The 288,358-nt window shown below is 43.1% G+C and overlaps 4 protein-coding genes and 1 long non-coding RNA gene across 15 annotated transcripts; 3 read left to right on the plus strand and 2 right to left on the minus strand.

The window, feature by feature from the left end:
• The first annotated feature begins 7,314 nt into the window (after window positions 1-7,314).
• ENPP6 (ectonucleotide pyrophosphatase/phosphodiesterase 6) lies at window positions 7,315-38,438 on the plus strand. The gene is made up of 8 exons (XM_072862421.1): window positions 7,315-7,561; window positions 18,487-18,666; window positions 24,883-24,994; window positions 29,426-29,567; window positions 30,612-30,791; window positions 33,191-33,328; window positions 37,347-37,470; window positions 38,227-38,438. Exons 1-8 carry the CDS (start codon window positions 7,315-7,317, stop codon window positions 38,436-38,438), a joined length of 1,335 nt encoding a protein of 444 aa, XP_072718522.1.
• A 17,439-nt stretch (window positions 38,439-55,877) lies between these two features.
• STOX2 (storkhead box 2) lies at window positions 55,878-206,781 on the minus strand. 10 transcript variants are annotated; one of them, XM_072863443.1, is made up of 6 exons: window positions 131,926-132,061; window positions 94,406-94,534; window positions 93,125-93,179; window positions 75,612-75,764; window positions 66,190-68,455; window positions 55,878-61,645 (listed from the first exon to the last, which is right to left on the minus strand). In XM_072863443.1, exons 4-6 carry the CDS (start codon window positions 75,742-75,744, stop codon window positions 61,450-61,452), a joined length of 2,595 nt encoding a protein of 864 aa, XP_072719544.1. In that variant the 5' UTR covers window positions 75,745-75,764; window positions 93,125-93,179; window positions 94,406-94,534; window positions 131,926-132,061; the 3' UTR covers window positions 55,878-61,449. The 10 variants fall into 10 exon arrangements, with proteins under 10 accessions (XP_072719544.1, XP_072719545.1, XP_072719543.1 ...); XM_072863444.1 differs by lacking the exon at window positions 131,926-132,061 and adding an exon at window positions 94,920-94,958; XM_072863442.1 differs by lacking the exon at window positions 131,926-132,061 and adding an exon at window positions 94,653-94,808.
• Window positions 133,244-145,882, plus strand: LOC140652550 (uncharacterized). Its single transcript, XR_012042848.1, has 5 exons — window positions 133,244-133,673; window positions 139,828-139,965; window positions 143,938-144,103; window positions 144,374-144,495; window positions 145,749-145,882. It is a non-coding gene; the product is annotated as an uncharacterized lncRNA (long non-coding RNA).
• Window positions 206,782-224,996: 18,215 nt separating the features above from the next.
• TRAPPC11 (trafficking protein particle complex subunit 11) lies at window positions 224,997-251,416 on the minus strand. Its single transcript, XM_072862278.1, has 29 exons — window positions 250,887-251,416; window positions 249,711-249,880; window positions 249,212-249,282; window positions 248,249-248,363; window positions 246,070-246,169; window positions 245,239-245,312; window positions 244,912-245,008; window positions 243,941-244,074; window positions 243,449-243,596; window positions 242,481-242,574; window positions 241,041-241,120; window positions 240,850-240,928; window positions 240,710-240,764; window positions 239,108-239,253; window positions 237,886-237,947; window positions 237,651-237,783; window positions 236,778-236,908; window positions 236,102-236,257; window positions 235,402-235,589; window positions 234,586-234,734; window positions 232,964-233,085; window positions 232,178-232,297; window positions 231,757-231,822; window positions 231,502-231,658; window positions 229,797-229,905; window positions 228,993-229,084; window positions 227,952-228,085; window positions 227,387-227,554; window positions 224,997-225,964 (listed from the first exon to the last, which is right to left on the minus strand). Exons 1-29 carry the CDS (start codon window positions 251,088-251,090, stop codon window positions 225,920-225,922), a joined length of 3,399 nt encoding a protein of 1,132 aa, XP_072718379.1. The 5' UTR covers window positions 251,091-251,416; the 3' UTR covers window positions 224,997-225,919.
• A 192-nt stretch (window positions 251,417-251,608) lies between these two features.
• RWDD4 (RWD domain containing 4) lies at window positions 251,609-259,229 on the plus strand. 2 transcript variants are annotated; one of them, XM_072862945.1, is made up of 7 exons: window positions 251,609-251,814; window positions 252,165-252,245; window positions 254,695-254,804; window positions 254,915-255,059; window positions 255,840-255,954; window positions 256,874-256,923; window positions 256,998-257,088. In XM_072862945.1, exons 1-7 carry the CDS (start codon window positions 251,791-251,793, stop codon window positions 257,049-257,051), a joined length of 579 nt encoding a protein of 192 aa, XP_072719046.1. In that variant the 5' UTR covers window positions 251,609-251,790; the 3' UTR covers window positions 257,052-257,088. The 2 variants fall into 2 exon arrangements, with proteins under 2 accessions (XP_072719046.1, XP_072719047.1); XM_072862946.1 differs by lacking the exon at window positions 256,998-257,088 and adding an exon at window positions 258,223-259,229 and having other exon boundaries at window positions 251,610-251,814.
• Window positions 259,230-288,358: the final 29,129 nt, after the last annotated feature.

The raw sequence follows: 288,358 nt of genomic DNA on the forward strand, positions 1-288,358 counted from the left end.
GGTGTTCAGCCATCTCCAGGAAAGCAGGGCTCCATCACCTGCAACGGTTACTTGGGAAGACAAACGCCATCACTCCGGACGTCCCATCCTTGCTTCTTCTTCCCCAGCTTTATATGCTGAGCATGATGTCATATGGTATGGAATAGCCTTTTGGTCAGTTGGGCTCAGCTGTCCCGGCTGTGTCCCCTCCCAACTTCTTGTGCACCTCCAGCCTCCTCGCTGGTGGGGTGGGGTGAGAAGCAGAAAAGGCCTCAACTCTGTGTAAGCACAGCCACAGTCCCTTCAGAAGTAAACTTGCTCCAACACGGCCTTACCCATGGCTGCAGTCCCTCCAGGGGCATACCTGCTCTGCTGTGGGCTTATCCATGGCCACACACTTTGAGGTGCTCCACCATGGCCTCACGCACAGCCACTGATGCTTCAAGGTGTACCTGCTGCAGCATGGACTTACTCACAGCCACAGATGCTTCGAGGTGTACCTTCTCCAGCATGGACGTATTCTTGGGCCACAATCCTTCAGAGGTATACTTGCTGCAGCACAGACATAACCATGGCCACAGACACTTCAAGATGTACCTGCTTTGGTGTGGGCTTATCCACGGCCACAGATGCTTCAGGGTGTCCTGCTCCCGCATGGACTCATCCACAGGTCACAGTCCCTTCGACTCGAGTTCACACCGGAGTTCCAGCCTGTTCAGTACAGCAGCACAGAACAGCAGCGATGCCCTGGCCATCTGCCAGCCCAGGCGCAAGGCCATTGCTGTTATCAAAGTGTTCCCAGGCACAGCAGAGTCGGATGATCAGCAGCACAGCAGCACAGCAAGCAGCAAAAGCAAAAAGCAGCCACTAACAAGCACTCGACTCTACTATACAGTAAGGCAAGCAAGCCTATGGCAAGCACAGAAGCCTGCCAATTAATAGCTAAACAGCAATGACAGCTATAAATTTAGTCTAGCACATTCCAATCAAATCTGTCGTTATCTTGAACCATTCAAGCCCCACGCTGGGTGCCAAAAAGGACTGTCATGGTTTAACCCCAGCCAGCAACTAAGCCCCACACAAGAATTGGAAGAGTAGAAGTGAGAAAACTCATGGGTTGAGATAAAGACAGTTTAACAGGTAAAGCAAAATCTGTGTGCGCAAGCATCAAAATCTGTGGGGTGAGAAGCAGAAAAGGCCTTGACTCTGTGTAAGCACTGCTCAGCAGTAACTAAACCATCTCTGTATTATCAACACTGTTTTCAGCACAAACCCAAAACATAGCCCCATACTAGCTACTATGAAGAAAATCAACTCTAGACCAGCCAAAACCAGCACACAAGTTTAAGCTCACTGGTGATCAGCTTATTTTTCTTAATTGCCTTCATGACCACTAGAAAGTAATTCATAAACCTCCGTGGCTCTGCAGAGTTCAGGTTTAAACTGTTATTCCAACCCACACTAGCTATATGAAACGTGCTTTTCCTTAGGAGCATCTTTTGGGAGTTGATTCCACGTGATGTTTGCAGCTTCCTTCCCACCTCAGCCCTGCAGATGTGCCGCCTCTCCTGCTAGGCAGCAGCAGCTGGTGGATTTAGGGCATCGCTGATCGTGTTCAGTCCTGTTGGAGACATGTCACTCTCTGCTGCTGTCCCCCGAAGCCTTTTCTTCTTTCCTTCACTATGAATGTCTGCTGTAGCAGTTTAGATAATTTGTATAGTTTTGAAGGGGGGAGAATGAGCTGCAATTACTGCTCAAAAAAAGCCATTAAGAGAAGATGCTCTTGGAGGCCTGGGTGCTGGTCATACAACAGCTGGGTTAAGAGAGGTACTAAGCAAAACACTTAAAAGGTTCTCCTGCTGAATAAATACTCCTGTTTTTCACCCTCCGTAAGAACATGAAGCGCTAGGATGGCTGGAGCCAGTGCTCTTTGTGTTTCCCAGCCCTGGGTGCACTTTTTTCCTGTGAATTTATTCCACGTAGGCTTTTAACAGTCATGGTCTTCAGGGACAAGGCGTTGCACACCTGAATGGCGCTTTGGTGTGGAGAGCCACCTCCTTTGTTCGTTCTGGACCTGATTTAGTTTCATTGAATGGAAGCACAGTCTGTTCCCCAAGGGGAACACTGTCGGGGAGCATTCACAGGGAAGGGCAGTGCCGGCGATAATGCACCAAGCCCATGTGGCTCCTTGCGAGGAAACTGGGAGCCACTGAGGGGACTCCACTGGTTCGTTAAGTTTCTTCACCTCCACTAGATTTTTCTCAAATAGAAAAGTTATTAATATGACTCGTGACTGTTGCAGCGAAGGATGGAGTAAGAGATCTGGAGAGCCACTCTCCAAACATCACCATTGCCTGGACTGAGACACTTCAAAGAACACTTAACCAGCCCCTGGCTGTCCATCAGGGCGACCACTGTCCCACTTTGATGTACTCATTATCCAGCATGTGGACGCTTCCAGTAAGGCAAGTCCCATACCAGCCAGGTAGGTCAGAGGAAAACTGTGCCTCAAGAAGCTGATCGCTGCTTTTCTCCAGGAAAGCTGGAGTTTCTAGCTTTGAAATGCTCTGTAGCTAACAAGTGTGTGACTTCATCATATATATCTGTACATGACTGACAGCAAGAGCAACCCATTTCCTATGTTTTGAATTCCTCATGACTGAACTACTGCACACCAAAAGATCGCATAAATAACTGACGTTACATTAAACATCGTCTAGGAAGATCTGATGGAGCAGCATATGCCTTGCCTAATGTGCACCTCCATGCAGAAGCATTGGTGAGAATGCACAGTGCAGAAGCAAAGAAGCTGATATTAAACTTCTGCAGCCAATGACTTCTACCAAGGTAAGACCTTCTGTCACCTCAGAAGGCATTGCCAGAGGCTTTCTGTGGAAGTCAGCAGAGGGGCTGGTATCACCTGTAACGTTTTCAGCTTGGGTTTGGTGGGGAGAAGAGGGAGAAGGACCTTAGTCCAGCAGAGTTCTGACCTTAAAACTTCAGACTGGCACAAATCCTCTTCCTTTTCTTCAAAGAAATGCAAGCAACTTATCATTCCCCTCAAGGCTTTTTTGTCTGGAGGTGGCCATGCCTTCTTCTCTAACGAGAGAAAAGAAGCAACCAAACAAGTAAGGCAGGCTGTGTTGGCCAAAGTGTTCAACTACTATTGTGCATGAAGGAGAACAGGAACTGAAGAGGAATTACAAGCCGACAATGAGTCATGTTATGCCTTCCTGTCTTTCTTCCAGAAGAGAAAGAAGGACAAGTTTCCCCTTTAGATTCTCTAATTCACTGTGGAAGAGGGAAACCATGTTTTACTTTTAGCAGCTTTTGTTCTTGTGTATGCTCCTGGACCTAAGGGCACAGACAGAGCTGCGCTGCTGGGGAGGCTGGTATATCTGACAAGCCAGACTGAACCGTCGGTGTGAGCCTGGAGAATTTTCTTTCATTTCTATTGTTGTGCTTGTGATTTCTTCAGGACCAAAAAGAAAAAAAAAAGCGATTCAAGGACACTCGAGGCAGTTTTCCAAAAAATGGAAACCTGCTTTTTGCCAAGAGGGTTTCCTGAGCAATCTAAGTGGTTGAGGATCTTGTCTCAAACAAAGTTTGGATCAGTGGCCTATCTCCTTGTGCACAAATTGGGCTGAGGGATTTTCTTTCCTTTATGCATGCTTCTTCCTAAATCTGGTCTTACAGCTGACTAGTGAGGACTGTTGTCCCTGGACACCAGCTCAGGCTCTGATAGCTTTTGTAAGAGCATTTGTATCAAAATATTGTTGTGCTGGAGTCTCCAAGGCCATCTGGGGCTTTGTGCAGACAGGGTGCTTACAAATGAATGTGAACCAAAGCAAATCAACATTGCTTGGCAGGGATGAAATGTATTGCTAGGGTCTGTCTCTGCCAAGCTAGACTGTTTGGCTCCAGTCCCACTCTTTGGGGGGATTGTCTGTCAAAACACAATTTGGTATTGTACGGTGTCATGGTTACATGGCTCACTACTCCTTTAACCCCTCTCAGGCCTTACACTCTTGCTATTTGTTGAGTGGAAACCTGTGAATCTCCAACTCTTAAAGCAGACCTCAGGTTCTGGTACCTTGTACCAATTGTCCCTCCTGCCACTGTGTTGGTTAAGGTAGAGCTTTCCCTTAGGAGCTGTCAACCAGTAGATTGCAACCCTCTTGAAAGGAAGGCATTACTTCTTAATGCCATGAAATGCTAAGAAGACATATCTTTGTACCATCTCATGATGGAAGCCTGGCTTCTTGGCCTAACCACCTCAAAAACCTGGTCATCCTTTCAAGGTGGGAGTGCAGCTTGGACATTTGATTGACTCTCCTTTATTATCCCATCCCTTCATAAGCAGCAGCTGCTGCTTCTGCCGAGCCCTGCTGGAAAGCCCAGAGGCCACCCGTTAGAGGACAAGCCAAGACATCAACATGAGTGTCCTCACAGGTTTGCCAAGAGGCATATAATCATACCACCCTTGCCACTTCTGGACATGTTTCTGAGTTCAATCAACCTAAATATGGACGTAGTAAATTATAGGGTCTTGGCCAAGACACGACACTACAGGCAGCTCCAAGCCCATTACATACAGTTTTTGCTATCGTAATCCTCAGCAAGCACTGGTAGAAGTGCTGTCTCTGAGCACAGGTTCTGCTGGGCCACCAATCTACTGGAGGCCTGGCAAGGGGCAGCAGGAGGAGGACGTGCATATTCCCTTCGGGAGGCGGGTGAAGAGGCAGATCCTGAGCTGAGACCCTGCTGACCCTGGAGATGGCCGAGAGGAGCAGCGGCTCTCTGTAGGTATGACACATGGCACGTGCCGTCCCGCAGGCAGGCAGCTGCCCACGCTGCTGCCTGGGCCACCACGTCGCCCGCCAGCCCGGCGTGCAGCTGCAGCCTTGTCCCCGGCAGGCAGGGCAGCAGCAGCCTTGCACAGGCTGGGACGCTGGCAAAATGCAGCCTGGCTGCCCGGGTCACGCAGCTTTGCAGCTTTCCTCTCACGCTGCAGGATTTGGGTGTTTTCCCTTCGAAGTTCAGGCTAGAGCACGCTGGTACCGCCCGGCTCTCCTGGCCAATGTCTGCTCCAGGGGCTGGGCCTGGCGTCCAGGACCTGTCATCGTCCCAGCAGACTGGGGACAGCTGGCTACTTGCTACGAGTCCATCTGTCCTTCTCCTGGGCACAGGGCTGTATGGATGGCCCCAGGGCTCAGCTGCCTCTGACCCGAGGTGCAGCACAGCTGTGTGACCCCGGGTTCGTTTTGGTGAGAAAACTGCTGCTGCACTGTGAGAAAACACATGAACTAAAGCCAGGCAAGATAAGAAAAGTCAAAACACAGACAGAATTAAAGCTGTCAAGATGATAATAGCTCGCCATGCAAGGCTCCAAAAGTAAATGCTATGTGAAAAGTGATAAAAACCTGAAGGGACTGGTTCAGTCATTATCTTGCTCTAAAGATCCCTGGGCTGGAGGTTAGAAATGCCCCGAGTCCTTGGCTCAGGTGTAACTCTGATGTGATGGTATGTCCCAAGTGCGGGGCTCCGAGATGGGGGATGGAGAAAGGGGCACGTGAAAAAAAAAGGAAGAAAATGAGTGGCTGGGCAAGTCGTAGAGAGGGAGATGGCCACGAGGAGTGCATTTAGTCCACTGGCAGGGAGGAAGCGTGAGGAATTTGACTGGGAACGGGAACACGAGCATCGCCAGCTGAAGAGCCTGAGCAGCCCTGCTCGACCCCAGGCTCCCCCTCCGTCGTCCTCTTCCACCTGCCTTGAATGACTCCCTCCTACAGAAAATCCCAGCCCCCTTCCCCTGGCAGGGCATCTTCTTTTTTAAGCTGGAAGCCCCATGGGAGGAGGGCAGGGACAGCACCTCTCCATCCATGTTCCAGGAGCGGTGACCTGCAGACAGCTGCTCTTGCTGGCGGGCGCTGGCAGCCAGTACAAAGCCACGCAAAAGGCAGGCCAGGACACGAGGGGGTTTTGCAGAGGTGTAAATAAGTGTTTGGGGCAAGGGAGGCTGAAGGCCATCTTGCCGAGCTTGCATCAGCCCGGTGTTTGGTAAGAGGCGACTAGACACGCTGGACGTGCAATTGGGAGCTTTGTAAGGAGCAAACAGAGGTTCAGACGTCCACATCAGGGTGGCAGCCAGCTGTTGCAACCTTCCCCAGGTGTAAACATCTGCGGGGGGCTGTTCCCACAATGAGTGAGACATGGGCTGGAAACACCCTCCCCTGGGGCTGTATTCTCCTCCTTGAGGAGAAAGTCAAAAATTAGCACTGAGAAAGTCAAAAGTTACCCTTTCCCCATCCCAGCTCTGTCCGGCAGGCAGCTCCTCTTCACCTGCAGTGTTCCAGAGTTAATACAGCGCTATGAACTTCTTTTATTTGGGAAAACCAAACACAACTCAAGTAAAGTGAGATAATATGTAATTGTAGCGTACACAGGCACTGGCATTGCATTAGAGGTATAGTTAGGTTCCTGTGGCTGGCAGGAGAAGAACCTGGTGGTGGCTCGTGACTGAAATGTGAGCAATTTTTCATTTTTAATATGAAGTTTGACACCACCCAGCTCTTAATCTCTTAATATCTTAATAATACCGACACCCAGAAAATAAATGTATAATTTGTTCTGTCTAACGCTGAAAACCAGATTGTTCTACTAGTGCACCAGGAGCTGGCTTAGTCCCTCGGCAGCAGAGAGTGCGTGGAGAGGACAGGCTCCCTTGTGGGGACGCGGGTGCAGGCGGAGGTGCGCTCGCTCAGCCGGAGCTCCGAGGCACGGCTGGGCCGCGGGCCCCCGCGCACCCACCTCCCGCGGGGCGGGGAGGCTTTGCCTTAACCCAGCTCCGAGCTCCCGTCGCAAGCCGCTGCCAGAAAGGTGAGGCGAGAGGGCGCGTTCGCGGGGCCGCAGGCGTAGCGCTCTCCCCTGAAGAAAGCAGCCCCGCTCCCTCACACCCCCGCGAGCCGCGGAGCGGGGCCGGCTGCGGGGCTCCCTGCGACGGCAGCGCGGGCCGGGTCCGCGGAAGGGTCCTCCCTTCGTTGTCCCCACGGCGGCGACGCATTTGTTCCGCAGCGGGGACGCGGCCCGCTCTTCCCCCCGCGGGCTGGCGGGATGGAAGTTAATCATCTGCTGGCAATTAACCTGTGACCTCCCACGCCCGCCCGCGCCGCGCGCGGGGCAGCGCTGCAGCTTTAAGGCGGGCGGTGGAAGCGGCGGAGGGCGACAGTGCCGGCGCCGGCCCAGCCTGCTGCGGACCCCTCGCTCCCCACCCGACCCGGTCCCGCCCCGCCCGGCCCGGCCCGGCCCGGCCCGGCCCTGGCAGCGCTGCCCGCCATGGCGAGCCGCAGCCTCCTCGCCGCCCTCCTCACCGCTGCCCTGCTGCCGCCCCCCGCCGCCCCCTCGGCCCCCCGCAAGCTCCTGGTGTTCCTGCTCGATGGCTTTCGCTTCGACTACATCGACGACAGCGAGCTGGAGGGTCTGCCGGGCTTTCGGGCCATTGTGAACATGGGGGTGAAGGTGGATTACATGACCCCAGACTTCCCCAGTCTCTCCTACCCAAATTACTACACGCTGATGACGGGTGAGTACTTGCATTTCTGTGCTGGGATGCTCCTCGGAGCTGCCAGCTCCCCGTGCCGAAGTGGAGGGCAGCTCCCCGGGACTTTTTGCCTTCAAAGATGATGTAAAAATAACACGAAGTCGTGCGTTTAGCTGGGAGTTTAAAAGCACTGCGGCATTACAGCTCAGTATCGCTCGTCCGAAGCCTGCTCGGAGCTTGGAAGCCGGAGCCGATGTTTGAAGCTCGCCTGTGCTGTCCCGCGGTGCCGGGTCCCTGCGCGGCTCCCGGGGTCCCCCGTGGGAGCACGGGGGGGGGCTGCTGCATACAGAACATAAAAACGAGTGGGAAATGCACGGAAAATGAGTACGGAGCCTTGTTCGCAGACTTTCCAGTTAATAAAAAAGGCGTGTAAACTGAGGGTGGCTAAGAGAATAACTTATTTTCAGCCAGCAGGTCTGTTTTGGCAAGTTCATCGTTAAGTTTCTAAACTTAACAGACTTTCTGCTTTCACAGGTCCCTGTCTTAACGTTGCCCTAAGTCCTTATATCTGTAAGATAAGCCGAAATAGCCAAATAGAAAGACATTAAGGATTTTTGCTTTTGCTCCCTTTTTCTGACTGCCCAGGAGAGGCTTTCAGAAAATTGGGAGGATAGTCATAATTTTCATGATGCCGATTTCCTTTTAATCTAAGTGGAGCAACGCATGATTACAGTGACACTAGGAAGGTGCACAGAGTACAGCTCAGCTCTTCACATCAGAGAAAGACACCCTGGAAACAACATTTATGTAAAAAAAAACCAAAACAAACCAACAACAAAACCCCAAAGTTTTTCTGGAGTCTCTGATTGGATTTTTCTCCAGAGTTATTTAACAAACAAGACCTTCCAGCTAACGAGGAGTGAGAAAATCTGTCCTCTCTGAAGATATGTGGTATCTTCTGCTGTCCTCGGAACAATACCATGCCCAGCAGTCCATATACTGCTTGCTGGGAAAGCAAATAGATGCCATTGTAAGACAAAATCTGACATCAGTTGTGCCCAGCTTGTTTTGAAACCGCTTAACCCCTTCCTCCCTCTCTTGGGAGAGGAATGCCTTTCTCTTTCTCATCTCTGAACAGAAAAGTACCAAACTGGCACAGGTTTTTTTCGTGTCTTGGTGCAAACGCATGAATGCAGAGCAAAAGTCATGACTGAAAATAGAGGTGTCACTCCACTGTGGACTTTGTTCTTTAGGCATACGTAGGCAAATCGGTTTAACACTTCATGTGTAAAAAGCCTTCAGATTAAGTTGTTAAGGAGAACAGGGAAAGTGACTGCTTTCTCTCCTTACCACGTTTAATCATCGCTCTTATGAAATGCGTATGCGTAGAGTGAAGTCTATAACCAGCCTTTCGATGAGTTTTGAAAACATCCTATTTTGTACTCACAAAGAAAGTTTTGTTTTAGATGATGAAACACCACTACCAGACTTTTCACATTTTTAGGGTACCAGAGTTTCTACACCCCAGCTTGAAGCAATGAGACAATCTATGAGACCAAACTCAACTCTTCTTGCAAGTCTCCTGGTCTTCATGATGAGGATCTCAATGCAAATACAACTTAACTGCAAATAACAATTCACCTTCGTAACACACGAGTCACAGCAGCGTTAAATAGGTCAGGAACCAACCGAGAACCAAGTTTAGGTGATGAACATGCCCAACAGAAGATCCAAGACTGCACTTGAACCCTCGGGGTGTTAGTGGACCCCGTGGCTGTATCCTGGCATGACAGCAGGATAAATCCCATGGCTGCACTGTTCTTACATCCAACGCCATGGTGCAGTCTCCACAGAAAGGAGATGTCACGTTTTAGGTGATGGTGGGGTTAGGAACGTGGGGCACGCAGCAGACGTAGCATTAGCTGTGTTCAGTCTGTGCACGTTTGATTTGCAAAGCTGGGACAGCTTTTGGAAAAAATGCAGCATGGCAGGGTGACATGAGCATCATGCAGTAGCGACTTGCTTAGGGACTGGCAAGTTACTGTCTCCCCATCGTCACTGTACAGGCACGGGAAAGCTTACAGCGCATCTCACCAGTCATGCATCTCCTCTGCAGGGGGGGACATGACTGTAACTGGTTTTGCTTCCGTTTGCAACTGGGATGTGTGGGACTTAAATGTTGCCACAGTTTCTTCTGGGAAATCAGGGACTGCAAGGACAAGCTATTCTTCATGTCTTGTCCTACACTGCTGCTTCATGAGCTGTTAAGAAACTCATGTTTTAACCTCCAAATTGCCCTATTTTAGCATTTGTGAACGCGGTTTCATAGTATGTTGGCTTTTTTTCAGCTAAATCAGCTTAAGAAATTTCTGGCCCCACCTGCACCTTCCCACCCCTGGCTTGTTCATTATATCCCACCATTTTTTCAGATAAACACTCCTGTCCCTTCTTTCTCTGCTCATTCACGAGGTCTTGTGGCCCCACATCCGTTCAGGAGCATACACGGCTGCCAGGTCTGGGACAGCATGTGCATGAAAACGCTGCTGTTGGGATGTATTTCTCTCTTGCCTCTATCCATTCATGTGAGCAAGGCCTCTCCTTTCTGCGTACTGCCCTTCACCCCACATCCACGCAACCTTCATGACTCTGGAGCGGTTTAGTTGTTACAGAGGGAAGTTCTCCCTCATTTCGGTGGCTTTGGAGGAGGACAGTGGACTCTGCTCCTCAGACACCATCACCGTTGGGACAGGTCAGTTGGGAGGAACTCTCCTCCTCCTCCTCCTGCCCAGACCTGCACGTGTAGGTTATGGAGGTCAGCAGCATCTGCCCCACCGCATCTCAGTGCAGATGCCAGACTGCACCCGTCAGCCCTGCCAGAAGGTAGCTTTCCTCTGCAACGGGCAACTAGCAAGCAATAGCACACAGCGCAGTGCCCGATTATCTGCAGGATCTTCTAGTCATTATCTTTTACTTTACTGATGATTTCAAGAGGGCAGCCTAAGTGAATTTAATATTAATGAGAAATAGCAAGTTTACTGAGATTTTCAAAGCTATAACCAAATAGATGCAACCATAACTGATGACCAAGAGCCACCTATCTAAAAACAAGTAACTAATGTATGCTAATGTGAAGCATACCCCGTTTTGCTGAGACTAGGTGCTAGGTGACTCATCGACACAGTGGGAGGAATAGGGCCTAACCTAGGTAAACACAACAGATAAATTTTGGAAGGGAGGGGGGGAAGGGAGGTGACTCGCCCGTGGTCACGCACTGCTGCAGGGCGATGGCAGAGCTCTCCATGGGTCCCCCTCCTACTTAAATCTGCTGCTGCTGTTAAGCTATGAGAAGATATTTGGTGGAGGTTCCCCGAGTGACACAGAAAGCCTCAGCCCAAAGCCCGGGGCCTGCCTGGAGGTCTTTTCCCTTCCTCCACATCTACAGCAATTATGAGAAAGAAAACCAAAGCATAGAAACAAGATGAATGCTAATGGTTTGGCTTCTTCATGTAAAGTCACCCAGTGATTCAGAGCTCGGGGAGAAGCTCCAGTCTCCCTGCAAGCCAGGGCATGGCATCATGGCCTGCCATCTGCTTGAAGAAGCGCCAAACAACAGCCAAGTCACTGCTGGAGCAAAGGGATCTTGCTGACATGCAATCGGAGAAGTTGTTTTGTTACAAAAATCTGGTGTGGTGCAAGGTAGCCCAAGAATGTACCAGCTTAAAATCCAACTCTTTGAAAACCAATCTTCTCTACCAACTTCATTCATGCCATGTTTCTCAGTTTTGGCTTCCACAGTGATGTAAAGACCGGTTCTTGGGTGGTTGGGTTGTTTTCTGAGCTGCTAGACTGAATCCTACCTGATGTCCTAGCTCTCCATACTCCAGTTATGATATTGCAGTTGTTGACCTGAAATGCGTAGCATAAAATGGCAAATTAGGTAAAAGGAGCTGTTGCTGCCGACACGTGTGTTTGAGAGAGCTTTGTGGAGCTTGACGTGGGCTTGGCAAGGGAGGGAAGAAGGAGTCCAAATACGTGTATCCCAAAAGGCTCGCTTAATCACACCATGTGCTGTTTGTTTTGCAAAGAAAGGAATTAAGACCACAAGCCACCTCGGGTTTTTATCCCGTGGGGAGCTTGTAATATTTCCCTTTCCCTGCCTCGGCCTGGCTCTGCAGCAAGCTCTCATGCCAAGCTAAATGGAAAGTCTGAGGTCTCCCCGTAACCGCTGCAAGCATGAGTTACTGCTTCAGAGCCCTTTGTGCCATATCTCTCGAGAAAAGCTGCTCACACTGAGGAGTTTGGGTCTCCCTCTCCCACCAACCTGCAGGCATTGGGGGGCTGCTGGGGGACCCCCTGCAGCCCAGCTCCCCTGAAGCCCCCCCAGCTCAGGGGATTGGGGGGCCCCTCATTTTCCAGCCCCAGCCAGCATAAGCACTGGTGGACAGTATCACATCTGAGCTGGAAACTCAGGGAGGATTTATTTTCCAAGATCATAACAACAAATTAGGTCTTTTCTGGCAGGTCCTCCACGAGGACGCGCCAGCCGCCCGGTCAGCTGTGCGGCCCTGCATCCAAGAGCCGTATTTCTCTTGGCCTCCATGGGAAGCAGAGGGAGTCTCTGCTTGCAGAGGTGGGTGGGTGGAGAGCTGCTTGGAGAGGAGCTGGTGAGGGGCCTCCATGTCCCTCTTTGGACAGGAGCTCATGTTAAATACTTGGCAGAGAGGCTGCAAGGTCCCATGAAGCTTACGGGGTGGAGGAGGAGGTTGAACAGAGGACATTTCAGGTCTCCTGAACCTCAAGGTGAGGCCTGTGGTCTTTGCAAGTCTGTCCCATGCTTGCCGTCCCTCAGCGACGGCATGTTTGGGGCTTCTCTACTATACGGCGGTGGTGCGTGGTGTTTTCCCAGCCACTGCGGCTCAGCCCTGTGTGTGTGCCATCGCCTTGTCCCCTGCACAGCAGGAGCGAGAGGGGCAACACGACAGAGATCCCAGGGATGGGTGACGGTCAAGGTCTGCTCTGCCAGACTGAAGGTTTCACCCATCTCCTCTGCTTCTACTGTCCTTCCTCCACCCCTCAGCCTGAGTGTTGGCATACTTGACTGCTGAGGGGCTTTGGTGGGTGATGTTGCGGTCTGATAAATAGCCAGTCTGCTTCTGTTTTCCCGTGAGCACAGCAAATCTCAACATACACCGTGCCCCATTTATTCCACGCTTTCTGGGAGCAAATGTCCTTTGGGCTCCCACCCCTGGAGTCCTCTGGGGTCTGGCTGATGTGCACACGTACTAATACATTTATCGTTTGCTGTGGAAGGTCTCATGGTTTACAGCAAAGCATCTCCACTCTCCGTCCATTCAGTACTTGGAGGAAGCCCCATCTGGTGATGGCTGTAGCGGATGCCTCTTTTCTGCTGCCCACTTAACGGCATCCAGACTCCAGCCTGGTCCAGGAAAGGATGCTGACAATTTCTGTTTAGCAGTTAGGCAAGTTTTTAACTACATAAACAATACCTGCATATTGTCTGAGGCATAAAAAATGGAGGAATAGGAGTACAACAGGGAAATTTATTGTCAGTACACATGAACTGAAACTATCTCAACTTCACGGTCCAAGTGGAGAAAAAAGCCAGAAGGACACAAAGAGCATGATGAGTGACAAGGGAATAGGATTTTTTCTTTTTGCTCCTCTTTTAACCACCACAGATGCCAGCAGCAGCAAAGATTTAAAAGATTCTGTTCATTACATACAGTTTTTAGATCAATAGTCTCTTCTTTTTCTCAGATTCAGTAGCTTTCCATTTCTAAGATTGTGTGTTGGGAAGCAAAAGAGCATGAAGAAGTCTGTGGTAATACTATTAACTGGCAGGGAAGGGGTACTATCCTAGCAAGGACAGGCTGGAGAAGAGAGTGGGAACCGGGAGGGTTTTTCATTTTCACATTCTTCATCTCGCTTTGTTTACTCACTGCCTGCAGGAAGGCTGCAATGCCAAGTGCCAAGATTTTTCTCTTTCACACATACACAAAATGTTGTAAAAATCTGTGTTTGCATTCTACCAGTTAAAAAAATGGAAACACTTTCAAAGTGGAGAACAGAAAGTTTTCTCTAACACAAGTTCATATGCTACAAATTGAAGCACGGAGTTTTTTCCTTCTTATTAGCTACAACCTCACAGCTCACTAGTATACCTGCTACCAGCTATTAGCAGCAGTAAGTGGACATTCACGTGTCAACTTATTTCTTTGCCCAGAGCTGAAGTCACAGCTGATGAACAGAAAACTGCCAGAGGCTCGTACCCTCTCTAGTGGTGCAGGCAGCAGCTTTGCACATCATTTTGTTCAGGCCCTCTGTAGTGCTTGGAGCTGCAGTGCCTTCGAGCCGTACCCAGCTGTCGGTGGCCAGGGGTCCCAGCGTGGTCCCTCAGCCACCGCTGCCACTCCGTTCAGGAGACCAACCGGCAGCTCGGAGCACCTGCTCTCCAGGGCCACAAGACCTGCCTTCACTTCATGCACAAGCAAGCATCCAAAGCCTAAGCTGCATGCTTTGGAAGCACTTTTTGTGCACCCCAGCCCTGGCCCCATTACAGAAGCATTGAATTAAGAGTTTCATGCTCTTACTAAATGAATCCCGTTCGGGAAAAAAAAATAATGCTGTGTATAGCAGAGATTTTTCTGTGCCTTTTGATGTGATCCTACTTGGATTGTGAAGTCTCGCCTGACGTAGGCTAGGGTGTTTCTGCTTTGGATCTGTCTGGTATTGGAGGTCATAAAAAATTGGAAAGACTTTGCCAGCAAGCTCTTCTGGGAACATAAATTGTCCGTGCACATCTTGCAGGTACCGTTTTTGCTTGGGGGCCTGCAGATGGCAGGGCTGCTTTGCCCAGACCAGAGCTCCCCTTGACTTCTCATGAGCCCTGGTCTTCTCCAGGCCACTTGAGGTTTAGCACACGGGTTTTGTTTTTTCCCTGAGGTCTTTCTTTTCAAAGCAGGGCAGATGAGACCCATCAGAGGAAGAGCAGAGCAGGGCATATATTGAAGTGGGCAGAGCTGGGCCCTTCAGGATGCTTTGCTTGCAGCAGGCTGGGCTCAGTCTTTGGGGACGGCAACACCACGATATCTACTCCAGAGCGGGAATACGGTGCTTATGACTTTAAAGTCCTGCTCTCTTCCTCCTCACAGCAGGCAGCACAAACAGAGCTTTTCCCAGGGCATGTCATCCAGCAAGTCTCTAGGGGGGTTGGAAGTGGGTTGAGGAGCTAATAAATGGGTCTGGGTCCCAGAAAGCAGGTCTGGGTCAGCATTTAAGTGACTCTTCAAGCAAGGGAATAGCGGAGGAAAGACATTATGGGGAGGGAAGGAAGGGGAGAAAGGGAACTGCATGTCTCACTTCAGCTGTTAAAACCTACCTACCTTACATGTGCGCAGCTGTTTGTGTGAAGGAGCTTAACTCTTCCCCAGCCTATATAGCCCCACGGCAGCCTGTGCTTGCGTCTGCCCTCCTGGCTCTTAGCACTTCCCGGGGAGTGGGGACATCATGGTGGGACATGGGAGGAAAGGTCTCACCGTAGCGGCAAGGCATGCATATAATATCACACAGTACAGTACATTTAGCTAAACACATGTACTTATGTTCATCTTCAGGTGGATACCACGTGGGTACAGATTATGATACCTTTGCTGCGTTGGCTAATATACACACCATGGGTCCTCTGATAAATCTGATTTGCTCAGTGCAGAGACGGTTCACCTCTGTTTTGTTGCCCAGGTATAGCATTGCACATCTGCCACACGCTGCCTCTCTTATAAAAAAAGGATCATTGAGTGTCTCAGAAAAGCATTTTCTCTTGTAGATTTAGACACAGGTGGTCCCTGTATGATATATTGTGCCAACTGGTGAGCCTACGCGCTGTCCCTGCAGTCAAAGACCACCAAAGAAAGAAGAGGTCATTCCTGTAGCAAATGCTACAGGAGCACATGCTCTGGTTTCCATATCTCACATACGGTCAATGTAGGGTGCCCAGCACTCAGCGTTACTGTGCTGTTGTTGTGGGTGGCCAACTGGCTGCGTGTTTTATTTTGTTTTTTTTTTTAATTTCATCTTTGTTTTGCATAGATTCATTTGAATGCTGACAAAAGTGCCTGGAGACATGGGAATGTGCTTTAGACAAAGCCAATGCTGTAAGAAGTGTAGTGTCCAAGTAAGCTGTAGCACGGAGACTTGTAAATGCTTTTGCTGGCTCTCTTCCAGAAGGATACAGCAGTTATCATATTCCTGGGAACTATACCCTCTTTGTTTTCTTCTGTTGCTTGAGGAAGGGGTGCTTTCTACTACAGTTGCAGTGAGTTTAACTAATGACATCTGTATGCTGAAATTGCTTTTTGCCCTGTTTCTACTTTTGTAACTCTTAAGATAATGTTTGCTTACAGAGGAAAGCTGTAGTAATGGAAGCAATAATAAATTCAGTGTGTTGTGGTGACTGTCTAACACCATGTTCCTATTTTGATAATTATTAAAAAGGAGATCACCAAAGGTCATTTTCTCAGGGTGGAGAAAATAACTTAGAACAGGGGTTGTAAAGAACTCGGGTTGTACAGGTGACTCAAAAGAAATTTGAGAAGTGACCTTAATTCTGTGTATGAGTGTCTCTGAGGGGGAGAAATGCCAGCTATCACAGGGCTTTTTAATCTAGTGAGCAAGGCATAGAATAGCCATGGCTGAAGATTAGCAAAGGTCAAAAATAAAAATAGAGACCAGGCATACTTTTTGAACAGTGTTTACTGATGATGAATATTGGGATGAGCAACCCAAGGAAGAGATTGATTAGCTGGGTATTGATGTCTTCCAAGGAGGTCCGGGGTCTTTCTGGGACACAGGCTTCAGGCAAGCAGACGTGAATGACTCCAGGCAGCATTAAATGGTCACGTCTTTTGGTCTGTCTGCTCATCTGATGTTCCCTTCTGGCCCTGTGAACCAGGGATGTCTGCAATGAAAATTGATGCCTTACAGTCTTCTAGGCCTCTTTTTCAATATAAAAAAGAGTTGGAGTCCATGGAAGAATGAACTTGTCTTATGTGGTGATCAGAAGAATACTGTCCTCTGTATTACTGCACACAGTTAATTAAACTTCTCAACAACGCTACAAAGAACAATCTCCGTTCTGTTCCTTAAAGAGGTGGGCAAACTGACAGCTGACCTTAAATCCTATAGGGAGCTCACATCAGCAGCAGCTGGAGCTCATTATTTCTATATGAAGACTACACTATACGTCATACAAATACATGACCTAACAGCTTCAGCACCAACCTGCAGGTTTCCCAGGGTGGCATCAGTTGCCTGCCTGAAGTTTAGCAGGTTGATACATGCTCAGGAGTACGTGGACTTCAAGAAGCTGAAGAGATGGGATCGTCCTCTAAGTAGGAAGGCTGCGTTTTTGATGCACTATAGGGGCTTCCTTCGAGCTCTTTTTAGACTTACAGAGAAGGCGGCACTTGGCAGCCTAAGGAGGACAGATTACTGCCCATCCAATCCACCAGTTTTCCTATAGTAAACCTGTTTGGTTTAATATGGTGAACAGTGACTGCCACAAATTGGGACTGCTTTTCTCTGCTGGGGAGGAGGAAATGTTTTGCATAATTGAAATACTTCGCAGTAGGGAAGGAGAGTTCAAAATCCATTTCGAGGTCACATGTACCCGAAGTATACAGAGTCCTCTGCTCAAAATGATGCCTTTTCAAAACAAGCATACAAAGGTTATTTCAGTTCTGATCACCATGCTCAGTCGTACAATAATCAAAGCCTGTTATCTGGATCCTTGCAATATCGTGACTCACCAGCTAATGATGACAGTGTCTCACACAGGCATCAGTCATTGCTTTTTAAGATATGGAAATCGTGAACTCCCAGTACAACTTAATCATCAACATTTCTTTCCCATTTTTGTTAATTCACCTGCAGATTAACTCTTAAAATACAGTATCTTTTCTTCTGACAATGACAAGAAGTGGAAGATATCTCTCGGCTATTATATACTAGTTTCTTGTAATACAAAATTGCCCAAGGGCCCCCAAGATGCAGTAAGAGGGCTGAAAATGTCTGATGAAACAATTGCTGTCCCCACAACCAAGAACAAAGTGTGTTCATTTAAAAAAAAAAAAAAAAGCTAACAATAATGGAAAATAAAAGTAATATATAAAGGTTTTAGCCTAGTTTTTGCTAGTTTGCAGAAAAACAACGTGCCCTATGCATAAAGGAGAGGGGAAATACGAATTTCCCAAATGTTATTCTATGTTTCCAGATCGTGCTTTTATCCCTTCCCGTTCACAGACTGCTTCCCACAGCCTCTGGGTCTGTGCACTGGCGGGTACCTTAAAATGGCCTCAGACTTGGCAGATGTTGCGTGTGTAGAAGGAGCCAGGCGTCAGCCAAACATGTGGCACCTGCGCGGGCTGCCAGTGCCGTGGTTTGTGTGTGTGAACTGGTGCGGCATGTTGAGCAGGCCACGAGGTGTGGGATTTGTTTCTTCTGGCCTCACCTGTCTAAAAGTTGGCTGTCTGAAGCTAAGCGAATTACGTGAACTTTCTCTACAATTAACAGAGAGCAATATGCACCTCCAGAGGATAACTCCTCCCAGATACCTTAGATGCCTGTCTTAGGATAGCATGAATCACTTTCTAGAGGTGCCTCTTCTTCTCCATTGACTGTGAAGGGAACACAGGTGGCTGACAAGCTTCAGCAACTAACTTTTAGGTGGCCGAACTGGGTTATATAGAGAGCTACCTAGAGGACCTCAATAAAAGGTAATGGAGTCAAGAAGATCGTATGAGCAGTTGCAAGGTAAGAGGTCCCCGAGTTCAAATCAGGGCTTTTCGGCTGATTTGCTGGATGATCCAGTGGTAGCAGTGGTGGTGCTGGTGGCATCCTTCTGCTGGACAACACCAATCTGATTGTGCTGGTTTTTTTCTCCACCCCCAAAGGTCGCCACTGTGAGGTCCATCAGATGATTGGCAACTACATGTGGGACCAAAAGACAAATGTATCCTTTGATATTGGTGTGAATAAAGAAAGCCTGCTGCCTCTCTGGTGGAATGGATCGGAGCCTTTGTGGGTCACAATGACGAAAGAAAAAAAGAACGTTTCCATGTACTACTGGCCAGGTTAGTACGTCAAAAACTGCGAACATCTTAATGGTGCATCTTTACATCTAAGCACTCCATATGCTGTAGGATGGCTCTTTAATACAGTTCTGAAATACAGACAAGAATTATGAGTGCTTTACTAACCTCTCATAGAAATTAATTATCTTTTCTTAGGCCATGACAATTTGCATATGCTTAGAAAGGAAAAGACTGAAGTGTCACTGGAGGTAGCTTTCCGCCAAACATTACCTTCAGGGGGGTGCTGGCTTGCAGACCATCCCCTCCTCCACCAACTGCTCGTTCCTCTTGCCCACCGGTAGCATCTGCTGTGCTGAATGGTTGCTCCACGAATGGATCATGGAGCAACACCGTAGACCATGTCACTGATCAAAGTTAAACAGTAACCATTCCCCCCCAATGCTTGTTTGGTTTTAACCTAGAAATTAGTAGCTGAGAGCTGAAGACAATCTACTCTGTGAGGACAGCAAATTCCAGCTGAAAGCAAAGCATCCTTTGGTGAGCTGGAGTGAGCACTCTTGTCCTCCTTCATTGTTAACTCAGCTGAGGTCCCAGTTGCTCTGAGTCTGAGCCATTCATTTGGAGGGGCTTGGCCTTTCCGTTCCTCGTTTGTTTGGTCCTCATTTGATTTGGTCCTCATTGGACAACTGAAATCACTAGTGATGTATAATAATGAGTCTTTTTTAACAAATAGGAGTATACCCTGAGGCTGTCCATTTAAGGACCCACGTGGAAATAAATGTTCCAGCTATGCAGCCAGAGCAAATCCCTTGCAAGGTACCCAGTGTCTCAACTTTTTGACCTTTTAACTCTGCTGCCTAAGCAGTATGCAAATATCCTCATATGTGTAACTGCAGGCTGGAGGACCACATGTTAGAAGAGCTGTACTGAATACAGCCAGTGCCAGTGGGTAGGGCAGCGGCAGCTGACTCACGCTGCGGGCTCCCGGCCAGCTCGTCTTCTGCATCCCAACGCACGTGTGCCTGGTCACAGGCTTTCCATGCAGTGTGGCTAGTGGCATCCCAGAAAAAAGGCCACAGTTCTCAGGAAAGGGGAGAAAGAGCGAACCAAGATGAAAAACATTGGAAAGCCATCCAGAGTGTTTCTACAGTACTGAAGAGCGAAAAGATCTGAGGGTGACACTGTTGCCTTCTGGACTCAAAGGCAGTCCAAGGGACTGGAATTGCAGACTAGATATAATGGTTCGGATCAGCCCTCAGAAAAAAGCTGCTTCTTATTGGAGATCACCCAAGTGACCTAACAGCAGTGCAAATAGTAGGGTATAGAAATTATACAAAAATGTAGAAGTTCTTCTAAAGATTTACAAAAAGACCTGTTTCTATAGACTATTCATTTTTAACTACTAATGTAACTGTACCGAATAGGTATAATTATGTACTGAATAGATGTAACAGTCTACAGAGAGCTACTGAAATCCAAAAGAACAGTATCACTTTCCATTAAATGCCTTTGGACTTTACCTAGCTCCCTCATGTTGCCCTTTGAGCAGTGTCTCCCAGGGAGAAGCCATAGGATGTGTATATGTATGTATCCCTGTATACGTATGTATACCCTTCACACTTACCTGTCTACTATTTCCAGTGGAAAATTGCAAGGAACAATAGAGCCTCCCTTTTCCCAGTGCTTATGCTGCCAAGTGTATGCATTGACTCTCTTATGACACAGAGGGGGAATTTTTTGCGTGGGTCTGGTATTTTAGCTATGGACTGTGATGTGCACATCTGTCTGTCATTAATTATTTATCTGTGACAGATGACCTTTGGCAAAGTCATCAGCGCCTCAGTTCAGCAAACGCTTAAGCACATGCTTTTTTTAAGGGTGTTCGTGGTCTCAAAGGACACATTGGCCGTACAGGGTCAGGCACAGGGCAGGAAGCGGGATGAAACGTATAACTGTTGAACTAAAACACAGGGCAGTTGGGCTGCAGTAGGACTCCAGGTGTAACTGGAGCAATCAGAAGTCACCCCAAATGCAGTGGTATTTATTACATTTTCCCTATATGATGTTTTTTGAACTATTTTCTAGTTCTATAGTAAGGATTACATCCTTACTTCTAGATTTATTATTTTAAAGCTTTAATTCTGTAAAAGGCATTTGACTGGGCAGTGATGCTAAACAAAATTAACAAAAAAATAAGGGTTTAATAACCAAGGTGGGTGAAGGTCCCACAGACATTTGCACTGAGTATGATCTGCTATTAGTGATTAACTTTCCAGCCTGAGGATATACTGCTGCTTAGTAATGAATCTTGCAAATCTGATGAAGATCCAAACAGGAAAAGTTTGGGAAACTGTTAATAGGAACAGCAATGTTCAGCCAAATTCATCACACTTTGTTCTGGAAGATGCTATTTTCTCTCTAGCCAGCAGTGAAGACAAACAAGACTGATCAAACGTAGCAGAAACGTGTTGTGAATGCCAGGAAGCTAATTCCCAAGGTTAACTTACACCACTGCCATTTCCTCCTCAGACCCAGTTCCAAGCTTTGCAAAGTCTGAACCCAAAATCTGCCACTTTGTATTCTTCCCTATGTTCCTCTCTCATGCGCAGTCAGTGCTCAAAGGAAGAAAATCCAGACCCCAGCAAACAGGGACACAGAGCAGGAGGGCTGTCGGATGTGAACGCCCATCCATCACAGCTTTATCTGTGAGCCCACCATAAGCACAGCAAAGACAACTCATGGGCAGAGTTCATCTGGGCTCTCCTGCCTCTAGAAGCGGAGGAGCCAAAATACCACCATGCCGGGGGTCCCAACCGCCGCTTCTGCCAAAATATAAGCACGTGGCTTGTAGGGACATTTTTCTCCTTTCTTCATGGTGTTTATTAGGCAGTTTCTGCTCTTCAAGGCATTCCTGGGGAAAAAGTAATGTATCCTCTGACTGTTTGATTGCTAAGCAAAACACAACAGCTAACACCGTACGTGGGGTGAAACCTCGTGCCCAGGTTGCTTGTCTGAAGCACTGCCGCTCCAGCGGATGGAGAAGCCCCAGAGGAGTGCGAGAGCATCCCGGCGGTACCACCAAAGTCAAAGCTTTATAGTGGTCCTCACGGTCAGCCCGGTGGGTGAGGTCACCCCAGACCCTCAAACGCCTTCGTTTTCTGGCAGCCTATGCAACTGCTTCAGCTGAAGTGCAGGGACATCTTTTCTAAACACTGAAATGAGAGAAAGAGGGGGAAAAAAAGACTCTCAACCCAACTTTTTGCCATTTAAACACAACATTTACCAGACCGTGGAGCTAGTCGGGAAAGTTTTCAAAACCTTCTGTTATGACATGAAGTGTCAGACTGTTAAATCAATGTTTAGAAATGCAATTTAAAGCTGGCAGGGGTTCAGGTCTCCATGTCAGATAGATAAAGAGGAGCCTATATATCACTATGAAAGAAGTCCTTATTCCTGCTCCAGTAGTTCAGGTTTTTAAGTAAAGGTTTAGCATCATACAAAACTGTGCAGAAAGGTATCTAACATTACATCTTAGTAAATACAGCTCATCTATTTGTAGTTTAACCAAGAAAAACTTAACATTCCCTTTGTCTGGCTCCAGATATTTTTAAATTTCCTTTCCCATAATATTTAAATGAGAAAATTTACCATCTGTTCTGGCCTCTACCAAAATTAAATTTAAATATTAAAGGGTCTTCATGGCCAGTATTTTGGAATTGTAACAAACTTTAACATGAAAAATCCAATTTTAAGTTCTGTTCATCACAGAGGCTAAAAAAAAAAAAAAGAAAAAGGAAGCTCTTGGTATCTAAGCAGCCTGAATTTTCAGTGTTACTGCCAATGAACTGCACGCTTGAAGACCAATTTTTAGAGGCCAAAATGATTTCTAATTGTTGCTGCCTCTGTAGTCTTTTATGTCATGCTCATCACTTTACAGTCTAAAAATAGCAAAGATATCTGAGCAACTAAAATATCCCAGATCCCCAAGAGGTTAATGCTTCCACTTAAAATTATCTCATGAGTAATTCTGAGGAACGTTATCTGAGAAAATTATAATCTGATGTCAGTATCTGAAGAGGAAAAAAGAGGCAAAATCATCATATTAGTCATTGGCCATGAGCAATCATCCACTTGAACTAAAATACTAGGTGTTTCCAACGCGTTTCCAAATGCATCCTTAACTTCTTGCCTGGCTTTGGAGCCAATCTTTTCCCATACTCAAGTGTCAGAGGAGAAATTGGCTCCGAAGTTCCAGTTCAGTCCTGAAATACTAGCAAAGCCCCCAGAGGACTACTGCATCACCTCTAGCATCCGAGGTAGCTGAAAGCCCATGTTCTGCTGCTAGCAGCACCCAGGACATCACGCAAAAGACTGAAGCTGCACGCCCTCAGGGCAGGGGGCAAGGGCTCCTGCTTCCTGGAGATGACTTCAGGTCATTCATGGAATACATTTTTTTGATGATTCCATTAGGTAGCAGCTGGGACCTGTCTCTGTTGCACAAAGTAGTATCTTGAAGGTGCTGTGTACAAATGTATAGAAGTTTTACTGTAGGACAGTATGGAGAGTCAGTTCTTGTCAAGTAATCTGCAGGCTGTTCATCCAGGTTGCAGAATACTTTTGTGGTGGAGAGATAAACACTAAAGTATCTCCACGCAGAAAGGGGAGGATTAGGTCATATAAGTTTGGGGCAACAGGGAAGAACAAAAAGTGAGCACCATCACACACTCCCACAAATTTATAAAAACAGATAGAGGTTCAAAATGAAGTAAATGTTTTTACAGAAAAGTAAATTAGTTGACTAAATTTTCTGTTTATTATTGCAAATAGTTGATTCTTACAAACAATTAATCATAATAGATGGGGTCCCTTGAAACACACAAAGAATGTGGAGATCTGGGAGCCGCTACCATGGACCACTGGGTGAAGAGACTGAATCTGTCATGTGTGCTAGGGCTCTTTAACTTTTGGAAAGGGTAACCTCCATCTGACTTACCTGGCTTTCTGCAAATCAGTGAAGATGTTTAAAAATTTCCTAAGCTTAAATATTTAAGTTTTTCTAACCTTTCATGGTACTCCTGAGAAGTCACGATCAGAAGTCTCTTAGCCAGCTTCGCCTGCAAGTGGTGTGCTTTTCCCTGTGTCCCAGTACTGCACCTCAGCAATGTGAGCTCATGCGGATCGAGATGCAAGACACTGACAAATTCTCTTTACCGAGTGTGCCAGTAAGCAAACCACTGTAAATCGTCTCTGAAAGTAGCTCTGCTTGCTCTAGTGCCCTCTCTGTACTTGCACCTCCTGTGCAACCTTCTTGCCCCCCAAGCAACGAGTCAACTTATGAGTCCTTAATGCCTATTCCTTTCATCCCAAAGGAGAAGCAAAGGGACCCAAATGTAAGCAGATTCAGGCTATGGCTTAGAGTTGCCTTTTTGATCTGACTGTATGGTTGTATGCAGAGGCCATTTTGCAAAAGATCCCTTTTTTATTTCCCTTGTGCCCCAGGAATACACCAGAAAATGCCTAACTGTGATGGGAGGACTCTGGGGCTCTCAAAAGATAATTTGCATGAATCCAGTGTCTCTGAAAGCACACTTCTTTTAAATATTAATGTTATTCAGCAGCACAGTAACCAGAGAGCAAAAGGGAAAAAAAACCCACAAAAACATGTTTTGGTGTGTTCAGGGCCATGTTCTCCTGTAGGATTTGTTGCCATAAATTTCTGGGCCACAAAACAGACTGTATTTTGCAAGGAAGGCTGCAAGTTACCAAGAGAGTTAATTGGTTTATACTGTTTTAATAAGACCTCCTGGGAAACAGATTTAATAGTGGTGTGCCAGTATCACATAATAAAATACGGTTTATAGAGGATATTACGATGTAAGATTCTAAATTCTAAGATTCTATTATGTTGGAAGCCGGGAAATGAGGCTACGTGGCTGCAGTAGTTAAATGAAAACAAGCTAGCGATTTAGGTGGAAACCGTCTGCCACGAGGGAAGCAAGAGTTTTATTGTGGGAAGGTCACACAGAGACCTTCCTTTTAGAGAGGGAAATAAAAGGATCCAATGTACAGTTTGCCACAAGCACTCATCAAACCAACCTCTCTCCCCTTTTCCCTTTCCCAACCGCAAGGTTTCCTGCAGGGCAGGCGTAAGGTAAGTAATGTCACAGGAAATTTACAAACCTGAACTTGGACCCCATGGTGTGGGGTCTGCGATCAAGGTGAAACAGGAGAGCTTACCGCATTCTTCACTCGTAGGTTGCGAGGTCGAAATCCTTGGAGTCCGACCAAGTTACTGCCGCGAGTACTTCAGCGTCCCAACAGACAAAAACTTTGTGGATGCCATCAGCGATGCTCTCGAGTCTTTGCGGTACGTCACTAGGCTTCTGTGGTGTGGGGTTTCCTCTCTGAAGGATGAGGATTTGGGTTTACTATCAGCCTTGCTCTAGGGAGATTCTCAGGATTGGCTCCCAGGTAGGAAGATGGGGGCCGAGACTGCTTTATAGTACTGTCGTAGAAACATGGCCATAACAGAAATGGGCCCTTACATTAAGATTGGAGGGAAAGATGTGGTCCTCCTTTCATGTGTAGGTTACCACACAGAGGAGACATCCTGACTTACTATTTTTAATTTGCTGTTTCAAACAGCTTCAAGATCAGTCTGTGAGTCTGTGGCCATGTTCACTGACCTGCAAGAGCAGACTTTGAAATGCTTGGATTTAGAGAGAGCTCCTGGGAATTGGGAAATTCTGAAATTCAGCTCCGGTCACTGGTTTATGAGACCAGTGCTTTGGCTCCTTCTGCATTTTAGAACATCTCCAGCACAATGATTTCGGAGCGGGGATTCATTTCGTGCAAATATGAGGATAGGATAGGATAGGATAGGATAGGATAGGATAGGATAGGATAGGATAGGATAGGATAGTTCAGTTGGAAGGGACCTACAATGATCATCTAGCCCAACTGATGGGAATGATGGGAATATATCTCTCAGACAACTCATAGGAAAAACATATGCTCCACACCCAGCTTTCCAGTTCCACCACCTCTCATCCAAACATTAACGAGGGGCAATTCCACATAGGTTGTAAAATCAGGGAAGACTGCACCGCCACGTGCGGAGCCAATGCCTTACCTTAGCTATAACTAATCTTCCTCTTTTAAAACCTTGTTGGTTCCGTAATTTATCCAATCCTAGGATACACTTCTACTTTACTACTTGCGAACTGCCATAGCAATTTGAATCTGAAAAGTTTTGTATTCAGATGCTGAGTGTTGATTGTCCTTGAAATAAAGGCTCCAAAACGATGAGAGCGCTGCTGGAGATGGGGCTCCCATTTGCACGCTGGGTCCTGCTGCACAGATGCTCACAAATCACAGTGTCGTTTACAGCATGGAGCTTAGAGAGAAGCTGTCTCAGAACATGCGAGACATTTGATCCTGAAATGATTTACCTTAGGTTTTAAGAAAGTTACCTGCATGTGACATGAGGAGGCCATATGTGCTATAGGAGGCTTTCTGGTGCTTCTGCGACACTTTTAATTCAGCGAATAAAAAAGGGAATGGAAAACAATACAGACGCCAGCTCTGACTTCTGGTGGAAACCCAGAATTACCATAGAAAGCTTTTTGGTTGGGTATCATTTGGGGATGGGTCAAGACATGCTTGAAGCTTCCTGCCTCGTTTCTGTGAAGCAAGGTACATAAGGTGCTCAGGATGGTTTGCAGCTTTGTAATTGTGAACATGATTAAAAGCGAGGCACAAACTGTTAAAAGCTCCAGCCCTTCAAGCTACTCTTTTGCGTAGCTGGAGCCCATTGAAAATGTTTCAATAGCTAATTCACCCCGAGTCGCAAGGCTGCTTGCTGCTGCCTTCGGTGGAAAAGAAAAGGGCAAGGACACAACAGTGTCGGTGGGGCAGCTCGCAAGAGGTGAAAGCTGGTGATTTCAGGAAAAGAGCAAATCCCTGCCACCATGCTGTCTGCCGTAAACACCAGCTACAGCCTGCTGAAGAGCCCGGATCATCCTGGAGCTGCGGGAGGTCCCGTCTCTGGTGTCCATTTACACACCAGCCCTCTTGAATTTCTGCCTGGGTTCCTTTTCTTTAAACTAAGTAAGTGCCTTGTCTGCAGCAAGGCAGGAAAGAGGAAAAAGTAATGATAGTTGATAAAATTAATAATCAGTTGTGGGTGTAAATACTGCAGGGACTTACAGTAAGAAAGGAGGGTAGAGAATGAACAGATTAAAAATCAGGTAGGTTTTCCTTATCCTTTCTCTCATTCATCCTCTTTGTTTAGTCCTTTAAAATTTAGCAAACAATTTGCAGTGCTGCTGGGCCATCCCATAAGAAATAAAGCCTCTGAAATGCCTTTATTGTAGACGTATTTATTTAGCAGGAGTTAGCATCTCTGCGTAGATGAGTCTTGAGCTGTGATTTATCGGCTTCTACATCTTTAGCAGGAGCTTCTGACTCTTGAAGCTGTTCAAAGGCTGACAAATCCAGCATGTTTCCCTTCCACACCCCAGCTAATTGAAGACGCCCATTAGGCTGAGGCTGGCACTAGCTATACGTGGGAAAACAGCCTGTGGCAAGGGCGCTGCCTTGCTCAGTTGCCCTAATGGCAGGTATTAGTGGTTAATGAACTGCAGTTATGCTCCCACCATTAGCAAACCTTACAGGGTAAAGAGAGTAAGCCCTTTATTGTGGCATGGTGGCCTAGGGGTTAAGTCGAGTTTGGGCATGGGAACGTCCTGACCCATCTTAACTTCAGCAGGGTCGAAGGGAGTTTTATCAATGCCCTCTGCAAGGGCAGGAATACCTAACTCATCAGGGAGCCACTGAGTTCCTCTTGCAACCAAAGGAAACCATCCTTCATGAATATTCTCCAGTCTCTTCAAACAGGTGCTTTGAGACCATTAGTTAGACTAAAAATATTCAAAACTAAGTCAAGCACCCGTTTTTGGCAAGTAAAACGAAAACCTCCCTTTATGTCTTTTCCACAACTATAATTTAAGGGCTGTTGTAATCTACCTACCTTCCTGGACAGGTGTCATGAAGTTTGCGCAGTACTTGCAAAGTGTGTTGATAAAATATAAAACCCTTTTTGGTATTGCCATAGATGCCATCCAGCTTTCTTCAGCAAGCTTTCCTTAGCCATTTCTTTTGAAAGTTACTGGTGATGGGGGAACACAGGACTAACGCACAGTTAGAAAGACCGATTACTTCTCCCGTGCAAGCTATGATCAGAGATGCCTAGTTTTCTTAGGAAAGCAGGCAAAAAAATGGAAACAAAGTCAAACTCAAATCTTGCAAGCTCTGGATGCACTGTACCCAATCCTGCAAACTCCTAAGCGTGCCGCATAACTGGAGCTTGTCCCACTGAAGTCATGTGCAAAGTTGAACGTTCATCCTCACAGCACTGAGCCCTCACTGAGAAACCTCACCACAGCCTAAATAAGACCACTTGTTTTATGCAATAAATCTCTGTCTTAGCTTCTATCTTGATCGAAATGATAAGTTAGTTACAGGTGAGAAGACACAAAGCAATCTAAGTAGCCAATTAATACAGGCACTGCAGCAGAAGAAAACTGTTTCAATAGGTTCAATGAGTGTGTATGTAGTATAGAAATTACAGCGTTAAATTTTATAAATTAATTTATGCCTAATACAGATGGAAAGTAATGCTTAAAATGAAATTGGGGGGAGGGAAGGGCTGCTTCATTTGAATGATTTTAAAATCATGAAGGGTGTTCTGCAGGGCCAGCGGTGGAGAAATTCCCACCACAGCAGAGACCTTCAGCTTCCTACAGGACTGCTCCTCTGAGGCCTTCAGCAAACTTACAAATGCAAATGACAGACCCTAATTCATTCATTCAGTCTCTCACCCCTGATGTTTCCTCTTCTGTCTCACTCATTACACCAGACTACTCGGGTGTCTCTAATCAGAGAAGCTGAACCTGTCAGGACATCACACAAAGTCTTTTTGTAGGGATCTTGATCTGGATGAGGGCATGTATTATGGATGGCACACCCTGTCATATATTAAGTACAGTAGAAAAAGACTGGGTTTGAACATCGTGAGCATACATTTGCGATTTTATCCACACGACTGCTCTCAGGGAGCTTTACAGTGGACTGAAAAGTGGTCATGAAAATGTAATTAAGCACTGATGTATGCGCAATCCCCACTAATTAGGCTGAGGGCAATCGGTGCAGAAACGTGTGATCAGCTAAACTTGTGCAACTCTGAGATTACCTTAGTTTCCCTTTGGTCATATTCCTGAATAAAAACCCCATCTAAAATCTCACTCCGATTCATACCACTCGGGATTTTGCAAGGTCGTGGAAGAGCCCGTCCTGAGTTGACCTCATTGGAAGACCTCACACAGGAGAAAGCCAGAAGTGCCAGACTTTAATTAAAGCACATTTGACTGGTAATTCCCACAATCCTTTTAATAAGGGCATTCAGCACAGAAATTAGTATTTCTTCTGGGTCTTTCTTTGTCATTAAAGGAAAAGCTGCCTTCCTAATTCGAAGAGGTAATAGAGGGCTGCCAGGCCAGCCTGTGCTTGCACATGGCAGTCTCTACCTGGCATCTCCGACGGGAGTCTCAAGCGAACTCAGGAGACTCTGGGCATGAATAACGAGCCCAGCCATGTGACAGCAGGTAGGAAAAGCACAGGCTGGAAGCAGAAAATGGGGTTTTGTGGCTCTACATACCGGTGAGGACAATAACGCCGGCAGCCAGGAGGTCTCCATGTGCGTCAGCCTCTCACTCCCTCCTCTCCCTCTCACCTACAGCAATGGCAGCGCCGAGATGGCCGCGGTGTACTATGAGCGCATCGACGTGGAAGGCCACCACTACGGCCCTTCATCCCAGCAGAGGAAGAATGCTTTGAAGGAGGTAGACAAAGCTTTGAGCAACATGATCGCTCTCATCAAGGTGAGTGGTGTCTGAAAACCCAGCTCCTGCGTGCATTTGGAAAAGACTTTTAAAACTGTTCTTTGTGGCATGGCCGAGAGCCTATTTAATGCCTGTTAATTGGATGCGTTGGCTGTAAACTTTTATTTCCCGAGAAACAGAGGCTACCGAGATCATGTGGAAGTCAAGGCACCATTCCCCTGATTTTTATTTTCGTCGATGGCGTTATAATCCTCCTAGTGGATTATTATACGGCCCAGAAATAGGCCGTGATAGGCCCAGAAAGCCATAAACCAATATCCGTGTTGCTCTGTTTAGAACTTGTGTTGCCAGCTGGGCTTTATAGTAGGCTAACGAATCAAAACTGCTTGCTTCCTAAGGTTTATGGAATCAGACAATTAACTTTTATAGTGATTTTTATGGCACCATTCAGAACTCTGTACTTTAAACTTTGTTTTAAAAAACATTATCTGAATGATTTTACAGTGAGAAGAGGAGGATACCAAGCTTTTGGGTAAATGTAAATTCTGTGAATATTTCTGACAATGATAAATGCACGTTGGAGTTTTTTATGTGTTTCAGTGAGGAGAGAAATATGTATTTCCAATTTCACTAAATTATAAAAGCTCTAATGCTAAGTGCTTGTGTTTGGGAGGGGAAGAGAGAAACACCCCTGCCACAGGTGGTACCATGACAAAGTTGTTCTTCCCCAGCCATTTTGGCCTACAGATGAAGAGCTGTTGGATAAAATCCTGTCTAAGACCAACTGGGACAACTGGTTTGTGGGACTGGGATGTAGCATCCAGTTATTTAGCAGAGGGATGGATTTATTTTGGAAAATCTCTCTTTGGCACTAACCTCTCAGACTCTCCCAGGGCAGCGAGAGTGGATGTCCACCATTATGGGTAGTGGCAAAGCACATTGCAGAGCATTTGCGGCCGTGCTCCGTCTGGCCAACTTCCACTAAATCAGTGGAGGTCAAATGGGGATTAAAATTTTCCAGCAGGCACAGACAGTGCGAAGCTCTTACCCGGCTGTAACAGCTGTCATGCACTCGCTTCACAGAGCAAGGGCCTTCAGCATGACGTCAACGTCCTCCTCTTCTCTGATCATGGCATGACGGACATCTCTTGGGCGGACAAAGTGATTGAGCTGAAAAACTATATCAATATGAGTGATACCATACAAATGAAGGACCGAGGTCCTGTTGTGAGCCTCTGGCCAGCTCCAGAGAAGCACGCGGAGGTAAGTACAGCGCATTCATATTTATTTAGTTTTGTGTTTCCTTGTTTTTTATGAGAATTGTGTCTTTTGTTTGCTCGTAACATCCAAGTCTCACTCTCAGAGATGTGTGTAAAAATTAGCCTGAGCCTCTTATCGGGAGTCAGACTTGGATCCTGTGACACTCTTGTGACGCTGGTTTCTGAAGGAAAGTCACACCAGGCAAAGTAAAAAGCATGAACTTCCACCATTATTTGTCACAGATATGTGCTTTCAAACCCCACCACTATGTGCTTCTGATAAATAGCTAAAAGATTTTAGCTCAAAATCCATGTTTATTATTTTATATATATATTAGTCAATTTAGTGACATTCTAGCTGAGATTTTCAAATTATCTGGAGCAGGTCAGGCATTAATATTCCAGTAATCTCCCATAAAGTTTGAGGAATTAACTCCATTAGACCAGAATTACAGAAAACAGGGTTTTTTACAATATTCTCCTTTGAAGGATTTTGATGAATAAGCACGTTGGATTGAATCAACCATAAAAGCCCAAGGCTAGAACTGAAGGATTTTGAGGGACAAATTAAAACAATACAGAAAAAAGTTTGGAAACCACTTGTAAAGAATGAAAATGCAGCATCTGTAACTAATAGACTAGTACATTATAGTTTAACCAGAAACCAATGCTTGAGAAGTCATTATTGGTGTCCTCAGAATATAGATGAGTGGATGTACAAAATGGGCAGTCCATGCTCCAGGTGAATACTTTTGGGTTTTATATTATATTTTAGCCGGTTCCAGTATATTGTAGCTTGTGCAATTTTTTGAAGAGAATGTTTGCTAATTTTTGCACCCAAACAGGCTCTGCAGGAATTGTATAGCTGTGACATTGTGAACATTTCAAATTAGTGCCAGAATTGAAAGTTGTCTTAGAGGCATGCGTAAGCAATTCACTCAAAGTCCCTGCAGGGGATCACAGCATTTATATATACTCTCCTTGGCCTTAACTCAGAGATCCTATTTTTGTAGACCAGACCTTCAAACAAGGGGAAGTATAAGTTGTGACTTCACGCAGACGTGGGGTTTCATCCAACAAAGCTCTTAAGTACATGCTTCTCTCTCATTAAACAGCCTAATATCCCTAAGGAGAATAAAGTACAATGCCTCGCACCATGGTTTTGTTTTCTTCCTTCATTTCTTTTTAGGACTTCTTCCTGGAGGGCCGCTTTTCTGAGCGAAATAAAGTTGATTTTCTGTTTCCCAATAGCCAGATTCCTCTATTCTTAATTCACTTGAAAGAGCCGTGTTTAGGAATTAGATCCTATCATAACGTAGTGGTTATCACCTTTAAGAGTTATCCCATTTTGAAGCACCAGAAGTACTGGTGAAAGGCCAGGACCACCCTCTAGTCCAGGCCATGGTGGGAGGGTCTGGCTGAGTCGTGCCATCACACCCTGGTGCCGACCATATCAATGCAAATCTCTTACGCACGTATACACACAAGGGGGACTTAGCTAAAAGGATCGTGAAGGACCTTTCATTCTTTGCAGAACTGAGCTATTTATTCCTGAAGATTATTTATATTTAAGCAAAGGAGTGATATGCAATTTAGGGACTCCAATAACCACCTTCTTTATGGCATATGAACATCTTCTTTAGGCATTTAAAATATTTTTCTGAATAATTTTGGATTTAACCACATTTGTGTGATTATATTCCAGACAGTATGATTAATATTAGTAAGCCACTTGTACGGCATTGTGCTGTAGGTATTGGCATTGGCTGATTAATCTCCCAGCATCCGTATGAAGCAGGTAACTAAGCACGATCAATCCCTTTGATAGGTATTGTCAATCCCTTTGATAGGGAAAGTCAATCCCTTTGATAGGATTGACTTTGACAATCCTTTGATAGGGATTGACTGGTTAAGTGTAAGAAGCACAGCTGAGGTGACGTTCATTGTTCACGCGAGAGCACAAAGAGGGAATGAGTGGCAGAGGCCAAAGGCAATATCCCTTTTCCGCATCTGTACCCAGTCCACATGGTGCCTTTGAGCATCTTTCACCACTTAGCTTACTGTCTCCTGTGATGGTTTGGTTTCTGCTGGTCTGTCTCTGCAGGTTGATATACTCACATGCATACATTTGTGAGTGCCTGTATTATAAATACATATAATACATGAATTCATGTGTTCCTATGTGTTTATGAGCCAAGTTTTCAGAACCTCCCAAACCACATAAGCAGGTTTTGCACAGCCGTCATCTTCGGACTGGCAAAGTCCCAGTTTGAACGTGCTGATGATTAGCCATTACAGGGGATTAGCCGTTTTACAAATTCAGGTGTTTCCATGTACCCATAGGTGCGTATATGCTCTTTACAGCCATATGGTGTCCTATCCTAATATTTGTTTTCTTTGCAGATATATCAAAAATTGAAAGCTGTGGAACACATGCATGTTTATAACATACAGGATATTCCAGACAGGTTTTTCTACAAAAAAGGAAAATTTGTGTCTCCTCTAACTCTCGTGGCTGAGAAAGGATGGTTCATAGTAGAGGTAAAGTATAGAAGCAAAAGACTTAGACATGAATGTGAAAAGGTGCAATATATGAAAACAGTAAGAAAAATGTACAATTCTATGCTGGGCATTGAGTTAAAATGTTACATCATTTACTTGGGCTGACTACAAAACTAATGTCAAATATTGCTGTGTGCTTAAAAGAGCCTAAAGGCATGGCAGCTGTGCTGAAGGCAGACAAAGTTAAATAGTCAAGACAGTTCCTTTTTCTGCATCATCATGAAGTAGGAGGAGTTTTTTCCAGTTCTGTTGCTTTACTCCTCTTCCCCCTGCCCACCTACCTTCATCTCGGACACCAAAAGAGCGTTTCCATTTCAAGACCTTACTATCCCTCCATTCAGCAGTACTTTGTGGCAACTGTTCCTTCTGCCTGGCTTCCCACCCACCAGACTCTGTCCTAAAAATGCCATTTCTCCCAAGCCCTCCAGTCTCAAAAGGGTCAGACTGGGGATTTACTCCTCAGAGATACCCAGTGCACACACTGAAATCTGAGAGCTTGTTAAGCAGAGAATCGATTAGACTCGCACATGCAGAGATTTTTCATACCAACTTACTTTGTTACTATAAATTGTTGTTGTTGTTATTATTTTGTACTTGTACCGCTGCTGAGCATCTCCACGTTACAGATATTAACTGCACCTCACCACAGCTCAGAGGGTGAGGCAACTTACATATCTTCTAAGTAGGTAAACTGAGGAGCAGTACTAAGTGATTTGCCCAAAGCCATACATTAAATCAGTAAGTTGGTGACAGAGCCAAGGAGCAATGGGTTTTTTCACTGTCCCAGCATAGTCATTGCCCATCATTGCCTTGCAGATTATTGTAACTCAGTTGAGCATCTTCTGTCATGACCCTGAGAGCTACTGCTCACCAGGCTTTGCTCAAGACGGTCCACACCACCACATTTCTCACTAGCCAACCTGACTTAGGATAATCATTTCTACAGCTGAATAAAAATGCACCTGTAAAAAAACCCAATTGCTTTTGAGTACGGATGGGTGAGCACTACATTTCTGGTTAAAAAAAAAATACAAAAAAGCCAGAGTTAAGATTCAGACATGTAAAGTAGGAATCTGAAACATTTTTGCCAAAATTATTTTTAAAAATTACAACTAAACTCTTTTGTACAGAAGTTCAACACAGAACGTTTTTACATATTCTGTAAAAAAGAAAATGCACTTTAAAAAAAATAGTTGAAACTCTGACAAACCTTAATAACAGTGCAGCAAACACTGCTGCTATGGTAATTATTTCTGTCTCTCTGCCCATTCCTTCCCATTGTTTCTGATTTTCAAGAATGTCCTCTTATTAATGCTGTCAGATTTTCCTTCTCCTCAGTACATTTTCATTATCTGTGAATGGGATGTGAAAATGAAAGTTTCCTGTCATATTTTTAAAGCAATAATTGAGCCTTCTATTATACTTCCTGCCCAAACCACTGAGGAGAGGATGTTCAGCTCTTCCCTATCATGCTCACGGGGTATTTTAACTCTCTGTTGGCTAGTGGATAGCTATAAGATGTTTGAAAAAGGGGATTTTTTTTGTTTGTTTGTTTTGGAGAGACAAAGGGGATGTATCTGGAAAGTTGTTGTTTTTCTCAGCAAGGAGCACAGGAACAAAAGCCCATCCACATTTCGGTTAAAGCAGGATGAGGAGGGATTTCACGCACCTCTGGCTGTATCAAAGCCGGTCTGCTAATATTATCTTGTTCCCTCCACATGAGCGCGTGGTCCCCATCCTTTGAGCAGAATTTCCCCCAGCTGCTCTCCTGCCTGCAACAACGGTGTCAGCCCTCAGGGCTGCGTGCTCACCCTACACCCATCCCAGTGTACTTTCCCCAAGTTTTAGGGAACAGTTGCTGTACAGCTCCTAAACATGCACATGCAGGGAAAAGGCCATCGTCAGCAGTCCCAGACACGCCTGCTTCATCTTTCAGGAGCAGCGCTAGCCCAGGCTTAGGCTGAGCGTGAAAAATTAATGTCTCGGTTGAGTCCTCTTTCCCATTTGGGCTTGCCAGGGCAGGCACGTTGGGGTGCTGCCAGCGCCCTGGCCCCAGAGAAGCCCCAGGGCTTTGTGGGGTTTGCTGTAAGGCAGAGACTGATGCTCTAGAAGGGCAGCACTGAGATGCTTGCACAGCCCTTTCCCTCAGACTACTGCTGTTAACAGCTCCGTTTCACAAGCTCTCACTTCAGCTGCAGTTGTAAAAGAAAGTAGTATGCTTTCTGACCCAACTAGCAGCAAAAAGAATGGAAGTGACTGTGCCTTTGACTGCACATCTAGCTGCGAGTAGGTATCTCCTGGTGCCTGGCTGGGTGATGGAAAGGCACACTACCTCCTGCATTTGACATTCCTGGGGAAGCATCTGAGTCCACGTCATTGGACAGGACCACGGAAGGGTGTAGCTTCAGCAAAGTCATGATACTGCCAAAGAAACACTGCAAATTAGATGTGACTTGGCTTGTCTGGAGCTGATGCTAACAAATGCTGTACAGGTTGCCTAATGGTGAGCAGCCCAGTGACAATTAGTCCCCGGGAACCACAGTAAGCAGAGCCACAGCATAAGGAAGTGCTATGGTAGGAAGAGGGGAAGGAGTCTATTTTCTCCTTGGCTTGCTCTGAGTGCTGACAGTGAAGTAGATGGGGACAAGGAAAGAGATTTAATTGTCAGCTAAAATTGTTTAATTATCTGGTACATCTGCTGACTATTACATACGAAGAAATGCAAGGGATACTCTGGGGGGTCTCCTGGAAAGCAGTTGGGAGAGCTGCACCTCATAACCAGAATCATTGCTGTCCTCAGTGCTCCTGCGCAAGGTCAATTTTCTTCTTGAGCAGAGGAGGAAAACAAAAATCAGGCAAAATAAATGTTTGTAAAAGCAAAGGGATCCTTGGTCAATCTGCTTTACCATCCGCAGGAGCTGTGGCACCACTCGCCCAGGGTGGGAATGTGGGAGACTCTGTTGGGGCATCTTCTGTGCTCCTGTGACGCAGCGTGAAGCCCGGACCTGGCCTCTTTAGGGAACTGCAGCTCCTTCTCTGTAACCATCAGATAAATTAATGCCAGGGGTCTAACGGGCTGTCAGCTGACGTTCTTCGTCTAAGTGAAATTCCTGCCATAGTTTTGGGGATATCTGGAGTGTCATGTCTGCTGCCATCCCTAGGGAGCATGGGACAAGAGAAACTCATGGAGAGGGTTGGTCCAGCATTTTGAACAGCCCCTAGGGACCGCTGCTGCCAAGTGGGCCAGGATATGGCACTACTGTAGGTAGTCTGGTAAGAGCTGTTAATACGGAGCAGGAGAAAATAAGGAAGGAATTTAAAAATATGAATTAAGTGCAATATGGGCAAGGAAAAACAAAAATTATGATGACGAATTATTAAAGCATGGACACTGAGCAAGGAGAGAAAACTGAGCGTGGTCTATGCCAGGGAGAAGGGGACCGTCTTAGGTCTGAGCCTGCGTTCCCTGGAAGGAACCTCATTGCTTTAATACTAAAACAAGCAGGGAGAAGAAATAATAATAATTAGAAAGTATATAGCAGCTGTGATATTTGTATTGTTTTGGCTGACTAGTCAAATGGAGCCAAAAATGGCTTCTTTTTCTATGGTGCCAATGGCATGTCGGGCAGAACAACACACCATCAAATCCATGGGAGTGCACGGCGCCGGGTGGGAGAACGGAGCTGCCAGCGTGCAGCAGGAGAGGGACCGTGTCACATACGGCTGTGACACTTTGTGCTCACAGCAGAGATTTAGATGAGTGAGAGGCAGAAAGTTGTCCTCCGCGCTCAGCCGGGAGATGGCTACTCACTGAGACGGCACAGCTGGGGGTCACCCCTCCTGGTGATGAGCCCCTGTGCAGCTGACGGCAGGGTGTGGGGGCCCGATGGGGTGGTACAGCACAAGGAGACACAGCGTGGCACACCACGGTCCCCCGTGGCACACCACGCGCAGCCCGGCAGGCGGGCACTAACTGCGCCCTGCTGTTGTCGCCCAGAGCAGGGACAAGCTGCCCTTCTGGGAGAATGGGACGGGGAGGAAGGAGGCCTGGCAGAATGGCTGGCACGGCTATGACAACGAGCTCATGGACATGAGAGGCTTCTTCCTCGCGTATGGGCCAGGTACAGTGCCACCGTCCCTGGTGTCCCCCTCCCCTCATAGCCCCATGGCCCCTGGCCCAGCATCCCTGCAGCCCTGGCGTGTCAGGACGCTGATGTGGCACTCTGCGACGCCCCAAAATTACAAATAGATGGCAGGATTTCCTCACCACGGCTGGACGCTGGGAAGGTTTCTAGCTTTGTATCTATTTTATAGCTGGAGAAACAGGGCAGAGAGATGTGAAGGGATTTGGTCAGCCCCTCTCCAACGTCCCAGCACAGTAACTCTATCCTTTTGCCCTATTTTCCAAGACTGGCCTAAATTTTTAATTCTATTTGAAACACGTGAATTCCCCTTATGTTGGTGGATTCAACCCACTAGTGCAGAGCACTTTCTTTGGGAAGGTTGCAGCATACCTCGCCCACCTGTCCGATGGGCGGACACGAAACCCCTGATTTCCACTTCATCAGTGGAAGACACTGCCGAGCACCAGGCTGCAACTGCAGACGGGAGCAAAAGCAAAGCAGAATGTGCAGTACAATTATGTCAGGCTATTAAATCTACCAAGCATACACAGTAAAGTAGCTCCTGTACTTAATAATTTAATTATTTTTTCTTTTTTAGTTTTTAGAATAAAATTGGAATAGAAGTAAAAATAATGAATTAAAACATTTGAAATGGTTTTTGCTGAGCTACGTTGCCCCACAGCGACCCGCGTTTCAGGAGCTGAGCCCCAAGCCGTACCGATGCCAACTCCTCTCTTTGCCTTTTCCCTGCAGATTTCCGATCCAACTTCCGAGCGCCTCCCATCAGATCCGTGGATGTTTACAACATCATGTGCAGCCTGGCAGGAATACAGCCGCTGCCCAACAATGGCTCCTGGTCCAGGGTGGAGTGCATGCTCCGAAACACGGCCCCCCTGGCACCGCTCCCCCTGTGCGGCAGCTGCGCCCTGGCACTAGCTCTGCTCTGCCTGATCTCCTTACTGTGATCCCCGAACAATGTTGGTCAGTGTCACCAGCAACTCCATCCTTCTTTTTTTTTTCGTAAGTTCTTCATTCGAATAACAACTTCATTAATAGAGTGCTGCCCCCCACTCCTCCATCGTGCTCCACCAGGCATGAATCTGACCCATCGTGCTTTTACAGCGGTTATAACATGAAGCCAGATTTTGTGCTGCTCTGAACACAGCCAGGATAGCTGGGGTCAGTACTCTGGATTCACAGCACTGGCAATGAGAGCAGAATCCTGGCTGGCTATCCACAGAATTTTCTGGTGGGTGCACGTGGAGATCTCCGAGCATCAAACACATCTTACCCCAGCATCTTTAACTGAGAAGCTCACCCTGGCTCCCAGTACGGAGAAGCTCAGGGGTGGTGACAGACCTCCGTGCGTTTAACTGGGTTCTTTCTGATTCACTCCTTCAACTCCAGCTCTGTCACCAGCAGAACCCCACCTTCTCCTTACAGTGCCAGCCAAGCCCTGTATATACTGAGCCGTTCTTCAAAAAGCCAAGTGCTTTGCCAAGTGACCATAATGCCAAGAGAGGTGGATCAGCAGGAGAGCAGTGAGAGCATCCTACTTCTCTCAGCCTTTCCTTCTGCATTTTCCCCAAAGTGAGCCCTGGCCCTGCACGCCTCCAAGGCTGGGCTTTCCTCACGGACCGCGGGGGGGAGGGGGGTGGGGGGCTGGGAAAGGGGAGAGCGATAGAAATCCTCCACCTCAAAACCAGGAGGAAAGTGAAATGGCATCTGGACACACAGGGGTCAGGAGAATGTAGGATGAGGAAGCCTGGCATTTAACAGTCTCTCTGCTTTTCCTGGTGGAGATAATACCATCTGCTCAGGTTTGGGGGTTTTGTACACAGCTGTGTTTCTGCAGGTTTTTCAACACTTACTGCTTTTCTACCAGCTCTTGCTCTCTACACCTCTGCCCAGTGAGCAGCATGTTCCCCTTTATTCTGCAGCAGGGAGAGAGATCTACACTGATGGATCTCCCACCCTCTCAGTTAATCCTGGCTAATATTTCCACCACAGGCTATCGAGCCCAAACACAGTTGTAACAGTAAAGTTAAATAGCAGGAGAGGATGGAGCTGTTGTCGGAGGTAATGCCTCTGAATGTTAACAGTCAAATGGATGAAAACGTCAACATGGCAGATATATTAAATCCCTGAAATATCCAATTTTGGCCCTACTCATTCACTCCAGCGCAGCCATGGATCCACCTTGGGGTGGTGTTCAACACAGGGCTGGCAGCAAAGCCAGCTGCCACCACGGTCTGTTAGCTCAGAAGATTAATTTCACTTAATTGTTAAATCATCTAGTTGTCACAGTCCTTGGTGTTACACACTGGGATGGATAGATGGATGGATGCTGTGGTGGGTCATTAGAGAGGTGTTCTTCTTACATCATTAAATTTCTACTGTGAAATAAGCTCATCTAAAACAGGGCTGTAAGGGTCTGATCCTGCAAAGTGTCCTTTCCTCTTCGGGAGGCTGTGCTTTCAGCAATGCCTTCGGGAGTGCTCAGCGCTTTTTCTGATATACCTCTGAACCAGGAGCTTTCCGTGACAAACTGCCTTTGGAAGGATTTAGGTCCCTCCCCATGCAAAATAAACATCTAGGACTTATTATTCCTGTGGATCCAGAAGCAAGCACGATCTGGGTATGTGTGGTACAGTGAGTTTAAGGGTGAATGATTACACTGTGGAAAAAAACCCCCACCAAATTAAACTTGACAAAAGACTTCTGTAATAGCTGTAAAGATTTATGTAATGTGTTTTTAAAGCTCAAGTGAACCATCAAATCAATTGGGGAAAAAAAGGGAGAAAATCAGTCTTTGTTATTAGACTGTTGAGTATAAAAGGCAATTTAGTGCTTTCGAAGCATTTGCAAGTAGCTATAAAACAAGCACCTATTGTTCAGAGTTCCCTGTTGCTCTTTAATGGACCAGGCTCAATGAATTCATTGGAGCACATTTTTAAAGTGAAAAAATCATCAGTATACAAGATAACCAAATGACTAAATTACCAAGTTTTGTTTGAAAATCAACAGGATAGATACAGTCAATACCTGCTAATCCCTCCATAGCCTGCCATTTTAACTCTTACAGTGAACAGAACCCAAGGTCCTCTTACAGAAGACAAGATCCTAAATGTAAGGCTATATTCAGATTCTCAGTTATACAAGCAGAAGTCGGAAATAACAAACCAGGTCCATCGAGTTGTTCCAGGGATGTGCCATGACAGACGAAACCAATGTTGATCCCTGGGAGTACTTTGTGTAGCTCATTTTTGTCAGTGTCCACATGCATATTTGCATAGGTGCAGAGTGAATTGTCTAACTGCAGTAGGATTTGTTTGACCTTAATGCAAGCATTGTGTGTATGGCAATACACCTCAAAAGATATTTGATCTGTAAAAGGGAAATTTGATGGCAGACCTACAAGAAGCTCATTAGCTTCAGGAGAACTACAGCTGATTATTTTTTGAGAAGTGCATCTTTCTTCCTCAGAAATGTTGTACTTCTGAATCTGTTCACATTCTCATTCAAAAATCAAGTGTCTTGACTCTCGCCTATTTTTCTGTATACTATGCAATGGAGGTGGGTGTATTTTAAAACCTATTTCTGAATGATGTTTTTATACAATGACTGATTGTGAATGAGTGAATAATTCTAAGAATGGTGTTAGAAAAAAAAATGCATCTTTTTGTAAATACTGTAAGATTTTTGGGAAGAAAAACAACCAAAAAAACCAAAAACCAAACCACCACTGCTGTAACACCTTGCCTTTCTTGTTTGATTGCTGCATCAAAGTGTGATAAACAGTGTTTGAAGCTTGTGCTGATTAATCATCAGAAAGATGAATGATAACATTGTTTAGAAATGGCAAAGTTGTCAGCATGTAAATTAGGGACATTAAATACATCACACAAGATACTGTAGCTTGTATACGCAGTCCTTTTTTCCAGCTGTATTTCAATAGTTAACCTTTTGAACATCCATCCAGGGACATGCAATTCACACTAGCAAAGGGACACGACAAACCATTTTGCTCTCCTGAGAGGTGAGCCTTGGATGCTCTCTGCAGACCCCTTCTCCAAGCCCACCTTGTTACCATCACATCAGCTGCTTGCACGGAAGTCAGGTGCATCGTCACAGATACCGGGGTTCAGTTAGTTCGGGCCTTCCAGAGCCCTCACGGTACACCCTGCTCCCCAGCACAGGGTGGTGCAAATGGCAACAAGACCGCAAAAACCAACACCGAGGGCCTCAAGGACAAGGGGCCCTACTCCTGCTTTAGGCTCCACAAATCAACAACGATGTTCATGGAACAGACTGATTTAATAGAAATACGTCTCCAAACCTCCTCAGTGGAATTTATCTTGTTTTCCTTACATTAACTGACCACAGGGGCAGGGAGGGGACGATGGAGGAGAAGCCAAGTCCGGGAAAGCAGCGCAGGTATACTAATGAGTCGTTTAATTCACAGTAGGACTACCTTTGAACTGGCAGCACTGCCAGGGTCTGGTCAGAGATGGTCCCTCCGTGTCCCATGAATATGGGTCCTGCGAAAAGGAGGGTGCTGAGGGACTGCCTGCATGGGGACAGTGTGGGAGTCAGTCTCAGTCAGCTCCCCGTAGCAGTGCCAAAAATGGCAATTTCCCACCTAAATAAGCTGAGTTTTTTTTAATCAATGAGCTCGGCGGCTGTGTAAGTGGCACAACTGGCCAGGGCTCGACGGATGAGCCCTCCAGCATCCCTCGGGATGCAGCCCGAGTTGCCCATACAGACTGCAGCCTCACTGAGTCACTTTTGTATCGGCCCAGACACTGGCCAGAGCCCTCCACAAATACCAGGACTTCACAACTAAGCGGTGAATTAAAGAGATTTTGTGGTCCTGGCCACTTTCCTTGTCTCCTAACTGCTCAGTAGAAGTCAAAACATCCGTCAGACGTTAAGCTCCACACCTCAGAGGGGGATGCAGACCAAATGAGCTCTGGGCACTGTGAAGTGAAAGGCATTGGAAAAGCTCCATGTAACATTTCCCCCTCCTCCTTTTCCCTGTAAGGCTGCGGCAAGAGGGCAGGCAGCTGCAAATCGAATGGGAATTTTTAAAGGAAACATGGCCTAATGAAGGGAAAAGCTTGAAAACCTGTATTTTAGCAAAATGAGTCTTTAATAGCTGTTTTGAAAGATAACTTTCACCTACATGGAAAAACGTTTTTTGTGTAGGTGCTGAAACACATTTATGTTAAAGGAAGGTTATTGTGGAGTGCTCCAAAACTAAGAACACTTCAAAATTACAGTTGACAGGACACGGTAATTCTCAAGCTTCATACAGATGTTTGTAGCTGTATAGATTATTCTGATAAAATCTGAATTATATGGAAGTCGCTATGGACTTGCACCTGCTATAACGTTATCCCAAATGCGGCAGCTCTGTATCAACGACACGGTTTCCGCTCTACCAGCCCGATTCACCACAAAATCACCACCAGCTGCCAGCAGACCTGCCCTGGTCTCTCCCCAGCCCTGCCTGGCGCCTGTTTGATGCCCCCCGCCCCGGTTCGAGGCGAAGGCCTGCGGCCGCACCGCCTCACCGCAGGGCCGCCTTTTTCCACGGCTGCTCCCGGCGTCCTGGCTGGCTGGGAAGTGTCACCCACTGGCGTGCAGGTAAGCTCCCGCTTCGGGGTGGAAGACAATCAGTCAGCAGCAGCAGCAGCACTGAAACAACAGCATTTTCTCTGCCGGCTCGGCGGGCTGAGGAGAGGCGGCGGCAGCGGCTCGGCCCTCGCTGGGGGAAAGGCCCTACAGGCCCCGGAAGCGGAGATCTCCCCACACGCTGCTTTTACGGCCTTGTTTGCCCCTTTTTGCGGTGTCGACGGCCAGCAAGGCGGTGGCTGCAACGGGTGCGGCCTCCTAAACCGCGGCTGGGTTTGCCGGGGCAGGAGGAGGAGCCCCCGTTCACGAGGGGGGGCTCCCGGCGGGGACCCCGCGGGCGGCCCCGGCCCCGGCCCCGGCCCCGGCCGGGCGTGCCCGGCCCGGCAGCGCCCCCTGCTGGCCGGCGCGGCGCAGGCAGCCGCAGGGCGCGGGGGGCCCGCGCCCACCCTCTGCCCGCAGCAGGGGAGGGGAGGACCCGCGGCCTTCCTGCCAAAACAGGGGGGGCTTGGGTAGGGGGGCTGGGGTGGGAGACAGCAGTACGTTTTAGACAGGAGGGTTGTAGCGAGCAAAGTAAGAATTGGGACTTTTCTTTCATTCTGTGTTTCTCATTGCAGTTTTTTACCTCTTTCTCCCCTTTAACTTTCTGTTACCCTTTGCTCTATGGCTGATTCCCCCTCCCGCAACACCAAGACCTCCCCACAAACCTGCTGCCTCCGTGTAGTTTGCTGAGCGAGCCTCCTGCCCTGCCCCCTGCCTGCTTCTGCCCTAATTTCACAGAATCACAGAATCGTGTAGGTTGGAAAAGACCTTTAAGATCATCGAGTCCAGCCGTAAACCTAACACTACCAAGACCACCACTACACCATGTTCATAAGCACCTCATCCAAACCTCTTTTAAATACCTCCAGGGATGGCGACTCAACCACTTCCCTGGGCAGCCTGTTCCAGTGCTTGATAACCCTTTCAGTGAAGTAAAATTTCCTAATATCCAGTCTAAACCTCCCCTGGCGCAACTTGAGGCCGTTTCGTCTCGTCCTATCACTTGTTACTTGGGAGAAGAGACCGACCCCCACCTCTCTACAACCTCCTTTCAGGTAGTTGTAGAGAGCAATAAGGTCTCCCCTCAGCCTCCTTTTCTCCAGGCTAAACAACCCCAGTTCCCTCAGCTGCTCCTCATAAGACTTGTGCTCTAGACCCTTCACCAGCTCCATTGCCCTTCTTTGGACACGCAAATTTTGGACATCCTCAATAGGAGGATGAGTGGCCTTGGAGAGACCTGGGTGTTTACGTGTCCCTTAATGATCCTTGACAGGAATCAGCTGGATATACTTCCAAATACAGATGACTTGGGCTGCATCTAGAGCTGCTTTTGTTGTTATTATAAGCCTGATCCCACTATGAAACAAAATCCGTGTGCAAAAGAGGGGAGCAGAGAGTGGCAGGGATGGGTGATGCAGCTCCTTGCTTTGTTGCTCGTTCTCACTTGCAGCTTCGCTCTAGGTTAAACGTGGCACCCTCCGGTTAGGCAGGCCCGGCAGTGCTGCTCAGGAGGACTCAGCCTTTATCAGCTCAGGGGGACTCTGATTAAAGCAATAAAAGACAGCAAGGAAACATCGAGGAGGGCTGAGGTGGGGGAGATGTGGTGCCCACCTCCCACGCCAGCACGGATCAGAGCTTAGCTGAGCTCCGGAGAGCAGCAGCAAACAAGGAATTTTAATATCAGCATTGTAGCAGCCTTCAGGAGCTGCCCCTGTGTCCCATGGGGACGCAGGCAGGCAGCCAGCCAACCCCCCAGACATCAGTATCTTCCACTGGGACCACGCGGGCATCTCCCGTGTGACCAATTTTCTGTGATTGTGGGAGTAGGCACTGGCAGTTCTTGAGCAGCCTTCTGTTGTTCTCAAGAAATTAATAATACGTTAAAACATTACTCAGCACTTATATATATCGCTTGGTGAATATTAATTAAGCCTCAAAATCAGCTGGAGACACTGGCATTGCTTCCTTGCTGGATAGAAAAAGGCAGGCCGAGGCGGCACCAGCCATTGCAAAGGCAGCGGAGCACAGGCAGGGTTTGTGGGGGATCAGCTGCAATCCCAGCCGAACGCCCGGCCGACCTGCTGCTCGCGCCGGGCTGCCTCCGCAGGAGGGCTCCCAGCCACTGCATCACATGTAAATGCATATAACCAAGCCACGTGTCCATAAAAGGCAGTTTTGGACCACTTTCTTCAGTGGTCCAATGTGCTGCTTATCCTACGGTGCTAAAACAACCAGTGCATTGGCAACGACTGTTTTGTGCTCCCCTATTCAAGGTTAGTTTTGCCCCTGCAAGCTCTGGCCATACAAGGTGACTCAGGAGGGGCCTGCTTCTGGTTTGTGAGAGGAGCCTCCCACCCTCTACATGACCCTGGGCAGAAGGAGGCTCTGGCAAATTAAAAATTAATTTTTTAAAAGTGCTTATTTGCCTGCCTATATATCCATCCATCCATCCATCCATCCATCCATCCATCCATCCATCCATCTTACCTGTAAATCCCTCTCTCCCTTGCTACCTCTTCCATGTCTTCTCTATATTGGTGGGGCTTTTGGGGGCAAGACTTTGTTTCTGTGTTTGCTAGAGTAGGTAGCACTGTGGTTTTCAGCTTGCAGCTCCCTGATTGTCCCCAAGGATCCCAGGAGTGGGAGAGGGGGTAACCCCGGCCGGCCACGTCCTGCGCCCCGCACACGTCTTGGCTGAGAAGATGCTGTAAGAGAGAGGGAAAGCACCCCTTGTCCAGCCATGGAGGGCTGCTCCGAGCATGGATTTAATAAGGAAATCACTTTGGGCTTAAAAATAAGGTTTTAAAGCAGCCTTCCCATAGCAGCTGTGAAGGAGCACAGAAAAAAAGCTTAATGTCTTTTAAGGTCGAGTTCAAGCACTTTGTGAGCTGGATCATGCAACCTGCTTGCCTACACCGCTGTGGGGGCTGGACAGGATGACCTGGAAGGTCCCCTCCTGCCCTAATCTCAAATGTTTCCTTAGAAGAACAGTTCCGACAAAGACAAATAACTTTTTTTATTTTCTCTAAACAGAATAAAATGGAGAGAGGCCTGAGCTTTCTGTTTGCATTTTGTACAGCCTCTTGCTGCAAGAACAAATGAGATGAGCAAACACAAGTCCCACTGACAAGAAGATATTTAATAGCCATGATGTGGGGAGCTTTCCAGCAAAATAAAGACCGTTTTATGCAGAAATAGATGAATGCAGCCTGTAAAGGCCCAGCAATTAATCACGCATTTGAAGAAACACAACACAGTCATAGAGGCTGAATTTTAAACGCTCGCTGCTCCGGTTTGGACAGTGACAAATTAAGGCCCATACAAAAGCAGGTGTGGCTCTTGAAGAAGCCCTCTGAGGCCAATTAAAAATGGGAAACCAGCTGGTAAGTGTGCAGATGTGACAGCTAGAGCAGCTTAAGAAATTAATACAAAGGAGGAGGATGGAGGAATTAATGGTGTAGGAGCTGAGGCGAATGAAAGAGGACCTGCTCTCCGAAGGGGGTTGCTCCGTGGCGGGTGAAGTGCCTCATCATGCGGGATGGGCAAAGCTGTGACAGCCACGCGTCCTTGCTGCCCTGGAGAGCTGCCCTGCGCCTGCCTCAGACGGGCTCCACGCAAGGCCCCGCTGAAGGACCCCACAAACCCACAGCATCTGCTGCCCCGCGCGTCCCGCAGCTTCCCCCGGTGCCCAGAGGAGAGCTGCGTTTGGGGATGTCTGACGCTGATGGCATGGGCACCTCTGAAAATGCCTGCGGTACCCCGTGATGGGAAAGGCAAGGGGCTGAGAGCGAGGGTGGATTTTCCCAAATCAGCTCCAACGAGAGCCACGTCTGCTCCAATCCAACAGGCAATCTCCGGCCAGGTTTCACATGCAGTGCTTCATCGTTCCCAATCAGTTCACAGTCTCCAGCATTCGCTGTTCTGAGTCAGTCAAGAAAATGGTTATTCTTCCCACTGAAAACACATGAAATAATTCAGATACAAGTCAAATTATGAAGGATTTGTAATTAGGGTTACCATCTAGGAATTGTTAGCAGATTTATAAACAGTGCCACGAGAACAAACTATGAATCAGTAGAAGCCGGAGCTTGTCATCCCGTTTGGAAAAGGATGCCACCATGATTATCATCACAATTTCTCCGTGCTGTTCCTCCCACATTTACCCCTACCCTGCCTCTCTCCACACATCCAGTGGGTGTGAGGTATCACCGGAGCAGCATTTTGTAGAAATTACCTTCTACCAAAGTGCAGGCTGGGGGACTGGTCCCGTTTGCCTCATCAAAGTCTGTTCTTCCAAAGTAATTTGTTGATACAAATCTCTTTCCTGCTGTGAATTATATGGATTTTTTCTCAGAAAAAGCTGTTGACACAGATCGCTATAGATGACTTGTTTGTTTTTTCTCTCCTCTTGTCCATAGGAAAGGATTGCTTCTGCTAATGTTAAGCTTTGGCATACAATAATCCTTCTGGGAAGCTGAGCATGACAGAGCTGCGTTCGAAGCTGCTGATAGCATGGGAGAGTGGACAAGGTCTTTACCAGTCTTATCCTCTAAATAAAAAGAAAAAATCTCTAGTGACGAGCTGCTCAGCCCCTTGCCTATTTCTGTGAAGCTGAGTATTTAAGCCACTTCTTTCTTGAAAAAAATCCCATTTTCATTGGCCCTATTTCCAGCATGGTGTTGATGAAGTATGGGAAATTTTTATGTAAAAGGAGTTCTCTTTCTGCGTCCACCCCCCCCACTAGCCTGGCTGTTTGTCACCAGCGTGGGTAGTGACAGCCCTAACAGTGCCGTCCTAGCCAACTTGCCAAATAATAAAGTAGGTGGGCAGCTTCACTGCGGGAAATAGCCTTTCACAGTGTCTTTATGCTCGAGCATAGGTAGTCATTGCAGCACAGAGACCCTGTTTGGCCTAATAGCTTTCACATTAAAAAATACATCCTAAGACTGAATAATTTCTCTTAGAACGAGCTCGGCATCCAGGGCCTCGGCCAGGGAGGAGGGCCCCAGCCGGCCAGTAACAAACCCGGCCCCAAAAAGCAGTCCTTGGCAAAAATCCTGCAAGGGTGGGAAGAAGGAGGCAACCAGAGCCATGAATGCAGCCTGAGGCTGTACTGAGCAGGCGAACAGCAGCTGCAGGGCAGAGATGATCTCAGCCAGTGCTTTTCTTCTGTTTGAAGGGACGGGAATGGGCTAATTTGGAGCTGGCAGTAAGTAACCAAAGAGAAGATACAAGATGAATCTTAAATAATGATCTGAAACTGTTCTGCATCCCCCCTCCAGTTCCCTGTGACATCCATGGCTAGAAACAGAGACGCCTCCGAGTGACGTTTAAAAGGTTTCATATACCAGTGCGGTAAATAGAGCCAGTGCCAAAACTTCCCTGCCTCTGAGAAGGGGCATGGGGAGAAGCAATTTCTCGTTGCTTATCCATCTCCCTCCTGTCATCTGTTGTGTCTGGAGGCTGCTGCCACGTGCAAACATCTGGGATGCATCATGGACCTTCTGCTGGAGAGAGGAGATGGTTTTTTGGACGCAAACTAAGCTCAGAGGCGCTCTGCAGCCTCTGCAAGGGAACAAACAGCAAGTTATTGCACGTACGATAGGAATGGAGGGAAAGAAGGGAGAAGGTTTTATTCCAAGACAAATGTGAGAGCCTGGAGGGTGTGCAAAACCTTCACGAGCAGAAACCTGCCACGCACACGGGAAGGGGGAAGGCTGATGGGTTGAGAGAAGCAATTATGACTTGTGTTTTAGGGGGCTGCCTGAGCAGAGAGGAATACCACCAGGACGGCCGAGCACCTCACCGGTTTTGCAAGCTGTGGCTAGTTCCTACCTCAAGAGTAAAGGACGGCAAGTTGTTCTTCAGGACAGAAGTTAACAAGGAGTAAGGAGGGCCATTGCACTCAGGTAGCAGAGAGAAGGAGCACCCGTGGCAACACTGCCAGGCAGGCCCTGCCGGGATCCCTCTCCACCCCTTCCCACGGGGCTTTTTCCAGGATCCCACCCCTCCTGCAAACGGGGAACCTCCGGGGGAGCCACCCCCGGCTGCCAGCATCAGCACGGCATCCGGCACCTGGCTGGGCATCGCTCAGGGACACCACATCCTTACGGCACAACCACGGACACATGTCCGAATATTCCCATATAGATTGCTCTTTCTTTTGGGTCTGTACAAACCACAGAGGCAGGCACATGTAGTTCCCCGCCTCAGCTGGCTTTTGGGAGCCCAGGATCCTTTGACCTCCATGTAACGTGACTATTTTTTTTCTTCTGTCTTCAGTTGACATCTTTCTTCTCCAACTCCTGCTCCCAACAGGGACTCCCCTGCTACTGAAGCACACCCTCACATTCCTCTGCCCTCTTTCAGTTTTCCTCTTTGTCTTAGTGAAATCTCTTGACTTTTAAAGCCCTGATACTCCAATCCTCCTGTTCTCCTTCTGGGGAAAAGCATCCACCCTCCTTCTCTTCACCTCAAATTGAAGAGGCCCCAATCTGGAAGAAATCTGGGCAGAAGTTGGTTGCCTGCTGACCCATCTGTTCATGGAGACCCATGCCAGGGTTGCACCACTGTCTGCATAATCCATGGCACAAGGCAGCAGTCATGAGACACAGACTTCACATACTACCTGTCAGTATAGTCCAGAGATTATTTTCTTTTTTACCAAAAAATAAATGCCAACAGTCTTCCTTTGTAGCCTGACATGTGGGACTAACTCAGTCACTCTGCTCTGTCTTGAGTCTGAAGCTGGTGGTCTCGACTGGTTGGACCTGATGATTAGTTAGCCCTGCTACTAATCTGGTGTCAAAAAGGCAGCTTCTTCTTCAGCAACATCCCAAGTGGCTCATTTTTAGAAAGACAAACGGTTCGGAAATCTGCAATGGTCTAAATATTTTAAGGCAATAGTGTTTTATTAGTTTCTGGTTCAAGGAAAGTCCACTCGTCTCCAGGCGAATGTTTTAAATGCAGTGGAAGAGCTTTTCAAAACTGTTTGTCATTCTGTAAGGCTTTAGTTTTCTGCAATTTTTTTTTTTTTACTTCTTTCTTCAAAAATAAGTGGCTTTCTCATTTTTTTTTTCTGTACAAGCTGTGATTTGGTGAAACTGTTATCTGCTGTCTAACAGCGAAGCATGAGAAATACTGTCTCTCCATACTGGGTTATAGGTAATAATAAAACCGTAACAGGCAAAGGGTCTGCCTTTAAGGAGGAACAATAAATATATTGGGTGCCTTAGGTCTGAGGACTCTTAAGTTTCTTCATTGTGAATGAATAATAAATCTCCAGGGTCCACTGGCAACTACTTACAAATGAAACACTACAGTCAGAAGAAAAACAACTTTCTTCAGAAGTAAGTGGGAAGGAGAAGACAGGACGCTAGTACTGCCCGTGCTGCTGGGGAGGGCTCCTGGGGGCTGCCAGCCTGCTGGGCACAGGAGCCAAGGGACAGCAGAGCAGCAACAGAGCTGAGGAGCTTTTTGGGTTTCCTCTCCTACTGTGTGGGCTGGCCGTGTCCTTCCCCTCCATGGGACAAGGCAGGCGGCTTGGGCTCTGACTGGGGTCCCTCTGTGGGCTTTGCACTGCTGTTCCTCGGGCTGGGCACCAGGGTGGCCTTGTGTGCTTGCACCACAGTGGCCAAAGTGGCCCCTGTCCCTCTCCTCCCCGTGGTGCCTCCCCGACGCATGCTTCCGCCACAGACCTTGGCTGATGGCAAGACCTCTGCCTCAACCCAAAGTTTCCTGGGAAGTTTCAGGCAAGGTGCCTCAGCACTCCTTTAGAAGAGAAAAAAATATGCTTCGTTATCTAGGTTAAAAAAAAGGAAAAAAAAAAAGTGGTTACTGTTTTACTGAGAAGCTCTGCCAGGGCCATGCCTTGGCTCAGGGTTACAGCTGGCCTGGTTGCAAGCATCTGAAAATCGTCACCAGCTTGTGTCCAGCAGAAGCATGTTAAACTGCGGTGGCTGGATGCTAAATAGGACTTCTCTGGCAGGTTTGCTCTGGGCCCGAGCCAGAGACAAGCGCTAAACCGGACAGAGGAGAGAGAGCCTCTCCCCCCACAGCCTCCCGGTGCTGGGACGAGCAGCAGCGAGCAGCTGGGGCCCCATGGCTCGCCAGGGAGGAAGCCAAGACCAGGGGTTTGGTTCAAGGCAACTGGGGTAGGCTGGGCAACCGGCTGCAAGGAGCAGCAGTGCGGAAGGAGGAGGGGGGCCTTGCCGCAGAGGCAGGGGCAAGCATTCACCTGCTGTGGCCATTAAGGCGAACGCCCTTCCCTGCCGTCCCCGTCACTGCCCACAACACTGAGGCACACCCAGCTCTGAGGTTTGCGCTTCCGAGTCCTCAAGTTTGCAACCTTGATGGCTGCTCCTGGCAGTCACTGCCCAGCGGTAGATGTGTGCACGTGGTGGAGACCACAGCTACGTAGCGATGACAGGTTCCAGGTACGTGGGACACAGGATATGGTTTGCATTCAAATCCCTTCAGTGCGCATGCTGCCCTGCAAAATTAACTGCCTAGGTCCTTATTTCCCAAAAACCTGGCTAATAGGACCCACAAGGATGTTCAGGGACGGGGCTGAGCTGGTTCAGGAGGAGGGAGGCACTGCCTGTGCACCCTTTGGTGGGTGCAGTGACACAGCAGGCAGGCAGGAGGGGGGACATGCCAAAGCTAAGCTCAGTCTCGGGAGACCAATGGCCCCAGCTTCCATATATAGGCTGCTCTGAATTGTCCCCTCCAGGTTTGCTTTCTTAACCACAGAGGTACCCAAGGAGCTTCATAGGCTAAAGTTAGACTTTGTGAATACCCCCGATAGGTAGTAGCATATATATGAAGTGTAATTTATTTAAAAGATGTCACTCGCCAGGGCTTGTTATCTATGCAGCTTCCAGACCAGAGCTGGCCCACAAGCTACCCACCAGCGTGCAGGAACAGCTCATTCATGGCTGCTTGCACCCACGGGTGCGGGCAGACCCAGCGAAGCAGTGGTCCCCATGCTACTTTTGCAGCTTTCTGCCAGACTGAGTCTCTTTGGCACTTACTAGACAACCAGGCCAGTTTTACCAGCGACAAGCAGAGGTACAAGAGGAGAGAGATGCAAAGAACTCAAAACAAAAGGCTCCAGGTTTCCCTAAAACAGACAGAAAGGAAACAGGGTACGTAACTATTTTAGTGTACACATAGAGATGTACATGCTGGTAGATTTATTTACTGTGTTTGCTTACTTTCAAATAGCTGGCAGCACAGAGTTAGGTTTTCTGTGCTTATTAGGATGAGAGATAAGAAAAAAGATTTAAAAAAAACATACTTGGGATTTCCTGCTCCCAGTCCCCATTCATCACTACTGTGACAGCTGGGCTAAAAATACTTTGATAAACCTGACGACCTAAAGGCACAGAAGGAAGTTGCTTACAAATGCAAGCTCAGCCATCTCAACACAAAACCACTGGCGGCCATCAAAGTCCCACCATCTTTGACTCTGCTACAAAACCCTTCTCCCTTCACATACCAGCTGCGGTGAAGAGGAGTGTTGGAGCAGTGGGCTCCCTCCTTGCAGTTTAGGAAAGGCTAATAAGACACGGCCGTCTTCCTTGGAGCCTTTCTGAGAAGCACAGATGGATATTTTTATAATTGTTTTTCTAAGCATTTACCTGAGACCTTGCTTGGTGCCCTGAGGAAGACAAATGTGACCTGTTGTTCTAGCGTTGTCTGAGGGTTTGGGTGTCCTCTTTGAGCACTCAAAGCACAAAGATGCTGGGCAGAAAAGTACATAGTCAAAAAGAGGAGCAGCAGTCAAAAGGAGGAGGAGAGGAGAGGAGAGGAGAGGAGAGGAGAGGAGAGGAGAGGAGAGGAGAGGAGAGGAGAGGAGAGGAGAGGAGAGGAGAGGAGAGGAGAGGGAGAGGAGGGAGGGAGGGAGGGGAGGGGAGGGAAGAGGAGAGGGAGGGGAGGGGAGGGGAGGGGAGGGGAGAGGGGAGGAGGCAAGGCAAGGCAAGGCAAGGCAAGGGGAGAAGGGAAGGGAAAGGAAGGGAAGGGAAGGGAAGGGAGAGGAGAGGAAGGGAAGGGAAGGGAAGGGAAGGAAGGGAAGGGAAGGGAAGGGAAGGGAAGGGAAGGGGAGAAGGGAAGGGGAGAAGGGAAGGGGAGAAGGGAAGGGGAGAAGAGAAGAGAAGAGAAGAGAAGAGAAGAGAAGAGAAGAGAAGAGAAGAGAAGAGAAGAGAAGAGAAGAGAAGAGAAGAGAAGAGAGGAGAAGAGAAGAGAAGAGAAGAGAAGAGAAGAGAAGAGAAGAGAAGAGAAGAGAAGAGAAGAGAAGAGAAGAGAAGAGAAGAGAGAAGAGAAGAGAAGAAGAAGAAGAGGAGAGGAGAGGAGAGGAGAGGAGAGGAGAGGAGAGGAGGAGAGGAGAGGAGAGGAGAGGAGAGGAGAGGAGAGGAGAGGAGAGGGGAGGAGAGGAGAGGAGAGAGGAGAGGAGAGGAGAGGAGAGGGGAGGAGAGGAGAGGAGAGAGGAGAGGAGAGGAGAGGAGAGGAGAGGAGAGGAGAGGAGGGAGGGGAGGGAGGGAGGGGAGGGAGGGGAGGGAGGGAGGGGAGGGAGGGGAGGGGAGGGGAGAGGGGAGGAGGCAAGGCAAGGCAAGGGGAGAAGGGAAGGGAAGGGAAGGGAAGGGAAGGGAAGGGAAGGGAAGGGAAGGGAAGGGAAGGGAAGGGAAAAGAGAAGAGAAGAGAAGAGAAGAGAAGAGAAGAGAAGAGAAGAGAAGAGGAGAGAGAGAAGAAAAGAGAAGAGAAGAGAAGAGAAGAGAAGAGAAGAGAAGAGAAGAGAAGAGAAGAGAAGAGAAGAGAAGAGAAGAGAAGAGAAGAGAAGAGGAGAGAAGAGGAGAGAAGAGAAGAGGAGAGAAGAGAAGAGAAAAGAGGGGACATACTTACACTCCTAAACTTTTTAAAAATCACAAACCTGCAACAGCATGGCTTGAAGGGAAGTGCTGACAGTAGTGCCTATCCGGAAGCAGCTCATCACCTTTTCTTCTCTGAGGTCTTTCTGATGAGTGGGGAGAGCAAAAAGGAGAAAGTAATTTAAAAGTGGAGAAAAGACACTACAGGATTAGGATGACATTTTGAGAGGGGAGGGTGAGAAAAGGGGCAGAGGACATCTCATGTCAAGTAATGCGTGGAAAAAAACTCCAACCTGAAGGAGAATAAATGTCAAAAAGGAGCAGAAAAGGAATGGATTCTGAGCAATGGAAAAAAAGATAAAATGGAAGAAGGACATTATAGAAAATAAGTTGAGAGGAAAAACCAGACCCTAAAGAAAAAGCTGGGAGGCTGATGGAAAAAGGGACAGTCTGGAGAGAAGGATAACTTTCAGAAATGTTATCTTATAGATGTAAGATATCTGTAGATACAGAGGGATGGAAATCTGTTTTGACCCAGTGCTCTCAGCAGAAAGGCATGATCCAACAGCAAGAGAATAGTTCTTCAGCCAAGCAGTGGCCCTAGACATTTTAAGTATGTTATAGGCTACGTTCCGCCAAGGACGTCACTTGCTTAAGATCTCCACTGTACCTGTCAGCAGAGTAAGTATAAAGAGAATTAAGCCAAGTTTCTAAGCAAGTTTTAAAGTGCAAGGTGTGACGGGTTTGGACAAGAGCAATTTCCTTCTAGATAATGATCAGCCTCATCTACCGCCTAAAATATGAGCCCACTATCAGGAGAGAAACAGAAACAAAGCTCTCTGTGAGGGGGAAACAGTGCATGCAAACTTCTCCAGCCATACTGAAAAGGTATTGAAAGTCTTGAAAGTCTGTTCCTGACCACCACCCAAAACTGGCTCTGCCTGTGCAAGGCACTAGGTCACTGCTAGCATAAAGCCCTAATCAAACTTTGCCTTTTTTCCCCCCTATAATTCAAAATCCACAATTTCAAGGAGATGGATTACAAAGGGAGGAGATGGATGAAGGGGAACCAGCAAAGACTACAGATAGCATGGTAGCAGTATGTACCACTAGCAGGTGACAAGCCAAGGTGCTTATGACAGCACCTACTTCCAACAGATGCTTTGGTTTCTATCTTGTAAATACTCATAGCTGACCTTGGCAAACAGCAATTCTCAAGGCAAAAATCTGGTAAAGCTCCTGGAGCCTAAACCTCCTCAAAACCTTCTTCCAGGTGGCCGGAGAGGGCAGAAAAATGGCACCTGCATGTTACATTGTCCACTCGGGCCTTTCCAATCAGCTGCTGTCAGAGTATGGAAAAAAGACTAAATAATTTTTTGAAGAATGTGAAAAAAACTCCTTGCTAGGGCCCTTTTGCTTGGGTGTGTGCACCAGGTCCTCCTTTGGCTCATGAGGATGGAGAGGAGAGGAAAAGAGGGACCTGAAACCTGTTGCTCTTGGCATCAGGATGCCCTAAGGGACTTCTCATTTCCGGGAGCTCGGGTGCCTCTCAGCTGGGCACTCATGCATTCAGTGGGGATCACACTCCCTCTGCACCCATCGCCTCTACGTCCAGTCCAAACCAGGATGTTTCAAAATCAGTGAATTTTCTCCCTTGCGCTCTCTTACTAGAATGGCTCACAGACCTTTTTATGAAGCATACATGAGCTCAGCAAGCTGTAATGACCCTTGGTTTTCTGAGATTTCTGGTTTGTTGTGCAAGGTCTCCTAAGTGAGCGAGGGAAACAGCATGTTAAATGGAAATATAAGTATTTTCTCTAAAAATCACCGATGGGTGCAAAGAATCCACTTGAAACATATAACCAAATGTTATTTAATATCTTAAAAAGTAACACAATCCAAAATGGATATTCACACAACACTACATAAACAACATGAACACAATATTACCATATGGAGGGACTTTCAAATATAGACTTACAAAAATCCCTGTCCTTTTTTTTTTTTTCCTTTAAATTATTATACTAAGCATGACAAGTAATCATCATTTACAATATGGTACACTGACACAATAAAAACCATGTTACAAATGTGCTGTTATAAATCAGTAACGTTAGGGAAGACATTTCATGAACTGTAATTATTTCATATGAAATACTATACAATATAAACAGAACATCCATCTTGGATGACCTTTACAGCAACCAGAGACCAAGTAATTTTTAAATTTTTTTTTTCAGTGCAAACACATTTATACAAGGCAGTCTTGGCTGCAAAACTCCCTTCTAACATACAGTAAGTCCCACTTGCATTTATTAACTCATTTAAACCTAATGCAACAGCCACATTCAGTCACTCACAGAAAATTACCTGCAGAATTATGATCCCTTTAAACTTAAGTCTCCTCCACATGTAAAAGTAACATCTGTGCCAATTACTCCAAGGGCCCTTTCATACTGCTGGGTGGGTATCCTTTGGGTGGCTCTAACCGCTACGCAACCCGAGGGCAGCGTACCGCATGAAAATCGCCCGTCCGAGGTGCGAAACGCCTGGTGGCTGTCGCAGCATCCCGGCTGGGTGGCTGTGCGTTTCACCAGGGCTTCAACCTAGGCTGCCCTTCCAGAGCCAGCTGCGTGCGTGTGGCCCTCTGCTCCTTCTCTGCATTTAGTGTCGGGGGGCTGGGGGGAGGGAGGAACACGGAAACCCTCAGCTCAGAACTGAGCTTCAATGGAGTTAACGACCCATTCCTATCTCCGTCAGATCCGTGGGAGATCAGGGGAGTTACGCCAGATTTGCACCCGCATAACTGGAACCAACGTTTAGAGCGCCGCTACGAAAGAAGCGTGGTAGTCCCGTTTTCTTCTAGCACCAGCTCGGCTTTCGGTGGGTCCACTGCATGCTTCTCATGCAGCAACGATGCACTTATGCTGGGGGGAACATTTTAGATATATACCTTTTCTTTTTTTAAAGAATTTCATAAAAAATAGAACATTTCTCTCTAATACTGTACAGTTTTCTTCAGAAGAGCAAAGAGAATTGTAAACTGTGGGTGTGACACCAGATTAGGAGTGCTATTTGCTTTCTCAGCACAACAATTTGAACAATCGCGTTGGGAAAAGCTCTGCAAAATGTATTTGAAAAACAAATTTTTAATTAAAATAACTGTTTCTAAAACCACCTCTGGCAGTACTCATGTGACTTAAAACTGATCGGTTTTGGCACTGCTAGTCCAAAAGTCTCTGCAGGACTGCAAAGTAGTTTCTCTCTTACTTAAACAAACTGAATGCATCGAAAGAGTAACTTTGGAGTATAAACAAGAAACACTTTGGTTAACTATTAAACTTATTCCCATGACTTTAAGAAAGAAACTGGTTAATAAATTAGCCCGCAGACTCTCAGCCTTTGTTTTTTCCAGTGTGCCTGGACATCAAAGAGGGTCAGTGGGCTCTGCCTACCTCACAGGCTCAGAAGGCTTAGTTGGTACCAAGTGCTTCACGGCCCTCAGGCAAAAAGGCATGATTTAAGTGCAGTGTTATCTGTGTTTACGATGGCCTCTGAATACTGGTTTGCTTGTTCTCTTTTCTAAACACAACTACTGCTGGCAAGCACTTAGGCCACCGTTTTCATGAAAGTATTTGTTTTCCAATACATTTTACTTTTTAAAGTTGCGTGAACATTGTTTTGCATATTACGGACATTTTACAGTGGTGCAAAGAGTCAAATGGCTAATGATTTCTTATGATTTTTAACTGAAATACTTAAACTGGCAAAATTAGCTCTACTGATGATTGTATATTCATTTGCATCAGGATAATGGTACTAGGTTTGCTGAAAGAGGTGTTGATAAATCGGGATTTGTATATAAATGTGATCTGCTTAGGTTCAGCTGCCACTTTCTTCCTTTGGTTTTTGGAAAAATCTTTCTTTCTTCCCTCTTGAAAGGTGGCTTGTTGCAGCTGGCTACTTTTCAAAAACCAGCTTCATTTTTCTTGGAAACTCGCCCACGTTCTTTGAACAACAGGCACATACCTCAAGTAGGGACCCTAATACTGCTCCCAGCAAAGTCAATTAAAGGCTGTTGGTAATTTCTATAGGAGCAAGTGTTTCAGATGCACACAATCTAGAGAACAGAGTGCGTATCATTAAAGGAAGAGCTGTTTTAACACCCTTGCCAGTTCAGAGAAACTATGACCTGGTATGTTGACAAAGAGGGAGGCAGAATAGGGCCCAAAGTATTTGAAGGCTGCCAAGAAAATACCCAGAGTGTCTTCTGTTAAACCCCAAACTGTCAATCATATTTCACCGACTGTAGATGTTCCTAATTTACTAAATTACAAATACATTTTCAAGTTCTACCAGGCAGAAATTTTAGCAGTAACTGGGGAGAGGATGGGAGGTTTCAGCCTCCCTTTCACTCTTATCCCAATTATGCAGCCTTGTCAAAGTCTTTAAGTGACTCATCTGAAAGCCAGATTTTTAATATTGTAGAAGGAAATTGTGGCAATGGAAACATGATGACTTCATACGCAAGCATTGACACACAAAAGAACGCCATGACCTAATACTTCAAAGTTTTTAACCTTGCTTTGTACAATACACTTTTCATGTTGCTGCATTTCATCAAATTCATGGAGGTAGTTATATGTGTAAAAAAAATTACCATAAATGTAACATGTTGTATTATAATAATACATATTAAGTGTGCAAAATGCCGACAGATTTGTGTTGACCCTTTACAGTTGAACACAACACAGATTCAACCTAATCTAACTCTGTAAACCTTTAAATTGATACATTAGAAGAAGAATGATAGATAAGCAACCATGTAATACAAGGCTATGATTTCATCAAAGGATTAGGGTGACATAAAGCACTCAAGCTCCACTCTCGTGGTTTTGTTACCAGAACCTCAAGATGGAATTTCCTAATATTCCACTGTTGATTTTGAAAGGAAAAAAAAAAAGGAATTCAAGATTAGAACGTTTCTATTTGAAACTTCTGTTTACATTCCATATTCCAAGAGTCACATTAATACTGGTACAATGCCATGTCAACATTAATATGACATTTATGTTGTCTGCTGGTCTCTGGGAACTTTAGGAGATAACATACTACACAGTTTGCAGGTATGTACTATCATATTTTGTTGGAATTATGTCTTCTGTACAACCAGCTGCCTGCACAAATTCTGATTAATTTATGACAAACAAGTATTTCCCCCAAAGGTGAAATTTTTTTTGCTGTTCACATTTTAATACTGCTGTTAGTACTTCAGATCATCACTGTAAATTTTTTTATCATTTCGACATTTTTATTTACTGAATTGATACATACTACTGATGTCAGAGCTCGTCTCAGAAACAAAATCACAGTCAGCCACTGCATAGTATATGACAATTCCCCACAAAAACTCTGACTCTACAGTTCGCATGGAATAAGTATGGCTGGAGTTACATATTGAATAATAAGATGCGTCATGCAAAGCATTATATGGTAATTAGAGCACATCTTGGAAGGTATGATAAGGCAGAAGGCTAAAGGCCAAGTGACTTTGATAACCAACCAAAAGCACAATAATTTCCTTTATGTGCACTGAAAGGTCTTATTGCTCCTATGAAATGGAAATTATACACTGAAACCAAGGAAACAGACCTGTGCATCGACTGGGTGTTCTTGACAGAACTGGAAACTGATTGTGTCCAGTGCTAGAAAACCGTTTTATAAGTAAATTAACTGTATCCAACTGTGTAACATAAGGCTGAATCTTCAGTAAAGACTTCTGATGACAATAGAGAACATGAGTGAAGCTCAAATAACTTTGTGTATAGAGTAATACATGTCACCAGAACCTGATGAAAATACTGGTTTTTAATATGTACAGTTGGGTTTCATACCTGTGTACTACAAGACCTAGACAATGTAAATGTCCCCTTCCTATGCAACAATTTGGGCTGTAGAACATTTTAGTATCTTTGTTAGTCTTCCACCAATTCATCTGTTCTGATTAAAAAAAAAAAAAAAAAAAAAAAAAAGAGTTAAATTTGAAGTCAGTTTGTTGCACTACCAGGTTGCATGAGTAACAGAGCAGAATGACCCTATACCTAAAAATTACTCTTGGAGTTTAACTATCCTTAGAAGTTACTCTACAGTAATTAGCATAGTACTAATTACTTTGGAGTAACAGTTTAGGGGAGAGCAATTAGGATATACCATACCGACAGAATTCAGATTTCTACTGCCAACTGTGTGGACACATTTAATTTCTAGAAACTAGACATGTCCATAAAATGCTAAATTGCAAATAACATCCACTGAATAAAAAGGCCAGAAGTTTATAATTCTCTAAATTTTGTTCTCTGATAATCACTACAATGTATGCTATTTTTAATAGCCTAATTTAGGCACTCTATTTAATAAGCTACATAAAATAGATTTATGTCCTTCCACTAGAAAGAAATCAATTCTTCAGGCCATACTTGTCATTTATATCATAAAGAATATTTTTGTTCCAAGAAATTAGCTATTCTGATTCCTATATTAATGGCAAGTTGCAATACCAGAAGTGACACAAGAATTAGATTATCTTTTTTTAAATACTTGATTTATACTGAAGACATTTGTTATATTTTGTGTCACTCCACACTGTGGCTCCATGACAGTTATAACTTTCCCTTCCTTCCCCATTCCCCCCTCTATGCAAAGGCCCACCTCCTCATTTGTGACTATGGAAGGTCAAGTATCAAGTCTCAGTAAGTAAACATCTCTCATACTTTTGAAACACAAAAGGAGAAGTCGTCTCCCTTCCCACCCTCCATACTTAAAAAAACCCAAAATAAAACAAACCCCAAACCTCTTTTTACTCGCTTAAACGAGTTTGCAAAATTGTGTCACAAAAACGCACAGTGAAAATGACCGATTAGTATTAATAATTCACAGATAGAGCTGAGGTCATCACTTGTCATGTTTGGCATTGTTTTTCTTCATGGTGATCCTGGCTGGTTACTTTCAGCAGTGGCTCAGTTTTTGAAGTAAAAAATGATCAACTCTGCAGCAGAGTTTAGCCTCTGATCGGGGGCATCACACATCTGTGGCATTTTAAAATGAAGTTGGCAACTGCATGGACATTGAAAATGCAGATTACACTTACAGTGTCTAGACTTTCATATATGTGCTCAGTTACAATTAAGTGAAGCAAAAAGTGTACATATTATCCCTACTGCTATTCTGTTGCTACAGAGCCGCAAATGTGAAAAGCAATACCTTGAAATAAAGATTTCTTTGTTGCCCCTAGTCTACATAGCAGCACAGTTTAAGTAAACACTAAAACTGTGGTTGAGATGCTTTTTTTACTTTTCCCCAAAGATGTAAACATCAGTCCCAGTGTCGTAAACTTTGCTGTACAGGATGAGGCAGAAGATCTGAGGCAGGATGACTATCAGACACTAGTGACAGAGGCTTGCAGGCAGTTAGCAGGTTTCTGCAGTTTCTCAGCTTCACTTGTCGGCGGGTCTGCAGTGGCTCGGAAGTTGAACGTTGGGCCTGCGCCACCATGTGCAGGGCTCAGAGCAGGGTTCTGACGTCTGTTGCTTTCAACAATACTTGAAGTGTTGGATGCCAGGCTCTCACGAGTACTAGAACGGAAAAGAAATATATATACACACTCATATATGACATGCCTATATAGCTATCGACCAGACAGGAAAGGAGAATAGAGTGTTTTATAACAGGCATCCTTTGTTTGTATGTTAATGTCACATCCATGAACCATCTCATTTTGACGGTACACATATGTTCCTCCAAAACGGGTTCCAGAGGTACTCAGCAGTCATCATACTGTAACACAGGTATAGCACTAAGCAGAGCTGAAGCTGTCACACAAACTGTAAACTGAACCAGTATCACCTGGATTTTTCACCCAAGGAAATAGCTTCCTTCTTGCATGTGGAACATATTAATTTTCTTTCCTGACTGATGCATTTTTGCACAAAGTAACTTCATCAAATCACCTCTGTGACTAGGCAGAGCTAGGAGAGTAATCATGTAACACAGCTTCCTCTGTTATCTCCTCTTCTACCTATGTCTTTGTACACAAAATGTTAACTAAAAATGCTGCTTTACATTAAACTCACAATGCTTCTAAACACAACATTTCAATTTTGCTTTGCAGCTGAGACAACTGCAACTTACAAGATGCTGAGAAATCTTAACTACCTGGTCTGTGATCATGCCCTAAACAACAACTAGTGCTGCTATTTCATTCATAAAATGGACAACATTCCTTTAGTTCTAACATATTGTTTATCCATGGGAGTGACAGGACACTTAACACTTTTAAGACAGAGCCTTTTAATGATACATGTAATTATCAATGCAGAGGAGCCTGTATTTTAGTCTACAGCTTTTAAACAACTCGGCCAAGATATGCTAAGGCTAGTTTTACCACTACTACTCTTTTTGTTCTCTTTCCACTCTTAATAATTTTTTATCTCCGAATAATGTGTTTCTGTGCAGAGAGAGGATTGGTTTTCAAATAGTCATGTGATTGCTGGTTATGTATCCTTCACCTATATCCCTACTGCTTTGCAAAATGACATCACCACTTGCTACGGAGATATTTACAGAGTACATTTAGAGGACTGAATGGGTTTGTTAAATAAGCACTAGAAACAGAGATACTAATGACAGAGTAGTCAGTTTAAAGTCAACCTAAATTTACCTGCTACTGAAAGGGGCAGCTCTTGCCTGCCTTGTGTGGACCTGACCCTGCCACATGTTCCTGCTGCTTCCCTGATGCTGAGCCTTGCAGCCAGCCAGATCAGGGACCGCTCTCAGTTAAATACTAGCCCTAAGAAAAAAAAAAAAAAAGAGATTAGTGCTAGCATCTGGGGAAGAGTAGGAATGCACAGCTTTGGATGTGGCAGGGGAGAAATGTGTCAGTGCATGGCATAGGGGAAGGAAGAAACACCTTGTTTAGTTGTAGGGCAGATAAACTGACTGAATCTGGAAAATCAGTGATGCTTTTAGGAAAATTCCCATAGATCTTTTAAATTGATCAAAACGGTACTGATCATCTTCTGCCAATTATCGCCTTAGCATCAGTAGTTCCAAACAGCTATGATGGGTGACGCACATAGTAAGAGATCTCAGTGAGCTGCAGTGATATATGGTGCACTTCTGTTGCTCATGTTTTGATTCCTCTCCCTCTGCTTTTTAATGAAAATAGATGCAACCTTTGTTTTTCAGAGATCATTCAGTATTGTATCATTCTTTATGAGACCACCAATTCCAGATCTTCAAACAGTTTCAATTCTGATATTACAAACTGACCATTACAACATGTATACACAAAGACTGCAGCGAGAATTTTGCATGCAGAGTAGTGCCAAAATTAGCTCTTTTTTTAGGTGACAAAAGAGCAGCAGTATTATGTAAGCTCTAAAAATAAAGGAATAAAATTAATATTGACAGCTAACATTTACTATATACAACTTGCATAAAAGCAATGAACAAAATACCGTGAGGCTGTTTTCCCAATGGTGATGTGTTCACGAATTTTGCACACAAAATATTTTTGAATGACCATTGCAAATCTCTTTTACTACATTCTGTTTTTTTTTAAATGCCCCTTTTTTCAATTTGTCACACTTTAAAAATATACTTGTTCTTTCACAGTATAGAACTGGTAATTTTGATTCCCCGAGCAACACTGCACACTTCAGTTTAAATGAAAAGATACCACCACACCTCAGAAAGTCGAGAGTTACAACATCAGTGGAGGCTAGAAGAGTATACTTGAGGAATATCACCACATGCATGTCCTGTTCTTATACTCTTCCCTAGGCATCTGCTAATGGACACTGTCAGATCTAGGTGAATCTTACCAGATGGACGCTGGATGGCCTTTTTGTATTTCCTGGAAAAGGGCTGTGGAGTAAATTTTTTGTTATAAGGTAGGAAAGTAATAACAGCATGGTAATTATAGCCAAAGGGCTGAATTCACCCTCAGCTCAATTTATTTTTATAGACTTACACTGAGGAGTGACCAAAACTGAGCAAAATCATCCAATTTAATCATCTTGATGCAAAGCTCATAAAAAAGCCTTTGAAATATCCAGACTATATGCTGGTCTTACAAAACCCTACAGAGTGTTGCTTTTTTCCTTTTTTTTTTTTTTTTAAAGCTTACTTTATGTGGTCTTGCCAAAAAAAGACATTTGTTAATAAGTAAACAGTAAAATAAAGGGATGTGTGGAACACAATCGTTATTAAAAGCTGCTTATCTGTGTCCCCTTTGATCAAAACAAACTGGTATAGGCAGCACTAAATCTAGTATGCTTGCCATGTTCTGTTCTCTTGCTAGCTAAGTTTAAGATTAACATCAACAGAAATTTTAGCTTTTGTGTAAATAATTAGGGAAGGAAATGTCTGCCTTTGCATTAACCAGAAATGCAAGCTTGATATTCAGCTCGTATACAGCTAGCAAAATAGTAGTCTAAGAACTGATTTTTATCCAGTCGACATCCTATCCTGGAGGTGAAATGCACTCTGCAGAGTGAGACAGGGTGGGCAAGAAGCAAACACCATCATATACTCCCCCACGAAAACTGACTGCAAGTATAGCACTTCAACTAAAAGAAGAGATTACATTTAAAAAAGAACAGTGCAAATAGCCTCATACAACAGTTGTATGTGAGAAAGATGCCAAGCATCTGCAGACCAATCAATAACAGGAACAAATTCAAAACCTTCCTAGGTTTCTTTTTTAAGCTGGACTCAGTGTAAGTGATACAATTTACCCAAACTATTCTTCAAATTTTTTACTCAGAAAAATTATACATATGTTAAAAGCCTGCTCTAGTTTGACGTTCACTGCATGATGCAGCAGGCCCAGTAATTGCTGCCTTGTCATTAACATCAAGTGGGAGTAGCCATCAAATCCAAAGGAATTTATTCCAGAGTGACATGACTTTAACTGAAAATGAAATTTAGTCCTGTGTACAAGGAGGAAATCCTTCACATGCCTTTCTGAGAGCTTTTGCTATAGATTTAAAAAAATATATAATTCTGAGGAATAACAACACCTTTTACAGGGTGGGGGGGGGGCCAGGAACCAGCAAAAAAAACCCAAAAAACCCATTTTCTTTCACCTAATACAAATCCAGTCTTGGAGGTTTTATTTTTAAACACAGGCAATAAATAATTTAAGCTTAAGTAAGACGCTATAAGAGAACTACCGTTGTAAATTATTTCTGTGTTCTTAGAGTCATTGTTCTGAACTCTGATGGGTTGCTATCCAGGGCAAACAAAACCAAGCAAGCTCCATTCCAGCAGGGACCTAGGACTCTCAGAGGCCAGAGAGAGAAGGAAGAAGGCTCGAGCGAAGGATTCTTAACCTGGAAACGAGCTTGTGAAATCTTCCGGGCAGGGAACGCACCAGCAACTCTCTCCTCCCTACGCCTGTAAGATTCCTAGCACACTGAGACTTCCATGATGTCTGAGATCCCTGGAATGGAAATGACTAACCAGCACCACCACACGCAAACGTCTGGACTCTTTTCCCAAGTATCTTAGGCAAGGCACCTCTCTCTCTGCTGATGCAGCGCTGGGTCACCTCTGAAGTTCAAACAGCCTGAGCACTTTCAGGTGTGTGTGGGGAGCAGCTGTTCCAGTCTCACCAGTTTGGAACGGCGATAGATACACGTTCAAAATGTTTGAAGAAAACAAACAAAAAAGCCCAAACCCAAAACAATCATGTTTGGGTTTTTTTTTTGTCTGAGCCAAAGATTATGCCACCTAGTAATGTCTAGTCTTCCAATTAGTCTTGTTGATGGTATCTTAGAGGGAAAGGGAAGGGGGGAGTATGCAGGAGCTCATCCCTTCTATTCTAAATGCAAACACAAGTTTAATACAGGAAAAAAAAGGATACAGGGAGGTTTTCAGCAAACAGAAAATGAACTAATACAGAGTCAATGCTGCAAATGGTCATTGATTGCTTACGATACGGTGGGAAACCCACACATCTGAATAGCAGATTCCAGAGCTGTAGAAAACACTGTCTGAAAACGTGTGACATTGTTTAATACGGCCCTACGTTCTGTCACCAATATCACACACATATATAACTAAAAACGGAACTTTCTAGTCTGTAAAGCTGCAATGAATGTGACAGTCCTACCGTGGAGAGTTGAACCCGCTGTCCACGGTAATGCTGCTGCTGTCCATGCTGTCCAGGCGGGCTGAGTGGGTGGCTCTCTGGTTGTTGCTATTTTCTGTTTCCTTTGGGGTGAGAAGAGAAAGATTCTTCTCAAACTTTCGCTGCAGATCCCTCTCCTTTTCTCTCTCTAGGAGCCACTGCATTGTGCCGACATCATCCCTGTTCTTTTCTTCCTCAGCATTTTTGTTGGTTCCTTCCTCTGAGTCGTCATCATCAGATACGTTGTAGTAGTCAAAGGAGGCCTCCTGGTTCCCAGTTGTCTCTTGCTGTCTCTGTGAAACGGGCATGACTTGTGTGACTGAGGTTACTATCGCTTGTTCAAGTTTCTCACATCTGACTGGCAATGTGTCAGAGGGGGCCTTCTGATGGGGCTTTAGCAAGGGTGTGCTAGACTTATGATAACTATTCACAGAAAGAGTGTTGTGCAGAGGTTTAAAGAGTGTATCCTTGCTAAATATTTCTTTCCTTTTATCAAGGCTGCTTGATTCAGCGCTATGGTGTTGAACCAGCCGCCCATTTGCAATCACCTCTGAAGTCTGGCCAGCAACCACTGAACCACTGCTTGGGCCCTTTGGGGACTCCTCTTTGTGCACCCCAGGCTCCCTAGCAATATGCTGCGACTGTCTTTCTGCAGGAGTCATTTTTTTGAGCCCATCTGTCCCTGTCAGCGTATCATGATCCTCTTTATTCTTTCCCAGTGGTGACGGAGCAGTAAGCACAGTCTCACTGGATGTGTTGCACTGAAAATAGTCATCGACTGCAGATTTTGTTGTGCAGGAGTTGAGCTCACTATACGATGGCAAATTCTCTGTAGGCTTGCTTTGTTCCAATAGGCTACAAGAACTGGGGGTTTCTACACTGCCACTAGCTATTTCAGGGATGCAAGTCTCTTTGTAGCTTGCAGATGGAATCAGAGCCCTTTGATGACTGAGCGACTGAGATGGCCTTAAGGTACTATCATCAATGTAAGTTTGGCTAGTTGTTTGGTCATCTGGGCTACAGCCTTCACCTATATCTTCAGGTGTGCATAAAGCAGCTGAGCCCAGAGGTCCCTTGGAGTTATCCATGGATCTAGACCTTTCTTTAGCCTTACTGGACCGCTCATTCCTCGATCTTCTATCCTGTGTATGGCTGTGGCTCCGATGGACCTTGGAGTGGGAGCTTCCCCTGGAAGGTTCAGGGAAAGGCATTTCAGTTCTTCTTTTGGCCAGCTCACCAGACACATCCCACTCTGGTGTCATGGGAAAGTGAGATTCAATCATATTAGGATTGCTGTGCATTATAAAATTATCTCCCTTGTGTTCTATTATAAAACAGCCTTCCCGTGGGGATCGAGTCAAGGGATCATAGAACTCATACTCCCTTTCAGCAGGTATATCCAAATGAGAGCCATCTGATGGGTCTCCTTTGGACACCCGAGTCTTGCTGTGTGACCTCGATTTCCCATGAGACTTTCTGTGATTCCTGCTCTTTTTACTTCGTCCACTGTGGTGAGCTGAAGATCCTGCTTTGCTTCGTTGAGCTTTTTCTTCTTCAAGTTTCTTCATTAGTGCAGTGTGCCTCATGACATTTTCTACAGTCAAGTCTGGGTTAATGCGCCTGATAATCTCCATTTCTACCTCTCTAGGTATAGTGGTAGGGGTGTCCTCGTCCCTTAGCGGCCACTCCTCTGGAGGAAACTGGGCAGAGAAATTTGCCAACTGTTTTGTCTTGTCCTTCTTAAAACTTAATCGGAATAATTTGAGTCCAAATTTCTTAGACTGCTTTTCTACATCCTTAGGCTTTGTGAGCGTCTCTGCTTTATAAGAAAAATTGACAGTACTTTTACTTTTCTCAGTAGGTGGGACCTGACATAATGAAGGAGGACAGTATGAGTCTTTACAGTCTTTTGCTGATTTCCTCTGTAGAGTAGATGCATGCATGCTGTGCATGTCTTCTCTGCAACAATGGCAGGAGTCGCAGTGGTTTTTGGGTAGTGTTCGGTCCCTGACGCATCCCGAGGTGGAAGGAGTTATAGTTCCTTGTTGCGGAGAGGTACATTGAGACCTGTCAGGTATCCTCTCATCCAAATGGTACCATTTACTGTTAGTTCTTATGAGAGATGGTGTTATAAAGTAAGTCTGTGGGGTTACAATGAAATAACCATCTGGAGTTGGATATATTTTCCTCTCCCGTACAAGCATATTCAAGGTATGTCGAAGGATTTCTGGACTGGGTGTTGGAACTCCTAGAAATGACAGTAAACACATATCAGGGAGTGCATAAAACCGTGCAGGACTCTGACTCCCCCCTGCCCAACACAAAGCTGTTTTTTCCAATGTGCAGGCTGGAATATGCTGAACAAACAACTCCAGTAAAGCACTTTGTTAGGCATTCTCTTGTCTGTTTGTTTTTCCACTTATCTCCTACACTTCAGACATATCAATTATTAATTAAATAGAAAGGAGGCCATTAATGGAGTGTTAAAAAAAACAAAAAGGAGAGAACTTCTAGTCACTTCCATTGCACAGGTGACCTTAAGCTACAAGATGGAATCACTGGAAATCAAAGGGTGTCAGGGGAAACATTTCAATTATATTCTTCTTCCAACTAAATATTTATATCCCAGTTCACCAGAACTATTTATTATAACACCCAGTCACGTATAAAACAGTGGTTATTTGTTACTTTGAATGCCTAAGTTGTTTTTTCACAGAAGAATACTAGACAGAAAAAAAAGCATTCCCCCACACTGCTCCTTTATCACAAACTTGATTGAACTGACTTGCTCTCTCATTAAAATATGTTTCAACTACATCAGCTGCTCCAAAAAAGACATGTCTTGAATGATACATTTCATCTTACCCAAACAGACTTTTCCACTATGCTGGAAGTTACAGATTTAGCTCCTAAAAATTTGCTTCTCAGAGTTCCCTGTCTTTCCGGTGAGATGTGAGGGACACTACCTAAGTGCATGTATCACATACTGAGAGAGGCACAAGTAAGACAACCCTGCATCAATGCCACATTAGCCACACGGTAGACTTGGCATTGTGAGCCTGGTCCTTCCCACTACCAGTACTCCTGCTGGGTTCAGTGGTGCAGGACCAAGTCTTCAACACTTTAGTAGATAAAATACCAAGTTAGCATGCTGTGCATAGGACTAAGTTCCATTTAGAGCTAAGGAAACAAGAGATTTTGTTTGCAAGCTAGTTTAAAAAAACCCACCTGTTTATGCTGAATAAGAAATAAAAATCCTTCAAAATTTTCAGTGGAAAAAGCTATCTCCAATCAATATATTTTGTTGAACTAAAACGCATTATAATTTTAACTTAATGCTGGGTACTAACCTGGTTTACATTTTTAGAACTAGAGAAATTTTTTTCAAAAGTTTGGATGGTCTACTTTAAACTAAAAAAGTTAATATTATTTACTCTGGGTCTCAGTTTTCTTTTCAACAAAACTAATTTAGGAAAAAAAAAATAGAATCAGAGAGTAACTTAGGTTGGAAGGGACCTCATGAGGTCATCTGGTCAGCACCCATACTCATAGCCAGGCCAGCTTAGATCAGGTTGGTCAGGGCCTTGTCAAGTCAAACTCTGACTATATTCAAGAGCAGAAATTCCATGGAATCATGTATGCAAAAACATTTCAAAGTATATGCTTTTTACAAAAATACTTCATGGAAAAATCTCAACCAGGTGTACCTGCCACAAACACAGTATCTTCAGTACCATGTAGTGTCTGGTCACCAACTCTTCTCCCACATGTCAAAGGCTGGAGCCTGTAAGCTCACTGATCTCCTTGTGTTAGCAAACATGAGGATGACAGCAAGGGCTCTGGCACTGGGACCAACACCCCGCCAAAAGATTAGCAACAAGAAATAGAGAAGTTGTACTAATTCCCTAACTCACCCTCTTCTTGCTACTGGGTTGCAGGCAACATATTAAGTATTCTTATGTCTGCCTTTGAATGTTGTTTGAATTTAGAGACATGACCATACTGCTCACATCCAGTAATATCTGTAACTAAAAATCCTACAATGGAAACAGCAAAGTGTTAGGAATAACATAGACATATGAGTGAAAGCAGTTATAACAGAGAAGGTGCCAGGGAGAAGTACATGGGGGCAGTAAATATATTTCATGCACAGTCCACAGAGCGGAAAGATTGGGGCTGATCCAGACACAGGAAGTAAAAGAGGTAAAGAAGGGATATAATTAGAGAGAATAAATGAGACTGAAAATTGGAAAGAGTACACAAATGAAATGGAGAATCAGGAACGTGCATTTTCTCCCCTTTTCATGTGGGTGTCCACAATTTATGTGGTAATCCTAGAGAGAGTAACAAAGACCCCCAGAATTGCTGGATGAGCAAACATGCCAGAAATAGCAACAGAGGGGAAAAGCTGAAATCCAGAGAGCCGAGGGAGAAAAGGACTACCCCTCCCTAGCCCAGAGTCCTGAACCTCTCTGGACTGAAGTAAACAATATGCTAAGCTTTCTCTGGATTGTGAGGCAGTGGCAATTGGAGAGCAGGCTGCCCCCACATGAGCTTTCAGTAAAGCACAGGAACACGAAGAGTGATTTCGATTCCCATAACAACCATCAGGCATCATCTAACCTCTTCTTTCCTGCGGTGGAGCTGCTATGTCTGCTTGGGTAACACCACCCCTTTTACATTATGACTTGCATCACCAAAAGAAGTAGATGACCCTGAACTCAAGCTCATGTGCTTCTCCATCCTGTGTTGAAAATGCACTGCAGGGTCCAATACTGGTCCAACCGAGATGTACCTGCTGTGCAGCACCCAATCTCTCTTCCCGCCTCTACATAAACAACCTGACCAATCCATTGCATTTTCCAGGAGCTTACATATAAATACCTCAACACATACCTACCTTTGCCTGCAAGAACTTGGTTCTTCATCCTTATTTAAAGTATTTTTTTAACACACTGTTCCAAAAACATCAGAACAAAAATAAAAGATAGGAAAACATTCTCCTGGGCATTTACAGAAAAGTTAGGGAACGACACTGAAATGGATCGCCTGATGTTTTACATTAACTTAGGCAAAAATGCACTGCAAATACATGGTAAAAATAATACTATGAATTTTTCACCCAGTAAACCATAATGACTACAATGTGTTGGGTAAATGAGTCTCTAAACACTGGATGCACAGTAGTTACATTAATTGACTAAGTCCTGCAACTAGAGAATGTGCAGATAAACACCAAGAAAAAAAAAATTAGTGTGCCTGGACAGTCAATGCTGCAAAGTTAATCATGTCAGCCACCTTCTCTCTGGAGTTGGAGACTATCACTTTTATCACTCCCAGCATACAGTACATCCCTGTGGTTCACTAAGCCAGCAGTGACGATGGCAGATGCAGATCTTTGGAGCTCAGCATTGCCAGCTAATGCTAGCTATGGGTTTTGTTCAGATCTCTTTCAGGTACTTACAAAAGCAGAAATAGACCCAAACTCAAATTAGGCTTTCTGCATGGTGGACAGGAGCAATGACACCACTCTGGCTCCCATTGTTGCTATTTTAAATACAGATTTCCTGGCTTTCTCAAGACTTTTCATAGCAACCTGCCCACATCATGTCTATACGTAACCTACCCCACTGCATTCAGACGTCTCCTTATCATCTCCCTTCCTCCATTGAATAGGAACAAGAGGAAAAAAAACAGTAGTTTAGAGACTCTAGCATATAAAATATTGCATGACAGCAGTGGTGTTATTAAAATTATGTAGTGGTTTAATAATTCAAAAGCAGAAACTGTCTGGACACTGAATCATCAGACATGTACATTTTCTGCATCTCAAGAGAGTCTACTATGCCATCCACTGAGTTTCCAGACAGAAGATTATGTCTTGTTTGCTGCTCACAAAGAACACTGACCTAGAGTGAACTCAGTTAATGTAAGACACTTATTTTAAGTGCTACATATACATTTCACATATTTAAAGAGTGAACAGTTATGAAGGTGAACGTCAGAGGAATTTGCCAGCTTTCAGAAAACTGTTTGCTTCAAAAGCAACGTAGTCCAATACACACATATTTTCTACACTGAAATTTTGAACACCTTAAAATGATTTTAATAAGTACGTGGACAAAATTGAAAGGAAAAAAAAAAAGAAAAAATCTTTACTAAAGGCAGCACAGACTAAGGCTTGATGTTTTCTTCAGCCAGGTTCATGCAGATAAGAGGGCCTGGCTGCCAAACACAGAAACAGAGGTTACAGTTTTAGCTCCTTATAGTGGATTTCAAAGATTTACATTTAATGTACGGGATTTAAACCACGGTCAATAAATTATAAAGTGGGGCTGTACAAACATCTCATTGTTTAATTCTAAGTTAGAATAATGGGAGCACGTGCAGCAAGAACGCTCTTGCTTTTTTGAAAACCTGTCAAATAACAAAAGCCACAAATAAGATGTGCGTTATCATTACAAACTTTTTCAATAAAATAAATTCATGAAAAATACATCTGAAGTATTATTTAAATGGTGTTAAATCTGCTAAAATGATTTTCTCCTGAGCTGATGCTAAGGCTTAACAAGGGATAAAAGAAATACTCTGATTGGCTCATGAAATACTAGTTAAGGATGTGGAGTGGTTGCTATGTGATGTTATAAATAATTAGCATACCTTATTTCAGATAGAGCCATGGCCCAGATTTATGCCTGCACAATGGCTCAGCAAACTAGAGGGCTAGACTGCAAGTGTAAGATCCTGCACTGAGGAAAGAGGTTTATTATTCTTAGGCAGTTTGAGAATAGCATCTGGGGTCTTAGGAAATTTATAAACGCCATGAAATGCAGTGAAGCATCTGTTCATTAAAACACAAACAACACAGGCAGACAAGTGGTGCTACAGGGTGAGATACAGAGAGGTTATGTGACAATGACAGATACATCTACACTGGTAATGCTCTCCTCTCTCTCAGAGAATCAGCACCTAATTCGGAAAAATAAACTATCAGAATATAGGAGGACATCAGATATTTTAAAATAGCCACAGTGAATAATATCTCAGCACAAGAAAAGGTTCTGTTTATTGGAAAGGACAAAATTTTTTTATAATCCTCATACACTGAGAGAACATGTATGTTTGCTATGTTAAACATGTAATGGCTGGGAGAGAAAGGCATTTCTCTAGAGGGAAAAAATGGACAACAAACTGGATTTTTTTTTTTTCCAACTAATTTTCTTTACATTTTGGGAAGTGAGGTAGGAAAAACAAGGCTCTCCTTTTTTTAATCTCAGACTTGAGAAATGCACATGTTCATGGCTAGTGGAAAAAAAAGAGGCAGCAAGAGACTGTGTGCTAACTTGCCTCAGGCTTCTTCTGAGCAGAGTCTGCAAAATAATCCAGCCTGTTGAATTATTTTTGATGTATGGTTCTGTCTAGCAAGAATAGCACAACACACCAAGTCAACTGATAATCATGCTCCCAGGAAACCCAAGGGATGCCATCAATAAATTATCATTTGTACCATGCAATAATGTTTAAATAAAAATATTGATAGAATCACTGGAAAAATACTTGCAATCTATGGAACTCTTTCAGTCCACAGCTATACAGAAAACATGACTTTGAAAAAAAATCACCAAAATGAATTCAACTGGAATTATAATTGTGAACTTTTACCTTCTTTGCATTCTATCCCTTACAACTTTTACCACTATTTTCAAAATCAGCCAAGCATACTGAAAAAAACCCCTGATAAACAAAACCATAAATTGGGACAGAAAGCCAGTATTTACAAAATATACTTGCAGTATTTTTTTCCAAAAGTGCGATTATTAAATGTCAGACAGAACTGTTTATTCCAAATCCAGAATTATATTTTAAAATCTCAGAACTTAGTACCAGTTATAGCAAAAGCCATGTAACCTTCAAGGCTTTAAGTAACTCTTGTTCTGAAATGTAAGCAAAAAAATTCAAGAAATCAACACATGGCTATGGTTAGGCTGCCTAGATGAGGCAGATACATCAGTAGTTTTCCTACTGAAGCATTTTTAATTAGCTGTTTTTTACAGCTGTAAAAGAGGTACAATAAAGAAGTTTCTCAACTAGTTTAGAGAACTGTAAACTCAGGCACAGAATAGTTAAACATCTTGCCCAGGATCATACAAAAGCACAAGTGAAAAAGTTGTGCTCTCTTGAGCAGTAAAGCTTCTGCCCAATGCTTCTACACCACACTTTTAGATTTCTCTGCAAGATGCATTTTGCATGATTCACCAACTCCAGATACAGACTGCCAGTAGGGAAGCAGCATATTCAAGAGTACATTCTTAATATAGGTTTCTTTTTTTTGATGTTACAGTATGTTTAATCCAAGACATTTTCATTTTACCATTTAATAAATATTATCAAATGCTGACAAGAATATCTTCTGAACAGTATATCAGCATGTATGAGCACACCAAGTGTATCTATGGCTCTCCAAACCTTTTAGTCATAGAGAGAGTTGTCAAGTTAAAAAACCAAAAAAAACCCCAAACAATTTAAAGATTTTTCAAGCAAGGGAAGTACAGAAGCAAAAGCCAGAACTGTGTCCAAGAAGGCTCTGAAAACCCCTGGAAACCAGGCTGACAACCTCCTTTCAGATTAAATATAACCTCTCCTTGAAGCAGGCACATCATCGTCATTGGACTCTATTACTTGCATCAGGCCATACCAGTTTTGAGAGCCTGTCCTAGGTGGAGGAAGACATGCAGTATGTGGGAAATCTGCTCTTTAAGAGAGAATGCTCTAGGCAGAGACCTCCATGAGGTTATCTCTACGGTGACTGGACAATGACACTTGAACTGGTTGAATGATGTCAACAGAGCTCTTATGAGTTAGCTTACAACTGGCTTGCAAGCCACAAGGTGGAATAAGTCTGCTCTAGCTATGACACATGCTTTGTTCTCCATAACTACTAAAGAAGTCCTAAACTCTTTTGACTGTGATGATAAAGGTTATTTTGCGAGAAAAATCACAAAGAAGATTATACCAGTCTGAAAAAAGAAACAAGCCAATACAGTTTGCTGTTTAGTACCTCAAGTAATTTTTAATATTTACATTAAGTCAGGAATTAACCCTGCAAAATGCATCTCACATGAATGGCCCTGACAAAGAGAACTCAATTCTCTGTATGTTTAAGAATAAAGAAAAGGTTATAAGATTAGAACCTAAAGCCTCCTTTTACTTTTGCGTAGCATCTCAGGATTAATCAATATTCCCGTCCAGAAGAGTGAAGAAAAATGGACTAGCAAACACTGAAACTCCCTCTTCTAAGGAAGCCAGAAAGATAAGCAACCTTTTGGGTAGGGATTGGAGATTCTTTAACCGCCCTTTTACAGACATGTGCCCATCTGACCAATGATTTATTAATGTCTAGTTACCTGGGAAGCAGGTTGTTAGGTGCTCCATTAGTGCTTCTTGTGTGACTTGTTTTCGGGCAGAGTTCATTGCTGAGATGGCCAGGCAAAGGATTTCCCCAAGTGGAATAAACTGTGACTGACTGATGGGAGACATGCTGATGGGTGATACATCACCTGTAAAAAGACAACAGATGTGCAATGAAGCGTTTTGTTTAAAAATCTGCTCATAGAACAAGGATGTAGAGATACAATCGGAGAAGACGCGCACAGTTCTGCAGTCTTTGTACGGAGCTGGGGATAAAACTCTTACAATGGAGAACCATCCAACACCTTATTTCAAAACTTAGACATGGTGAACTTTGGAAAATGGGAGATATACACTATGCAGACATAGTTTCTCAAAGGGTGCAATAGACAGATCCAGAAAAATGCCAACAAATTATCACTTATGGTTGCAAAACCTCGTGCTTGAATATCCTACTAGGTAACTGCACAAACAAAATAGTTGCATGTATTTCTCCGGACATAAAAGGGGAGATTTCATTCCCCTTTCAAAGGCTAGCGGTATGGATCACCCACCATTTCCACCTGACAATATTTTTTCTTAATAGTAACAAAGAGCAGGAAAAAATGTTGCTAAGTTAATGAATAACATTTTCACTCAGCTGATAAAGCACAGAACACTCTTTAGAGGCACAAAAGCATCAAACACCTTAAGACTGATACCCCAAATAAATCTCTCCTGGATCTACATGTCAAATGTCTTTCTAGAGCCTACGTATTTTTTAGAAGAGAAGTTTTAATGGTTCCAGGATAGAACCATTAACTGAAAATTAATGAAAACTGAAAATTAACTTTGTTGTAACTTTTCTCATCTTGTCTTTAAAAATAATTCATTAACCCATACTTAAAAAATCATTGAAAGATCTTCAAAATGAAAGTTACAGGAGAAATTACAATTTGATACTACTAGCATGACTACACAAATACACATATACATGTGCATTTTAACATACTTTATATAAATACAGACAGAAATGCTTTTAGATTCTGCTCTGTACCTCCTCTTGAAGTGGTAACAGCTCCCCAATGATCTCAAATAGAGGGAAGCAGCAGGCTAAAAGATTTCCTTTGCCAGTGGAATAGGAATAATAAAAAGTAACAGACAAAACAAGGGGTGCTTGACTATGAATCTTTTCTGGCCACAGGTTAGTCAATAGCCAGGGATTAAGTTTTACCTAAATGGCTTTGAAATCTCAGGAAAACCGCCCTATTTCTGCTGTCATGGAGCAATACCTTGTGATCAAATCAGGAATCAAATTACTCGAAATTAATTCAAATTCAAACTTTCCTCCGCAATTTAGAGGATCTAATAGTTGCCCTATTAATTCTATATTCCTATTACGTCTGCTAAACAGGAACAGAAGTTTCTAAAACTCATTATCAAAATGCATTTAATCTTGCATTGTACTCAGCACTTTGGAAAAAAAAATTGGTGGGAGTAGCAAATTGCATAACTGCTTCAGTGAGACTTATGAGCAATATTTTTCAATACACCAGCTGTACAATCTGTTGTACAACAGTGATACACATTACCCAAGACACAACAATGATTTAAAATACACATTTGTGCTATGCTGTCTCCTGATTGCTTCTGCTTAATTAGGCTTGACCAGATCAATGCCACAATCCCAACACAGCAGCATTCCTCCAGCTTCAACACAGTGCACCCCAAGATCCTCCTCATTCTTATCTGACCACAGAACGATGACCTTAAAATATAACCTTTTCTGGACATTTTTTATTCATATACACCTGATTGTGCTTTACAGACAATGGCAATCAAGAAGATCCTAGGCAGCTTACAGGGAAACGTGACAGATATGCTTTCACATGACTTGGGAGCAAACATCATTTGTCCCCTCATCATTTGAGAATGGATAAAGAACATCACAGTTGTTATATCACTCTTTACTAATAATTATACCTGCTGTCTGCTTAAACTTGTTCATAGAGGGATCTTTGTAATCAGCCAGACACAGAAGTTTACCAACTTTGATCAACAGTCACCAGGCACTTTGTGTAGGGGATCAGTTTCTGTAATGATTAGTTTCATGTCTAAAAAGCATCAGAATTATGATAAGAATTATGCAGATTTAGCTGAGCAATTTAAGAAATTACTGTCTTTCACACAGAGATTATCTGTGTCATGGGTATCCTTGTGAGCACTACTAAGTTCAGTTCTGTGCAATGTCAAACAGACTGGCATATATTGCCCTCAGTTGAGGTTTAACCTTATCAGGTTCACTGGGCACTGAAATGGGCTCCCTGGGTAGTTTTAAGGGCACCCAGGTGAAGGGCAGTAACTTCCTGAATTGTTTTATCTGGATCATCAAAGACCTGGCAATTTCTCAAACCAAAGCACCATGGCAAGAGCACCCCTGTGCCTACTCCCAGTCACGCACTCACATCGCTGCCTATGCAGGCGGGGAGGAAACCTTATTTCTTTCCCTTGCACCTGGAACAATCCCCTCATAGCTAACCAGAATTATATTTAGGATGTAAGGAATGGGCCTTAATACCATAATCAGCTTCCTGAAGTGGGAAAAGGACTTGAGGGGGGTTATACATGAAGCCTAGCAAGCGCTGCTAATTTATGTACGTTTGCTCTGCAGCCTCCCAGCTGCTCCCAGAGGGATGCTTGGACAAGAACTCAAACCAGTTACTCTGCTCACCCCTGGGAGCAGCCCATCCCTCTCCCCTGACTGCCAAGAGCCTGCAGAGATACACCTCTGGGACCACTCCCAGTCGGGACTTGTTAACTTAAAACTGGCTAAGTACAATTTAAGAAACAATAAAGTTTACCTAGATCTTAGTAACCTTGCACTTTGCACAATCTTTCCTTTGAAAGCAGGCCTCCAGCATGGAACTGCTTTTCTAGATTAGTGTGCAGAAAACATTCAGTCTGCACATCTGACCCCTGCCCGTTGGGGTCAACATCCTGTCAACAGGAACAAGCCAAGAGTTTCCACTGAAATACTAACTATACTTCACATACCCATCAATATAAAAGATTCAGTATCAGTTCCTTAATGTTAACACAATCTCTAGCAAAGCATGCTATAGTTAGTATGCCAGGGTAACACACCCTGCTTGCAAATATTTGGGAGCTTAACAACCGCTTAATTAACTATAAAGACGACTATAATCATCCATAAAATCATAATTTAAATTGCTTTAAATGCAATAGAAATGGCCAACAAATACTGGTTTATGTGAGAGCCTTTCTTCCTGTTTTGTAAGGGACTATCACCAGTTTTAAGCCTTATTCTTTTCCACTGAGTGCTTTTCAACCTTCTTCATTATGACAAGGGAACTCGTTGCACCTCTGTTGTGCCAGGATTACTTCCATAGCTTGTTGTCCGTAACTGTCTGCTGGAGATAATTACTGGCTCTTGGTTTTAAAAGGCTAGCACACATCTGTAAAACTTTCAGCAGACCTAGTAACAGAAAGCCAAAACCCCCTCACTCAGGGAGGCTCTAATTTGCCAACTTTTATCTTAACTATCCTGTGGCTCTGGGAAATTACAAGCGCTCTGTGGTTATAGTTAAGTGAACAAACTTCTTTGATGCACAACAACAGAAAATATCTTGCGTCTATGATTTAATATAATATATTAACGTCAATTACGCACATACATACTGTTTAGCCCATTGAACAGAAGGTTTACTACAACTTCTTTAGGAAAGATCTGCTTAAAAAACAAAATCAAATATGCTTTTCCTAATTTTTTTTTTAAGACCACATCACTTATATAAAACATCTAGCATATGGCTCCTGTTAGCTCTGACTGATGCTTGTCTCAGGCAGCTTTCTTCTGAAATCAAATTACTATCCTTAACTTTCATATGTTTATGTTCCCAATTAAACGAAAACTGGAGCTCAGAAAGCAGTTTTCACCAGCTGACTGCATGTTTTGTTTAAATACGAGATATATATATATATATATATATATATATATATATATATATATATATATTTGTAGCTCTGCTTCTGCAGTGTCTTTCCAAACTTTTCTCTAAAGAATTGGAAAAAAAAAAAGTTTTCTAGACTTCTTGTTTTAAGTGGCACTTAATTCTCAAAAATGTCTAAGCACATAACAAACAATGAATGGGATTTGTCCTCATTTATGCCTTGGGGATTTGTAGTGCTATCCTGTGGGAAAAAAATAATTATTGTTACTTAGGACAAAAGATTACGTAGCACATAAAATGAACACTTAGCTCTTACATAGCACATTTCTTCAGTGGATTTTGAAACATTCCAAAAAAACTGGGTAACCATAACTATCCTTAACATACAGATGAGAAAGTGATGGTCTGTAACAGAATGAAAACTTGTTGCAATTTTCAACATGAAGAATGAAAATTCACACATCCGGAACCCATACCAGCCAGAACCTTTCCAGCACAAGTTTATCTAGTGTCTCTGTTCTCTGAAAGTCTGGGTACCACCATCTTGGGAGAAAATGACATAGACTATATTCTGCACCATGTATTAGCAATTAAACTATCAACTACATACTGATGACAGAATTTTTATTAGTGATTCTGCTGCTAGAAAGAACTGACCTGGAAGTCAAACTCCCTGTCTCATGAAGTTTGCATTAAGACTGCTTGATAAATCACCTCTTATAAATGGAACCAATTCAGTACAGCCATTGTGGAGGAAAATTAAGGAAATTACAGTGCGAAGCCACACTATATTAGAATTTGTACACACTATTTCCCTGAAATGGGGAAGAGACCCTCTGATTACACTCTGCATCCTGTAAAATGTAGGAAGCCAAAGCCCAGTTTCTCTTCCCCAGCCTCTCAACACCTTTTTAACCTTTTGTTTCCTACAGATCAAGACAAACTTTAAACATGATTTTTAGCCTGGTTTCCACAGGAAATGAGGCTTGCACAATCACAGTCTGTGTGCCTGCATGTGGCAGAGAGGTCGAGCCTGCCTAGACAACAGAGATTCGAAAACAAGTGTTTGCTATGCATGCTCCATCTGCACAGAGCTTCAGGCATAGCTACCTCCCGCTAGACAGGGGAGAATCCAGTCAAAAAAACACTCATCAAGGGAAATCTGACTTCACTATTTTTGCTGCTTACAGAACTACATTATTAATCAGAAAACATCAAACTAGAGTACAGTAACTTCACGGCACCTCATCATTATAGTGGTGGTTACAACAGAAATCCCCTACAAAAAATTTCTTGCCAACAGCCTGTTGTGGTCAACACTCACCTATAATTTCACTCTGGGAAGAACTACAGAATGGTCCTCTTCGAACAAAAGGTAGCTAACAAAACCAAAGCTACTGGTAATGGGCAAAAAGAGGGCTCTTCAGCCTAGAACATTATCACTTTTCTTCAAGAATACCATAAGTGAAAAGCCTCTTCTAGAAAAAGCACATTTTCAGATTTACTTAAAGAATGGACAGATGCTGAAGAAGTTACATGTCTGGCCTGGGTTGCACAGTGCTCCTTTTTCCCCCCCAAACCCCAACGTGACTGAATCACTCTAATTATAGAATACTTACATAGATGTAGCAAACAAAACCTTTCTTATATGAACTCACAACAATGATATATAATTGCCATTTTAAGCCAGACAACGTTTCCATCTGATTAAACACCAGGAGGCAACAGGAAGAATATGCAGACTTCTGTGGTACTACCCAGATTAGTCCGAAATACCTTGGATCCGCACTAGCACACTAACACAGAAAAGAACACATTTTACTGGCAAAATCTGAAATAAAGAAAATTAGAAGGTGTGTTGCTTGCGCTGTTCTCAGCCATAGCTAAATCCTCCTTTTAAACCACACTTCTATGAACAAAGCTGCAGGTTGTGTTTACTAGACAGTTACACATATCAGAGGACTGATAACAATAAGGACAATACATTAAAGATTTGTCCATTTATTCCTGTTTAAGAGCAGCTTAAACAAAGGCTCGACAAATGCAGTAACACATTCACTAACCAGCAAGCTCCTTCTGCATTTCTGAAATGCATGCACACCAAAACATACCTTCCCTTGCAGATACAGATCATGTACGCTTCAAGAATGTACCTGGCAATGAGACCACTCCAATTCTAGCCAGCCTGAAGAAAACACAGCAACCTTAATAATGACCAATCATATGACAAACACTGGCTTCTGAACAAAGTTCTAGTCCCTTGCCAGTTATTAACTTCAACCATGTAAATTGATCTTTTTAATCATTTGGACCCAGCTAAAAGCATGATCTCAAGGTTCACCAAGTGGCACTAACTTTCAGAAACAGGTGCTAAATTGCCCACAGTCAGCAGACTTGTCTTACGTGCATTCATCCTGCGTATTTCCTGTGATTTAAATTTCCTTTTCTTTGTTCAAGTCCTGTGGCCAGCTGCCTCCTGATCCAAAGTGATATCCCAGCACATGTTACAACTATGATAATAAAAAGTTTCTGCTGGAGCACGGAACTTTCCCAGAGGATTCAGTTGAGGAGATTTTGGTGGTGTTGCTTAACCTGGGAAGAAGGAGGGTGGGACTGTGTTTTTTTAATATATTGTGTGCTTTAGAATGTGGTTCCTCAAACAGTGTTTTTCAAATGCATCTTTTAATAAATGTCTATGTCTATATTCCTGGCACACAATATGTTAAAAAAGGGGGACTTACCTGAACCCCTATGGTCTGGTTCCATGCTCCAGTACAGTATCCAAAGTAGCTGTGATGTAACAAAAATGTGCATATTGGGGCTTTATATCACTGTGGAAACTGGCTGGCTGCAGCATAGGTCAGCACCACAGGACCTGAAAGAAGAAAAACAAAGCATGCTTTTAGGCAGTAATATGCTAAACACCCACCTCTTAAAGCAGGAAATAGGGGCTTCCAGAAAATAAAAAAGAATGCAGTATCTATGCAGGTCCACTGAAAGGAATGCTATTTCACACAATTCTCACATATAAGTACGAGAAATAAATGGTTAAGAAATGACAGGGGAGGTGGAGGTAGAGAATCTAAAGGGGACTACAAATATAACTCCCACACAGTGTTTTGAAAACATCTCTCTCCTTTTGCCCTATTTCCACGGAACGGCTGGAATCACGTTCTGACACCACCCCCTATTCCAAAGGCACTCACAGTCTTTGCAAAGCGCCTCTCCACTGCAGTGCCTCAGGATTCTGCAGTGTCACTCCTCTTCTCCCTGGCTCTCTGCAAAGTGAAGTCATAGGAATGGATCAGCCAACCTGACTTCTCACTACCCTGCCCAGAATCCTTTGTGAACTGAAATGAGTCATCGCTCTGAAAAAATCCACGACGCAACGTTCCAGGTTTCTCCCTATGTCTGCGCTGGCTTCTTTGTCTTTGAAATGAAGTGCCTCTGCTTCTGGAACGGTGCCCAGGTGCATTGTACAGGATAACAAGCCAGCCTCCTCATTAAGTGGACAAGAAAGCTATTTACATGCACTAGCAAAGACAAGTTAAAGCTTTAACCCTCTAGTCAAGACAAAAAATTTACCCCTAACATACCTGCCTGATGTAATACACAACCCCCCAATACACAAAACCGCAAATGCAGACATACGTGTGCACGCACACATTTACACAGAGCAATATTTTCTTAAATTACTCGGTGTTTAGCATGACACTTACCAGTTTTTACTCTATTGATTAAAAAGAAAAATTTACTCTCCTTTGTCAGTCCTGAAGAATGCTGCAGACCTGCACATAACAAACAGCTCTGCTGTACACTGGATCAAAGTTGTGCTGCTGCAAACTGTTTATCAAAAAATTAGAAGCAGCAGACAAGTTCTTGCAAGCTCATTTTTCATCATCCCATTCACCATTTGGGCTCAAAACAAAGTGAGCCCTGAAACTGTGCCAGACAGAAAATGTCAAACTGCTCCAAGTGCCGAGAGCCAGCGGAGCTGCTTCAGCTTCTGCTGCTACTGACAAAGAAGGTAATGCTCAGAACGAGGTCACTGTGTCAGGATCTCACTCCCAGTGCTAGGTTTTCCTTTGCTTGGTGAGGATATGCTAAGCTAAAGCATCAGGAAAACACAGAGAGGAGGTAGGAATAGTGTGTGATGAGATACAGATGCTGCTGTTTTGGAGAAACATTTTTAGTTGTTTGGGATTTTTCTTTCAAGAGAAGGAAACATTTAAAATTGCCTTTACTGCAAAAGAACTATTCCTAGTCGTGATCTAGTCATCAAAATGAGAAGACCGATATGCAGAAATGGAGGGGCAAACAAAAAAAGGAATGCTGCCACGGGACACTTCTCCTCTCTACGCTGCGAGCCCTAGCCTTACAACTACCCTGGCAGTGAAAGAGTCAAAACCAGCCTAAAATAGGTCTAAGTGTTTCAAGAGGATAAGTAAATAGCTGCGTTACACAACTAACAAACATCACTTTTGTTTACAGGTCTATGGCAATCGTTATGCAGCAAAGCAGCCATATTATTAACAGGCTAATTTACAAGTCTAAGGTAAGCTGGGTGCTTTGCTACACCTGTAGTTACACAGTAGCCAAGATCTCAACATTAAAAGCTGGGCTTTTGCTATACACACAGTCATCAATTTCTGTGTTCCCTGAAAGGCCTCATTCCAGGAAATCTTCCTTCAACTTTACAGGAGTTTTGCCTTCCCTGGGGCTGCAGGATCAGCCGCAAAGACTCTAATGAATCCAACTTGGCATCTGCAATGTTTGGGTCCCTCAGGATCATCCTGCGGAAACTCTGGTTGTTTGTCTGCTAAGCCCACACCCACTTCACAGCAACGAAACTCATTGCAAGAAGAAAAAATTCTGTGGGCTTAAAAATGAATTACAACAGGCGCCTACTGAAAGAAAAAACGAGAGCTCCAATCTGCTTTTCCTTTGCACCAGACAACATTAATGAAAAGCTAAATAGCTGGGCTTGTGCATGCAGTACAGTTTTCACACACATGCACAAGTCTTGCAGCAGTAGTCACGCTACTATCACCAAAGTTAAAACACTGGCAGAAGAAAGATAAAGGTAATACCACGATCCAAATATCCTTTCTCTCTAACAAATTTCTCTAGCACTTGAACCTGAGTTACATGCTCAGGACAAGCTTGACTACTCTGAACAGACTAATACAACTGCAAGCTCTTTGAGTGAGACAACTCCTCTTGCACGTGTGACGCCCCAGAGACACCCAGAATGCACTGAGCCTGCACATGTACCTAGGGTGCACATACATCTCGTGTGCACATGCACCTAGGCATGCCTTGACACAAATTAATCAGCTCACAGCACTATTACACAGCCCTTTAATCAGTATTAAGAACAGCAAGAACTGCCTGATACCTCAAGCATGGCAGCGAGCAAAAGTGAAAGGAGAGACCAGCAGCGGGGAAAATGTAAATGAGAATGTTTAGAAGAGCTGAAGTTGATGGATAAACCAGCGCTGTCATCATCAGTGAGGTTACTGCAGCAAGACCTCCGAGGAGGAAGACCTAGCCAAAATGCCACATGCACTTCCCAATCAAGGCAGCTACTCTGTTCCTCCATCCCACGTCTCCCCCTCCAGCACGACAGAAGTTGGTACTGAAACAAAAGCTGCCTTATTGATAGTGTACGGCACAACTACACCATATACTTCTCTCTGTGTAACTCCATGCATGCACATGCATCTGAATAGACCAGTACAGAATACAGCGTAGCCTGAGATCAATGTCGATCACACACTGAGAAAGCAGATGATGTAAAGATCCCATTTTCGTCCTTTGCACACACATTGTGTTGGAGTTGAACACAGACTCCTTTGTCAAACTCCACATTAGCTTGAGCCCTCCTGAGCCAGGGCCTAGGATTCCCTTCCTTTGCCACAGCCCTTTCACCATCACCAGAGGGAAACTCAAGACGAGAAAAGGAATATGCTCAAATGGGGGGGAGCAGAGAACAAAAAACGTTAAAAAAGAACACCGTCACAAGATGCCAAGAAGGTTATCAAGAGCATGAGAAAATTCAGACTAGCCTGTACCAGTTTCAGTGGATCCTGAATTTCGGAGGCTAAAATCAGCCATCAGCACTCAGCATTCAGAGTCTGTAGCTGCAGAGACTATGGTCATCTACCATTATGATTACTTTACAAGAACCAACTTCACAAAGCAGGAAGCACCCAAACACCAGACTGGGAATACAACCCATGAACCCTGTGGCTCCAGAAGAAACCAAACTAAGGAACATCAGAAGGATACAAACTTACACTTACATTTCTTTAGGAAATCTCTTCATACTAAAAATTTTGATATATTAGTGCTCCACTAATAACAACTTACTTGCAGTATGCTAATAAGTTTCACTTGGCTTACATGAATATATCTCCTGGTTCTTTAAGAAACCACTTAAGAAAACACAAGAGGGAACATGATCAGGGTATTAAATTCAGCAATATCCCAACAAGTAATGCCCATCTGTTTTTGTGCTAATGTTGTCTAGGAGCTTAAATACTCTTTTTTTCCCTCCTGCTGCTTACACCCCAATGTATTTGCAGAGAACACACCTCCCCTCATTCAGATCTAATTCCACTGGCTTTAAAAAAAGCACACTCTTTTAGGGTTCTTTCACATGTCTGCCCCTCCTGTCCCTTTAATCTTTCTAGAGGATTCTTCTACATTTACTCTAACTTACATAACTTTTCTTTAAAAAGCAACAGCCAGAATTCTGCACCGTCTTCTAGTGCTCCAGCTAACCTCTCACCTGCGTCAGGTACAAGGAAATTGAAATTTCCATACTTTTAGTGGAAATACCCTGCCCTATATATAATAAGAATGAAACCTGCTTTTTTTCACAGCTGTACTGCATTGGTGGTTCACTGTTACCCCACAACTGAACAACCGGTTCCAGATATCTTTTTCATGCTGCCTGCACTAATGAGTTTGAAGCAAATATTCCTGGGTTTGACTCCCAAGTCCATGATCTTGCCCATTATACTTTACAAGCTCGCTCTGTGGATATGATTAAGGATCTTTGACCACCCAATTCTTCTTATTTGTTATCTATTTTTTAAGCATCTCCATTTTATCACATGCTAAAAAGAGTCACAAAAACTAAAATGAAAAACAAACAATACTTTAAATGTTACCTAATGCAGGACAGAACCATAACCCCATACCACACTTGCTAATACAACAACCCAGTAAACAGCATTTGAATGAACCCATCAAGTCTTAACAGGGAAAACAAAGCAACCCACAAAACTCCCTCCCCCAAAAGCCCAGTAGGTAAAACAATTGCCTTTTTAAAATTCGACTAGTAAAGGAGGCTTCTTTAAATTATAGCTCACTGGAAAGTATGTGATATTTTAAACCACACAGAAGAATCCTCTAACAGATTTTGTAGCTAGGACCATGGGACGGGAGGGGAGGAGGGTTTGGGGTTTTTTTTTGCATAGGAACCTGTTACTATTAAATTAATTCAATTAACGTTAAAGCTATATTGTCATCGACCACACCACCACCCTACCCCCTCAAAAACAAAGCCTGACTGTTTTCTGGCAGCAAACAGTAAATGCAAGGAAAGACAGAAGCATTAAAAAAAATGTGACACTAGAGGAGATTTGGCAAGAGAGAGTGAGCACATGAGAAACAAAAAAAAAAACCCCAACAAACAATGATAAACCTCATGTTTTCTTTTAGGGTGGAAATTTTATAAAGGCAGAGAAAAATATTTCTTTACAAATGCTCCTGAAAATGCAGCACATGACTGTTGAAACATAACAATCAGCCTGTCTTAGCCACATGTTCTTCACTATCCTCTTCAGTTTAGTCAGAACACATTTTCAGTGTGGCTGGGGATGCTGCAGCAAATATTCAGCAAGAGTCTAGTCAGTATTTAGTATTTCTAAAATTCTTGAAAGGTGAAGGGATGATTAGCAATACAACCCAATGACATAGTCCGCCTTCCCTCATTTATATTGACTGCTGTAACCATGAAAGGATTTTCATCCCAAAGATGATAATGTGGTGGTTACAGCTTTTCAAACAAATAGTGATGACTAGCAGATAACTTCAGGTTAAAATAAGAACCTGCAACACTGAACACAAGTCCCATGGTACTGCAGCAGCCTTTAACAGCCCAGTTTTTCCTGGCTAGGAGAGAACTGATGAAAAGGCCAGGCATGGAATCAATTAAAATAGTGCCGAAGTGGTTTTAAAAATAAAAGGTTAGACACTCCAAAGACTTAGCAGTTGAGAGTTTACTGGGTCATTTTTTTCCCTGTGGTGGAAAGCAGAGTTTTCACTATGGTTGGAGTACATTTAAGAAGATGTACTTCAATGCTTATGAAATAAAAATATCTTACACCCTAATACATGAAGTAGCAATACTAGGATATTCTGCCCCTATGCTCTACCTGTGTGGGGTAGATGCAGTGGACGCTGTTTCCCACAATGGCTCAAAATACTTTCAAATTCTGTCCTTTGGTCTCCCCTGTGTGGGAATCAGCTGTGAGAATGGGAACATGGGAAATGCCATGGCACAACAGTTCAGCAACTCGCCACATCTGCTGCCTCTCCCATGCTGGTCAAGCATCTTGGAGGAAGCATTAGAAAACCAACTGCACACATTGCCACTAGTGTACACTGCGTCTTAAAGGGAAATGCCCTTGTTCCAGACAGAAACAGTTCTTCTGAGATCCTCAAGGACTGGCAGATTCTCATTTTTTCTCCCAATTAGCAAATGCAGCAATCAAAAACTACCTCCCCAAATAAATGACAGTATGTGGAACCAGGGGTTCCTGCAATTAAAGAACTCACTAGATTAAACATTTCCTCTTGTCCATTTCATATGGTTTTTGCTTCTTAATTTTATTGAGCACTGGTTTTATTACAGGAAGCAGTAAACCAAAACCTACAACAGGCTTTTTACTACTGTTACAACAGTAACACCTCCCTACCTCCTGCTCTTTTCTTTTTTAAGTGAAATTTCAGGAATCTGAAAATCTCCCTGTACATGAGCCATAAAACTGAACACGGTATCCAAAACAAGGATGAAATTATCAATTTCACGGACAAAGCTCTCTTGCGTGACTTCTTACATATCTCCTAATTTACACAGTCTTATGTTTAGACTTTTAATTACCATCCCCCCCACTCATCTAACACGTTCACCACTGACTCCAGCAACGTGCAGACCATGCTCCTAAAAAAGTATGAAACCTAACATATTTGAGCACTATTTTTTCAGTGTTCACTGCACTGCCTTACACTACATTGCTGATGTCACTATTCTGCAGAATTGCTCAGCTGTTTTACTCAGCTGCCGCTGGTGCCTTGTGAAGTCCTCCTCAAGCAGTCTTAAGGAACCTGAACAACTGTGATCTGACAGATAGTGTTACCACTTCATTACCCATTCCATCCTTCAGATTTCTAATATAGCTATTAAACCCCAAACATTTGATATTGATCCCTGCTGCACCGAACGCTGTTAACCCCTTCCAGGGACCAGAACTGGCCATTCTTCCTTTTTCTCCTCTGTATTCTAAACTGAGCTTGACAAGACTTTTCTCTTGGACTTTCACCAAGCATTTTATAAAGCACAAGAGCCTGGAAGAGTCCTTGTGCTCCCCAAGTGTCGCTATGCCCCAGTTTTCTGAAAGATGAGAGCACATAAAAATAGTTGTGTCTTTGCCCTCTTATTCAGTGTAGAGAGACCTAAACTAAGATATCCAGACTAGATTCCTGAGACCATCTCAGGAGCTGCTGATGATCTCAACTTACATTGAACTAAATCAAAAGGCTAGCAAAAGGAGACATTTTGGATAATTTCTTGAACAAATTTGGCAAGTAGCCACTGGACACAGAGAAAAAAATCACATACAACAAAATTTTGAGATTAAAGCATAGGGGATTTATAAATCCAAGCTCTGAATGACTACATTTTATACCACAGCAAGACAATATTTTCTTAACACACACCAAAACAACAACAACAAAAAGTCATTCCTTATCTTGTCATTATGTTGTCATTCCTTATTCTGGACCATAAGAAAAAAGGGCTTGCAGTTACTGCCACGTTCTTTCAACGAGCTACCCCTACAGGCAGTACTTTAACTCACCCAGATCTTATGGGCCCAAGGGCACATGACTCCTATTCAGAAGGGTAAAAAGTGTGTCTGTCAGAGCTGGAGTTTGACAAGGCTCTCTGCTTCAAAAGCATTTCTGATCATCAGTAAACATTGCATTGCACATGGTGAAGGGGATGGTGCACGCCCCTCTCCTCACCTGGTCACCCCCTTTGGGAGGCCGGAACTGCTGCGCAGACCAGCCCTTGGAAACGCCTATAGGGGATGTAAGTAGCCCTAAAAGTGTTTTTTGAAACCTCTGCTGTTCCTCCTGCCTGTTTGGCAGCTACAAGTTTTAGTCTTAAAGAGCTGACATAGAGGCTACTTAAAGAAAAACCTAGGCTATAAAGATTGAATTAGCAGCAGCAGAAGACTGGAGAGAAAAAACAAGAAACAATATAAGAAAAAACACAGGAAAGGTTAAAAGGAAATGTGAGGAAAGAGATGATTTTTGTTTGATTCCTAAAGCAGGCGATGCAGCATATGTGATGTTAATGATGAAAGAAGACTTGTTAAAAGAATCCAAATGCTAAGCGGGGCTAAATGGAAGCAGGAATAATAACCAAATGGTAAGAAATAAAATTAGTACCTCCAGCTGTAGGAAGGCTGGGAAAATACAAGGGTCTGCAGGATTGCTGGAATAAGCAAAGAGGGAACGGCTGCGTGTATCAGTGAAGAAAGAAGTGAACAAAAGGACAGTTGTTTTGTGAAGGCCGATCTGCATGTGCTCTGCATCCACTTGGCGTTTGCCTTTGTTTTGTTTTCTAGGCTGACCTCCACCCCATGCCACACAAAAAGGATTCAATGAAAGCCTCCGTTCAAAGTCTCAATTAAAAGCCTGAAAGAACAAACCTATCTTGCACTGCAGCCCAAAGCCTAAGCCCAAGCGCCAACGACCCAGCAGAGGGAGCGTCCCCAGCAGCTCAGGCGTGAGCCAGACTGCCTGGCTCTGGCCGAGGGAACCTGCATCCTCCAGTGGCTTTGAATGAGCCCTCCCCGTGTTTGGAACAGGCAGAATAGCTAAAAAGAAACATTTAGCTTGTTCTCCAAAGGGTTGCTCCTAAGCTTTTATGATGAAAGATCAAAGATAGGGGAAGGATGGGAGCTTACAGGACAGTAAAGAAAGTTGAGAGTAAATGAGTAGTGTGCATGCTAATAAGGCACACATGCAACAACGCTCCACTGAGGGAGCATGCTAATGGTTTGGGCAGTTTGAACCAAAACATGTGAAAGCAGTTAAGCATGTCATCACCAATACTGTCTTTAGAAGTGTTCTGCTGTTTTATGAGAAGCTCTTCAAAACACACATGCACATGTAGTTTCACAGAAAGAAGGCGTAATCCACAAGAACTTGAGAATGTGGGGCTGCCCAAAGTGCATCCTGCATGCCATGTGTGGTCTGCAAAGCCTCTGCATTAGGCTTGTGATTTTTTTCTTTAAGTTGTGGTATTTTATTTTAATTCTGGTACTACATTTAATTGAGGTATTGCAACGTAGATTTGCTACGCAGCATCCAGTTTGATACACTCTCTGAACACAATTTGGGGAACATCTGTGTAACAGGGATAAGATGGAAACTGACCTCAGGGCTTTGGTCTAAAAGATTAATTTACTGCCAGAATTATCTTGGTGTAATTATACCTATGTAAATCCCCCTTTATTCTGGAATAAGAGCAGTTTTTTTAACCTGATTTAGCTTACACAACTTCCAAAAGTTATATCAATGGGGGCAGTTGTACATGCATAATCCTACCAAGTTCCTCTACATGACCTTTCACATCACACATTAAAAAGTGAAACTTAAAAATGGAATAATCAATAGTAAAAATAAAATACTAATTTTACTAGAGGCAAGAATGTGTCTTCTTGTTGTTCAATCACCTGCTCCCTAATGTATTCAAAAAGTAAATGTCAAAACAAAGGAACTGTCCTTTTCTTTTATTCATTTTTTTCCTGGGTTCCAATAGCTTCACTCCTGAAGAGTAGATAACCATTGACATTTAGAGTTGCAAGTACTATTTCTCTAAAAACTTCCTGTTCTGGTCAAAGGCAGAGATATTAAAGGAGCCAAATCTGGCTCCTGTTGCCATATGTTGTTTCTAATAGTCACAGCTTGAGTTTCAAAACTGACATAGATTTGCACTTCCCTTTATTTCCATTGAGTGCTGCTGTACTCTCAGTACTTCTGAAAATCAGGAGTTACTGAGGACCCCAATTTTAGGCACTCATTTCTGGAACCTGGCATAAAAGCTCAGACTTGAACATCAAAAGACTCCATGCACGTAAGCTATTTGGGAATATGTGAAAGTCTCGGACACAATGCCTAAAGTTACGCATCTCCTTCATAGTTCCATTTATAAATAATAGCCTAAAAGTCTGCTTTAGGGCATAAAGATTTGAATGTGATTTACATGTCTTTTGCCCTGCTCCTGACAAACTGTTTTCAAGGGAAGTTTTTATGTAATTAGTGTTTCCAAGAAAAGTTTTGGCTTTGCAAAACAATATTCTTAAGATGAAGAAAAAGAAAAGAAGGATACAGAGTAAGGAGTTATTGGTTTCAGGGAAAATAATTCCGGTATTCAGAGTCATTTCCTCATGATATCTTTGGAGACTGAGGATGCAAAAGCCTTGTGTAACTTCACAGTGACATTTTCCTCCTGATAACATAACTTCTTTCAAGGGCAGGAGTAACCTTGCCAAACATAATCACCACAAGTTTTCCCCTCATGCGCAGCCTCTGACTGTATCATTCATCACCTACGCAGACAGACATTATGCAAGCCTGTTTGCCAGATACTGCTGCTTAGGCAGTGCTTGCAGAACATCAGAATTACATAAACTCTCCCCCAGCTCTCCAGAGAGTGGGCCATCTCCTTCAACCATGGCTTCCACCAACACTGAAGTCACAGTGCTGGCTTTGTGATATCACAGCATTCTCCGTAGCAACAGCCTGTGAGGTCACAAATAAAGGATTATCACTTTGCTGCAGGATTAAGGGAACTAAGAAGCTGGTCTGTCAGGAAGATGGGTTTTACTTCAAATAATGGGAATTAGGAGAATGCTGAAAATAAATGGGTTGTAAATTGTCTTTGTCTGGCATGCACCCTTTTTTCAATAATACTGTAAAATAAGTTATTGCTTTCTTTTGACAGCTCCCAAGTAACAGTGAACTGCAGGCTGCCTCTTGAGCTATTACATGGGAGATGAATCCTGAAACAACTTCCATATCTTTTGACTCCTCAGCAGTTTGATTTTGCAAGTGCAGACAGCAGTCAGACCACTCTCCTCCAATTGTCTGCTGGTTAGTTTCTTCACAGGTGTTCAAAGCTGACAATAAGTTCCAGAAAGTGACCAAAAAAAAAAACCAACCAGAAAGTCTGGAAACATCTTGCCTTAGCCCACCTTACTGTTTAGGCAAGGATTTGTGAAGATGATTCCAAACTGGGAGTCTATGTTCCTAAGAAAGATCAAAAAAAAAAAAAGCATTGTAAGTTAGAGTGCTTTAAATACTTGTTTAAAATGTAAGAAACAGTGATTATTTAGAATAACCTTCCCTGCAAAATATACTTGCAGTCATGGGAATCTTTACCACAAACATCACTGTTAGAATAAGACACTTGTACAAATAATTTCATTACACTCTTAGTGGTTCATTTTTTTCACCAATATCTGGTTTACTCCCCAGTGAATACCCTGTTTAAAAGTTTTGTAAAATACAGAATTCCAGAACCTGTTTGAAACTATTCCAAAACCTTCACGTCCCCACTTCCCCATTATGGAGCAAATCAAGAATAGCACAAATACAACCACCCGATGAATGCCACCTGAACCACTGCGGCTTCCATACAACTATCCAGAGCACAAATTAAAAGTTAACTTGGTTTCAGCTTTTAAAGGGAGTTATAGTCCATCGGGGGAGGGGGGAATGAAAGGAAGGATGATACCAGGTGAGAACAGACTTACTATGTTATTCACAGAAATCCTACGTCCCATGCATGCTTGCACATGAAAACACTTTTCCCATATTTTTGAAGTAATTGTCCAGTTTTCCAGATGCCTAGCAACTCAGGCTGCCTGATGTCTGGAAACTAGCAAATGCATGCATATAGGCTCATCTCACGTGTGCAGCAGGTCCAACACATCAGGTGTGCTATGCATGCATAATTTATCCATCAGGGACTGTCCCAGATTTTAAAATTAAGATCTAAAAATCCTAAAATAGCGTGGTTTGTAATTTGCAACCTGAGCTGTGATGCAACCATAAAGCAGTTGTACAGTATGAGAGCATCTTGCAACTTCAGGAAAATTTTGAGTAAGGGCCTTCTTGCAGCTTACTGGTGCTGGAAGGAAAGACTTCCAGCATTATGAGCGTAGGCATCAATACCAATTTCTATTCCCGGACTGGAAGAAAACATTGGACAAGTTTGCAGTAGCTGATCAAGACTTCACCCGGAGTCTCACCCACTGGTCTAGAAAATCTGTTTTGCAGTTGGACAACTGTTAAAAATGTTGAGAAGAAATAACATAGACAGACTGATGAGATGTTTCACAGTGTTTTAAACACACTTTGAAGTTTTGCAACCTATTTAAAAACGTATTTCTTTTTTTGCCCTCCAGCCCTAGCAATAAAGAATCTCAAAGGAAGTGCTTAGATATACCAGATTTACTGGCTTTGCCACTAACCTCTACAGCTTTCTAGGCCTGTAAATAACGGCCGAATTCAGCCGTGCTGTAAGACTCTGCTGCCTTCAAACGGACCACGATGCTTACGCCAGAGCCGGGTTTGACCCGGGCCGTCTCTTTACACCTGCACTGAAGAGAAACACACGGCCTTTACTAGAACGGTAATTTTCTAGCGGCCCGCTACAGCACAACGCACGTTCAACCGCCAACACAGCCCGTGCTAATCCCCAACACAAAGGCAAGGCACCTTCCAGGCTTCCCAGCGGGGAAGAGCAGCCCCGCCGGTACAACCGGCCCGCCCGGGCCCGCCACACCAACCGCCGCTCCTGCGCGAGCGAGGGGGGCGCGCAGCGCTGCCACCCACCGCCCCGCGCTGCCGCTGCTGACGGAGCTTTTATTGTGCAGCAAAGCGGGAAATCGACTCAAACGGGGAAGCAACGCTCCTCCCCCCCCTCCCCCGGCCCGGCCCGGCCCGGCGGCCTCCTGGCGGCCTCCCGGCAACGCGGTACCTCACCAGCGGCACCTCCCGGCGGCGCTGAGGCGCGGCCGCCCCGCCCCGCCGCCGTCCCGGCATGCCCCGCGGGGTGGGGGGGGTGGGGGAGACGACGGCAGCCCGTCGCCATGGCAACGCGTGGCGGCAACATGCTGGGCCCGTCCCCAACATCTCCCTTCCCAAATCTTAAAGGAAAGATGGCAGCGTTTCAGGGCCCCCAAAACACGGAAGAAAAGCAATATTCACCTAGTTCGAAGATGCGACGTTACCCCCACCTTTGCACTACACATTTTCGCATTTTCAACCAAAACCAGGGGCAGCGTTTTCCTTCGGCGAAGGCCACCTGTGCCCCCACCATTTTGGATGGAGGAGCAGCTCCCACAGGACATGCACCTCTGTGCACTGCTGCTGCCTCAGGAACCACCCGAGTCCTCAGAAACAAAAATACAACCGTTTTTTGTTGATTAGTTTCTTTGGACTTGGGGTTGTGGTGTTCCTTTGTGCTTTCATGGGGGAGGCTGGGGATTTTACATGGTGGTAAAGCAGATTTCCATCCAATTCCTGTATAAGCGCTCCGTCCTCACGAGAAACCTTCCCACCTGGAACGAGGGTGCGGCGGGGCCTTGGTACGCCAAAAGGCACGTCGGTAGAGGCACGAACACCCTTGTGCCTCCCCGAGGGCGGCAGCGTGACGGGACGTGTGCTGCTGATGCCAGAAGTGAATCTGAACAGTCGCAGCAACCACATCCACCCCCTTCTTCAAAAGGCTAAACCCCTCAAGTATTTTATGCGACTTTTTAACTCAGCATGGCTGCATAATTGATCCAAGGTTTTTGTTGTTTTGTTTTTAAAGTTTAAAGAAGGTAAAACAAAGGACCACAGCAAAATACTCCCCTCTGGCTGCTACTGAGGTAGAATCTACACTTGTACAGAAACTTAGGCCGATCTTCCACCCTTTTAAAAGAAGTTATCGTCTAAAAGGACAACCATAACGGAAATGTTTTTGCACAAGAAGGGTCTTTTGATCAGCTACGTCTATCTTGAATAGACACAGGAGTTCCTACAACCCAAACATGCTTTGTAAAAACAGTGACCAGCACACATGCTGAAAACCAAAGCGGAAGAGCAAACTGGAAAGCTAAAACAAACCACATTCTCCATCTCTCGGTTCTGCTTATAAAATGATGTCTGAGGATATAGTCTTAAAAAAAAAAGGCATCAAAAGCAAGCAGGAGAATTAGTTCATAAAGGCAAATCACAGGGCAACAAAGGTGCCTTGCTGTGGATTCTGAGGATGAATTTGAACTTCGCTCTGAACTTGGGCCAAAGGCTCTCTTCACAAGTGTAAATGGGCATCTTGGTTTTTAGGGCTGGTGTGTCTCATGGTCCACAGGCATCAGCGACATGTACAGCCTAACCACACCAAGCTGATGGATGTTTAGGAGAAAGCCAAAGCAGTATTTGTGTCACAGTAATTCTGTCTTTGGGATGCAGCTGATGCAAGCCCTGGTAAGACATGGGAGGTCTGCAGCATGCTGTGGTCAAGAATCAGCACCATGACCTCATCCTCCTCTGGCGCTCAGGCCCGAGGGAAACTGAGAAAGGACTAGCAGCCAATTAACCACTGATTCAGCCTGAATTTCAATGTTCTTCCCTTTATGAGCTCACTCACCATTTGAATTACTTAAGGAAGCTGCACAAATGCTTTTATTCCAGACTTTGACATGCAAGCCATTACTGGAGCTGGCTAACTTTAAAGAAGTGGAAACTTTCTGCTTGAGCAATGGAAAAAAAGATCAAGAAGGTAACACGGCAGAGTAATACCAATTTTGAAAGGCAACTGCCACCACTCTAAGCAAGACCGAGAACTGCTGCATGGCAGGACAAGTGCTAGGTTCTCCCCCGCCCTGCAACTACATGCTAGAAATGCACACACGATCCACAACACCACTGGCACAGCCCTTTTGATACTAAACAAATAGCTGAAAGAGTGAAAAAAACCCCAAACCTCTGTAAATCCCTTTTCCCCATGCCAGGCAGTATAAAAAAGCAACAGCAGGGGATTCCTATGATCGTGCAACCTCTGGCATACAGGAAATCCCAGGCCAAGGCTCAGCATAGAAGCTACAAGCCAAGACAGCGCAAAGGTTTTTAAAAAGGCATACCACCATATTGTGTCCAAAGCATTTTCTTGCCTATACATCGATTTCCCATAGTATTACTCTGGCTTCTCTGTTTGCCGTTAATCTTTGAGACCTTTAAATGCTGACAATCATCTCTCCTTCACTAATGCCGCTGAAACCCATCACTTCCTCTACAAGTCAGGTATGAGGAAATGGTTCTTTAGCGGGTGACATCAGCAGTGTCTGGCATTTTACAAGATCTGGAAGGAGACCGGCCCTGCCTCAAGGAGTTCACAGCCTAGTTCAGACAGAGCCAACATGTTTCAGATACAATCTATGAGGCCATGGAAGCATGAGATCACTTCCTTCTTGTGATCTTCAGCTTTACATACTTATCAATTACTGCTTTTTAAAAGGTTCCTTTGGAAAAAAAAAAAAAAAAGGCTCATAATGATTTTATCAGTTTTGGTATTTGGCTTTGGGACCAACCATGAACCTTCAGTTATTAAACATTCATTATTCCCTTTTTCCTCAAGTACAGGAGGAGGAACCTGGCAAACAACCAGGGAGGACAAGATGACTGACAATAGCTTACAGCTAAACTAGCAACTGCTCAACCAAATTGCATAATCCATAGATGTGCCACAACTATTAGCTTAAGGATGATAAGCCTACAATCAAAAGCCATAATTTCTATTGGCATCTCTTATTTGTATTTAAAGAAAAGAAGTAAAAATCTGGTGCTCTCATATTTCTGCAGTATCTGAAAGCAAAGGATTCCTTAACTTTCTCCACATAGTTTCTGTTAACTGGAAGCCTGGAATGATCTAACTACTACCTCCACATACAGGATTTGCCCAGATACTAAAATTCTGCGGTTTTGTTGGAAGCTTACAGGATGTTTTTGCTCTTTTCTCCTTCAATGCTAAAAGGAAAGACTATGGCAAAGATTAAACTAGGCTAAGCAGCCAGTTTGTTCCAACTTCCCACCTCTCTAAGATGCAGGTTCAAAAATGTCAACCTGAACTGAACTAACAGATTATCATCAAGCAAATTAGTTACAGCAAGAACCAAACTTGAGGCCCTGCACTGACCAGTAATAACTCCAGGAGGAGAACCTCAAACAGCACACTTGGATTCTTCCAGCCACCAGGAAAAGCTCCAGGACAGGTCCAGCACACCTAATTCCTGCAGGCTAATCATCAGGATTCCAGAAGTGGCACCAGGAAAACAGCTTTCATCCAAAAACAGCTTTCATCCACAAGATGACATAAAGCTACCCGACACATTTGTGGTGCATTCAGTGGTGTGACTGTAACTGATGGAAATGTGCCTGGGCCAGCTTTATGCTACCCATGTGGGGTAACTCCCTGACCATTCAAATAGTTTTTTGCAGTCCGTGTTGAACACTGTGGTGCAGCAGTTACACTGCTTATGTTAATAGAGCTGACTAGGTTAGAGTTAGCTCTGGCCTGCCCATACGAAATGAAGTCATGCTTACAGCCCCTAGTACTCAGCATATCCTAGACATATGTTTGGCCCTTTTAGATTTTTTAAAATTTTGAAATCTAAGCATCTGGAAAACCTTACTGAATAGTTTATGCAAAATGGTCTCTCCCATGCCAGAAATCTTCCATTTACAATGGAGAGATAGGGTTAAACAGGCAATGAAAAAACCATACATACCCAAATTGCTTTGAAACACTCATGTCAGACGCATATATTACAAATTATATACTCTTGTCTGTGCTTAAAACCTTACTAGGAAATCAGGTGCTTTTAACAGGCAAAACATCTAAGCTGGCAGTGGAACCAGAACCAAACTCCCTTCAACAGCTCCAGAGAAACCAAAGCTGAGCTGCATGCTCAAAATCAGCTCACAGCACTCAGCTCCTGTTCAGCCGCACTGCCAGCAGGTACGTTTGGGTAAGCCTCAGAAAGACCAAACCATCCCAGCCTGACCTACAGCAGAAAGCAAAGCCATTGCTAACAACTATTTTCAGCTGGATCCTCTGGACTAATACTGAAAATGCTGTTGACTGGATGTCATCACTGCTACTTCAGATGGCATGAGAAATCCCTCACCACGCTGGTGATACTTTGTGGTATTTCCCCTTTGTTCATAGGAAACTGGAAGCAGACAAGAAACTGGAAGACAGGAAACTGGAACACAGGAACTGGAAGACAGGAAACTGGAACACAGACAAGTCATCGTTTGCCAAAGCATTCAGAGATGCCGAACTGCACAACAGAGCTAACCAATCTAAAGGCTAACCACTGCTCTCCTCACCCATCCCAGGACAGCCAGCATTCATGGTTGATCCCCTGCAATGAGTTAGTTTAGGGAGCTAACCCAGCAAAAGGCTAGTCCTGCCAATATTTTATGCCAAACCCTGACTGGGTGCCCTGTTAGGACAGAGGAGGCCCTGTCTCAGAGCAAAGTAGGAGGCAGTAGCCCACAGGCAATGCAGGTATGGAGAAGCAGGACCTCCTGCTCTGGGGGCCACTAGTTATATGTAAGAACTGTTCAGTTGTCATGAAACTCCATTGTAATATAGCCATTCACCACAAAAATGACTGACACAGTCACCACCCTGACAGCAAGTCCACGTTTAAAGGGCTTTAAAAAGGCTTACTAAATTCCATCTGTTTTAATGGCATCTAGGTTCAGGTCTACCAGCACGGGTTTTATCAATAAAGGGCAAGTTTTGCAAAAGCAAGCATAATTTGTCATATCTGATAGACCATCGAGACTTGAACAAAGTAAGGACACATAGCTGGAATAAACAAGGATATAAGTAGCAAGCACACATTCCAAGAATGTGTTTAAAAATAGCGCTGTTCTGACAGAGACAGCATGTACCCATTTTAATCAGTAGTACCAAGGATCTGTGAAAAACCATCACCAGCAATAACTAAGTTTCCCAAGGAATATGGTCAGATACTAATGATTCTAGTGTTAGTGTCTAGAATCATGCATTTCTCCACCCACTGCTGGAGTATCTCCCCAAAACACAGACAACACACAGTCAGAAAGAATGGCTTCACATGAATGACTTCACGTGTCCTACTCTATAGAATACAATTCCACTGATATTAAAATGTATCAGAAAACCATACTGATATTGTGAAATATTAATTTTGGAGAGGGGGAGAAATATTTGGATAAATGTCAGAACTTCCTGTTACTGTATTCTTACACGAAGTGTTTCTTTCTCTCCCTTCAAATTAGTTCATTCTGAAAGGCTGCATTAGGTAGAGCAATATTTAAAACATTTAAACAGTCAAATTTGAAACAAAACAGTCTGATCCTGCTGGAATTAAGTATTTCATCTGATCTAAAAACACTGGGTTTGGGATTTTCTTCCACGTGAAATTTGACTACTTTGGAGCTCTGTTTCAAATCAGAAAACAATTTCCTTAGAATCTAAAAACCTCCACAAAATAGAGCTTCTGTCTACTAGTCAACCATATGTAAGCCTCAAGTTTTACAACATGAGTTTCAACATATGTCCTTATAAGAATAACCAGTATCATGTATTTCCTCATGCGAAACTTGAGAATCTTAACACATTAGTTTTAAATGAAAACTTTCATGCAGTCTGAGCAGGACTTGAACTTGAAGCATTTTTGACTTGTTCTGCATCTCAATCCCTGTTTTGTTAATGTATCTTGCAAATGGAATACTTGATTGATTTGCATGTGTTTATAAATATGTATGTACTATTCAGAGTAGGAAAGCAGCAACACCATTACCTCAGCCTCAACACCTGCACCATGTTGACTGAAGCAGAGAAGACTGTCTATTGTTTCTCTTTCTTATTAACGTCTAATTTCCCAGCCTTACAAACTCTCTACTTCTCTGCCAGTAACAGAAATCATGCTGACTCTATTTGACTTGTAATTTCCACTGTGACTGGAGAGGCAGGTCTTAAAGAAAAAACAGTGAAAATATCTAACAAATATTCTTATAATTCTTATAATGACATTTGCCCCAAGTGCCCATTTGTGTGGAAAATGTTTAAATTGTTCCATTTTAAAAAGTCTACAGTCCTAAGGGAGCTTTTCGAGTTATATACAAAACATTTTCATGCAGATTGAGGGCATTAAGCACTTCATGCATGCAAAAACAAAAAAAAAAGGGAAAAAAAAAAGGAAAAAAGAGCTTGAAGAAATGTTTCAAAAAGAAACTAAGTCTGAGACGGAGATCTCGTCCATCACACTCTCAGCGAAAACAAACCAAAAAGAAACCAAAAGAAAACAGCTGATAAACTACAGAACAGATTATTTCCAAAGACTTAGTCAGCATCTAATGTAAATGACTGTCACAACAATTCTTCTTCTAATCTGAAATGTAAACCTTAAAAAACACCTCATTTTGCACCACAGAAGTTTACCACTCTTTATGCTAAGCTATGCATTTAGGCAGAACAGACAGTAAGGCTCCAAGACAGCCAGTGCTGGGACAGACGCTCACCATGCGTCACCCAGAAAACAGCGTTGTTTCAGCAAACAGAAAATGCAGGCAGGAACTGAGACCAAGATCGCTAGCCATGACAGTAGTAGGGTAACAGCACAGCCTTTTATCAGTAGAGACAAAACCTGGTTTTAAAATGGATCTAGAGCCATTTGTGAAAAGGCTCAACAGTCACCTGCAGCAGCAGCAAGAGATGGGACTCAAAGACCCCAAATGCATGTGTCTTCAGATTCAGGCCCCTACCAGAAGGCAGCTGTGTGAACGGTGTTAGCTGGAGAAGCATCTGAATACCTGGAAGACAGGCTACAAAGGAGCAAGCATTAAGACAAACCCCTGCGGGGCAGCAGGACTGCTTTGCAAATGTTTATTTTTAATTTCAAATCTTGATTCTGAAGTGATAAAGAGAAGCCCCAAGCAAAGGAACCAGAATGGTGATGTTGTCTAGAGCATGATTTCATCCTCCCCACCTTGCGAGCTGCTTATCAGCTCAGAAGGACAATGTCAAGCTTAGCAGCCCAGGCTTGCTGCTGGAAGATCATGATCCCACTGGAAGAATGTGGAGCTAGCAGGGTTTTTCAGGTCAGGCTGGGACCTGGTACAAGGCTGCAGATTAAGCAACTTGAGTGAGTGAGGCAGGAATCTCAGAAGCAATTTGCTCCTGGGAATAAGATTTGGAGTACCTAACCAAGCATTTCTGTAGGAAGGGACTGCCAGCCCTCAGTTTGTTCCTACTTTGATGTTCAAGGGATCAGAAAGGGTAACCTTTCTGTAAGTGAACAAATCATACTAAGAAAACATTCTGTGTCACCAATTTCTAATGCCTACAAAAATACTCTGGAAAAACGAGTTTTGGTTGCTGCATGGCAAAAACTCCAAGACTATAAAGATCTGCTGTGGTTTTGCCTTAAAGCTCATCAACACTCAAATCCCATGAAAAGTTGGCATCTTCTCACTGCTAGTGAACATATAAAATAGCAATAATGAACAAGAATTGTGAAAAGAGGATCTAACTGGTGGACATGCTCTTGAAATCTGGACACAACATTCAGACATTTGTCTGTCATCTCTGTGACCTTATGCCTGAGCTCTGTGGTCAAGAATACAGATTATTTGCAAGTCTTCCTACTGTCTCTTATTGGAGCCCAGATCCTTAATAGCATCATTTCATATTAATTATCTATTACCAAGATGTAAACAAGAAAGTCCCAGGACATTCTTACTGCGTCTCACAAAGATGAGCACCTAACACCAGCTGTTTTAAATGGAAATTTAATGATGGATAGTGTCCTGGTTTTGGATGGGATAGAGTTGATTTTCTTCCTAGTGGCTGGTGTAGTGCTGTGTTTTGGGTTTTAGTATGAGAATAATATTGATAACACGCTAATGTTTTGGCTGTTGCTAAGTGGTATTTACACTGGTCAAGGACTTTTTTCAGCTCCCCATGCTCTGCCAGGTGCCCAAGAAGCTGGGAGGGGGCACAGCCAGGACAGTTGATCCAAACTGGCCAAAGGGCTATTCCATACCATATGACGTCATGCTCAGTATATAAAGCTGGGGAAGCAGAAGGAAGGGGGGATGACATTCGGAGTGATGGTGTTTATCTTCCCAAGCAACCATTACATGTGAGGGAGCCCTGCTTTCCTGGAGATGCCTGCCCAAGGGAAGGAGTGAAAGAATTCCTTGCTTCGCTTTGCTCACGCGCGCGGCTTTTGCTTTCCCTATTAAACTGTCCTTATCTCAACCCACGAGTGTTCTCACTTTTACTCTTCCGATTCTCTTCCCCATCCCACCGCGGGGGGTGTGGGGGGGGAGTGAGGGAGCGGCTGCGTGGTGCTTAGTTGCCGTCTGGGGCTAAACCACGACAGATAGTGTCTCACAAAACAAGGTAGACATACCACTGGGAATGTCCCCGTGCCTCTTTTGTATTGGATGCATCATTCTTGTCACAGTCAGGACTATTCATTAACCAGCTATTAGCTGAAAAAAATAAAATGTCCATTAAAAAGTAGCACCAACTTTTTGAAAGTGCAGTAAACTAAGACACAGCTAAACTTTAAGAGGCAGAAAAGGATTTTAGCTAGAAACTTCATCCTGAACTTCTACTTTATCTAACTGGATCTCATGCCTTCAAGAGAGCTGCCACAAAAATCCAGGTAGATTTTGAGCATGGGGGCGGAGGGTGGGAGAAAATTAGGCTCTTTCAGGAATACTATGGATAAAGCCATGCAGCCTCTTCAGAAGAGAATCCCTCATCTTGGGAGTTAATTTTGTGCCGCCTTCTATTACAAACCCAAAGGATACACTCAAAACTGTATGGGTGAAAGTGATTTAAAATGTGTTTCTAATTATGCTTGAATGAGGAGCTGCTTGTGGAGTTATTCACACAAACTATTTCCGTTTGTTAAAGCCATTATCCTGATTCTCTGACTACTCCCCCTGCACCCCCTTAAAAAGCACAAAATAACCAACCAAAAAAAACCCCCAAAAGACAGAGAACAATTTAAATGTTTTGATGTCACAAATGCCAGACTCCAAAACATGTAAATGTGCTTGAACAATGCACTTAAAACTCTCATCCCAGTACCTTACCTCTTCAAATAAACCTCCTGAGCTCATTCAAAATGCAAGCACTTTAGACGTACAAACACGGAAAGAACTTTCTAGCTCTCATAAGAAGATAATGAATCACAAAGCTAACGTCTCACTTTCAAGACATCTCTCAATTGTTGCTTCCGTGATTTTGCCTTCAGCCTCACCCTGTCCCGATCCTGGCGTGTTCTGCTCCAGAACACACACAGAGATCAGAAAGGCTTTGCTTAAGATTCAGAAAGAAGATAAAAAATACGGGTGATTAGAAGTGTACTCTATACTGCCTGAAAGGATGGGGGGGAGGGCTGATGGTGATGAGGGGGGGGGAAACAGCACACATGATATAATGAGAAAGGGGAAATACTCTTCCAGAATGAGGAAAGATTGGGGGGGGGGGGGGGAGATCTAAAGAGTTATGAAGGAAAAAAAGAGACAAACTGGCAGTTTTTAAATTCCTGAGAGAAAAAGCATCTTCAGCATTAGGGAAATTGATGTAATTTTTTAAAATTTAAGCTAGAAGACAAAAAAAGATTTAAAGGAGAAAGTGAGAGAGAGATACCTATACTGAGGGGGTTCGCAGTAGATGTTGACACCATCCATTATGAAGCCCTTGCATTTGAAGGGGAAGGTGTCTGGAAAATGCTTTTCCTCCAAAGAAAAACTGGACAAGTCTACGGTCGGGAGAGACCTATAAGCAAGCAAACAACATCAGCACAATGGTCCCACTGGCTACCCAGACCAAAGAGACAAAACTAACAAGCTTTTTACTTGACCACAGGAAATGAAGGGATGGCCCTTTGGGGATGACGTGTGAAAACCACGGCAGAAGTCCTAGGATGGTGCGCACTGCTAAACAGGCTGAGCATCCTGAACAAATTTTCCAAGCATCTATTTGAATACAGGCCTGGGCTCTGGCCTGGGGGACGGCAGGACTGGAAGCAGGGTGGAATCCACAGCCTCCAAACGTTGCTCGGCACTTCCAACTGCGGGACGACCTGGTGCGGAGAGGAAGGATTTCTACCCAGGTTACTGCAGAAGTCAGAATACCTTCCAGGCAGCAGCTCTCTCACTTCATCCCCATGACCTGCTAGCCAAAAATCGATCCCCGAGAACTCTTTTTTGGGTTGGGGTTTTTTTTGTTTGTTTGTTTTGGGGTGTTTTTTTTTTTCTTTCTTGATTCACTCTCCATTCTTAGGATGTAATTAAGGTTCAAAGTGAAGAAAGAAGGGGAACCAGCTCTGTGTCAGCAATTAGCTCAACATCCTGTTAATATCCACCCATAATCTCTCCCAGTCTAGGCATGTATCACCCGAGAACTCTTCATTAAGAAGAAGCTCAAGACAGCTTATGAGACCCCCGGTAGATTAATTTTCCAGTGGTTGCCTCCATGGGTTACCGATCTCCATTTCTCATTATACATTCAGTTACACAGGCAGCAAATAACGTCTCCTGTGAATACATAACCAGGTATTATACTTTACGTCCATGAACTCTATCCTCTCCGTACCAGGGCCTCTATCCCCCACATGAGGAATATAAGCTTAGTTAGAAATGAGAAGCCCTGGTTTCCCATGCACTAGGATATCCTTTATTTTACATATTCAAAGCACAATACAACTGAGTACAAGCAGCTAGAATGACCTCAAAAGTTTTATTAAGTTTTTTTTTTTCCGTCCAGTTCTTTTCCTGTTAACAAATTGGGTTAGTTTCACAGTCTACGGGTGTCAGTACTCAGAAAAGAAAGAAAAGATCAGCAAGTTATTGTCACAGCTTTTAACAAGTTCTCAGCCTTTCTTAAAACCCCATAAAACAAGTATCACTTACGTCCCCATCACCTAGCACAGCAACCCATATTGAACATGTGCCACAATAGCGTATGCGCACCATTTCCCTTACAGCACTGCTCAGTCAAGCTGACATGCAAGAATATGGTACTCCACATTTCCATTTTTTCCCTTTTCCCAGCCTCAGTGATGACAGGTAGCAAGTCTGTAACCCAGCCTTGTCCTGAGCGTCCCCAAGGCAAACATTACTGAGTCTAGCCTTGCAGGCGTCGCGGAGGACTTCACCAGCCACTGTGGTAACACAGTTCTGGCTATTCTGGTAGCCACACCGATTTGGAGGCAGGCTGGCAATTCCCCATTTTGCATTTTGCTTTCCCAATGTCTTGGGAAAGCAGAGATTAGCATCAGCCCACTAGAGAGAGGTGACCTAAATGCTAAAAAAAAAATATACTACATCCTTACTGCTGACAGGACTATTCATTTCAGAATGGAGGGGCTCTGTTTATGTTCCCAGTCTTCTGCATTTATATACATGCTCTGTAACACACACACAGGTTCTCATCATCAGACAACGGCTGAATGACAGAAGATTAGGAATCACTCCTATCTTTTTTTCTTGTTGATATTTTTTAAACAAAAATGAATTCAGTTTATGCATCATTTATGGAGGTTGTTTTTAACTCAGATGTATTGCACATAACTACAAGGATGGCTCTGCTGCAAAAAACGGAATAAATGCTCACAAAGGATGATTTATTCCACACTCCCCAAATTCCAAAGTGAGGTCTCTCTTGCAAACTACACTAAATAATCTGGATTCTTCTTTGCTGCATTATTATTTCACTGACAGAATTTACTAGCAGTATAAAATGTAGAATATTTTACTCTGCATATATTTGGCATCTCCATCTCTTTTCGCATCTTCTCTAGTACACTGTTTAGATCCCAAGGCTTCAAGGCATTTACAATCCTTTATTTTCTGTGCCCAGCACAATGGGTACCCCTTAAGCACAATGGCAATACAAATAAATAATTATGTAAGAATAAATCAGCATCTTCTCTTCAGCTGCACACCAGGCATGTGAACTTTGGTGAAGTCTCTGTGCTTGCAGAGCCAAGACTTGAATTCCTGGTCATGGGCAGGTCATTGTCAACAGAAAGGGAGAGCTGTGTTGGGTTGGGCTGGGATAAAGAGGAAGGGTCAAGTCCAAGACTTACCCAGCAGAGGTCAGGCTAAACCAAAATTTCACCGCCATTACAGGTCCTAAGAAATTGTCTCCTTAGGTCCTTCACACTGTTTCCCCTCAGAACCAACCAACAAGTATTTTTACAATGTGACAGGTACCTATGACTTACTGTGAGAAGTTATTTAAAACAGCAAAGGCTCAAGTTTGTTGGCTAAAATACTCTTGAAAAAGACTGAGACAAAATTATCTGACACTAAATATTTGAAGACCTCAATATTTTCACTGGGCAAAAATTCATTAATTCAATTAAATAAGAATGAAAATCCATTGTAGCAATATCAACAAAACATTGTACTTGATCCCCAAGAACATTTCAACTGAATTTTGCTCAGAGACAGGAAGCATAGTACATGCTTGTAAAAATATGTACTCGTAAGAGTATTCACAATGACGGTGTTCACAAGGAAATCACAAAGGCTCTAGGAGTTTTGGAGTTATCTGTCTACAGAACCAAAACAAAAGCATCATGTATGTGATTTAACCCATAGCATAAAAAGCAAAAGAAAGAGAGAAAACACTTAAAGCAAGACTCATGGAGATAGAATAAAGTAAGCCTAACCAGGGAGGTCCCAGCTGACTGGAGGTTAGCAAATGTGATGCCAATCTACAAGAAGGGCCAGAAGGAGGGTCCAGGGAACTACAGGCCTGTCAGTCTGACCTCGGTGCCAGGGAAGGTTACGGAGCAGATCATCTTGAGTGCCGTCACGTGGCATGTGCAGGACAACCAGGTGATCAGGCCCAGTCAGCATGGGTTTATGAAAGCAGGTCCTGCTTGACTAACCTGATCTCCTTTTATGACAAGGTGACCTGCTTATGGATGAGGGAAAGGCTGTGGATGTTGTCTACCTAGACTTAAAGAAAAAAACACTGGTCACAAGTGGTGTCCCCCAGGGCTCAGTACTGGGGCCAGTTCTGTTTAATATCTTTATCAATGATCTAGACAAGGGAATCAAGTGCATCCTCAGCAAGTTTGCAGATGACACCAAGCTGGGTGGGACCGTTGATCTGCTTGAGGGTAGGAAGGCTCTACAGAGGGATCTGGACAAGCTGGATCGATGGACTGAGGCCAACGGTATGAGGTTCAACAAGGCTAAGTGTCAGGTCCTGCACTTGGGTCACAACAACCCCATGCAACGCTACAGGCTTGGGGAAGAGTGGCTGGAAAGCTGCCCAGCAGAGAAGGACCTGGGGGTATTGGTTGACAGCCAGCTGAAGATGAGCTGGCAGTGTGCCCAGGTGGCCAAGAAGGCCAGTAGCATCCTGGCTTGTATCAAAAATAGTGTGGCCAGCAGGACTAGGGAAGTGATCGTGCCCCTGTACTCGGCACTGGTGAGGCTGCACCTCGAATACTGTGTTCAGTTTTGGGCCCCTCACCACAAGAGAGACATTGAGGTGCTGGAGCGCGTCCAGAGAAGGGCAACAAAGCTGGTGAAGGGTCTAGAGCACAAGTCTTATGAGGAGCAGCTGAGGGAACTGGGGTTGTTTAGCCTGGAGAAGCAGAGGCTGAGGGAAGACCTTATTGCTCTCTGCAACTGCCTGGAAGGAGGTTGTAGAGAGGTGGGGGTCGGTCTCTTCTCCCAAGTAACAAATGATAGGACGAAAGGAAATGGCCTCAAGTTGCACCAGGGGAGGTTTAGACTGGATATTAAGAAAAATTTCTTCACCGAAAGGGTTGTCAAGCATTGGAACAGGCTGCCCAGGGAAGTGGTGGAGTCATCATCCCTGCAGGTATTTAAAAGACGAGTAGATGTGGTGCTTAGGGACATGGTTTAGTGGTGGACTTGGCAGTGCTAGGTTATGGTTGGCCTTGATGATCTTAAAGGTCTTTTCCAACCTAAACGATTCTATAATTCTATAAGCCTGCATAATGTGCTCATATGCATAACAAAGATTCTATATAGGCCCCCACAGCTTTTGCTTAAAAATGTAAAAACACTACAAAAATCTAACAAAGCAGACACAGACAGTGCCACAGTACGCTGCATTGAAATAAACTAAATGGTACAGAACAAAGCAAGCACAGAAAAGTTAAAAAAAAAAGTGCAGAATCAAATATGTCTGTGTATTTGTGATATATATACATACATGCAAACACACGTTACTGTTGAATAAACTTTTTTTCTACATACAACATAAGTGTTGGGGGGGAGGTTCAGAGCAGGTGAGAAAGACTTTAGCACAGGTAAGATGTTCAGTACCATTTCTTATGACAGCTAATACTAGAATATTGCAGACAAAGCTAATTACGCCCTGCACATTGTTTAAATCAAGGGGTTTGACACATCATCCAACGCTAAGCATGGCAAGCAGCAATACTGCATTTCACAGGGGAAGACATCGGAGCTGTTACGCAGCCACTACCTTAGGTACATAAGGAAGCAAAGCACCTTAAGTCTGACTTAGGCAGAGTTGGAGGGCTGGGGGTTGTTTGATTTATGTTTTAAATGTATACATTTAAAATCCAGTGCACTTTTCTTCTTGCAGCACAGACATCTAGCACACTAGGTTATGCTCTGGTCTCCTCTCTTTGCTGCCTACCCAGAGAACGCCAAGCCTAGTAAAGGCAACTCTGAATCCCCTTTGGGCTTCCCTGCCTTGTCCTGCTCTGGGGTTTCAGTAGGGTTTGATCACAACTGTCTCCCTGAAGCTCCACAGCATGAAGAAGTCTTACCCAGGAATACACCTTCTTTTTTCCCCAGTAGTCCCCCTACTTAGGGCTTGTGCACTGTCCTATAAAGGCATCCCTAAGATTGCCTTCCAGTCTCTGCACTGAGGACAGGTTTTCCCCCTGGCAGATCAGGGGCTTAAAGAGCTGCCCCTCTATTCCTCTTGCTCCACATTAAGGGGCCGCATCCAGTCTAAATGTTCTCAATGACTTTATTTAAAGCACAACTAGAACTGGCTTGCAACCTACCTGTACTGATATTTACACTTTGACAGAGGGTTGCTTTCAAGTCTTGGCTGTGCAGACAGCTGAAAAGAAAACTACCCACTTTAAGGGAAACGTGTAACACAATACAAAGTTCCAAAATCACTGTTGCATTATATGAATAAAACTATTTGTGTGCCCTATAATAACACATGCACAAATCTTTCAGCTCTGAGTAAGAAAGAAAAACATGGCCATGTCAAAGATACTGCAGGGATGCCAGCAATGGTTCTTTTCTAAATGGGATCTACACCATACACAGCTTCTTTAGCATGCAACTCCTGCAAGGATGGAAATGGCTACATGTGAGATCCTAGAGAAATAACTTACAAACTGTTGTATTTATTAGTCCAGCAACAGTTTCAACTGCAGATGAAATGAAATAAAAAATGCACTGTGGAATGACTAGTAAATACTACTGTTACCCTTTAAATACCTCTTCTGCAAAGCAAGAATCAATCACAGTGATTGCAAAAGCTGGGGCAGCCTCCCTTGTGACCTGAAAACCATCGACTAGAAGTTGGGATGAAGTCAAAAGGGAGAAACAATTCATGACATAAAAACAAGACAGACACCACCACTGCTCCTCCAGACACAGCCCATTCATCTGGGCATCCAGCAGACAATTTTGCTTCTGTCTGGTATGCCAGCCACTGTTGTTCCATCTCCCGGCTAGTGATTAATCACTCTTCAGTGCAGCAATTCATCCAAGGCAAACCTTGGAAACAGAAAGACACTGTGGGAATCTTATGCTTCGCTTTTTAAGTGGTTTCCTCTACTGGTGAAACTGAAAGTAGTAAAGCCGTGTGGCATGACAAGACAGTATTTCTGTCTGCTGAAAGATATCCAAGACCTTGTAGCAGAGAGAGGAAAAAAAACCAAAACCAGCAAACCATTATGCATCTTCATATTAACTACTTATTTGCCACTGCATACTTATTACATCGTATATATAGTTCAATGAAAGTTTCTTCAATGGGAGTGAAACACTTTTCAAACCCAAACATACAACAAACATGTTGTACAAGCAACACTGTGTTCTGCGACAATGTGTGCCAATATCCCAGCTCAGCCCTGGCTGCACTTTGCCAACCACGGAGCTGTCTCCTTACATTCTGCTTTTCCAGTCCAGAATTAATTGTACTGCTGCTATCACCACTTTGTCTTCTTCCTCCAAGCTCTTTTTGACAGCTCTTGTTAAAAACTAGCCAAAATGTAAGCTTGCTTTAGATGGCCAAATTACCTCACTTGTGTGAAGTCAATCACCAAGCCTTCCTCAGTAAATTAAATTTACAATAATAATAAAATAATGTGAACCATTCTCATGGGCACATCTGAAATCTGGTGCTAGATATGAGATACGGCCCTGGCTAATTCTAGCACAGGTCCACCTCAGGAGGCAAAATGCACAGGAGTTGAGAACAGTTTTTTTTCCTTCTGCTTTGTCGATTCTTGATAATGTCACTACATACTTTCATGCGTTATTCCATCAACTAGACACAAAATTGCACAAAAAAATGAGAACAATGATACAGAAGTATTATGTAATCAACAAAGCCAGTACTTTTGCGATTAAAGCAAGAAATGGCATAAAATGGGCCCAGATTAGTTAAATATTTTTCTAAGTAAGATCATTAAAGACAAAAATGGGTGGTCCTTGAATTAGGGGTGCAGTTTATTTTAGCATGGGCTTCACAAGCTTTTGCTTAAGGCCACTGTGATTTTCATATACTATTCCCCAACTAAATTGACAATTTAATATAAAAAGCATTCTTTGTGCACAAATATTCAACTCCACTTGAGATGAATGGCTTGTATTCACAAGCAAGAGGTTGGAATATAATCACCTGAGATTCCTTCCAATCTGAATTTTCCTATCATCTTGACCTTCTAGTATCTAGATGTTCAATCGGATGCCAATTTGTACAGGCTACTGGGATGACTGGAGACAGGGTCTGGAATCCCAGACCTGCACACTTCTATTGAAAACACGAATCAGTTCTCATGCTAAACTTCTGATGCATGTCACACAACAGTCAACAGCGATCAATATCAGGTCTCAAATTTGCAGACTCTGACATACCTGTATCCTGTGACTCATACTGTCACCTTCAATGTGTTAGCAACAGCAGTTCAATTAACCAAAAGTGCAGAATCTGGGCCTTAATGCTATCAACTTATGTATATTTTGAACAGAATATTTATAATGAAAACTCAATGGTCAAATCTAAGTAGACTTCTTATTATCTTTCCTAACGCATCTTTAGATTTTGCTGATGATGCTATGGGTTTTGTGCATGTTTGGGATTTTCTCCTTTGTTTTGCTGGCAGGACCAGGGAAGTCCCAGGGCTGAGACTGGTGAAGAGGCAGTGTTCCCAAGGACTGTACAATAGAGCAGTGTTTCCTAAAGTAGGTTATGCGAAGGACGAGCAGAAAGGCACAAGAGGGAGGGGTGACTGTGAAAAATATGGATGATGTCATCCTTAGGATGAGCAGATCTTTGAAAAATGTATGGCAGCGATTTATTTTCCTAGTGGTAGCTATGCTTCCAAAAGTTGGGAAAAATGCAGAACTATCCCAGTGTTTCCTTGTTTAACTGAATCCTTTTAACCAACTAGTTCTGGCAATGTGGACAACCTGGTTATAAATGGCCACGTGCTTAGCCTTTGTCTTAAGCCTATGCCCAGATGACCCATTTTGCACATTTCAACCAAGAATAAAGTGACCTCATTTCCAAAAGTGCTGAGCACCAGTTGTTCCTATTGTGTTCACAAGCCACACTATAGGTTCCTGTTTTCAAATTCTTGACCTCAAAAGAATTTTGAGGCAGCAGAGTGATTATATGTTCTTCCACTTGCCATATGTCTATTTATTTTAGTTCAAATATAAAAGTCTGACTAAACTACTTTAAAATCCTGAATGCTCTGAATTAGAACAAGTACTCTTGCCACTGGAACATAAGTGCAACATAAGTGAGCCACATGATATTTTAAAAAATATTTTTTTGCACAAAAGGATGACTAGATTGAAAGTCAGAGTATTTCAGCCTTAACTCTTAGTTTCTTTTTTCTTGTTCTTCTTTTTAATGAATGGCTTAAGAATGGGGGAAAGGTAGCATCCCAGATCATTTAACACCTGAATTTATATTTCTGGGATGAAGTTTCTTTGCTACCTCCTACATAAAGTTAGGTAAACAAATTCAAGATCATTTTACTACAGTTGTCAACTAGTCACTTTTACACAACAAACACACATTTGCCTCTAAATAGTTTTAAACTGTTACTTCAACATAACACTGTCACCTTGGAAGCCAAAATATCACACTGCTCGTGCAAAAAATAAACACGATTGCCTTCTCTCCCCCCCCCCCCCCCCCATAAGGCTTCAGAATAGCAAAACCAACCAAACAACTTACCCACAAAAACCAAAACAAGCCATGCCAATGATCAGTGCGCAGTATTTGGTTTACATTTTAAAATTAAGCTTAAGGTTAATTAAATTAAGGTTTTTCTAGCAAAAGGTAGCAAGAGAAACTCAAAATATATCCAATTTACTACGGCTTCTTGTTGCATCTTTACCGATAAAAAGCTCTGATTTGCATTAAACTTGGCCTGAATGCATCATACAGATCCCAGTAAAACATCCTGACTAGGAGTGAGGGGAGTACCACTACTTCTGGGTGCATGTAAATGTATCCAGATAGAGACAACACATATATACACACCACCTAATAATAATAAAAAAATCATAAATATTCTCTCTCCAGTTACAGTATTTTAATATTCACAGTAAGTAACTTGAAGAGCAATCGCTTATACCCCAAAATTCAATATGTCTTGATATCTTGCTTATGTTGATTAGTCAGAGCTCTGTTTCAATTCCCTTGTAAAAACAAACGTGGTCTTGCTTTCCTGAAACCTTCAAAGCTTCGTACTTCAAGCTCTGCCTACATGATATAGCAGAAAGCAAAGTTGTAGGAAGGGGCCTTTCCAGAAAGCAGGGTCACCAGATGGGGGCAGAGAGCCCAGAAGAAGTGAGGGTGAAATAAAGGTAAGAGGGTCTCAGGGTAAAAGCAAGAAGCAAAAAAGTCTCACTGATGCACAGATGAGCTCTCACCTAAGAGAACCAGAGGTAAAGCAGACGTGCTGGTAGCTCAGAGTCAGTGGCTTAATATAGTTTTCTGAAATTCTCCTCACACTTGCTGACGTTTTACAGGTCAAACTTCTGACAAACGTCACTAGAAACTATCTGGAAGTTGCTGGCAAAGAGCACAGGAAGAGGTAAAAGCTTTATTTTGGAAATAACTCAGAATGGAGGCATTCACTGTCAGGACACTGACAGTCCTGAGATGTTTGAAGGTGTTTTAGAGGATACCTTTAGATATCAATAAAGGAAATAAATAAAAATGCACTCTCTTTCTCTTGGTGACACAATCTTTGAAATACAACTTGTTTCCTAGGTGTGAGGAAGTTTTGTCAGTGACATTTCAAGAAAAAATAGCTATAAATCCAGAAAAAACACAGTTTATAAATCCCTTGACACATCAGTACTTTTGGCTTCAGGGTTCCTGAGCTGTTTCTCCACTCTCACTTGTCTGGCTGCTCCTCTGAGTACCACAACTCAGCTCCTTCCAGGCAGACTCAACTCCCCTTGTAAAACTGGTGCTAAGCTATTTCTCTCCAGAGCCAGGGTCATGATCAAAATTTCTAAAATGTCATCTTGGACCTGAGGTCCACTTGACCAATGCCTGGAGAGGCAAGGCTAGAAGGGTAGTAAAAATCACAACATGGAAGCTGGCAAAATGCTGCTAGACAAAGAAGAAGATGTTAAGAAGCTACGGACCAGCACGAACACCTAAATACCACCAAGCTGCTGGGTTCCCTGTCTCTTTGGCTATAAAGAAGTACCTGCTTCTTTGGCTTCACTGGTCCCAATACAGAGTAAAATTTAGGAATTCTGACATTGAACTTTCTATTTATTCCCAACTGTAATGTGAGGAGTGAAAGGAAAGAGTGACAAGAGTGAGAGGTAATGGAAGGAAAAAAAAGTTAACCTTTGATTAGTCAAGATGAGAAGCACAGGAATTTCAGGAGTGCTAGATTTGAAATCAAAACCAAACCACTTAAGAGCATGTGTGCCTACCATTAAGACCAAAAAAACCACACCTCCACTTGTTCCGTATTGCTGATGCTTTGAGAACCACCAGAAAGCACATCCCACCTTTGACCTCCAAAGCCAGACCACATTATTTCTGAGGTTTGCTCTACTAGTGAGCCCCAGAGCATTTGCTAATGTCACATAAAGAGCTGGCTGGTCTTGTCTGATGAACTATCCTAAGAAAAGCTATAAATCCAATATTAATTTGTTCCCTAATGTCATTCCTTTGTGTAAACTATAGCTGCAATCACAGTGGAGATATCATTGCAAACAAGAGATGACATGATGTTCTATAATCACAAAAGTGAGGACAAACAACGTAAGATCCCAACTTTTGTGGTTCACACACTAAAAGAAAAAAGTCCTGCCATTTTAAACTGTACAGCAGACAGGAACTTCTTATCTGAACACAAGCTACAAAAGCAGGTTGTGCCTTTTGCTCCTTACAGAACAAAAACCACACAACGAACCCACATGGACCAAGAAAGAGCTGGGCATAACTATGATTTCTAGATCTCTAAAAACAAGCCATGCCTCATTATACCCTTGCTGCTGCTCTGAGCTGTTTTCAGGCAGCTTTTACAAGTATACAACAGAGCAGAAGCCATGAGGCATCCAACGAATTAGCTTACACTATTCCCATCCGTTCACGAATGCCTGGTCAGACAGGCTTGGTGGCAGGCCATCGGCTCCTTGTGCAAGGGGTCTTAGAGTCCCACCACCCTGCCCCGACCATGGGAACAGCAACCTTGCTGTCATCACAGCCCTCTGTGGCTGTGAAAGAGGTGACAAGAGGGGAGCCTTAGGATTTGCCCTCATATAATATAAATATTTCTATACAAAAGACTTCCAAGAAGTTGAGACGCAAACGCTAAAAAGAAGGTATAAATGCAACTGTGAACTCTCTTTGCAATTAAACTCATTAGACTTTGGCCTTTTCCTTCTGACTACATTATTTTTGTGTCTTCAAAGATAAAAGTAGTCAGGCCAAAAAAAATACCCAAAATGCTCACACATAAAACCCAGCTGCTTAGCATATTTCATTACCACACTGACTTCAAAAATACTGAGCAATTTAAACCTGCAAGCCACTTGGCTTTAGCTAAAGATAAGTGCCTGAGATAAGAGAGGTATAATTGTTCAATGTAATACCGTAGCATGTTTTATATAAACATTTGCTAACACTGCACTTCATATATTTTGTTTCAGAGTTGTGAAATGCTGCTGAATGTTCCAACTTTATTTGTGGCCCGTTCCTTTCATATTTACACATCCAGGGTTCCCCTTGATGCTGAATTAAACAAATTATCTTATCCCAAAGTACCAATGGGGCAGTTATGCTTTGCAACAGAGCGCATAGCCTACAGGTTTCCAGCAGTCACCCAGCTTATTCCCTTTCACTGCTGAAGAGGCAGGGGGGAAATGTTAAAAGAATTTGTTCGTGAAAAGCTCTGAAATTGGGATTAACAAGACAAACCTTTTGCTTTTAATAAAATGCTTTGGGTTTACCTAACAGTAGTTTTTTCCATAATCTAACTATTAAGTAAATTAAATACTCTGAACTTAGGACCCCCATATATTTCTTGGAGACCTGTTTACAGACTTTCTTTTGGTCTGGTTTCATGATGGAACATGTGGTGTGACACTACTATCTCTCTTAGCCCTGCACTATCAGTTCTTCCACATCGTAACTCTTGGACAGTATCAAACAAATTTGACAGAGGGGGAGCAGTCTCCAAGCTCTTATGTCCCCACAAGTTTTGGTGACCCATCACGAGGTCTACCGAGGAAAGACTGAAGCCAAAGCTCAGCCTTACAAGGAGACATCAGAGTACCCACAAGGGAGAGAACCTCTATGAAAGAAAGCAATGGGAAAACACAGGTCACAAAAACTTCCTGGCTTTCCTTCGCTTCAATAGCTAGTTGCGAATGACTACTGGGGGGAGCCGTGCAGCCTCCGCTCAGAGAAATCTCCCTTTGAACACATGAGTTTACCTCCTGCTTCACTCTTGCTTCACTTAAGTATCAGCCTCTGGTCCAACTCCCTGCCTTCCAAACTACCAGTAAGATCAAGGGGAGGGACTGTCATATTGCAATGACAGCAAGGTGCAGCTCAGGATCACAAGAGGGAAAGGTAAACTCTGTGGTGCCACACCACAGCATGTTTCAGCAAGGCATGACAGCTTACCACAAAATCTAGCCCTTTGCCCTGATTTTAGGATTACATGCAAGTAATACTCAGCAATAACTGTTTTAGGCTCCAGTGCTTCCCCTTCCCTCACCTACATGCTTTTGACATAAGTGCCCCAGGGTCTCCTCCTTTGCCTCCACCCGAGCACCAAGAGCCCTAGGTCCCCTTTCGCCCCTGGTACAAGCAGGGGATCACCAGCCTACACGCACATGCAAGAGCAGACCGAGCTCACTGCTGTCACAACAGTAACACTGTTCATTTCAATGACACTACCGCAAAGATACAGTATTACTCAATGAGAGTGTGAATATCCCCCTTTAAATCAGACAATTAGGAATAAACCAACACCACTAACAAATGAAGGACTAAAGAGTACTGAATTTCATTCTGCAAATGATCCTTGGTTTTCCCTGACTGTCATCAAGCAAAGTCCAACTTTGTTGTCTGGCTCTCGCCTAGAGAAATTATTCTACTTTTGCCAGCAATGGCCTTGCTTTTGCTCTCACACTACAATAAACTAGTAACAACTCAGGCAATTGCACAGGCATACAAAGAAGAATCTGACCCCATGGTCTATCAGATCATTTTCAATAATCCTACAATTAGAGAAGCCAAATTAAACATTCAACATTTGACCTTTGCTGTTACTTCTAGATTAGCTAATACAGGTTAAAAGTCCACACTTTTTTCAAGAGTTCACAAAATAAAGGCTTTAGATCCTGTAAGGAACAATTGATATGTTCTTATTGTGCACTAGAATTTAAAATGCTGAACTTTTTAATATGTAATAGTAACTTTAGACTGTAAAATCATCTACTTTGGAGTTACTCTGATTAAGCACCCACTAGACGGTGAGATTAGATCATGGACTGGAGGGGACAGAAAAAAAAAAACCAAAACACCTCAATCTCCTGTGAAAATCTCACTGCTACAACGGTGGTTAACAACACTTCTGCAGATGAAAAAAGAAGTGAGAAATTCAAAGATTGCCAAGAGTGAATTCTTAAATTTTTTTAAACTGAAGTCTATTACTAAAATTTCACCACTTTTCTATCATTTTTACTGGTTTGCATCCTATGTTTTCTACCATTTGCATTGCTTCTCCAATGTTTATGTTTTAGCCTTGCTAGGAAATATATCTGCAACATCAATTACAATTACTAACAGCATGCACATCTAAATTAAACACCTGCGGATGTACACAAAGCACAAACAAAATACACTCACGTTGGTATACAATATAGTCTTCCCAAACAGCATATATGAAATGGATGTGCTCTGATGCTGTATTAACAAGTAGAATATAAAAACTTCAGCAGAAGGGTGGAGATTAAAGAGAGCAGTCTTAAAAAGAACATAAGTATAAAGTAAAATTATATAGAACCTGTATAAATAGATTATACCACTCAGCACGCGCAGTAAAGTGATCTTGCACATACACAGCAAAAAGACGATTCCCATGAGCGTCACTGAACGTGCACACAGCGTCCCTTGGGAGGGCTGGACCACGCGCAGTGCACGCACAGAGCATCACGGGAAGAACCACCACACGCAGTCGTCTCCATCCACATTTACACCACACACCTGAAATCTATTTCAGAAAACACATTTCTATGATGCTGGTCTATGAATTGACGGGGCTTGGGGACGTAAGTTTGATGGATGCTTCAAGCAGCTCTGCAGAGAGATGATGGCGACCGGACAGGTATTCAGCTCTACACTCCGTCACCATTCTCAAAGGCAGCCTATTTGCCAAGCCCATGGACGGGGTCAGTTCAGGCCCAGATGCAAATCCAGACATGTGGATTTTGAAACCTGCACAGCCCAATTTACCAGCCTTCAGAGATGCTGAACATTTGGCTCCTGTGAAAACCAGCGCTTTCACTGAGACACCCAACGTCTCACAAGCTCAGGAAGCCATGCTGGAAAGCGGCCTTTAGCTATTAGCCAAGCAATTACCTCTCAACCAAGATTAAACTTGTGAGCCAGCCAATGCCTCCAAAATACGGAAAGGGGATACATGAAATGTTGGATGCCCTTCTGCAGTATTTTCTCAGGACAACTCTGTCTTGAAACAGCATTTCTGCCTGATTAATAACTGGAAGACTTGGAAAGGATGTGGTCTTGGCACCACATCCTGCTTGCAACGTGAATCAGGAGTTGACATTTTTGGAATGTCAAGAGTTGATATAACAAGAAACTCCTGCTTAATGCAAGCCTTTCATCTAGGCATGTGTCACCTTCAAGATGAGATGGCTCATGATGCCCAGGATTCAGAAGGGAAGGAAAGGGAGGAACTAAGGGAATAAAACTAAGGGAAACAAGGCATAAGTGGAATTACAGAAATAATTAACAAATGCTTCATTCATGACTTCACAATCTATCTTATGTAAATAGAGAAAGTGTGATGACATGAATACTATTAATATCCCAGTTACAGGAATCTGGAATTCATGTCTCTTGTATTTGGAGAGAGGGGATTGATTTTGCCTCTTGATCTAACAGCTGATCCACTGCTCTTCCACCACCAAAAATGCCAAGACCCTTAAAACCCTCTTCACACGTGCATATATTCCTCTTCAGCAAGAAATGCTGCAAAACAGGACAGGATGAGACCTAATGCACACCACTCAGGGCTGCCACAGGGCAGCTCCTCGTATACAAGGTGAGCAGTTGTCACTCCCCTAATATTCCCACAGGTACCACAGAGTATACCTGCAAGAGAAACCTGTTGAGGACTACTAACCAAACCGTATTGCCTGAACCAGCGGGAGGCAGGGAAGCATGCCAGGGAAGTACCACATGCACTTGCTCCCTTCTTCCTCTTCCCTGGGCACCTATTTGTGGTCATAGTTGGACACAGCATAGCGGGCAGGACAGACCTGGGTCTTAACCGGTGTGACCACTCTTAGGTTCTCACTTATGGTAAAAAAAGGCAAATTTTCCACACTCCTTCCAGCTCTTGCTGGAAAACTGTCATCAAAAACTGTCATTGCATGGCAATGTATACCGGAGCAGTTTTCAGATTTTTTTTCTCCTTGCTGGTCCCTCATAACAAAAGAGTCCTCCCAATGTTATGCACAGCAGTCACATACACACATCTACATCGGAGTACAAAACACAGGTCAAATGCCCTGATCTGAAAAGTTGGGTTTGAAGCTAATTTGCTACCAGAGATAAAATGACAGTTCCCAAGGGCAGCTGTGCTGCCAGACAATTTCGCCACACCTAGCATTAACAGAGCTTGGTGTGACACCAACCCATGAGTAAAATCCAACATCGACATCATTTTGTATGCTTTCTCATTGCTTGAAATACGCTGTCCTATTCAACTGCCCCATTAACTAGTGAATGAATTATGATGACACAGGCAGGTAAAGCTTTTTTCCTCAACTTTTTTAACTTACCTTTTAATGATTTAACTCTAAATGCAAGCTACAGTGAAACACTTGGTTTTACTTTAGTACATTTCTTGAAGATGTGAAAAAGGGAACACTGTTAGGATAAAAAGGGATAACCATGAAAAGCTGAGTGCACCGTATTGCTGCATGCCTATGGCTCTATTTGGAACAATCAGCACTGGGATGAAAACCGAATGAGATTATCATCTGGTAGGCAGAAAAACAGTTGTATCAATTATTAGCCTTTGAAATGAGCTCAGAGACACGCAAGTGAAGGAGCGATGGTCCTGATTTAAACCCAGCGAGATAAATTACTTAAATTGAAATCTAAGGGTGAGCTGGGGAAGCGTACTTCTCATGGCCAGGACACCAGAACACGAGCCTGCTCCGGCAGAACAGCAACTCTGCCCACGACTCCTCTTTTTGTTCGCTGCCATCACACCCGCCCTTGTTTCTGGTAAGCCTGCCCCAGTTTCTCTATCTGTCCAATCTACGGCCCTTATTCAAAGGCAGACTTCAATTAAAAGGGAGCATTACTCAGCAGTTACAGTTATGCCCTTCTCAGCCTTTCCAATTCCCTGATGTAGGCAAAGGATACGTGCAAGAGAGACAGGTACGTGCATCATTCAGGAAAGCAGCACTGCTGGGAGTTAAGGTTTCCTACCTCAACAGTCAACCAAAAATTTGTGCACTTTTCCCACTAAAGGACAGAACTGGACCCTTGGGGACTTAACATGCATTCTCACGTATAAACATTAGCACACACGCACAGAGCACAGGTTTGCAACGTATAAAATTTAATAAACTTACATAAACTATGCTTTACTGTGCTGCACAGGGCAATACGGCAGACCATGTATCTGATGACAAGTTATTGCATGTGGCTCTAAAATAAACAATACCTTACAGAGCTACTTCACCCTCTTGTGAAAAGAGGTAGTTAAGAACGTGGTTTTTCAAATTAGGTTTCCAAAAGATGCCTTAATTTTACACTCATGGTTACTGGAGAATATTTCTGCAATTAAAATAATTATACAGACTGAACCTAAGATTGACTCAAAGGAAAATGCCTCATGATTTTAGGGAAAAAAAAAAAAAATCTGCAAAATGTTTCATTTAGAGATGGTTATATATCTTTCCAGAATAATTCTAAAAAGTTGTTCAGAAACTGAGACTTCATTAGAGCTGGCTGGAAAAAAAATGCAGAAAACCATTTTTTGCTTCTGTGTTCTGTGAAAATATTCCAACCAGATCCATTCTTATGCAGACATCCCACGCAAATATGATTTCAAGATTTCACTCCTGAAATTCAATGCCTGTGGAAGGACGCTTGTCCCATACAGAAGCCCAAACGATTTTCACTGAGCCCTGGTCTCACAGTACTTCCATGCAATGATCCTATTGACCCAGTGTATACATATATACCTCTCCCCATAATTTCCCGAAGATTTTTCATAATTTCCATCACAAACCAATACAACACGTACAACTGTAAAACATCCGTATCTAAAGAGCAAGAAAGTAATTACATCCATCCACAATGAAAGCAGAGACGACAGACCTAGTAACATATTACAAACCCCTAAATATTCCCCAAAGATGGATTTCCTTTGTTCGTAATTTTGGACTGGACTAGCGCAAAGGGAGGGAGTCGGCGCGTGGACAGACGGCAGCGAGCCGCGCTGCTCCCACCTGTGATCCTGCCTCTGGGCCAGTGAACCTGCCCTGAAGTTAACACCAGAGGTTGAGAGACCACTTGGGCCTCGGGTGAACTTCCCATGGCCAGCAGTATCTGCCCTCCGTCTCTCAAAAGAGATGTGCTACAGACATGCCCAATTTACACATAGGAGTTGCAGCTGTTCCAAACTTAATGTTAAAGCCAATAAACCTTCTCCTCTGAAGTTTTTGTTCCCTCTACTCACCCAGCCAGCCATGCAGCATTTACACCTAAAAGCGCACAAATCTTAAGAAAACCTTGTAATAAATATTTCCGTTTCACCCTGTTTAAAAAAATATTTAGTTTAGGGCTTACGTGTAGTGAAACAAGGTCACTGTACGATCCAAGAACGTAAATTCTCAGGAGAGCAGAATTTAGAACATCCTATGAAAATGAAGAATGGTACTTGGCTCTAAAACGCTGTGAAAATTTAGGAGGGAAAGTTAAGTACCACAATGAAATTTAGTACATCATCTTTACTGGCTTATAAGATAAACGGTCCAATTTATGGCATTTAAAACGTTATCACATATGGTCAGAAGTTCATCTTCTGAAACTAGGTCACAGGTCATCAACAGGAAATTCATAGGAAATTATGGAGGAAATTAAAAGAACACAAATGGGCAAGAAAACTAGTTTATATAATCTAGGTTCTCCCAGCACGGCTTCCTGCGTTATGATGAACTCAGCTTTCACACTGAACTTTGCCTTTCCAGGCCACATTAAGTAAGTATTTCTGAATTGTCTATTATACTCTTCAGGCCTCAAAATGTTGAGGTCAAATTCACTACAAAGGGCCATTCATTTTTTTCTTTAAACAATACAGCTGGGAAAGAAAATAGTAGCTGGAAAAGGTGTTTTGAGAGCACTAAATGTAGATTTCTACTTGCTACCGGCACCTCAAGAACGGGTGTGCGAGATGCTTCATGGACACACATACCACGCCGAGGACAGTACCCAAACTCAAGAAGAGATTCTCGTATTGCTTCATCTATTCTAGCATCCCAGCCAAACTGCAGCTGCATTCCCCATCACATTTGGGAAGATGACGATTAGTGTCCAGGAGTCTGTTCCACTCTAATGTTAGACATACTTTTCAAAATAAAATCCCTGGTCAATAAGGCGTAAAGGAAGAGAGAGGGCTACGGTTCATCTAGGCTATCTGGACAACTTTTGTAAAGAAAAACTGCTAACAGAAGCAGTTACTGCTCAATCGTTTCAGCTGAAAGCTAAAGCACACAATGTACTGTCTAGCCACCAATATCTCTAATGGATCAGAGAGAAAGAAAAGTTAGGAGTTAACTTTACAAGACAGATACAAAATTAAAGACTTGCCCCTGCTGTCTCTCTTCTTGATACTTTCATTAAATAAAAAGACCTTGTATAAATACGATCACCTTCTCATTCATGCTTTTTCACAATACCTGAAATCCATGTGCTATACACAGGCCATCCCTACCCTCAAGAATCATAGGTCCACATAAAAGTCCACAAATTAAAAGCAGTTCCTCAAATAAACTGTTCATTCTTCCTCTTTTGTCTTCTGCTTTCACACCCTATCAGATCCAATAAAACCACTGAGATCTGTTTTTTCAACACCATAACTTGAAATTTCTAATAAATCGTGCATCTGTAGCTATCTCCTGCAGATAGCATTTCCCACTGAAGTAACAAGAACCACTCCTGTACTTCAAAAATTACAGGAATCGCATCATCTACGATTTGATGAAAAACAGAACTATCTTTGGGTTGTGAGGAGTTGGTTGACAAGGTAGAAGTGATAACAGTACTGAATAACAATAATTCCACATCATTTACTGCTGGTATTATAAACAGGCTTTCTTCTTCAGCTTGCAGGAAGGCGAGATGGAAAATTCTTATGAACACCATGGCGTCCAAAGGTTGATCTGAACGCAGGATCTCACTTCCAGAACGAGGACTACTCTGTTCACACTGAATACACCTGGTTTTGGATGTTCATTCTTACTCACCGTCACTAATTCAAGGCCTGGGTTGAGATAGGGCCTTTTTTGCGATTGGCAATATTACAGTACAAAATAAAGGAGACAGTTCTCCTACTGAACAGATTACAATCCAAACGTAGGGAACTGCAGAAACAGTTGAAGTGCCCAGGAAAACAAAAATGACCACTGACACAACTGGGAACACCTCCCTCACCTCCTGACTTTCAAACCAGTGATTTTAATCTCTCTTTGAAGGAAAAGGGAAGCTTGCTATCCTTTTTCTAATGAATTCAAGCCTGTTGAAAATCGAGTTTTCTTGTTTCGGTTACCTTTTGCAGACTGCTTAAAAGCTGCCAATAGAGCCCAGGGCTCTGTATAAACTAGACTGCTCTACCCACTCCATCATGCTGCACGCCCAAATACGCTTCCTGTAAAGCCAGGTCTTCTTTTTTTCTCTTTACTTTTCCCACTCTCCTTCACAGTCTATTTGAGCAAGGTAATTCCAGCACCTATATGTCATCCAAGAGTAAGATACAAAACAGCATCAGTAGAGCAGCCAGCTCAATAAATGTGCTGAAAAAAGCAAGCCAGTAGCTATAAAGAACTTTCATACCCCCCTCATAGCTACAGGTAGTCACTTGGGAGCAACAAATGCTGGTTTAGGAGAGTTTTGGAGCTTCAATATTCAAGCATTTTCCCTAGGACTACTCTGTTTGCCATTGGCCTTGATACCAAAAATTATTGCAAGGACAAGTACACAGGCACACAGTTTCCTGAGACTTTCAGAGAAGCTTTTAACCCTCATTTCTGCTTCCTGTCCTCATATTTAATTTACCTAGAAAAAAAGACCAATAACTGAAAGTGTTCTGGTTAAGTTCAGGTATGCAGGTCTCAGTTTCAATGGTTACTACTCCTTTTCCTTTTTCTGGTGAAAATTAAACCCAATAGTTAGGTAGAACTGCATGAAGTATTCATTAGATACTTCTTACAAAGGGCAACCTGTATTTCTAGGCTCAGAGTTACATCTACTCCACCAAAAACATCAAATATCCAGTTTTCATAATTTAATGGTAGCTTTATCACTTAAAATAATGTAATGTACCATGCTTTTCAATGAAAAACCCCCGCAATTAATATTGTATTATTTAGCAATTCTTACACAAGATCTAAATTAGCTGACAATTTTTTATCATGGCTTTAATACTGTCTGGCCTCTTCCAAGGTAAAAGCATGTTCAGGAGGAGCCAAGAGTAACTGTATCTGAAAATTTTTTTCAGCACTGCTTTACTTGAATCATGGCCCAGAGTTTAGGTGATAGGATGCTGATTCGGTTTTAATGCTGTTCACAGATATTCTACAACCTGCTATGGGTTATGAAGCAGAGTCACACTAAAGCAGCTCCCCAGAACACTGAAAAGAAACCCCCAATTTTTGTAGGACTTCTACAATGCATTTAGCAAAGTATCATCTTTTTAGTCTTCATACCTGATCGTACTTATACCTCTAAGAGGTATGCTTTGCACAGGTAAAACTGTGCAAAGAATGTTACAAAAATGGTAGTTTACTCTCCTGCATACAAATGAAGGCCTATTGTTGCTCACAACTGAGCAGGTCACTGGGCTAAACCAAGGTGATCTGCAAAATCCTCACATTTCAGCCTCCTCCAACAAGTAATGCATTTTCCAAAGATGTGGCTGCTATCCAATTCCAAAATGGCAAGATATTCAACACCCTTCAGGTCTATCAAATGTTGCCAACAAAGACAGAGTATAACTTCTACACCTGTGAAAGACTGGGAGCTATTTGTCATGAATCAGTACTGGGTTTGTTCTGAACCCTTGTCTACTCTTGAAAGAGGAGCTTCCTGTATCTTCAGTAGGCTATCGTGATGTCCAGTGTGCATATAACAAATTACTTCAATCACAGGACTACTGGAAAACACACCTAGAAATGTATTCAGATTCAGACTGGTACCTCTGCTCAAACGCCAAGGAGACGATGCCCTTTGCTGACCTGATCCTGGACCACCTCTGTGCACCCAAACCTGGCCGAAGGTCCAAGCAAACCAGCAGAGAGAACACAGGGACTTTGAATGCAAGCAGTGACAGAGGCTGGGGAGGAAAAATAACCTGAAACTTAGCCCTGCAGGGATGAGTACTTTGAACTGAGATAGAAACATGAACAGGTCTAGGTAAGACAGGCATACATGCAGACTTCTGTTTCTTTCTTATATTCCTTCCTCTTTGATTTTACTTCTAATGCCATGAACAAAAAAGCCACTCTGGATCCCCTTGCTCATCGGTCACAGCAGCCAGAAAGAACAACAGGTACTCAAATGCAGTTTGGTCAGCTGAATGCACAAGTAGTACACCGGACACCGTCCATGGCGTGGTCTGAAAGTGAAGTCATGGATATGCAGAAAATACCTTGGTATCTGGTGGGAGAAGACCAGGTGTGGAGCCAGTGGCATAACACACAGGCATGGGCATAGCCCTGTATGTGAGTTAACACTGCACAGGCCACCGCAGGAGTGAAAACCAAGGTTCCACAGAAGGAGGAGAGAGAAGATTGTCTTTTGTATTCTTTTAGCCAAGAAATCAGGGGCAAAACCGAAATGAGCTAGAAACTGTGCAAAAATGGCTGGTCCAGGAACTAGGACCAAGTTTGTGCTCTGAAGATAGAGCACACCTACACCCTCTCCCCACATCAGGATGCAGTGGAAGTTTCTATTTCTCTGTGAAGGCAAGCGGATGCCCCAGAGGCCAAAAGGGACCCGAAGGCACAGCGAGCCCAGAGGCAACTTCCTGAGCAATAAACCAAGCATAGCCCCTCAAGTAACTGAACGGAGTGACCCACTTGGGGTTCACCACGTCAGCACAGGCTGAAGCAAAGGACACGGAGCAGGAGGCAAGAGGCAAAGCTAGCCCTGCAAGGCATCGACACCTACATGCTCTCAGTTTTTACTGTCCCATTAATGGGTCTGGTCTAAGACAGCCTAAAACTACTCAGAATTCAGGGAGGCAAAGAGATCACATTACTGTTAAGCAGATTAATTGGAAGGTGTTTCTTAATACCACACTGAGAGAAAAAGAAGGTGATGCAATACTGATTATTCCATTAAATATTAATTACAATACAGCTGCTTTCAAGCTAGAACATATTCCTTTAGACAACTGAATTAAGGGACTGGAGAACTGAAGGAGCTTCAAGGCTTTGCGTATATCTGTCATTTCTCAATTATGTTAAACTGAATTCTTCAGATCATGCATGGTTATCTCCAAATATTAATTTTTATTAGAGTTAGAGGTTCAAGCTTAAAACGGAAAAATACTCAGGACTCTCAAATTTGCTCAAATGACTCCCAAGATCCTTCTTACTGTTCAAGGAGGCTGAAGAGGCAGTCCTACACCTTCCATCAAACATCCTTGAAATGGAGAGTGAGGGTATATTTTCCTCCTACAAATTTTAATTTGCACACAGATAACATCAGTTGGATAGCAGTGTTACATACTTCTCTCCTTTCCCTTCTGCTTCAACTTGGTAATTGAACTCCAGTAACAGTAGGGCAACACTGAGACTGAATTTTACCCTTCAACTTTGGAGCACTGAAACCTCTGCAAGGAAATTTTATAGCAAAAGCACAATAAAGTAATTGCAAACTTTTCAGAAGGTAACCTTCAAATAAGCATGCTCTGGAATTAGTTTTTACCATTATAGAAAGCTCTTCAGACATTCCTTCGTGCTGCGGGTGCTAGACTGTTACCCTACACCACCCCCATCTCAAACTGACACATTACGTCCAACACCAAGATCTTCAATTAAAATAGCTCAAGAAAGACTGCAGAAAAAAGTATTTCTTTCCAGAGCGCTACTCAGTTCTGGTAATATTTAACGGCTGGGTCAACCACAGGGTGCAGTTCCTCTCTCCGCTAAAACAAAATCCAAGATTTGCCTTTGTTATTTAGGAGGGAAAAAAAGAAAAAAAAAAGCAAGAAGCTTCCAACATTTCAAAAGCTATATATATAATTTCGTGTGACTTTTTGGAGCCCTCCTAAGCTTCAGTAAGTTTTATCCTGCTTGGCAGTTTCATACGATTTCTTTATTTTCCCTTCATTTAAGCAGCAATCTATCAAAAACTTCAATTATATTTCCCCTTTTTCAGCAACGTGTATGAATTTTCTTGGATTGAAACTTTTCAACATCTCTCTTCACGCAAGGTCAAAGCTCTACATTGTTGTAGTTTTCTTTTTCAGTGTTTTTTCTCCAAGTCAGTCCTCCACTGGGAAATTAATATTCCGCATGAACAATGAACTCCTTGCATGGCCTTTGAACCTAGTGGTTGCTAGGAGGTCTAAAGAAACCCTGGAGTACCGCCGATTTAATAGCATGTATCAAGAGATTATTCAGCAGTAAAAATGTGTGATTTTCTAAATTCCCTGCTTTTTTTCCTCCTTACTTCTATCTCCAATCATCTGTCAAACAATCTTTAAATTTCGGATGAATTGCATCTGCATCAATTTTCTACGATTATGGGCTGTTTGCTCCCAAAGTGTTGAAAATGTGACTGCCAGCCACCAATGCTGCTTCTAATCAAGCAAATATCAAACTGGTCCTTACTCAGTTTTACTGAAAAGGCTGCTTAAAATTGGGTATGCTCCACCACTCTAGCATGAGGTTCGCACTTCCATTATAAACAGGGTTCTGCTGAGAGACTGTATTTTCCACAAATAAAACACCACGGCATTAACTGCAACACCATTACTCAATATTTCTCTGTGCTGAATGAAATGTACATATATATGATTCTCCATGCCCCATTCAGGCATACTCAAATACTAATGTTTCAAGCTTTTAGCATCTTACTGAAGGCTGTCTGACTGTCTGCTTTGTCATATTTCCCTAAGCAGAGTAACCAAGGCAAAACCCCAAGGTTTCTTTCCCACCCTCCACCCCCATCCCAAACAATGCCGCATTTAATTAAAAGAGAACCATAACAATGCTAATGGTGATGAGGTTAAATGGCTGGATAAACAGAATGCAGCCCTCTGAAAAGCCCGTGTGTTTCGGGACACTTTCTCCCCTGCAACATTCTGGGTGACAAAGAATGTATTTGTATTCCTGATCCCCACAACTTTTAAGCCAGAGGACTTCCTATAGATTTCCTGCGAGGAAGAGAGTTTCCTTCAAATAGTAAGAAGTGTTTAATACAGTAGACATTCCTCCCAAAACTAATATTTGGAGAGGCAGTGGACAAGGATCCTTTAAAAATAAATGAATGTGGAAACTATCCATCAAGAGAGAACAACTGCATTTCCAGCTAAAAGCCTACTAAGTTGTTGTTTATTTTTTAAAAAAACAAACCACCAAACATTTTGTGATTTTAATTTTCAATGTATCCTCTCTCCAACAACTTTATCAAATTACTCAAACTAAACATGGCATTTGTCCTTCTTCTTCAGTTATTGCAGTCGAAATTAATGCGCTGTATATTCATAAACACGGTATTCTGGGGGTCTGGAGATTACTTTAAAACATTTATAGCAGATTACAAACTCTATGCCTCCCCGCCAATGACACAGGTATCTGCCAAAAAATGCAGGGTGACACATCTGATTCTGCAGATCGCTGGTGTTTGAGCGCCTGGTTGGATTGTACCAATCTTGCCAAGATAAAGCTTTTACAGAGCCAGACTGCTTCCCTGAAGAATTAAAAACAAGCAAAAAACCACACCGCTTGGCACAAAACGTTCACATGAACTCCTTCTCTTTTAAATACGGGCTTCCACACTGCAAGAAAGGCCTTAAAGTACCGACTTCAACAGAACTGACACAGCGTATCTTACAGTGGGAATATCAGGACATTCAAGTAGAACAACGAAAATCTTTGCAGTACAGACAGATTTGGCTTTCCAGCTGCTTTCAGGTCCTGCAGCACCAACAAAACAAAACAACCCCTCCACCACCACCACCACTCTCCTCTTCTTCAGCTGTTCAAGAATAAATTATCCTTGTCATTTCCTCTCAATATGTGGCTTCCCAGGAAAGGGAAAAATCAGAGCGGCTATTGCCAAAATAGCACAATAGTCTTACCCAGGCAGATTTTTCAATAAAATGCATATTATTTCCTTTGTGCTCGGGCGTTAGAGAAAGAATAGTCACGAGACATTTTTAAAACATGAGAAACCAATCCTGACTGAAGAGATACGTTTATTAGGGCCAGAGATAGGAAAAGTGAGTGTATAACTGACAACCACAATCTTTGGCTCAACCCTTGCAGCAGAAATGGGGGGGGACGACGACGACGGGGCACGGGGCTGGAAACGTTTTCAGTAATGCATAATAAATACCTTCATCTTCTCCCTCTCCCTTTTTCTCCTTTAAAGGAATCTGCCTACTCAACCTAAATTGAGCCTCAGAGGGAAAACGTGCCTTCATGATAAATTGGAATTTGCTATCATAGTAATGAAATGTTATGTCCAATCATCACAATAAGCAGGCAGCAGAACAACAAAGGAGGTTTCCAGGATTTTCTGCCCCCGGCCCCCTCCCCATCAGCATTTTGCCAAGTCTTCTTTCGGGTGTTTATGAAATGTCTGAATTCCAAGGCCACTAAGATGCATTTCAGGATGGAGCAGCTTCCATTAACAGTACTGAGGCTTTCCGAAATCGTATCAGCACTCCGTCGGAGGCCAAGCCTCTCCCCGATGCCTGCCTTTCCCCGTGTTGTTTTTTGTTTTGTTTGCGCTCTCTCTTTCCCATGCACAAACATGTTGGTGCAGTGTCCATTATTTCCCTACGGCCCCCCTTGAAAGCAATCGACAGATGAATATAAATACATGCTTGTATTCCCCCACATACACAGGTCTGGTCTCCTGCTACACCTCAAATAATGAATGCAAATGTGTTTACAGTCATTTTCACCAAAGCGTGCTTTGCCATTGCAGAAACATGCAGCTGAAACCCGGAGAGCCTGTAACAAGGCGAGAGCATTTGCAACCACAGGTGATCCTTTTTCTTTCGAAAACAGAAAAACATGAAAGCTCGATGAGTTAACTAGAGTTAACTGCATTAAAAGGGGAACGTGTGGGGCAGCAGTAAATACACAGCACATGTTTTTACGCACAAAAGGAGCAAAGGGCTCCATGCTCTGCGCACCCAGTCATTTTTATCTGCCCTTCCACGACAGAGAGACACGACCGTTTCTTTCATGCATTTATTTCACTCGACTAATAAACACCATATTGCGAGGGCCCTGCTGTGAATCTTGCAGAGGTACAAAATGGTGGATGTATACTATTTTTTTTTTTTTTGCATTATTCATAACAACTTGCGCCCCCGGTCGCAGGCTCCCCTCCGTACCCACCGACACAGCCTTCCCAGAGCCACACACACATCCCGCACCAGCCTCGCAATACGGCTCTCTCGCACCCGCAAATTATGTTACAAACCTGATGTCATGTAGCCCCGTGATGCCTGGGAAATGAAAGCCGGTGGGAAGTGTTTGTGCAGCCGGTAGTCCTTCTCGCTGCGGGACCTCATGCGGTCTGAGGCCCGGTCGGAGAAGTCGGAGCTAGGCCAGGCCCGCCGCAAGGTCGTACTCCGCGTCTTCTTCATGCTGAGGATGCCCGAGCCTAATCCTCCCGCCGCAGCATGGGTCAGGCCTTGCGGCTTGCCGGATGCGCGCTGCCTGGCATCAGCCTAGCGCGGGTACCGCCGGGGCGCAACCTGCGCGCATCCCGCCGCTACCTCTTCTAGGGCGCCAGCCGCAGGTCCCTTCCTTTTTTTTTTTTCCCCCCCCTCGAATGATCCAATTTTACACACGTCCCACAATGCATTACACTTCATTTGCAATCGGTCCGGCTTACAGCTCCCAGATTCGCGTGGAGGAAAGGCACGTTATGTGGCTTCTCAGGCAAAAAACGGGGGGGCTGGCGGGGGGGATGGGGACGAGAGATGTGCAACGTGGGAGCTCGGGGGTCCCGAACAATGGCCCGATTCAGCCCGGCCGTGCTTAGCCAACTGTGAGCCGCGACACAAAAGGCCCGAACAAATGAGGAAAACCCCGCGGCCGCCGGCTGCGACCCCGACCGCGGCGCGCCCGGCGCTGGGGAGGCAGGCGGCAGCTCCCGGCGCGGCGGGAGGAGCAGCGGGGGGGGGAGGGGGAGGAGGAGAAGGAGGGAGAGGAGGAGGAGGAGAAGAAGAAGAAGGAGGAGGAGGAGGAGGAGGAGGAGGAGGAGGAGGGAGGGTCCGCAGGCGCCTCTCCCGGCCGCGGGACCGGCGGAAGCAGCCGCGACCCCCCCCGCCGCCGCCGCCCCCCCTCAGGCCCGCGGCGCCCGGGCGGCCGGCAGCCGCCGGCGGCCCCCGGCAGCGTCGCGCCTCGCCATGGCCGACCCCAACCCTCACCCGCCTGTCCCCGGGGCTCGACCGCTGCCGGCTCCGCGCTAGGGGCGGCCAGCGCGGGGGGCGAGACCACCGGGAGGGCCGCTGGCCGCACCGCCCGCCTGCCCGGCCCGCCCGCCCTCCGCTCTCCGCCCCGCCGCGCCGCGAGCAGCTGCTGCTGGAGCGCCGGGCGCCGCGCCGCCGCCCGGGCTCATGCTAGTCCCGGCGCGGCCTGCGGGTCCCGCCAGGCTCCGCGCTCCCCCGTGCGGCGCCGGCCGGGGCTCGGGTCGGCTCGCAGGCACCCGCGTACAAAGCCCGGTGCGCCGCGGGGGGACCGGCCCTCTCCCGCCCGCGCCCGCTCCGCCTCCTTCCCTTCCCTTCCCTTCCCTTCCCTTCCTTCCTTCCTTCCTGGCGGTGGCTCTTGCGGGAGCGCCGGGCCGGGGGGAGGCGGGCGCCGAGCGCGGTGCGCAGCGCCGGGCACCCCGCACCGCCGGGCGCCGCCCGCAGCAGCCGACGGGGAGGGGGCAGCGGCGCGCACCGCCCCGAGCGGCGGGAAGGAGGGGAAGGGCAGGGCCGCCGTAGCGGCAAGGCCCGCCGGGCCTCGTCTCCCGGCCCCTTTGGGCAGCGCTCCCGCCCCGGGCCAACCTCGGGGCCAACGGATACAGCGGAGGGAAGCGGGCCGGTAGAGATCTGTATCCCCGGGGCACCCCTGCGTGGAGCCAGTGGGGTTCACCCGCGCATCCTCCGTCAGCGGTGCCTTCTTTCCCCCTCGGCGCCTGAAGAGCCGCCGCCTCCCGTCTGTCCCCAGGAGGGCCCGGTCAGTCACACCACCACGGTAAAAAAACATTGTGCCCCGCAAGGATGTCCAGGACAGCCGGCCTACGCGCCTTGCCGGCGGGAAGGAGGTCGCCCACCCTCTCACCCCAGTGGGCCGCATATCTGCACCCACGGCGCCATCTTGAACCGGGCCAGGCCACCAGGGCAACAGGCAGGGTTTTTGGTTAACTCCGGTTAACCAAAACTGCGCGAAGGGACTTGGTTCCTCCTCCGCGAGACAGCTTTGAGCATGCCTGACATCAAGTGGTGCCAGCGTTACCAGAGGAGGCAACTGCAATGCAGGGATTTGAAAATGTTGCCAATAAGTTACTTATATTTACATTTTTATAATTATTTAACCTTTCTTACAGGGGGTTGAGTCACATTTCTAAGAGCATGGGAAATCAGAGGACTGTAATTTTGTCAGTAATTGAAAATTTTCAGTAGTGGTAAACCAGTAAAGGTATGACCGTCGGTGAATGAATTGAACATCAAGGCCAACAGACCTTGAGACATCATCCCTTTGCTGCCTTGCTGCGCAGCTCTGGGTTAATCACTTCAGTACCCATCTCAGCTCGGCCGGCTCTGCTGCTGTGGGCACAACACGCACCGAAGAATCTTTCAGGGTTTTATTTGCAGCCATCCCTTTCACACAAGTAGAAATTACGTGAATGAAACCCAGCAAGAACGTTGAAAATGAAATAGTATAGGGTCCTTTCTCATTCAGCCTCATCTCCTTCCAACTGTTTGAAAAGCCATCAGGAAGGACTTGTTTCCATTGATACTTTGTATACCGGTAGCAACAGGAAAAAGTAAGATGAGCAAAAAAAATGGCCTAGAGCTCCACTAATGAATATATATTTTCCATCATGCAACTTACTCATCTAGCAATTTACTCATCAACCTACGCAAAGCTTATAATAGAAAATGTTTTCACCCTCAGACCAGAAAAACCATAAAGAGAACTTCTAGAATCGTTCAACTTTTCTCATCAAAGGCTGAGGTTGGGATAGATTGGTTAGCACTACCTAGCTAAGTCAAACCTAAAAAACCTACCCGTTTTACCAGACGTAAAAGTAAATTAAATCCTAATCAGGAGTGCAAACTCTCATTCCACTGTCTGAAAGTTGAACGAACAATGGCTGTGCATTTCCAGCTGTCAAGAAGTGGTTGAATATAGCTGGCCAGCTAACTTTAACCTACGTCTGAACTAAACTCAACCTTTCTCCTAGTCTAGACACAGCCCTAGATATCAATCTGTTCCATTAAAAAAGACATGAGAACAAGAGGCATAATCTGAGATGAGACAAATAGGAATAAGCAATGAGGAGGAAAAATGAGGTCATGAAGTAGAAAGACAGAACAAAGCGGGGTGGGGGGGGAAACAAACAAGACCACAGTGATCCTTACGCTGGCTTTCTGCATAATTATTCCCAACTAAAAATATTTGAGTCTAGTTTCAGAGCTAGTCTAACAGGTATCAGATCAAAAACCAGGGGATAGCTCTGCAACTGTCAGATAAAGCACACATATCCCAATTCTTTTTGAGCAATTTGCTGTGCACTAATGAACTGGTGACAGTGCACAGAAGTCTTTCAAGTAGTTTTAATCAATTTAATTGTACATTTGCAGGAATTGTCATGAGAGCAATACAGTACATACAATTAACACATGGTATCTTCTACTTAACAATTGTAGGAATCAGACTGGTTCATAGTTTGAGCACAGTTTTGAGCACTAGTTTTGAGCATAGGTAACAAGATGCATTTTCATTGTGTGATAATTTTAAGCGAATAATAATTTGCTCCTACAACTATGAAAGGTTATTTTCATATTAAAATGGAGGGTGTGGTGTGTGGAAAAGAAATAAGCAATCCATCTAGAAAAGTCAACTTTCCCTTCCCAAATGTGGGGAGATTTGCTTAAAAGCAATTTTGGAGGCCTCCTCTCAGTAATGAGACGTTATTCCCATGGTCAGCTAAAACTCCTTCTATTCAGTCTTCTCGCAGTTATCTTTTTTGGTTTCAGCTGAAAGTTTTCTGACATGGTATCTGAAAGAGTTCTTCCCTTTGAAGAGAGGAATTTGGAGCAAGTTTCCTCCTGCTCTTGCATTGTTTGAAGTCAAGTGTTGTTACTGGGATGAATCAAAAATATAATTAAAGACCAGGTTTAAGTTTTGGCTGTTTTCTTTGGAAAAAGAGCTATAACTGTGAGTGTAATTGATTTTTTGCTTCGGTGGCCAAACTCAAATAAAATAATTTTCTTCATATGAACTGAAAGCTAAAATTGAAGGCTTAAAAAAAAAAACAAAACAACCCACATTTTATTCTTGGACATTTTAAATTACTTTTTTTTTTTAATAAAGGAAAATAAATGTCTGGATTCATATGGCAATGTTAGAGCAGGGTAGGGAAAGAAGAGTTCCCAGCTACAAATGGCTGTCCTGCTTGGTGAACAATAGTACAATACCCTTACAAGCACGGTTTGACATAAATCAAAATATGCTGTCTAAACTGGCAGTTCCAACAGGGGCAGGGAGGACCAATTTTCTGTGGCTAAAACCACTGGGAAATTCTGTTTTAATTCACAAATACTTCCACCTACCTGTGACACACTGGTAAAGTTTTGCCTGATTCTAAAAAGTGTGGAAGTAGTCTGATGGAGCTTGCTAAGAATAAGGGAGAATACTTTTTCCAAGCAGGAATTGAACTGATGGGAATCCGATCACTTACTATCAATGATGAAGAGGACAAGGAGATGGTTTCAAAGCTTTTTGCCTTTTTTTTTTTTTAATTCACCTCACCTCCAGCTGTTTTTTTAACTAAGCGAAAGCATTGATTCAGAAGCTTTTTGTTCAGAATCGGATAAGCATTTGGTTTTATCATTCGGTATTTAAGGTCCAACAGGTACCATCTCTTTCTTGAATTACTAGAGGGAGAGGTGAGGCTTGGATGAAGAGACTGTACAGAACTTGGGAAAAAAAATCTGAACTAAACCAAAAGAGGCCATCCTGCCTCCTTCTTGGCCTAACAGTTCCTTACCAGGATTTGGCAACATAATCGTAGACATTTCAAAGGCACTGATTTAACATTACGAATTTAGAAAAAGAGGCTTAGGTACATTTAAGACGTTGCAAAGGATTCTTATGTGTTCAAGCTTTTAATCACAACCCTACTTCAGTCCAAGTTCATAGGGAGCCTGAAGGCTTTTGGAGAAGCAATTCAAAATGTTAGCTTCTGAAAACCTTCTGTGTTATCTTTTAAACAGCAAAAAAACAAATATTACTAAGGATATCTATTGCATTTGATCTTCATAAATACTCACTTAGTTGTTGCTAAGCAGGTCCGTTCCCATTTTATTGATGGAAAATGGCAAAAAGAAAAGGACATAACTGGCCCAGAAGAGCATAGGAAATCGGTGACAAATACACTGTTAAAAATCCAAGGTCCCAGGTTCCATTTCATAGGCTTATTTTTCCTCAGTTGAAAAATAATAATTACATAGCAAGATACAATATGGTGATCTGTGTGTACATATATATATTTCTCTGCATGTGTGTGTGCATGCGTGCTTGCGCACGAGTGCATACATGGTAATTGCTCTCATGTAATGTGGTATTTCAATTTTCAGTTGGGGCTACTTCTTTTTTCCTCCCTATGACAAACAAGTTTCCATAAGGGAGAGCAGCAGCCTTCAGTAGCAGGGTGGGCTGGTGTTACCGCCTCAGCTTGACTAGCTTGGGGACTGACTGCATGAGGTTTTCAAATGAAAGAAGCATGCAAGGCAAAGACTAAAATAAAAACGGTAAAATAATAGGACACGCAAGGAGGAAAGCAATCCCCCTCTTCACTAAGGCAAGCTACACCTCTAAAATCATCGTCTCTCAAACTATGCATTCAAAGCCTGGGTTCTCCCTTACCCTGCCGTTACCTTGCCTGTTGCACATAGGCAACTGGCTGCCTCGCAGGGAGGAAATTAAAAGGGCTTCGCTTTATTACTGTCAGCTGAGCTGGGGTCTGACAAGGACCCAACACCACCAGAAGAACCAACACTGTCAAGATGCCAAGTGCTCGGCACAAATCCTTGTGGCTTCACTCTCTGCAGGTCTATAATAAGGGTCCTTTCCTGGTCCCCAGCCTCAGAAACAGACTATGAATAGCATTGGTATTACTGCGACACGGCAGACTTTGCCCTAACGAAGGCCACAGTCACCGGCAGCCAGGTAAAACAGGGAGCAGAGGGTCATTTTGTGGCCTATGAATACAAAACCATCAAATTCTGTAACTTTTTAAAAGGTGGAGATAGGATGCTGCAAGATGCTGGGAAGGAAATGCAGGGCCTATGAAAGTGGGAGAGGGAGAGCAGAAAGGAATAAATAGAAAATAAAGAGGGAAAAAAAGCCTGTAGTACAAGCAGTTGAAAAGCAGTAAAGCAGAGGAGGGGGGAGGAAAGTTGAGTGCGAGAAGAGGTGGGAAAAATGTAGTTAGGAACTGGGGAAATACACCAAACTCAGCTATAACATCACAGGCCTTGGCAATACATGGTTTTGAGATCTACAGCTCTGCATAATAGCCTTCCTGAGAAAATACATTACCTGCATTTCTAACATTAATAACTCCATGAAGGGGGAAAATTGTCCACTGCATAAACTCACCATTTTCATGCCTGGATTCTTGTGTCTCTGTATTAACAAATGTGCAGAACTCAGACTCTAAAAAAGAAGTTTTTGTGCAATCCCTTACTGGTTAAGGAGGTCTGGCAACAGGCTGCAACTGACCTTGGCTGCAGGAAGTACTAGTTTTCCCTTCCAGGTCTTTGTAATCAGATCTACTGGCAAGAACAAACCAGAAAACTCATGATGCAGCACATCCTCTTCCATAGCAGCCCTTAGACTTCTGACACTAACACTATTAGTTTGTCACCTCTTACTAGCACTTGTTGTTACTCAAATATGCAAGAGAAGCCAAGTACTTGTAATCTATGCTTGTGGTCCAGCTCACAAAATAATAAGGGTGTCTCTTAATGGATTTATTGGTGAGGAACAAGTTGGGCTTGCTCAGACAATCCTCTTTCCTTGGAGAGAACATTTGAGAAACTCCACCAAAAAGAGAAAGAAAAAATCCCAAGGTCAAAGGTACAAGTGAAAAAACTTCCAAATATAAAAAAAGGAAAATGTTTCCAAGCTTATCACAAGCAAGTCTTCAGTCTAACTCCAGAACGCTATCAGGTTGTGTTATACTATGGTAGTAATCCTGGCTTAATTACAGCACCTCTTAAACCAGTTTCGGATCATATTTCTCTCACTGTTATGCTTTGGGAATGTGTGATGACAGGAATGCAGCACTGCTGCTGCACACATGCTGTAGCTCACCAATTCATTTTTCTGTGTGCTGGCTTATGCGCTGTGGTATTTATTTTAACTTGCATGACTTTTAAGAAAAACCTGCCTCCGTTATGAGAAGAAAGGCTCCCCTGTCTTTTTTCATGCCCGACCTTCTGATTGAATTTGTGCTTCCTCTGCACAGAAGACAATTGATGCAGAAGGGTTTTAAATCTGGGTACCCAAGGCTACCTAGAAACGTACCAGTGTACCGAAAGGAACACAGGCTGTAGGATACAGCCTTTGCTTTGACGCATGCTTTTCCTCTCCTATTATCACTGACTCCAAGCAGGTTAGTTGAAATGGATGGAAGCTGGGCTTGTAACTCCTCGGTGTACAAAACTAACTGGAGAGGGAGGCAAGCCATGATTCCTGCACAGATTTTCACACAGTCAAGCATTTGTTAAACCTCTCGCATATAATAGCATTCAAAAACTTGGAGAAGTGGAGTTACAGCAACTCAATTCATTCACTGGCTGCTCTTCCAAAGGATATAGTAGTAAAAGATGTGCCAAAAATGTTGGCCTCAACTTTCTTGTTTTCCACTGGTGTCACATATCATTAGTACCCTGGTATTTAAGTAACATACTGATATATGGGGGCCAGCTGTACTGTAAGTTAGAAAGACAGCCTATCCTCCTGCTTTGGGAGTTGAAAAAACAGAGAGCAAGAAGTAAGTATCCAATATAAAGCCTACCAGCAGTAAAAGCCATTACAGATTATGTTTTTAAAGACTAATTCACACATCTCTGCGCCTCTTCCCGTTCCTCCACAGAGCCTGTGTTTCTGCTTTATGCTCATCTAACACCTCATAAGATTAAAAAGACGGCACCTAGCACGAGCAGGCCTTGGGCTCTGGTGAAGCTCCTGGGTGCTACAGCAACACAAACAATGAGCAGGTTCTGCATGTCAGGTACGTACCTTTAAAGGAAAAATCCATTGAGAAAGAAAATAAAGCTATTGGCTATATCAAGTGGGCACTGTTTTGCATGTTGCATGGCTGTTATTTATCAGTATATTAGTTTTAAATGCTAAATTCTTGTCTAGAAGAATTACTCGCCATACACAAAACTGAACAAAGCACCGCAGGCATGCCTGCAAATGGGACAATGAACATATTTGATGGGCAGTCCTAAAAACCGAAGCAGCATACCAAGGGAACTAAATCCCAGCAGCTGCTATAACTCCACAGACCATTTGCTGAACAACCCAGTACTAAGCTCCCTCTCAAAATTCTTGCTTATACAGCTGTACAATATAGTGAGTATATTTTATAGATGTATATATATAGCATGTATAACAGGCAGAGATCTTAAAAACCTTAGAAAAATTGGGAGGCCTGAAAATAGGCTACTCCACCCTTTGTAAACAACCTCTTGTCATGAATTTACTTCCATATGCGCATGAACCTCTGCCTATATTAAATAGGCTTTCAAAATAGTGGTTTAGCACTGAAAATGTATGGTTCCCACCCATCAGTTTGAAAAGAATGCAAGCAAGAGACAAACCCAAGAGTGAAAAAGCACTGATTCATCACCTCACAGAAAAGTAATTCAATTACTTCTTGGATATTTTATTATAGTCTTAGATTCAGAGGCTGTCTCATTGGCATATACTAGCATTTGGGCAGGAAAAAGCTCCAGAGAGAAGTCAAACACAGGCAGAAATTAGGTGACTCAACACATGCCTGACCCAAAGGCTTCTGGAAAATCAATGCAAGACTATCAGCCTGCATGTTCTCTGGGCCCGACCGCAGTGTTGCAGAGTCAGTTTGTTCCCAGGTACTCTTTAGTCATTGGTTTTCAGTGGGACCCTGGAGCTACTCTGTTCTCTTCCGATGCCACAGTAGTGCCCATCAGAAGGAAGACTCCGCTCCTGGGACAGCTACCCTGCCTATTCCTGGTCACCACAGCTTGTTGCCACCCTCCGCTTGGCTTTTGAAGCTCTGACGTTACCCACCTGTGTGCACCCAGAGACAATTTCCCATTGCCCTGTTCAGATGAAGGTTTATGCAGGCACCACTTGCACTTGCCTCTCTGTAGAAGCTGTTCTGAGCATTTCTCCTGAGTGCAGAGATTTTTGTATTCTAGTAGAGGAACAAGAAAAAAACATTTTATAGCACTGGGTCTCAAACTTCTCCCATCACCTTGTAAGAAAGTTAAATTCTTCAGCCGGGGACTGGTCCAACAAAATAATTTTTGTCTTACTAAGTGATGCCCTACATAACAGTGCAATCTGTTAAAGTAAAGGTACCAACCACAGGGAGTTCTACTACTTTTTTCTGTATATCCTTCTATATTATGGGTGGCTGTCGGTTGCTTTGTTATTAATTAATTTGTTTTTAAATACAAAAAGAGACATAAATCCAGCAGAGCACTGTTACCTCCCAGATTTTCTGAAGGCCAGTGCAAGATCTTTAACTTCTCTGTGGAGCTAAGCAGAAGGGAGCAGCACCCCAAGCTTCACCTTAGTGAAATGCTTCTAACGTAGCACTTGAGTGTCATGCTGGATATAAGAGCAGTCTCTGGTGTGAATTTTTCAGCCTACAACTTTCCTACCACAGTCAAGGCTCAGAACAAGTGAAACATGTAGATGTTATGAAGAAGAACATCCCTTATTACAAAGAATATCATTGCAATAGCCAAATTGAAGTAGTGAAATTAAGTAAACTAAAATCAAATTAGAAAAATGAAGAAAAAAATCTCCTCTCTAGTTCTGAAAAGCATACTCCTCACTCCCACCACAAAATCGTACTTACATCCTTTAAAGCATGTAAATGGCACTGGCATAGGGTAAGGTTTCTTTCAAAATGCTTTTCATATTATAATGAATTTTTGTGAGGCACAGAGAACCACTTATACTTAATACTTCTGGAAATCTAAAAAGATCTTTTTCAAAAGAAGCAAACATCTTAAGTGAGACAATTTACATGAAAGTGAAATTTCCTAGCATTAGAATCCTATTTGAAAGAATCATGTACAAAATGAAGAGCTAGGAAGTCTTTAGTCTTCATTAAAACTGATCACTATTGAGCTGAACTCAATACCTTCACAAGGCAACTGTGGTAAATCTTACCAGTTATGGTGCTCATCTCAGCATGCTCTCACCATGTTTCCATACCTAAAAATTTCAAGTGCTCTTTACCCCCACATATTCTGGGAATCAACAAATACTCAGGACAAATATTTCTTAGGTTCTAACAGAAAGTAAAAGAAACTCTATATGCAAGTGCTCAGTGACTTGCCTTCGATCTTTTTCTTGATGGGGGGGATGTTTGGTAACCTTTCCATCTCCCAGACAGTGTAAGGCGTTCAGGCAATCTGCCTTCACGACTGGCAGATTTCAGATTTGTCAGAGCATGATGCCAGTGTCAAATCGGTTTTTTCTTCCTTCCTCTCCAAAGATGGATTTTACTATTATCCCAGCTGATGGAACCAAGACAAAATAAACACAGACATCCAGGACTGAAACAATGATAGACTATCTGAGAAGGCATTTAAGTGCCCTCAGTTGTCCAAGGAGTAAAAAGTTATAAAAACAAGTACTTCTTTTTATTGCCCACATCCTCGTGTCATTGCTGTGGTACTTAGAAAAAACACACAAACCCTATGGATTTCTACCCACCACATAGTAATTACTGAAATAACAAAGAATTGGAAAAAAGCATTTCCAAATCCTGATGCTATCACTGAGCTGCCAATGAAAAAACTCTCACTAACACCCTTTAAGTCTATCCTCCTGCACTCCTAATCTGAACACAAAAGGTTGGGTTTAAACACTCCCCCCCCTCACCCCAAGATTAAAACCGCCTGCGGTTTTCAGCTTCAGGACAGCAATGACAATACTTTAAATCCTTGGCTACTGGCTTCATGAAGACACAGCCTACAGACAGTCCCCCAAAGTTCTTTGAAATGTTAAATACAAAGCAGGAGGAGGTCATAAAGGAAATATTCCTTATAAAAGGAATGGATATCATATGCAGGCTTTTCAAATACATTTCTCAGTTGCTTTGCTTTCAGCCACCATATTCTCAATCCTGCATTGTCTGAAGCTTTTGAAATAAAATTCAGGAATGAAATGAAACACACAAATTAGTGCCGTAAACAGCTGCCAATATATGCATGTGTCACGTTTTAGCTCTCATAAATATCTCCAATGTATATTGTATCCTACTTCTTATCTGGAAAGACTAATTATTTACCTAATAAATGGTCTTACAGCAATTATCAAAAACGCAGCCACTTAAAAGTAACATATAGGTTTTATTGCATAATCTTCTGCAGCATCTGCCCAATTATTTCAATAGAAGCCAGTGTGGTTCCCTGCTGCACTGGAAATCCAGCTATCTTTCTGCCGAGAGCCTTCCAGTGCACACAAAAGGAATGAGGATTGAGAGACCTGTTTTATCCCCTCTTATCCCATAAACTAACAAGCCTTTTCTCCACTGCAATTTTTCTCAACAAATACAGGTAATTACATAGGAGGATGGGATTTTCAAGGCGGGGGGGAAGGGGCAGGGGGGGAATCAGTTTAGCATACCGGCTTTGCCAAGAAGTACTATCAGCTTAAACTACGAGCGAGTTGCTTGCAGGTACGGGAGCAGGCAAACATAACTGTGCCCTGCCACTGACATAGGCCCCAGCTGGAAGCGATGAGCTTTGTGGTTCAAAATTGTTGGTAGGTGGTCAAGTTTTCCTGTCCACTTGCGTTGCCCTGGAGGTAAACAGGGTGGTAGGAGTTTTATTTCTGGCCCTTGCCCCACCCTGAACACTCAGTGCCTCTCCTTCCTCATTTGGGTATCTTAAACTCAATGAAAACTGAATGAAACTCAATGAGTTTTACATTCATTTTGAAGAACTTGTGTTTGGTTTGCTTGTCTCGTAAGGTCTCACGAGCCCAGTCCATACTAGCTTCTGGCTAGATGCTCCACCAGACATCCATAGAAACATCCCTGTCCAGATTTACAGATTGTGTAGCTGAGGAGGAACATAACCAGTTGCCACAGTGACATCCGCAGTCTGAGGAACCTTTGGACTTAAGTCTCATGAAAGGTACCAAGAGTTAAAAACCCCTTTCATTAGAGGAAGTGGTTAATGGAAGCAAGCGCTCCAGCCAACAGCAAATGCGTGGTTAAATCACTGGTGATCCTGAAGAACCAGGCTACTGCAGTTTGAAGTTATTCAAGCTGTTTAATGTTGGGTTACTTGCAAATTAGTGTAGCCCAGCCCACAGAAACTGCCATTGCTGTGACTACATGCATGTTTGACAAGCTGCTGTCCTCTGCTTCTAGACATAAGTATATTATTTGGGTGTCTTCACAGGAGGGAAAGCCTGTTCACAGAAATGTTCCAGCTACAGATAAGGACTGAAAAGTTACAGCAAGCTCAGGAACATCACATGCTTTTGGCAAGGTGGGATGGAGGAGGATGAAAGGCAAAGGAGGGTAAGCAGAAGAATTATTGTTCCTCGATGATTAAACAAGCACAGAAACTATGATTACAGACCACAGACATCTTTTATACCATGCCAAACTAGCACACAGAAGAACATGCCTCGATAATTCAGTCGCACAGGTAGTATTGGCTCTCCACAGTTTGAAAGAAGACAGGGGTCTTCTGAAACAGAGGCCCTGCCCTCACCCCCTGCTTTAGGCCAGTGAAGCGGTACAGCCTTTGAAGTACGATGGAGAACAGGCACTGCTGGACATAGCCCTGGCAGGCAAAAAAGGTCCTCATATTCAGTCCTCACTCTTCATGGCAGGAATCAATGCAAGATACATAGTGATCTCTGCTTGTCTCTTGGACTCCTGACCCCTATAAAACAAGCAAGAACAAACTGCACGTAGTTGTAACCTGCACCGAGGCTTCAGCAAAGTGTGCAGCTAAAAAAAGTGTCCCTAGAGGAACCTTGGTAGGTAGGTAGTTTATTGTTAGAGGAGATCAGGTCCACAGAATTTCCTAGGAAAGAAATTTCCTAATTTCTTAGGAAATTCAAACCTTCTAGCTCATAAAATAATGTTTTAGAAAAGAGACCTGAGCTTACCAACTGTGAGAAAATTCAGTGGTCAAAACACAAGAACAAATTCAGAAAACGTTTGGAGTATCTTTGCCCTCTCAAATAAAAAGCAATGATTCACAGACACAGTTCAGGCTTGCCTTGACTCACGCTGCTTGCAGTATCAACTACAGTCAGTCAGCCTGGTTTGTCCAAGAGAAAAAAAAATAATTCAGTATGAAACAAAACTACTAGTACTCTCTGTCCTCAACTGAAGTAACCAACCACCCATTAGTTGCACAAGAATGTTGATGATTCAATATTAATATATTTTTTAAAAATCAGATATTTCTGATGAGTAAGACTTCTTGTCAATTTTAGTGAGACATATACCACTAACATTATAAAAGTATGAGGTTTTTTTCATAACTGTATGCTATCAACAGCTCATTTGAATATTTAGTTCTACTTCTTGTTTTGGTGTAACCAGTTAGAGAAGTTTCCAACACATTCTACTTTTTTCCCTATTTAAATAAAAAAAAAAAACAAAACAAACCAGAACACTGATCTCTGAGCACACAACTACAATAATGCAGATGACTCTTTTAGCAAGTTGAGATGTTGAGCAGGCCACTTTGAAAGTGGTAAGATCTTGATTCGGAGGGTGTCTGAACAGATTCCTATTTGTCTGTACCACTTCAGAAAACTGCATTCTCCCTGATTGCTACGCCTTGAAAATCAATGCAAAGCCTGGTGATTTCAGAACAAACAGACTGAGAGAAGACATGGCTAGAAACACAAATTTCACCATATCCATCTTCTAATAAAAATATTCCGCCACCCCTGAAACAATTAGGTAAGAAATTTAAACATTCTAGCTCATAAAATAATGTTTTAGAAAAGAGACCTGAGCTTACCAACTGTGAGAAAATTCAGTGGTCAAAAAGCAAGAACAAATTCAGAAAATGTTCGGACTATCTTTGCCCTCTCAAATAAAAAAAAAGGTGACACTACACGCCTTTAATGGAAAGAACTGCACAAGTCCTTTCCAAAACAGGATGTGTAGCTTTAGAGTCAGTTATGGAGATGTATCCAGCAACATGAATACAAATTACTACAGGTACTACAAGCAGGAACATCTCCCAAGTGATGGAGGCAAGTTATCGGGTCCTGAATGCTCCTAAAGAAACTTATTTATGCTTACCCATGTTTGAACCTATTCCTGCACAAGCTAGGGTTCCATATTTACCAAAAAGGGTAATTACTGGTTTTAGATTAAAAATAAATAACTCCAAACAAAATAGTTATTCTGACAAACTGGAGAAATCATGTTCATAATTCATGTACGAGTTCATGGTTTGCTTGACTTTTTTGGAAGTCAACTTTTTCTTGGATATCATGATTTTCATGGTCAGAAACAAAACATAATCACCCATCATTCCCAAGGATGACTGTGACAACTGAATTATCTGAAGACGGTGAGCTGAAGCTCTCCGCGATACATTTTTGTATCTGAAAAGCAGGCAAGGAAAACAATGTCGCAGAGAGAAGCAGATGGCCAATGAGTTATCACTCTCGGTCTGATGACTTATGTGGGCTGAACTTGTTTATTTACTCACAAATTTGCAAAAAAGAAACTTTCCTTATGTTAGCGGCAGCTATATTATGTATATATTATATACACAGTACATACCGCTACCTACACACAACATCAAGTACATACCCTCAAATTACCACGTGTTCTCCTGCAATGACAGAAGTCACAGCTGACCCTTCCCAGGGCCAGGGAGTTAAGTGACTGGTATGTCTAACACTGCAGCTGAAGAAAGGGTTAAAAGGGGATCACAGAGGTACAGCTGCCCTGCTCACTGGCTTGCAGACAGGACAGAAGTAGCTCAGGTCCTCCAGGGCAGGGAAGCGAAGCTGTAATTGCTGGCTATGCCCTTTACGCTATCCAGGAACTGCTGCCTCTGCCTGTTCGCTACCCCCTGTTGATGCAACCCCCGTGCTAACCCTGCATGATGCACGATGAAACCACCGTCACACGGTTGGGAAGCAAAAAGCACTGTTTGTGTGTCAGCGAGCCCTGTCATGTGAGCCATTCTTGAAAATACAGATTCTTCTTAGATCATCTCACCCCCTCTTTAGGACTGTTCTCATTATCTTCTCTTTAATTGTTCTCATTATCTTCTGGGCATAGAAAAATAATGCAGCCGTTCTAAGCACATAAAATCCAATTATGTATAAATACAGTGTTGGGAAAAGAATTAAAATATTTCAGCTGACAAATTAGCTGCTGAAAATCAGGAAAGAAAGGTCACTGTGTGACCATCTAACCCCCTCAAAATCACCAGAAAGTATTTTCTGTCTGCAGTTACAGTAATGCTACTGCCGTCAGCTACGGTTGACAACCAGCCCATCGGCAACCACCTCCTAGCCCGTGTTTTCCAGACAAAGAGCTTTCACATTATTTTCCCACTAGCAAAAGTTTCACTGTGTTCTTGTACTGCAGCTAAAGTGAGTAAAGGATTAAAAGTAGTCAGTGTAATTTTACATACTGGCAAGAGTCCTGAAAGTAGAGCAAGACATTTTTCGGTAGATTCTTTGAATTACCAGGATGTAAATGTGATGCAGGACATGCTTATCAGTGCCCTCACAGACGACTATGTGCTGAAAAGATCCCCGCAGGATGGCTGCATGGATCAGCTGGTTACGGATCAGACCCTCCTCACATTCGCAGGTATATCACCATGGGGATGGACACGGGAGCCTCTCTGAATAAACTACTGAGCTCCAAACAGCTCCTCTTGCAACAACTACCCCTGCAGTCCCGAGGACTTCAGTGGGACCGTGGGTACGGCAGACCCCACAGCAGCAGTCCAGAAAGAAGGAAGCAGGTATGGTGCGGGAAAGCGGGGCTCCAAGCAGGAACGCTGACACCTGACCCATCCACACCTGGTGCAGCATCTGAGCCTTTGTGCCAGCGTAAAGAAGCCTACCCCCGTCCCTCCACCCACTCCGCGGTGTAGGAAGTGTTACACAGACAGACTCATGAACACCATCTGCTTAACTGTAGCGTTCGACTCCCTCCCTCCGGCGTATAATAGTCTGAGATGGTCTAGGCGTACTAATACAATCCTACATTTTCCATTTCTACATGTAGGGAAGAAAAAACAAAGTCAAAACGTACTTTTCATCTCCCACAACATTGCTCTTAGTTTTCTAATGGAATTTGTTTGCACTGTTTCTTAAAAAAAAAAAAAAAAGGGAAAAAAATTCTGTGGGAGCATGAAGTTTAAGTAGAAGAAACTCTTATTTCAATAAAAAATAACAGGCATAAATATGCGCAATACTGACATCTGTACAGGAACATAAAGTCTACAGAGGAAACAACTTTTTTTTTTTTGTGGCATTTTATTCACTCTACTATGAAGAAAGAACACTAAAATTTCATACATTAATGCAAACACAATGAAAACTTCAATCCAGACCAGGAAAAAACCCCCTTCTTTCTAGATATGTGAAACCACTAGCCATCTTTTTCCTATTCACATCCACATTTTAAAATGAAAAGAAAAATAGGAAAAAAAAATTTCCAAGTACTTGGGTTGTCAAATCAGAGGGGTTTATTAATCCCACACGACAGTGTGGTCTATTAATTATAGCATATTACTTACAGCACTTCTGTAGCTTGGAATACAAGTAACTGAAATAGTCTCCCAGCGCTCTGGGAGATATGACAGCTAGTTAGACAGAGGCACACAATCTTACACAATTTTAAAAGCTGTCCAGTGATTTCACTTGCCTCATTTTTCATAGTGAAGAGGATGATGTTTTCAAATTTATTTTTCACAAAAGTCCAAAGTCCCACAACTGCAAATGTGGCCTCTTGGCTCTCACTGGGCTTCAGCATCCCGGGAAAAAAAACAAGGAGAAAATGAGTTCCCGGCAGGCTCCAGCTGAGAGTTCTAAAAGGGGAACCCTCCAGTGCACCGCTTGCTCTCCAGAGCATCCCAGGGAGCTCACCCAGCACCACGCATGGAGCAGAGTTAGGAACAGCACTCACATCTCCTAGTGCCAACCCTGCATCCTAACAAGAGATCACAAAGATGTTCCTCATGCATGTATCGTCTGTGGGCTATATGTCAGCCTTCCCCAAACTGACAAGCACAGATGATAGAAGGACAGGGCAGCTTGAGACACACAGATGCAAATGATCCCAGTCGTTATCTTTAATGCTAAACTATCTGTACAATGTCCCCTGAAATAATAATTAGAAGGATTTTATTTTTTTTGCTCAAACTTATGATAAAACAGTTTTGTTTGACGTGGGGAAGAATGGCATAAGAAAAAAGGAACATACTTTTAATGTAGCAGTGATTTAAGGTAGGAAGAAGAACGGAGACTGCCCACAGGGCTCATTACCACACCAAAACCTTTCACCTGTAAGAGGAAGCCCCGCCAGCCCCAGGCTCCTGCTGCGATCAGCTTACATCTGAAAACTCGTTCTGCCCCACCTCAGCCCGGTTCCCAGCGGGCATGCCGGCGTGCCTGGAGACCATCCCACCAGTCCCACCACCAGCACCTTCTGCTCAGAGCTAGGAAGAAGAGGAAAGCAGAAGGATTTGAAATACTGATGCTTATCTGAAACCGCATACCCAAATAAGCAAAAGGGCCAGCTCCAAGCAAGGGGGTTGTTTCTGATTCTCATAAGACACAGCAGTTGCCAAATGAAGAAAAACATTAAACTGTTAAATGAAACACGAAAGGATGACACAGTTTGACAGTTACTGAGTATTTGCATGTGGACAGGACTGGCTTCTTTGGGACGATTAAAGCAATGTAGATCAAACCTTGGAGCATGCACTTCTGAGCGCTCTCCCAAGCCCAGGCAGGCCAGCCAGCCAGCCGCAACAAAACCCAGCCAAGGAAAAAGCTGTTCCTCCAGAGGCTGGCAAAAATACAGCATACGCCAGAAGCCAGGGCCCGCATGCTCCGGGCATCCACAGCATCTTGGTACCCCTTGGCGTTTCCACACCCGGCTCTGCTCCTGGCTCTCCCTGGCAGACGCGGGGAAGATGAGCCCTGCTCGGGCAGGGGAGCATCCCAGCAGCAGGCTGGTGCGCCTCATCTTCCTGCGGAAAGCCCTGCATGACCGCAGCCACGATGAGATGGGCTCCACCTGCTCAGTAAAACCCGTCGGTGCAGGGTGCGGCTAAATGAAAGACTCCCTTCAAAGACGTCAAGCCATACCTTTGATGCCAGCGATACTCTGCTGCATGGAGATGCAGTGAGTGCAGGACGTGCAGCCGTAATTCCCTGCCCCGACTAGCTGCCTTTCTGCTGGAAGACAAGACTGGACCTACTACTGTGGCAACAGGACTCCTGCAATGAATGCACATTAATTTAGTCCAGCATTCTACATTTTGGTCATTTGAATAGCAGATAGCATTTGTAACCTGCTCAAATACCATGACTCTCAGGATAAGACATTAAAGAAAGCAACTGTTCAACTGTCTATTCTAACATCCTGCAAATTGGAGATCTATTAGTGGAACTGACAGAATATGGGAGGTCAGGGGGAGGAAATATTAATATCGCAATTATTCAGTTCATACCATTTTAGTAAGCTATTCAACAACAAAAATATGAGAAGGTAGCATTTGAAAACATTTAGAGAAACACATTCTTAAGTGAGGCTTGAAAGCCATCTGAATAAATACAGCAGAAATCTTCCATGGGCGTGGGTTTATAGCTATGATGTATATTCTGATAGCCAAGCAATGAATGCAGTTTGTCAGGCACCTGAAACTGCTTTACATTTATGATTCATTTGCACAAGAACTGCTTTCAACAACTTCATTTTTTTAAATTTGAATCATAAAACCATTAAAATAGAAGAAAGGCCCCAGCAATCCCCAATACACATCTAGCCCAATATTCAGCCTCCTAAAGAGGCCAGCAGTGCACAGCCAGGGAAGAATAAGGCAGCATTCATACCTCCCCCTAATAATCTCTGTGTCTCCCCCCATTTTCAGCTCAAGGGATTTGCTGTACCTGTTGTGATTCCTCTATCGGGTCATCTCCATGAGACCTCTCTGCCAAAGGCTCACCCAATCTCCCCGTCAGCCTACATAAACTTCTTGCACCCACAGCATTGTCCAGCCAGAAGTCCTGCAGGTTACTCCCTCTGGCATGAAGAATCACCTCCTCTTCCTTTTGAACCCAGCTCCCTTCACTTTTACTTCCCCCAAAAATTATTTTGGCCATGACAAGCAGTACCTGGATGAGCAACAACTTTAAAGTGTATCACATGATGCATTATGGCTAGAAGCTGAAGCATCACGTCATTGCACCTTATGATTATGTCATCTTTATATACTAGCACAGATTTATACAACGTTATTGACCTTGCCCGATTTGATGGGATAGTGGCTACTGGGCACTTCAAACAGTTTTATTTTTTGAGGATAGCATCACTCTCAATATAGAAAGAATTCAGCAGTGGCATTATTGAATACTGGAATTTATAACCAAGGTTGTATGCACAAACGTGCATGACAAAGGCTGACCACAATATGCTTTTTCTTCAGAGAAGAAACTGTTTACCTCCTCATCTCTTACTGTGAAGAATTTTTTCATCCCTGATGTGTTGCATTTAACTATAATGAACTCTTGCCTTATTTTAATTTATTTTTGAACCAGGCAAGTTGAATGTACTCAAGAGATAGTAGTGATATAAACCACTTTTCGTGCAGGGTTATGAAACTTGTAATGAACCATCCCACACAGTTTTTATATCAGACAGCTTCCAGAAAAGTTATTTTAGATTATTTTTCTGTTGAAAAGTGGTTATGGCATTGCGCAAAATATCCTGCCTGTAGAAATCATCAGAATACTTCAGTCTCCAATCTTGCAGTGGTTGCTCGAGGTTGGCAAATTCTTCAAACTCTGACCCTGTTTTTCTAGGTGTTCATCATCACAGGATGAGGGATCTGTCTAGGTCTTCCCCAGTTTCATCACGATTGTGCCTGGAAACTTATGAGGAGTCATAGTGACAGGGATGACTGCAGATGAACTAAGAAAATGAGTATAACATTTGATTTATTTTCAAAACATGTAAAACGGCTGACAGACTGCCCTTGGATGGGCCATCTCTCTATATTTTATGAAGACACAATGGAAAGAATCTGACAAAGGCACACAAAAAAGTACTAGACAGTAACCGAGACACACAAGAAGTATTCTTAAGGCAGCTCTCTGGGTAATGAAGAAAAAAAAATGCAGAAATTTGCTGTGCTTTAAAAGCTAAGCACCACGTAGTGCCCTCTGCTGCATACAGAGGTAATAGGCGAAGCACCACTGAGCAATGACATCATTTGATATTAAACAACACAATATGTTGTATGCATGACAAATATTTATTTCCTTACTCTTGTTTTCCAAAAATACTGATAAATTATGCAAACATCTTCAGTACCAGCTTAGAGCAGATGTTTTTTATACCCTCTCTTCCCATCTAGTATCCTGTGTTCTGTCTGCGAGCAAGCTGTCAGCCCACCTCCCACATCTACACAGTGGGAAATTCATGCTGAGAGTGAGCCGACAAGCTGGGCGGCTGGGTGGGGGGAGCGTACAGCACCCTCGGCATGAGATTTAATCATGAGACACTCATGACGGCTAAACAGCTCAGTGGGACATGGTCTACACGCTGCCCTCGCCGCTCCTCCTAAACTCAAGTGAGCTGGAAGTGCCCATCTCTCCCTACTCTCAGCTAAAAGAAACAAAACAAACAAACATAAGGGAAGGTAATTTTCAACTTCCAAATAAATGTGCATTAACAGTCTCTAAAAGGTCCTTCACACGGAACATGAAAGAGGTAAACGCAGACTGGAGGAACCGCGAGCCTGAAGACGATTTACTGATTGTCAGACAGAACCGAGGAGGTCTCCTACTGTGGAATACAAACATTTAATCTGATTCTGAAATCTTATCTGCTGCCTTAAGGAAGATTAACAGAAATTCTCTTGCAGCAGACTATGAATTGTGATCCATTTCATGAACTAGGAATGTTTTCAAGATGCAAAGCTTGTGCATTTTAACTAGTTTATTAGCATTCTACTCAAAATCAAATTCGACAAAGTTGATCACAATTAAAACATGTTCAAGGAAGTTAGGTCATTAAAAAAATGTTATTTGCTTGCATACATGTTGCATGAAACAGGCATGTCACACGCATGCACAGACATGAAAACGTAAGGTATCTTATTTTACATGAGACATGAAACATTCAAGGTCTCCACACTGTTCTTCAACAAAAAACTGGCATGAAGATGTTATGGTAGAAGAGTTATTTCGAAAAAAAAAGTTTTCTCCCAAACTGATAATCTCTGCTCTAGCCTGGAATGAAAGGAGATATTTTGGAGAAGAGGGAAGAATTCATACATACGTCCTTTTTTCTGTCTTACGCAGACTGAGTACAAGGCAGACAGCTAATATCATCACTGTGCTTGGTTCTGCCCTATGAATCTATGTAACTGGCCAAGTTTCAGGCTTCTCCTTCACTTCTCCTTTACATAAAGTGGCAAGGAAAGGGAAGTACAGCCAGCTGGCTTGCTGCGGCCAGCTTCCCTCCCCCGGAGGAAAGCGAGGGAGCCGTCCTTCCCATTTCTTTCATTTCTGCCCATAAGCTAAGCTGGCAATGTGCCGGATAGCCCAGCCCTAAGTTTTCCATATGTTTTTTGCTAGAAAATCTGTGGGCTCCAGTAGGGTCTATCTGAAGTAAGAAGAGAGGGGTAGGCACTATGGCAGAGGAGGGGGAAAGCTTCTGCCACCTCTTCCTCCTCGTACGAGTGCCCCCGGGCAACCCAAAGTGATATGAGCTGCTTGGGGCCCTGCTCCATGGTCACAAGCTGCCCCAGCCGGCTCATCCTGCAGCCCTGCTGAACACACGGCATCTCTGCTGGGCTACAGGAATAAGGCGACAGTGATGCCAAATATCCATTTAAAGCGGGGCTGAGAAGCATCACACGTCAAGCAACCCTCAAGCATTTGGCAGGTCTGCTTTAGATCTGTGTTGGCTGGTTGAATTCAGCCTGTTCCTGTTTAAAACGAGCTAACCTGCATTTCAACACTAAGTAGGGCTTCAGCTGGGAGCGGTCAGCATGATGAAACCAACCCAGAAGCACATATACCCACGCTCAATAGTCAATTCATAATGAAGCTACCAGGCATCAGCTGAACATTATCTCTCCGCTATTAGCCCCAGGGCTTTTACCCGAGATGTAACAATAAGTCAAATAACCTTGCATTTGTCATGAGCAAAGAATATGTATGCTGTTGCAGCACCTCACCTAACTCAGTCTGCGCCTTTCATCTAGACAAGACCTTGATCCAAGGGCAACCCAAATCAGTCCTCAAGTACGGCACTGCGTGGGCTTCTGTTTGCTACCCGAGAAGGTAATGTAATGCACCACTTGTATGTGCAAATGCCTGCATCTTCCCTGTAGTCAACGAAAAATTTTCATTACATTTTCATGATTAAAAAGTCCAAAGGACATTGCTCTTTTAAAGCTCTATGTTAATTCTTTATATTATCTAGAGCAGAAATACCTCTCTTTCACACAGAATGGTACAGGATCACAAAGACGCGGGCCCATTGCCTCCCAAGCCCATGGGAACCCCGCACACCAGAACCATCTTCTTCAGCAGGGCACAACGAATACTTCACAACCATTATTTTTGCACATAATAACCGCAGTCACAGAACGAGTCTCCCCTACAGCAAAAAGAAAGTGTTTAACAAGGATCTTTGCATAATTTCAGGTAAAGCATGTTCGTTTCCTGCTCTCCTCATATCTTCTTACAAAGATATCCAGTTGGTGAGCAGATGTATGAACACCTGAGGTGATGCAACAACGTCACAAGGGCATTGCCATAGGACACCCTTCCCAGTATAACAGCCCAGCTTCAAGTGTCCCTCACCGTATTTTCCCCCATACACCTACTGCGTAGCTCGTATGAACCAGAGGTCCTGGAGAAAAACACGGTATGTGGTCAGATATTCTCTCCTGCTCTCAGCTAGAAAACGACAACAGCAACACATCCTTCCCTAAAGGGCTTCTGTGGTCAGAGAGGCAGAAAAACGTCATAGATGTTCTGGTACGGAGATAGCGAGGTCCATATGCATACCCCAAAAGAGTCTTTGTCCATCATAACCCAGACACTGGAGAGCGTCAAAACTGTACCAGAAATTATAAATCAGTCATTTCTTTAGCTGCAAGTGCTTGCCTTCAGAGCTTTTAACTTCAGGTTTTAGCACATAAATTCCTAAGATGTCTTAAGAAAAACAGAAAGGCTGCTAATTACATGTATATGCATGCACATGCACACGCATGCGCATGCACTATACGTGTACAGCCCTACATGTCCGCTTTCTTACGTTGCAGAAAGCCATTATTCCAGAGCATACTACCCTGATGGGCCTCATTACTGAAGGCCAATCTTGCGTGGCCTCTACTGCCACTGCCACCAAGAGTACTTTGTGCCAAGTATGCAGACTTTAAAAGTTATTCTTTCTTCTTTTTTCATGTTAAGCCAAAACACTAATTTTCTGTGCAACATACTCAGTAATATATATGCAGAATACTTGGCACCAGCAACTACTACATGATGCTCATCAAAAACTTAAACTATACCAAAAAAATCTTCAGATTAGACAGGTTACATTGGACGTTGCCTGTTGAACTTGATCCTGAACTTCAGCACACATGTTCTCCTCTTGAGCAACATCAGATGATAGGGAAAGGCTGTGGTTACTCTGGGAGGAAGCAGGAACAAGAGAGTAGCACTAAACACAGGGCCTGGAGGGTGCTCCTGGGCAACTCCCAGCTGGAAGATGAGACACTCTTTTATCACCTGGTGCCCTTTGGCAAGGTCCTAGGGGTATATGCTGGGTGCTGGGAAGCTCTCCTTCGTCTCTCAATTTCCTAGGCAATCCCAGAGCAGCTCTGGCTGCTGCTGCTTTGAGGGCTGCGTGGTCAGACAGAGTACGTATTTTCTGGCACACCTGAAGTTTTCTCAAGGGATGTAGGCCATCCTAAGGAAATTTTCACTTTCTAGCTCTCTCTTGGTAAAAGCAGAACTTCCCAAGTCAAAGAAAAGATGCTCCCCTAAGCCAAAGGCAAGTTATAGGCTGCTTGCAAACAAAACTGGCTTTACAGTTCCTCTCCCCCACCCCCTGCTTCCCCTAAAAAAAGGGAAAAAAAAAAATCCTTCATAACGCAGTGCATTTGGTGGCCTAAATATGGGTGTTACCAGATTCCCCACTGACGCAAAGAGGTCAGAATTTGAGAAGGTGAGAAAATGACTTAAGTTTCCATAAGAAAAATCGACCTGAGCAGTTAACCTGGGAACAGCACCAGGATGATGTCCCAGAAAGCTCATTTCCAAGACAAGTTTATACTGGGAAAAGTTTAGCAGTTCAGGACTGCCGAAAGTAAGTTCTCACATTTACACCTGACACAATGAATTCATTTGGACAGGCAATACTCTCAGAACCCATCTGAAAAAACAACTGCTTTTCGCTACCGTGTTCTTACATCATTTCCGAACCTCCTTATACAGATGCTAGGAGTAACACGCCACCACATCCAGTATTATTGGCATCTGCCTCCAGTATAGAGAAAGGAAAACTTTGTTACATGCTTGCAAAACCATTGAGCTCCTTTGAGAAACATCCTTGTCTTCCAAGATGCTGCCTGCTTCTCACACTGATACCTAATTACCATGCACCACTCCTGACCATCTTTACAGGTTTTTGGTACACTTAAAAATGCTTTCTTCAACTATAATCAGTGTTTTTAACACTTTTTTTTTCCTTAAATGTGAGAAGTAAAACACCATACTGTGTTCTGTCCTTCAATAAAATTGCCTACACAGCTACTTTTGACCTATAAGTGCTTGTTCTCCCTCCCAATTTTCTCTACAAACCCCCACACACAAGACAAACTTAGATTACTTGACTTTTTTTTTTTTTATTAGCCGTCTGCTGGACCTGTATTAGTGCAGATAAACACGAACACATGAAAAAGTTACAAACAGAAGAAAGAGAGGCATATAAGTGGGCTTTCACTAACCTTTTGCCAGGGTAGGGAAGCTGAAATGGCCTGTGAAGGTCGAGCCAAAAGGGACCAAAGCAGGCAGCAAATTTGCTCCCGTCAGCTGGTGAGCAAGTGAGCAGCAGGGAGAGCTGGGAGGGGAGGAGGAGCGTAGCAGGGCAGCTGAGTGGTTAGCTACTAAATTAGAGAATAAGCAGCTAGGAATTGCAAATAACTGTATGCTGTCTGGGAAGCGGAGAGGAAGAGATATTTTCTGCCAAACTGCCCTGAACTGTCGAACATCTGCATTTTTCACTCTGCAAGGGTCCCTGTTTCCCCTCCTCTGCCAGCCCTCCCTGCGTGCCAGCAGAAGGCTTCTCCGCAGCACCTGCAGACCACGGCTTTTCGCTGAGAACAGCAGCGCAGGTAGCAGGAAAGCGCAGGGAGCTGGTGTGTGTGCGCACACTTGGAAAGGAGTGCTTGAGAGCCAAAATTGCTCCTGGGCACTACTCATTCCTGCAAACCTTCCTCTGCAGGGAGTGCTCTCTGCACCAGCTTCAAGTCTTTTTATGGTCAAGGTAGTTGCAATGTTGCCAAAATGCTGAGATCGCCAAAGCCGCTTTGATGGCCTAAGAAGGGCTCCAAAAGCCTGAAGCAAGGCAGACGTGATTAGTCTCCATAATAAAATTTCCAAATACTACTCTGGTGAGGAAAAGCCAACGAACAGAAAACAAACCACAACCTCTGACCTACACCTTTGCTATCCAATTTTCTGTTAGAACATACCTCTGATGACTGTAACACCCTAAAACTTATAATTATGAAGCTGAATGCATTTTCATTGTGGATGGATGCTTGTGGGTAAAATAACTTTTAAAAGCAAAATGACTAGAGATCTTTCACAACCAGAATCTCAGATGTCATTTGAAAAGCCAAGAGGATTCAGACCCAAGCCCAAGAGATTCAAACCTGATCAAGATCATGCTGAAGCCAAAATAACAAAGACATTAATTTTCCAGTCATCTGGAAAATCATCTCTTTCTCATACAGGAGAAGAGGTTGCCACTGTTGGTAACAAACTCCTCCTAGTTCTCAAAACATTTCTGTTTTAATATAATTGAAATCTTGTGAGAATAATCAGCTGTTATTTATAGCATTTTTGACCAAAATCTTGCCGGATGTGCTCACAAGATTTCAATGTCACTGAAGCACATTAATCACAGTCTAAACCCCAGCCCACATGAAAATAATACCTCTTCATACCATCTCCGAGCATAATTAATAGCCTTTATAGCACTCCATCCTATTTTGACTGCTCTTTTTGTTCACATTTCCACTCAATAGAAGTAACACTTAATCCTCTTTTTCAGCAGACTGTTTCTGTCTTGTTTTCTGTAATCATCATCTACCTCAAAATGTATTACAAGGGAACAGGTCATAGCATCACCACGCCTCACTGCCTTCTCCAGCAGCGTCTTCTGCCTTGCGTTGTACATGAATCCTTGCTTAGTGGTTAGTATTAAGCCTTCACCTTAGTGACTAGCCTATAGCTCTGATAGACTTCGGTGCCTTGCCCAGGTTTAGCAAATAATTACGCCTTTAGTGTTTCTGCTTTAGTTGATCCCAAGACTCGAGTCCTTTTCTCCTAGTTCTTTTCTCCCGCATCTATCCTGTGGATATTAAGGGGGACTTTGCTTTCCAGTCCAGCCGAACCAACACATTTAAACAAGTGAAGGGAAGGAAAAAAAAAGAAAAGAAGAGGAATAGTTCTGTATCATAATTGCATACTTATAAATAGCATGTTTTCCATGTGTGTCAGATATCAAATAGCTTAATGACAACTGATAACTGGCTGATTTCTGCAATCTGCCATCAGCTGCTATTTTCAAGAGAACACGAGCTATTCCTAATACCACAGTACAACTCCACTTAGTTGTGTAGGAAGCTTACATTTTTCAACCAGATGGCAGGTATATACTATTTTAACCAAAATCCTGTTTTAAGAACAGCGGTCGATATAATGACAGTGCTTGACAAGCCAAGAGGCATACGAAAGTAGATAACTACATAATACCATTTAGTATTGCCCTTTAAAAACATAACATACTTATGAACGGCAACAGATGGGCCAGGCAATCAGGCTGCATGACCTCATTAACGGGGGAAAAAAAAAAGTGTTTTGTTTGTTTTTTTAATTAAACTTTAGCCTTTATTTCCAAAATATACTTTGTAAAACTTGGATGTGATTTTTCTCATGCATGTATCAAGCCAAAAAGCCTCTGCTCCCTGAGTCAAGCAGGGACAGGGCTGTTCGGCTGCATTACAGTGTGATTAATCCACACAACTGCATTAACACCCAGCAGGGGAAAAAGCTACCTCTAGAATACAGGGCTTGATAAAAAGCCACCTCTAGAATACAGGGTTTGATAGGATACAAATAACCTGTTGTTAAAGATCTCTGTCATCAGAGCAATGTCTACCAATTAGCAAATAAGTTATTTACACCGGCATTTCTGTTGCAGCAGAAGACACGATCCTGTTCTGTTTTGCTGCCATCTCCTAAATAGCAACAGCAAACAGTAGCTGTGAAATCCATTTTACATCTCACAGAAGCAACATAACTCGGCATTTTTCAGAATTGCCTTAGCCTGGACACATTTTCTCTTCTTTCCCCACCCCGGTAACAAACGTCAGCCCCTTTTCAGACCTGACCCACTGCAGCCTCTATTGCTGCCTCTACCACAGAGCATGGTTTGCCCCTCCGTACTTACATTACGTCTGGGGTCCTCTCTTCAAATACAAATGGAGAATCAAGAGGAGAAGTAGACTCTGGGTGACTGAGCTGCACCGGTGAAACACCCCAGGTGATCACCGCAGCTTCTCCTCTCTTCCGTGTCAGAGACTTCCCTTGTATTCAAAGCTAATTTGAGGGGAGAAGATCCGATGTCCTACCAGTCAAACACACTGAGCCTTTGGATCCTCTAAAGCCCTACCAAAGCATTTAGGAGTAGCTGTCTATATATTTACTTTTGCCTTTTTTTGGATGTATGCCTATGCGAGAAGGAAGCAAACTCTCTTTATATTTCACACCCATTCACACTACATTTTTTTCAGGGTGTTGCTAACAGAAAATAAAAAATCCCAAGCTAGTTCAGCTCCAAATGGCCAACCACACAATCATTTATTTTCCTCTGGTTATACTGACTGGGTTATTTTCCCACACGCTCCTGATGTGGTGAACGACTTGTCTGAGCAAGCAAAATAATGCTTTAGGCAGCAGATTAGAAAATGCAAATGCACAGGGAGTCCAATAGGCACCTCCTGGGCTGCGTCCTGCCCAGCGAGGCTTGGCTTTCCGTCCCCAGCTAGGGCTTTGGGAGGTGCCCACCTCTCTGAAGGCTTACGCTGGGCATCTCGGGCACTGAGTGAGGTGCTACAATGTCCCCAGGCCCCAACCCTGTGCCCGAAGGCAAACAGTAAGAATGACTTCTTCCAAGGGCTCAGCCCTGCTATTAATCACGGTGACAGCTACCATGTCACCAACCCAAGGCAGACAATTTCAGCCAGGACAGAGGTACAGCTTAACCAAGGAGAAAGGAGGACAGCCTGGGAGCACCAGAGTCCCTACTCCATCACTTAGATGGCAAAAAGGTCAGGGAAAACCACGGACAGAAGGGGTTGGACTGGTTCTCACCCCCCTGGATCAGCAGAATGGCCTTGCTGCCCCACATCTACCCCCAGAAGAGGACAAAGCAGGTCCTCATCCCTCCCACCCCACTCCTCATGGCAGGGAGCACCATGTAGAAGCGTCCCAGGCTCGTGGGGTCATCACTTACACCGTCTCCTAAACAAAAAAAGTCTCAGGAACATCTACGGAGTGAGGGAATGATGGCACGTATCTACCTCTGACCACCTCCGACTGGCGGTAACGAACTGCAAATTATCAAGAGTGTCCTGGAACAGGTTTCCCAGCAGGGCTGTGCTACCCACGTCCCTGGAGGCTTTCAAAGACCTGACTGGATCAAGCCCTGAGCACCCTGGTCTGATCTCACCGCTGGCTCTGGCCTGGGCAGGATGTTGGACCAGAGACCTCCTGAGGTCCCTTCCCACCTGACTTCTCCTGGGATCCTCTTCTGTTTGACCTTCTCATTCATTTCTGGCCTCCTTCTCCCAGGTCGTCTGGTGTTTCACCACTTCAAACCAACGCGCTGCTGACCGTTCGCTATCCAGGCCAGCAAGTCCTCACAAGCCCAGCACCCTCACAAGGATTTTGGGGCCAATTCACTACAAAGGCAGAGGGAGGTACTCTCCTCCTGCCAGGAAGGTCTCCAGACCAAGGTTCTCCTAATGGCTCCCACTGAAGAGCTCCTAACACATACAGGGTTGGGAGTCAAGAAGGGCAGAGATAAACAATGTCTCAGCTATGAAGAAGGATTTTCTAGATTTCTCTGTAAGCTTTTACTTTTACTACTTTCTCTGTAAGCTTTTACTGCTTAGTTTGCTTTTTTTGCATTGAAAGAAAACCTGTATGGATCTAGCAAGAATAAAGACATCACTTTTTTAGTATTTATAATAACTGAAAATTTGTGTCACATTAAAATCTTAACTGGAATCGGGAGTGAAATTTTGCAAGTGGCAATAATGAAACAATGCTGAGAAGGAGCACCCTGACACCTCTTTTCACAGGCTCTTCACTTGAAATTGCAATTATAGTGATCTAGGTACGAAGACAATTCTGACATTAAAAAAAAAAAAAGTTGTTGTAATAAAAGAAAATGGTGTTTTCAGTTTGCGGGGAGATCCTGAATCACAGGTATGCCTGAACCAGAGAGTACACCCTGGGGGCTGGCAGGATGGGTCGGCGCCTGCACCGCACAGTCCTCCCCTGGCTACTAGCAGCGCAGAGTGGCTCGCTATCTTCTCCTGGGCAGGAGCACAGTTAGGGGTGATGGCGAGGTAGGAACAAAAGCTAGCCCTGCTGCAAAGACATCCCAAGAGCTGCAGCATCTCACAACACCAGGTCAGTCTGGCTTCCTTCCATCTGACTCATGCCCATGTACCAACGCAGCTGGCGCATGGCTGTGCAAGGAGGGAAGCCACGTTTCTCCCCTAAGGGAAAGCCTGATTCATGCTAACAGGTATACCAGTCTGGATCTCAAGAGAGGTATCTGCCTGTTCTCGCTGACACCAAGGCTATTTAGCTCCCTCCCAGCGCCCAACCCAATAGCCTCGGCAGTTTGGGCGCACCGCATCTGAGCAGCAGTGGTCCCACGAGGGCAGAGGGATTTATGGACAGAGTGATGTACCTCAGATGTTCAAAGTCCCCAGATCCCATTTAAAGTTTCACAGCAGGAGAGGAAAGGGAAAAAGAGAAGAAGAAAATATATTTAATGAAATAAAATAAAATAGAGGTGTCCACAGAAACCTGAAACACAGACAGACAGTAGCCCTGTTATCATTGCTGCAGCTCGTTTAAAGACAGTACTTTTCCCCACTGCAGTCACATTTCCAGTTCCTTCGCAGACCTACCTGGAGGGACCAAATAATTTGCATCTATCTTTTCCCAACATTCCACATATTATTTGCATTTATCGTGAAAGGGTGGAGAATAATAGTGCTTAGTGCAAGAAACAAATACATTTAAAAAACAAATCAGTCAGTGCTGCCAGTCAGACAGATGCAAAAGTTGACAAAATACAGCCTTTCATTATTTTTTCATTCCAACCAATGCACAAAATACATGAAATACAAAAGAGTGCCTCACATAGATTTTTTCCGGCTGAATGGAGCTTTGACAGTCAAGAACACTGCATTTTTCACATAATAAAATGTGATTTTCCATCAATTGTACCACTAATGAAAATGTAGCATACAGCACAATCCCTTGAAAGCCAAGAAATCGAAGCCAAGGGCGAGGCTGAAAGTTGCAAAACCAGGAGCCTCAAGGGAAGAGAAGCGGGGGATAGAGGGGAACTGGTCCTCTGCCATTCATTCACTTTTCTAACAGTGGCCCCGCAAAAGGGGCTCCCCCTCCTCCCGTTCCTGGCGTTCAATGGGAGGGGCAGCCAGCGCAAAACCATCCATCTGGTTCCCATCACAGGAAAGGCTGCCTAGGCTAGCTCCTGCCAAAGCCTGTCATTAGCAATCAGCATGAGAGAGAGCATGAGAAAACACAGCACAGCTAAGACAACAAACCTAATACTTTTAATACACTAATCATAACAACAGTACTCAATTTTGTTCTTTATAAAAATACCATGGGAGTCAGATGGGCCATCCCAGTAGCCTCATTTTATCAGAGAAATTAATGTAACAGGCAACGCAAATGTTATTTTCTTCTGCCACAGTATATCTATCAGCACCTATTAGAAGCATCTACAGGAGTGAAACACGGCAAGGAAGGATAATTTGATGAAGTGGGTGGAAGACCTTGCTACCCATTAATATACTTTGTCTCCTTTTAGCTACAGCATAATAGACATGGCGTTTAAATCCTGATGCAGCCGCTATAATCCAAGATCTAGTATTTTATGAAAGCTTGGAGAGATGACCATCAAACCTCCCATGTTCTCTTGCCACAGAAGTTCAGCACAACCCTTCCCACCTCCCCTAGACTTGCCAGCCAGGTAGAGTAATACCAGTATTTCCACAATGTCCACAAATAAACTGCTCTTCTTGCACATCATCCTTTAAAATCTCTTTTATCACTCTTTCATTTCAGGTGTCCAGGAAAAAATCCCAACAAAACCACATCCAAGTGGTCTATAGCAGTACCTCCCAGGGCTGCTGCCTCGGGGAGTGAAGACCTGCAGGGGTATTAGGACCTTGTACTGCTGGACGCTGCAGGCAGATGAAAGCAGCGCTGCCAGCTGCCAGACTTTTCAGCCACAACTTTTCCCCCCCCTTGGGAATATAACCACACACACCCCTAATTACTGAATAAAAGTGTCTGTTAATTACCTATCCAAAGTAATTAAATCTGACTGGGGTCAAAAGTGATCTGCCAGTAGGGGACAGAGAGAGGCGGCAAGCTCTAATCCTTTGCTATTCTCCGAAGCTGCCTCAAGCCTCAAACCAGAGCCCGCAGGAGCTTGCTCTCCACCCCGCAGGCAACGCAGACTCCTTGTTCGGGGCGTTTGTCCAGCTCCATCCGAGCTGCCTTTTCCCCCATCACTTCGGCAAGAGCTGCCCCTGCTCCACTCACTCAATCCCGCCGGCCGGGAAGAGCGCGTCGGAGCAGGTGAACACCTGGGGATCTCCAGGAGAGCCACCTGAGATCAGCTCTGCGTCACGATGCCTGCCTCGAGCTCCTTACGCCGGAGCAACAGCGACATCGTGACAGACACTTGCACAGCAGCAATCAAAGCTGACGAGTTTCTTTTTAAAGACCTCCCCTCCCTCCAGTCCCCTGTACCGGGGGCAGGGGACAGAGATGGGAAATGGGGAAGAAACCTCCTTCGGGAAGAATTACCATGGCTCTGCCTAAGGATGACACGGCATCAGCTCCCTCAGGACTGTCCCCATGCACATCGCTGTCACTTGGCTTGCTTCTCTCAAGCTTCCTGCTTTTGTTAGGCTGTTCCCACACAGATCTAATAATATCCTGAACAGATGAGCGAAGACGAATAACAGCTCTTTCTTCCTCCTTTCAGGAAACTATTTCCCCATTTGTTTCTCTGATCTCCCTGCTGCGGTATTTAGCTCCAAATGTTAATGACCCATTTAAGAAGGGGAAAGTCTTCTAGGAATGACTTGCCCTGGGCTATTCCATGGGCTGCTCAGAAGTGAAATCTCATCGTTTATACCCTCTTCAGTCCAAGAGGAGCATTCCCAGGACCAAAGGAAAGCACAGCTAGACACAGAGATGGAAAGGGAGGGGAGACTTTCTTTCTCTCATTCTCTCTTGCATGTTTGGCTGTGTTTATTATCCTCGTGCTTTAGAAGTAAACATCACTGGGAGATCAGAGCTGAGCCCCAGCCCAGGTCTGCTCCGACTTGCTGCCAGATAATCAGTGAGAAACTTCTCAAAACGTCCTTTTTTCCCCCCACTTTGTGGGACAGGGACAGTTATGTCTCAGCCCACTACGCTGAAGCTAACACAAGCCTCCAAAGGGTCAGACAGGCATCGGTGCCACAGCCCGGGGTGGGACCACAGGAGAGGGCAAGGAGCATCACCGCTGCAGGAACCTGGCCAACGTCAGTCCTTATCCTTATCCCCGACCCGGCTGCGCTCCACCACACCTCCTGCCCTTCATTCCTGCTGTCTTGGCTTGACGCTGCACGCTCACCTGCGGGTTGGTAAAAGGCTGCGTGCCAGTTTGACTCCTTCAGGTTGCTCGCTGGATCCTGGGGATCATTCCCCCTCCCAGGAACGAGATGCACAACCGCGGGACACAGGTAGGAACCAGCCACAGGGCACTGCATGTCCGAGAGAGCTGGAGAGCAGGACAAGACAGAAAATGAGGACAGACAGCTCTGTGAAAAGCCAGAGGAGCAGCTTTGAAGGAAAAGATATGGTAGAAACAGAAGCTGGCTCCTAAAAAAGGAAAAAGAACAAAAAAGGCTGTGGAAGAGCAACCCAGCTGCTGAAGACCAAGCAGTTAGGATGGGGGAAGAAGCAACCAGGCTACTGCTGATGGATGAGGGTTCAATTTCTCTCCTAGATCTCTCATCACAAGAAGATGCAAAAAGGGTGTGTCAAAACCCTCAGGAACCAGAGCTAGTAGAAATATATCTTTTTCTTATCCCTTAAAAGTCATGGATCAAAAAGGCTTTGCTTCCCTTTCACCATTCTTCTCATCTCTGAAACATTTTTCCTGCTGTTTTTCCACTCTGTAAACTTTTGCTTTAAGAGAGCAGAAGATACTGTGTATAGGAAGCCAGCCTGTTGTTTAGACACAGTCATTCAAACCTAAACAATATAAAGAGGAAAAAAAGCGGAGGGGAAGAGACAGGCAGATGGTGGTGAGCTGCGCAGACAGGCATTGCAGCCCGAGTGTTACTGCAACATGCTGAAGCACGATTTGCCAGAACTTCTAACTCCCTAGTTTTTACAAGCTTAAAAATGCAAATACAAAGTCTCACTGTGAGGCTGAAAGTTGGGAGCTCAAGTTTCAGCTCAAAACTACATTCCTAGTGCTGTTGTACTTGAGATGACATAAATTATGCATGTATATTGAAAAATCTGATTTGGTGTGACTCTAAACTTAAAAAAAAATTACAATTTTGGAGAGGTAAAAAAGGGAAGAACATTATAAAACGTGCTTTTCATCAGTTGATCACGTACAATTGTTTTTAAGTGATTATCTATATATAATTTCCACAACAGTGTTTGCCCAAAATTCAATAAAGCTTCTGAATTTGAAGGAGTACCTCAGTACTGTTGGGTTACCCTACCTTTGAAAAACAGCTTTGCACAGTTTTTAAATGCATAATGCTTGCTATTATATATACTATATACACTATACTTAACAGGATAGTGCCCAACAACTGTAAAAATATATCCAGGGTTAGTCACATTAGGGAAAAAAGAAAAAAAAAAGTATTTCCCTCCCCTTTCACTTGAAATTATTGCAAGCCCCGCTGGGGCAGGCTGCAAGGAGGGGGCAAGCGCCCAGCATGCCGAACACGCCGAGCATCCAGGCTCTGGTCCCTGTGCCCTCCCCAGAGCTCAGCGGCCATCCCTGCACCTCAAACTCTGTCAGGGCAGCCAAGCTGTGATGAACTATCCCCATTAACGGTGAACTTCTTTGTTTTGATGATGTAAATGAATAACTATGTTTGCGCCCTAAGTGGACTATAAATCACCAAGGCATGTAGCCACTTAGCTTGGCGCTGTCAAATATACTTTGCGATGGCCAAACACAATCCGTATGATAAATCTACGCACCTGAAGTTCTCGGACCACCAGTAATTTCTGCCTTAAAATCCTCACGACTGAGAAGAAAGGTAAGACAGGGCGAAAAAAGGAAGAAAAATAGGGAATAAAGGAATGTAAGGACCAGTGATGTAAAGGGGCACAGATTTCCTGGAGAACGTGACAAGCAGAGGCAGAATAAAATCGTCTAGCGCTAAAAAGGCAGAGGTAATACTCTGAACTTAGAGTTTGTGCAGTCCGCGGCGTGCCAGCAGAAAGACGGGCGCGGAGAGAGCAGTGCAAACCATGGGATCTCCCAGGCCGAGCCGCAGATCAGATCTGGAAAGGGATCTGCCTCGTCCCCCGCTGGGCCGGGACACGCACCCCTGCCCTCTGCCGCAGCTCAGCTCGACTCGCGTGGGGTTTGTCTGGGGGGCCGCTGCCACAGATGCCACAAAAACAGAGCGCCGCGACGCATCGCCTCCCCCTGCCCTTCTGCTGAGACGATTTTAACCTTAAAAAAAATTAACAGATCTGACTGCGGGGCCCCTCCTCCTCTGCCCGCCCGGCGAGCGGAGCCCGGCGGGGCCGCGACTGCGGTACGGGAAGCGATGAACCCACGGCCGCGCCGAGGGAAGCCGATGAACCCACGGCCCCGCCATCCCCGCGCCTGGAGGGGCCTCTAGCGGCCCCCGCCGCCGCGCAGCCCCGCCCGGCCCCGCGTCCCCAGCCCTGCCGCCACGGTGAGGGGCTCCCCGCCGGCAGCCCTCGCCCCACCGCCCCCAACAGCAGCAGCTCCACCCGATTCCTGCTTTTGAAGCACCGTCACTCCCAACCATCCCCTTCCCTGCAACGAAACGCCAAGGATGTGAGAGCTGCTGCTGGCTTTTTGAACTGCATGGCATCCCTGTTCACCCACACAGGGAACGTATTCACAAGGTCCCCACGCACTCCACAGACTTCACTTTCCAGAACTGGCCCCCGGAGTCGGTGAAAACGCAACTGCAAAACAGTCGGCGCTGGTGAGGATGCAGATCAACCCGCAGCTGCCACCCAAGCTGCCAACACTGGCCCCGGGACCAGTGGACACCAGCTTTCTTCCACAGCCTGCTTGCCACGGGCTTGCCATCTCCCCCCCTCCCCTGCACGGATGGCCCAAACCCTGATCACTGGAAGAGGCACCCCAACAACTGGAGGGCCAGCATGCTTGGGGTGAGCAGGCTCCAGCCAGCACAGACAACTTCATTTTTATCTTATCTTATTTTTCTTCCAGTTTCCTGCAACGAAACCTGGATTTGCAACATGATCTCGGTCAAGTCATACAGTCTGTCAATGTTCGCCCATCAATTTGGAAAAGGGGGATAACGGCGAGGCTGAAGGCTGGGATGACTTCAGGGCTGTATTCGCTGCATCACAGATAACCACCCCACTCGTCCTCCCAGTGCTCCCCCATGGGGATGCAGTTAGGCAGGCAGCAGTCAGTCACTTATGGAAACATTTGCTGCGACACAATTTCCCACTAACACCAAGTTTAGCACAATCACGGTGGAGCCCCTTTTTTACTCCCATTTAGAAGCGGATCACCAAAGGGAGTGCAAGCTCAGGCCACGCCACATTTCGCTTGCCTCCGAAGCCCATGTTTATGGGTAATGTTGCTAAATAAGGCTGTTCAGGTGGGAAGGGACCTTGGGAAGTCTCCAGCCTCCCGCTCAAAGCAGGGACAACCCTGACTTCACGTGAGGTTGCACAGGGCTTGGTCCAGTTGGGCCTTGAAAACCTCCAAGGACATAGCTCCTAGAGCCCCTCTGAGTGATTTGTCAAGGCTTAATTATCCTCATGGAGATTTTCTTTTTTAAATATTTTTGTCAGAAAATCCCATTTCAGTTTGCAGCCATTGTCCCTTGGAGCCTGGCTCAATCTTTTCATTAACTTCCCCATAGGTAGGGGCAGGCTGCTGTAAGGCCCCCCCCAAAGCCATCTCCTCTCCATGCTGAACAAGCCCCTGTCCCTCAGCCTCTTCCATAGCACGTGCTCCAGGCCCCCGACCATCAGACAGCCCAGTAATTTGACTGTTTTACATGATGCGCTACTCATATTTTATAAAAATTAACACAAATGCTAAAACACGTGTGAAGCCACAGGTCAAAGATTTGATAGTGCTCTAACAAAACAGCAACAAACTTACCAGCTATGCATTTGTTTAAAGGAAAGGCAGACAGTAGAGATTATCTATGGTTTAAAATAGGGGCAAGGCTTCTTCAAGGCAGCAGAGGGAACCTACTTCCCATTTTTCACATGCCTCGCTGTGAAATACACATGAATATACTTAACTCCTTGGAAACTTAATGCCTTCAATATGAGTCATGCTCCGAAATGCTAGCGTGCTTTATACCAAAAGAGTTCTCTGATTCACATACCAATCAGGAGTATAATTATCATTTGATGCAGGTAAATTATATGGAGCAAGATAGACGTCATATTAGAAAAATACATGCTGCAGTCAAGAGACTGTGCTCAGTGCCTAGCACTTGGGGAAAACTAGAAGAATGATTAGCACCTTCGTATATGTCGATGGGAGTGGCAATAATTAAATATTGCGAGGCCCGAATAAAACTCCCAGGTGAAGGAAGCACCAGAGGCATGTCTGGCCAGCCCGGGAGGTTACTCCGGCAGCAGCCCTCCTCCTCTGCTATGGCCACAAGCCACATCCTTGGGCAGAGCTGCTAAGAAGTGCCAGCTGAAGCGAGTACTGCACCCAAGCCCAGCTCATGTACACGTTCAGGCGCCCTGGCAAGTCATTGCTGTATAAGTAGGAAATTCAGCCTCTGTGCAAAACGACTTCAGCACACCCAGTGAGCTGACGCTGGCAAGAGCTGCCACCCAAATGTAGGCTCAAACACAGCACCCTGGCTCAGGGACACTGAATAAAACTCACAGATTCAGCTGCCTTTCCACAATCCGGGAAGGCGACACCAAAACCACCCACCCAGACTGGTTAGCTGGCTATTCTGCTCCTCCGCATCGGAATCAGGATTTCCAACTTGCTCCCCAAGCGAGCTGGAAAGATGAGTTGTCACCATGACAGAGCTGCACCAAGACACGATGAAATCACCGGCAAGGCTCCCATTGACCACAGATAAACTCAACTGCACGCTGCGACAGGCTCCAAAGAAACTTTACAAAGACAAAAATTAACACCACTACTATTCTGGATGCAAAAAAAAGTTATTTCTTGTTCTTTTTCCTTACATTTCTGGGGACATCATTTGGAAGCTTATCTTCAACTAGTGGCTAATCACTTATTTTTTTCCCATTGGTTATGTTTCAAAGGGAAAAGCATCACACTAATTCAGAAAAAGGAGGTATCAGAACGGTCAGCAGGCTGTGCAGACTCTCCACGAGCTACAAAGCTATTGATCCGGAAGACACACATCTTTCTTCTTTCAGCTGCGATCGATCACTATTTTTCAAACTAACCAACACAGAAAAAATCTCCATTATCACTCAGCATGCCAAAGCATACTCGCACTGCTCCAACAAGTTAGGCTGGAATTAAAACAAAGAGTTATTTCTGGTTTGTTTTATTTCCTTGCTAATGTGGTGACTGTTTTAGGATCCTTTGCCGAGAGCAGCCACCCTTTACGGAGAGCTAATAAAGTTAACATCAAAAGCAGTTGTGTCCTGGACCAGACCAGTGCCAGGGATCAGGTGGAAGCTGCAGGGCTGCAGTGCAGCACGCTGTGCCCAGCACCGACGTGCTGTATAAAGCATGGACAAGATTCTATAGATTCTGTACTAACCAGAAGTGAATTAAAACTGTTGATACATTTGGGGTGTTGCTTAATGAACAAGGCAGGCTTCCCCAGGTTTTAAAGGCTGCCTGTTAGCTACTTTCTGCTTGGCTACCCAGTGGGGTGTATAGCGATTAATAGGTGTGCCTATTGGCATCAGGTCACTGCTAAACCAGTGTTAACCACTACCTATCTATCTCTGTTCCTGAGTCAGCTAAGTCAGCTAAGCATAAAGCAAGGTTACAAACCGGGAGCGTGCGAGATGGATGCTGATGAGGTGTCCTGGGGCTGTGGGGGTGAGCTCTAGCACTGAGGAGCAGCAAGGAGCCATCCTCCCTCCTGCTCCGGGGGTCTCTGCAGCCCAGCGTCGCACAGGTTGGATGGCAAATACACCTCACTGATCCTCTGCCACCCTTGCAGCTCTGTGCATCTTGGGGTGCTTTGGGAAGGAGGGCGCGAGGCACCGATGCCCTGCCAGCCTTGGAGAGAACGAGCAAGAGGGAACGAATTCAGTGTCACGGGCAGCAGCAGGGCTGTGGCGAGCGAAGATGAGTCCCACCCTGTGCGCAAGAGGCTACCAAAAGGCTTTGAGAACAACCCACTGCACCACGGCAGGGAGAGGGTCTGGACACGAACGCCACGGGATCAACAGAGAGACTCCCGCCAGCTCGAGCACGTTCACAGCACGAGAGGCATCACAGCACCCCACCGGAGCCGGGACCCGGCTACAAAGGGCTGGCAACGAGGGTGCTAATTCATAATGCATCCGTAAACACCTTTATTTTTCTGGAGCTACATCAAGGTCTGGAAGCAGAAAAAACAGTTCTTCCAAGCCAAAACTTGGCACAGCGGCCCTGCTTGTGATTATTGAAGAGCCAACACATTCCCAGGACAGTTAATAGCACCGTGCTCTGCTTAGAAAGGAGGACTCCACAGAAACAGAAGTGGAATAAACGGAGAGGCAGCAGTTCCACCAAAACACCAAAGTTACGGTTGCAGGGGATTGCAAACGGGTGGGGGTCAATGACACACAGCTTGTGCAAAGACCACCAAAGCACGTGCTTACAGGATATCATAGGCAGAGGCTGAGGCAGCTATTTCTCTCTGCTCAGCAGCCGTGAGGCTTCAGGTGGAGACTTTGCCCAGCCTGGGAAATAACCCTTTCAGAAAAAGGCAGGCACATTTGGGACAGAGTCCAAGAAGCAAGCAACAAGAGCCAGAAGACATTTGGAAACATGGTAAAAGCTCAGAAGATTAAGAGAAGGTTACAGAGGTGGCGAATACATCCTGAGAATATACAGTCCTGAGACCAGGTAATTGTACAAAAAGGACAGTCATTACGTGTTCTACTGCACAAAGAAAAACAAACCCCTACTCTACACCTAATAAGTTTTGAGGATATTATGAAAAATCTTTCTGACTACACGGAGAGTGAAGGCCTGGCACAGGATTTGTTGACAGGTTGTGAAATCACCCTCATCAGAGGTTTTGAAGATAAACATCTATCCTTCTTGGGGGAAAGGAGATAGATTAGAAGATATCTTGAAGTCCCTTCTGGCCCTGAATTTCCAAAAGTACTCCAGTTCCACTGCTATGCCCTTTCTTGTCAGCAGGCTCTGGTTATTAGCCTTAAAAAAAAAATAATAATAATAAAAAAAAATCTTGTCCTTCATTTAGTTCTGTGATGCCAATTCTCATTTTCTCCCGTCTTTGTCTATTATTTTATTGAGTCATCAGACCATACCTCTGTATGAGTACCTCACCATACCTCAGTAAACAGAACTTCTTGCGTTTATACATATAAACGCAAGATATGTTTATACATATAAACGCATGGTGGATACAGAAAACATCAGCCCTGCCACCTTTATAACAAAATACATTGAATTACTCCATGGAGCATACCCTTGAGTCTTGCACAACACCCATAGATACTGGATTATCAAAAATAAATAGAGAATTTCGCTACGCAGCAGAAAGAAAGTCAGAGGTGAGGGGCAGCAGTGGATAATTGAAAGATTTAAAACAAATATGTAATAGTCAGATCTGTTTCCTGTTTCCAGAGGTGAAGGAATTTCCTGTTTCCAGAACTGGCTATTTAAAGAAAATCCTGACAACAGAGCGTTTGGGGTTGGGTTTTTTTTCTAATAATGCCAAATAAAATAAATTAATAGGGCCAGTGTTCCCGAGCACATTCTTTGGAGAGGAGTGGCCGCCTGTTTGCAAGCTGCGCAGATCACCATGCTGCTGGGTGCCTCGGTGGCCGGGCTCAGCCGCAGCACCCAGCCATGGAGGAGGAGGAGGAGGAAGGCTTAGCAAGCACCTGCAGCCTCTGCAGGAGGGCTCTGCCATCAGCCTCTTCTTTCAGCCCATGCCGTAAATACTGAGGTCAATCCAGACTGACTAGCAGGCAGATGGGAACAGCAAAGGGGCCCTACCGCCAGCTCTGAATCTCAGCTGCTGCAATTACTTGGTGAAATACGCAAAGACTTCTTTTCTCCAAGCATGAAGCTGGATGCTTTTCATTCCAGCTGTTTTTACAGATTAGTCAGTCAAAGAGGAAAAAAAAAAAAAAAAGAAATCCTAGATCGCTCACTTGTGGAGTATTTCTGTCATGTTGTCATTTTAGTAGTTTTCATCTCTGCTCCAGGGCAGTTCAAACAGGTAAAACAAAACACCAAAAAAAAAAGAAAAGAGGAAAGGGGGGCATGTCTTCAGTTCACAATAGCAGTTGAATGTATGCAAACTGCTTTAGTGTAACATTTAGCAAGGCACTATAGAGAACCATTTGCTCACTTTCAAAGCAATTGAAAGGTACAGCCCTGCTGATAACTGCAGGAGAGCTCTGACCTCCTCACTATAAAAAAAGGTTTGAAATTGGAAGTACACCTCTGTTGTACACTGTGCATTTTGAAAACTTGAATGTTTCATAAACTTTACATAGTTAGAATGGCTTCTTTTTTTTTTTTTTTTTTTTAAAGAAAAAGAAAAGTTACATTTGCAGGTTTTCAGCACTTAAGAAGCTAACTTCTGTCCAGGTCAATCCTGAGGAAGAAAAAGCTGCACGGCCGTTTGTACTGTATTGCAGCAGGATTTCATAGTGATTTGCAAAGGAAAACCAAACAGATTGGGTTGCAGAGGGGTTAGCTGGCCCAGGACTTTCATGCAGGAGATCATGAAGGTAGAGGGAAGCTGGTGCTACTTTTGCGATGGGACAGAGCTAGGTGGTGTGACACCCACCGCCCTGCTCAGCTCACACGTGCACAGCCTTGCGGCTAGGGACCCTTCCAGGGTGGTAGAAGAAAAAAGACACAATAAGGTATTTCTAGTGATGGAAGCAAGGCAGCCTGTGAGCAGCCTTCTCCTTCCTGCCCTCCAGGGGCCCGTTTTGTTCTTCCATACCTAAAATTACATGGGGCTTATAGCTCCAAAGTCCCAGCCTTCATCTCGAGCCCTAAGCAAAGATGTTAGTGCTCTGCAATCGTCCTGATCTAGAAGTAGAGAGCAGAGCCTGAGAAGTTCCACCAGTCTTCCTAACACAAGAGTTTCCTGATGCTCCTCTTATTCCTGACTCCACAGGAACACATAGACTAACCCATCTGCCAGTTATGCAAAACACGTTTAAGCAGGCACAAATCTGGGGGAGAGGAAGGGAGTTGGACAGGATTGCCACTAACTACCCTTCACCTCCCTTGCATCACTCCTGTGATTAAGGGAACCGGAAAGATTTGTTATGGGGAAACATGAGGAGTGTCCGAACCCAAACTGGGGAGCAGGAGGCAAAGACAAATGGGTAGAGGAGAGGGGCTAACGCTTTCTCTAGCTACCACTTCACACGATGCAGGGCTACACATAATGCTGGTTTGGCAATGGTTGCTTTGGATGGGAGCAATATTCAAAAAACGTTGCTTCAGATTTTTGCAACGTTGAAATGAAACATTATTTTGTTATTGATATTATCTCAGCTGTGAAATATTTGGGGCATTTGAGTTAATGCACAGACAAGCGTCAAAGGGATTGAAAGACCAGATTTCCTGCCATTTTGCCCGGAGAAACAGATGCTGAATGGAAACACGCCTGCTCAGCCCAGCTGCCAAAACCCAAACTGCCTATTGCAAAAACCTGGTCCATTTTCCTGGACACTTTTTCCACCTGTTTCCTGGTAGGTAAGGACATCTAGCAGTGGCAGGGAAACAGCAGTGTTTAAGGGTCACGGTGGTAGCACTGCCCATACGAATCGGTGCAAAATCTGTACTCCAGCTCCATTCCCACGGGGGATGCTTTTACCCCATCACACGCCCGGTTTGGTCTTCTGCACACCAACGAAACCTGTCCTCGGCACGAGCAGCCTGCAAGGGACGGCCTTCCTGTGGCCGGCAACAAGGAGAGCTCGCATGGAGACCAGCAAAATGGCGTTGTGGCAACACCAGCTTGCCAAGCCTGCCCAGAGGTGGCCCGTCCACATGCTGGTCAACCCAAGCAGCTGTCCTGGGCAGCCCCGAACAAGGAAGCTCCTGAGTTGAGGTGAAACCCTCTTTCTAACATCCTCCACAGCACAACGCTTTTTCTGGGCTGCACTTTCAGAGAGGGCTAGGCACAACCAGGCTTAGGAGACCCTGGAAGGTCTGCAAGAACTTTTCACAGTGGCATTTGAGTTTCTTTCCACAAGTTAAGAGAACTTCTTGCAGCCAGGAGCTATCACAGGGCTTGGCCAGAGTTGTAAAGACATTGTGTCCATCTGACCACACAGGAGTTGCAAACATTATTGCACGTGATTGACAGAGACTGCAGCGTTTGCCACGATGCCATAGGACTCCCAGCATGCAACCACAGCAGCATTCCTGGGATCTCAGGGCCTGAAAAGGCAGTGAGCCTGGGACACGTTTAAACAGCTCCAAACCATTACAGATGCTAAAAGACAAATTCTCACCTCCTCGCTCACTCTTCCCATAGAGGAATACTGAGCCAGCCACGTCGAGCCCCTGACAGCATCGCCGAGAGCCACGTGAGATGTTTCCTACCGGCAAAGGACTGAAGCTGCCTCCTGAACGAGCATCCTCAGAAACAGAGCAGACCTTGAAACGAGCCTGCAGAATCATGCCCAAAAGTCAGGATAATACATCACAAGTAGCAGTAAGTTATTCAGTGATCTGAAGCACCAAACCTCCAAGACCTGCAGTCATTCAGGAAGTCTGGAACAAGGCAAAATTAGCTCTGATTTCAAAAGCAGCAGAACAAGTGCAAGCTTGACAGCAAGGACTCTGCAGCTCCTGACCTTTGGAAAATATTGGAAAAGGTATTAAGCAGGCGGAAAAAAAAAAGAAATTAAAAAAACAGTACATGCCTAGACTGCCTCTACCCTACCATTCTACAGCTGAGCACTTCCCAACATACATCTCCCATGAGGTGGAGGTGGCTGGCAGGGCCAAGAAAGGAGGGCTCCTGAGGCCAGCGGTAATGACCTAAGTGACATGACTAATGAGAGCAGGAATCAGTAAGCCTCACTTACACGCTCGCCGTCATCACTGCCAACACCAGCGGGAAGCACCTGCCAAGAAAAATGTGGTCTAGACGACAGCAAGGCGTGGAGCTGCCTACCAGCTGGGGATGCAGCGACCGATGCTTCCAGTTCCATTTCTCACTTACTCCACCAGACTACAACACCTTCCTTCATCGGGAGAAACATATGCAGAGGAACCAGACACGGTATTTTCTTTTCAACGTCAAAATAATAGATGGGAGCAAGTTTGTCCACTTTCTTGGCATATAAACTGTGTCCCACACAACACAAATGAGGACATCAGGTATTAAATTGAGGGCTGGCTGAATGGGAGTTTTTAAGTGTGGGATGCTGCAGGGTTTTCCTCCCTCACCATGTACAACTAGTGGCCCGGATCCTGCATATTTCTGGCTTTCTGCGCTGTGATTTTATGCTACAGGGACTTCAGTCTGAATTAGTAAGACAGCTTGCACACGAAGAAAATATTTAACTAATATTTAAAAACAAGTTCTGGGTTTGGGTTTTAAGCATAACTGAAAAAAAAAATAAAATTACTGTGTGTAGGCTAGATGCTTGACAAAGTTATTGCGAGATATTCTAACACCGTTCCTGCAAAAACTTTATCATCATGAATTACTTGGTGCACAAATAATTCTCCAAACCTAGGTATCTAGATCAAAGTTATTCAGGCCATTCAGATAAACAAGCAATTGCTTACCACGTCAAAATCAAGTATAGGGTCACTTTCCCCTTGTTCTTTTACAGCTAAAACAATTTCATTATATGTACTTCAATTTTTAAGTGCTGTTGAGATACCATTTACATTTAATAACTTGCATTTCACATAGAAGCCGTGGAGGACAGTCAGCTGGAAGAGACAACAGCAGTGACACAGGGAGGGAGGAGGAAGGCGGCGGCTTACACATGCAGAAAAGAAAATATCATCAGCATCATCTCCACACAACAGGAAAGCAAAACAGCAATGAAACTGGAAAAGGAGAAAAGTGGGGGGAAAAAAGCAAATAATACATCAGGTAGGTCACACTACGCAGGAAAATGGCTAGACTGAAACTAGCTCGCAGACATCAGGAATACTCTGATACTGAGATTTTTTTCAGACCACATAAATGGAATTTATATTTCACCTACTGAAAAGAGTAATCAGGGCTCTCTGTTTTATCTGAAGGACATAACTTTGTTACTGGAAGATACCACTATTGGCATAAGCTGGATAAGCACAACAAAATCAAATAAAAGATGCAAGGCAACAGGACAAAAACATGAAAGAGAGAGTGAAGATTTCATCATCTGCGCGATGGCAAAGCACCTTAGGGCTTTTAAAAGTTAGGGGCCCTCTGCAATATTTATACTTAATATTCATTTTACCTAACTGCACTCTCATGTTTATATCTGTCCAAACCTTTTGGACCACTATCAGCTCCCCAAACTTTTCACGTCTGACTCTGCAATCAGATTTCTCCTTGAAGACATTATAAAAAATATGTGACTTCGAAGATCAGCTCCAAACCCCTTGAAATGACCTCACTGATTGCCTGCCACTTTCAGGCCAAGCAGCCTTAGAGTCAGGAGACGGGGGAATCACTAATAACAACAGGTCTTGCATCTTGAAACTGTCTCCTCCTACATGCACTTTCTACAGTGAGACCAGGACACATATATATTCCTTAAATCCAAGGCATAAGCCTTTGCCTGTAGGGTTGGTTCAGAATTGTATTGGCTACAGCACAATACAATTGTATTGGCTACAGCACAATACAATTCTTTGTACAATCATTCCATATTACATTTTTTCTAACATACTGGTTTATTTACAGGATTTAAACATTTACTTTTAAATTGAAAGATTTAAAATATACGTCTAATATCTAATATACATACAATATCTGTACCTATCCTCAGAAGATCACGACCCATCTGGATAGCACGCACATTATCAGCGCTCCAGGGGTCAGTTTAGCCTGCCTCCAAAATGTCAAAGTCCCTTCCAAAGCAGATTCCTCCCATGTTAAGCTTAATCCTGTAAAAAGCAGTAAAGACATGTCATCCATGTTCACAGAGCGTGTCTTACGACCCCAAATCTGAAAGGTCATTCATCAGCCATTCATCAGGGAAAGAGAAGTTACTATTCCCATTGCTCCCATACCACTCAGGGAAATGGGGACTCCAGTATTCCTTGACCCAACCCCACAAAGCAACTTATTGGGGCTGACAGATGTGGATTTCACCACATACCTATGACAACAGTTTACATGGATTAGCCGATTTGACTCACTTCTGCTCTTTTGAAATATTAATACAGCTTCAAATTATCTAGGCTCCCTGGTCAGAAGAGGAAAATTTTGCTTTATTCAGGTTCAAAGCATGCTTTCTCCCCCCTAAGTTTTCATTCCCTTCTCACCACCCTCACCCTTTGAAGTGGCCAGCTGGCTAATGCCAGGTATATTTGCCAGCCTTGTAGGTCACAGCCCAGCTGGGCAGGCTAGCACTACTGCTCAGGTGCTGCCCAGACAGACATGGGAAACCCAGGTTTCCCAATCATGGGTGTTCTCATTGCATGGTCAGACAAATTCAGTACAAGCAATAGGCCCAATAATTAAATAGCAAGCTCATATTTGGTGCTTTACATCCATATGCTCCAAACACATTAAAAGAGAAGTGTATTATTCTTGCCATTTGCAGTATGGGGAAACTGAGGCATGGAGAGATGAATTTCCCTACTAGGTTCACACAGTGGGTTGAAACAAAGCTTGGGAGGAGACCTGTTAGCACAAGTTTGAACCTAAATAGCACAGAAAATGAAGTTATTATCTGCATTCCATCGACTCCTGTACCATATGGTTAGATGTGGGCACGAGTCCAAGCTAAGCACCCAAATGACTCCTTCAGCTCTAATGCAACAAACAAACCCCAAAACTCGCATCCTCATATTAATCAGAGTAATCCTTTAAGCTTTGCCTGCATTTCTGCTGACACTACGTTATGAGCATCTATGCTGAAAATTTAACCAAGGGTAAACCTAGCAGATGGGCACAGTTTCTAACACTACATATACCTGATCCCATCTTCCCAAACCTCTCAGCTTCCGAGAGGGTTTTTTTTTTTTCGATATGACTACAGGCTCTTTCCATTCCTGGTAAGATGGTATTTTAAAGTATGCTTTAACAAAGCTCTTGCTGAGAGCACCTTGGTTCCTGATTACATCTCCAGCACGTGTCAGGAAGATACTGCACACACTAATTACTCTTTAGCAAAATCAGAGATTCTGATATTTAATAACTCAGTGTCTGCGATACAAGAACTAGCAAGTCTTTTATTATTAAATATTGTACAGCTTACCAAATAGAAGAAAAAAAATATGAAAACCAGCTAGAAACTGTTTTTATGTCCTTTGAAAACTACTTTGTTCTGCTGCCCCACTGCTTCAAGTATATGACCTCATGTACACCAAGTTCTCGTGAAATGGGGAAAATGAACCAGGGGACAAAGGACAGGAGAGGGAAGCCTTCACCTGGGTGCCCTGTGCTGACGGGTTGGATATGCAGAGATCTTTTGTATGTTTAAAATGACACTTCCTTGGGTTTCTGCTCTCAAACCTAGGATCAACTCCTTCTGGACTGCAAACTCTGCCCTTGGAGACCTGCCAGAAAGCCTTCAAGAAGCCCGGAGAAAGCAGAGGGTGATACCCCAATTGCTCCAATGACTCTGAAATCAGACTAGCATGTCCAAGCCAGAGTGAATGCAGCAACGCTACTTCATGCCGCACATCCAGGGGCTTTTCCTCCTCTGTATTTTAATGGTTCAAGCATTTAACTCAAGAAACAGCAGTGAGCGAGCCCAGTCAGATGGAACAAAACCGAAAGCCAGCCAGGTCAGCCTGTTCACTGTGCGTTTAGTAGGGGGGAAAAGCAGGTACATTGACAAAAGGCCGTTTCTCCAAGAAAACCTACTTTCTTTTTATGCTCTCCATAAATTCACACACCCCTGCAATTAATTTCCAAAGTAATTTTTTTTTTTTCTTACAAAGGTCAGTATAAGAATTTAACCTCACTGTCAGGCAATGTCACACTAGGGATGAGTTCACCAGAGTTGTTAATAAATATTTCAGTACCAAATAGGATGCTGTGCACTTCCCAGGACAGACTGAAATGTGAAAGCACCCTTACCCAGAAGAGTGCGTGCCCGCCTGCCTTAGACCACCGGAGAACTACGGGAACAACAAAAACAGAGCAGTTACTGTGAGGCTGGGTGCTGACGGAGGGCAGGAGATGCTGAGGAAAAGAGATCTCCACACAAAGATTATGAAGGCGTTCAGAGAAGGCAACCACCGAGGGTATTTCAATATGGCAAAAGTAAGGCCCGGCCAACCCAGAAAGATGCTGCAGACACGAGCGAGCGAGTCCTTCCTCGCCAGCTCGATGGGGAAGGGTAAAACGTGGGGGACGATACCTGGCTCAGCAGACGGGAGGAAAATTAGGCAGAGCCCAGAGCGGCTGAAGGCGGTGTGTCAAGAGGCAGGGACAGCAAAGATGCAGCACAGCAGGAGATCCGACGGCTGCACAGGCTAAAGAGACCTGGGGGAACAGGGATGCTGTATATGTACGCGTGTCTGCGTGCGTGCCTGCGTCAGGTAAGCCAGCAGGAAGGAGGTCTCAGCGATGACAGTGAGAGGTAATTACAGCCTGCAAAGGTCTGAGCTTGTAAAGACTGAATTAGATTTCCTCGAAAGTTTGTAGCCAAAGATTGTGCACGTAGTCTGGACACACGGGATGAGCAAGAGGCAGAGACTGAAGAACTACTCACTACGTGCCCAAATGGGACAGGACTGGCAAAAATCGTGGAGGGATAAAGAAAGGGTGTTCGGGAGGGAGGGGAAGGAGATGGTTCACACCACCAGTAAGCTATGCAGAGAGGAACATCATGAGAAAGGCAATGAAAGACTAAACGGAAAGAGATGAACAAGGGAGGAGAGGCGAGCAATATGGAAATGGTAGCTGAGACCCTGGAGCAGGCTGGTGTACAGCAGGCAAGGGGCCTGACTAATAGCAAAGCCACCAGGAACGTGCAGGACAGCTCAGAAACGGGGTGGCGAGAACTGAACCAAGGAGGTGCCAGCAGGACAGCCAGAGCGGTCAAAGAAGAACAGGGGATATGAAAAGACGAGAGTCGAAAGCAAAGCAGCCTAACGCAGATGGTGAAGGGTACTGACCTGACCAAGAAACGTCTTGAGACAGAAAAGATATGACGGTAAATCAGAGTTCAAGGAGGAAAGTTTCCTCATGCCCAGGAGAAAGAATATAGGGAAGACAGAGGAAAAAACCCAAACTTTTATATAGTGTTAATACCAGAACCCCAAACAGAGATAGCCCACAGGCACAAGAAGTCAGGAGTTTATTATAGGTGTTTTGCCTTCTGCCTGACCCTGAAATACTTCAAACTAAACATACACATTTTGCAGGGTACATTTAAACTCTGCTCGCCTTCCCACGTCCCTGCAGAGGGAAACCAAAGCCTGCCAAGATCCCTTTTACTTCATTATTTCCTTTCTCCTTGCACCACGAGGCTGAACCAACGCAGCAACGAGATTCAGAGATCCGTGTTTATTTCCATATGCCGTGTAGGGTGCAGTCCAGCCAGAACAACGACAATTGTTTCCTACAATTATTACCACATTTCACACCCTTTCCTCTGGGTTATGAGAGGCTGCACCCCTTCCTCAACAACAGCTACAGCCGGTTTCCTTCCTCACCAGAGACCCGCAGATGTTCAGCGTCTTTCTGGGTTTGTCGCTACTGTCCCAGCTCCCTTCCCCCTCACTAAAGAAATGGGGTTTTGTTTTCTACCAGAAACAACTCGGTCTATGATTTTGTTTGAAGAAAGGAATTCACCTGGCACTTGTTAAAATAATTTGTAGAAACACTTCAAAAATCTCATTTACACCGTTATTGCCCCATTCAGAGGCAAACTTTGATTCTTCTCTAAATCATTATTAATTTCTGGCAGAAGGCCACATCTGGCCCATCACAAGTAATCACAAGGTTGGGTGTTTTTCTGCAAAGCAAAGGGCATCATTCTCCTGCACACCTTCGGCAAGGAAGGCTTTGGTTTAGCTTCCTCATCACTTCAGGATGCTACAACATCTACCACTCCCTTGATGACACTACCAGTTACTTTTAAAAGGATGGCCATTTTACCCCTACAAATAAATTTCCATCATTTCAAATGCACTCATTTAGACAGAAGAGATTTCCCAACCTCTTAATGCAATTTTGCGCTTGCTTAGCATCCTCTATCCACAGATCTTCCAGGGATGTATAAACAAGGAGCCAGAGAGCACCAGCCATTTTCAAAAGCTCTCCATCAACGTCCCTGTCAAAGTCACTCCAAGGGAAAGCCATAATAACAGAAGGACACGCAAGAAAGATTTCAACTTTATTTTCATTCTGTAGATGAAAGAGGTTGAAACAAAGACATGGTTCATTTCCCTGAGGCCTGACAAGCTCACAAGGTCACAGCTCACAAGGAAAGCTTTGGATTGTGTGGGATCCTAGAACAAAATACTTTGAACCAAACAGACGCAGTTTGCAGGTCACATTTAAACTCCACACACCTTCTCTCCTCTCTGTAGTGGAAAATAAATAGTTTTATAGGAGGAAAACGCTTTATCTCAGTTAGACAGAAACACCCCATACATTGACAGGGGCAATTTGAGGACAGCTGTGCAGAAGCCTGCACCAAGTGGCAAAAAACCTCTCCAAATAATAGTGTAAATTGGATGTTCAGGGACCAGAAATCTCCTTTTTCAGTATAAAGGTAGTCTGATAGCTAGAAGACACTTACAGGCACCATCTTTGCCAGACACTTCCCATCCACAGGCCCAAACACATCCCGCCTTGGATCCAGCTCCAGCTCCAGCTTCCTGACCCACCTCCTCTCACTCCCTTCCAGGTAACACGCTTTTAATTATAACTGAGATAAAATAGCTAAACGGCCACTAGCAGGCTAATAATGACAACACGCGTACGTGCCTAATTTCAGAAGATTACATCAAGCATTCCTCGTCGAGCTGAAACTGCTCACACGACTGCGGGAGGGAAGACAGCGGCGAGCTCAGCTCTTAACCAAAAGTTGTGTATTTTGCAGGAGAGAAAAAGCAGCAGAAGGAAGGTCCTGTATCACCTTTAAACGAGATCATAGGAGCAAAATATGGCTATTCCTTAGGCGTCTTTACCTGTCAGATAGGTCTAAAACACAGCCGAGTTTGACAGCAGCACTTAACCATCCTGCATTCTTCACCGAAATAATTACACCCCTAATAGCTGAACCTCTGCTCTGCACTGCGTCAAAGGGGTTTACCTTTTGTAACATAAACTCAAGAAATGGCTTAGAGCAAAATGAGTTAGGTTTTACCAGTCAGCCAGCAAGAAGCGCATATCTTTGCTTCCACAAGGCAACTAAGTTGGACAAAGACAGAAACAAGAGGGTAAAAGCAGTATGTTTAAATACATTGGTGCAAGTGAAGATGCGCTTTGTTAGACTGCTGCCCTGTAATAAAAAAGCTCACCCAAAGCAAACATAAAGGCCCTGTTTCATAAAGCTCTGCCACTATTTCAGAAGCGGAGGGCGAGTACCCATACATAATGCCAATGGAACCGTGCGGGGATAAATCCTCCAAAAGGTACGCAAGTACTGAGCAAAGCAACCCTACGCAATGGCAAGGAAAGCCACTGGATTCCATGCTAATACATCTTACCTCATCTGAGCTTTTCAATGGGGAAGAATAGTTTGGAGGCAAAGGAGCCCACTGATACACTGGGAAGGAGCCCACTGATATACTGGGAACCCAAAATCCAGTGACAAAACCCAGCTCCTCAAGAAGCCACTCCTTGCCTACTCTGTTCAAGTTTTGACCATTAAATACTCTGTATTGAAAATTACATTAAACTTACAAATTATTTCTAAACCTTCAAGGCAGAGGGTCTTTTCAACATACTGCTTACACGAATGCCAAAGCACCGAAATCTCAGCCACATCGGGGCATACAGTCACTGCCACAGCACCACATACACACATACATGTACAAGACCCAGTGGATGACTTACATTGGCTTTCCTCTCCAAATGAACGTATATCCCAACTGTTCTTTTCATTTTTACTATTTCTGTCCAATTCCTTTCTTTCCATTCTCTCTTCCCTCTGTTCTCCATAGCACTGAGTTGACACTAGACACATCCATACACAGATGCTGTCTCTCTGCCACCGATCTGGCTGGCGGGGCCAGCTGGATCACGCAAAGGACTAAGCTCTGACATTATGATTTGCTTCTGAAAGTCTTAGTTTTCTTAAGCTCAAAGGCCTGATTCCCTTGCATGCAGTTACGGCATAAATCCTCCTTAATATACAACCCTACTTTGCTTTTGCAGGTATCAGCGCAATAAATGCTGTGCCAAAAATCTGGTTTTGTGCATAGTTGAGCAGATTGAAGTGTAAGGGAGCAGGTACCCAAAGCACCCCCTTTGATAAAAAAGCCTTCTCCTAGGACGCAGCATTTCACAAGGTGTGTTGCCACTGTAGGAGGTGGCCTGGCTGAGCCACACTAGCAGGTGCAAGAAAAGAAACAAGGGTGTGATTTTCAGGATAACACTCAATGACGCTGAAGCCACCACAGCAAGGAAAAGCTATTGCAAAGAACTAATTATTCAAAAATTTCTTCTTTCTCCTCAGCCTGCCACACCAACATCGGCATGCCTTGTTCCTAACACTGTCATCAGCCTGTCTTGCACGCAAGCACACCGGCCAAGGGCGCAGCCCCTAACATGCCTGGAGAAAAGGAGGCTGAGGGGAGACCTTATCACTCTCTACAACTACCTGAAAGGAGGTTGTAGAGAGGTGGGGGTCGGTCTCTTCTCCCAGGTAACAAGTGATAGGACAAGAGGAAACGGCCTCAAGTTGAGCCAGGGGAGGTTTAGACTGGATATTAGGAAATTTTACTTCACTGAAAGGGTTATCAAGCATCTGAACAGGCTGCCCAGGGAAGTGGTGGAGTCGCCATCCCTGGAGGTATTTAAAAGACGTTTGGATGAGGTGCTTAGGGACATGGTGCAGTGGTGGTCTTGGTAGCGTTAGGTTTACGGCTGGACTCGATGATCTTAAAGGTCTTTTCCAACCTATACGATTCTGTGATTCTGTGCTCAGCTTCCCCTCGCTACCCCGACAAATTGCCAACACCCCACATGGGCTGGACATTATGCCCCAATCTGCGGGAGCAAGCCCCTCCTCCATCCCCACCGCTCGTGGTATTTTTGCCATGTTAAGGACATGCGTGGCTCAGCTGTGTGTTTTCTTTAGGGCTAAGCAAAGCAAAGCAGTTCTTGGGGACACCCCATGCTAGCTCGTGTCAATGCAAGGTAAGTCACAGGAGCGCGCTGACGAGCTCTTCATTCAGCTTGTTGCATCCTGTGAAACCACCCCTGAGCAGGTCTGTGCAGAGAAAGATTTCCAAGTAACTACTTCTGAAACCACCACATAAGATGATGTAAGAAAGGCCTCTCTCAAGTCAGCATGGTGAGCATTGCTTCTTGGTGTTCCCTATGTTACTTATAGAGGGCCCAGCTACTGCTGTCCGTCCTACTCCCTGTTACATATAGCCCAATTCAAACCAAAATTGGGAAATCAATTCTCATTGTCTGCCCCAACCTTAAGGAACGATACCAACAGAAAGCAAGCCCACTACGACTGTCTCACGCTATGTTATTTGCCATGCTGAATTATTCTACCAGAAACATTAAAAAAACCCAAAAAACAAAAAAACCCCTAAGCAACCATCAGAAATGAGCAAAAATCCTAAATGAGACCCTATGTTCCACAAGAGTGCAGCAGGTATATTGTTACTTGTCAAATAGTTTCACATTGCACAGGTAGTGTTAAATCCTTTTTTTCTTTTACTGGCAGTATTAATGGACTGTGTTATCTTTGTTCTGCTGGTGCTATTCAGAAGAGGTGACAAAAGCATTCTCCCCAGCTCCCTAGCTCCCTTCATTTTCTTCTACTATAAAGAAAATCAACTCCATCCCAGCCAAAACTAGCACAATTACATGTTATCCCAAATGTTTGTACTTTATGGTCACGCTATGGAAAATATTCACGAGTAATCACACCGAAGTCATTATAACTACCCCTGTGAAGAAACGTTTAATCTCCTCTTCAAGCATTTGTGGAGATTGGGACGCAAAAGCCACTAATGTGCTGCACTCAGTCCATTTATAAATTAATACTGTAGTAAGTATCTCCTTTTGTAACAAGGCCCTGACACCAAGAACCCCTGGCTTTGCTTAGGTCCTTGCAAGTCTGTAATAAGCTCTTGGGAGGTCCCCAGCTTTTTCTTTCAGCGACGGGGGCAAATACCACAGACTCGCTTTTCTGGTCCTTGAAACAAATTATCAGATGAAGAAAATGATGTGTCTGTAAAAGTAGAAGGAAGATCGTACAATAGGCAGCATACCAGTGCACTGACCCCCTTCAACCCATGATGGGGAATTCAAACGCAGCATTTCCAGGCTGGGATCTTCTGCTCAATGCACCCCGTGCTTTGGCTTTCAGCGGGAAGGGCTCCCTGTCTCCAGTGCCTACTGCCCACCTTCTCAGCCAAGTCAAACCATGGCTGGCAAACCCTCCTGGCTCCGAGACCACAGGCAAGGTGCCTCCCCCGGCCCTCGGCAACCACCGGCACTACGCGGAGCAGAAAAGGGAGCATCTCCACGCGTGAATCCTCCCGTGAACTCTTCTGGGAGCCACCTGTGGCTACAGAAACTGGCTCTGTGTTAGTCACAGGGAGAGCCAGGCAAGGTCTGGCAGCATACAAAGAAGTTCTTGTGCACGCCGGATTTTTTCTTCTATGAATGTACCTATTTACTTTTGAACAGAAAAACTGTCAGGTTTGGGGGGGCAAGGTTGTTTTGTTGGAGGGTTTTTGTGTTTTTTTGTTGTTGTTGTTGGGGTTTTTTTTAAGAGAAATCTTTCATATGAGATATGGAGGATGCTAAAAGTTTAAAACATTACTTTCTCATTGTTTTATTATGTTTTCTGAAGAAGTAGCTCTTTTGTTTGTTTCAAGCTCACCTCCTAATCATTCAATGTCATGCTCCCAAATCCTTACATTGGAAAAGACAGAAAAACATCATTGCTCTACTCATTTTCTCCACAGGACTCATAATTCAATCAGCTTCCACAATATAGCTGCTCCATGCTTTGGAGCACTCTTATTACCTTTCCTCGCGTCTTTTCTAGTTCTCTGGCTTTTTTCATGCCTCTTTTTTTTTTTTCGGGTGGGTTTTTCCAACTTGGTGAAACAAACTTCACACAGTATTCAACACAGCTATGCACCACAGTGGTTACACATTGGTATCCTATCATCTTCAGCTTTATTTTCTATTTCTTAAACCAGAATTTAACAGAAGGAAAAAAATCATACATTAAGGTTGAAACAAACTGGTAAAACACTGTAAGTTTCAAAAAATCAAAGAGGAATCCTAAGTTCCTGCCTTAGTTTCTGCAATTTTCTATTTACCTTTCTGTTATCAGCTTGAGTACATTTCTCAAATGTTTTTCTATCCTTTAGATTGAAGTGCCTGAGTACTTGGGCTGCTGCCTAAAGAAGGCTGAGCGAAAACCTTTAGTCCCGTTGCCTTCTCAGCCAGAATAAATACACAAAAACTCCTCTAATGGAAAAGCAGTGACCTTCAAAAAAAACCCCAAACGTAGTTAGGAAGGCAATTCACACCCTTGCATTTAAACATACCTAACAACACGTTCTTAAAAGGAACAAAGACATTTTAATTGTGTTTGCTGTGCACCTGCATTCTCAGCACTGTCCAGTCACCAGCGTGAACTCCGGGCACGAGTGCCGGTGTGGGACGCCCAACGCCAGTACCACAAACACAGGCTGACACCCAACACACACGAGACGCGGAGGGAAAAGAGATTTCATTTAAATGAGTGGCAAATGGACCAAGAGAAGGAAATACGAACGGCACCACCAATAATCCTTTTAACCCATCGTCTATATTTTCCCCTTCCCTGTTTGCGGTGTACAGTAATAAATTTCAGAAACTTCCAAAGAAATAGGGCAATGCTTTTACTTTCAAGGAGTCAGGAGCTAACAGTGTGAGATAGCTTGCCCAGACACTGCTACCTAGTCAGAAAGAAAAAAAAAAAAAAGCTTTAGTGACTTGATCAAAGAATAGACTCCTATCTAATAAAGTCAGGCATGCCCTTACCAATGTATTAGTCAGACAGGCAGCTCTGGATTCTACATTTAGAAAATCTTGTATATAATTGCCTGGGCTTGCAAATGCCACTATATTGTATTTCTACCAATGCTTTGAGCAGCATATTTTGTATGAGTTATACCATCAGGAAAAGTATATAATCTCGCTCAACTGGTAGTAAAACTTTGCTTACACACACACACTTCTGAAGTGTTTAAATGTAAAGCAGAATAACTGGAACACATGAGCAGAGAATTGCTTGATTCTATCCCACCATATCTTCCACAATTCACCTAAAACCAGCCACTTAACAGCACTACGAAGAAAGCCACAGTTTGTCCAGAAGATAATAGAAAAATGTATCGCTCTTGCTAGCAACTGAATAACATGAATATTCAACTTTACCAGCAGCCTTCATAGTTAGCCTAGGATAACATTAAAAAGTGTGACCTCCCCTCTTTACTGAGTCCAGGGTGAGTTGGCTCCAGCACTTACAGAACAGTTTTACCCAACTGCCATTATTCATGTTGTCTTCACAATCACGAGGAGAGCTGTAAATTGTTTCTGAAAGAGCACTCTCATTTCTGGGGACTGACAAAGTATTTCCTGGCTGGACCCTCAGAAGCTGATCTGTTAATAATTCAATGGCAAAACCTATTTTCTTGGGCAAGAAGAGAGGAAATGGATATTAGAAGAAAGAATAAGACAAATCACAAAGTCTGTGTTTTCATATATTCTTTCTCTCCTGTGTTCCCCTTAGCTTGAGGCATCTCTGTTTCTCATTTCACTAGAAACACAATCTAACTCCTACTGTCACTGGAAAATTCCCACTGATGCAAGTAAAAATTGGATCCTTTATGTAAGATGGGATGGGAAGCTCTATAGTTACCAAGCTTGCCTCCTCCAGCAACCCACCAGGGTTTTGGTGACAGCTCCTAAAAGCACGACGGCCATCCATCTGGATGGCTTCTTCCTTTAACTAGTCGCTTTCCAGATCCGCTGTGGTGTAGTCCCCCAAATCCGCTGACCAGCCACGCTGAACACAACCAGTCTAACCCTGCAGCAGGAGCAGAGTAACAGATCTGTTCTATCAGGAACTGTAGTAGATGGGCCAGAAAGCTGGCAAACTTTGTACGTTTTCTGTGGTTTTAGTGACATCACAGTCTATGCAAAAATACAGAACTAGGGTTTGTTGGGGTTTCTTTAATCATTTATTCAGAAGATGAATTCTATGCGAGTCAATGAAGCACGTATTTTCGTAGCCCTGAGGTTATCAATCAGCCTGCAGAAAGACTGAAATTAAAGCGTGAATGGTCAATGTCTCCTCCTCCCCTCATTCAAGGCCCAACTTCAAGGCCCACAGCCTCTATTAAGTGCTTTCTGCCAAAAGGCTGAGATAAGAATGAAAGGAAGGAGATAAGAAGGAAATGCTCACTGACAAGGGTAGTTTGTGAGTCTAAAGCCAGACTGAAAACATGATTTAATGAGCTGAGTAAAAAGACTGTGGTTGCTCAAGGAGCAGGTCAAATGCAGACAGAAAAGTCACAAAAGAACTGGAAAAATGAGGTTATGAGAGAAAGAAAGAGCACTTGGTTAATTTATTTTCTGTAACTTCTATTCACCAAACCATTACAACCTAATTTCTCAGCATTTAAACTTAAGGAAAGGTCAGGCTTACTGGACATTTCACAAGGTCTACCACAATTACTGTAAGCAGGTATTGCTGGGTTTCTGGCAAAAAAATTGAAACCATGGAAGAATTGGCTGGCAAAAAATAAGTCTTTCCCAAGAACAAGCAGCACGGTAAGAGGAGATCCTCCTATAAAAAGCTGCTGGCAACTATGGCTCTGTCGATCACCTTAAGCATCTGTCAAAACAGACAAATATGGCTGAGGCAGGCCAACATTTTGTGGGGGTTTTTTGTGCCTTTTTTTTTTTTTTTTTAAAGAATGGGCACATTGCAACCGAAGGCATCAGCTGCCTAACCTTGTTCATAGCTGTGCGTTCAATAAGGTATCCCATGTGCGTCAAAAAAGACAGTGTCCAAACAGCGTGGGTGGAAGAGCCAGCCAGACGGAGATGTGTGCTCCCAGGTCTCCCATTACGCAGAGCAACTGGAGGCAGGAGGACCAGGGGAACCTGTTATGCAGGAGCCAGAGTTACAAAAGGACCCGTCCACAGCAAAACATGCAGGAAATGTGGAGATCATCCACGAGATCCACCAGAGCTGCTGTTTGTTAGCTGCTGCTGCTGTCTTCAACGGGGCGTTACGGGTTAGATGATGGGAGCAACCTGGCCCAATGTCATGGCTGTGGGCAGGAGGTTGTGTCACCTTGAATCGTGTATAACGAGTATGCATTTTAGAATATTTTAGTGTATGAGTATGCATTTTAGAATATTTTAGTATATGAGCATGTATTTTAGAATATTTTAGAATAAAATAGAAATAGTCATAGAAATAGTATAAGAGTTAGTAGTAGTTAAGAAGGGATCACAGTTAGAATAGAAGTTAGCATACTAGAGTGTGAGAATCATAGACAGTTAGAAATAGAAACTAGCATACGAGTGTGAGAATTGTAGAATCTTCAAGGTAATAGATAATGCCTAAGTTAGATAAGAGGGTACGGGCACTGCATATTTTACTAACAAGCATATGTTTGTCCTAAAAGAACGCGAAGCTGTAACCCTTCAAAGACCAATAACAGGAACATGCTCTTACTGGCAGAGCCGTAGAGATAAAGGGACACCACAACAACCATGAAAACAACAGGAATAACAGTAACTAGGGGAAAGGTAAAGGTGGCAGGGGGAGATCGCGATCACCGACCCAACTGGGGGACGAAAGGACTGCCCCCCCCACTCCTTGTGAGCATGCGCAGTGAATTAAAATCATACTGTGACTTTAATTCGAAGTGGAGAAAATACGGATCAATGCAAGAATAGGATGATTAGTTAGTCTAATGATTATGTATTAGATAGGTGTGGTGTGTTAACTTTTATGTATAAATACTGAAAAAGAATTGCAATAGGTGTGCTCGATTTGTGGAAATTTTCCACCTTGCACGCTGCGCAGAACAAAGCAGTGTCTCCTCTCTGAACATACTCTGTGTGTTTCGGGAGTTATTTTACAGCGAGGTAACAGTTGGACAAGAGACCTCTGGAGGTCCCTCCCCACCCAAATTACCTTATGATCCCACAAATATCTGTTTGCAGACTATAATGCAGAGAAGGTAAGGCTGCAGGTCCACAGCAATTTACCCCAATGTCTCTTTTCCTTGCCCCTCACCCCAGGTTAGGTTTTTGCCTTTGAGCTGGCTTACTGTGGGCTCGTGTGTCGGAGCAAAAGGGAGAGCAAAGGCTGATGGACCTTCATGGTGCTGACCCACACCAGCTCAAAGCACTGTGGCAGTGCAGATACAGAGGGAAGTTTGGTTCCTGCTAAAAATGATAAGGAGGGACTATACTCCTGTAGTCAAACATCTGAAAATGGACCTGTGCCTTCCTCAGCGAAGAGGAAGCAGAGATAAAAAAGGCAAGTTAAGGACAAGACTGGTAAAGATTGACTCAAGCACTTTCCGTATCTACCCTATTAGGTCCCAGCAGATGGTTTCTCAACCCCGTTGTTCCCACGCTGTGCGGCACCATGCCTCGCCTTAACCATCTCATGTTTTTAAGGGTCAAAAACATGCTGTTTACAAAATGCATGGTCTGACTTCAACGTAAAATAGCACCATGGCCATTCCAAAAGTCAACTTTTGAAGGCTCAGCCCTGCTAGCACCAAATGCAGTCAATGACATTTCTGGAGCCATCAGGAGAGACAAGATGTCTCTGAGGAAGGTGGAGATTGTAGAAGCAGTTAGAGCAGAGCCAACAGAAGAACGACGATGCCGTAAGCAGGTAGGCTGGGAAGGGACAGGCTGTTATCGACACTTCATCAGCCTGGTGTGATCCTGGCACAAAGCCACCAGTGGAAAGGAAGACAAGAGCTTGCATGCTGGCGCAAGCTTTTAAGCGGAGAGATAGCATTGAGAAAAGGTCAGTTATGGATAAAGGTAAAAGCCATACTTGCTAAGCTCACAGAAAAAGAAATTCAAAAGGCAGGAAGCGAAAAGCCCTGAGGAATTCACTGCAACAGCTCAGTTTGTAAAGGAGGGTTACAGTATCCCAGCACTGCTGTGTTGTCTAGATAAGCCTGAGCTAGCTTTAATCTAGGGACTTAAGTCACTTATTGCAGCAGCTCATCACAGGCTGCCTGAGCAGCAAGGGGAGTTAGCCACTGCTGAAAGCCGTAATTATTGCTGGAGTTGAAGAATGCAAACCATACCCGAGCTAGCTAGCTCAAAACTAGCTCAGATAGGTTTATGTTCAGCTGCAACACATGCAGGAAAAATCAAGGATCCTAACAATGAAACAAAGTTTGGTCATCTTGCAAAAGCGCGGAGACCTTGGTTTCAGGAAGGGAAAAGAAAACCCCACAAGATGCCACTTCCTCTTCCACCCTTGCTTTTCCAGGATGAGAGTAGGTCACTTCCCCAGATGTACTTCTGTGTGTTGCCACAGAGAGAAGAGGACCGGACAGTACTGACAAATGTGCGTCAGTAGAAGATGCAGCATTGCCTTCAGGTGCAAATCTCGTCTTTTCTTACCATAATTGGTAAAGAACAAGCCTGCAAGAAGTAATATACAATACTAAAACCTATAGGGAACATCATGCAACAATCCTTCTCTTGCAGTTCCGTGAAAGAAACACTATATAAACCATTACAGGCTCCAGTTTCCTTCTGCAACATCCTATGCAACCACTGCTGGTGTTTTCATGGCATATACTGAGAGTGCAAGACCACAGGCTGGGACAGTATGACATGCCTCCTCTTATGCCTACTGACTCGATGGGCCCTGCGCTCATTTTCTAAGTGAGCAACCACCACAAATAAAGTAAGGAAGCCATTTATGAAGTATTACGTGTTTATGGCTCCAGATTCAAGCCAAACACATGTCTAAGTATCTGTGACTGCAAACTCACCGTAGCCCTACTAAAGCTTTCAAAAGACTTATGCATGCAACTCATTCATGAAGCAGGCTGAGGGGTGCCACAACAAGTAATTACTACAGCCCAAGCGGTGAGAAAACAGGTAAAGCAAATCCAGGCAGGTTTTGAGCAAGAATTCTTTGCCCGGTTGCCTATTTACAGATTACCTCTCATTCACAAGTAACCTTGTATGTGAGTGTAATTACCTAGGGGTTTGCACTGCGAGAGCACCTATGGACTTCAGCCCCAGGTCAGTGCAGCAGTGCCCAGAGCAACATCAATCTGACAGAGCCACCAAGTTCTCTGCCCTGAAGCACTTTTGCTGTCAAACACAAGACAAGGAGCAACATTTAGACCAAGCTTTCCAGCAGGCAGCCCTCAAAGTGCCAGCCATCGCTGTGCATGGCTAGGTGGGCTGCTCCAAAAGTTACCACCGCGAGTGTCCTCGAAGCGGGGAGGAGAAGGGGAAAAGCTGCAGAGCGAGCAGTGAGGTTCAGGGTAGCTGCCATAGATCAGGAACTGGGAACTATAAGAAGGGAAGGTTTGATGAAGTCTGTACACTGGTAGGGGAGCACAGGCTTCGGTTGCACAGGCATCTGCACACTCAGGTGTTAAATGCTGGGCTTGGCGAGGTCAGTGGTTTTTAACTTGGGGTCTGCAGAACCCCAAATTATCTGTGAACTCCTTTCTAAAAGGTCTACAGAAAGGTAAAAGTGAAAAGCGACACTTACATTTGCTGTATTTCCACTGGAAAGTCAGCAATCTCCAAACTAAAGAAAGCTGAGGACCATTACAGTGGTGGGTTATTACTCACTGGGACAGGAGGCAATGTACATGATTCAAAGCAATGGAAAATCCTCAGGAATTGGAAATGGGTGCATAAGCTGCTGAGAAAAAGCATTCACCAACATGGAAACAAGAAAAAATTGAAATAGCAGGTCCCAGTTGTTCAACATTTTCCTAGCTAGTGGGAAAAAAGTTCTGACAAAATTATTTCCTTTTTACCCCCATCACTCGTCACAAAAATCAACTCTGAAGTCTGTAGCTCACTTTTCTTCCATCTCACAAGATGACTGGTGTCTAGTGGCTCCCAACAGACAGGATATGTTTCGTCCTCCATCTCAACACAAACATTGAAGAGATTGGAAAGACAGCACTGGGATTAATTTAAGTAACCACTGAAACCTGAAGCCCAACAATTATCCGAGCAGAAAAATTAAAAAGACTAATGCACTGGCATACAGATAAATCTGCTTTCCCTCTTTAAGATCAAATATGTCACTGAATGAGACTAGCTATTGACAGAGAAAAGCAGAACAATGACAGATGTAGTGATTCTGACACTAAAACATTTTACAGCCATACTGCGCTTGAAAGGTAGCCAAGAAGCAAGTCCCTACAGACCTTCCAACAGCTATTTGGCATTGGCTTCACCGAGGAACTCCAGCTGTACACCTCTAACAAAGACAAACTAACAATCAGAAAATACCTTGGAAACAAAAGCAAAGGACTTGAATTAATAAGAAATCTATAAACTAAAGGCTAGAAGCTACTGCCATAAATGAAAAATGACAAGATGATAGCCACTAATTCCTGCCCAAGGAAAGAAACCAGAATGATTGTAGGTCAAGTTGCCTACTTTTTGTGACTTCATCTTTATTGACAAAGTATTAATTAAGATTTCCTCTTCATACTTTTATTGAAGAAGTATTAATTACAACTTAGTCTTTGTACTTTTCCTGAAGGCACCTACAGACCCTGGATGAACTATTTTGCTCTTTATTTTTCAAAGTATTGTACACATCAAAAATAAAAATGTGAAGAATACTAGTCCTGATTTTGCAAGCTTAACTATCAAATGGCTCCCAGCTTAGACGCAGACAACCCACTCTGGGATTAACCACATACACTAACTCCTCAGGTGAATCTCTAAATAACAGTCAGGCAAATACAAGAAAATACAACATACCTATATTTAAAAATGCAAGCCCTTCCACCAGCGTCAGACTTATTTTGCTACGTGCACATGTGGGCATCTGCGTCTTGTTGAATCAAGACCACTCAAGGTAATGGGAAACCTCTGTTAGTACAGCACTTAAAACATTATATACATCCTCAAACACACATTATCTGTATGAAGGAACTCAAAATTTCTCTGAGAAACACTGCAAAGCTTCACAGCCCTACGAGTCCTATGCTCTTCCTTCCCCACCTCACAGGCACCTCCCAATCATCTGAAAGATGGAGATGATACCACATAGCTAGACCTCCTAAGAAAATGCATTAAGTACTATTAAAGTCTCCACTTTCGATAAAAACAGAGCAGACCTGACACCTATCAGACCTGCTTCCCTACCATATGAAACACTACATCCAAGATTATCTGTTCATATCACTAAAAACCTGGTCTCCTGCTCCTTCCAGATGTAGATATTCGTAAAGGAGGCTTCTCTACAAGGGTGACGTGTCATCTGAAGATACCTGTTTGAAAAATATACTTGTTTCTAGAGCATCTCAGATGGAAGAAACTGAAAGCGATTACTTTCCTGCTCCCTATTTACCCACTGTTTACCCCTTCATGACTATTCTTCTCCACAGCTTCTCACAAAACTAATGTTTTCATCTTTAATTGCATAGGATTTTTCAGTCAGTAATGCCAAGAAAGCATGTCTTTTTAACCAAAAGGGTAATTGTGAGAAATTATCAATGATGGCAGGAAAGCTCAGTGTCCTTAAAGCTTTTTTCAGCCCCACTTCGGAAACAGTGGGTGAATGTACCCCTTTAAATTCTCTTTTCTCAAATTAAACTAGGGAGAAAATTCACACCCTTTCATTTATTGTTTTAACAACCTCTCCTGCTAATAGTGTCTAGTATGTTAGATACTGTCTTTGCTTTAAAACAGACCTTAAAATCCTGTTTTTTCAACTGGTTAAACCACCTTGTGAACATGCAGCTACTTAGGACATCCCTACAGCCCAGGCGAGTTGCTGACTTCTCACAGCTGGACCAGGGCCACACACAACACAACACCAGGCACCTGAAAACCTCCATTCAGGCTCATCCAACCACCCACAATCTGCTCCTCCTTGGACTTAAACAGCCGTATAAACACCAAGTATGTGACAGTCCACCAGGACCTCCTTCCTCTACTCTCCTTCCCGGTGCTGTGGTCGTCTCACCCTCTCTTTGGGCTCTCAAGATTGCCCACGTTAGCCTGGACCATCCCGCTTGACAGGCTCCATTTGCAAAGCCTCACCAGGAGGCTCCCACTAGCAGACAAGCCGAGCGGGTGGAAATCTTCTGCACGGGTGCTGATCTACTTCTGGCTTCAGAAGCTAGAGCATCTCGACAGCACCCTCGGATTAAGCAAGGTGTACGGGTCTCCCTGAGCGGAGACGGTGGAGACAAAGGCAGCCCTTCAGGGAAACCCAAAGAAAACACTCAGCTTGCTCTTAATGCCAGCTATTGTTATTTCATCTGTCAATGAAAAGGGAACTTGTCTGGGCACTAACCCTGCAATATGCGCAAGCAGGAGAGCAAACATTTAATGCTGGTCTGCCAGAGCGGGAGGCAAGGGCAGAGTCCACTCCCACACGGGCTGAGGAGCAGCTGGAAGGCTCAAGGGTAGGCTGAGCACTATCGGCAGCCAAATAACACACCAAGAACCCCTCGACTAAAACACGCCCCCCAAAAGAAAAGGGGAAAAAAATCCACAAAACCCCATCCCCAAAACAAAAAAAAACAACCCACCAAACTTATAGAAGTTCACTGAAGCATCTCATGGAGCTTAGAGGACTTTGGTTACCTCTCTGTAGAATTTGAACACAATAAACTAACAGGCAGTGATAAATTACATTTATGTTGGGTTGATCTCTTTGGGAAGGGACATCGGTAATGAACTGTATGCATTGCTATTGGCACAGTTGCAGGGCTCTATAAGCTCATGGACCCAAGGATACCAGTAAGACAAGGTATGTAGACGTGATATATTTATTAGGCTATTAAGTCTTCCTCACAATGACCTGGAGAAAGGCTGATGCATCCAGAAACCTATCTTTTTTTCCCATATTCTTTGCATATAGAAAGATATCCATGGATATTATTACCAAAGTGGAAAATACAACTACAGTCTGAAAGAGTTAATATTAACTTGTCTTTCTTCTTAAGGTAAAAGTTTCACTAGACTTGGTATAGGCTTTTTTAAAAGGACAAAAAAAAGTTCCCATTTTTAAAAAAGAAATACTCATTTTATAGCCCCACAATAATACCTAAGACTCTGCTGCCAAATCTCAAACACACTGGAAGCACCCAGCTTCTTCTAATGCTAATAATACACTGCAAGTTTTACAGCTCCAGTGTTAAACACGATCCTTGCAGTCTCGCTCCTTCTTGAGAGCCTCTGAACACCCAGTGAGAGCATACGTTACCACACATGCAACTTCAAGGCAGCAGACAAGCAGGAGCTACTGGAGCTGCGGTTACTGGGGAGGATGGACACAGCAATACTAACTACTAACTACTAACACAGGGACCAACTAACTAACACAGGGACCAAGCCACTGCTCAGCCACAGTCCAGCCCCAGGTCTTCCCCTCCCAAAACACACCCTTCTTCCCCTTCTGCTGGCACCAGAAGGAGGAATCAACCTCCCCCACAGCCAGCCTAGTCCTGCTGGCCACTACATTTTAGGCCATGTTATTGGGAAAGCCACTGGGACTTGTCACCTTCCAAGAGTCCCCCTCCGCTCTTTCGGTGGGATTCCCTCTACTAGGGCCAGCAATGGGCCCCTCGGCATCTTCGCTCTCCTCCGAAGGCAAGCATGAGCTAGCATATGTACCTTCTGAAGCACTAACAGATAGCAAAAACTGCTTTAAAACTAAAACTTCATGAAGGTACCCAAACCACCCTCTTCAGATAGAAACATTTTTCACTGTCACAGGGTATAGAGTTTGTAAAGAACCAAGTTTGGAGTTGTTTCCTAGAGTTTAAGTGAATTGGTTTGGCTTTCTAAAAGAGCAATCTTTGATACACCTGCATATCCCTTCATTAACCATCTGACAGTGGAATTCAAGGTTAAGCTAAAAGGCTGCTGTATTTTACTCCGACTTCTGCTGTTTTGGCGTCTCATCTGGTCCCTCCAAAGAAGAACAACGACGAAGTCTCATATTGCATGGGTTAGAAGTATATCCAGCTCCAGAAAACACACTACAGAAGTCATTATACTGTGCATATTTAAGTGCACAGTATAGGAACTTTCTTTCATAAGAAAACCAAAAATAGTCTTAATAAGTGCCGACAGCAATATTACACCATTGCTTTTCTGCTACAGAAAAAAAAGCAAATGGAAGAACCACTATCCAGATTCCCTGGGTAGTTATCGACCTTTGAATGCATGCTCTATTGCTATTGTGGCTCAGAACAGGAGCCCGATTAAAAAAGGAGCCGTGAAGACCTGCTCAAATGTCAACAGAAAAGCACTTTGTTTCATCAAAATATACATGTTTGTACATTCTTAGCGTTCAGATATTTCCTGTCACAGGTCTCAGGTGAAATCCCAGGTCATAAACTGAGGGATCAAGTACACCGGACAGAAGAAAGCATGTTTACATATTAGGTGAAGGGATTTTATTCCAAGAAGAACATAATATCTTTAAAAACTTTTCCAGATCTGGCCCACCCAGGGAGCAGTTTCAATATTGGAAACTGGAGACTGCAATAACATTCCCAGCAGTCAACATCATTAGAAAATAATCAAAACATTTATGCTTTTGTATTTGAAACAAAGAAAGTTTGGAGAGAGCTTGAATTTTCAGAACCGCATTAAATTTCTGCTACTGCAGAAAATGATTATTAAGGAGTTCCTCCCATCCTCACATTTCACAGCCACAGCTTCTGCAGGGGAAGCCACCATCTAGTTGTAGCTTTTATTTTCTCCAAACACTTCAGCCTTTACTTGACTACCAAGAAAAGAGGAACCTGGCCATCACATGTTTGCCGAAGCCAAGGGAAGGAGTGATGTTGCTCAGAAGCCAGCTTTGGATGCCAAGAGTCTTGGAGGACACCCGATCTGTCTGGGTTGCATCTTTTCCGCTGCTCTCTCTAAATGGATGTCTCGAATGCAGATAAGAACGTGGGAAAGCTTTGGCATGCCCTACCTGGGGGACAAGCTGTAATTCTCCTGGCCAGCAGAAAAGGAGGACAGGTTCACCATTCAGATGAATGGCCCGAGGCAACGGCACCAGAAGAGCTGGGAGAGCGCGCCAACTTCGTTACCATTCGCTTCACAAGGGAGCCAAATCAAAAACCTGCCCCTCAAGCCCAGGGACAGCAGTGTGTTCATACACACCTGACCCTTCCTATAGCATCTCTGCACTAAACACACATTTCTCCGGGAATCAAAACAAACCATTTCAAGCTAAATTTTAAACTGTGGCAACACGTGTAGAAGGTCTGAACTTAGTCCACTAAAATCATTACAATTTGATAAATAAAATACTAAGCAACATGCCTCTAACTAGCAAATCACAAAGACAGGACAAAGTTGGGAATGCATTACTGAGTTTTTGTGCCGCAAAACCACGAAGAGGAGCGGGCAGGATGGGGGTGCCTGTGGCTGGTGGCCCCGTGGCCATCCCTCGCCATGGTCCCCAGGCACTCCATCCACCTCAGCCTTTCTAAAACCAAAAATGACTATGTACGTAAGAAGAGCGGTACAGATGGAAAGGTGATTTAGCGAGTGGCCCGCCCGGCACGTGATACTGGCAGCCCAGGAGCCCATTTAAGCACTGGGGCCCATTTAAACACCTGACAAGGGCTTCATTCACTGTGCACCCGCCGTGCCGCTCCCTGGCAAAGACAAGGGCCCTTTGAGGATGGAAACGAGGAGCATTTAATTAAAGACCAGACTCTCGTGCGCAGACAAAGAGATGGAGAGAGTGGTGGCCCGGGTGCCACTTCCGCTTCGGCAGAGCCCTGTGACCGAGGGCTGCGCTTGGCCACCGCGGTCCCCTTACAGCATCGCTTCTTTACACAGAGTGCACGCTCAACTTGCAAGGCTGGATGACTTATTTGCCACCAGGAAGGACTCTTTATATACAATGGCGCTCTTTGTGGGGGGGAAGGAGGTGGGGAGACAGTACTAGCTGGCCATTAACCTTATAAGTCCTTCACTTGAGTTACACAATGAATACCACGCGTCTGTGTATTTGACTTTGCTTCTTCACGAGAAGTTGCGTGGAAAAGAAAAAAGAAAAAGAAATGAAATTAAATAGGTCATATCTTTCCCTCCTGTGTGTTTTTTATTTTCACAACACATTTTAGATAACCTGCATTAGTCTTGCAGACCATCCACAGCTTTCTTTAAAGAGCAAAAAGCATTTCTGACTCCAAGATTTCACTACCAAAATGTGAGCACAAACTCACTGCACATACTGAGAAATCAGGCACATTATATGCAGTCCATACTCATTTAGCTCTTGCCTGTCTCTCCCCATTCTCTAAAAGCAAAGTACATTAGAGGCCCAACCCAACACTTCTGAGCAGCAAAGTTCTTTGCTCAAAGTTGGAAGTAAATTCACAAGCACCTCAGCCAGGCCATCAGCTTAAGTTTACCCAAGTTTACTTTTTTTTTTTTTTTGGCTGCAATAACCACCTCAGAGATAGAAAATGTGCTTCATGGATCTCTATCTGTCTCTAAGTTGGGGTGGGAGAGAAGGAGAAAAAAAAAAATTGTAGTTTAAATCCCCTGAAGTTCCCATGGTAATAGCAGGAGGCATACAAAAGGTGTAGACGAGTGTGCGGTAAACTCCTCCTCCGAGGTTTTATTACTATGAAACCTAACGCTCCCTCACTGAAAAGAAATTTTCATGATATAAAGGAAATAATTGGGAAGAAAAAAGACAATTTGTGTTTTATGACTGGCTATAGATGAATACCATTTAATGTCCAACAGTCTACAGTGCACCATAATCATCCACTAATGACTGGAAAACTCACTGTGAAAGTTACTGAACCTAAACCGGTGGGGTGTTAATTTAATTTTTGGTGGCAAGAGAGAACACGGCAGGGAGACAAAAGAAAGGGAGCACTTAGCTCCAGCTCCCAGCGCGGCAAAAAATGTTTCCCCCCCTACGCCTAGCCGAGCAGGAACAATGGACAACAGCCTGGCTTCACCGACTTCGCTGAATTATAACTCCTGCTAGTTAGTTTAATTATTGCACATACATTTCTTGAAAACTCCATTTGAAACATCGGCTTCTAATTGGAGAAATTGCTCTGGGCATGACCGAAGGGTTATTATAAAGTTTGGTCGCTTCTTTTCAAGCAGTCGTTACAAAAGGGCACGGCCCTTCCACGAAGCGTATGAAAACCTCTCAAAGATGCCCATTGTCCGAGACACAGAAATCAAGTGCAAGAGATAGGGAAGGAAGGAAGTCTCAGCTGGGAACACAAAAGGCGATGAAGACACAAAAATGAGGTGGAGCATCCTGCTACATCAGCAGCGCCTTGCATAGAGGAGCTGAAAGGGGAAAAAAAAAATCAGCTTCCAGCATGACAAATATTAGTGGGTGCAAATGGAAGGCGTGTCAAAGACAGAAATCTTATTAAAATAATAACGCTCATTAAAGACTTAAGTTGCAAAAGCCTTGCAAAGTTACAAGAAAGCTTCAAATCACTCTTACCAAAGACAATGAATTTCATCACGGGACCAATAGGTTTGCATAAGGTGACCCTCTAAATCAGCAAATTTAGGTTTGGGGGTTTTGTTTATTCAAAGTCTGCTCATGTTTCCCAAAGCTTCCCCTTCAGCCAACTTAAAAACCTAGATACACCCATCAATTTCCTAATACCTGAGTAACTCTGATCACTGCAAAAACGGACGCTGAGCAAGCTTTCATGGCGTAATCATTTAGTTTAAAACTTACTTCTCTGGCAGTTTTCTTAAAGTCACACATGAAACACTTTATTCCCTGTATCCTCAAACCCTAAGCTGAGGTGCTAAAGTAACTCTCTGATGTGCTTCATATTCCTGCCCTATTTCACGGGTCTAATTTTACAATTCAAGAGTTGAATCTTTGGACACTGGAATCTCACGTGGATATTAATCCATTTACCTTCTGGCTCAGATACCCCCGCACCAAGCACACTAGGATTGTCCGGTCCCTGTTAACTACAGATTACACTTTCATGAACTTTTCATTATCAGGCCAGGGTGACTTAAATGTGGAAAGACTATTCAGCGATGAGTCTCCTCCTGGTTTACATTTTACTATCCCAGCAGCGGAAAACATGCTGTGCGTATTAGAGGTTTAGTATTCCCTCCTCCTCACCAGCTATGTTTTCCTCCAGTTATTATCTGTGTGGCCCTCACAACCCATTACTCGCAAGACCAACCAAAGCTCTGGACCGCAACAAACAAGACACGTCAGCAACACCAGGAGAGGTTTGAAAGTCAGGCTGCAGTCATAATTTCTGGGTCGTGTTAGCACTTAACGATGCAGGTGAAGGGAAGCGTTGTCCAAGGCTCTCTGGTACCTGTCCATGGAGGTCATGCAGCCGAGAAGAGGAGGCATTTCTGTCCCTTGCCCCCTGCCAGGCAGCAGTGGGAGGTCGGGACGCTCTCCCCACACCACTTTGGGGCAGGCAGCTTGTCCTCCAGCTACCCCATCCCAGCCGGTCTCCAGGGGCAGGTGGGGCAGAAAGCCACCCCACCTTTCTGCAAGCAGCCAGACAGGCAAGAGAGCAGGCATGAACTGACCCCACGGCCTGCCACAGCATTGCCCGGGTACCTCCGTGGCCCTGGGGTGCAGAGAAAGACCCCCCCAGCTCAGCCCCATGCATCCCCTCATTGCTACGCCCGGCCACGGCAACCCCCTATTCCCACCACAGCAGGGGGGCTACCGGCTGGGCCAGAGCAGCAGCAAACAGCAGCTTCACCTTCATCAAAAATACCGTGCCACTTTTTCCTCTTGACCCCATCAGTTATTTATTAACAGTAGTAAAATATTACTGTTCCACACCTCCTAACAGGCAGGTTTTCCTCTCAGCCCGAGATACCCACCACTTCTTTGTAAAAGCTGAAAAGCACGGGGACTTTTTCTTTTTGTCTGTAGGTGTACTGTTCACTGCTTTAATGCTACGAAGTAGAGAATACAGTGAGAGAGAGCTCCTAAATAAGTCACAGCCACTTACACATTAGGCACCTAATTATGTTGAAAATACAATTACACACATTTAAGCAGATGCTCATGCCCACAGGCCAGGCCCGTTACTTTGACAATTCTTTAACTACCTAACTTTACAGTAAGAGCAAGTTGAATCTGCTTAGATACAAGACCTGAATTATCAGTCTGGGTGTGGAAAAAAGGCAGTGAAAAGAAATAAAAATCAATCAGTTGCTCCCATCTCATCTAGAGCAGCTTAGGACAGCTAAGGCCCCTGCACAACAGGCAAGACTCCAGCAGGTCCCTGCTCTTCTTTCATAGCCTTTAATCAAATACTGAGAGGCATTTGCTATTTTTAAAGTCAAATGAAAACTTTTGGCTCCGGTCTTTTGTAAATTTGCAGCAAAGATAACCCCCCAAGGAATGTATATTATTTACACACCAGTGAGCTTACTTATTAACGTGAACTTCTAGCAGAAGTTGTGGCCCGTTTTAAAATACGGAAACACAAAGACCTGTTTACATTCCTTGTCTGGCTTTAGTAACGTCAAGGTCAGAACGCACCCTTCCGTGGCCCTCCTGCGCAGTGGGCTGAGGAATGTCGCCCGATGGGTAGGGTCCAGGGGCACCCCAAAAATCAAACACTGACCCTTACACTCTGTCAGGAGATGGCACCCATCGAAAGCTCTTCATCCTTGGGCCAACTGGAGCCAAAAAGGCCACACAAGCCGCACTGAGCAGCTAGCACTAACCACTGCCCGTCTCTCTATGCTTACCACCACACTTTGTTGCAAAAGTAAAGGCATAAGGATTTAACAGCCTTGGGTGGAAAGCAGCACATGCAGGCCTTCTCCCCTTGTTTGCCGGGCATGAAGAGCAACTCCATCCAAACCCTGCCACAATGCAAGTCCACTACCCAACTTTTTACCCTCCTCTAAATATTGGTGGAACGCAGAAAACTTTTCTATCACCAGAATAGGATTTACCACCTGTTCTCCAACACTGTCTTGTCATCTGAGGTTCAGAGGAAATTTCACTGTAGTGAGGGAAAAAAGGTCCATCAGCTCATTTTTAAACAGGCAGCTTGTCCTGAGCTTCCCTCTCAGCACAGAAGAAATGGTAATATTCGAATCAGTCTGATGGGGAAACAGCGAGTGACAGAGAAGTGTCTGAAAACTGTGCAAGACAAGACTGCCGAGGAACAGAAGTGATCAGACTCTGCATTGCCTATTCCAGAAGGACAGTGACAGCTAAAAACATTCAAAACCGAGATTAAAAAAGGAAACTGAGAAACACCCAATATTCACACTCCATTCCTTGCAGGAACCTTACACAGCTCATTTTTTTAAAAGAAATGCAGGGAAGCATCCCATTTTAAGGATCTGAAACTCCCAGTGCAGAGAGAGCATCTCTAAGTCTGTGACCTGTTCCAGGTGCCCGCTGTGTAAGACACAGATGACAGAAGTTGTACGTAAGGAAAAGACAGTTTGCCCCGCCATCACCACTGCAGCGGCCATGGGACACAACGAGGCCTTCACAGCAATAAAACAAATCCTCACAATTTGTCTTCTCTCCATAAGAGAAGCGGGGTGCTTCAAGCTGTGAAGGCTGCAAGTTACCTTAAATCCTAAGGAAAACTTCAGTTCTGCTGCTCTTCACAACTCCCCAGTATATACATCAAATAGCCACAGCTTTATTTCTTAGAGGGGGGGTTTTGTGTGTCAAAATAAGTGCTGCAAACATTTTTGCTCTCCATGCCAGGATTTTTTTGTTTCCTGAAGAAAATTCAGGAAGAGATGTGCTCCTTCCTAGGCCGCACTGCACGCAGGTGGGATTCCCCTGGGGCATCACGCCGTAACGTGACTCTTCAGCCCACGGTGGCACGACAGACTTGCCATTCACTGCTCCAAAAGCCACCTGCCTTGCACCGCAAAAACCCATACGTTCCTCATCTCCTTCTGCTACTTCTTGCCATGGAAGACACCTTCACAGCAATACTGTGACACAAGTTCCAGCTACCAAGTAGATCCAACTATAGGGTGAAATACTGTTTTAGCAGGACTAGAAATGCTAAAATTATTGTTACTAATGAACTTTTTCGATTTCTAATGCTAGAAATCATTATTTTTAACGAAGCGGTTATAACTCTAATGAAAAGCTTGCGCTCTTTGCAAGCGTTAGGAGTTATTCCTGAACTGCGCAAAGATCTCGGAGCGCAGGAGGGTGCGGGGTCCCCCTGTAGAGAAACGCGGAGGAGCGAGCCGCAGAAGCTGGCCCAGAGGCCAGCCGGCATTCCGCCCTGCAAGGCCTATATTCCAAAATCTACAGTTCGTGGTTTCAGCCTCGCCCGCCGAAGGAACCGGGGCACGCACCCCCCCAGCCCGCCCCTCCAGCTGTCGCCGGTCGCTCTCCGCCGAGCCCCGCTTACTTGCAGCGCATCCCTGTAACGCCACCGCTCCTCTCCCGGCTCGCCCCCTCCGCGCCCACCCGCTTTGGGGCCGCGAATCCCGCGGCGGGGAGGGCCCCCCCTTCCGCCCCCCGAGCCCGCCGGGCGCGGCCGCTCCGGGGGCAGCTCGGCGGGGCCGCCGCCGCGCTCGCCCCGCCGCCGCGACCCCGCCCGGGGCGGAGAGACCCCCCGCCGGCCCCGGCGGCACCTACCCAGGCACTTGATGTGGAAGCCGCTGGGGGGCTTGAGGGAGCGGCGCGCCCAGCCCTGCCGCAGCACCTCCAGGTGCTCCTCCTTGCCCTGCACCAGCAGCACCTGCTCGTCGATCCAGCCCAGGAAGAAGGTCTCGGCCACCGCCGCCGTGGCCCGCCGGTCCCAGAAGTGCTGCATGTTCTCCCGCTTGAAGTCCGCGAAGATCTCGTAGCCGATGCGGTGGCGGCCCAGCTCCGCCGCCGGCCCCTCGCCGCCGCCCCCCCCGCCCCCCGGCCGCCCCCCGGCCGCGGCGCCCAGGACGATGGCCAGGGAGTGCGGGGCGATCTGCAGGCACCGCTCCGCCCTGCGCGGCATGGCCGCTCACCGCCCGCCGCCGGGCATGGGCACGGGCACGGGCACGGGCACGGGCACGGGCACGGGCACAGACATGCCTTCCCGCGGCCGCGCTGCCTCCCGCGGCCGGCTGTCCGCGCTCCGCGCCGCTCCGCCCCCGCCACGGCACGGCAGGGCCCGGGCCGCTCCGCCCCCGGCACACCCCCGGCACGGCCCGGCCCGGCCCGGCACGGTCCGGCACGGCGGGCGAGGCGGGGACGTTATCCCGCGGCTGCCGGTCCCGCAGCGGGCAGCGGCCGCCGCCTCCCGGCAGGGAAGCCCGCGCCCCACCGCGCCCCACCGCCCGCCTCCCTGTCCTATCACGGGAGCACCATCGCCAGAAACGAAAGGAGTCCGCTGCGCGTCCCGGCGGGTGGTGTAGGCTTCCCGGCACCCCCCGGTTTCGGGAGACTTCACCCTTCCCTTCCCCGTGTGAAACACGGGGGCATCCCCCGGCCACTTCCAGAGTACCCCAGCAAGTCTCTCGGTCCTTCTATTTGTGCGTCTTCCAGTGGTTACACCGCTGTAGGGAAAACACCGAGCGAGCAGCACCGACCCCGCTGTGTCCAAACGTCCATAACCTTCTTCTTCACCCGTAGTAATCCTGTGTGGCTTTGCCTCTTAGCGGTACTGAACTCCGATAGTGATGGAGCAAGTGCAAGGTTCACTCCTAACTTCTGTGGCTTTTTTCTCCAGCAGTTTAATATTTTGCCTCCTCTGTGCTCCAGGTCACCAGCTGCCCGTGAGGCTCGAGGGAGAGCTCAGCAAAAACAGGCAAGAAGCGAGCAGAAATGGATGGGGTCCTTCCCGGCAGAGCCTGGCCTGGGCTGTGTGTCGAGGTGGTAGGTGGCTGCTGAGCCGCAGGCGCTGGCAGCAAGGTGCCAGTTACACTCATGAGAAGGCAGATTTAGGAACCTCACTCCCATCTTCCGTTGAAACCCTCAAACCCACAGCAAAACTGAGCCTCATTTCTGAAAACAGGGCTTGATTTCCTGAATCGGCTGTAGCTGTTGGACGCCTTGGGGCTGTGCGGACCGCGTGGGTGGCTCCAGTGGCCCCTTCACCTCGCCCCGGGGAGCGGGGCACCACCACGGCACTGGGGAAATGGGCAGCAAAGCATGGCAATGCACCGGAAAGGTGAAGGACACAAGGAACAAACCTGTGCCGTAAAGAGGGGCAAGAGGGGAGGCAGAGGAGAGGGGAGTGAGAGGAGAGAAGAGGCAGCGGCCCCTCTGCCAGGCAGTGGTTTAAGAGCTGCAACAGAGGAGGCTACAGCCACCACATTCTGCACTGGGCACAAGCTACAGTGTTTTACCTCTTGCTCCTGAATTCACTCACATCAACACCCCTTGGCACTTTTGGCCCCCTTAAACTATCACCTGTTCGGTTCTAACTTCATTCAGATCCTGTGGCACTCTCCATCTAGTTTCACCCATTTCCTTCTCCGGGGCACAGTGTGACAGTCAGGCTCCTCTGATATTCCCACTCCCTACTTTCTGGGTTTCATCCAGTGCTGTCTAGGCACTGTACCAAGGAAGGTCAAATTTACCAGCATCCCAAAGAGTTTTATGAGAAGGCAAGCTGTATGAAACCAACTCTACCAAAGGGAAAATTAGAGGTAAAATAAATTGTTCAGAATCACAGTGAGTCATTTTGAGCCAGGAGCAGAGCCTATTCACTCTGGCTCGCAAGTCTCTAACCCCTTCCCAAATATCCAGCACAGCAAGACCTCAAGATGCCCCTCACCTCAGCCTGCAATAGTTTTGATGGTGCTGCTGTCAATATTTCAAAGGAGCACTTTCACATCATCGTTCAGCCCTAAGCTTTGCAAGAGGACCCCCAGGCATCCTCATTCTCCTCCAAACTGCTTCCCAAAGTTCACTTGAGCCATTGATTGCCTGTTAAAAGAGCTGGTCTTAGTGTGTTGAAACTACTGTCATGATCTTGTCATACTCGTGTTATTCTTACCTTGTGCCTTCCTCCTCTCTGCACTATATCAGCCTTTTATCTTGCCCATCATACTTGCATTTCAGTTCTCCTGGGCAGGGCTCACCTTTGTGTTGCCTTTGTGTGGAGCACATCACACTGACATCTCAACCACTGATCAGAGTCACCAGGTAACTTACGGGCTTGGTTGGGTTTTCAGTTTTTACTCCTACCTGCAAGAACAAAGGAGCCAAATTAAGCCTTTTGACTGGTTTTAGGTTTCTGCACCAGCTACATACTGAGCGCTTAGATGCAGGGCCCCACATTTTGCCTACAGCCCCCAAGTCCCAAGTGCTAGCCAAATCTGTGATCCTTCTGCAGCCTCCGGGAAAAGCGCGTGTTCAGCGCAGCATGCCTGGCAGCCTGCAGTCACGGCATCGGCGTTGCCCTCTCCATTAGCTGAGCTCCTTTTCCTTTCAATACTAATTTCTGAAGCAACTGGTGTGGCGAAACATGCCACGCAGTCGTTTTCCTCCCCTTGCAGGGGATTTGCAGTAACACTTGCGGGCTGTCAACATCTTCCCCATCGCTGGCTTGTTCTCCTGTAAAGGCTAGCCCTCAGCCTGCTAATCCTCTCCCACCCTGCTTTCATCACCTCTTCCCTCGCGCTGCTTCACGCCTCTCCCCTGCGCTGGCAGGCTGGCCCTCCCGCCCGCTCTCCCTCCGTCCCCACGCTACCCCTCTCCGCAGTTCACACATGTGTAATGTCACACACAAGCGTAATGGCAAGGTAACGAAAGAGAGTACGCTATAATTTGTCCAAAACATGTTGTACAGAGCACAGTGGTTGTGGCACAAATTGAAATACACCTTGCGCTGGGGGTTAGGTGCCGTCCCCATAAAAGCCAGTGCCAGGATTGCCTGAGCTGAACCTCAAGGCCCCGGTTAAGAGACTCCCCTTGTTTCAAGTGCCTGGGAAAAGGCTGTGGACGACAAGTATGTAAACTGTTCATCATTCATTATTCCCCCTTTTTTCCTATTTCATTACTGATTCAAACAACTTCTCTGCCTCAAAATTTGGAGGGGGGGTGGTTTATTTTGGTTTGTTTGCATTTTGTTGCTTGCAGGTTTGGGGTTGAATAGCATCTCCTTCTTTTTCATTTGCTCTCACTTCAAGGGACTTCTTCCAAGCAATCAAGATCTATAGCCAGACCAAAGCTGATCTGGTATTTCCCCATAGAAATACAAGCTAGCAGGCAGCCTACAATCTTCTTATGGCCCAGTAATGAAAGCGGGTGAAGTGGAACTCCTAAGTGCCTCTGAAGTGTTTGGAAAGGCAGAAGTTTACCCTGCTAGCAGGGCAAACCCCCCAAAGATTTAGACACGTCTTTGAGATGTGTCAGCAGTGGCAGGAGGTCCACAGCATACCACCTTATTTATTCCAGGTAGGAGCAGAAAGCCAAACAAACCTGACGGAGCTTTGTTCTCCAGCTGTCTGTACCGCCTGATCTGGAGCTCAAGTGTGGTACCTCTGTCTGCTGCAAACGTCTCCTTATTAAAAACGCTCTGGGAAAAGAGTATTCCCCCAGAATTAATCTAGGGCCACAGAATGGAGAAGGCAGGCTGAGGTGAAATACATATATTTAAGGGTGGTTGTGCCTCCTTGATTTGTACGTAGTAAGGCAAGTTACACAATTTCACAGCCTACGTAGTACGTCAGCAAGTGATCTGCTTCGGACACAGTGTTCAGGCAAGCACTTCATTCAGGATTTATTCTGTGAGGGATTTTGAAAGAGTATTTCCTATCGGAAAACAATTTTAAAAATCTCTCTAGTGGTTTTATACAAGAAGAAACAATACCTTCCCTCCTTATTGTCCGTGCAGTGTTGTCACCCGGTGAGAGTCTGCACGCTTCCCAGCTGAGTCGCCTCATTCCCAGGAAGAAGCTGCTCTTACCTTTGTGGGGGGGTTTGGGTGCCTGAAGTGTTTGGCAAGAAGCTGCCAGCTAGAGGCTGGATTTTTAACATATTTCTGTCAGGGCTTTTTTTTAACATACCTGCACCTATTCCCGTGTGGAAGGCTGACTGAAGCTGGAGACTCACCCTGGCGGCCCAGTGACAGGGAGCTCAGTGCGACTGCCGTTGTCAAACACAGCACTTACTGCAGCCCTAACGAGAGCAGAGCTTACAGACCTCAATAATAAATTTTGAGAAGAGTTGCCCTCTCCTCCTACCCCAGCAGAGAGCTACATGAGCCCAGCCAGACTTGCTCAGACATGGAGTCGATGAAAACTGGCTCTGGCTTCTGGCTTTGCCGCTGCGGACGGGCAGGTAGGAGAAGGGGCAGAAGCAGGTACATCCATAATACACAGGCCAGATGCTCTTCTTATCGTACCCTGAGAAAAACCAGGAGCAATCTCAGAAGAGCGAATGCTCTAAAACAACGGAGATCATGAACAGTGGTGGCAACTTGTTTCTAAGAAAAGCAAGATGGTGGAAGGGGTGTACTAGTAGTTGTTCCTTAAAACTCTTCCCAGAAGTGTGGCAGCCTTTGTAGGGGAATACAGCTCTACCTTTGCCTAGTTTGCATCACATGAAGACACTGGTTTGCCACCGAGAATTCCTAAAACAGCACCTCATTTAGCTTTACCCTTTTGTTTTGGTAACCAGTTTTTGTAATACGGGGATAATAATACTTCTCGCGTTTGTGAAGTCCCTTGAGACCTGCTATTAAAAAATCATCCTGGGAACGGCTGTTTGACAATCTTTGCTCTGGTAGGAGCCAAGTATTTCTGTGCTCGGTCCTGTCCGGCCATCGTCCATCAAGAAGCCCTGCTCAGGCAGAGTTCCCAGTGAAGTCAATGGGAGTTTCCCACGTGAGGAGTGATGAGCTAGGTCCAAACTAAACACCCAACTCATAAGCAGCGTAGGAAACAGCTGACTGCATCATTTTTAAGCTCTGCGCTTTTACCTGACTCAGACTTGCTGGCATCGAGAAGGATCCTGGGGGCAGGATGCGACCCGAGGGAGGAGAGGAGATCCCTGGTTATGGCAGACGTGCCCATCTTCCTCTTCAGGAAAATCTTTGGCAACAGTATTAAATCTGTGCAGTGAGGTGACTACCGCTTGGATAGGTGAGCCGGTAGGTAGACAATTATCTATTGTCTGCTTAACAATAGCCTACACATACTGGGAAGTTACGCTGACCAGAAGAAAAATCACCTCTTAGCAGACACGGAAAACAAGTTCCTACTTTACTCACAGGGCACGTATAATACAGGGTACAGGTCTCTCACATTCCAACTCAGGTGCCTACCTTTAGACAAGTAAATAACACTGCACCAAACCCCCTGGATTGGAAAGCCCTTTAATTTTATTTATTTATAAAGTTGCAAAGAGGAAAATAAGGCTTACAGATGTTTTGAAGCCAAAAAGCTGGTAAACAGCTCATCACAGTGGGGCAGGTAAATGGGGCCAGAATAGATTCCCTGCACGGGAAATTCTTGACTGTAAATTAATAAGGAGGGAAGAGAAGAGTATGTTTATATCTTAACTCTCTAAACACGTCTCTCTAGAGTAGAGACATTTTTATGTGCCTTCCAACCTATAATTGTCTCTTATCTGCAGTGATATTGACGGTTGCTTTTGGCCAGATTACAGCCAGACACTAAGGCAAGGGCTTGGATGATGTATTTGACAGAAACGGGATTTTGTTTCAAACTCTGCAGTTGTGCTTTACTGGAGCCATAAAGGACTCAATACTTGCAGGTAACATGCAATATTAATTATGGAAATGGCACACCAGTTTGCCTAAAATATCTGCTTGTCGCATTGCCTTGCAAGAACCACAGAAAACATATTCAGGCAGCTTAGGCACTGACACACCGAAAGAACTGGGGGTTGTATTTATGAGCCCCGTACCAGTAATGGAAAGAAATTGTGAGTGAAATGGCCATTAATTTTCATGGGCGCTCTGGAAGAAAGAGCAATAAAATCTATTTCTCTGCCCTTTTTCATATTTCCTTTCACAGCCCGTGGCCTGAAGCGTGGGGGCTCTGCTGACTCCTAACCCCGCCAAGCAAAGGCATGTGGCCGATCCCGGGCGGTTCTCACATCGCCGAGTTAATGACTCCAAAATCAGCCCAAGGAGATCAGAAGGTCTCCACCAGCCTTGGCATTTTAATCTGAAATTTCTCTGCTTTGAATAGATGTGTTTTCCTCCTACTGCCCCTTCTCATGTAGTGCAAGACAAGTCCTGTGAAGAAACGCTGCAGGCAGTGCAAAGTTGCACTCCGGGGAATGAACTACGCTGAAATACGTATACCCCTAAGAGTATCCAAATGTAAATGACTTACACAGGCAAAGCGAGGTAAAGGGAAATCCTTGTTCATGTGACATGCATAGCCGAGAGCTCCAAGCTGTATGGGCTCGATTTTCCTGCAGGGACCCCACTAGACTGGGGACTGAAAGGAGAGCATGGTGACCCGCGACCCTGCACTTTCATTCGGGAAGTATATTCTGTGCCTAAGCAAGAAGGCGAGGTAGGCAGAGCTGGCCACTTCTAAATGAACAGTTAAATGAACTCTTCCACCTTCCAGAAGAAGAATTTAAGCAGGGGCTGCTATTGCAATACCCACTTGGGGGGAAAAAAAAAGAAAAAAAATGTAAAAAAAAAAAATATTAAAAAAGAGGATTCTGCAGGACAAGCCACTCTGCAGGCAGGGTGATCAGCACACAGGGTGTGGGAACCAGAGCTGGGCACAGGCTTTGTGAGGGCTCTGCCCTGGCAGCGGAGCTGTGGGCAACGAGTGGGTGTCAGTCTCAGCTGAACAGCTCTGATGTGGACTTAAAAAGGGTAGGAATACCATGTCTGTAGCCAAAACTGCAGCTATAGAATACTGCATTGATGGGAGCCGTACAGTCCATCCCTGCAGGCAGGGGTGAGGGACCTTCGCTGGTGCCCCCATGCATGGGGGGAGCTGGCACGGGGTGCTGGAGGACTAGTTGATGCATGTTGGCTTCTCGGAGACCCCCTTGGTGGCGCGGATCTGGAGAGGCTTTCCCAGATCACCGGATGGGGAAGCTCCACGGTCATTCGGCGTGCCAATTTTTGGATGACAACACCTCTTTTCTGACTGGGGAAAGGGAAAGCGACCGGTGTTGCCGGTTTTGGGTAAAAGCCCTTTGAGATTTTGCATTGCCTTTCAGGCAGGCAGGCACCCATACTGATATGCAGCAGAAGGATACAGTAAATCAAGATACAAGGAGGCTCCACCTGTGCCAAGATATTCTTGCTTTTCCTGCCAGAAAGCACAGGCTGGCCGGCGGGCTCACCCTCTGTAACCGGCCGGTGACATCTTTCTGTGCACTGATCCACTGACCACGACTCAGTTCAGAAAATGAGAGCCACAGGCTTACAGCCTTCCTCTGGGCTCCTCTAAACCAAGGGCATCTGTTTCCAACCCCCAGAGCTTTGCAGGAAGAGGATTTTTGCACTCAAGCAAGGAAAAATACCTGTGGGAAAAAACCACTACCACCACCTTTGCGCTTAGGGGAAGGCTGGATGTAGCAAAGGATGTTGGATGCTATGCCTTTTAATTCACTGCTCCTGCTTGCTGCTTCTCCAGCCACTGACATCCTACCAGCATGCATTTGACACATCTGTGCCTTTTCTTGGTCAGGATACCAATTTCTGGTATTTCTTTGCTTGATACAGATGCCTCTGGAAAAGAACAACATAGCCCTGAAAAAGAAATTCCCATCATGTTGGTTTTTTTTTTCCTTTTTCCTTTTTACAGAAATTTCCTATCCAGTTTGCTCTGTTCAATACTCTTCTCACTTCACTTCAAGCCTTAAGTTTCTTGCCCCCAATGAGCTAGTTCAGTCAAAGCCATGCTTGGTTTACAAATACGAAAGTAACAGGCACCTTACAGCTACTTACAATAAGCAATTATTACTTTTAAAACCAGTCTGATAGCAGTTATGGGGTGGTGCAAAGCATCCCCTTTTGCTCTTTTAAGTGGTGAGGGGCAGTGAAATAGCCCGGCGAATGCTCATGTGCGCAGGGAGGGAGGTGATAGCCACCTTCTCCGGCAGGACCGGCCACAGTTCTTCCAGCACTGGTTTTGTACCTGTCGGGCGAGCGCCAAGAACTGGCGCACATTAAGATTACGGTGTCTGCCAGCCATCGGCTAGCTTCTCCGCTCCTCCATCATTTTCCTTTCACTCAGAGCAAAGAGAGAAATACGAACGTTGGTAGGCTAGATGCTCACTTTCAGGTCCCCTTTGGCAACACGGAGTTGGTGAAAGGGGTGGTTGGGTGGATGTAAGAGAATTTATTCCTGGTTTAATAGCCCTTCATTATAGCTAAGCCTTTTGTGTAAACAGCAGTTTGGCTCCCATCTCCTGAGCACTGCCCCCTCACATGAGACTTTTTATAATAGCCGTAATTGCAGATGCAAGCTCTGCTTTTATTTTATGGGAGCCGAGGTAAACCTTCCCGATGTCACAACCAGTGATCCTCAAGCACAGCCAAGTCCATGAGGCAGCGTCTCCGAACGGCGGGGTTCGGCATGTGAGTCACGGCAAAGAGCTGCCCGTTTCCTCGCAGCCCTGCCTGCTCTGGGGACTGATCTCTCTTGCAGGTATTTTCAGCAGCCATCCTGCTGCTCTCCTGCCTCCTCCCTTTGCCTCGGCTTGTCGGGATTAGACAGTTCAACCAATGACCCCAGTTGTCATCAATCTCAATATTGAATGCACCAAGATAATACAGGCAATTCTCTGCTCTGTGGAGACAGGCATTTATGAAGTATTTGTGAAACCATTTTAGCTAAAGAAGACAGACAGCTCTATTTTGTGCCTAATATTGCCTGACAGGTGTGGACACACCCTGGGATAACTTTTGTCATCCTGACTAGAAGGTCAAGAGTCTACATTTGACAGAGAGATTTGCCTTTGGCACTCCAACAGAAAAATGAAAACACAGCACAGAAAAAAAAAAGCCAAACCCCTTTGAAACCAGGTGTGCCAGATTTAACATTTCCCAGAGCTTAATTCCTTTTAAATTTTGTAGCTCCTCTTTGAAGATTATCCATGGACCCAACACCAAGCTAAACCAGAAAGTTTAGCTTTTGTTCTTCTAATAGTCATTATCGGCTTATTGTTTTAAACGTCAGGCATGGTGAGCAGCGGCTATCTCTCCACTCTGCTCCTCTTTCCTCCTTTCCTCTCAATCCAGCACCACCTATCCTCCCCTCTCCTCTCCCTCACTCATTTTCATGCTTTCCCTAGGGATCTCCACGCAATGCCACCCTGTGTTTCACCACCGTCCCCCGTGCGTGGCAGAGCTCAGCTGCAGAAGCGGAGAGCAGGGGATGGCCTTGGTCATGGCAGCAGCACTGCTGTGACCCCGCCGCGGCTCCTGGGGAGGTCCCAGCCCCACCGGGATGCAGAGCGTGGGCTCACACAGGAAGTTCGCTGAGAGCTCAAGAGCTTAGTAGGGGGGCTGTAAGACGTATCAGGGAACAGGCTGAGCTCTCCTGGGTTGTTTCTTGGGCTGATGCAAATATCAGCAGCTAAATCTGAGCCCACTTCACTGGCAAATGTCAAATCCAGGAGAAAACATCCTTTCGTGCTAGGGTAGCAAAAATGACTCTTGTAAATAAATTTTATCTTGATTTTCATGGAAATGAGGTTGTCTGTTTATAAAAAATTGAGACATTGTTGCTTCATATTTGTACAGAAGAGAGTTACATGATAATAGCCAAGAGTCAGATAATTTCTTTGCAAGGAAGAGGTGGGAATGAGTATTTTTTACCATGGGTGTTACGGGAGGAGCTTTGCCAGGGTATGTGGTAGATTTGGAAAAAAACCCTAGTTACGCTTTTCCTTCTCTTTGCTGTAGGAAATGCTGCAAATTACAGAACCTAAGAGCCAGCTTTTGTACTCCTGCTTCCCGGAGCTGAAAGAACACATTTAGAGATGCTGCAGCTATTGAGCGTGGTCAGCCCGTACTTGACCTTGTGGTCCTTTTTGAGGCCAATCTACTGTTGCTTTCAAAGGGTGGATGGCTTTGGGTGGTTCATACCGACACAGGCTTGAGGGAAGCGTGAGTTTATTGGAAGGGAGGAGGAAAGAGGAAACCTCAGGGTTTCCTTGCTTCCCTTTCAGCTCACGCTGCCTCCTCGTAGGAAGCACTTGAGGCGGTGCAGCTGGGAAGACCCCATGGAGATCAGAGGTGGACATAACCCTGCTATGACTGCCAGTGGCTGTGGCGATCCTGCTTCAGCGGGTACCACCGGACAGTGCTGTATGGAAGGGAACAGTTGGGCTGACGGCTGCTAATCTGAGCCTCGATGGATTCTGTTTTCAAACTCTTGATCTTTTGACACTTGTCACAATGTCCGTGGAGCCCATGGGCACCCGCGGGGCTCTGGCAGCCAGTCCTGTGTCTTGCCCCACACCCTTAGAGCTGTGGGCACCCTCGGGGGGAAACCTGAAAGCACAGCTGAGTACAGCTGTGCACGAACAGACGCACCTGGCACTCCCTGAAAACCAAGGGTGCGAGAACTTGGGTTGATAATGTTGGGGTAATGAGGGACCTGGCAGACCTGCTGCTCCACCAGCATTGGTTTAGGTGGCCCTTGGAGCTGGGCCTCCAGTCCAACTTCTCCCCCTTCCCTGGGGCCAGAGGAGGAGAAGGGGAGGAAGGAGGTGGCAGCCAGGCCAGAGTAGCGAGGGGATGGCTGGGTCATCCCTCTTGTTGGGACGCAAAGCCCTGAGGGAGCCTTCCTTGGGCCCTGAAGTGGGCAGCTGACATTCACACCTCCTCAGCCCGTCGTGGCTGAGGCTGAGGAGGAGCTGGGGTTCATCCCTGCCAGGGGTCTGGGAAAGCCCCAGCGGATGGTGCCTGCCGCAGGGGACCATGTGAGCGAACAGCTCAGAACCCACTGGAGACCAAACGTGATGGAGAAGCAGAAAAATCACAGTTCACAATTTAGGTATGTTTAGGGCTTTTCTTTCTGGAAATAGCTATACAAGATATATTGCAAAATCCATCACTGGTGTGCATATACCCTCAGAAGACTTTACAAGAGAGGGATCCCTGCAGAACACCCCCTGCTTCCAACAGCCATGCAAACCATGGCTCCGGGACGCAGCAAATGTGGAGCGTAGCTCACCGTGCAGGGTCCGTCTGTTGTTCACCACACAACCGGTTCCTGTTCTTGGTGCTAGCTGGCTTTCCAAGAAAGGGCAAGGAAAATGCCCAGCTGATTTTGAAACACCATGTGGTCACTAAAATTTAATTTCATTATTTTGCGAGTTATCAGCAGAACATGTCGGGGTCAGTGCAATGCCTGAGCAACAGCACAGGGTGGGAAGGGTGTTTGGGGCATGTCTTGGCTCTTCGGGCTGCAGATTGCCGTGACTTCAAATGCAAATCCAGAGCACAGAGCAAGTGCACTGATGCTATTGGGAGAAAGACAGTCTACAAGCAAGAAAATAAAGTTTTAACCAAGTATTTACCAAGCGTCATTAACCCAAAGAGAAATGAGAGCTTCCTAGAAAATAATTTCTCTGAGGCTTAGTGGAGTCCAAGTGCAAAAGCCCATCCCTTATTTCTGGGGGGAGGTTTACCATGAAAAACATCACTGTACTTAAGGAACTACAGCATGGGCCGTAGCTGCCCCAGGAATGTGAGCACCCAGCAGCTTGCTTCCTTCCAGTCTGTGGTTACGGGGGGAGGAAACTCCAGGAGATCCAGATCCTCGTTTGCAGGAGATGGCCATCAGCTTTACGACCTAAGAAGGCAGGTTACTTGCAGTAAAGCCATACAGCAGAGTTCAAACAGCCAGCATTTGTTGATCTCCTCATATGGAGAAATTAATAAAACATCTAATTACTTTGCCTAAAAACAGGACAGCAATCGCAAGCCAAAGTTTACCACAACGATTTGCATTACAGTAACAAACATGTAGCTTAATCATAGCTGTACATCTCTATTTCCCTATAGAAAATGCTATGCCCTCTCCTCATCACGGATAGCTCGTAACTGATAGTGCTTCTAAGTAACGCCAGTTTTCCCCTAGCAATGAAATCCCAGGTGAGACCCACAGGCTCTGCTCAGCAGTGCATGTTTCGTCCCACAGCACAACCCTGGCACAAAGAGCACCTTGCCAGATTCTGCCAGGTTCAAATTGCCCATTGCAGCTCCTTTCCAGTCTGTGAGGCGGCATCAGGTCGCTCCTGCAAAGAGTACGGCCTCTCCGGGACATGTAACTAACCTAGGAAATAGAAGAACATTTCTGCTAAATTACGCCGCGTACTCAGTAGTACCTGGCTGAGGGGGATAACAGCATTCCTCTCTCACTACCTAAAAACTCCTTCACTGAATTAATTAATCATTCTTATCAGCATCCCCTTTGTTCCTGGGCTATAAATGTATTTGAACTAAAAACTTCTCAAGTCCAAATCCACTCCGAGTGATGAGTATCTTCGAGGTCATAAATTAACACAGGCAATTGCTATGTTACCTACATGAAAGTCTTCAGTGGAGCAGTGAACCTGAGAGAGAGACTTTATTAAAAGGTAACATTTGTCTGACCTCTCTGCAACCTCCTAGCCAGGTAAATGTCTTATAAACAGGCTATTTTGTAGCAGATAGAGAAAAATTAGCTTTTTCCTTGTTAATAAAGAGGCTGATAGCTGAAAACTGGACTAAAATATCTTTACTTTGCTTTTTACTTCCTAATGCTGGATTATAGAAAAAACATCATACAGAAAACCAAATAGTAAGCATCCTAATATTTTCGAGTGCATTTCTAATTTCCTTCCCTCTGTGATTATCATATATATTTTGATATCTATTATGGCTGTTTGCTTTGTCACTTGTGAACTCTTGAGAGAGCACAGCTCTTACAGCCAAGAGGAATCCATTACTCCAGCACATATGTCCAGATACCAAGCTTCCAGGAGATGTTAAGGTGGGATTCCCTGATGTCAATAACAAAACAGAGAATGTATATATACGTATATATACACACACACATGTGTGTGTGTGTGTGTGTGTATGTATGCATGTGCCGATGCCAGGCTTATAGCTGGTGACTCTGGGAGGGACGGGGTACTGGCTGCTGTGAAGCAGCTCCACGGTTTTGCTTACGTTTTAGGGCTGAAGCAGACACTTTGAATCTCGCCTGGCTGAAGCTGCAAGGCAGCCACCCATACTTCTACTGCTCGCAAAAACGTGTGGCAAGATTTCTCAGATGGCATCATGTAATCAAACGGTGAAGAGAAATCAGGCTAAGCTCATCCCATGCTGCAGGCTAATGGAGTATCTTCTGTGCAGGACAGGGAACTGAAATACAAGGGGTTTTATCCTCGATGGGGTATTCATTGCTGTTTTACTGGAATTTATTTATTTCACTGGCGTACATAGGTGTGTGTACATATACATGTATGTATACATAAAAGCTACATAATGAGAACCATCTGGATTCAATATATTACATATAATTACTTATTAAAATAGTTTGGGAAATTAATAATTTAAATACTGGCTGGCAAAAAAAAAATTCAAGTATGGAAAACCAAATATTTTTAAAAGTTCTAGCTTTTCCTTTAACTACTTTAAAATATTCAAAAAACCCCACAGTAATTGCTAAAGAGTGCACATAAGACAGAAAAGCTAAACATTTGCATGCAAAATGGTTTACAGGGAGAAAGTACGTGCATGCTGTAAAGTAGAAATACTGTTGGAGGTTGAACAGTTAAACAGTTTAGAAAGAATAATTGAAATCTCAGCCTGAAGGTCAGCTTCAAATGTCCCAATGGAATCAGATACTTTTTAGCAACTCCTAAATGCAGGCAAAACCAACGCCAGCTACATGTTTGCATTTACTTTCCAGGGAGAAATTTTTGACTCCCAGCTCTCCCCATCCCACTGGCAAGTTCAGACTACGGTAACTAGCACGCATAGTTAACATAGTTTTGCATTGATACAACACATCCTATTAAGCACGGCTATACAAACTTGATTGCCTTTGCACAATATTGTGTTTCCCAGCAAATTATCTTAAGATCTGGCAAGGAAATTTGACATAATTGTCTTGAAAAAACTAGAATATTTACATTCTGTTCAGGTGAGGGAATTTATACTGTCTTGAATAAATCTTTGGGGTTTTTAAAAATTCTATTTAAATACATAAATGTCTGGGTTTAGTTATCCAATGCTTGCCATCTCTTTGGAAATAAGAAAAATGACAACAATGAGAAATGTAGAGTTTTGCTTTCCTAAAATCCGATTCATTCCCATTAGTATTTGCAATATGTATTCCTTCTTCACCTCCCATAAAATTAAAACTGTTTCTGTAAGGCTTGCAAAGAAAAAGGACCAATAAAATTAATCTAGTTTATTCTTTTTCATTTATCTTACCACGCTCAAGTCTACCTAATGTAACACCCTGCAACGTGAAATGGTCTTGCATTTTGTAAAGTTTCACTGGCACTGAGACAACAAAGCAAAGAACGTGAAGTCTTCTGCAGTAAAAGGCGAGGAAGGTTGGTTACTTCTAACCTGAGGGGCTTTAAGATATATGACCAAATACACATACATCAAGGTGGGAGGCTTTCCAAGCTCTGGATCACACCCCTTGCGGTGCGAGAGAAGAGGTGGTTCAGAAACAGGATAAAAAGGGAGCAGAGCTCTTTTAGACAAATTGTCTAGACGAATTAGAATTGCTTTATCCTACAAGGACTTTGAAATAGAGGAGAAAGAGCGAACAACCATCTTTTAAATGCTGATGTGAGCACACACACGAGTAACACACCATGAAGAAGCTGCAGTTAGTTGGTAGGTAACCATCCCTTCTCTTGTGAGCTGCTGTCCCTACGCCTAGTCACGCTGCAGGGGACGCTGAGCTGTCTCCGCCGGACTCTGCGGAGTAAACGAAGACAAGTCTCAGAGCTGCGTTAAGACTGGAAACTTCTCCTAGTCCTGCACTATGTCTAGGTTCCATAGCAGGAGAGTGCAATGCCAAGCAGTATTCCCTCCTAGCCCCGAGGCTGATGGAGCTCTCTCGGAGCAGGCTTTTATCACAGAAATCCACGGGCACAATCTCACAACAGGTCCCAATGCAATCCACTGTAGAAACAAAGTAAGGGTTTTTCCAGGATTGCTTTGCCCTGAACAAGCAGAAAGCCAAGGCATGCCTGACAGCCAAGGTGCAAAGGGCATTTCAGCCATAGAGTTTGGGGTCCAGGAAAGGCAGCAGACCAATTAGTTCCCCAATTGCAAAAATCAGGGCTCACGCTACAGGAAACTTGCAGAACTTTTTGAGAAAAAAAGCCCCAAACATATCAGGAAATACAGTAACAAAGGAGATCAACTAGAAGGTCACAATGATCTCTGGAAGCAAGTAGCTCTCTAGAGAGGCAAGCGAGCAAGCAGGAAAGCACGCTGCCTGGGTTTGAAGGGAACCCTCGAGCAACCTTCTTGGGAAGTGGGGACCTCGTTCCTGCCAACCCCCTCTGCCAGCAAGGGAAGGGGCAGTCAGTCCCGTTCTGCACGAATAGCACCCTTGCTGGTGCAGAGAGATCGCCGATATCTGAGAAGCAGAGCAGAACAGCTGGGATAAGTTTTAACCAGTTTGCATATCTCAGGACCAGTCCGTATCTGTATTATCCAAAGTTATCTCCGTGTTTTTTGCAGAGTGCAGAGGTGCAGCCTAGCATACTAGCCCATAAATTAAGCAGGATTAAACAGGTCCCAGGTGGCACTTAATATTTCCACTAGGTTTGTTCATCCCTCATTTAAAAAATAAAATAAAATCTAGGGTTTACTTTAGCAGAAACCTCAAAGCAATTTAAACCATTTTTCCCCTTAACTAGTTTTATTAAACTACAGTACCCAGAACCATCCCCATGGAGACCTGAAAGAACCAATTCGCTAAAACTGTTTTACACAGTACAGAAACTTATTTTCTGAACCTTCTTTAAGCACAATGGCTAATTGGGATAGATTCTGATTTTTATTAACTACACAACTCGCTATCAGCAGCGCTTTACAGCTATTCAACAGCCATGTTCCTGGTGAGGTAAGAAGTGTTATGAACTATTTTACAACGCGGTGTGGTGAGGGACAAACTTACTAGGCTAGTAGAAGCTGCCTCAGTACCCCATTGAGCAAATGCCTGTCGGGCACACCTGATACCCTGAAAGCTGAGAGATGTAAAGCAACCTGCATAGCCATCCTGAATTTGTGAAAGCTGAACACACTTAGTCACAAGTCCTTCACAGGTCTCCATCCTCCATTTCAGTTAACCAGGTGAAATACCTAGAGCAGAGATTACCACTCTTAGCCCTATCAGTCTCTTGTCAAAAGCATCCCTGGAGGAGGACAGGGAAGGTAGGTTGGGGTAAGATACCCACGTTCACTGGTTGCTCTCCTTTAGCCTAACTTCTTCACTGAAAAGACATGAAGGAGCAGGAGCTCACTGTTTCTCAGAAAAGGAAGCAGCAGAGCAAGTTTAAGGAATGAAGTGCTTTTAAGATTTGGTTTTTTCCCTGCTTCCTACTCTACACACTGCAACCTCAAACTTGAAGGAGAGTCATAGCAGAAGTGTTCTTACCTGGAGACTTCTAATCTCCCAAGTGAAGGCAGAGGAGAAGAGACTTGTTCATTAGGACTGCAAAAAGGAAGCTGGTAGAACCTCCAAAACCCCTGCGTAAATCAACAACCTGAGAAGACATCATGCAAGACCCTAAAAACTGATTGGGAATTAAAATCTTTCTTTTAATCTTTCGCTTTTCCTGAACTTCTTATAAGTAGAGCTTAGTGCTCAGAAGCAGTGAAGAAGGGATAGAGTACCTTTCTTTGCTCCAGACGTCACTGCAGGCCAGGAGATCTGAGGTGATGGGACATGTTCTTCCCCTCTCGTGCACTTGGTAGCATAAAAGGGGAAGAAATAATATCGCTAGGGCTAAGTCTGCAGCTTAGTAGCAGTCTCAACATGTTGATCTCAAATTTTTTCCCTGAAAGCTATTTTTAAACTAGTCTAAAAGTAGCTTCTCTTTTCTTTGATGCTTAATTAGCTCCAATTAAAATAGACTACATTTAAGTAGTATATGTTGAAGTTTGAATGGTGCTCATCAAAATACAGTAAATGATAAAAAACCTGCACTTACACTGAAATATATGTGCCCTTTTTATCTCCTTAAGACTTCCAAAGGGATTTGGGTTATGAATCACAAACATTCCCCTCAGCATTAGTCTTATGAGTCAGTAAGATAGTCATCATTAATCACTTCTCAAGCATTTTTAACAAGGTGGTTCCTGCTTGCTGCATGTTTTCATCCACATCAGTCATTTACATAGCATAAAAGGTGTGCCTAGCACTTTACAGACAACTAAGACAAAAATCTCTGCTTTGCAGTGTTTACAGCTACAATAAGATCACACAAAACAAGAAAATATTCTCTTTGCGAGTGAAAAAAATAGAAGTTACAACTATGGCAAAGTAGCAAGTAATTTCTTTTTCCCCATGGTGCGGGATAAGTTTGCATTTTTGTATTTCTATATTATTTTTATACAGTTCCTACTTTTAATACTCACTATTTTAATTAGAAACCTATTTACACAATTCACTTAAGACTTTAATATCACTGTAACCATGAAAGCATTTTACGCCCTCCCCTTTCTCAGAGGAATGCACATCACTATTTTGCTGTTAGACTGTTTTGGGGGGAGGCACCCCAGTTCTACACTGAAGACTCACACCACTTGCATCAACATGTCTTTTAAGAAGCAGTAGCAGAGGTGCCAGAGTTGCTGTAATCCAAGTGGCTACTTAAAAGAAAAAAAAATCTGGAAATTAAATACATTTTCCACTCTTAAATAAATGACTGCCACATAGTTCATAATATTTAAGCAAAGAATAAGGAACGTTTCATTTGTTCTTCCCAGAATGGTTTGTCAGTTGTCGTCTTTTCCTCCTCTATACACTGAAAAAAACCTCATAATATAACTACGCCTGCACTCCACAGAAAAGCTGTATATGCTCACACATTTTTTCAAGGACTGCCAACTAGCCTACAGTCCTTTCACAGGTAAGGCATGTTTACATGTGTGTCTAATGCTTTTCTCCAAGTATTACAGCTGTAATTTTGGAGTTCAGTGCCATAAATTCATGTATCAGCCCATAAGACAGACCAGAGTTATGAAACAACAGCTGTGAAAACAATGCAATTAAGGACACAGTTTCAGAAGAGTACTGTTACAAGCTGTTTATTAGAACTTCACTGTGACAATAAATAAGGTATTTCCCAAGCAATCGAAATGTAATTATTTAGAAAGTTAAACAACTGAAGTTTTCACAATGCATTTTTTTATACACATGATTTACTGTACTTTAAACACCAGTTCATCTGGAGCTGTACAACAGTAGGATGTCCATTTTTTAAATTCACACAGCAGGAGACTACCAAGACATATCTTTAATCTGGAAGCTGTGTGTGTAAAAATAATCCAAAACCATATCAGCTTCAGGTTGGATAGTCCAACTGTTATGACTGAATCTCTCTCTTCATTAGACTAGCTGTTGCCAAATTCAAATTCAGATGTATGGCTTACCCAGGAGAAATAGTGCCTTTTAGATTTATGGTTTTGCAGAACTAGTAAGCTGCTCAATTCCAACAGTACAATGTAAATGTTTGTAGTTTACTGTGCTACTGCACACCCAGTTCTGCCCTCAACACAAGGGGCACAGAACAAAATTCTGTAAAGGATGATAATTTTCAATGTTGTAAATCTCAGTAATAGTTAAGTACAAACTTTGTACTTCAACTTACTGTTAATTATGAAAACGTCTTTTGGTTTTGGTAAATGAATTAGTATTTCTTCACTTAAATACTCAAGACATTTAATATGCCTTAATACTTTTAAGAGTTTGACATTCAAAGTTAACTTCAAGAGAATGTTCCTATTAAATAAAGTACCAAGTTTTCCCCCACATTTATTCCTTAAAGAAAGTCTAAGACAGACTAGGTTTTTTTTTTTTAAAACATTAGTTTTGCTAAGAGTTATAATTTAAAAATAAAATTTAATTCTTATGGTTTGATCAAAGCCATGTTTCCAAAGTGAGCTTTATATATTCTGTGCAACATCCCATTTTCTTTAAGTGCAGAGGTACAGGTCTAAGTTACGCAGCTGCAATCGAGTTATCATCTGCTTGACGACCCTGAGGCTTTAAGAAAAAGAGAGAATTAAAAAAAAAAGTCAAAATACTAAGGCTGTTATGAAACTCACTTTGCAATACATTGTGTTGATCAATGTAGCTCTAGTACACAACTATGGCATTAAGCCTATCCTTACTTCTAATGGTTTCCAGTCGTAGCACAAACATGGAGGACATCCAACTGAAATTTCAGTTTGGCCCAGTGAGTACTTGGTAGAGGCCTCAGCTCCTTAGCTGCCCTGTTAAATGCCAAGAGCATCTCCGTACACATTTGGACAGCTTAGCACAAGGCCGGGCTGATCAGAGTTCTGAGTATTACTGCAGTATAAAAAGCTGATAGTTATCAATGCATAAAACAGGAATGAGACTGACAGTTTCTTGGAGGAATTTTAAGCAGAATCACTAGAGATGGGAGAGAGCAAGGAAGAAGTTCTAAGGAAGAAAAGGAATCTTTACAATAAGGTTTTTTCAGGTCCTGATAACTCCAAAGCAAAAGCAAAGAATTCTGAAGCCTGAGAGATTCCATAGGAGTGTTGAGAACACTACACTTTTGAGGAAAAAAGCCTTTTGTATTGACTTAGAAGGACATCTTGACAACCAATCTAGAAGAGCCACTGATTGACAGCATATGTAAGAAGTAAGTTCTGCCTATCTCTTTTGGCTAAAACCAAACTGAAAGAACGCCAGGCCTGTTTCCTGGAAACAGGATTACAGCTGTCTGAACAAGTCCATCTCAATTCATATAAACAAACTCTTCAGGCTCCTTGTATTCACTTTTAAGTCAGACTCTTAGCAAACAATATTCTGGAGACATCAGCAGTGGAACGAGAAAGCATTGTTTTGGGCAACTGGATTTAAATGATTCTTAAAAAGTCAAAAGAAACCTGTGATCTATTTTTCATGACATGATTGAATTGTCTTCAGTCATATCACTTAAGAAAAAAAAAATCTAGACTGAGTGATTCACTGAGAGGATGTGTTTTTAGAAGTTATCTAGGGAGGTGTGGGATGCTACAGTGTTTCTGAACCTCGTCATATGGGTTGCTCAAACACCTCTTTTCCAGCAATGCTACAAATTGTGACATTAAAGTATTTCATTACATTTAGCTCACTCCATTGTACTCAAAATACAGACAACTTTAAAACTCATTTTACAGAGTAAGACATGGAATAACAGACAGACTAAGCACATTCAGCTAGTTAATCTAATTGTAACCAAATACCTGTTCCACTTGAACAGATTTCCTAAGGATTTTGGTTGGAGACACCAATGCATAACCCAAGACTTTTCAAAGCCAATAACCCTGTTACAAGCTGGCCATTTTAGTCTGCTTAGAAACATTCAGCTTTGAGCAGAGCTGGGGTGTTGGTACCCAAAAACTGAGCAGTCCCACAGGGAGCCTTTAAACACAAGGCACTTCTCAGTCTTACCTTTACAAAAATGTGTGTCGGTATGAATCGTCTGAGCAACTGATTAGTGAAGTTTGGGAATCGCATCAAGTTAACATGAAGAGATGGTAACTGTTGATATCCAGCCATAAGAGGATAGAAGTTATATAACATTTCCTGCTGTGTGCCAGGAAGGATTCTTAATCGGATCTTAAAAAAAGAAAAAAGCCACAAACATAGATACGTTCTGTGACCAAAAGCAGTCCTCTGCTCACTTTCTATTTATACACTGTTTACTTTCTGAAGTTGGAAAGAATGCAACTACTTTCCTATTCTAGTTAAACTATTACTTCTATACTGAAGTTTACTTCTATACTGAAGCACCATGTTACCCATAAACAACATGACAAAAGGCTCTTAGTCAGGCTTCCATTTAGCCCTTCTTTAAATGGAGTCTGCATCCATGCGTTCTTCCAGACAGAATTTACCATACTTTAAACATCTAAAAAAAGGTGAGTTTGTCCTCTCTGCACATGACTAAGTCTAATCAATGTATTCTTCACTACCAGATAAGGCAGCAGGATCAGTAGATGTGACAATTTTGTACCTGTTTAAGGCCAGAGAACATGAAGGCATCACTGGGTTCCACTGACACCTCCACATCCTGGACTAAGTTGGTCTTATTTTGCAGGTGATATCTGACAGGTAGGGATTCTCGGACTCGACCAAATGATGGCAGATCTTTGGAAAGAAAGTAATTAATCTCAAATACAAAATAGGTTTTAAAGTTTCATACATGAAAAATAAGTCTATCGCCAAGAGCGGTGAAAAGTCTGAAGAAAACATATACAATAGCTAGGTATCTAAAGCATTTCTGACAAGATTTTTCAGAAAAAAAGATTAAAGAACAGAACACAACTTCATTACAGCTTTTCAATAACACTTCTTCAACATCTAGTTACAAAACCCCCAACTGCTAACACTGTCCAGGAATGCTAGCTAGGAAGTCACTTTGGTTGCTGCTGGGTATTTTACCAAAACCTTATCAGATACTGTCAGGAAGCTCCTTCAAAACATAACAGGAAAGAATGGTGGAAGAATCTCAGTACAAACTAAACCAAACTGAGGAAGGCATAGGAATTCTGTGTGTTCAGTGAGCTCTCCATTCCCCCTCTGAGCTCTCCATTCACCCTCTTGTGCAGGTGAAGTGCTAGAAGAGAAACAGTTCACCTGCCCACAAGCAGCTCCAATTCTCCAGGCTGTTTCTTTCCTGGGATGCAGCCAGGGCGTGGGTGAACAGAACAATGCTTGCCATAGGTGTCTAGAGAAACCTATTGGGAAGGCAGCATCAACAGAGGTAATTCTGGCCTCTGTGCTGTCATGTAACACAGGTCGATCCACTGACAGCTTTTAAGAGAATGCATTTGTGTAACTACCTTCCAGCTCTTCCCTTGAATTGAAGGGGGGAAAGAGGGGCAAGGCTTGAGGCAGTCTAAATGATGATACAGTTTCTTTCACTAGCTCCATAATATCCAGCACCAGTTTTCTGTCTTTTGCTCCAGTAAATGCAAGCTCTGGATGCTGTAAAAACTCTGGCAGTCCTAAAAATTCTAATTGGGACACACATATCTTGCCAAATTAATATTACCTGCATTAACATGGAGGGGAATGCTCTCTACAATCACATGCGGTAGAGCGATGACTGTACTAACAACAGGTACACTTTCCACAGGTGAACTTCTGCAGGAAAAAGTCAAACGCAGACCATGTTGAAAGTTATACAACATAAAGTATCAAGTGAGTACACCAAAAGAACATCGCTTATATATGACTAAACTAAAATTATAGTAATTTCAGTGGTGCAAAGAAAAAACCCAAATCCTTATACTGGATTGCTTGAAGTGAGCGAAAAAAGAAAGTGCCATAGCATGGAGATAAAATAGCAAAACTCGAGTAAGAACACTAAACAGCTCTAAAACTAAATAAAAGCAAACTAGAAGAAAGATATACCTCAACATTTGTCTTGGAAAACCCACAATCTAGGGTGGGAAAACAGTTTTCCCGTTTAAAAAAGTTTTTCTACTATCACAGAACTATTTCTTTGACTTGACTTCTCAAGTGAAGTATTTCATGACTGGAGAAAACAGGGAGTGGAAGGTGACAAAACAGCTTTGTAATTGACCTAAGATCTTACAAAGAAGAAAGCTTCATAGAATGTTAAAACCATAACCACATAATATTTATCTCTTAAGTGAGATATGTATTTATTCAAAAGTCTAACAAGCTAAGCAGTAATTAGTAAGGTTCAAAGTCTAGACAGCGCTTGCTACAGGAAGATCCAAAACCAAAAAAGCCAAAAAAAAACCCCACCCCAAAAACCCACCAACTTGCCATAATCCCTAAAACCAAACCTACTTATTTCCACTCCCCATCCAGGCCAAGAGATACCTACCTCTTCCAGGAAATGATATAACATCCAGTTGCCACTCCACTAGCATTAGTAACTGGAGGACATCGAAGGCAAAAGCACTCACTGGCACTCTCACCTGTCTGCAAAACAACTATCAGCAAGAGTTTGTTTAAAATCAAAGTGTTACTGCAGAAGCCACCAAGTCTAAAAATCCAATATGACACAGACACAAGTGTTCAGCCAGAAAGGCCTTAAGTGCTTTGCAAAGTATACCTACATAATACATAAATTCAATAAAGATTGTGAAGTATCCCAATACATGAAAGGGTGACATATACTAATATATCACAATTTACTTTCTGAACAGCATTATGAGGTCTTTCATGTACACACAGAACAAGCCATTACAAATTTAGAGTTCATACACAAAAAAAAGGCAAAATAACGCCAATTCAAATTCTACACTTCCCCCATAGCAAATTCCAAGACATTAGCATACGATGTCTCATGTTTTAAAATGAAAATGAGCATGGACATTTCTCCTCTCCCACCCAAATGGATGAGAGGTGGGGAAGAGAAGGAACACAAGAAAAATCTACTGGCTTTGAGTTTTCACTCTTTTCTTTCTTTTTTTTTCCTCCACCTGACTGAACGAAAAAAAAGTATGTTTTCACTTAGAGATTGATTTTTAAAAGTACTAAGAAAATAGATGTTTCAGTCATTCAAAATCAATCATTAATCTTTATTAAGTCCTACAAGGAAAAAAAAAAATCAACCAAAAGGTGGACAGCTGAATAGCTGGTATCTGAGGGGGTTCATAACTGCTGGCAGTTAGCTCTTTAGGAGCATCAGCCAGAAGCCATGAAGCACAAGGTGCCACAGATGAAGATGAAATCTCATCATTTGAAGACTAAAGGACCTAGAAAATAATTCCTTTTGCCAGGTAACCCTTGAATCTACAGAGGAACTAGAGTCTTGCAAGTCCTTGATTACATGGGTGGACAGCTGCCCCACAATCAGGCAGCCATCCAGACTGCCTCATTTTATTCCACGTTTTGATAGAATACACACATTTTCACATCTCTGACTCAGCAAATGCAAAGACAATGTTTTGTTGGAAGATTTTTGGATTAGCTCTACTGCTAAGTACTCCATTTATTTGACTTTAAAGCTAACATACTGCACTCTTAAAGGTTGAGATCTGCAAGATAATTTTTTTTCATTTAAGTAATAAGTTATTAAACTGTGTTAATATAAAAAAAAAAGATGCTTACTTCTAACTGTTCTTTATAGCCTACCCTGTCTAGCTTCCCATTTTTCAGTTTCATGACTGCAATCATGGACATGGATCACTTTAGTCTTTGGATGCTGCCTCTATCACATGGTAAGTGTTTGCATTCCAGAAAGTATATGTAGCCCATAAACACTGGAAATATTGAGTATCTTTTCATATGGATATCTAAGAAGTTGCATATCAGAACTACTTTCAGGTGCTTTCCCTTATGTGTGTTATATTTAGAATTTTGGTCACCATCTATTATTCAAGTCTATTTACTTGACTGAGTGAAGTAGAACTACATTTTGAAGTTCTGCTGTCTTAAGTTTTGTTCTGGCAAACAACTATAGTATTAAGCAGCTTTCTTCTAGAGTTTGATAAGCAAATGCTGTTTAAGATGTCCCCCTTTCTTACTCCCAGCTTATGCAAAAAGCATCCTCCTGATAGAGAGCACAGTCTAAGAAAACTTACCATTCTCCACATAAGATTCCAGTTGATCTACTGGGGTCATGGAAGCTGACAGCTGTAGCTGGCTGGTTACAATAGTGAGAGGCCAAGGAGAGGCACTCAGGATGTCTGTCATCAGTAAAAATGGTATATCTGCAAATACTCTGTCCAAGTGCTCCATCTGTCAAGACAGACACAAGATCTGGCTATTTCTAGCTAAACAGGGTGCAACTATTGAAAGTGGTGTGATTCCAAAATATAAACTTTTCAAACACATACCTTTGTGGAGACAAATTTGACAGCAACATCAAAAGGAAATACTGTTTCTATGGTTACAGTTTCATCCTGTATAGGTAACGAAAGGGATGGGAAGAAGAGGGTAAAAAAGTTATATTCAGTTTCAGATCTGGCTATTGATGTCAAAGGTTACTAATGTAAAGTTACTTTTAATCATGATTTTAACCAAGTCCTCCCCAGGGCAGAATGTACCTTTAAGATACTTAAGAATAAATATAGAAAACTTTTCTGATTGTATTTATGAAACTGCTCACCCTAAATTTGTCTACCATACTGCTGATTTAGCATTTTTCTGTCTACTAGAAAGGCTTCTAAGTGACTTGGAATTACACCCTTTAGATTGAGAATATTTCTTGCATTTCATGAATGTATCTCCAGCAATTGGTGCATCTTTACATCCTACCCGGTGACACTTGCAGAGGATTTCTTTCCCCTCAACGATAGTGTTGATTAAGTAAGAAATGTAAACCAGAAACATTCTTGTGCCGACTGTTCCACAACGAATGTATATTGGCTTTTCCAGCTGCAAAATAAAGGAGACAGTATGAGCCAAGCTATACCTAAATTACATTAATTAGGCCTAGAGCTGTCCAAAACTTGTTAATCATCTTACTTTGTCCAAGAGGGCAATAGTAGAATAGGTATTATTTTGACCACAAAGAATCTCCTACAATGCATGATCTTAATCATGCAGTGAATTATTTTAATCAGAGTAGCACACCTCCAATTGCTTCACTACTGATGCTCGTCTGTTACTTAACAGTACACGAAAAGAACCATTACTGTGTAATATACAATACACTCAACTTCTAATTTACTACTCACAATTTCAGTTTGGTGCAACATGTGCATAGTTGATCCTCTACCATGTTGAATCACACTTGCTGACTATTGTTATCTACTGTCCACTAGGCAGTGCATTTAATTAACAGTTGAGATTAGCCTCCTTATTTTATTTCTTATCTCCTAGCTGTATCATGAATCCCAGAATATACCTTATTCCCAAATTTAGTCCAAAAGGGAATCTAGCTAAAGAAATATTGAACTACAAGTAAACAATAGGTAAAATACACCATAAGTATTTCATTTATCAGTTCAGTTATCTGAAAGTAAACATAGGTCCTTCTATGAGAGTCTTTTATTAGTAGATCCCCATTTTCTTAAGTGTGATACAGAAAGAAGCCTTCACCTTTTCCCCTGGTTGCAAGTTTCCTACAGGGATATCAGGAAGCAGTGCAGGAAAGGAGTCATCACATGCATCTGTTCCATGAAGAGTCACCTGAGTTTTCTGAGTCAGGTTGGCATCTTGCCCTAGGATTAAAAACAGTGTTCATATCCACACAGGCTTACATCACTGAAGCATGAAAGCAATAACTAAAAATAATAAGATATTAATCTCAAAGCGATGCATGAGGAATTAACATTGTTTGGTTGGTTGAGGGAATCTTTCAAAAGTACCAGCAGAGGGTAGATTTGAAAACACCTTAAGTTTTCTAAGTTGGAGAGATCACATCCTGCAAGGTTTGCGTTTCATCTACTTAGGCCAGGGAAGAAAAAAAAAAAAAATAAAAAAAAAAATCACAAGAGTCAGAAATTATATTGCCATATACAAAACACAACATGATTATGTGATCCAAGTTTTTCTTGGTACTCTGTGTGAAGTAAAAAGGAAGTTTCACTGTTCTGTTTTCAAGAGCATGGCTTAATGATTTTACATCTTTTTAAATTTGTTCTTCCAAATACGTGTTGAAAATACGTAAAAACAAATGTATAGATGTTAAATGAAACCATTCTTCAGTAAGAGGTTGACTAGGATAATGGCATTACTGCAGTCATGTGGGATAATTTTCAAAGCAAAACAAGCCACATCTTGCCAAACAGTTGCAACTGTGGAAAATATATCACCTTCCCTATAAACGAAATGTCAAATTTCAATTGTTCTTTTAATGTAAATCAGCAAGCCCACATTGACCTTGCACATCACATGTTAAGAGTCAAGATCAAGTGGGGGAAAAAATAAAAATCAAGACCAGCTATTAAACACTGCTTTAGGAGCCAAGCCCAAACATCCAATTAAATAAGTTTAAAGAACACTCCACTGACTTTAATGAACCATACAACTGTATAGGGAATGTGGTTCTATTTCAGAGTACACGGGACATATTGCAACCTATATACTACTGGCTTAAAAATATTTTTGCCTTTTAGGATAATTGCTACAAATAGGCATACTGAGTATAACATTTGGACTTCACATATTGAAAACTATCAGCAATAACTACATACAGCTAACTAGGACTTAGACATACAATATTTGCATTTTCTCCTTTTCATTTGGAAGAATACTGTCTCAGTTCTCCACTGCTCCCCAGATTTCAAGTGGTTTAAAAACCAAACCATGTTGTCCAGGGTGGGGAAAAAAGGCGGGGGGGGGAGGGTGGGGAAAACCCACAATGACTATACTTAGAAAACATTTATCTAGCACTGTCTAATGCTTTCAACTCAGCAAAAAAGATGATCTATCTCTTGGGAAAAGAAAAAAGCTTAGTTATGAGCAAATTAAATAAAAGGTTAGGAAGGAATACAAAAGCTTCCATGTTTTCTTTCAAACTTGTGAAGACTTATCTTTTGAAAATACCCACATAAACACTATTGACAAGCAGTAGTTAAGATAACCATAACTGAATGAGTCTGTTAGCTCTTGTTCTTATCACTAGTATCTCATCATTCCTAACCTATTTCTCTGCATTGCATCAAGAACAAGGAGTCAGTTAGGAGACTGCTGGATTAAAAGAAAATAAGCCCAAATACCTGGCTTTAAACCTGCTGTAAGCTTAACATCTTTGGCCACTGTCTCCTCATGTGACTGGACTGTCACAATCAAACAATACATTTCATTAGTCAGGGCAGGAGGTTCATGACGGAGCTGAACAGAAATGTTTGGCACTCTAGAAATAATCCTTTAAGAAAAAAAGACTCAGTTATTGTATGTTTCTTAAATAACAAGTTTTAAAGCCTAGTTTAAAGGAGATTAAAACAGCCTATTGTTTAAGAGTTCTGACAACTGGTGGCCTATTCAACTAGGAGATGCGAGATTCCTGAAAAGCAACACAATGGGAACAACTCTATAAAACCAGTTTGGAACCCCAGTAATAAGCATTGATGGTTCAGATGTTCTGCCAGGAAAGAAAAATGCACCCTGACCAACAGCGATTTGATTTAATTCTTTTGAATACATCTAAATTAGTGCTAAATTATTTTCCAATACAGTTTCTTAGGGATTCTTTGTTTGTGTGATGGCTTTTGTAAGAGAACAGTAACACCTCCTAGTTTGCACAAAAATCTGGGAAAAGTCTGCCTAGCAAAGTTAGGTGAAGGGGAGAACTAAAGCATACCTGGTATGCTCATAGATCAATGCAAGCTTTTTCTGTACTTCTAGCTATCTGGAGCCTCAAAAGTCCTAAAGAATTAAGATAGGTACCATCTTATCCCCAGTTAAGCAAAGACATATTAAAAAGCTCATATTAAAGAAGTTCCAACAAGTCTGTCTTCTTTTAGGCAGAGTGATCAGGACTTCGCAGGAGACTCACAATGATACATCATTTATATTTTCAAGTTTTTACTCACATAGTGCTTGCCTGAATAGTCAAACAGTCCCAGTGCACCTCATTATCTGGAAGCTTAGGTCTTCGCCTGAAGGAACGTGCTGCCTGCAATGCTTCTTGGGATGAAGCAGCATCTCCACCTCCTCCACGCCAGTTCAGAATCACACATCGGCCAGAGTCACTTCCCAGGATCAAATCCACAGAGGTGATCTGACAGACACAGATTTGAACACATACCAATAACTTTGTCTTTGGATCACCTACTGTAACAATATAGCTTTCCAACATACACATCTTTATTGTGCCTGTATATCACCAAAAAGCTCTGGCAGCTTTACAGACTGAAGACACCTCACCACTCCAGGATTTCATTTAATGAAACAGTGTTGGGAAAAGTATCTGTGCTCATGTGTGTGCAGTGTAGTATTCTGTAGTTTCCTACCCTCCCATAGTGCTATACCACCCCTTTCCCCCCTCTTTTTTTAGGGTATCACACATTTAAAAAATAAAAACAAAAAACCCACAACTTGAAGCAATACTTAAGGTTTTGTGATAATTTTTTGCTTTGGTATTGTCAATAAAATTTTAGTCTCACTTTTGGTACTTTGTTTCAAGAATTCAAACATTTAGAACTGCAGTGACATTCATAACTGGTGCCAGATTAGAGGCAGCTTTGTAGTTTTGAGTTCTTTGTAAGAAAGGTGTAAAAGAAATTTACAAACCTCTATCTTCTTTCCTACATCTTCAGTTTTTGCAACAAATTTGAAAGTGAACTTTCTTGTTTTGCCGGGGACTAAGCACATTGTTCCTTGCGATGACTGTTCTAGAATATCACTTTTTTGATAGGCTTCTTCTACCACACAGTACTGGTTGTAATCCTACGGTGGAGGAATGGGGAAAAAAGTTGATAAATCCAGACTTAAGACATCTTTAGAGAGTAACAGTAGTATAGCAAGTGTTAAGGCTCTGTGGTCAAACTATATGGGTTCTTGCTACTTTTCACACATCAGTTACATTTAGCAAGTAATTACAATGCAATTCTTTGACACAAGATATCCATTATATTAATTAATGTAACTTTATGCAAGAACATCAAGAGAAATAAGACATTAAAATGATCCTTCTGAAACTTTAGAGAGCTTCATAGAGAAACAAAGATATGATACACAAACTAATGAAACTGCATTTGGGAGTTTTATCTCCCACAGTATCAATATACTTGTCAAAAGTGATAGAGAATGCAAAAAAACCACCTCACACCTTTTGAACTTAAGTATTAACATAATTTTTTGAAAAGAACTTTTGAATTTTTTTTATGTTTACAAACACTAATAGATACTATTCCATTCTTATAATAAGCTTCTATCACTAGATCAGAGATAGATAGAACATAGTTACCTGATTATTGAAACTGATGCAGAGCTTAGAAAACCTGATAGGATGAGGACAATCAGCTCTCAGGTATACATCAAACTGTACAGGAACATCAACATGAAAACTAGGAGCAAGAAATTTTGCTTTGCACTGCACTAGAATTTAAAAAAAAAAAAGGAAAAAATTAAACAAAAAACCCTCACAACCACAAAACCAAAGTGTAGGTGTTAAACACATCAAACGACAACATTAAATTCCAGAAGCACACTCTGGAAATAATCGTGGAAAGGACTGTTCTATGTATACTCTTAAAATTTTGGTTTGTATGTAAGTGGGACAAATTTGGCTACTAACACTGCCACAGAAAGCCACTTTTCAGCACTTGACTGAAACCTTTGCAGAGAAGAGAAGAAGCAGACGTCTAGCAGAAAAAAAAAATCCTGTACACTTAGATACACTTCTTTTGTAGGTAATGCTCACTCATGCCCCCTTTCTATGGGGAGTATTACTTTGCACACATTCTGCCCTCTTTCCCCAGAATCCTACTTCAAAGCACACCAGAGCGGCAGAAGTCTTTCCAAAAGCAAGGGTTTACTACTTCTACCATGTTTAAAGGTGTAGGTAGCCTCAGCTGGAAGTTGAGAGGTTCCCCCCCCACCCCCCGAGACAATGCTCAAAGGATTCTTCTTTAGTAATCCATATTGGGGATAAGAGATCACTGGCTTCCCTCATGATTTCTTATCTTAGTGATTTAGATGAAGAACAGAGCAGTGCTGAAGAGCAGTTTTCAGTGTTGTTGGCTTTAATATACACTTTATATTTTTTCCTAATTAGTTATTTTCAAGAGATAACTACATCGAAATTTATGTTCTGGTGTAAATTTGCTTTCCTACTTACCAAATGGTATAAAATCTTGGACTTCTATTGTAAAAACATTACTGCCTGCCAAGGAAACACGGTCAGCCCACAATTTTTGTGATGCTTTCACAGCAGCAGCGTCACAATCAGGTTCAGGATCAGGGCTTTCATTCTGTATCCAGACAGAAGATTACAAATAACAATAAAAGAAGGTTACCAAACACTGACCACTCTTAAGATTATTTAAAGGGGTAATAGGAGTTTTGCCACTCACCATTAGAACTTTTATCAGATTTTTTTCTATTCGAGATTTCTGATCTTCTTTAAGAGTAGATGCTAGCAAACAGAACAAAAATAAAGATTACAAGACAGAAGCAAGTCCTCTTAGTTTTGCTTTGTTGTTTTGTTTTTTTTGTTCTTTTTTTTAAACTTAAAAATAAATCTTTCCTTTAGATTGCATCTTTCAAAAAACACATTCTGGGGGAAAAAAAATTAACATCCATCTACCAGTAATGAAGGATTCATTCAGTTTTCAGAGTTTCCCCCATTTTAAGTGTTTCCTCTTACTTCTACTGGAACCATGTAGAATATTTTTTTGCTAGACAAGCATTTCATAATTTATTGGAGGAAAAGCCCAAGAGAATAATGCCTATACTTTGTTATTTATGTTTAAAAACGGAAGAGAGTAGAAACCAGGAAAGTCTGGGACATGCAAAAGGCAAGCTCAGATAACATTAGAAACAACAACTAGAGAAGGTGACAGGAAGTAAAAAAGGACTAATTGAAATAAGCACTCTTCTCTAGAGGATGAAGAAAGGTGGGTTTGTCTCATTGGCTATTCTGTAATACAAAGCAGAGTAGCCTGGCTAGCTAACAGAAGATGCAAACCCATTTTTACCACACCTACCCTAACAGGGGTACTAGTTAGCAATTTGGGCCACAAAAGGATTATTTCTGCAATGTCAAGTAACAGACATTATACAAAGCAGAGTGCTTGCATTATTACTGTGCAGCCACCTTATGTCACATTCTTTCCCTAAAACATAACACATGCGTATTTCACCAGAGTTCTAGTAAAAAAAAAAAAATCTGAGAGAAGCGTATTTGGGATTTTAAAGTCCATAAAAGTGGTGCTAGCTTTGTTACTTAGTAGGAAAAATGTTTTTCTCCTTGAGCTATATTACAGTTCTTCCCCCATCCCAAAGCTCAGGAAGTTTCTGTTACATTATTTGAACAGTCTCAAATGAAGCTCTGTGCCTCAGATATCCTGACACAGCCTATTTGAATGCAATGAATTTTATAATAGAAAAGCAAGAAAATTCAAATTCCAGCATATGAGAGAAGATAGTAAAAATGCAGCACAGGTGTACAGTTATTTTGTAGTCAAATCATTTGAAGTACTGTAAGCACTGTGTCTGACAACGATTTGTCAGACTTTCAAACACATGTACTCTAATTTTTCCTGTATAGACTGAGTACATTTCTTAGAAGAATACCTCTACCCAGTAGCTCTAAAGAGTACGTTATATAATCTTTCAGCTGGGCCATCAGATATGAACATTTGAGAGCTGTTGTCAATATGGAAGTGAGAAGAGTCCACCATCCTTCACTGCGATATTCACACATAACATAATCCAAGAGCCTGCAACACAGTAAAATTGAGAGAAAAACAAGTTATACACACCAATATTTTTTAGAAGCTTGCATTTATTTGGTATCACTAACACACAATTCATCTTCACTAATACAAATGCCAGATTAAAGTCAAGTCTACTGTTTACATATGGCAATGATTTATTGAAAACAGCATGAAATGATTGTAAAGAAACACATTTATTTGATGAACTTTCTATTTCAGACTAGAACAATCTTCACAAGAGAACAGCAGGAACACTAACCTGTCTTCACATAAAGAACTAGCAAAACAGCAACTGGGCAGAAGAGTCTTAGTCCAGCACTGTGTTAAAAATATGCTTTACTATTGAGTATGCGGTGAGTTTTAAGAAAAACAAAACAAAACCCTACACTAAAGTCCCCTTCCAAACTGAAGAATTTTAATGTTCCTTAAGCCAAAATATTTCTTTTCCCTCCTACCTCCTATCCCCTGGTCCCTTCAAGGGTTTCAAAGATCTACAAACACCACATGAATCAATCTTTATCAGGCAAAACTGCACACCTTAATATGGTTTTAATACTGAGCAATGTTTGCTATTACTAGCAAAGCAGAGAAGTGAATTTTTTTTAAACTCTGTTCAACTATTCAAGACAAGACTTTCTGCCTACTTCAGAAAAACCTACCTAAACATAAATAAGAAATGCTTGTTTGTGTAAAATTTAGACTTGATACAAATTGATCTGCTTATCCTAGCCTATCTTCTCCTCCATGTAGCTTCCAGTAAGCTAGTAACAACAGTAAACACATCTCTCCTACCTCAAAAGTACTCCTTTTACAGCATGTGATCTTTGAAACCTAATTAATGAAAACATTGTGGGGACTACTACTTAATATGACCTTGACTCTGTTTCCCCTTAAAAATACAAAGTTAAGAAACTAAGCATAAGACACATCCTTCAGAAAAGATAGTAGCTGTACCTCAGTACTAAGCTTTCCTAGCTCTGTGGTCATTAATAGCAGAAAACTACACCAATAAAAATAATTCCTTTTGCTCATTCCCTAGTATATAAACAAAAATTAAATTCAGCTACACTTCCATATTTTTTGAATTTTGTAACTACAAAGTCTGTAATTAAATGTAACTATATTCTCATTGCAGTAGCAGGCAAGTTTCAGAAATCACTTCTGAGGGGGAGAGAGACAGCCCTCAGTCAGCAAGCTAGAAATAAACAGTATTTGCCCAGTAAGGCAAATCCCCACAACAGCTTACAGCAGGAAGTTTTTCTACTCTAATTGACTCATCATATCTGTTTTGCTTTCTTTGATATAAGCAGAGTTCGTAGACTCCAAAGTTTGTGCTTCAATCAAATCCAGGTACTAGGAGCATCTTAGATGAGCTTCCAACATTATTCCATAGCAATAAGACATGGGGTCTTAGTGAGAAGAATAGCATGTGAAAGAAGCAATCATGGATGGTACTCACTTCAAAGCTTTGGCATAATCTTTAGCATAGTAATATTCTTCTCCCATTTGAACCACTGATGAAAAAAAAAAGTATTGTATCAATACTGAAAGTCTTTGCAAAATTAGTTTAAAAAAATGCATCTGATTATATATACTTACTCAAATGACTTTTCATTCTTGGACATTTGTATTTCTTGAACTGCGCAACAGCATTACTCAACAAAGTGATTATTAGCTCCTAACAGATAAAACCATTACTGATATAATTATATATGCAAACATTAGGATAATGTTAGAAAACAGGTTTGTGGGTTTTGTTTGTTTGTTTGTTTTTTAAGAATAAAACTTACCGAATGAAGGACATTTTTCTCTTTCAGCTGTAGGGATAAAATCCCCATCTTCTCCTTTTCAGGATCAGAAAGATCAAAGCCTACATAAGACAATGAAAAATCCATGAAATTGGAATTTTGTCCAGACCCAAAGGAAACTATTTATTTGGTGAGCTATATGCAATGCAAGCTCCAACTCAGGCATGCTCAAACAAACATTCTTTTGCCTAGGAGGTGCATAAATAGCTTTAAGAACTCACCCATCCTCTGCATTCTAGAAGGGAAGTTCTGGAACAAATAACTTTTAAACCAAAGGCAAGGTATCTGAAGCTACCCAAAAATAGCAAGCTACAGTAAGACAACCTAGCCTTTAGACTGCATCTATGAAAGTTTAAAGCGCATATGTTAAGACAAATCTGTAGCCCTTTTCCTATCTGATCTCAAGTAAGGATTCAAGCGTACGTTTCTCTAGCACTAGAGAACGCCAACACATGAAGAACTGTATAGGGCTTTAAAAGACTATAAACTCTTGCTGGAACCAAAAAACCTGAATATATTAACAGGTGAAGTTTCTCTTCATCTTAAACTGTTTAACCTTGGCAGTAGATTCTAACTAATTTTAAAATAGTAACACTTGAAGATAAAAGAGGTTAGACAGTACTGTATTTACAGTAAATGAAATAAAGTCTTTTAAAGAGGGCAGGGATAAAATGGCAAAGCCCAAAGGATATGCAGAGAAAAAAGAATAGGAGACCAAAGAGAGAGGGAGAAAGGGAAGTAAAACCACAGTCAACAACAAAGATCTCAGAACTGCGTGTGTATTCATACATAGCTCAAAACTGTACATTCAAAGTCTGAATTTCTGAGAAAACATCCTCCTTAATAGGAAAACCACAAATTCTTTTCTTAGATTAAAATCTAGTCACTGCATCCTCTCAATCAATTTTGAAATCCAAAAAGCTTTTTCACAAAAAAATGTAATGAGTTCCTGTCTACAGTTGACAAGATACAGTATGGATGGCAGGATGAATTTATAACAATCACATTCAGGGACATCGTTACTTCTGCTGTATCCAGTTCTCCAACTGATCTTCCCAGGAATAATGCATTTCACTGCAGTCAGGTATTTCTGCAGCACACTGATTACAGGTAGCTTAGGCAGCAATAGAAACAAAGCAGCAGCAGAGCTTCAGTATGGCCTATGCAACTTTGCTGAAGACCTGACCGTGCATAAACTTGAGGTTCCTTTTTCTATTTGTTATAGACATCAAACACACTTCCTACACTTGCAACTTACACCCATTCAAGTCTTTCCACTAACTAACAAGAGAGTGAGGTCCCAGTCCTGCACCTGGCTCTGTAGAAAAGGGTTTACATGCTTATGCCCACTAAGTCAGCTGGCAGGATCAGCAACAAAAGAAGTTTCTCTGAACTCCACAGATACAAGACACAGAAACGTACTTAATACTCCCTGCCGCCATGGTCTTTGCCCATAGAAGTCAAGCACTCCAGTTGGAGTTTCCAGGGGATCCGGATTGGGATATACCACAGAGGACTGTAAATTCAGCAAATATAGTCATAAAAAGGGTTCATGTTTCATTTGAAAGCATTAAAAATGATCTGATGCTCCAATACACATAAAAAGAAGATGTTTGCTTTAAAACATACAACCTTTCCAGCCACTTGTATAAAAATACTTCAGGAAACCCAAACGTTTAAATACTTCTCATTAATTCAGTCTGACATTCTACTTCATTCACCTTCATTCGTCTCAAATATTGTTAAAGAATAACTGCATAATCCTTTTTAAAATTAGTTCCTAACAAGATAATCCAAGAACAACAAATAAATAGCACCAATAGGAACAAAGAAATTTTTAAGTAATCAGGACATATCAGCTGGAGAGTAGCTACATATTAGTTGTATGTTTAGTCAACTGCAGAGATTGATTTGCCACGCAACCCCTTCTGCCAGGCAAGTGTCAAAAAGCCCCGCAAAATAACAACCACCACCCCACCACACCCCCACGCTCTAATACTAATGATCTTGTTTCTCTGCTTTCTCTAAGTCACCAGATACAGTGCATGTATAGAGAAATATACCGGAAAAACAAACCAGAAAGTTTTCAAGTATCCAGAGATGTAGAAAGTATACTTTTTTTTGGTGAGTATTTTAAAAATGTGTCAGAATTATAAATAATAAAATAAGTGCTATTTGTAATAAAATAAACACTAACACATTTGTTCTGGAGTAACCTTTCCAATACATAACAAATACTTGTAATGTTAGTAAGCATCAGAAAAACAAATATCCTTTCCTTGGATTTCATTTACACATATTATAGATTATTCCACTACCACGTGAGACTTAAACATTAGCTAATATACTATCTGGTTACTTGCAAAGCATTTTCTCCCCTCCCAACTTACATCATGGTTACAAAGCATACTTGCTAGTTGTTTCCGTTCCTGTGCATAGTAGGCTGCCTGCTGGTAATAGAACCCTGGATTCTGAGTTTGAATTGCTGTCAATCCCAGCTTAATCGCTTCATCAAATAAGTCACCAAAAGCTTGAAACCTATTAAAAAAATTCATAACCAAGACTATGTACAGAACAGCAATTTGAACTGAAAGGTATATTTCAATTAAAAAGTTCTGGTTAGTCTTAAGACAGAAGATACTTCTCTGAACTTTTGCATCTAAGTTCTATGGCTGCATTTGTGTCATATCCTGTTCATTCCCAGAGAAAAGTGGTCAATAATCAATGCAAAACAGAATGACAGCATACGGTTTTTACGATCTAGTGTATCTCTTTCTTAGATAAAGAGCTCAGAATTTGCATCTTGCCTAGACAACTAAAACAGTGAACTTCACAAGGTTATACAGGAACTAAACCAGAAACATTACTAAGCAAAAACATACTGTTTAGACATCCAGGCAGCGTGCTCAAAAGCCAGTTCTGCACTTCCTATTTTTTTCTTGCACAAGTCAATATGTTTCCTGAACTGAGCAATTGCATCCAGTGGAGTATTATGCTGAAAACAGAGGCGACAGATCTAGAAGAAATCAAAATAAGAGGAAAAATAACTGTGTTAGGCTGCTAAAGATTAGCTTTAAAAAAAAAAACCCAACCCAAAACGCCACCCATAAAAAAAACCAAACAAACTAATTTTACATATTTCTGAAGAGCTCAAATACCTTAGAAAACAGAGGGAGAAAAATAGATGTAAATCATAATGTACTACACCTGAAACCATGTGGTTCTCTATTTCGTCTAATGTTATATTTCTTCCCCTTCTCCCTCAAATCATCAATGGAAGAGTACATAACTTCAAGATCGAACTGCAGAGCCACTAGGAAGATCATTACCTTTGAAGCCTGCAGTCTGCTAATGGAATTTGATGGAATCCAACTCCAGGATTGTTGTTAATGGTGGGATAGGGGTTTTTTTCCTACCTAAAAGCCCCTAAAATACTACAAAAGTATGGTCTGATTCTTAAAGAGTTACTTTCTTCCTCCTAATGTGGTAACTGAACTATACTGGCTTAAGCTTTGCAAGAAGATAAAAATATTCAAGGAACAAGCAACTCGGTTTCATTCTGTCTGCACACAGTGAGAGTTAAAGGAAGTCTAGTCTTTCAGATGCTTGCATCTCAAATTAACTCCAATCCTTCAATATGCTCCTGAACTTCAGCTAAGGATCTTTCTTTTGTGTGGAATTCAGAAGTCTTTGCAAGTCTGAGTGTAATCGGTATTTCACTGATAGCTGTTTCCAATCCATCTCCTTAAAAGCAATATAAAATGGAACTTTTAAACCTTTATACATTAAAGATGCATCAACTTTTTTTTTTTTTTAAGTAAAGGTTGTCAAAGATTAGAAGTACACTTGTTACCTTGTAGTTTATAAATCCTGCCATGGTCTTGATTTCCAGCATGTTTGTTTCATGAGCCCTCAATTCATGCACAAGATTATAGGCAGTTCTGTAATTTCTAAGGAGGAATACTTAAATTAGAGTTAAGTCGTACAAGATAATAAAATTTAAGAACAGGATTGCCGACAGCAGAAAACAGCCTTTGAATCAGAGTGTTCTTCCCAGTGAAGAACTTGCCCCTTACATAGATGTTTAAATAATTTTGCATTTGGGAAAATATTTACCATAGTCTATGGCTTAGCAGTAATTTGGGGTAGAGAGGGTGGGGGAAGATTACATGCATCTTACTTGAGAGCATTCTGTGTATCCTGTTTCAGCTCACTGAAGAACGCTATTTTGAACTGGTGTCTAACAAATAAAAGCTGCAAAACACAACCAGCATACATCATTCACAAACATCTGAACATACCTGTTACCTACAAAGCAGATACAGGTGATAATTTCAGTGGTTTACATAATATAGCAGTTGACTTGAAAAACTGACTATGCAACTGTTTCCTAATAGTCCTCTCTGCCACCATCACGCAGCAGTGATCTTTCAACAGATTTAGTCTGTTCCAAGCCTTTCACCCTGGAACAGGAGAGGGGCTTTGTAACACCCCAAAGTCTCTACACCAACCGTGTTGATTGTTTGTTCGGAGCTCACCACTTTGATCCCAGCTTCTAAGAGAGGGAAGCTGGCAATCACAACAGAACATTGTTGTGTCTAAGCAGATGTTTAACAATTTGAAAAGCAAAAGCTAAAAGCCAAATCAAGGGCCAGTTTAAGTTCTGAGCTTCTAAGGGAAGCACTTCCCACAACTTAAGATGCTACATTCAAACAGGTTAACCCATATAGAAAATTTAATTTTTTTTTTTTAATCAGAGAACTTCATTTTTGGGCTGTGGCTCTTCCTCTAAGGAAGATGTGAGGAAGACAAATAAACGCAAGAACAAAACCAATGAAAATCAAAGTTTAAGTTGCAGAAAATAAAACTAGATTTACTTTCTATACTGAGGGAAGTCATGTCAAGTTGGAAGGGGGAGGATTAAGAACTTTTCAGCAACAAACAACCCTTATTTTCATGTTTTAACATGCACTATAACTTGCACAGTATTTCAAAAATAGGGTAACATTACCTGATGAGTGGTTTTGTTCAAGAATTCCTTATGAGATTTAACTCTTCGTATTTCTGTATAATAGTAAGTTTGTGCATGCTCATAGAAAGCATTTTCCAACCTGCAACAAAGTTGCTCATAAGTTTCACTAAGTTTTTCCCACATACAAAGAATCTGAAGAACTTCAGAATAAGTTACTTTTAACCATGCTTATTTTAAGGTTGGCAAAAAAAGCTTGAGGTATTACCAAACTCTAAGTTGCCACACAGGGCAAGAGTTTGCAGACAAAAACTCTTCACACAAAGCCTTACACAGGGGTAGCACAAAGTAGCTAGTAGGTTCATAAGCCTTATGGATTGATTTCTCATACAACAATCTCTAGGATTTAATGTGAGAAAATCTGATGATAAGATGTTAGGATTTTGCAAGGCAACAGAAAGTGGAGAGACACCTCAGTCAAAACAAGCAAATTTTGCAGAGGCTCCTGCGATAAGTCTGAACAGGTCAAGATCTTATTTGCTGGACTGTGGGGGGAGGAGTGGGAAGGAAAAAATAGCAGTAAGTAAAATTATGAGGGCACAAACTAGGTTTCATCATTCTGTCCAAACATCAACAGCTACCTGGGTTGCAGAGGTAACAGTTGAACTTGTGTTTGCAAGATAAATAGCCCAATGGCAAGTCACAGGGGGAGAAGAGAAAGACAAAGAGGCCCAGAACACTGAATACAGTATGAGGCTGAGGAGGATCTAAGAAGCATACGCTGTACGATCAAATTGTAAGGAGTAAAATCAACTAGAACAAGACCAGAATCCAGGAGAGGAATACATTCAACAGCGCTGATGCACATAGGAAATAAAGGATGAAGTACCAGTTCTGTCATTTGGCCAAGAAGGGATCATTGCAGACTTTGACTAAGGCAGATCACAACTTGCGTTCTGCTTGCCACAGAACAGAGAGGATGGTAATGAAAACAACGGGACAGACCAATAGACAGCAATTGTTAACTATGAGTTCAGTCACAAAAGGAAGACAAGACAAATTAAGTCCACCTATTATACTTATTTTAGCAGTATATTGCAGTTGTATAAGAAAAGACAAGCCAGTCTGAGAGGTAAAAAAAAAATTACTCTTTTACTACCATGAAATCTCAATTAAAAATGTCAAAACAAAATGATTAATACCAGGAATTCTGACATGATTATATGCTCAAATAAATATTTTTTAAAGTGTGCATGAAGAGCTATTAATCCCTACTGATATAGCCTTACCTTCACAAACTTGGAGACAGTTGCAAATCGCGTATTAAAATGCAACTATACACAGTTTGCAAAGGTTTACTACATGCTAACTAGCATAGGCATTCCCTCTTTCACACTGAGCAAAATATGAAAAACTAGAAGTAACAGTTACTTTATTTTGATCAATTCTAGTAGCTGTTTATGAGCAGCATGGATACAACAGCACTGATTTACGTTGAGAACTTTACTGTTTATATATAAATATGAGGGTGAGAGAAGAAAGAATTAGTCTTTCAGACCATGACCCTTCCTCTCCCTAAGCATATCTGGAAAAATTAAAACTGATTTTAATAAACCATGATTTGCCTTAGTTTGAGCCTTTCTTTTTAGGTCTACACAAGACTTTCTTCCTTCCCCTGTTCTGTTTTTGAACGGCCTTCATGATTTATTTGAAGCTGTATTCCCTGTAAATATCAAAATAGAAAGCATAAGAAATGTAAAAAATGACAGAGACATAGTATTTGCAACCAGGTAAATGCCACTTAGCATAAATAGAAAGATACCTATACAGCCAGAAAGGGGTGTGTGTGTGAAGTAAAGACCTGCTAATACAGAGTTACACCTAACAAAACATTTGTAGGGAAAATTATTTAGAACCAGCAGGGCCAAACACTGCAGAGGTAGAAAAGCCCACTTTGCCTCTACCTGATTTGAGGAAGGGAATGTCTTGGGATATCTAATAATGTTTCTTCAAAAGCAACATCTCAAAGTCATTACTCAGCCTCACAGAGAAAAGGGAGCTGTGTGGAATTCTCGAGGTTGCAGAATAACCTGAAGAATTCCAGTGAACTGATAAAACATTCACTGCTGGTCTACAATCAGCATGCCACATCGTAGTCATTCCAACCTATCAACTCTCTCAACAGCAAAACAGAGCAAAACAGTGTTTTACAGTCACTTACCTTATAATATAACCAACAAGATGATCAGTGTGTGGAAGTACAAAGAGGGATTTTCCAGAAAGGTCACAAGCATTGCATAAAGCTGCTGCCCTCTCCGATGCAATAACGTCTTCCCCTAGTGAAGTCAAGGAAAGCACAAGTAAGCAGCATGCAGTGCTGCAATATCGAACTAGATCTAAAAGCTTGACCAGTACAAGGATTGGAAAAATCTAAATACACATAAAACTGAGACCACATTCTTTCTTACTTCTTTCAGAGTACTATGTGCTTCATCCAGCAGAACACATTGCAGAAACTTTCTAGGAGTGGCTTAGCTAGCAACAAGGTAGAAGTATGACATACATTTTTCATTTCTCTCACAGAATTAAATATCCTGTGTCTTGAAAACTACAATAACATCCAGAAAAGACAAACATACATAGCAGGTAGAGGAAAAAAAAAAAAGTTTGCCAGACACTAGAAAGTATGCAGCTACAGCTGAAGCAGCACCTCTACAGAAATACAAGGTTAAAACATACCACGTTTCACAGCTCCACTCGACTCCAAAACTTTCTTGATTAAAACTGAGTTAAACTAAAAGGCTTCTGTAGGTACCAAATACCCTTCCTCTAAGTTCTCATTGCTTTTACAGCTTTTCTTGATCTCAAGCAAGGTTTAAAATACAACTTACAAGGAGGCATGTCACATGTATTACACTAACATACCATTTTTTGATACTGTGTATCAAAAGATGGACTTGGATTTAAGAGGAAGAAGTTAAGGATAAAAGAATCAAATGTTTAGGGTCAACTGCCCTGAGCACTCTTTCCATTTGTATACCTTCCTGCAGCCACAATGCACATCATGTATGTAGATGACATTATATTAAGAACTGCAGATAAGGTCACAAATGATAGTCAGCTCAGTCTGTCTGGCCCTCTGGAAAATGAGATCATCACAACAGCATACAGAGTTTTCTAGTACCTGGAGGTAACGGTGTTTTTTTCTGAATCAAAACCACAGCAACTTTTGTATTTCTTCCCTGCAAACTTTGCCTAAAATAAAAACAACAGGGCACAGTGTCAAGGTTTCACTTCTTATTTGTGAATAATCAGAACAAAATGATATTTCAGTCTAGATAGGATTCTTTCAATGCTTCTATATAAGATATAAAACCAAACACAACAACATGCTGCATCATCCACAGAACGCTGTGTTCTCTTCTTTGTTCATATGGGACAGAATAATTGTGCTGAGTTTAGCAGGCAAAATTTTAGGGGCTGTTTTTACTTAAATGACTTTTAAAAATAAACCATTTTAAAAAAAAGTTTATTTGCTGTCAGTTGTACTTCAAAGAGCAAAGTTCAAGTTCCCCTTAAGTTGTGTCTAAGAAAAAAATAATATATTTATATATCTTAGAACACAAAAAGGATTCTGCAATTCACGTTTGTAGTACATTAGGAACCAAGTGAAAAAACTCAACCTGACAATTTCAACTCGAGTAGCACATTCCGACTGTTTTTCTTTCCATTGCGGCTCATCCCAGTCTAGTTCATAGAACACCACAACAAGTGCTGGAACCAAATTCAGGTGTTTGTTCATCCAACCAGTCTTCAGGATTCCTTTTGGAATATACCATTCATAGGATGTCCTCTGAAAATATTGAGGTTATTAAAGCAAGATACCAAATCCATTTACCAGCCTCTTAGTATAGCAGAAGAGGAATTGCCTCTACATTCTTATCACTTGTGAATATGTTTGTCATCTTTCCTTTATCATTCTTGCCTTCAAGCCTTTGCTTCCTATCGAGTAAGACATACGCCTCACTCCCTGGCATCAAGGCCTGATGCCTGAGATATCAGCAACAAAGACCAGCAGATTCCAGCTAGACTGGAGAAAAAGGTCAAGTTCAGAAGCATGTTTCACACGCCTTCCTGAAAAATTAGAATTATTTTAAAAGGGGGCTTTTGAGGGGCTCTCAAACAGAGCTAGGAGAAATCATTTAGGATTCTTGTTCCTTGCCAGCATCACAGAATTATGTAGTTTTCCAAGGCTTAAACCCATTGACATTGCTTCCTAACTGCCACTGCAAAGCAGAAAGTAGAGCAGAGATATTATTTCTGCTGCATTTCACTTAATTAAAGGCTTTACATTTTTTTCAGAATACACCAATTTCAAATACCTAGCTTCTCCAGAGTTAAACTTTGGGTTTCATTAAAGCTCAAACTTTACAAACATACCTTAATGAACAGCAAGTACCTTAAAAAGCAGTCATATAGTCTGCTTCTTGCTAATGAGCTAAGGCATCCTGGTTTCCTATGCATCCACAGCACTCGCCACAAAGCCCTCAGCTTCCCCTTAGCCCTCACAATTTTTCTCAGACCTCAAGCTCCCACTCTTCCCCTCCAACAGCGGGGGAAGAGACAGCAGAAGCCCGGCTGAGCGGTAAACACTGCGAGTGCTGCTCACCTGCCTGTAAACCAGGCAGATCAGACCAGCCCCTTGCTACGGCCCCTGCCCTCAGGGAGCCACCAGGTCCCGCACCCCCCCCTCCCCCCACCCAAGCCGCTGGCTTTTGCTACATGGGCAGAGGCTTGAACCCCGTGAGGGGCCGGGCCCGCCAGGACGGGGAGCAGCCGGGGCACACGCCGCTCCCTACCTTCGTCCTGCACTTGGGATACTCGTGGTCGCCAGGGAGCACTTTGAAGGAGATGGGGACGCGGTCGGCTCTCCGGTTGGCGCAGAAGGCGTCCCACACGGCCCGGTGCACGGCGTTGTACACCACGTCCAAGCCGGTGAGGGTGACAAACGCCATGGGCCGGCAGCACAGCTCCACCGGGAAGTCCCACTGGGTCGGGGTCATCCTGCCCCCGGGCAGGCGGCCTGCGAGGCGGCAGGAGAGCGGCTCTGAGAGCGGCTCTCAGCGCGGCGCCTTCGCGGCCCAGGCCGGCCGCTCCTCCTCGGCCCGGCCCGCCCCGCCTGCAGGAGCTCCCTGCCGCCCCGCCAGGCGCTGACACAGCGTCGGGCCCGTCCCCGCCCCGGGCCGCCGGTCACCGCCGCAGGCTGGAGCTCAGCGCCGGGCAGCGCCAGCCGGGAGCAGCCGCGGGTCACGGGAGGCGTCGGCGACCGAGGCGAGGGAGGACCGCCGCCTCAGGAAGCGAGCGCCGGGCATCGGAAGGGCAGCAGAAGCCACCAATCGGCGCCTCCGCTCCACCGCCGGGCCAGTCAGGGACCGCCCGCACTTTACGTCATTGGCGAAGGAGCCAGTTAGCTAAAGAAGGAAGAGAGGAGAGACCGGCGGAGCCGGCCAATGGGAAGACAGGGAGGAGGTGACGACGGGAAGAGGGGACCAATAGCAGCGAGCGACCGGGTGACCCGTGCTGCCCTCAGGGGAGGTGTGTCCGTCGGGCGGGGCCGCTCGGGCCTCCCCGTGCGACACCGGCGGGGCCGCGCCGCGCCAGCGAGGCCCGCCCAGCCCCGGCGGCGGCGAGGAGGAGGGGCGGGGGGGAGCTCCGCGCGCCGCCTCACCCGCAGCGCGCGCCGCCTCACCCGCAGCGCGCGCCATGGCGGCCAACGAGGACCAGGAGGTGGGCCCCGGGCCCTGCCCGCGCTGGGCGGGGAGGCCGTGAGGCGCCGCTGCCTGAAGGGGAGCTGGCCCGGGATACTCCTCCGCACCTGCCGCGGGGCCGGGAGGGAGCCCCCGCGTGGGGAGAAGGGCCTCGGAGGGGAGGCGGCCCGGGTGGCGGGCAGCGGGAGGGAAGAGCCGGCCGGTTGAGCGGGCGAGGAGCCGGGGAGGAGGGAGCCGGGCGGCGGCGGGGCTGGGGGGAGGGCGGGAAACCGGCGGGGCCGCACACAGCTTCGCAAACCAACCGCGGCTGGGTGCAAGCTTCGTGTTCGAGCTGAAATCGGTCACCCCCTTCTCTGCTCTGTGCGGCAGATGGAGCTGGAAGCGCTGCGCTCTATCTACGAGGGAGATCTGTGCTTCAGGGAGCTGAGCCCGGTTTCCTTCCAGTACAGGGTAAGGCAAGGTGAAGGTCTGCGAGTCGCTGCAGCACAGGTTTCGCCTTGAAGTTACTCTCCTGCGTTGTAGTTGACATACCGGGGTTTTTCTAAAACAAACGGGTATTCGATGGGCAGTAAAGGCTAGATCCCTAGGCCGTTGTTTCAGGATCTTTGGTACGACGGTGCTTGATAGCACAATGCATAATATTTAGGAACCCGCTCCCAGTGCAGGTTTATTATCCCTTAGCTAGGCATCCTGCTTACACGTCTATGTACTGCATAGCTAGAACTGTCGAACTGGCTGAAGGAGCCAGCATGCTGAGTAATACTTAAACTAGCTGGTCAGAAATGTCACTTACAGAGACATTTATATGTAAAGCTCTGAACTTTCCCTATTGCTCAGTTACAAGGTTTTAGTCTCTTGTCGAGAAGTAGTTGACATGCCTTGTCTACCTGCTAAAGAGAAAATCCACAAAATGCTTTGGGCATGTGCACGATCTGCTCAGGAGAGACATAGAGGGAGTGCTGAGCTTGAGATAAGCAATTAGATTCTGGCATGAAATTCTTGCCAAATTTAAAGACCTGGAAGTTCTTCTGGGCATGGACTGAGACAGATCTTTGGATGGCCAGAGAACTTTACTGATGAAAACTTAGGCACCCGTGGGACAGAAGGGAGACTTCTGAAAATGCCGTATCCCTGTAGTGGGGAGGAGGCATCTAAAATAACCTTTTCGTGACTTCTCAAGTAACTTCAGAATAACATCAGTAATTGTGATGAGATAAGTCGATTTAAGTAATAGCACTTGAATCCCATCCATGTAAGTGCAGCCTTCCTTCACTGATAGGACCATTATTAGTAAATTTAATTTCCTCAAAAGAGCAAATGGGACATGCCTACAAGTCTACAATGTATCATTCTACATTTTACTAGCTTTGGTCATTGATAATTTTTATTAGAAGAAAAATAATTGTCAAAAGTTAGAACTCAATTTAAATACTGTAAAACTTAGTGTTAGACAAAGGCAATCACACATCTTTCCCATGAAGAAGAATTTGTCTTACGAGAACACATATTGCAAGTAAGTGCATGAGAAGGTTGAAAGAATTAGCATGCCATTTTTCTGAGCCTCATTTGTCTTGCACAAATCTCACATACAAAACACAGCTGTTTTGCAATCAAGTAAGGCTACCCAGTTTTTAGGTTGCACTGGCAAGGAGGAGGATGGTCACGCAGCTTTCTGTATGGATTTGCTCAGTGTGCAGACAGTGCTTTCCTGAGAGAAGAACTCTGTAAACCGTATCACCAGTTCTCTTCTTGGCAGCAGTGGGAACTAGACTGTAACACTGTAGATGATGTCTTGATAAATGTTGCAGATTCCAGATTTATTTACTTATTTATTATTTATTTCTTTATTTCACCTCTAAAACAGATGCTTCTGAATGTCAGTTAGTCCACTCTGCTGAAACAGACACTGTAAATAAAAAAGCACCAACTTTTTTTCTTTTCTTTTTTTTCCAATTTTTAAGTACAGTAGCCTCACTTTGATTAGGACTTTTTTTCTGGCTACACTTCGTTACACATAATCTGATGAAGCCAGATTTTGCCTATTCTAAAATGATGGAAATAAGGGAGAATTTTCATGTGGTTTTAGAATATGGATTTAACCAGCTTTGTTGCACTAGTCTTCCAAATCCTTGTGTGAAACAGTTATTTCTGTTTGTATAGTATGCCTTTGGTAGCACCTGTACTAGTTTTAAATTAAAAAAAAAAAGGATTTGTTTTTTCTTTAATTAACATAATTGTAAGGATTGTATATGTAATTTGGGTTCACTAAATTGGTTTTATGTGCATGATTATTTATATTAAAGTGTGCCTTTTTCTAATGTTATGCTTTTTTTATCCAGTCTCCTTCTACTGACTTCTTAAATCTTTTACTACTTGTTCTTTCTTATAGTGAAATAAAATATCTGTAGGGATGAGATGTAAATACTGAAATTCTTATCTATCATTTTTCCTATCTTAGGTCACTAGTTTATCATTGTCTTTATTTCAACACTGTCTTGTGGTTTGTTTTCATATTGCTCTGAGCTTGGATGCATGGGGGAAAAAAAAGAAGGCTTCATCTTTTCTGTTCTCATATATGATTGTATAATAGTTGTCTTGCAGATGCTACAAAGTAGCTTTTAAAACCAAGCGATTAAAGAAAAAAAAGTAAAGAGAAGTTTTGATGTTTCTGCTGCTTTTCCTAGGATGAAAACTGCAGCATAGAGATTAATATCGATGTCATAAATGTCATACTTTTTGTAGATAACAGCTTTATTTTCTAACTGATAACTTTATGAAAATAGATGTTATCTTAAGGAATTTGGATAGTCCTAAAGAAGTGAGACTTGCATATTGGCATTGTAATCTGTAATAAGTGACTGGAAACTGTTGATTTATAAAATTTTTCTTTTCCCTTCAGATAGGCGAAAGTGGAGATCCCAAAGCCTTTCTAATAGAAGTTTCTTGGCCGGAAACATATCCACAAACAGCACCAGTCATATCAATGGATGCTTTCTTCAACAACACGATGTAGGTATTTATGACAGCTTCACTTCCTAGCCTTATATGTGGGGGCTTTTTGGTTGACAAGCTTTTCTTAATCTGTCTAGATTATAGTTGATTTTTATGGTTTCTTGTAGATCTTCAGCTATTAAACGAAGTATATTGGATAAGTTAATGGTAGAAGTTGAAGCGAATCTTGGAACTGCTATGACATACACACTTTTTGAATATGCCAAAGATAATAAAGAGTTGTTCATGGAAAATCAGCCTGTTAACACTGTGGTAAGTAGATAAATTCAGATTTTAATCGCTTGCTTTTAAAACTGCAAAAAAAGTTTATTACAACTCTAAATACTTCATAGCTCTGTCTTGATGTTGTTAATCAGTATATTGGGTATACACATTAGTGGCTAAACAGTGACACACAGAGTATGGTGTCACAATGCTATGTGGTCTCAATTGTTATATTTAGTTGTTATTTTGCTGTTATACCAAAATGTTTGTGGGCTGCAGTTCTGTCCCACCGAGCAACATAAAAATGGAGATTTGGACCAGAAGCAAAACTAGAGAGAGCTGAAACAGAGATTAAAGGCGTGTGCTCGGGGTTGGGGGCAAATTACTGCAACCTTCCTGGGATGCAGTGGATTGCATAAGTGCACCTCCATGGTCTTGAATGAGTCAGGCTGGGTCTGTTTGTGGCTTCTGTGTTGTGTAAGGATGTTATTGGCCATTGTGGTGCTGCAGGTTTGCTTTGAGGAAGAAGGAATGGTTGCCATGTTTGGGAAGTCTGAATCCCTTCAGACTATATCACACTCTATGATTACATTTAAAAAGTGTCAGAGGTGCCCTTTGCAACTCTGAAAGGGAATAATTCCGATCCCCAACGCATGGTTCATAAAACTACAATCATGATTATATGTTGATTAAAAGCTGCAGACTGCTGACAGCATTGCTTCTTTCTGACAGTCAAAATATTTCAGTATGTCAGGTTCAGTAATCACACACAGAGGTAACTGTGGAACTAATATGTAAAATATTAACAACCATTTTTATCCTTTTCAGACTTCAGTAAGCAACAGTATTGCAATTGGAACTCCTGATGTGCCAGCAAGTAAGAAAAAAGATAAAAAGGAGCAGTTGTCCAAAACTCAGAAGCGAAAACTAGCCGATAAAACAGGTTTGTGAACTAGAATATTGTTTTGTTTGAGCAGTATGAGAATCCAAATTTTATAGCAGTGACATTTTGCTAGAGTCAGAATCAGTAGTGATTTGTTTATAAGATTAACGACTTCAAGTCTGTGGTCTCTGTTTTGCTTGTTTTAGGTGAATTATTCTTGCCTGAGATGTTAGTTCTGGTCAAAGCAACTTTCTATAGAGTAGGGATTTCAAGATGTCATTGCATTTGTTTTATTTTTTTTATTTCAATTTGTGACAAAAGCGAAATTTTCAAAAAATATTTGTGGGAGGAGAGCATTTGGGACTTCCAAAAATTCACTTTCAACAAAAGATGTGGTTGGTTGATGGGCCCTTGTAGATAATTCACATTATTAAAAATGTAATTTCTAAATGAAAGTATTTGTTTTGGAACCCAAAATAAAACATTTAATTTAGTTTGTACTCTCAAAATAGAGGTGCTTCTGCAGATACTTTATGCTTTCAATGAAATGGTAGGTTTTTGATTGAAAAGCATTCAATATTTCAACTAATCCTGCTGATGACTTTTATGTGTTCAACCTTAATTTTTAATAATGATCTGGATAATACTCTCCTATTGCAGCAGTAAGTTGTACCTTGTGATAGCAATTTCTGCATATAATTTACCTAACCTAGTGTATAATTGGCATATTAAATGTTGGCTGTATAATGGAAAAGCTGCATACAATTTTTTTCTTTGACAAAATGCATCATTGCTGGTCAGCCCAGCTCATGTTGGAGTTGCCTTCTAAATTAAATGTCAAATAGACTGAGGTGTTTTTATTTAAACAGAATTACTTTTTATTTAAACAAAATTCTTTAGAATTTTGTGCGTTGATTTTAAAGAAGATAAAGATTCTCCTTAGCTTGTGTGTTGAAAATAAAACCTTCTTATTCTGTAGATAACAAAGGGGAGCTTCCACGAGGATGGAACTGGGTGGACGTAATTAAGGTAACATGACTGTATTATATGCAGTATTATGAAAATTTATGTACATTAAAAATAATTTGTACTTGTATCTGAAGAAAAATAATCTGATTTTTTTTCTTGCTTTTCTTCCTAACTTTGTTTGGATTTGACTGTGGTGTCTGATTCATTTCTATATGTGTCCAGCATGTAAGTATTTTCAAATTATCTTTTTTTAATGTTAAAAAGATTTACAATAAATAGTCAGAACTGTTGCTTATTTTGGATTCTAATTTACATATTTCTCAAATGCTTTAAAATGCTTAGTGCTTCTGAATAGAGTCAGAAGGACTTTGGTTCCTCTTTGAACTTTGTTGGTTTAGTAATTCTCTTTTATTTATGAGCAATTAAATTTTAATTTTATGATGAGAGAGCTTTGCTAGCCAAATGCACTGCAAATATTCTGTCTTCATATGGCCACAAGATCTAAAATAAAGTTAGTGGTGCTGCCAGGTTCTGGAGGGCAATGGAGAAGTAAGCAGAAAAAGGGAGCTGTCCCAAGTGGGAGCACCTTGCTGTCTCCTACGAGCCTGAGCATTCTTTGCTGCAACTCCTACAGTGAATAATTATTTTCTACTTGTTCCCTCAGCATTGATTTCTTCCACTGTCTTGTCTTTGCTGATTCAGTGGAAATCAGTATAGCTGCCTGACAATTTTGAAAACAAACTATTTTATTTTACACATCTATAAGTAATTCTTGGTGTAAGACATAACACCGGTTCTAACTGTTAAATAAGAGCAAATAAATGATGATGGTGGTTTTGGGCAGAGTCCTTCTGAGTTAAAAGTGGCTATTTGTAGTGGATGTCTTGGATTCTAGATAGATTTCACAATAGATGCACAACATATAATAATTATAAACTTAGCTTTAAAAAAGAGATAAATAGTAAGTTAGTGTCTCTTTTTGTATTGTGTAAATTTCCATATGGGAATTATCTCAGAGATATGTGGAGATACTTTTTGCATTACTTCATCTTTTTTATGTTGGAGAGCTGGTGACGGAGTCTTCAAATTAAATAGAAACAGTACCCTGATGTTTTTCTGGGGTTTTGTGGTGGTGTTTTTTTAAAATCAACATTCACATTCAGGAAATAAGCTTATTTAGTGTTTAAGCTTAAGAAATAATTTGATGCTTTTCAGTCTCTTGGTGCAGTAGCACAATAAGTCTGTATTATTAAATATACATGTGTTCTATGTAAGATGGAGATAATGTTGTTCTTGTTTCCTAATAAATGGAATGGCAGTCTAAACTTTGAATACTTTCTTTTTGTGTCTCTTTTATAGTTAAGCAAAACTGGTTCTAAAGATGATGAATAAAGGACTTTGGTACAAGGAAACTCCACCTTTTAATACAGTGCAATTTGGGGTCACCATCTTTCTCTTAATAACTTTTGTATTTGTTGAAGTAAACATTTTATAAAGCTCAATTTCGTAACTCGCAAACCTAGTCACACAAGTTTATCTAGAGACTATGTGGTCTTCTTTGGAAAAAAAAAAACAAACTTGCCTTAAATGAAGGTTAGAATGTGACAAAGGGTATAAAGAGCCAATGTGGTGAAGTGAGTAGTGCTATATGCAGTGTTTATTAATTTATATTTTACTCTGTAGTAAAATCCTGTTATAGTGAACCCAGTGATACTGTAAACATTTCCTGATGTTCTTATTCCAATTGAAGAAAAAAACACTATAACAGTGATTGGTCACTTGACAGCATAATTCAAAATAAATTATTCCATGGAAACAAGACCTTTGTCATTTGTTTATCTAATATGAATGTTGAAGGAGAACATAAAAATTGTTACATTGCAATACAAACTGGAGCTTGTGGTCTCGTTTTCACTAGTTACTGGCTGAAATAGTAAATACTAGCGAAAACAAGGCCAAATATTCTAGTCTGCTCAAAAATGAGTGGTTACAGCAGGAGTATGCCCTCTTTATTCTCTGCAGTATCCATCTGTTAGTCTTTCTCCAGTATGCATCTTTACAGACAGTTGGATGTCTGAGGGGAGGGAAAAGTGCTTTCTTGCACGTCTCAATGAGTGTTGAGATTTTGTAGCTCTTTCGTTGGAGAAATGGGCATTCCTTGGAGGGGTTTGCTGACTGAGTGGTGGGACAGTGGGAAGAAGTCGGCATTCTGACAAATGTGTTGGGAGAACTTTTTTTTTTCCTAATCTGCTCTCTTCTATCAGAAAGAGAAGTCATCTTTACTATATGAACGGTTACTGAATACAAGATGCCTTAATGTCCTTTATTATTTTTGTTTGTTTTGAGATTAACTTTAATAAATGCCTATTTATCTGCTGTGGTACGTGTTTATTTTTTTAAAATTGTGTATTGCTTACTGCACTTCTAGGGCCAAGTTTGAATTTGCAAAGGATTTTCTATTACAAAGAAAGCATTCCTAAAAATTGGTGGAAGAATTGTATCTTCCCTCTTTCGGTATATGTTTACATGTTCTTCAGAGTAGTTGTGTGTGTTATTAATATGAGGGTCAGTCAACCCACTGAGAGTCATAGGAGAATATCCATCATGTTTAGTACACACAGCAAGTCAGGTGTCTCTCTGAAAGAGTGCACTCCACTACACACACTAGGTACAGCATTTGGTGAGAGGGGTGTTAGAGGTGCAGGCTGGATGTTCTGATCAGTGGTGCTAAGATCTTGCCTTTGTAGCTAAGAGAGGATAGTTTATATGACTGTCATATTAGGACTTCAGTTGATGGAGTGGAAGTGTTTATGCTACTGTCTGTGTCAAGAGAGCTTATATGCAACATACATTAATAATAGTTCTCTTAAATTGTCTTAAATTATTTCTGTTTTACCAAAGGAGGATACACTAAATATATTGCAAAATTACTGCTTGTCTTCATATATATATACATATATATAAAGAAAAAAAAGTTACATGAAATATTGTGACTGCAGGTGAAGGAAAAAAAAATTGAATTCGTTCTGTGGTTTTCACTCTTCTGAAGAGACTGTGAAGGGATCTGAAAGAAATATGCTCTGTACTGCTGTCATCTGACAAGAAGCCGTAGTTTTTACTGAAACTGGAGTTACAATTGGTAAATGTATGTGCTTCCTCAGTAAGGAAAACACTATTGATTCTTAAAGAATTCTTAATTTCAGAAAGTCGTGATTTATTTTTGAACTCAACTCACATTAGTAAAAGCTGGTAAAGTACACAAGGTAGGACTTTTTCCAAATGATGCAGTCTTGCCTTTGACGTAAACTGGAGGCTCATGGCTGCAATCTGAGCAAGAGTGTCTGGCAGGGGGTAACACCGCAGGGAGAAGTTGCTCTGGTAGTACACAGTGAGCCTGTAACAGGGAAGGGCATTTAGCTTTAGTCTCTGCCAGCATCAGAATGGGCAGGACTTTTTCTATTCACAGCATCTCCAAGGGGAATTGACTTGTCTTTGCTAGTATCCTTGGCATTTAAATCAAGTTGCCATGACAATTTATCTGAATAGATTAGTTAGGGAGGGTGGGGGAAGGACAAATAAGAACCACATCTCTTGCTTTTATAGTGTTACTGTGTGTAATGGCAGACTTGTTAACCTTGTGAAATGCCTGATTTTTCAGCTCCTAGTCTGCCTATAAATCACACGCTCTTGTGCAGATATCCAAGCAAGCTTCTCTGGTTCTGTTAGTAAACATGTTTGTTTGAAAGTCTACTATCAAGGGAAATATTTTGCATTGGGAATTTTTGTATTGGTTCTTTCCTTTTGTGTAAATTTTGAAAGGTAATTTGTGTCATTAAACCATTTTCTTATATGACGTGATGGTTGGAACAGGGTCATTTCAAGAATCTAGGTACTTGATATTATGGAGAGGCCTGAGCACTGACAACTGAGGGGAGGGAAAATGTAATGATTCTTATCAAGAAAGGCACAACTGTAAATAGAGATCATGACTACTGAGGAAATTCTAAACACTGTTGAACAGTACACCACCACCACCTTTTTTAAAGTAAAAACCCACTGGCAGTAGAAAAACGGTGGTTTATGCTTTATTTCAGTAGGGCAAGAGTCTTTTGATTGTAGGGATACACCACCTATTGAAATTCATGGGCTTTGCAGTAAAGCTTTGGTTGGCCTGAGAAGACAAGAGTCAATACTAGTAACAGTAAAGTGAAAGTAGCAAGTGTCCAAAATACAGGATGATTAAAAAGGGATTTGCCGGTTTACAAAATTTTCCATATTGCATGGATACTAATTGCCTTACTGAAGCACTAGTTGAAAGGGCTTTTTAAAAAAATACTTTTTATCTATAGTGTTGTTGCAGTAACCACTTGGAAATCTCATCTGATCAAGCATAGCTTACTTTTTTCCCTTTTTCAAATTTGTCTCTGAGAATCTTTCCTTGGGACAACTTTGGTGCAGAAAATTGAGGTGGCAATACCAATGCTTAAATTAAGTTTAGCATTGGATTTTAAACTGAAATTTAACTTAAAATATTTTTTCTCTTCAATCTTTTAGTTGAACATATTTGAATTCGTTAATATTCCTAATGCCTTTGAAAGTTAATTAATTTTAAGCTATGCATTGTTTTTTTCTTTCAAAACTTTTCTCAGCAGGCTATCATTTTGTGGTTTGTTTGCTTGCTGTTAAGGAGGCGAGGAGTCTCTCTCTCTTCCCCCCCCACCCCCCCTTTTTTTTTCCCCTCTGTCAGTCCTTACGGTGCTCTGGAGCACATCACTAGGCAGTACACTTTCCAGCCTCAACTTACAGGAGCTATTAGCATAGGATGTATGCAGTTTTTGCTATAAAATTGTTTGGTATCTCTGAAACACAGTGACCTCTTCTCCAAAATCTGTCCAGCTCTTTCTGTTGTTGATACAGGTATTTGAAGAATACAAAAAAAAAAAGTATGGCAGCAGTACAAGAACTGTCACTATCGCATTGGTATTTTATACTTTATTTCAGATGAAACTTCAAAGACGTGTTTAGTTGTATTTGCATGATGTTAAATACAAGTTCATTCAGTGCTGTTAGTACGAAGCCCAAAGATGCTCCATTGCACTGTAACATGTCGAATCCCAGGGAATAATGCAGACTGCCTTTAAGTATGTTGGGTGGAGGGGTGACAGCTGTGATTGATCAGCAGCGTGTACCTAGCATATCCTGCTCACCCCTTGGTCAGCCTGGCACAGCTGACAGTGAAATCAAGGCTGCTAATGTCTGCAGTACCACTGCAATTGGATGTACGTGGGGTGGACAGATAAAGCATGCCCAACTGATGAGCGCTTAGATTTTGGTGAGTAAAAGAACAGTAGGAAAAAAGCCAGCATTTCTTCATATAGGACCTTTGGTAGAAGTGCGAATGTAGGGAGACTATACTCCTTTCATCTGAGGCAATACAAGTGGTTTAGGGTTATATTGTGAACTTCGTGCTGTGAAAATCATTGAACTGGTCTGCACCAGGAATAGTTCCCCTTTGGAAATTGTTTCCTTCAACTATGTTTTGTGGCTTATAGTAGGGTGCCCTAAGCACTTGTAGTTAACAGCAGAATGAAGGGGGGAGGAAATGTTTGTTCAACAGAGAAAATACCAGAAGTGTGAGAACTCTGGATGGATTGGAGGAGGAAGTGGAGGGGGAAAAACATTGTTGTACACAAAACTAGAAGAGCATAGGGGATAACTTCACTGCTGCCAGACAACACAACAAAACAAAAGCTAAGCTTATGGTTGCAGAGCTATAAGTTCTGGCATGAGGTTGGGTTATGGTAAAAGACAAGAGGATTGTAGATTTTCTTTCTGTCACTGTCACTTGTTCTTTCACCAACATGGATTTGGCTTCATCTCAGAATGGGGCTGCTCCATGGTTGTGAGAAGAATTTCTGTTTGTCTGACTCTTATGCTTCCTGTTACTCTTTCTGAGCCCATGGAAGCACCTCTGAAAGTCTGGTGTACTCTCAGAAATAAATTAAGACAAAACATACTGACTAGTCACTGGAAAATCATGTTAGAATGTTTGATGTAGGTGAAAGAATTAACTGATTCTCTTCTCTCTCCTTCATTCAGAGCAAAGTGAGGAGTGACTCCAAATGGCTGAATTACACAAGACATATAAGAATCTATATCCAGACACTGGTGTTCGCCTGAAAGTTTGTCTGTCTAGTTTAAAGTTTTACATAGCTATCCCTTGCTACTGTGTCTGATCATTCATGCTTGTGGTTCCTACAGTAGTATGTGTTTCAAGTATTCATATTTACAATATGGCAGAAATTTGAAAACTCTTACTGTGATTGCCTACTGCAAGTTGCTTATGTTGTGAGATGGGATAAGGTCACAGCAATGAGAGAAAGCCAAACTATAACTGCACAGCCTTAGTGGAGAGGAATGGGGTTGTGTGGGTGTCTCTGAGGGCATAGTTTCTTCCACAGTATGTTTATTACTGGTAATGATCAGTGAAAGGGAAAAGTCAGTCTTGGATGAGTTTGGAAGATATCATTCAAGAAAAGATAATCTTTTCCTTCTCAGACAATTATCTGTTATAGTGTCACTGAGAGGTGATAAACATAAACATAGTCTTGTATGGAGTCACTCCTCAGAGCGGGATCTTACTTTAAATCAAGTAAGTGTTTCTGTCAGTAACGCATTTTATTATTTCCTGCAGGAAAAACAAATGTGAAGAAAGCATTACTATCTAAAGAGCTGCTGTCTCCACCGGAGGGAACCATTTGATCTCTATTTACAGGGAAAACTACAGTTCAATTGACCTCGAAGAGAGAAATTTTATAATAGTACAGGGAAAATGTATCAGCCCATTGATAAAAAGTACATAGCCTCTATAGATGTTTAACAAATTTGCACAGCATTATCAGTTTTATATTTTTCTCTGAAGATCAGAACTAGAATATTACCAGGTTTTAGTTAACTGGTATACAACATGATTATGATTCCCCCCCCCCTCCCCTATCCCATATGTCTTTAGATGATAAAAGTACAGGATGTAGTATAGAAATCTATTTTCTAGATTAAAATAGTGCTAAAGTTACAAATCCACTGAAAGGAAGGAAATCAATCTTACTCAGAAATAAGAATGTGCCAAAATTAAAGCTGCCTATGTGATGTTTATATGAAAAAGAATGCATAGGAAGATTTTCTTTCTGTGACTACATGTTTTTTGGGGTTTGTGTGGTTTTTTTTTTTCCCCTGGTAATGTCCAAGCAGATGCTTAGTGCTTTGCTTCCTTGTGTCCCTGTTAAGGGGACTTTGTAGGAAAGCACTACAAAAACCTGAGTTTTCGTATGCTCCTAAATGTGAAAAGGGAAGAAAGTTTTTGCTTTATAGAAGTAAATGAAGTAACAGAACCGTCCCTGGAACAAAGTGGACATTTGAAACCAGATGACCAGGTATAGACACAAATTAATTTGCTTTAATAAAACTGACTGGATCTGAGTGGCTTTAGTGCCTGTTTCAGAGTCTGTCTCCACGCAGAGGATCTGTGACATATAAATGCTTATGGATAATTTTAGGTTGACTATATAGCTACAGTCCATGTGATTAAGCATTGCTTTCAATAAATTTGTGTTACAGAAGTCAGTGCAGATTCTAATGTATTGTTAATGAGCTCTAGTTGAATCCCTTTTCATTTGATGGAAGGAGAGGAGATACACTGCTTACTTCTCTGGGACAAAAGAAATCCACATGTATGCTGTCAACGAAGGCTACCCGGACTTGGTTAACAGGCATTACAATCAGTCTGAAAGAGTTAAAAAGGTGAAGTTCTACAAGATATTTGTAGTAGCTTATATGAATGTGGATCCAATAGTTTTGTATATTCCTTTCTTCGTTAACTTGCTTATTGTGATGTTTAAAATGCTCTGAGTGCGAGCAGATATATTAGCTTATTAGCTAGTGTGTGTATGTGTCAAGTAACTGTTCAGTCGGATGAGTGCAAGAGCAGTTACCTTGTCTTTCCTAATTTCATGGCATGATAAGAGTTTTCTACCTCTTTTTGCGGTGCATACTTACAGGTAATATACCTCCCCTGGTTTTCTTCCCAGCATGGGCAAAAAATGGTACTCAGCATCACTGTGTGTTTCCTTCATAGCTTTTATATAGAAAGGTATATTGAGTGGGGGAGGAAGAAAAAAATTAATATAAACTACTGACTGGTGCTGATGCCTCACACCTGGAACTAATTAAGATAATCTGTGTCACATTGCATATAATATAATGTGCAAGCTACAATATGTCTCCCTCCTGATTTATTTTTTCCTGTTTTAAATGTATATACTTGAGGCCTCTAGTACAACCTCTGACTGGTAAAGATTGGGCAGAATCTCTTTGTGGTCATCACAGTAATCTTTGTTTCACAGACACAAGCCCCTCTCTGTTAGATGCTGTATCAATGAACCCAAAGGAAGCAGGCGTGGTCAGTGTCTTCCAGGATCAGGAAACGAAGAAACGTATTCTATGAGGAGACACATGCTAAATATGAAAAGCAAACTCTGAACTTCTTTGAATATCTGTTCAGAGAGAGAAGATGACAGAAGTATTGAAGAGGTGAAAGGAGGAGGGAGGAACAGCTTGAGGTCTGGAGGCTTAAGAACATGGTTGGTTACTCTTCTAAAAAATACAGTTGATAAACATACGTTGTTTCTCCGCATGTTAAAACATCTCTAAGGTATTTTAAAAGATGATTAAATGTTTTTGAAGGTGTTAATGATAAACCATTGAGGGGAAGAAAGAATGTCACCAGAAGAAAGTTATACACAGGAGCAAATCTGGAAATTTTGATTTGAAGCTGTGAGATTCTTGTATACCAAGCAAATGGAATTTCCATTATGTGAAGAGAGGGACAACTCTAAAATCTAGCTTCATCTTTCCTGACAGATTCTGACTAGTTTAATATTTTGAGCGTTGCAAGCTCAGAATTTTATCTGCTGCGTGGAAGGATAGTGCACAAAATTTGGATTTAGATGTACATTTTGCACATGCAAATTTGGCTCATCAGTATTTAAATCTCCAATTAAAGTGCGTGTCTTGTGAGCAGAATGGTTAAAATGTGATTTGCCACGCTTGTGCATATATGCACAATCTTGGTAAGGTGTATCATTGCATCATATCACTTAAGTTACAAATGTATGAAGTATATCGCCTGTAAGAACATGTCTTATTTGAGAAATATTTATCCTCTGATTCATTCAAAGCTTTTGTTGCCATCGAATGCAGCAAAATAATCAAAACTGCAATGATTTTTTATTACAACAACCTGATCTCATTATGCTTATTTGTGCTAGAATCAGAGGCAGAAAGAAATGCATTAATGGAAGAATCCTATCCTCAATTATACAATTACTGTAAAGAAAGAGGTTGTAACTCCAGCTGATGGACCTGAGGTGGGGGCTCCCAGGTGGTGTCAGAAGTGATCACCACAATGTTTTACTACATCTGGAAATTTTGAAGAAATGTCAAGAGATGAGACATCAAACATTTGTTGTAAGGTTTTCAGGATCTTTTTATTTAATTCTGGAATTCAATTAAATTTATATTTTTAGGGTACAATAAGTGTATTACTGGATTTATTATATAAAGAAAGGGCATATTGTAAACCTAGAATGCAAAAGAAGAAGGGATAGTGAGTGAAGCAAATTCTTGACTGATACACACTATAAGAAACCTGTTAGGTTGGCTTTTGTGCTGTACATAAATCAGGGTTGTATTTGTCTCCTTTGTGTATGTATTCCTTTTTTCATTGCTTTGAGGTTTTTGTTGGGCAAAAGCCTGATGATCCTGTCATCCCAGGAATATTATGAAAGAAAAACTTAGAGTAATTAAAGGTATAATTGGAAGAATGAAACTAACTGAAATAATGCAAAAGCAGAAAATGTTAAGTGTTGGATCTCATGGGGAATCAAAAGAGACAGTTCTGACTGAAAAAGCAGTGCAGACATGATAATCAGGCAGGTGTTGCTCAACAGTTTTTTGGGAACTGGCAAATCATCAAAAGAAAATATAACTGGAATTCACTCTAGCAGAGAATCAGACTCAAACATTTCAGATGAGCAGGACCTGTTTAATGTGTCATCGTCATTCCTCAAGCATAAACCTGCCATTGAATGTGACAAAGAAATGCAGCTTCTTAACCAGTGGTACAGACAAGATGAAAATTTTCTTTCAAGTATTTACAAACCACAGCCTACCAGGTTAGGGCTGAGTTCCTTCTGTTCAGAAGTTGTTTGGTGAAGGAATAAATGTGGTTTTCCTTCCAGTCCATTAAGGAGATGAATTTATTCTTCATTAGTCTGAAAGTGATTCACTTCTTTAATCACTGGAAGTTTTATTGCTAAGCACTTGTATGAAAGAAATGCTAAGTCTGAAGAGTTTCCTTCAACATTATATCCCGCAAATGAATAGTAGCTTTATTTAAATGAGCAGCAGTGCTTTTCTCATTATAGTACGAAGTGCAGGATTAGAAGGTATCACTTGAAGGAAAATTTTCCCCAGATCTTTATTAATGATGCTGATAACACTGTCATCAAATAGGCATATGAGATTTTATCCCCAACTTAGAGGTGGTGTACCGAGGCCCAGTTGAGATATACACTTATTAAAACAGAAGTAACAAGACTCAAACCTGTATCTGTCCATTTGCCAAACTGTGCAGCAATTTGGTAGGCTAGAGCTGCACCTACCTGAAGTAATGGTGTTCTTTAATCATGTTTTATGATTAGAGCAGCTTCTTAATTTTCCAGGATGTTCTCACAGCTTGTCTTCTACTCATCGTCGTAGGACATTTTACAGGGATATTTTCAGCAGTGATCCTGCACACAGGCAGCAAGCTAAGAGCAAATGGCGGAGCTCTTCCAGAAACTACACAAGATATTTCAAGAGTATGCTCCACTTATTCTCAGGGAGGAAGCATCCACTGAGCTTCTTGAAGCAGGTGTGACTAGAAACCCAAAATGAAGAGAAGGGCACTCAGCTGGAACGATCAGCAATACATTATTTCCTAAAAGGAGGAGAAAGGTTAGTTTCAGTAATAAAAAAGTTAAAGAAGTTAGAGACATCACTGGTTTTGGCACTCCTCAGAATCTTGTGGTAGGACAAGCAATACTTAAGTGAGTGTGTTACTGCTATGATAAATATGTAAAATAGACAGAACTTCAAAGGCATTACTTCTCAATAACCCTAAATGCCTTTTCCTGTTCAATGTGCTGTTTAGTCCGCTTAAACATATGTAACTCCTTCTACAATCTGCAGGCAACTCTTTAGGCTCTACTAGAGGAGCAAAAAGCCTGGAGTTTGGCCAAACAAAATAAAACACATGCTGTGAAATTTTGTTTAAATGCAGAGAATAAAACAACTACTGCAGAGTAAGCTTAATAATGCAATAATAATTTCACAGCAAAACCACGCATTTCAAGGGGTTTTTTTTACATATAAATATTTTCTGGTTTTCATATGAAGAACAAAGGACAATCAAATGTTTTCTCTGATGTTCAAAGTGGTTGTGCATCAGAGCTAAGAAAGTCATTTAGCACTTCTTTCTGCCACCCTTTCCACAGTATGGTGCTTATAGTGCTCAGATGAGCAGTTAAATTATTTAGAGAGATTATAAACCTATTAGCCTTCGATCCGGTAAAGAAAGTTGCTCCTTCTGGGCTATCTTTGGGGTTATTTATGTATTTGAAGACTACTCCTGTTGGTTACTGGTTAGTATGAGTTAGATAAATTTAGTTCTTAATCAGTCCTCATGGCAATTTCCCCATTAATCAAAGTGGTTTGTTGATGTTCTTGGCTTACCCTCCACTTTGTTGATACCTTTCCCTAGTGGTTTATAAGTAAACTCAGGTTCTTATGCCAGAGCCACACTTGGTCACAGATTATTAATGCCCTGTTCCATACAAAGAAAAAATCTTCGAGTTTAGCACCTGGAATGACACAGGTCTTTTCTTGTATCCATAATCACGTTGTGATGTAGACATTTCCATGCTCTTTCAATTCCACTCTTTCACAGCATTATTGTCTTGTTAAGTGATGGAGAAAAGTTACATGTTTTCCATTATGTTACTCTGACCCAGACCAATTAATTACATTCCAATCAATAATTTGTTTTATCAGAGTTCGTTAGAAGTTTTCACAGGTTTATAGAAGGTTCTGTGTTGCTGCAAGCATACCAAGATCTTTATTGCCATCTTCATGCATGCTATGTTCTCTTCCAGCATAATCTTTTCTTAAATTATTTTGATGGTAACTTTTAAAAAATGGAGTTAAGAATTAGAACATTTTTTCTCTCTCAAGTCTTGCAGCAAGAGGTTGATCAAGGATTCAAGATTCAGGGCTCTCCAGAAGATCACTGTTACTTCTTCAAGAGGAAGACCTGTGACTTAGAATACAACCTGTCAAGCAAGCAGGCTTCAAAATGTTTTGATATCCACCTTGTGAAAACAAAGGTTGATGAAAGGAAGCACGTCGGAACATCATAGAAAGCATCCACGCACAGGTATGCCTACCATCACTTTCCTTTATTCACCTCTGCCCCGGATGCTGGGAATTTCTTTTCATCATGTTCTAGAGCTCTGAACAGGGAAAAATTGAAGATCACAATATTTTTTGTCTTGTCTTGAGTGTAACTCTGTATTTTTAAAGGTGCATCCTAAACCTGCAGTACTTTTATACTCCCAAGTAAGGTGCCTTCACTCTTTCTTTAAATACCTTCTCCAAGTTCCCTTCTTTCAGCTTGGTTTTCCCACTTAGGTGTTTATTCTAATGTTCTTTATCTCTCTCAATCAACTGCAATCTTCTAAGACTTCCTGAAGACCAGCCTTCAGTTTGCTTTGCCTGTTAACTTCAATTCTCAGTATTCAGGAAAAGCTATACAGAGGAGAGTCCATGTCAGTTTAAATCCTTAGAGAGGCATGCAGAGTTAGAGTGATGTAGAAGGCTGACATGTGATTCTTAATTTGCCTTGGATACCCAACTTCATCAGCAATCCCATCAGAAGTGGTGGGATTGGCATGGAATAAGGCAATGTGAATCAAGAATCAAAATCTTATCAGCAGTTGTTAATATATGTTTAATTAAAATCTGTATCTGCTCATTTATTGCTATTAATTCTTTGAGTTAGTAACAAACTCAGCTGTGTCTTGCAAATCTGAAGAAGCCAAGGAAAGTATTAGGTATGGCCTATTATAACTCTTTTTCTCTTAACTGTAAAATGAGATCTAAGTGGACTCATTCAGCATTGGGGGTTTGGGGATGCTTTTCTGTTATATGAACTCACAGACAGAACACTATTAATCTGTTGAGAAAAGGTGTAACACAAGATACGATGTATCTATTTTTTGGCTTCAGTTTATCTTAATTCTTCTCTTAGTCCTCATCTTAGATCACCTTTCTTGTCTGTGGATATGTGCTCTAGGCTTTACAAGTTTGTAAAACAAAAAGTACATTATTGAGCACAAACCTGCTCTGTGTTTTCTTCCTACCCAGCCCCCTTTATCTCTTCTTTTGCATCTCAATGAAACGGGTTTGGCCATTGCTCGTCTTATCCTTCCACATACTCAAAGCATGCACGAAGGGACGTTATCTTCTTTTCTTGTTGCAAACCTAAAATTGTCAGGTATAAATAGTAATGCACAAGCTATCGTCAAGGATTGTTAGAAATTAATTTAGTACGACTTGTGCAGAAAGATGTATTTATCAGTGTACTGGATATAATGCAAACATTACTTTGTTGTAGCAAGAGTTATCACTGGTTGCCTTCCAGTATGTTTTGATTCAACTAGCGTCTATGCTTGATAGGTTTATTCTCTCTATTTAGCTTAATCACACCAATATCTAGAACAAAAATGTAAGCTAGGGCAAAGATGGAATTGAACCCATCAACAGCAGATCCCATTCCTTCTACCTTGAACACTTGCGCAATGTCTTTCAGAAAATTATCATCACCCAATTCCACTGGTCAGCTCTTGACAAGGACCTTATCTGAGGTAAAGTAACAAAGATCAGAAGATGTAGGAGCTGCAGACAAAAGGCTATGTTTTAAGTACTCTGAAAAGTTATAGTGAAAAAATCGCCTTGTATTTAAGTGAGTCTGAAAATGGTCTTAAGACTAAAAAAACATGGGCAATTTAGTTGGTATGAAGTGAGATGTTTCTAGTCAGCTGACAGACAGCACACTGCTTACCATGTGAGGATCGTGATTACAACATATTTTCATTTTATTGATAGAAGAACTGAAGAATAATTAGAAAATTGGCTTGGTAGATTTGGGAAAAAGTAAACCCTTAAACTAAATTTTGCATTTCCTATTAATTTTTATATTCCTTTGTCCCATGTGACACTTAATATGAATATATAAGAATTTTGGTTTTGTTTGCAACTATACAAATCTACTGGGCTGTACACTAAATGTCATATTATAGACTTTAACCTCTATCTTTGAGTGTGCTTAGAGGTAACCAGGGCAGTTGTAGATAATGGCATATTTTATGTGTACTTACAAAGGGCCTGTGCCTGCAATTTTGTGAAGAATTTGCAGATAGGGCAGCTGGTTTAAGAACATAGTTTGCATATTAGGTAACTTTCATGTCTATTTCCAATGTCATTATGAAATAATGGTGTTTGGGTTTGCTGTTCACAGGTCAGGAAGAGTTATTTATTTACTTGTAAGACTGCTATTAGTTTTGTAAACAAAGGAAAAGAAAAATGTGTTTAGGGAAGGCTTTCTCTCTTTCTGTTTACCTAGAATGATCAGTTCCAAGTTTTTCCCCAGAAATGCTACATGTCAGGAGGAAAAGGGAAGCGTTTACAACGGGGATGAGGAAATTCTGGCGCATGTTCAGCAGGGTCAGGCTCTGTGAGTTCAGCAGCAAGCTGCCGTTTATTTTATGTTCATTGGCACAAAGCGAAGTAGAACATGGTGTGGTGGAGAAAACTTGGAATATCTCACCTGTCTGTAAAAACTGATTAGCTTTTTCCTTTTGAGAGTAGCTGTTTGCTTTTTTTTTTTCCTTGCTTCCCGCACCCCCCCTAATACGTTCAAAAGTATATGTGTGATTCATCTTAACAATACCCCACCAGTTTATTAAGGGAGTCCTCCCTATGGTCCTAAGAAGGGACACCATTTTCAGTGCTGCAGGAGCAAAGAAAGATCCTCCAAAGTTGTAGCTGGTCTGATGTAGGAGAATTATTTCTTGATATAAAATCTGACCACACACATGGTCTAGAGCTTGGGATTTGAAAACTAAGGATTTTCTATGCTGCCTCAGTTTACTACCACCATTCACTCTCTCTTACACCAGCTTGTCTCAGTGTTTCAAGGAAAGACAAAACACCTTCCCTCTCCCAAATATATCTGATACACAAATATATTCAGTACCTGAGAGGAGTCAGTTACGTACGTGAGAGGAGGAGCAGTCTTTCTCCTGAGCTCTGCAGACGAATGCCAGAAGCATGAGATGTGCTTGTATGTTTTATCTTAGCACAGAACTATGAGTGTTGTAAGCAGGTTGATACAAATCCATTCTGTCCCCAGTCCATGATACACAAGCAGGAGGATTCATAAATTTACAGATTAATTAGCCAGCAGAGACCACATGGAGGATCCAGTCCTACTTGTCTACAAACAAGTCAATCTGTACTGTATATGACTTGCATGTAAGCCCCTCACCCCATAAAAACCTTATGGTAGTTAATGTAAGATGCAAACATATGAAGCCGCATAAGGGGAGAGGGAACTAATTAAAATAATACTAGGAGAGGTTTCTAGGGTATTTCATCCATTGCTTAGAATTCCAGTTAAAACTACATATCTAGTAAAGAGCTTCTGATATCAGATTCTTATTTGTACCCGAAAGTTGGATGGTTTCCTTTTTAAAAGGAGGAAAATATTAATTAGAATGAAATGTCTTTTATAAAATCTACAGTTTTATTTCAGAATGAAAGTTGTGATGTAAAATACATGCCTGCAGCTTAGTTATCATAGAATCATAGAACAGTTTGGGTTGGAAGGGACCTTTACAGGTCATCTAGTCCAACCCCCCTGCAAGAGCAGGGACATCTTCAACTAGATCAGGTTGCTCAGAGCCCCATCCAACCTGACCTTGAATCTTTCCAGGGATGGGGCATCTACCACCTCTCTGGGCAACCTGTTCCAGTGTTTCACCACCCTCATTGTAAAAAATGTCTTCCTTATATCTAGTCTATATCTACACTGTTTTCGTTTAAAAACATTACCCCTTTGCCTATCGCAACAGGCCCTGCTAAAAAGTTTGCCCCCATCTTTCTTATAAGCCCCCTTTAAGCACTGAAAGGCCACAATAAGGTCTCCCTGGAGCCTTCTCTTCTCCAGGCTCAATAACCCCAACTCTCTGCAACAGAGGGATGGAAAGGTGTTCCATCCCTCGGATCATTTTTGTGGCCCTCCTCTGGACCCGCTCCAACAGGTCCATGTCTTTCCTGTGCTGAGGGCCCCAGAGCTGGACGCAGTGCTCCAGGTGGGGTCTCACCAGAGCAGAGCAGAGGGGCAGAATCACCTCCCTCGACCTGCTGGCCACGATTCTTTTGACGCAGCCCAGGATACCATTGGCTTTCTGGGCTGTGAGTGCATGTTGCCAGCTCATGTCCAGCTTTTCATCCACTGAGTTGTCTTTAAATATGATGTAACTCCATAAGCAAATTAATTAATAGACTATACAGTTGTTTAAGTTGGTCCTGTGCCTGAACAATATGGACTTGGTCCACTGAAGAACATCAACTCATGTGACCGTTCTTACCCTAAATGTTCTCACACTCGATTACTGTTTTCTGATGGGAACATTGTTATTTTTCCAACAAAACAACTGTCAGTATGTGTTTCAGATCAACAAGTAAGCTTCTGAAAGAAAAAAAATATTTTAACACAGGGATGCAAGAGTTATAATTTGATTTATTTGGTGCCACTGGTGAGAGCAGAAAAGTACAATTAATTCTAAGCCTCTGCTATCAGATTGCTGATGTTTGCAAAATTTCCATGCGTTTTTCTGAGGTAACCAAAATTTCAGTACTGTTTTGTAGTGCAGAGATTACTGGTGCTTATTTTAATAATATAATTATCACAAATTGCCATTATCATAACCCATGTATTTGGGATACTGCAATACAGTGTGCACATCATTCTTGTGGAAGGACTTAGATCTGTGCCCAAGAATATAAATTATAAAATATGCTTTAATTTTCAGTTGTTTCAGCTGGTAAATGTGTGGACGTGTATGGTTTGTAGGTAAGATAACACAGTTTTAAAAGCATATTTTTCTTTTCCACTGGAACTAAATTCCTTGTAACAAATAAAGACTCTTTGGGGTGTGAGATTTGTGAAATAATGAATATTTTCTGAATCCTGCAAACAAAATGTTTTTGAGAAAGGACATCAAACTTCAGGCCTCAAAGTATCAGTCAAGAACAGAAATCCAGGCAAATGTTCTTGTCAAAAAGAATAGTGTTTAACTAGTTCCTTATTTTATTTTAATCAACATTAGGTGCTGAAAATAGATTTCTGCCTGGACCAAAACCCTCATCTGTTTTCTTCTCTGAATTTGAAGGGAGTTCAGTTCTGGCAGGAACCTTGCATCTTCCTCTTTTCAGGACAAATGTGTCAAGTTGCAGCTTAATGCTCTGATCTCAGTTACAATCGTTACTCAGCTGGTGTATTTCTGTGTATTTTAAGAAAAATATAGCAACCTGTATGTTGTTATGTTTTGTGGTGGTTACCTTTACCAATATTTGCTGTTCTCTGGAGTATGCATTACCCACCAGAGGGAGCTGAAGCCAAGAACTGTCAGATTTTCATAGAATCATAAAATCATTTAGGTTGGAAAAGACCGTTAAGATCATTGAGTCCAACTGTTAACGTAGCACTGCCAAGTCCACCACTAAACCATGTCCCTAAGCGCCACATCTACATGTCTTTTAAATACCTCCAGGGATGGTGACTCAACCGCTTCCCTGGGCAGCCTGTTCCAATGCTTGACAACCCTTTCGGTGAAGAAATTTTTCCTAATATCCAATCTAAACCTCCCCTGGCGCAACTTGAGTTGGCCTTTCAATTCCCAGAGGGTTTCCTGGTGAAAGTCCTCTCTTACACTTCACAGGGCTTTGAATTTGGGCATCTGTCCTCAAGTTAGCTTGGAAGCAGATGGGGACCGGGTAGGAAATCAGAGAATCTCCCTATGCTAAGTTATGACCTCTTTTGGGAACCATCACTTCAGTGTCAAAGCAAGCAAAGCAAAACCTTGTGATGTACCAGTCATTGTTCTTTGGGTTTTATGTATGCCATTCTTTGGAACATGAGTAAGGACACCAAAATTGTATGAAAGAGAAATAAGTTTGAAGGTAAACTAATTATCCCTGAGAAAATTAGGCCAGATAGAAGAAAGGGTGAAAAGGTTATCCATGTCTCTAAAAGGAGATCTCTCAAAATTCCTGACTACAAGCAGGCTGGAGGATATTCTGCTATATATTAAACTGATGTTTCTCAAGAAATAAATTGGCTGAAACAGGATAGAAGGTGTAGTTCATGCATATTATGTGTTTTGATTTTGTTCAGCACAGAAATATATCAAGTGTCTAAAGTGTTTATTTTGACTGAGAATTTTGGAACTAAATGTTTAAGTATTTCCAAAATTACATATCTTCATTTTTCCTTAAAAATCACAGTATTTTGACATATTCTAATTTATCCCAATTCATGATAATATACTGAAGAATGTTCTGATTTTTTTTACTCGGCCAATTTTTTATCCAGCTCAACTGCAGTGGTTTCTTAAACATATATTGATAGAAGCTCATTAAAATTTAAACCATGTTTTAATTATATCAAGCTATGTTTTCATTATGACATATAAAAACCCCAGGCCTCTAAAATGATTTAAAATTAAGTCTTAGTGCTATGGTGAATAGGTTAGGAGCCTGACAAGTCTCATAAAAAGCAATTTAAAAAAAAAAGTTATGGAGAATGTTGATATAGCTAATTTATTTATCAGTAAACATGAGGGATTAACACATACAGCTCCTTGCCTTGGGTGTGCCAATACTGACATGGGCAATGAACAGGGAACTCCTGGGGTTTTTTTTATGGTAACCAATTGGTCAAGGTGAGAGGGGTTTTATTGTTCTTTTTCTTGGTTTTCTTTCTGTTCGTTAAATCATAAGATCAATTTATATTTCATCAACTTTTAATAAAAATCTTCCTTTGACTTAGAGGATGGGAGGAGTGCTGGTCCTTCTGGACAAATGAGCTTCTTCCCACGTGTTTCCTTCTGCACTTTGAACAGAGAAATAAGTAGATGTTGAGACATGGAGATTAACAGCTGAAAGGTGGTAAGGAACACCTTCTTATACCATTTCTGAGTTGTAGCTGACCATATGAACATAAACAGTCTTTAGGAACAGGTGGAGTTGACTTCTTTGTTCTACAAAAGGCAGGAAAGCTCATATAGTTAATTATAGCTGAGCGATCATATACAAAACTGGTCCTTACTGCCCCTAAGCTGCTTGGTGCTTGCCTAAGTCATTTGTAGTTTTCAGTGCTGTGGCATCCTTTGACTTCTGCAAGATCCATTAGTCTATTGGTCATAAAAATTATGACTGATGGGAGACATTGAAACTTCCCTAGGTAATAGTCAAATTTGCTTCTCCACCACCAACTGTGGGTAAACAGCCTATTAGACCTTCAATGGGATTTTTTTCCAAATTCAAAATCTTGTCATACAAAATGGTAACAGTCACATCAAATAACCTCAATTTCAGCTCAGGTTTGTTCCTTGACCGTATTTTGTCATGTCCTTCAAAGGAAGGTACAAGACAGTTTATATCAAATTGCTGTCTAATGGACTTTGCTTTATGGCTTCCTCAGTTAGAAGTTGCCTATATACTGGAGCATGAGGTTTTAATAGACTTTTTTTTTTTTTAACGTCTGGATACTATCTAACTTATGAAGGGCTCATTATCCATATTTCAGCATTTCAGAGAGGAGGGCTTATTTCTGTATTTATTTTGCTGTCAATTTAGTTAAATAATGGCATAACTTGTCAGGATTTTTAGTAGGCATTTTCCAACATTTCAATGGGAATTAATCTGTCAAATGTAGTAAATAAAAAGAGAAATGTAAAAATTTCAAAAAGATTAGCAGGAGACTCATAAATTTGAAAACCAAAACAAACCTTAAATTATGTGGTTTGCAATTGTATCTCCTCAGCAGTGCCTGTTGGATAAATTACAGTGCTGTATGACACTTTGAATGTGCACTTCAGGATTTTCTTAATTAAAGAAAATAGAAGGGGATAAAATCTTACAACTTTTTTGGAAGAGGAGATACGTTGTATTATGATTTCTTTCAGATGCAGTTAACTAGCTATAAAATGACCCTTCACTTTTTTAGTTTTCTTGGATTCCTTTTTATGCTCCTCCTAATTATTTCTGACAGCTTTTTTCTTCTGTCTCTGCACTTCATTCCCACTGTCATTTCAATCTTTGTTTCAGTTCTCTGTCTTGTTTGGTTTTATTTTTCTCTCTTGCTTTGTGTGGGGGTGATGCTTTCATATTCTCTGTTTTCATATTTGATTTCCCTTCTCCTCATAATTTTATTGCCTCATACTTTATTCTGAGGTCAGGGAAGGGAAAGGAATATATGCCAGCTTCAGACTCAGGAAATATACTCAGCTCTGTGTTTGAACCTATACTTTTTTTTATTATTTCAGGGTTTTGATCTGATGGACTCACGCCAGTTGCTGCATGAAATACACATTTCTTCAGCAGATACTCCTATACATAGGGATTGCTCCATACTTATATCAAGAAATTCAGTGAAAGGTTATACTCTGTGTGTTTATAGAGTAGTAGAAGTATTTTTCACCAGTGAGAATTTAGGATTAAAAAATTCCTCTTCATAACTCAACTGAGTATCAGCCTTCCATCATTGTATTTTTGTGAAAGTCAGGTCTGTTAATAATGTCTTTATATTTAATCCATTGCTCTATAATTGATATATTGTCATTATATAATCCAAATCCAAATGTTATAAGGGATTAATCCTAAGGGTACATTTTGTAGTATGAATTCCCTCATCCCTTCAACAACCTACTATATCTTCCACTGACAAACTGCTACTCAAGTACTTCTTCCAAACATAAGTTGAAGGGCATTGTTTCCTGGTTTGATACACCAATCCAGCATGCACCTTTACGCAATGTTTGTTGAGATTGTCAAACTGAAATTTCTGAGAACAAGATTTGTGCTAGTGCAGTGCAGAAGCGTTCCCTCAGTTGGTGTCCTACTACCAGTGCCAGCTGGGAGTTCGTTATTCATGTTTGCTCTGTGTAAATATTGTAGTCACGGAAAAAAATGATAGGTTTTCTAAGGGTGACTGGTCCATTTCTATAGCGTATAATGGTAGGGAATGATGGTCGTAATTACTTGTGTAGTATGTTTGACAGGATTTGAATGATGAGGTTTAGGAGAAGTCCGGTGTCTGCCTCTCACATTAATTTGATTTTCAAATGGCAGTGGCAATATTCTATATCAAAGACAGGAATAGTTTGCAAAGGCAAATCCAGCTGCAAGGAGTTAAGACAAGGTGTTAGAAAGAAAATTGATGAAAGAGGAAGGAAGCAATATGCCATACATAAAAGAGATTATAAAGAGAATCATCCAAAGTGCATGTTGATGTCCTTATTCAGTCCTGTATTTTGTCACTGGTATGTCGAAGGGTTTAAAAGCTAGATTTGCAGACAGTAATGACATTGGGAGCACAGCAAATCATAATGTGTGCTGCATCTAGATTCAGTGCAGGCAGAGACGGGGCAAAATATTTGAAAAGAAGCAAAACCAAACCACATTAAAAATCCCAACTACTGTACATGACAATCTTTTATAGCATTAAAATGTGCAGTTAACTAGCATATTTGGCAATGTGATAGTTTTTTATTCCTGAACTGTCACTGCCAGAGCAGCAAGATTGCCCTTCCAATCCTCCCCCTCCCAGTCATGTCACAGTCGGTATAAAAAGTCCAAATCAGGCGGCATCGGAGTGTCTGGGGTTTATTCTGTACCTTGCTCGTCTAGTTGATTCTGACAGTATAGACCTGATGTTGTCATATACCTCTTGCACTGGGTTGTGCATACACATCTGGAAGCAATTCAGTCTTCCTTGCACATGCACTTAGTCTTCAGGTTTTATTTAGTAGTGTGACAGAATAAGGCTACAGGTATGGTTTCTCTGTTTTAATTGACTCCTCTTTTGTACAGAAATAGAAAAGAAGCCGTGGTGTTCAGTGCTAGCAAAGGAGATATGGTTGTTAAGCTGATATGCCAAGACTCTGTGGCTGCTGTTCAGGGAGAAGCTGTAACTAATGACTACTTCCTTGTGATCTTTAGGTAATTAATGTTTAGCAACTGTATTCTTGCTTCTCCAGAAAAGGAAGTTGTGCCCAATTTTTTAAAAAATATTTGGTGAGGTCTTCAAGAGCATCTTTTCTAAATTCTTCTGGAGTTTTTGCAAATCATACTGGCAGCTTTCCAGCAACTTTAGGTGCCTAATTCCTCCTAAAAATCTGGGCTTTTACCCTTAACTTTTTCACCCAGCTGTGTTCCATCTGAAGGCAGGAGGTTTCAGCTCTCTCACACCTCCATTAAACCTTCCAGAATCTGGTACCTGCATCCTATCATGCCTGGCAGCTGCTCCAAGAGCAAATTCTGTATTACTCCATTACTTTCAGAAGGGTCAGCAGGGCTGCCCTCGCTTTACACTGAGGTGAGTTTGACTCACTCTAAAACATTCTTGAGAGAGCACATTTTCTTTTCAGATAGTGTTACAGATTTTAAAACAATTGCTGTTTTAAAAGTGCCTGTAGTGGTGTAGTAGAAACCTCCCTCTTGCTGTGAGCAGCTCTGCTGTTCCTTACAGGGCAGCAGGCTATTATGCAAGTAGAACTTTTCAGTGTTAGCACCTTTGCCTACTCTCGCACTCTTCAGGGTTGCTGCAATGACTTTATTTGCACCTGCTTCATTAATCATCTGGGCTATCATCTCATGGCATTCAGCCGTATTCCAGATACTAATACCACTGAGATAATACTCTGGAATCTGAAGACCACAGTCATGTGGCCAAGTTACTTTCAGTTCGTGGTTTCATTTCTGTTGCCATTTGTTAAATAAAGGAGAACTGTTTCTTTGGATTGATTCATTTCTGAAAGGATCATGCAAATGGCAATCATCTCAGACTATCAATATTGTCCTTCAATATTCTATTTCAATAATCCCTTCTACTTTACCATGCTACATTATTTAATTTCCTACTATTTCATATGAACATCTGTAACAAGATTGCAATGAAAAACGGTGTGTCGTGTGGTTAAAAAAATAATAATAATAAAAAAGAATAAATGAAAAAATGAGTGCTCTGAAATCAATCATGTGACAAAGAAGATGGGCTTAAGTGGGGAACAAGTATATTCATTCTTGTGAGAATACAAGAGATCTGAACCAAATTTCTTGCAAATTTTGTGGAACTTTAAGAGAATTTCAATTAAGTTCCAAAGGTTATGATTGCTCCTTATCACTGAAATGTACTCTCTAATCCTAAAAATCTCCACATTCTGGAAACCAAAGATATGATTTTCAGTACTGAATTCAAGCTTCTGTTGCTGTCTCAATATTTTATCAGTAAACTGAATACTATTATCAAAGATCTGTAATTGAATATACATTTTATATCTTCTTGTAAATAATACAAGATTCAAATGTATATTTGATGGCATTAAAGTCAAACAATGGCTTATTCTAAAAAAATGTCCATGTCCTTAAATCCTGTGCAGTTTAGCTCAGGAAAAGATACCTGGAAACATTCCTTCTGAACACAGTGGTGGTAAGAAAATTGCAGAGAGAAAATTTTGCTAACTTCTACATTCTCAGTAAGCCAGATCAGTTCAGGCTTTATACATAGTGATCAGCACCCTGTATTTCACCTAGAAAGTGAAATGATCACAGCGCAGACGTTTGTGTACCTGGCCTTTGTGTATTTACCAAAAATGTGGACAGCAAAATTCAGGTAGACCATTCAAGCAGCCTCACAAGATAGTCCCAGTAGAACAACGACAGACACATGTTAATTGCAGAATATTCTATTCCTGTGCTACAAAAGCTTTTTTTTTTTTTTTCAATTTAACCTTAAATATGTAGGTGTTTATCCTGAATTTGTTTGTTTAGCCTTTTGTGGTGGAGAGAAGTACCTTCAAATGTGGAACTTTGCTGCAAAGATTAATGACCAGTTTTTGACTGTTACTACAAATAAGGGAAAAAACACAAATGGAATTTGAGACACTGTGGCTATGCAGAATTGTCCCAGGCATGTTCAAAATACACAGGTATTTGATGTTTAAACATTCCCTTTCTTTCAGATTAGGGCAGGTAGCAGACAAGACAACATGACTGGCACAATGTTGCGTTTGAGAACATGACTGAAACCTTTAAAAGGCAGTTCTGCCAAAAAGAACAGACAAAATATACTAATTTCTGTAATTTGTGTCTGAATTGCCTTGCCTGTTTCTGAAGTAGTTTACACGTTGCGAAGGGCTGGATTCAGAACTAATATCAATGAACGCGATGCTGAGCACTGCTGGAATCATCCAGTTAAAAACAAGTTGAACATCAAGAGTTAGCCAAAGGACTCATCCTCGCAACACCTTGATGTGGAGACTTTTTTAGAATGTGTCTCAGCCAAATTACAGCAAAAAAACTGAAGAAAAATATTTTTTTTTAATGTTGAAAGCTCAGAACTCCAAAAGTGAACTCCTGATTCCCACTGGTTTCAGTGAGGCCAGGATTTCAGCCCTATGTTGCAACTGAATATATATATCTATGCTGGGGAATTGGAGATCACTGTCATGGGAGTGTTCAGAAGATTCATAAACCAAGCCAATTCAAACTTTAAAACATAACAGGGACAACTCAGTAGGCAGAATAATTAGTAGTCATAGATTGGTGAGTGTTTTGGGTTTTTTTTGTCTTGGAGATACGTTGTATGCAGGAATCTCAGTGTGGGAGTGATTACAGTGTGGAACATAGTAAAATCAAAATGCCATGCTGTTAGAATGGAAAAGGGACTTGTAGAAAGCATTGAAATTGTGCTGGTGAGGGATACAAAACTCTTTGTCTTTACAGACAAGGGATTGGCCTCTCTTACGGATTCTCTGACACTCATTTTTCAGGTACTAAATGCAAATTTATTCAGAAAGTAAGTTTGGGGGGTGTGCATGCTTACGGTTTTTTTTTTTACATTTCTGTAAAACCTAATTAAACAAGACATTTACTTAGATAATTACACAAAGCAGGCAACGTGGGGGGTTTTTTATATTTTTACTAGACTCTATTAAATTATGACCTTTTGGAAAAGAAGTACGTGAAGAAACAGTGAAGTCATTACATCATTCCTTGCCAAGGTAAAGAGTACAGGATTCTTGAGGGAGGACTACTGCTTGGCCTCTGTGAGAGTAGGTGAGTTTGTCTCTGGCACTGGCTGCATCATCCACAAGGTTTTACACATAGAATAAATCATATGTTCATGCTCTGTGCAACTAACTGCTAAATACTTTTAAATAGAATGATTGTTCAGTCAACCATCTTAATTTTTTTATTTTCTTGAGTCACAATAGTCATTAGCATAAAGGGCATTCTCTTAAAATCCATCAGATACTCATGGAAGTGTCTCTAAATAAAGTTAAAAATCGGAAAGTAAGCAATTCTTTACAGTATACTGTGTATCTGAGTGGAAACTTTAAGTCTGGTTAAGGTCAGCTGTACTTCTTAGTTTCAAAGCTACTGTGGGACCTGAACTGTGAGATAAGGCTCCCTTTTCCAGAAATGAAGGAATACAAAAGAAGTCACTTTCTGGGGATAAAACCCTCTAACAGTAATAAAGACCTCACTGGAGCAGAAGGATGCAACTCGTTCTTCCCTGTGCCTGTTGGAGTGAGTTGGTTTTCCCTAGCATTTGTGAGGTCTGTGAGAAATGTTTGGATAAGATCTTTTGGTGCTGTTCCCAGAACATTTTTCATGTGATATCAAAGAATCCTGACGTTTTGCCAGGGACCTTTTTGTCATTGGGAATTTAGAGACTGGCTTTGTAAAGGGTTGGCTGAGCCAGAATGCAAAGAAAACTCCTGAGCAGTCTATTCTGGCAGGCCATCTTCTGTCAAAGGCCACCAGGGACCTGTACCAGCAGACTCCACCCAAAAGGAGAATGAGCAAGGGAGCGACAGGTGACAGCTTTAACTTCGTTAGCACTGCAGAACTGGAGCTGAAGCATCGGTTGTCCAGGCCATGGATTTTCACCAAAATATGAATTATTGGAATAAATAAATGAGGTCATTGTAACCTTCCTTAAAGCCAGAGTGTCCTTGTCTTGAAGCAGGGAGATCAAAGAGATGAAGACCAGACTGATGTACAATTATTATATTCCTTCAACTGCAAGAATTAGTGACCCTAGCTGCCTGAGAAGTGGGAAGGAATTGTGACTATGCTCACTTAAATACTATTTAAGTAGCATTACTATCTCTCTACACATCAGTCTGAACCAGTGGTTTCCGATCTTTTTTTCCATCTGTAACCCCCAAGTTTTGTCCACTGGCAAGGCAGTCCTGGGTGAACGGAAGATAAGCATACTGTCAGTTTTCCTCACTATTTTCCATTCACCTCTTAAAGTCTGGAGTTCCAGAGAGCCTATTTTGACTTCTGAGTAAATGCAAGGAATTTATGTTGAATCTACCATTGCTGTTCACAGTAGTTATTTAAGGTGCAGTCTATCCATTATGATCTGGTATCAGGAAGGTCTCGAACAGGTAAGTGTTCTAGGGTCATAATCATAATTAAGTCCATCTTTTGATTGCTTAATTTACACTGATGATTAATTTTCTAATTGGAAATTCTATAGTTTTTCCTCCTAAAGATCAAATTTTAAGTTGTAATAAGAATGTTACAGTTTAATTGTGTTGTAACCAGAATTCCTTTTTTCACAAGTTTGCAAAGTTTATTAATAATCTTTGCTATTTACTATCACCTGCATATATAAAGTATCACTGTTGGGCTGTGTTTGGCTTTACTATGAACAGTTTCCCCTCTGACTTACTGTAGATAGTCTCAGCCCTGTGTTCATTTGACATGATTTACCTTGATTTTCTCAGTCATCACTGCATTGGGTCAACAGACAGATCAGCTGGAGAAGTTATTACAAGTCCATATGTGTACATATACAATAACGTATATGTCCATATGAAAGGACTTATGCCTAGAGGGTGGTTTGGTTTTAAGGTTCATTGACCAACACCAATGCCACTTAACTACTTATATAAATAAATACGCTAAGGTTGAGAAAAGGGTACGTATTTTTAATTCGATATAAATGCGATAAAAAAGTGCTGACATAAATCTGCAGAAAAGTTCTTGAGCTTGTGACTGACTTGCCAGATGATCTCCTGCTCCCTAGGTCACAGTGTGTTCATACCACGTGCACCATCTCTCTGACTTCAGTTTGCAAGCCCTCTGCCAACTCTGTCTTCTTGAAACCAGCACATCCATCCTCTTTCTATACGCTACTGCCTTGACCTTCACTGACCACTATCTGGTGCTTCCTAGCTACACTAAAGAAGAGAAAATCGACTGTATCATACTGTGGAACTTAGAAACCAGAATGGTAGGTATTATTTTTTGTAAGCTTAAATGCACTTTTCATGTTGAAAAGTGACTGCTAGATGTGGTACTTATAAAAATAACCAAGAGTTTGGATGGCGAATATTTGCATGAAACTACTCAGAAATTATCAGCACAGTAAGGATTACTTACTGAATATGTCCTCTAGTTGCTAAAAATTAATGTACTCATTTTGCCAGTCACTTCCACCAAAAAATAACACTTATCAAAGAAAATACTGTGAAGCATTATTCCAGTGTTTCTTGAATAGGTAGAAACCAAAGCATAGTATCCAGGTTTGCTGCTTAAAATACCTGAACATCTATCAAATTTTCTATGAGTGTGGAGAATATAATTATTTTGTTACTAATTAATTACATATGCAACAAGTAGAAAGCAGAGCTGGAAATCCATTTAGGAGGTCATTTATTTCAACGGTACTGGAATTTATTATTATTGGGCCTATCTTTCTACTGTAATAGGACAGTCCCCTCTTATATACAAATATCCGTATTTTCACTCTGGCAAATAGGTGGTACCTCTGTATGACAGCTAGAATCTTGTCCCTGGGTAGTTGTGTTCTGCAGCCATCTCCTGAATCACCAGGTATCGTTAGAAGCTTCCTCTCCCTGATCCTAGTCTCAATGCCCCTGGGAAATTGCACCATTCCTCGCATCCTATGCCTGTAAATGTTCCTCAGTTGTGGATCTGGATTTCGCTGGGAAGAGAAAGGTCAGCCTTCCCCATGGTCTTTGTGCCACCGTGGTAGCATAACCTTCAATACAGTTCAGCTCACTTTTGCCAGGGGAATGCAAGGAACATGCAACAAGTGTCCACCCAGCTGGCCACTGGCGATGCTCAAAATGTGCCCTTAGATGGATGGTGGATCTGATGGCTCTGCTCCCCTCCTGTCCTGCTGGCTGAGAGTAAATACTACATTCTTCAAATTATTTTCAGAGAGAACTTTCAGGGGAAAAGGTAGGAAGAAGGAGAAATAACAGATTAAATTCTTCTGGAGCTTTGTCTGGGCCTCCAAGGATATATCGGTGCCTTCCCACAGCTCAAGAACTGCTGATCCAATCCATTTCCCCTGCCCAAGAGCAGGATCAGTTATAATTAAACCAATACTGACATGGTTGTCAAGCCTGTCTTGTAGCATCTTCGTCACTGGAGATCTTTACTTTCCAAAGTAATATATTCCAGTGCTTCACTGACATTATGGTTGAACAGTTCTTTTTTTTTTTTTTTGTTTTCTCCCTAGTGTCTTACTTAAACCTTCAGTGCTCCATCCGAAAGACATTAATTATTGTCCTTTTCACTTAGACAGATTGTCCCTTTCCTCTCAGAAGAAACTTTCACATTACCGAGGACTGCTGACTTTAGTCCTCTTGTTTCTAGGCTTTGTTCTATTTTTCATTAGAAGTCATTGTCTTCTACACCTCTTCTCTATCTTGTTGCTTATTTGAACTCCCTCCACCCTTACGTGTGGTTTCCAAAACTGAATAGCATATAATTACTTAACATGTCTTAAAACAGCATTCCTGTTTATTCATCTCACAAGACTTGTTTTTTTTGCGATGGCGCACAATCAGTGACATGTTGATCTTACTCTCTTCAAATCCCAGGAGTTTTTTATTGTCATTGATTGTTGTACTATATTAAATAACCATTAAAGTGCTATTCCTTAAGACTAATATCAAATTAAGAGTAGAGGTGTTTATCTGACAGATACTTAAAATGACTGTTTTTCTAAATTTTAGGTTTAAAAATTATTGAAAAATGAGCCAGATGTTTACTGCTTGACAATTACAGATGATGCCAGTAGAACTGGTTTTGGGGTCATGATGGAAAATGGGTAAACTCCTGAATATGTTCCTCTTTTGTTATTACATGAATGGTACACTCCACAGTCATCAAGTTCCTCTACCAAAGCACTTGCTCAGAAAGGAAAAATGAGGAAGCTGGCTAATGCTGATAAAGTAACTTCATGAAATGCAAAGAATAAGTTAATAGATTTTGTGCTTCTGCTCATTAAGTCAAGGATTTTGCATGTTTGTAAGAATTACTTTGAGTTTTCTTTTCAAACAAAATGACTCTTACATAATTTTCTTCCACTCTCTTGCATCCGTTCACTAAGTACAATAAAACTATGGTTGGTCATCTTGCCAGGTTTTTGCTATCCTTAAGAAATGAGACAAATGACAGATAACCAACCGATGGTTTAGAATGACAAATATATTCATTTCTGCTTACATGTTCTGATCTTCTAAACTGGAAATGAGCAGGAATGTTGGCCAGTCATTACTAAAGAGTTGCATGATTTGTTTGAAATGAGGCTTTGTTGTGTGTCATCTTTATTAAGCAGTGCTCTCTATATATAGAACTCAGGTTTTAAGTATGACAATTTGTGAATGGCCCCCTCTTTTCCCAGCTGAAGTGGATGATGATCATTCCACTCTAGCGTAAAAATCTAATCACAGTGACACAAACAATACAGGGAGACTCTGGGCTGAAGAAGGTACAATTTAGAAGCCCAAGAATCAAACAAAATAAAGGGATCTAGGGAAAATTTAGTGACAAAGGCAGCCAGCCATCCCCAACTACCTAGTGAGATTCCAGTAGAAGATGACAGGATTCCAGTGTCTACATTCATATCAAAATAAGACTTAGAAGAAACGTAGTGTTTTTAAGGCTTGCACAGTAGTAATGAGAGACAACTGAGAGAAGCTATGCATGCCATTTATTTAGAGGTATTGGAAGTCCAGTCAGCCTCTATAGTTGTGCTGTTTCATGATCTTTCCAAGTGTTAACAGCATACATGGTTATCTCTAATGGGTTTTATACAAGGTTTAAACAGAGATCTGCTTGAAATGATACACTGAAATAAAACTATGCCAAAGCTACTTACAGTCTATTTTAATGGAGTTGTTTATATCAGCACCATCTTCAACTGAAACTCATAACACTCCATTAAATATTATATCTTCCTACATAGTTCAAAAGCATGGCAGAAATAGCAAGACCACAGTTACTGCTTCAGTTACTTCTCATGGAGCGTTAAGAAACCTGACCCAGCAGAAGGTTAGCCATGTTTTAGAGCCCTGAGTTAGATTACTTCAACTAGGATACCTTAGATGCTTCCAGTTGATGTGCTTAAGCCTTCAGTAGAAACTTGGGCATTTTGCTGAAAACACAAGCAGTGTCTTCCAAGAATGAGCTTAGTGCCCATCTCATTACTGAGTATTTGCATGACTGGCTTTAGCTCAGGAGCTGGTACCCAGTGTCTCTCCTCATTTTTGCTATGCAAGGCAAAAATAAACAGTTTCAACATCATTATGTGTTCATGGCTTTTTTTAGTTTTTTAATAGAGCCAGCTTTTGAACAGAGACAGAACCTGCTTTGTGCAGATTCAGTATTTTGCCAAGGCCACGATTTAAAATTGCACCTCGGTCTTATCAGACTGTTGAATAGGAGATGAAGCATCTGCTGAAGAGCATGTTTGCACAACACCTTTGAAGAAATGGGCAGAGAGGAAAGGCGCAAGCTGTTAGAAAATAATATCGGTTTATATCAGTGGGAAAATAAAAGCAGAGTCAGCCTAAAGAACTTCACTTCAGCTATAAAGAATTGAATGGAAGTATGTAATTTTTATATTCATCAGATAATTCCATTTAGAAGCTGTGCTTCATTTAGTGAGAAGGAAAACTAGGACTATAATCTGGGCACATTTTACATATATTTATAT

Source organism: Ciconia boyciana, chromosome 5 (assembly GCF_034638445.1).
Source record: "Ciconia boyciana chromosome 5, ASM3463844v1, whole genome shotgun sequence".
NCBI lineage: Eukaryota > Metazoa > Chordata > Aves > Ciconiiformes > Ciconiidae > Ciconia > Ciconia boyciana.

What these genes read in the sequence shown, in the direction of transcription:
- ENPP6 (XM_072862421.1), top strand. Translation starts at nt 7,315, where the DNA reads ATGGCGAGCCGCAGCCTCCTCGCCGCCCTCCTCACCGCTGCCCTGCTG. An exon ending in CTCCAGAGAAGCACGCGGAG is followed by an intron (nt 30,792 to 33,190) that starts GTAAGTACAGCG and finishes TTTTCTTTGCAG; the next exon opens with ATATATCAAAAATTGAAAGC. An exon ending in AAGGATGGTTCATAGTAGAG is followed by an intron (nt 33,329 to 37,346) that starts GTAAAGTATAGA and finishes GTTGTCGCCCAG; the next exon opens with AGCAGGGACAAGCTGCCCTT.
- STOX2 (XM_072863439.1), bottom strand. Translation starts at nt 206,781, where the DNA reads ATGCCGCGCAGGGCGGAGCGGTGCCTGCAGATCGCCCCGCACTCCCTG. An exon ending in CTTCCACATCAAGTGCCTGG is followed by an intron (nt 75,765 to 206,426) that starts GTAGGTGCCGCC and finishes GTCTTTTTACAG; the next exon opens with GTGATGTATCACCCATCAGC. An exon ending in CCTAACAACCTGCTTCCCAG is followed by an intron (nt 68,456 to 75,611) that starts GTAACTAGACAT and finishes TGTCATTTCTAG; the next exon opens with GAGTTCCAACACCCAGTCCA.
- TRAPPC11 (XM_072862278.1), bottom strand. Translation starts at nt 251,090, where the DNA reads ATGACCCCGACCCAGTGGGACTTCCCGGTGGAGCTGTGCTGCCGGCCC. An exon ending in TCAAATTTGTCTCCACAAAG is followed by an intron (nt 231,659 to 231,756) that starts GTATGTGTTTGA and finishes CTGTCTTGACAG; the next exon opens with ATGGAGCACTTGGACAGAGT. An exon ending in TGTTCTCTGGCCTTAAACAG is followed by an intron (nt 227,555 to 227,951) that starts GTACAAAATTGT and finishes TCTTTTTTTAAG; the next exon opens with ATCCGATTAAGAATCCTTCC.
- RWDD4 (XM_072862945.1), top strand. Translation starts at nt 251,791, where the DNA reads ATGGCGGCCAACGAGGACCAGGAG. An exon ending in AAAACTAGCCGATAAAACAG is followed by an intron (nt 255,955 to 256,873) that starts GTTTGTGAACTA and finishes CTTATTCTGTAG; the next exon opens with ATAACAAAGGGGAGCTTCCA. An exon ending in ACTGGGTGGACGTAATTAAG is followed by an intron (nt 256,924 to 256,997) that starts GTAACATGACTG and finishes TTGTATCTGAAG; the next exon opens with AAAAATAATCTGATTTTTTT.